This window comes from Microcebus murinus, chromosome 7 (genome assembly GCF_040939455.1).
Source record: "Microcebus murinus isolate Inina chromosome 7, M.murinus_Inina_mat1.0, whole genome shotgun sequence".
Classification (NCBI taxonomy): Eukaryota; Metazoa; Chordata; class Mammalia; order Primates; family Cheirogaleidae; genus Microcebus; species Microcebus murinus.
The window spans coordinates 95518601-95806958 of NC_134110.1; the positions used below are offsets into that span (position 1 = coordinate 95518601).

Consider the following 288358-nt stretch of genomic DNA (forward strand, 5'->3'; position numbering starts at 1 on the left):
GAGTTGTTTTGTTTTGTTTGTTTTGTTTTTCTTGAGACAGAGTCCTGCTCTGTCACCTGAGCTAGAGTGCTGTGGTGTCAGCCTAGCTCACAGCAACCTCAGTTTCTGGGGCTAAAGCTATCCTCCTGCCTCAGTCTCCCGAGTAGCTGGTACTACCGGCATGCCCACCACAACTGGCTAATTTTTTCTATTTTTAGTGGAGATGGGGTCTTGCTCTTGCTCAGAGCTGGTCTCAAACTCCTGAGCTCAAGTGATCCTCCCTCCTCGGCCTCCAAGTATGCTCAGATTACAGGCGTGAGCCACTGTGCCCTACAAAGAGTCCCCCCGTCCCCCCAAAAAAGGGCAGTTGGGAAAACTATGTGTGTATATTTTTCCTTTTATTTGTCCACCAAGTGTCATTTACACTTCTATGACTGAGGTGCTGTTTCAGGTGCAGGAGAGAACAAAACAGTGAACAAACATCAGAGAACTAAACAGTGAAAATACCATGGCCTGCCCTCTCGCGTCTACCTCCTCGTGGGAACTGAGTCTGAAACTGGACGCCTGCTGGGGGTCCAGGGGAACAAATGGGGAACCCAACAGAAGCTGAAGGAAGAGGGTGCCACATCGGGCCAAGGGTTACCTGGGTTTACTCCAGGCACTTGGGATACAAGAAAGAGCAGAAGTTTAGAAATAGGCCACCCGCCCTGCCCAGGACTGGCTGGAGACCGGGCCCGTAGGACAACTAGCTGAAGGTCTCGTGTGGGAGAGGACTAAAAAGGACTCGAGAAACAGTCTGACAGTAGAGTTTGGTCCAGACCTGAGCAAAACTGCAACGTGGTGGTGCTGGGGGAGTGGTGGAGAATATTGAAGTGCTGAGAGAGAACTGTGACTTTTGATTTTTGGATGGGGTTTCTGTTTATGCAAAGAAACCAGCTAAATCTGTCTGCCGTTTGCATGCCCCGCTCTTCCTCTCTCAAGTATCTGGGCATGCCTCGGCCCCGAAATAGCAGTTGAGCTGTAATAAATTACTGGAGCTCTTTTATTAGAGATTCAAGAGCCAGGGCAAAAAAGAAAAAAAAAAGAAAAGACATTGCTGGGGCTCTGCCCATGGCTCTTTAATCAGAATATTTGTTGAGAAGCATAAACCTCAACATTTACACTTAAAAAAAAGACCATTTTTTAAAGTGATAGACTATTTTTTAGCAGTTTCAGATTCATAGAAAAGTTTCCACATACTCCCTTACTCCACCCCTATTTCTCCTCTTATTAACATCTTACATTAGCATGATAATTTGTTATAATTGGTGAGCACATATTGATACATTATTATTAACTGAAGTCAGTAGTTTACATTAGGTTCATTCTCTGTGTTGTACACTCTTTGGGGGTTTTTGTTTTGTCTTTTTCTGAGACAGCGTCTTGTTCTGTAGCCCAGGTAGAGTGTAGTCGTGTCATCATAGCTCATTGCAACCTCCAACTCCTGGGCTCAAGCGATCCTCCTGCCTCAGCCTCCTGAGTAGCTGGAGCTATAGGCACACACCACCACACCCGGTCCCTTTTTGTATTTTTTGTAGAGATAGGATCTCATTATTGCGCAGGTCCCTCTTCAGCCTCCCAAATGCTAGGATGACAGGCGCGAGCCACCGCGCCTGGACCTTATTTCCATTTTATTAAGAAAATTGAGGTTCAAGAAGATAAGTAACTTACTTGCTCAAGATCACACTGCAAGTTAGTTGTAGATTAGATACAATTTTACTTTAAATTTCCCTTATGGATGTGCTTGTTTCCAATGTTTTGTTGTTTTCAATGATGCTGCAGGAAATGTCCCCAGAATGTGTCACGAAGCCTAGAGGAGAAAGGAGTGGGCAGTCAGGTCCAGAGGGACTGAGGAGGTTGGAAGTACCAAGACAGGCAGGAAAAAGGGGCTGAGGCGCCAGTGTGGAGTGCAGGTGGCCTACAGAAAGAGCACATCTTTCCAGTGTCTCTGGGGTGGAAAGAACAGATCGGGGAGCCAATCAAGTGCAATTTACCCCCAGGACAAGGTTAAAAGAAATCAACAAGAGCCAGCCTGCTGGGCAGGATTTCAATGTGCAAAGCTTGCTTATTAGGCTACAAGCAATGACCCTGACAGTCATGATTTTTCAATGATTTAGATGCTGTATATGAAAGAACATCACATTATATTATCAAATAGCACATTAATATGATTTACTATATTTACCTTGCAAATACTAAGCAGTTGCCAAATGTTCATTCGTATCGAGTTGAGTAAAATGCATATTGAGTAAATATTTGCTGTTTATTTTTGAACAACATTTTGCAGCCAAAATAAGAGGAAGGCTATTTTTTAGAATAATAAACTAAACTTCTCTTTAAGATGTACAAATGAGAAAATAAGCAGTGGAAAGATATAATAGAAATAGAGAAGAACTGATAAAAATGAGAGTAGAAATGGTAGAATGCCTTAGATTTGGTCAAACAAAAAGTAAAATGGGAAGAAATTTGCTCTCTAAAATGCACTAAATTTGAAACGTAGAAACAAAACTAATTTTAGATTTTGAAAACAAACAGAGCTACTCAAAGCATAAGCGTTTCTGGAATGAATGTCATTATCTCTAAATAGTTTTTTAAAGTCCTCGTTACATGGATAGGCATATCTTGTTCCTGGATGGGAATACTTACTATTATAACAATATCAGTTTTTCCTCAAATTAAACTGTACATTTAACACAATTTTTAAAAATCCCACTAGAATTTTGAGGCTCTCAAGAGGTAGTGCTATCATACAAATATAGAAATTTATGACACAATAAAAATTTCAGAAACAGGTTCAACTATGCATATATAAATTTAGCCTGAAATTAAAGCATTTAAATGTAGTAAGGGAATGATGAACTACTTCTTCTTCTTTTTTTAAATAGCAACAGGGTCCCATTCAATTGCCCAGGCTGGTCTTGAACTCCTGGCCTGAAGCTGGTCCTCCCACCTCAGCCTCCCAAAGTGCTGGGATTACAGGCATGGGCCACCATATCTGGTGGGATAAACTTCTTACTTCTTAACAAGTGATATTGAAACAAAAGATGGGCTCATCAAGTTGCCAAAAACAATTTTTCAAATAAAAATTCCCCCTGTTGGTAATAGAGTTTAGGGAATGCAACACTCTCAAGGTCTGGTTGGAGTATAAATTGGCACATTTCTGTGGGGAAATTATACAGATGTAAAATCTTTACCAATGTCTATACTTTATACACCAGTAATTCCATTTCCAAGAATGTATTCTAAAGAAATAGTTGATGTGCCCAAAGATTTAGCTCTAAAGATGTTAACTGAGTGTTGATTGTTTTGTCTAACTTATTTAGAATCCTAGTCGATAGGAGATGATTAAATAAGCTCTAGCACACCCAGTGAAATACTATATAGCCATCAAAATGATGCAGAATAACAGCTAACATTTATTGAGTACTTACAACGTGCCAAGCAGATTTTTGCCTATCTAAGAACCCGATAGGCAAAAATTCATTTCAGCTTCCCAACAGGGTGATCATTACACCCATTTTATAGCGGAGGAAGCTGATCGAGGGTGTTCAACCCCTCGCTAGTAAGTGGTGGAGCTGGTATTTGAAAGAGGCAGTTGAGCTTCTGATTCGCATTCCTAATCATTACAACGGAAGAGTTCATGTAAGAACATTGGAAGATCTTATATAACATCATAAGTGAATAAAAGCACTGTGCACAGTGTGATCCCATTTTGGTGGAAGAATATATGTGTACATAATCATAGAAGCCAGAAAGAAATACAGCAAGATGCTGAGCTCTTTTCCCTGGGTGTTGGGATTCTAGGTCTTTTTTTTTTTTTTTTTTTTTTTTTTTTTGAGACAGGGTCTCACTTTGTTGCCCAGGCTAGAGTGAGTGATGGCGTCAGCCTAGCTCACAGCAACCTCAAACTCCTGGGCTCAAGCAATCCTGCTGCCTCAGCCTCCCAAGTAGCTGGGACTACAGGCATGTGCCACCATGCCTGGCTAATGTTTTCTATATATATTACTTGGCCAATTGATTTCTTTCTATTTATAGTAGAGATGAAGTCTCACTCTTGCTCAGGCTGGTTTTGAACTTCTGACCTCCAGCAATCTGCCTGCCTTGCCTCTCAGAGTGCTAGGATTACAGGCGTGAGCCACCACGCCCAGCTGGGATTCTAGGTCTTTTGAGCAGATGTTGTTGGCCCAGGCCCAGCCTCACGTCACCACCTGCATTTCAGGCCAAGACTTTCCTAGTCTCTCTGCCTAAGGGCATCTCTGGCTGGAGTACAGCGCAGAGGAGAGCCAGGGAGCTGCTGTTCCGGGTGCACCCCCCACCGATGACAGAAGGTGTCCTTTGCTGGGTGTGTCCTCCCCAGTGTCCCCGTGGGGTCCCAGTAGAATGAGCCCCAGGAACCTATAGCAATACGTTTTATGGCCATAAAAGCACCTTCATTAGCTTTTTCTTTTCCTGTCCCTGTCTCATTGCTGCACTCCCTCGCCCTGCTCTCTGGGGTCACCGCCCCGCAAAGCTACTCACCCCCAAATCATCTCAGCCTTGGCTTGGTAGGAAACTCGCACTTGGACAGTAGGTTAAACTTTTTCTCTTTTTGTTTATCTTTATGTTTTCGGCAGCAAACATGTTGTTTTTTAGTAAGTTAAAGGGAAGGCAAACTATTGTTTAAAAAAAGGAATTTACTAGATTTCCAGTTAAACAAGGTGGACACATGCATTTGTCTCCTTCCCAAGTCCTCTGAATAAATGCCATGGGAGGAACAAAATGGACAAATACACAAGGGTGAAGAGACAGCGTATGAGAAATGCCAACAAATATTTGAGTTCGCAGAGTGAAATGTCGGTGAACAGAGCCGCGGTCACCAGGGAAGCTGGGCGGGATGTGGGCTGGCCCGCACGGCCCCTCGACAGTGCGCAGCCAGAAAGCCAGCCTCTTCCCACGGGGGCTGGATGTTGAGTCCTGGAGTCATTGGCTTCAGACCCAGGATGCTCAGCACCAAGAAAGAAGGGCGTAAGAAACAGGGCTGAGGCCGGCGCGGTGGCTCATACCTGTAATCCTCGCACATTGGAAGGCACAGGTGGAAGGATTGCTTGAGGCCAGGAGTTCAAGATCAATCTGAGCAATACAGTGAGACCCTGTCTCTACAGTAAAAAAAAAAAAAGGAGGCCGGGCGCTGTGGCTCACGCCTGTAATCCTAGCTCTTGGGAGGCCGAGGCGGGCGGATTGCTCAAGGTCAGGAGTTCAAAACCAGCCTGAGCAAGAGCGAGACCCCGTCTCTACTATAAATAGAAAGAAATTAATTGGCCAACTGATATATATATAAAAAATTAGCCGGGCATGGTGGCGCATGCCTGTAGTCCCAGCTACTCGGGAGGCTGAGGCAGAAGGATCACTCAAGCCCAGGAGTTTGAGGTCGCTGTGAGCTAGGCTGACGCCACGGCACTCACTCTAGCCTGGACAACAAAGCGAGACTCTGTCTCAAAAAAAAAAAAAAAAAAAAAAAAAAAGGAAATAAGAAAAGAAAGATCAGCCTGGCATGGTGGTGGCGCATGCCTGTAGTCCCAGTGGCTCAGGAGGCTGAGGCAGGAGGATTGCTTGAACCAGGAGTTGGAGGTTTCAGTGAGCGATGAGGATGCCACTGCACTCCAGCCCAGGCAACCCAGAGAGACCCTGTCTCAAACCAAAACAAAACAAAATAAAAACCATGGCTGAGAACACTGGGGAGTGAATTGTGAGCTGGGGATAGGACAAGGGTTTTATTATTATTATTATTATTGTTACCTTTATACTATTACTTAGTATTTAAAAACTATGTGTACATATAAATTCTTTAATTAATTTTAAAATAAAATATTGAAGAAATGCCTTCCTTCCTTCCTTCCTTCCTTCCTTCCTTCCTTCCTTCCTTCCTTCCTTCCTTCCTTCCTTCCTTCCTTCCTTCCTTCCTTCCTTCCCCTCCCTCCCTGCCTCCCTCTCTCCCTTCCTTCCTTTTTTCTTTCTTTCTAGACAGAGTCTCACTCTGTCGCCCAGGCTAGAGTGCAGTGGTATCATCATAGCTCACAGCAACCTCCAACTCCTGGGCTCTAGTGATTTTCCCACCTCAGCCTCCTGAGTAGCTGGGACTATAGGCACACGACACCATGCCCAGCTAATTTTTTTTATTTTTTGTAGAGAACAAGGTCTCATTATATTTCCCAGTCTTGAACTCCTGGCCTCAAGTGATCTCCCCACCTTAGTCCCCCAAAGTGCTGGGATTACAGGCATCAGTCACTGTGCCCAGCCTATTTTTGTTATTTCAATTTAGAAAAATCAGACCTAGCCTGGTGACAAGTATTATTCAATAATCAGATTGATATACATACGTGTGTGTTTATAGTAGCACTGGTCACAACAGCCCAAAGGTGGGAACTTCCCAAATGTATGATGGTGTACAATTCAGCCATAAAGAGGAATGAAGTCCTCATACAGGCTACAATGTGGATGAACCTTGAAAACGTTACGCAAAATGAAAGAAGCCAGACACAAAGGTTATACAACCTATGATTCCATTCTTATGAAATATCTGGAATAGGGAGATTCACAGAGACAGAATTTGGGGAGTTGTTGTGAGGGGCTGGGTAGAGGGGGTCATGGGGAATAACTGCTGGAATGGGGTTTCCTTTGGGGTGATGAAAAATTCTGAAACCAGATAGAGGTGGTGGCTGTACATACTGTCAATGCACTAAATGCCACTGAATTGTCCACTTTAAAATGGTTAAATTTATGTGATGTGAATTTCACTTTCATTAAGAAAAGAAAGGAAAAAGGCCAGACATGGTGGCTCACACCTGTAGTCCTAGCACTCTGGGAGGCTGAGGCAGGAGGATCATTTGAGCTCAGGAGTTTGAGACCAGCCTGAGCAAGAGTGAGACCCATCTCTACAAAAAATAGAAAACTTAGCTAGGCGTGGTGGCATTCACCTGTATTCCCAGTTCTTTGGGAGGCTGAGGCAGGAGGATCACTTGAGCCCAGGAGTTGGAGGCTGCAGTGAGCTGTGATAACGCCACTGTATTCTAGCCAGGGCAACAGAGCAAGACTCCATCTGAAAAAAAAAGGAAAAGAGTGTTCAGATTGAGAAAGGAATGGAAGGCAAGAAGAATCAGGAGCTTTCAGTGCAAAGCACACGGTCTGCTCGTGCAGACCCGCAACACCTGGTCGGGTGACTTGTGGCCTCAGACCAGCCCCATGGCATGGCGTGGGCTCCAATGGCAGAGGGCTCAGCTTATCTAATGAGCCTGGATCAAGTAGTGAGGCAAGGGATTGTTCCGTGTGCTGTGCTTTTCTCTAGACTCAGTGGACACTGATGAAAACAAGGAACACGGCAGATTCTTTAAACTCTTTTTCCTCCTAGGCTGCTGATGTCATATGCAGTGTTCACCAAGTCTCAGCTCCATCACAAAGACTTCCTGGGCGGATTAAAGAAATGAGGGCTTCCCTTTCTTACTCTCTAAACCCCGTAGTCCATCACCACATTTGTTATGGGCTGAAATGTGCACTGCCCCCACAAAAACTCACATGTTGAACTCCTGAACCCCAGAACCTGAGAATGTGACTATATTTGGAGACAGGATCTTTACAGCGTAATCGAGTGAAAATGAGGGTGGGCTCACTAGGGTGGGCTCTAATCCAATGACTGGTGTCCTTTTCAGAAGGAGACATCTGAATGTAGAGACACACAAAAAGGGAAGACGGTGTGCAGAGACAAAACGCTGTCTGTCAGCCATGGAGAGAGGCCTTAGATGGAACCAACCTTGCTGACGCCTTGATCTTGGACTTCTGACCTCCAGATGTGCGAGACAGTACATTTCTGTTGTTTAAGCCGTCCAGTCTGTGGTACTCTGTCGTGGCAGCCCTCGCCAAGTACTATATTATATAATAATACCTGCTTTTCAACCTTAAAATGCATATTACCTGCTTATACTTTACTCACTTTGTAGTGGTTGTTCTCCTGAAATAGGATATAAGTGTCCATAGGGTGAGGCCGGGCGCGGTGGCTCACGCCTGTAATCCTAGCTCTCTGGGAGGCCGAGGTGGGCGGATCGTTTGAGCTCAGGAGTTCGAAACCAACCTGAGCAAGAGCGAGACTCCGTCTCTACTATAAATAGAAAGAAATTAATTGGTCAACTAATATATATAGAAAAAATTAGCTGGGCATGGTGGCACATGCCTGTAGTCCCAGCTACTCGGGAGGCTGAGGCAGCTGGATTGCTTGAGCCCAGGAGTTTGAGGTTGCTGTGAGCTAGGCTGATGCCACGGCACTCACTCTAGCCTGGGCAACAAAGTGAGACTCTGTCTCAAAAAAAAAAAAAAAAAAAAAAGTGTCCATAGGGTGGATCTGAGGAATAAATAACTTTTGACTATGGACCCTGACAGAGCATCTTCTGAACACAGTCCTCAATCAATGCTTTGATAATACTAATTGCAAAGAGGGTGTTGAACATCAGTGCTTTCACATAAATCTCCATGTGCTTGAGGGAAAGGTATCAGATGGAGCGTGGATAACTTGCACCCGGGCAGCTCCCAACTCACGCACAGACACATAGGTAAAGAGGCAGCGGAGGACTGACGTCCTGGTCACTTTCTACGTTCCCGTAAACGTGAATCTGTGCGGCAGCAGCATCTCCGGGGGATTGTAATGTGGCTATTTTAATGCAAAATTAATTGTCAAATATAAGACTGCAGCGGCCCTCTCCCGGGTGATTACCTCACCCTCCAGCAAGTCATCTTCACTCTGTCATGGATGCTCTGTACCTTGTTAGCGACATTCAAATGATCACGAATGACTTCAGGATCTCACGCACACAGAACACAAGGCCTCTTGGTCAGCGCGCACCCACTTCACCACGCATTCTTACTTGCTTATTGCCACAACACGAAGGAAAAGAAATCCTGTCTGGAGTTTGTGTCATTTCTCCATTTTCATTGTCATAAGTTCACACTGGTGTACATTTGACACCTACTTCAATTTTAAACTGAATTCTGGGCATAAGTAACATTAAAAATTGCACCTTTAATGTTATATCAAAAAGTCCTATGGGTTGTACCGATGATTTTCTATGACATTTCTTACATGCTAATGTTTGATATTCTAAATAGCATCTTGGTGTGTAGATCAAATTGTTGTGAGGCAGAAAGATGCAAAAATAACATTCTAGAGATTGACTTCCCTTCAGTCAGGATGGGCTGTACCCGAGCGGGGCAGTGAAGCAGGTGTTACCATCCCATAAACCCGCGGCTCGCGGGCCTTTCGCTGAGGCTCGCCGGCCACTCCTGGGACGTGTCTTGGTTCCTAGGCTACGAGGGGGTGGCTTAGTTTCCTAGGGCTGCTGGAACAAAATGCATCTGGGTGGCTTGAAACAACAGAAATTTATTCTTTTACTGTTCTGGAGGCCAGAAGCCCAAAGTCAAGGTGTCGGCAGGGCCACGCTCCCTCTGAAAGTTACGGGGAAATCCTGTCCCCCGCCCGGTCTGAACTTCTGGTCAGTGACCGGCCTTCCTGGGCCGGTGGCTGAGTGGCCCCAGTCTGTGCCCTGGCACGCGTGCGGCATTCTCCCGTGGGTTTCTGTCTCCATGTCGTCATCTTCTCACCGGGGCACCAGTCGGACCGGATCAGGGGCCCACCCTACTCCAGCATGACCTCACCTTAACTGATTACCTCAACAGTGATCCTTTTCCAAACACCGCCAGATTCTCAGCTGCTGGGTGGTTTATTCTGGGTGGTTAGGATTGCAACACATCCTTTTTGTGGCGGACACAATCCAATTCATAGCAAGACGATAGGGTGAACTGCACGCATTTTGGTTTTGAGGGCAACTCATGAGGCAGCAATTTTGTTTGCTGAATGGAGAAAAATCTTATTTAGAGGAAAGTGCACAAAACACATAGGCACAGTTTAAAGAAATATAAAGCAAATATCCGTGTCACTGTTATTCAGGTCATGGAACAGAACACTGCTACTACCAAGGCAGCCCGTGTTCCCCTAACCTGATAGAGGTGACTGATAATCTGACTTTTGTTGACAATAATGTCCGTATTTTAGAGTTAATGAAATGATAGTGAAAGTGTTCTTTTCTGTATTATTTTTTCACTAGCAAAATTCATGTTGCTGAGTGGCTGCAGTTTTAAGTCACTGCTGTAGGTTATTCCACTGTGTGACCATCCCATTGTTCATTCCTTCCACTGGTGGACATCAGGGTTGGTTCCAGTTTGGGGCTATTGCATGTGACACTGTGAATATTCCACTAGAAGGATCCTGGTGCACATGTGGATGGATTTCTCTAAGGCCTATCCCGAGAGAGGGAATTGCAGGGCTGTTTTCCAAAGTGGCCGCAGCGATTTGCAGTCTAATAGGATATGAGAATTTCCTTTGCTTCACGACCTTGCCAACATTTGAACGTTTGATATTGTCAGACTTCTAGTTTTTTGCCAACCCATGATTACCATCTCATCGTGAGCTTTAAATGTGCATTTTTCTCATTACTATTGAGGCTGAACACCTCGTTATTGTATTTATTTGCTATGTGGATTTCCCTTTTTGTGAAGTGATTATTCACTGTTCATTTGTGTTGCACATTGCTAGTGAGAATTTAAAAATATAGATATTCTGAATCCCACTCCTTTGTCAATGAGGTGTTTCAAATGTTTTTCCAAATATTTTTCTATATTCTTTCTTTCTTTCTTTCTTTCTTTCTTTCTTTCTTTCTTTCTTTCTTTCTTTCTTCTTTCTTTCTTTCTTTCTTTCTTCCTTCCTTCCTTCCTTCCTTCCTTCCTTCCTTCCTTCCTTCCTTCCTTCCTTCCTTCCTTCCTTCCTTCCTTCCTTCCTTCCTTCCTTCCTTCCTTCCTTCCTTCCTTCCTTCCTTCCTTCCTTCCTTCCTTCCTTCCTTCCTTCCTTCCTTCCTTCCTTCCTTCTTTCTTTCTTTCTTTCTTTCTTTCTTTCTTTCTTTCTTTCTTTCTTTCTTTCTTTCTTTCTTTCTTTCTTTCTTTCTTCTTTTTGAGACAGGGTCCTGAGTGCACTGGCAGGATCATACCTCACTGCAGCCTTGAACTCCTGGGCTGAAGCAATCCTCCCTTCTCAGCCTCCTGAGTAGCTAGGACCATAGGGGCATGACACCAGGCCTGGCTAATTTTTTAATTTCAATTTTTGCAGAGATGAGATCTCACTATGTTGCCCAGGCTGGTCTTGAACTCTTGGATCAAGCAGTCCTCCCTCCTTAGCCTCTCACTGTGCTGCAATTACAGGCGTGAGCCACCACACCTGGTCTATAGTATCTTCTATTGAGTAGAAATTCTAACTTTTAATATAGGTTGAATTTATTGATAACATTTGTGGAGTTTCTTGTGCCTGGCACTATTTTAGGCATTTCTTTTTTTTCTTTTTTTCTTTTTTTCTTTTTCTTTTTTATTTTTTTTTTGGCATTTCTTAAGTATTATGTCATTTCAGGCCAACACAGTGGAAATGCAGAAGATGGAAGAGTGGTCTGGCATTTATTTGTTTTACAACTTGGGGATCCAGCTAAGCTTCTAATTGAAGAAAGTTTTACCTGTATTTTTTTTTTTTTAAGTTTGAAAACCACCAGGTCTGGTAATCCTAGCACTCTGGGAGGCCGAGGCGGGAGGATCGGTTGAGCTCAGGAGTTCAAGACCAGCCTTAGCAAGAGCAAAACCCCGTCTCTACTAAAAATAGAAATGAATTAGCTGGACAACTAAAAACACATAGAAAAAATCAGCTGGGAATGATGGTGCATGCCTGTAGTCCCAGTTACTCAGGAGGCTGAGGCAGGAGGATTGCTTGAGCCCAGGAGTTTGAGGTTGCTGTGAGCTAGGTTGATGCCATGGCACTCTAGCTTGGGCAACAGAGTGAGACTGTCTTAAAAAACAAACAAACAGGCTGGTCCAATGGTAGTGGGTTATCAGAACTTATTAACATTCGTGTCACTAAAGTTGGTATTCAACCCCCCACTGCTAAATTTGACTGGCTAAATAAAAAATAAAAATAAAGAAAAACAAATAAACAAAAGCTTGAAAACCACTTCTGTGAAGGTTTTGAAGACCTCGCGTCTAGTTTTCTTTTATGGGAGCTGACAGCAGTAGAACCTAATGGAACGAGCAGTCTTTCTGCTTACGGGGAGTTAGAGATGGGGTGGAGACCTGCCCTGGGTGCTCCAAGAGGGGCCAGGGAATCTTCTTGGAGGCCGTGATGCCTGGAATGCCAAACTGCGTTCCAACAGACACCTGCTGCTTGCTCACGCACACGTGCTTAGCTTTCTCATCAGTGTTCAGTCAGAAATAGAGGCATTTAAAAAAATTATTTTTTGAGGAATCATTAGTTTTTAATTTAGGCAAATATATCACAGGTAGCCAAATCCTGAGTAGCAAGTAGTTGAGATAATCAACTATGGGGGCGGGGGGGTCTATCAAATATTTCCTGTGCTCAACTTTCTTAAACCAAAACAGAAGTTATTTACTCACTGAACTTCAATCAAACCATTGAGTATATATATTTTTTCTTCCGAGAGGAATACTGGAATCGATTCCCTACGTAGTGCTGTGCTGGGATGTGTTGTATTGGCGGTTTGCAGCTGGCCACCACATTTTCAAGAGCTATCAAGATACAATCATCTGTGTCCCTCCTGCATGTCCCTACACACACCCCTTGGAGGGCAGCTGAGTCCCCCCACGGTAGACCTGCAAACTGCCACCTTCCTGCGGTCAGAATTGTGGCCTTCCATTCACGCTGCTGCCGTTTCTCCTGCCACCAGCAGTCACGGGAGTCTTCTTTTCCTTCTTACCCTTTTCCTGTCTCCCACCCCTCTCAACCTTCCCACAAACAGGATACTCCTTTCTGTGCCATCTTTGGGGGCCCCTCCTAGCCCGGAGAGAATGAGCTCTGCCTCGCACAGGGAGCCGGCCGACCGTGTGCCTTCAGTCTCCTCCTCGCGGAGCCGGCTGCGTCCCTGCTCCCTCCGGATGCGGCGCTGCTGGGGGAATCTGAGACTTCAGAGGCTGGTCTCCAGAGTTCAAGACGATAGTTAATATTAAAAAATAATCAAATTCAACAGAGATTAAAAGCCTACTCTGTGCAAAGCATTATGCTAGGTGCTAGGGATTAAAGATGGACTTTTTCCTCTCTACAGAGTTCACAATCTAGTGCACACACATAGTCGCTGTAATACAAGCTATGAGCTGTCACATTTTTTTTTTAAAAAGGCATCACAGGAGCATAGAAGAATCTTTCCTTGAACAAGCTCTAAATATTAAAAAGTTTATACCAATCTACATACATACACACATAGCTGTATGATCTCTTTTCTTTGGGAGTAACTGAATTTTACTGATCAAATCCAAAGCTATCATGGTGTGGGGGAAAGCACCTTGTGTATTCTTAGCAGGTGCTAACATGATTGATTGTTTTTCCTTTAAAAATATGATTAATAAGAAACTGGGCATGTATGGTAGGCAGACTAATGGCTCCCAAAGATATCCATGCCCTGATCTCATGAATCTGTGAATGAGTATGTTACATAGAAAAGGGGAATTAAAGTTATAGAAAAAATTAAGTTTGCTTATTACCTGACTTTGAGATGGGGAGATTATTATGGATTATCTAGGTGGGCCAAAAGTAATCACAAAGGTCCTTAAAAGTGGAGAAGTGAGGGAGAAGAGAGTGTCAGAGTGAAGTGATGTGTAATATAACAGGACCCAACTGGCCATTTGATGGGTTGAAGACGGAAGAAGGGGCCACAAGCCAAGGTATTCAGACCACCTGTAAAGGCTGGAAAAGATGAGAAAATGGATCACCTTTCCAAACCTCCAGAAACAAATACAGCCTGCTGACCCCATAATTTCAGTTTAGTGAGACTTCTGACCTCCAGCGCTATAACATAATAAATTTGTGTTCTTTGAAGTCACATTTGTGGCAATTTGTAACAGCAGCAATAAAAAACTGATACATTGGATAAGACAAATCTTATTACTAACATGCAATCATCCCTCAGAATCTGCGGGGGATTGGTTCCAGGACTCCAACGATACCAAATCCACAGATGTTCAAGTCCCTGATATAAAATGGTATAGTATTTCATATAACCTATGCCCATACTCTTGTATACTTTAAACTACCTGTAGATTATTTATAATACCTAGTACAATGTAAGGCTATGCAAATAGTTATACTGTATTGCTTAGGAAATAACAAAGAAAACCCTGTATAGGTTCAGTACAGACACAACCATGCATTTTGCAAATATTTTCGATCCGAAGTTGGCTGAATTCATGAATGTGGAACTCACAGATGGAGGGCCAACCACATACTTAAAAGAGAATAATACAATTCCTCAGAAGATCCATATGTTTTAACATTCATGAAAACAAACACTGGCTTCCAAGCCCAATGAGGAGAGGTACTTTTGTCCTAGTACATTTTACACAGAATTTGACAAAGAATACTTGCTTTGAGAGTGTATTCATTTAGCTAATTATGAAGGCACTATCTGAAGACAGACAATCGTGTGAGGGAAGAAATTAGCATTGGTAGAAGGAAAAATGAAGCCGTTGTAATTTTATTGTGCTACATTGAATTTTGTAGGCTTGATTTTTAAACATTATTCAAAATAACTTTAGACTTACAGATAAGTTTTAAAAGCAGAAGTTTCATGTATCTGTACCCACCTCCCCCCAATGTTACCCTTACATAACCATAGCAACAATGATCAAAACCAGGAAATGAACACTGACTAATCTGCAGACCATACTCATATTTCACTGGGTTTCCCCCCTATTGGGATTATGATCTGATCCAGCATCCCACATTGCACTTATTTGCCTCCTTACCTCCTTCAGTCTGTGACAGTTTCTCATTCTTTATCTTTCACGACTTTGATGTGACGAGTACTGGCCACTTACTTTGCAGAATGCTGCTCAATTTGAGTTTGAGGTTTCCCCATGAATAAGCTAAATTCATACATTTTTGGTAGCACGCAGCATTGTGCTGTCCTCAGTGCATCCCATCAGGAGGTGCATGCCATCCTCACTCACATCTTGCTCATTGCTTGATGACGCCAGTGTCTGCCAAGTTTTTCCACGGTCAGAATTTCTCTTGTAGCCACCTTGAGGGGAGACACTCTGAGACTACACGTATACCCTGTTTGTCATGTTTTTGCCCACTGATTTTAGCATTGATTCTTGCCTTGAACAAGAACACATGACTGTGTTCTTGATTTTCTGTTTACATCATACCTTTTATCTTTACTAACTGGTATTCTAAAGTAAGGAAGAGCTGCACCTTCCTGCCACTTATTCAACCATTTATAATGATACAAACTCATATTTATCTCACTCCATGAATTACAACCCACTACTCCTGTGAGTTTTTTGTAACTGTCCCAGATCTGGTCATAAGAAGCAAGTTGGCAACTGTGACCTTTGACACGCCTCTTGCTCTCCCATTATTTCATGAACACTTACTTACTTTTCCTTGGCATCACAAGAATGTTCCAGGCTCATTTCCTAATTTCCCTGCCCCAGCCCTAGAATCAACCATTTCTCCAAGGAGTCCTCATTCCCTTTTATTAGAGAATGGTATTTAGAAACCAATATCTGGACAGCAAGTGTGCTCATTGCTGCTGGGACTTGTCAGTGAACAAAGCTGGAAAATATATGTATGTATACTCACAATGCAACTGTACATATAAAAGTCATGGATTCACAGTATCCCCAATTTCATCACAGGATCCATTCCAGTCTCTTTTTAACTTACTTGCAACACCTTTCTTAATAATAAAACCTTTGCTCACTATCCACATTATATACTTATCTGCTTAATCTTAGTATATTCAAAAGGCAGTCTCAGAATTCCTCATACCCCTTTACTAATTATAATATTTGTGTATAGTTCTTTTTGTCTTTAGCCTTACAGTACACAGTGCTATTTTCCAAAGTTATGTTTGTTTTCTTCCTATCTTCAGTGTGGTAATGTTACTTATCTGTAATAAAAGTAGGTTCATTCATTAGTTTGTATTTCAAGTTCTCACACATCATGGTTGATTTTTAATTGTTTGGAGTTTGTAAAACTACTGTAGTTCAGAGTCAGAGCTATACAAAAATGTATATTGGAAGAAGTGTCATCTCCCTTCATCCCCACTACCCCATTCCCCATTCCCTGAACCCACCCAGTCTCTGTAGACAACTAGTTTCTATTTTATTCTTCCTGTGTTTCTTTTGCACAGATGAGCAGATAAATGTATATCTTCTTATACTGCCTTCTTTATCATATGAAGTAAACTGTAGACATTCTTGCACTTTGCTTTTCTCACTCAACTATTATGTGTCCTGGAAATCACAAGATCAGTTCATACAGATCTTTTCCATACCTTTTTTTTACAGCTATGTAGGACTACATTGCGTGGATCTACATTGTTTATTGAATTTCTCTCCTACGTACATTTAGGTAATTTCCAATATTTTGCAATTAGTCAAGGTTGCAAAGAGTAACTTTATGCATATGAACTTTTGCATTGTTGGAGACTATCACCAGGGTGTATTCCTGGAAGTGGGATTGCCGGAAGTGGGACTGCTACATACAACAGTGTTTATGTAATTTTATTAGGTACTGCCAAGTTCCCTTCCAGAAAGGCAGTTCTAGCTTGCATTTTCAACAACAATGCATGAGGGTGCCTCACCAACAGAATGTGGTGTTAAACTTCTACATTTCTTCTAGTTTCATAGGTAAGAAACAGCATGTTTCAATTTGCATTTCTCTGTGTTTGAATTTTTAAAAATAAATATTGTGTATATTTATGTATATAACACGATGTTATGGGATACATGAAGACAATAAAAGGGTTACTACAGTGAAACAAATTAGCATATCCATCATATCATATAATGTTTGGATTTTTAAAATACATTTTATCTTTTTGTGTGAGTTGACTGCTCATTCTTTCCCTATTTTTCTCTCAAGTTTTTGGCCCTGTGTCCTTCAGTTTTTAAGAACTGGCCCCATGATTTTGTAAAACCAAGCCATACTAATATATACATTGGTACTTTGAAGTTTTCTCTCATGATGTCAAACAAGAGAGTAATATTACCTAGTATAAACCAATGGAATATGAGATGATCTACTATGGGGTTGGGCTCTATTTTAATTTGAACACCAAAGCACATCTCAACTCTAAGAAACACAGATATGTTGGTTTGTCTATTTGTATAGTCAATTCTTATTATGAAACAGCTATTTAAAAATATCCTCAAAAATAAAGTGTGCATGAAGATCAAGTTCAGCTTCCATGTATTGTTTAACTTGTGTGTCTAATTATATGCCACTCTTTAAAAAGTTGGCTCTGCATTCAACTGTCTTAAATTTAGAAAACAAATGGTAACAATGTCTTTATGAAGACCACAATTTTGGAATGTTACATGTTGAGACATAAATTGTATTTATTTTTTCAGTGACTAATTTTCTAGCTGTTAAAACACATTCATAGATGCTATCAAAACTGATCAAAAATGAATTAAAAATTCAATTAGCAGTATTAAATATTCAATTGCAGGTTCCAATATTACATTATTTGTGACAGGGATAATAAAAAAAAGCAAAGAGTGGAAATCACAGACAATAAGATTGCTTTGTCAATTTACATAAAGGATTCATAATGTATATTCCTTAACAGCAGATGAGATTTATAGAGAATGTGGAATGAACTAGAGAGAAGTCCACCAGCGGCCCCATACCGAGGTCCATTAAGATTGCTGTGGTAGCTGTATTTGCGAGCTCGGTCTTTTCTTAGGGTATTGAAACACATGTGCTGGTTTTGTTTGTTTGCTTGTTTTGTTTTGACCATTCATTTCCCTTCTTATACTCAATGTGTCAAAGAATTAGGGGAGATAACATGGAAAGGAACACATTAAACTCCCAGAAAAGTTAACGGAAGTTTTAAAATAACAATTTCCAAAGAATCTTTCTCTGCTTGGTATAGTGCAGAGCAGAGCCTGTCCTAGTTCTGCTCTACAGAGCAGTTGTCTTACCTTTTTCTACTCATCAGTAAAAATGGTGGCAAGACCAGTGAATCTGATATGACCACTTAAAGGAAAACAAGTTTACAATACAAATACTCATGAAAATAGATTTTCCTCTCACCTGTGTCTCTGCCCTCATGGAGCTAGTTAAAACAAAACTATGACAGCATTTGATGACTTCCCATAAGAGTAATGGCAAAACTTTGACAGCATATTACTGAATCTTCCAGAAAGACCTGTAGAAAGCTGAAGTCAGTGAGTGAACTGAAAGTAGTTAGTTTCATAGTTTCATGCTTTCTTACCAGCATAAATGTTTTGTGGTATTTGATGAGTAGACAATACTTGCTTACATCGACAACAAAAAGAATTTCAATATATATAGTCAAAGAGTTTTATCACATTTTAGCAAAATTTTTAAAAAGGGTAAGTGTTAAACATTCTGACCCTTTTAAAAAACATGCTTAAATACATGTAAAAGCTGTAAATGGACTAAAAAATACATTAAAAATAGAAGTGGTCATAATAAAAAAAAAGGACACTTTTATACATAGGATTTTATTTTGCACTGCTATAACAATTTCATTATAGACCAAGGGAGAAAAAGAAAAAAAGGATAAAACCACCACACTGAGTAAAATTACTAAAGCTTTTCTACTCTTTAACAGGATTTTCCATCTGGTAGATTTATTGTCATATCCCCTTCAAAACATACAAGATGCTTACCATATTTTAAAGATTATAGAGGTTGCTACTGAAAGAAAAATTTTACACAGTCACTGTACATCAAGGTTGAAAAACTGTCCTGCATGAAAAATATACTTAGAAATCATGTGAATAAAAGAAAAAGAAAACATTATTGTGTTTAAGGAAAGATTAAAGTCCTCATAATGTGCCATCTACATGTGGATACTCATTTCTTCTTGGAGTCGCTAAGATGTAGGAATTTCTTGCTTCCGCCCTTTTCACTCATTATACTGTGTTTTTTCCTAACAGTATTCATTAAGGCAAACAATCCTTTTCTGAAGAGGCCTTAAAGAAGTTGTGGACAAATAGCAAACTTTTGGCATTAAAACAGGTTAACACATACAAAGCCTTTAGTAATGTACATTAAGCGTATTATTCTTGGACTAGTGACAAGAAAAGATGAACATGCTTGTTAACAATGTCAAAAAGTTTAAAATTTAGTGTCCAAGCAATTTCTAACAATGCTTCTGTAGCTTTAAGCTCTAAACAGTATAGAATTTATGCAAATGCATTAAAGAATTCAAGCTTGGCAAAGTACACCCAAGCAGGTTATTAAACTATATATACAGAAAGTAAATGATAAATACAGAATCAAAAGAGTCCTTCTGTTTTTCCTTATGGCCTTGAAAATGGACAAACTTTTTGAGGACAGTTCTATAATATTAAACATTAGGTAACCACAGGTGCTGGGAAACCTAACTACACAAACTGATTTAAAATACTCAAGATGACTTTGTAGTGTTTAATACAATTCAGCTCGTAGTTAAGGGCACAAGACAACATTTAACAAAAATAATCACATCCATTGACCTAGAAATCAAATGCAAATAGATATGAATACAATCTCCAAAATCTGTCTTTTAAGTGAACATTAACCATTTATTCAAAGTTATACAAGAATTTAAAGGATTAAAGTCTTCTGTGACATAAAGCCATTTCAAATAGTTTCATGTCTCAGCTGAGCAGGAGGAGAGAGGTGAAGGAGTAGGTGAGTAGGCCCCATTCCGGCAGCTAGAGTAAAAACAGACTCAACAGCAGCCTCCCCCGGCCTGCTGTCCTCCCTGATTGCCTGCATGTGTTGCATTAGTAGCAGCATGCTGAGGGCCAATTTTAATGCCATTTGCCTGGAATAAAAGAGGACAGAATAATAAATATAACCGACCCAACCAGACAGTACAGTTTAATTAGATTTTTAAAAAATTCATTTAACTCTTAATGATACAATTTTACCAAACAACTGAGAAAAACATTGAGTAGATTTTAGCAACAATTAAGACAGTATCTCTTAGGGGATGTTCCCTCCTTTAAAAACAACACTGTGGAAATGTTTCTGAAAATAATTCTTTATGATACCAGGTATTGGGTAAACAGAAATTGGATAATGCTGCTTTTCAGGGTATTTTCGCAATGGAGAAATTGTTTAAAACAACTATCGTAAGTAATCTTTGAAAGATAAAAATACCCAAAGCCCATGCTGCTCTTATACAACGTAAAATCTTTTCTCTAGACAGCATTTCTGTTCCATGTTGAATCAGCTGTACAGGCTAAGGGCATATGAGTGTTCTGTGTCATCAATAATTTCTATGATCCCCAAAGACATGGCAGCTTGCCAAGAACCCACACACAGAGTAGTTCTTTCATTCATCAAACTCACACTTATGTCTTAACCCTCACTCCCTCAAGTGGATTTTACCTAAAAATACAACACTTTGAGAAAAGTAATACAGTAGCTTCAGAAATTAAGCTCTTAAGGAAACTTTACGTCACAGTAAATCTCAGATTTATAGTGCTTGGCAGTTGTTCTGCAACAGTAGTAGCCTTGGGGTTTCTGGCACTAGCTCAGTATTGACAGCAGCTGATGTGGTTTCTTTTCGCTCTTTTGACTCCTCTTTAATAAAAAGCATGCCCTATGGCTCATTGGTTTTGCCCCCTCTGGGCTGGTAGCAACTTCTTGAGGAATCAAGGAGTCAGATTTGGCATTGGGCCAAATAAACAGCACGGCCTGTTGGCTCCTGACAGCACATTACAATCAAAGCTGCACAAGGCACAGTAAAGCAGTCAGCTACTATATGAAATCAGACAGAAACAATGAACGTGCCTTTTTAAATAGAGGCCCAATTACTCTTCAATTTATATGGCATTAGTCTCTGAATGGTGTCACCTTTAAATTAACTCAAAAAGTATTGCCATATAAGCCTAGAAGTCGGGATTTAGAAACTACTCCAAATTAAAAGGAATGAGAAAATCAAGTACTTTTTGGAAACCTCACACAAACTGTTTTAGCAAGACTAAAACAGTTGAGATGAGCAACAGAAAGCCTCCTGTATGTATAGGCCAAGAGACATATCCACAGTGGCTTCCTAATACCATGCTTTTCTAACTGCAACTAGGGGAGAAACAAGGGCTTTTCTCTTGGAAGCCAGAAGTCTTAATATAGAATGTCAAAATACTTATGTAAAAGTAAATAATATGCTATGTCCCCATAAACATTTTGAAATAAAATAAGAATAAATACAGATTGGGGATTTAGGTTAAATGATGGCCTCTGGTGAATACTCTGAATTATATCCTCTAAAGCTTTCACATTTTATCCTCATCATGCTGACCAAAACAGGCTCAAAGAAACTTCACAAAAAAACCAGTGCCAACTGCCAATTATATATATTAATTTAGCCTCCTGAAAATATGCTGTGCTATACTGTAATTTCCAAATTGAGTATTTCCCTTTTTTAAACCAAACAGAAAGAGCATCTTGCCTTAGTATGTAGCACATGCATTTATACACTAGAACATTATTCCCCAAAGCAGATGACACCATATGGACATGTGGATAAAAGTGGATTTTCTTTTCTCTTTGGGGGATTTATATTTTTTTGCATTGCTTGCAATAAATGGATAGGGCCACTTACTTTTATCCATTTTCATAAAGAGATGTTCTACTAGAACATAAATATTTAACTACTATACTACATATACCAAGTCTTGCATGAGATGATTATAAACTAGTGAGTTAACTGATTATCATGGATCCATTTTAGGAATTTAAAAAAATATAAAATCATGAATCCAAATAATTAAAAAGTCAACTCTGATATTAGCCAATAATATTTGTATGTACATACCTCATTATTAATGTCAAAGACTCCCTCTTGGATTTTTTCATAAATTTCTTTTGCTGTATTTATAAATGCCTGAAATATAAAGTAGGGAAATTGGTTCATATTATTTAAAACCATGACAGTAAAAGAACATTACATAAAAGCTCTATACATTATCTTAACATTCAACATATGAAAATCAGCTGATGTAATACATCACATTAATAAAGAACAAAACCCACCACATACATGATCATCTCAATAAATGCAGAAAAAGCATTTGACAAAATCCAACATTTCATGATAAATACATTCAACAAACTAGAAATAGAAATGAACTTCCCCAACCTGATTTAAGTACAGCATGTAAGAAAAACCCTACCTAACATCACAATCACTGGTGAAGACTTTCCCCCCATGCATGATCAAGAATAAGGCAAGGATGTATGCGAATGTTTGTCAGCATTATTAGCGGTATTATGCAAAATAGCCAGAAAGTGCAAACAACACAAATGTTCATCAATCAATGAATGGAAACCAAAATTTGGGATACCAATTAATAGAATACTGTTCAGCCAATAAAAGGAATGAAGTACTGATTCATGATGCTACAATGTGGATGAACCTTGAAAACATTATGCTAAGTGAAGGAATGCAAGAAGGTAGACACAAAAGGCACATACAGTACAACTCCATTTATATGAAATGTCCAGAATAGACAAATCCATAGAGACAAAGTAGATTATTGGTTGCCAGGGGCTAGAGGGAGGGGAAAATGGGGAGAGACTGCTAATGAGTATGAGGTTTTGGGGTGATGAAAATGTTCTAGAATTAAACAGTGATGATGGTTGCACAACTTTGTGAATAAACCAAACACTACTGAATTGTATACTTTAAAAGGGTGGATTTTATGGTATGTGAATTATATCCCAAAAGAAAAAATCACAACCATTGCGGGGGAATATCATAATGTGACAACTGCACAGGAGATAAACATATATAAAAAAAGAGAGACAAACATTTGTTAACTATGTAAACTGCATAATCCTCAATGTTAAAACTAGCTTACTTTTGGAGGACACTGTCCCACACAGAGCCCTTTTTGTCATGATAATGTATTACTGAATATACACTTTAAGAAAGAAAAAAATCTAAGGATGCTTATAATAAATTGATAAAAAGAAGCTCAATATTTTTGCCATGTCAAAGTTTCACCCTTTTTCCATATAGTATACTATTAAATTGACAAAAACTAGTGTTAGAATACTGTAAGCCAAATTAAAACTATAAATACCAAAATTTATCCACAAGCATTCTATGTCTATGTAAAATATTAAGATATTTTACATGTAAAATATGTAAAATATATTACTATTTTACATAAATATTATTAATGTTACAGAAGGTACATATAAACTCTTACAGGTTCTAAACTATTAGATTTGACAGGTCACAGATAACAGTACTAATATTATATATAAGGCCATCTTCAATTAACATCTTATGAGAATTCATAGAAGAAAGCTATTCTCCACTACCACTGATATTCATATTTTAATGAATATGAACCACCTAATTCATATTTTAAAAAGTAAACAGGATTCATGGAGAGGAACAAATCATACCTTTCCTCTTTTCTATACTGGAAACATTTGACTGCTGAACTTGCCATCAGAGCTTTTGTTTCCTAATTAACAGGACTGATATGTTTTCACCTTTAAAGGCCTTACAGCTCCCCAGAGTAATCAATCTACTGCAGCTCAATTACTGCACCAAGCACACACCAGTCAGTGAAGGAGATTTGAATGTCTGCGGCAGGAGCACAGAGATATGAATATGCATAAACTCTAAGTGGCTGATCGAATCATCACAGAGGGTCATGAGAATTTGCAGCAAAATAATGAGAAGAATTAATCACTGCAGATTCACAAGGCACTTAGGACTTGAGTGCACTTTTCATGTGTGTGCTGGAGTTAAAGTGAAGAAGAAATTGGCTTGCAGCCAACTAAGAACTGATTCACACTCTTCAAAATTGAAGTTATCCCTATAAATAAGAAAAAACTTAACTTTATTTCTAATAACATGTCAATTACCATGATGGCTTTAGAAACCAGGCTAACTAAATACTGAAGTCAACAGATACATAAATTCACAAGGCCAGAATTCCTTATAGGACATCCTCAGGCGCACATTTCACTAGAATGCTAAATAGAACTACAAGGTCCCATAAATGAATTACAAAGTCATATAAACAAGCAATTTTATATTACAAATTTATTATTAAATGTGCCAATTTATGTGAATAAACTGCCTTTTTGCCAATCTGTTAAGAAATCACTTTAAAAACTGGCTTAAGAAAGCTATGCTGCATAAACTTTCACAAGTCACTACTAATTTTATTACCTAAATAGTACTTAATAACTTTATTAAGCACCTTTAAGCATGGTTGTACCAAATGGACTTAAGAGGTATAGTGTTTTATATCCCAAAGGCATGCAATTAATTTCATTACAGCTGAAATATAACAAATGATTATATTTTTTCATTATAATTTCTATCATTTCCATGAAGTAGTGTTTGGACAATGCTACATTTACTTGGTCATTCAGCTCTCTCATTATACATTAAAGACACTAAACTATTTTCCACCCCTCTAAGCATATTATAAAGCATATTATATAAATATATACTTCACAATAAAAATTAATATTTTATATTACTAAGTGATTAATGACTAATTTTAATGAATCCTTAGAGTCTGATGCCCAACATGACAAATGTAGACATTAATACACCTGTTTTCAAAGTGTGTGGCTATGTCCGGGTGTGGTGGCTCACACCTGTAATCCTAGTACTTTAGGAGGCTGAAGTGGGAGGACTGCTGGAGGCCAGGAGTTTGAGACCAACCTGAGCAAGAGTGACACCCCATCTCCATAAAAAATAGAATTAGCTGGGCATGGTGGTATGCGCCTGTAGTCCTAGCTACTTGGGAGGCTGAGGCAGGAGGATCAAGTAGGCCCAAGAGTTTGAGTGAGCTATGAGGATGCCACTGTACTCTATGCCAGGCAAAAGAGCAAATACTTTGTCTCAAAACAAAACAAAACAAAAAAGAAATTGATGTCGAATGATTTCATATGTTTCCATGATTTCACTGTTTGCATTGTGAAACAATGTCTAGGCAGACTCACGATTATAACGTGTAAATAGATTTCTTTGCAGCCAAATGAATTTGGTGATCTTCTTGCTTTTCTATGTGGTGAGTGCTCTGTTTCAGTATCAGAAACCTGTCTCATTCTTCATTTGACCACTAGCATGTCCCTTTTGCCACACTTTGATTAATTGCCTTGTTCAGTCCTTTACCTTCATTTTCTTCATTAGCCATTAATTCTCTTGCCTTCCACCTCAGACAGTAATCTTTCAAACTTTTGGCAGTAGTTATGTGAATGGTACTGATAATACCTAAACTTCAAGCGAATTTTCCAGAACTTCTATAGCACAAATTAAAACAAATACAACCACAAAAAGCTGTAAATGTGTTGTAAATCAAATAAACACTGAACAAATACACATGTTGATATATATCTTACATATCTATTAAATTGCTACCACATATTCAGAACTTCTCTAGGTACCACTGAAGATACAAGGAAAAGGAAGAAATAGTTCCTATTATTGCTGAACTTGAACTATTTAGTTGGGAAATACTAAGCAGAAGGGAGGCTCAAATCTCTGTTAGGGATGGAGGAAAAAGAAACTTTCTGCACGAAGTGACAAGGAGAATGCAGAGCAGGACTGAGGCAGGTCTCACTATACCATGGACAATGTGTTAACAGACCTTCACAACTGAAGAGAGAGAACAGGGGCACAGGGAATGTGGAATTCTATTTTTATTATGATTGAACAGTTCTAAGGCAAAATATTGAAAACAAATTTTATCTACAAACATTTAAATTACTTCCTTATGTAATATGCTGCCACCTGGTGGCAGGATAAGAATTATGGCATCTGTTAGGTAAGATTTCAAAATAACAAATCAAAGAATCTTGGACAGATGCTATAGACAAAAGTATTGCGTAAAATAAAATGACTTTTTAGTTTTCTCTTAAAAGTGAGAAACATGAGGTGACAAGAATGCTGTTTAATTTTCTTCTCAATTGCTAAAATCATTGCTATGTACATTACAGGTATCCATTTGCCTTTAATAATAAGCAGTATTTACGAAGTACTTATTATAGGGCAGCCACTATATTATGTGATTTATATTGGTTTTCTTTTTTTCTTTTTTTAATGGATTCTACTATGGTTTGGAAGATTTTCATTATTTCTTAAAGGAAATTCTGAGTATGTAAAAAATAAGAAATTAATGTTAATTTCTTTTATCTGCTTTCAAGAAAATCCACGTTTGTGGAATGAAGTTATGTCTAGCAGAATGGCTCAGGGCTCTAGAATCACACTCTCTAGGAACAAACCCCAGGGCCACCTCTTACTAGCTGTGTTGCTTTGGAACCAGTGCTTAACCTCTCTGTAAAATGAAGATACTGTGTTTCCCCCAAAATAAGACCTACCCATAAAATAAGCCCTAGCAGGATTTCTAGGCATTTGTGCAATATAAGCCCTACCCCTAAAATAAGACCTAGTGATGGGTGTGGCTATGCAGCATATATGCACAACCCATGCATTTCGTAGTAGAGCGGTAAAGAAGACGAACAGCCCTTCTCATCTGCCCCATGAGAGCCCTATTGCTCAACATGAGAGATTGGGGCCAATGGTTCTAAAGGAAATAAGAGTCATAAGAAATTCAGGATGGAATTTGGGATTTGGAGAGTTATGATGATGTTCCAGAAGAAGATGACTTAACTATATTTGAATAAATGTTGATTGTTGTACCGTACTTAAAAAATTAACACATCCCCTGAAGATAAGCCCTAGGGTGTCTTCTTGAGGAAAAATAAATATAAGACCCTGTCTTATTTTCAGGGAAACATGGTAATGGTGCCTACTTCATAGGATTTTGGGGAGGATTAATGTAAAGCACTGAAAACAGTGCTTGACAAGTAGTAAGTACTCAATGTGTGTCAGCTGTTGTCATGAACGTTTGGGTGCAATGACATATGGGGAACAACAGGAGCAGAAGGGAGTACAAGTGCTAAATGTTAATGTGCCCTGCAAACACTGCAGAGTAAAGGAGAGAAGTGGAGATCAATGCTCTTCAGTCAATCCAAATACCTTGATTAAATAAAACTAAACAGTAAAAAAGTGAATTGGCAAGACATAATGTTTACAGTGAGCCCTAAATAAAATGTATTGAGATAAGACTTAGATATTATGCAAAGATAGGAAAGTCCTATGAAAATAACAGTAGGCTAGTTGGGAAAATCTAAGCATAAGGGCTTGGATGATAAATCTAAGTATGCTATATATACTTAGGAGTTTAAATAAGAAAACTCTTCAAATTATAGAGTTTAAATAAGAAAATCTTTCAAATTTTGTGTTTTACATTCTCCACAGTATCCCCAGTTCTCAGTAAGGTAGTGTGGTGTTCTGCTTGTATTGTACTTCTCTCACATAGAGTTTCCTTGTGTTTCAATGGAAGAAAGAAGGCCTTGCTAAACCTACTGATCTATAGTAACTCTTATTTTATAAATATGATTGAGCTGCAGAAGGAGAAATGACTTGCCTGAGACCACACACAATTACAGCAGAAGCAGGATTAGAATCTAATATTCTACTATTCTTCTCACCACATATATCTTCCTTTATTAGGATCACTTACCTTTAATACAAGCCAAAGGAATTTTCATTTATTTTGTTTATGCTGTAGTTAAAATTGAACATAAAAGGCACATACTTCCCACATCCTTCAAAAGTTTTCTCGTTAGAAATTATTTTGGATTTCTGGGACTATTTTTTGGAAGTATATGAAATTTATTATTTTTGTCCTTCATCTCCTTCCTACCCTTTACAAAAATTAACATCAGCAGTGAATGCTTACCAGGAAAAAAAGAAGATGGCCTAAACCAGGCATCCTCAAACTATAGGCCGCGGGCCACATGCGGGTATTTTTGCCCGTTTGTTTTTTTACTTCAAAATAAGATATGTGCAGTGTGCATAGGAATTTGTTCATAGTTTTTTTAAAGCCATAGTCTGGCCCTCCAACGGTGTGAGGAACAGTGAACTGGCCCCCTGTTTAAAAAGTTTGAGGACCCCTGGCCTAAACAAGTCTTAAGCAATTTTAGCAGAGAAATTAAGGGGGGAAGAAACTGGATTATATTACAAAGGTTTGAAGATTATAGCATTTAAGAATTTCCTGTTCCCACTTTCTGTCAGAGATTACACAAAAATATGTGTAATTCCTTAGTAATTTAGCTTTTCCAGTCAATAAGCATTTACTAAGTGATTTGTATGAGGCACTGTGGACACTCTAGTAAAGTAAATATGAATATTTTAAATGTCAAGGATGTGGCAGTACAGGACAGATACAAATCCGAAATGGGAACACAACAGGACAAACTCCAGTTCTTAAGGGGTTAAAGAAGTACAATCACTTCTGAGTAAGAGAGGAAGCCCTGAGAGTGAAAGCCTGAAGGACAGGCAAGCTCCCCACTCATTATTAGGAAAACTGAGTGGAAGAAAGAGCATTCTGGACAGAGGGGAAGATTTTTTAGCTCAGTTCTACTGGAAGCTGGGGACAGGAAGGCATGTAAAATCAGGTTAGAGAGGTGGCCTAAAGGCATCAAGAAACCCTGAAAAGGTAGGAAGCAGGTGAGGGACAAAATCAGAGGAGAGTCTAAAAGATGAATCCTAAGGGTGCAAGGCCAGCAACTGGGAGAACAGTGAGGAGTTTACAACAATAATCTGGGTAAGAAATAAAGGCCTGACCAACTCATATGGTGGCAACAAGAATGGAAAGCAAAGCTCAAACTTAACATCCATTCTGAAGAAATTAATAGCACCTGGCAGATGATAGGGTAAACTCCTAAGGTGTTTTAAGAATGACTCCAATTTTGTGAAACGAAAAGGCATACCATGAATTGTGATAAACTAAAAAGGAAGAAAACCAGGTTTTGAGGAGGAAATGAAAAATTCCTTCTAGACACGGAATTCTAAAGCTTATTCGTACCCATGTGGGATGTAACTGTGTGCCTGTATGTGAATGTACACTATAGATATATGTGAGTGTGTTAGTGTATGATATGTACACACCCTGGTTCATAAGTAGAGAAAATAGTTGTAATTCTCAAAATTAAGAGGTAAGATCATCCATGAAGTTCTCTCTGGTGATGGCCAAATTAGAGGTGGAGCGGCTTACGCTAGTCAACAAAATGTTCCGAGATGTCGAGGAGAGTGGCAAATGTTTCTTAAACTAAGCTGTCCTCAAGGGATGCTGGAAGGCTACTAAGGCCAGGTCAGGTTTCTGGTGAAGTTGTGTGGTACGCCTTAGCATTCATGGGCTTAAACAGGCTTAAGGGGATAATAAAGCCACATTCCAGCTATATAAAAGTACCTGTTCCACCACTTACAACAAAGCCCAAAATGGTCTCTCAATGCAAATTTGGTCTATAGATTTTCAAGTACTGGGATACAAGTATTAAAGAGGGGCCTTGTCCATTAAATATAAAAAGACTAAAAAGACAGCAGTTTCATTTTTTAAGTGTGCATATTACCTTGCATAACGGATACAGATGGAAAATCATAAAGATCCTATTTTATGGTGAAGACACCTTTCTTATTTGTGCATTCAAAAGATAAATATTTGTATCTCAAACTATCTGTCTGCATGTGACTACATTAAAAATGAGAATGTCTCCCAGTTTAAAAAAAAAAAAAAGAAAGAAAAAAAAAAGAGGGGCCTTTTGAAACTGGTCTTCCTGGTTAGTAATGTCTTATTAAGTTATGTATTCTCCCAGACATAGAAATTCATCCATCCTGTCAGTTTAGGTGGCTTGGTGTGTTACTACAATCTGTTTTAGGGTTAGCTGGCTGTATTTTCAGCTAACACCTTGGCTGTTTCTTCAGTAGTTTAGTAGCTAAGTCAGGAATTTTCAGCCCTGATTTTTCAGATGGTTTAAGACATTTTTAATTACTAGATCTATGTTATGATGTTTATCAAAAGATTATGGTGAGCGAGGGAAAGGGCTCCTTCTAAAAAATCCTTGTGATTTTTGCCTCAAAAACTTTTTGCTGTTTACATTTTCTGGTTTCATGTGAATTTCCAATCTTAATTTTAGCTAAAATTGTTGAGTTATCAGGGAAAAAAAGACCCCATCAAATAGCTGAAAGACTGAGAAGAATATCTAAGTGATAACTGCTTGGCAAATGGCAAGTTAAATCATCATGCATACCTCAATTACTTTTATTAAGCCTTCAGAGGTCCTGGAGGGAATATACTACTATAAGTTTTAGTAACATAATTCTGAGAGAATGAATTCTCAATTTAGAAGGAAAACACACAAAGAAAAACAGGGAAGGAATTATAGAAGCAAATATATCACTTCCAGGGTATTTTGAAATCTCCAGAAAGATAGCATAAGGTTTTTGGGAAGAGGTATCTTAGCTAGCATGCCAGAGATGACATCATGACACAGTTATTTCTTGGTCTAAAAAGGCTTTTTGTACCACAAAGACCCGAGGTTGCTGCTGGAGGAAGCACGTGATCAAAGGAAGAGCCAATCTGTTCATCTAGATATAAACAAATCTCGTGTTTGGGAATGCTTAGGGAAAGATAGGTTTAGGACAGAATTCTATCCACATATAAGAAATGGGACCAAAGCATAATCTGACTAGACTGAAAGAGGAGGAGCAAGGTTAAAGCAAATAAATATTTAGCCATCTAAACCTTCATTATCTGCCATGTGTGGGATGAGAGATGAAGAGAACAACGATATAGTGCCAATGTGAATTCGTGCCCAGGATGACACAGGAGTGAGTACAGAGAAAAGAGCCCATCAATTCCAACACGTATGTGTATGTGTGCAGTGGCTGGTGGTGGGGGGAAGATGGAGGTGTTGTGGCAGGCACGCCAGAGGAGATATTGGATTTGACCATACCCTTGAAGGATTAGGTAGGAAGTGCAGACATTTCAAGTACAGAGAACACTTTTTTGTGGAGGAAGGGAGAGAGAGCACTGTGAAGCTGATCAACTCTTATTTTAAAATGGAGAGCATGTTGTGAGGGGCTGGCAATCAAAGGGCCTTGTTTGCCAAGCTAAGGAGTCTGATGCTGAAGCTGTGCGTAACTGCTGCATGGCTTAAATAAAATTAGAGAGTGATATTCAATTTTCGTTTTTAGAAAGATTCCACAGGCTACAGTGTAAAGACTGAAAAATGAAGATAGGAAGTCCAGTTAGGAGAAAATTATGATAGAGGCCAATTTGGAAAGATATTTAATAGATAGAAATAATAATAGGTGGAAGGTGATAACATACTAATTGAATAAATCAATGTGAAGGGGTAAGATTAAGAAACACTAAAAAACAGAGGATATAGAAGATTTGCAAACTAGAGTAGAAAAGGGCTATCAGTTCAGGCTGGATGTTTTAAATTGGAAGGGCCTGAAGATCACTCATGCAGAGCTATCTAGGCAGCAGCTGTCAGTGTGGAGTTCAATATACGCCTTAAAATGTACCTGCAATCATGGATTTAGGAGACATCTCAAAGTGGAAAAAGAGCTGGTAAAGGAGTTTGGGGAAGACTAGTGAGGAACAAAAAAAGATGAGAAAATGGTATCATGGAGCTAGGGAAGTTTACAGAAAAGTAGTCAAAAGTATCAGATAGCCCAAAGGACTGTTTAAGGTAAGACTATAAAAGTATTTGTTAGGTGTGGCTTTTAGAAAGTCCAGGATGACCCTGGCCATGGTGGAGGATGTCTAACTGTGACATGAGGAGTTAAAAGAACAAGGAAATGTAGACAGCTCTTAAAAGAAGCTGGAAGGGAACATATCCAGGAGAAACAGAATGATAGGATTTTATTTAGGTTGGTAAGTACGAAATGTTTGATTTCCTTCAGTACTAAGTTTGACAGTTGATATCTATGACATTTCACTTTGACACTTCTTGTTTCATGTTTCTTGTGAAGGTACATTCTCAGCCTTTCAAACACATGTTTTGGCTTGTGATTATCTTTCAAAATTTTTTAGAGCAATTTTTGTGAAACCATGGATAAGTCAAAAATTTGTGTTATTTTTGAATATGAGTTCCGTAATGGAAACAATGCAGTGCAGACAGTTCAAAATATCAACAAAGTGTTGGGGAAGGATGTGGCTAATGAACCGCATAGTACATCAATGGTTTGAGAAGTTCCGTTCTGGTGATTTTAATCTTAAAAATTAGCCATGTGGGCGACCTGAGACCAAGGTGGATATAATGAGCTGAAAGTTGTAGTGGAAGCGAGTCCATCTCAGCCTACACCTAAATTAGCAGCAAGATTTGATGTTCCTATTCCAACAATATTGAACCATTTGAAACAAATCAGCAAGGTAATTAAAGAAGCTGGATAGATGGTACCGCATGAAAAAAGAGTGTCAGAAGAGAAATAGTCTTGAAGCTTATCTTTCTTTGTTGTCATGATATAAAGGCAAACCATTTGTATGATAATGTTACATTGTGATGAAAAATGGATTCTTTTTGACAATTGTAAGCACCTGGCACAACAGTTAGATAAAGATGAAATGCTGAAACACAGCCCAAAAACTGAATATTCATCCAAAAAACCTATGGGTGTCTGTTTGGTGGTCCAGTGCTGGTATTATTCCACAACAGCTTCACAAAACCTGGTCAATTGATTACAGAGGATGTCTATTGTAATCAATTAGATGAAATGATAAGGATGCTTGCGATTAAGCAGCCAACTTTGGTCAACAGAGACAGGCCAATCCTCTTGCAAGACAATGCTCGACCACATGTCACACAAACAATGCTGCTCAAACTACAGAAGCTGGACTTTGAAATTCTCTGTCATCTAGACCTTGCACTGACTGACTAATTGGACCACTTCCTTTAAGGAAAAATATTCAATTCTCAACAAGCTGTGGAAAATGTCTTCTGTAATTTCATCACTACTTACTCTCCAGGCTTCTTCACTGCTGGCATAAACAAGCTATCATTAAGATAGTAAAACTATGTAGATAGTTTAGGTGCATATTTTGATTAATCGTACTGCTTCTTGTTTGAGATATATAATAAACTACACTTTTGATTTGAAATCAGTCATTTCATTTAATGATCTAATATATTTTTTAACTTTTTTTTAAATTTTAGCATATTATGGGGGTATAAATTTTAAGGTTTCAAATAATGCCCTTTTCCCCCTCCCCCTACAAGTCTGAGTTTCCAGCGTAACCATCCCCCAGATGGTGCACATCTCACTCATTATGTATGTATATACCCACCCCCTGCCCCTCCCACCTGCCCAATACCCAATTACTGTAGTTCCTATGTGTCCACTTAGGTGCTGCTCAGTTAATACCAGTTTGCTGGTGAGTATATGTGGTGCTTGTTTTTCCATTCTTGGGAAACTTCACTTAGTAGTATGGGTTCCAGCTCTAACCAGGAAAATACAAGACGTGCTTCATCACCATTGTTTCTTAGAGCTGAATAGTACTCCATGGTATACATATACCACATTTTATTAATCCACTCTTGGACTGATGGGCACTTGGGCTGTTTCCACAGCCTTGCAATTATGAATTGTGCTGCTATATACATTCGAGTGCAGGTGTCTTTTTTGTAGAGTGACATTGGACCTTTTGGGTAGATGCCCAGTAATGGGATTGCTGGATCAAATGGTAGATCTACCTGTTATCGCTTTAAGGTATCTCCATATTGCTTTCCACAGAGGTTGAACTAGTTTACAGTCCCATCAGCAGTGTAGGAGTGTTCCTATCTCTCCACATCCACGCCAGCATTTATTGTTTGGGGAGTTTTTGATAAAGGCCATTCTCACTGGAGTTAAGTGATATCTCATTGTGGTTTTGATTTGCATTTCCCTGATGATTAGAGATGTTGAGCATTTTTTCATATGTTTGTTGGCCATTCTTCTGTCTTCTTTAGAAAAGTTTCTGTTCAAGTCCTTTGCCCACTTTTTGATAGGGTTGTTTGATTTTTTCTTGCTGATTTTCGTGAGTTCTAAGTATATTCTAGTTATCAACCCCTTATCAGATGTGTAGGATGCAAAAATTTTCTCCCATTCTATAGGCTGTTTACTTTCATGACTGTTTCTTTGGCTGTGCAGAAGCTTTTTAGTTTCATCATGTCTCATTTATTTATTTTGGTTGCTGTTGTGATTGCCTTTGGGGTCTTCTTCATAAATTCTTTGCGTAGGCTGATGTCTAGGAGAGTGTTTCCAATATTTTCCTCTGAATTCTAATAGTTTCATACCTTAGGTTTAAGTCTGTTATCCAGCGTGAGTTGATTTTTGTGAGGGGTGAACGGTGTGGGTCCTGCTTCAGCCTTCTACAAGTGGCTATCCAGTTTTCCCAGCACCATTTATTGAAAAGGGATTCTTTTCCCCAGTGTATGTTTTTGTCTGCTTTGTCAAAGATTAGATGGCTATATAAGGATGGTTTTATATCAGGATTCTCAGATCTGTTCCACTGGTCAATATTCCTATTTTTGTGCCAATACCAGATTGATTTAATTACTACAGCTTTGTAGTATAGTTTGATATCTGGCATATTAATACCTCCCATTTTGTTTTTGTTGCCTAGAAATGCTTTTGATATGCAGGGTCCTCTTTGGTTCCAAACGAAGCATAAAATTATTTTTTCTATATCTGTGAAGAATGCTGATGGGATTTTAATAGGTATTGCATTGAATCTGTAGATCAGTTTGGGTAGTATAAGACATTTTAATGATGTTGAGTCTGCCGACCCACAAGCATGGTATGGATTTCCATCTGTTTACATCCTCTGCTATTTCCTTCCTCAGTGTTTCATAGCTCTCCCTCTAATATTTTTAAGATGGCTGAAATTTGATTATGTCCTGGGAGCCAAGAACCAATAGAGAAGGAAAGGATGAAGATGAGAAGATCTGAAACAAGGTCTTTAAGGAGACGGGAGGGAGCACACTCCGCCAGATTCTCCTGTAGGCAACAGAGCTGACTGGACCTCTCCACAGCCCTCAGAGCTCCCTGCAGAGTGATCCCAGGATCAGTAGTATCTAGGTTAGTTGAGGGCTTGTTACAAATGCAGCCTCACAGGCCACACCGCAGACCTACTGAATTAGGTATGAATCTGCATTTTAACAGGATGCTTAGGCGATTGGTATGCACACTGACTTTTGAGAAGCACTGCTCAAAAATACAACAAATTTGAAAAAAAAATCTTATGAGACATTCTGAGTTTTAAAAAATGGTACTCTCCAAGCCCCCACCACAACTTCTGTGTTACCATGAAGTCAAAGAGCAAGCAAAATAAAAGAGACATCAGTCCATGGTATGTTAAAGATATTATTCACCCTCCTACCAGTTCTAATTTGGGGAGAATGGCTAAGTCACACTTGGAAAACTCTGGATTGAATAAAAGTTGGCAACTTTTTAACAGTAGGTTCTCAGAAATCAATATACTATTGTGAATTCTGGCTTTCTAAAAGGGGGATACACTCCAGCTACTCCTGAACTTATGTGTCCATGAAACCCTTGCAGAAGTGGTCATTTTAATGAAAGCTCCTGAAAGGAGGACAGACTAATTTTTATTATGGCTATTCTCTATTGCGTAGCATAATATAAAGAAGAATGAAATGGGGAACTTCAACACCTGGGTTTGAGCCCTCAGAGGAAAATTGGGATAACATAAATGAAAGAACTTCGACAAAGTGCCCTATGAATATCCAACTGCATTATTATTATTAAACATGTATAGCATCCAAATATTACATTAAAAAAATAAATAACAGGAACTGAGAATATAAAAAAGAAGTTACAGTCTCTTGTTCCTATGGGAATGCCATACAGATAAGAAAAAATTTTGGTTGAAATTGGCTTTTTTATTTCATTGACATTTAGGAACTCTAGGTACTTCTACTATCACATTTATGGGTGTACTTCCCCAGTGAATAACAAAAAGGACAAATGATAATAGCATATTTGGAGTCATCCCGAGTTGTATAAAACTGATTCAAATCCATGTCATAGAAGCAATAAATTCATTTACTATAACTTGTAACTTGGAAATTATAACTTATAATTTGGAAATAAATATAGTTAAACCTAATGCTTGAGTACTATAGTAGTTTGCTAATATGGAGAGGTTTCATATGGAGAAAGCTTTCTATGTTTCTGTGTATATAATAAATGTTTATGTGTATATATATATATTAGTGTTATTAATGTAATATATATTTTCTCTCTCTCTCTAAATAAATAAATATATATACATGATCCTGTCTTGAGAAATTCTTACCTCTGTAAGTAATATCTAGTTTAGGCAGGCTAACAAAGGTATCATTTTGTTTTTATGGTCTTTAGAAATTAACTCGAAAGTACTATCTTGGGTGATATTTTAAATTTAAGATCCTAGTTCAAGATAGGTAGCAGAAATTCAGGTAAGAGCAAACCAGTTGGCACATTAGGAGGCCATAGTTAAAGTTCAAGATATTACAAGTAAAACACTGCTGAATAATGATGCCAGTGGGTGCCTGAACTGGAAAGGAGGAGGAAGTCAGTATGGTTCAGGAAGATGATGAACTTAGATCCAGGTATTAACATCATCAGGACAGATGTTGAAGCGGTTGAGGGTACTCATTGTAGGATTCATAGGTCATAGAGACAGCCCATAAGATAGAAGAGGTGTCACCTCATAACAGTACTTTGCTGTCTTTATTCTCTCCCTCTCAGGCCATCATTGAAATGAAGCATTTTTCATGTTCAAAATCATAGCACCATCTTTCCTATTACTAAATGAATAAAGAAGATTCATATATTATGCCAAGTTGTTGGTGCTTCACTTCCTTGACTTTACTGCATTCTAACTCAGTGTGTCTCTATACTACTGACATGCTAGACCAGATAATTCTTTGTTGTGGGGAGCTATCCTATGAATCTTTCTCTAACACTGCTTTGCCCCTTCTCCCTCTCAACAGACCCTTCTTGGTTGAAATCATTAAGCTGATTAATAGCAAATAGTTAACCTTTAGATAAAATAATAAACTTATTTCCAGCAACAATACAGCTAATGCTAGAACGATAGTGTAGTTATCTTAGGTTGCAAATTATCCAATCTCTTACAGGGAAATATAAAAGTTAAACTTCATGGTCTCTACTTGCATTATAGTAACTGGATCTTGGACTGGCATTTGTATAAGACATTCTATCTTTTAACATAATTATCTTTTTACAAGTTTTTATTCCTAATTTTATTTATTATATATATATTTTTAGAGTCATAGCCTTGCTCTGTCACCCACGGTGGAGTGCAGTGGCAACATCACAGCTCACTGCAGCCTCGAACTCCTGGGCTCAAGTGATCTTCCTGGCTCAGCCTCTCGAGTAGTTGGGACTACATGTGTGCACTACCACATCTGGCTAATTTTTTAAAAAAAATTTTCATAGCAATGGGGTCTGTGTTGTCCAGGCTGGTCTTGAACTCCTAAAGTGATCCTCCAGCTTTGGCCTCCCAAAGTGATGGGATTACAGGAATAAGCCCCTGTGCTCAGCCTCATGTTGTCTTTTTTATAGCTATGTCCACTTCCCTCTCACCCTGACACCCTCCTTAACCCTGGCATGACTAATCTGTTCTCCATGTCTCTAATTTTGTCATTGCAAGATGGGATCCTACAGTTTGCAACCTTTTGGGATTGACTTTATTCTCTAAGCACAGTTCGCTGGCAATTCATCCAGGTTACTGCATGTATCAATAGCTTGTTCCTATTCATTGTTGAGTAGTATTGCAAGGTATGAATGTATCGCACTTTAACCACTCAGTCATTGAAAAGTGTCCTTCAACCCAGTGTCTCTGGTTTGTTTCCAGCTTTTGGCTATTATAAATAAAACTGCTACAAACATTTGTGTACAGGTTTTTGTGTGAATGTAAGTCTTCATTTCTCTGGGATAAATGTCCATGGGTACAATTTGCTAGGTTGTCTGGTAGTTGCATGTTTACTGTTTAACGAAAAACGCCAAACTGTTTTCCAGAGTGGCTGTATCATTTTACATTCCCACCAGTAATGTATGAGTGATTTAGTTTCTCCACACCTTCATTAGCATTGGTGTTAATCATTATTTTTTATTTTAGCCATTCTGACAGGTACATAGAAATACCTCATTGAGGTTTTAATTCGCACTTCCCTAATGGCTAGTGATGCTGAGTATATTCTCAAGTGCTTATTTGCCAATTGTATAGACTCTTCAGTGGAATATCTGCTCCATTTTCTAATTGGATTGGATTTTTATTATTCAATTTTTACTAGATACTAGTCCTTTGTTGGATATTTGGTTTGCAAATATTTTCTCTGTCTGTAGATATGTCTTTTCATCTACTTAACAGGGTCTTTCATAGGGCAAAATTTTTAAAGACTAATTTATCAATTTTTCCTTTTATGAATCATTCTTTTAGTGAAAATGATGACTAGGCCTAGATACTCAAGATTTTCTCCTGTTTTTTCCCTAAAAGATAAATAGTTCAACATTTTACATTTACTTATATGATCCATTTTGAGTTAGCTTTTACATACGGTATAAAACTTAGGACAAGATTCATTTTTTTGCCTATGAATTTCTAATTGCTAGAGCACTATTTGTTGAAAAGGCTATCTTTTTCCATTGAATTGCTTATATATTTGTTTGAGTATATTTCTGGGCTATTTATTCTGTCCCAATGGCATATGTACCTATCCCTTCACCAATATCACACAGTCTTGATGATTAGCTATGTAAAACTTGAAATCAAGTATAGTAATTCCTCCCATTTTATTCTTGTTTGTCAAGTTGTTTTAGCTACTCTAGTTCCTTTGCCTTTCCATGTATTTTTTATAATGTCTATATCAACAAAATATCTTACCAGAATTTTGATAGAAATTGTGTTAAACCTTTGTATCAATTTGTGAAGTGACATCCTGATAAGGTTGAATATTCTAAACAATAAGCCTAGTATGTCTCTCCACTTATTTAAATCTTTTACTTCTTTCATCAGGGTTTTGTAGTTTTCAGCATGTATGTCCTGTAGATGTTATTTTTAGATTTATACCTAAGTATTTCACTTTATTTTTGTGTGATTATAAATCGCATTGTATTTTAAGTTTTGGTGTTCATATTTTCATTGCTAGCATACAGAAATACAATTGATATTTGTCTGTTTATTTTGTATCCTGCGATCCTGCTGAATGCACTTATTAGTTCTAGTTTGTTATTTTTCTTGTCAATTCCTTGAGATTTTCTATTGAGACAACTATGTCATCCACAAATAAAACAGTTTTATTTTTTCCTTTCTGAATTATATGCCTTTTCTTTCCTTTTCTTGCTTTATTGCATTGCCTAGAACTTCCATCAATATGATGAATAATGGGGAGAACAGACAGACATATCTGCCTTGTTCCTGACTTAAGGATAAAGCATTTAGTCTTTTGCCCTTAAGAATAATGTTAGCTGTGGGGTTGTTTTTATGTAAACTTTTTAACAATTTGAGGAAGTCCTTCATCAATTCCTGTTTTTCTAAGAGTTTTAAAATATGTATGGGTGTAGAGTTTTATCAAATGCCTTTTCTGCAATGACTACTTTAATCATGTGGTTTTTCTTCCTTACCTTATTAAAATTGTGGATTATACTGACTGATTTTTGATTACTGAATAAGCCTTGCGTCTCTGGAATAAACCCCATTTGACAATGATGTATGTATTTTATACATGCACATGTATATGATTTTGCATATTTTTGAAATTCTATTTGCTGGTATTTTGCTGAGGATTTTTGCTTATATACCCATAAAGGCTATCAGTTTGTACTTTACCCTTTCTTGTACTTTCTTTGGTTTTCATGTTAGGGTTATCATTTTCATAAAATAAATAGGGAAGTGTTCCATCTCTTCTATTTTCTGGAAAAGATAGTCTAGATTGGTGTTCATTCCTTCTTTAAATGTTTGACAGAAGGTCAGGCGTGGTGGCTCATGCCTGTAATCCCAGCACTTTGAGAGGCCAAAGCAGGAGGGCTGCTTGAAGCCAGGAGTTTGAGACCAGCCTGGGCAACAGCAAGATCCCATCACTATAAAAAATAAAAAATAAGCCAGGTGTGGAGGTATGCACCTATAGTCCCAGCTACACAGAAGACTGATGCAAGAGGATCACTTGAACCCGGGAATGAGGCTGCAGTGAGTTATACCACTGCACTCCACCCTTAGTAACAGAGTGAGACCCTGTCGCCAAACAAACAAACACTTTGGAATTTATAATTCTCCAGTGAAACTATCTGGACCTAAGATTTCATTTTGGGGGAATTTTAAAATTATGAAATCAATGTCCTCAAATGTTTATAGAGTTATTCAAGTTAACTTTAACTTGAATATTTGGGTTGTGGTAATTTGTGTTTTTTGAGAAATTGGTCCATTTCATCTAACAGGTCATATTTAGGTAGGTAGAGCTTTTATGTATGCAGTATCTGTAGTGATATCTTCTGTTGCTTCTGATATGAGTCACCTATGTCTTCCCTCAGTCAGTCTTGCCAGAGGTTTGCCAATTTTACTGATATTTAAAAACCCCCAGCTCTTTCTTACCCTGATTTTTGTTTTCAATTTCACTGATTTCTCCTATTTATTAGTTCCTTCTTCCTATTTGCTTTGAGTTTGTTTTTCTTTTTATGGTTTATTTTGCTTAGGATTCTTGAGGTAGGAGTTAAAATTACTGATTTGAGACTTTTTCTTTTCTACTATGTACATTTAATGTTACAAGTTTTCCTCTTGTGACACTGCTTTAGCTGTTTTCCACAAATTGATATGCTGTATTTTGATTCAGTTCAATGTGTTTTTGTATTTCTTTTGAGATTTCCTCTTTGAGATTAGAAGTATATTGTTCAGTTTCCAAGTGTCTATAGATTTTTCCAGTAATCTGTTGTTGATTTCTAGTTTAATTTCAGTATAATTAGAGAATATACTCTGTATGACTTCAATAGTTTTAAACGTATTGAGGTTTATTTTACGGTTCAGAATGTGGTCTATCTTGGTATATGTTCTGAGAACACCTAAGGGATGCTTAAGTCTCCATCCATAATTATGGATTTTTCTATTTCTTCTCTCAGTTCCATCAGTTTTTGCTTTATATTATCTTATAGGTCTGTTATCTGATACATATTTAGGATTGTTACATCTTTTCAGTGGACTCTTTTTTTTTTTTTTTTTTTGAGACAGAGTCTCACTTTATTGCCCAGGCTAGAGTGAGTGCCATGGCGTCAGCCTGGCTCACAGCAACCTCAAACTCCTGGGCTCAGCGATCCTACTGCCTCAGCCTCCCGAGTAGCTGGGACTACAGGCACGAGCCACCATGCCCGGCTAATTTTTTTTTTTTTTGTATATATATTTTTTAGTTGGTCAATTAATTTCTTTCTATTTTTGGTAGAGACGGGGTCTCGCTCAGGCTGGTTTCGAACTCCTGACCTTGAGCGATCCGCCCGCCTCGGCCTCCCAAAGTGCTAGGATTACAGGCGTGAGCCACCGCGCCCGGCCAGTAGTGGACTCTTTTATCATTATGTAATGCCCTTTTTATCTCTGGTAAATTTTTTTTTGCTCTTAAGTCTACTTTATCTTATATTAATATGGCCACTCCTGCTTTCTTTTGATTAGTTTATATGATCTGCCTTTTCCCATCATTTTATTTTCATTCCAACTGTATTATTATATTTGAAGTGGGTTTTTGTAGACACCATATAGCCAAGTCATGTTTCTTAATTCTCTCTGCCAATTTCTATCATTTGGTGTATTTAGAACATTTACATTATGTGTAATTATTGACGTGTGAGGGCTTAATTCTGCCATTTTACTTTGTCTTCTGCTTTTTATTTTCTTTTTCCTGCTTCCTGTGGGTTAACTGAACATATTTTTAGAGTTTCAAAAACTGATTTAATGTTTTTTAAGATATCTCTTTGTATAACTTTTAAAATAGTAGCTCCAGGCATTGCATTATATATACATAACTAATCACACAGTCTACTAGTATTGTCATTGTACAAAATTAGGTTTAGTGTAGAAACCTAACCTCCCTTGACACAGGATTCTCAGATGACAGTTCTTTTCTTTCAGCTCTTGAAAAACGTTATGCCATTTCCTCTGGCCTCTATGGTTTCTGATGAGAAATCTGCCATTATTAGATTAGTTCTTCCCCTAAAGGTAGGGTATTGTTTCTCAGTGTTTTCAAGATGTTTTCTTTGTCTTTTACTTTCAGAGATTTGACTATACAGAGGTTTGTCTTGGTGTGGATTTGTTTGGGTTTATCCCGCTTGGGGTTGGCTCAGCATCTTAAATTTGTACATTTATATTTTGTGCCATATTTGGAAAGTTTTCTACCATTATTTCTCTGAGTATTTTTTCAGAGCCATCTTCTTTCTCCTCTCCTTATAGGACTTAGGATGTATCATATGATAGTTTTTGTTATAGTCCCATAGGTACCTGAGGCACTGTTCATTTGTTTCTTCCGATCTATATTCTGTCTGGAGTTTATGCTGGGTAGTTTCTATTGTTCTATCATACAGTTCACTATTTCTCTTCTCTATCCCCTCCATTCTGCTGTTAAGCCCATCCACTGAGTTTTAAAATTTTCTATTTGGTTCTTTTTATCTTGTATTTCTTTTGTTGAAACTTTCTCTTTGTTTGCTAAGACTACTTTACATTTGTTTCAAGTATGTTTCTGTTTGTTGAGGCATTTTTATAATGGCTGCTTTAAAATCTTTGTTAGATAATTCTAATATCTCTGTTATCTCACTGTTGGCATCGATTATCTTTTTTTTTTTTCATTCAATTTAAGATCTTCCTGGTTCTAGTATGGTAAGTAACTTTCTATTGAAACCTGGGCATTTTAGATACTATGCTGTGAGAGTCTGGATCTCATTTAAGCCTCTGCTTTAGTTCTCTTCTTCTGATACTACTCCAATAGGGAAATGGTGGTGGTAGTGCTATTTCATTACTGCCAGGTGAAGGTAGGAGAACATCATCATAGCCTGGTGATGCTAGAGGTGGCATCACAATTTTTTCTGTGATCTTTGGCTTAGTAGAATGGTTATTTTCTAAGAGGTTTCTTTCTTGCCAGGGCCTCTTTCCTGGTCCTTTGGTCGAACAGGCTTCTTTTTTTCCCCCATACTCATTGGCCTTTCTAGGTTGCCAGTTTCGCTAGCACCCATTCTGAGGTATGAGGCAAAAGGAAAACAAACCAAAGGAAACCACTTCTGTGTCATTGCTCAACTATAAAGGTTTGTAGCTGGTGTGTATAAACTGTACCACCAGGTTCATGTAAGTACACTCTATGATATTTGCATGACTATGTAATTGCCTCATGACATATTTCTCAGAATGTACCCTTGTTGTCAAGCAACAAATGACTGTATAATATGTTAATTAAGAAAGAATTTTTCAGTGAAAATACCAATGCTGTAGAATTACTACAGTCAATTTCTGGGTTCAAGGGTTGATTAGAATAGCTTCATATATCATTCTTAATAAATATTTACTGACTGCTTACTATGTCAAAGTCAGAGTGTTAGCTGATGGCTAGGATCCTGTCCTCTGTTGGCCTTAGAACAATGAGATGCTTCAATCATTTGTTTTTTTAGGATCCCTTTTTGCGGTTGCTCTTATGAGCTGTACTCACTCAGAAGGTGGGAACTAAGCATTACTTTGGGTAAACTATTTGATTTCTTAGCCTCATCTCCAATTTTAATAAAATAATAGTATAGTGATACATTTATCTTAGAGAGGATCAACTGTCCAATCATCTACGTATTGTATATAAATACCATATCTAAATACATACAGCAGAAAAGAACATAATGTGTTCAGAAACTTCCAATAGTTCAGGTTGATCAATGGAAATAACTGAGATACTGCAAATTTCATCTATGAAAGATAGCAGAATTTTCATACTTCGTATAATGCTACTTAGCAGTAATATAATACTTTCCTTATTTAAAAGCAGAAAGAGATACAAATAGCTACATTTGTTTGGTGTCTTGCAACATGTGTAAATTTTGTTAGTGTTCTTTTTTTCCCTGCTATGCAACACAAAATATTGTGGGATTTTAAGGAAAATACGTACAAAGATGTGTTACAGAATTTAAACTTCAAGAGAAGGCTCAAAATATAATTTAAGGGTCTGATAGAAGATGAATGTTACAAGGCATTTTAAAAGGAAGAAATTTTCTTACTTTATGATATTAAAAGGCTACTCAGAGACTAAACACTTATGAAAGAAATATCAATAAATAAATGTGAAGGTATTTAAACATTTCTATTATATAAAAAGATGACGAACATTTAAAAGGGCCTCTTATTTTACCTCTTCTACATTGGAAGCAGTCTTAGCAGAAGTTTCCATGAAGATAAGGCCATGTTCTCGCGCAAAAGCTTCACCTTCTTCTTTTTTTACTTCTCTTCTAGATTCTAAATCACTAAACATGGGAAAGAAAGGGTCATGTTATTAACCAAAATGGTACAAATACAGGCATCTGTGGAAAGTGCACCATGGGATTCAAAGTTGTACTGATCATTCTTTCAACTAATTTTTAACATATAGTAATTAACTGCATTATCCTGGGTATTATGAAGGTCAAAGTATTTAGAATACACTGTCTAGTTTCAAAGAACTAATAATCCGACAGAAGAAAGATTCTGAGTTAGAGTCCCAGAATGCTAGAACTAGCAACAACCTAAAGGGAACCTCTAGTATAATAATCTTTGAGTAAAGTGAGAAGCAAACCATTTTGCTGAAAATAACAATTTGAAAGAGCAGGACTATCCTAGACTCCCTCATCTGTTGGCCAGATTGATTGAGTTTCTATGAATGTGATTAAAATATAACACTCAGAAGCTATAGGAAGTTGTTTAGTAAAATCCAAAGTACTAAAGAAACATTACATCATTAATCCCAGTTGGTTTAATTCCCAGTTTCTTCTTCTTCTTCTTTTTTTTTTTTTTTTGAGACAGAGTCTCACTTTGTTGCCCAGGCTAGAGTGCGTGCCGTGGCGTCAGCCTAGCTCACAGCAACCTCAAACTCCTGGGCTCAAGTGATCCTCCTGCCTCAGCCTCCCAAGTAGCTGGGACTACAGGCATGCGCCACCATGCCCAGCTAATTTTTTTTTTCTATATATATTAGTTAGCCAATTAATTTCTTTCAATTTATAGTAGAGACGAGGTCTCGCTCTTGCTCAGGCTGGTTTCGAACTCCTGACCTCGAGCAATCCACTCGTCTCGGCCTCCCACAGTGCTAGGATTACAGGCTTGAGCCACCGCGCGCCCGGCCTCCCAGTTTCTTCTTAAAGAAAAACTGTTATAAAAAAGGGGTGAGGTAGATAGAAAGAAAAGAAAGAAAGAGAGAGAAACAGAAAGAAAGAAAGAAAGAAAGAGAGAGAGAGAGAGGGAGGGAGGGAGGGAGGGAGGGAGGGAGGGAGGGAGGGAGGAAGGAAGGAAGGAAGGAAGGAAGGAAGGAAGGAAGGAAGGAAGGAAGGAAGGAAGGAAGGAAGGAAGGAAGGAAGGAAGGAAGGAAGGAAGGAAGGAAGGAGAGAGAGAGAGAGAGAGAGAGAGACTAAACCACTGATCAGTATGGGAGTTTGACTTGCTCTGTTTCTGATCTGGGCTGGTTCACTCCTCCTTAAGAAACCAGAAATTTTAGATGAAAGCAGGGATGTTCATTTTTATCACATCAGAATTGTATTCATGAGGTAGGGGGGGAAAGTAGCAGTCTTTTTCAAGTGTGTTTTATTGTAAAAGTTTAAAAACTTCACAATTATATAATATTACAGTTTTCTTTATGCTTACCATATAATATTTATACACAGAAAAGGATGATCATATATTAATAATATCCATGTATTTCCAGCTAGCTTTGATATATTAACAGATTTCAAGTTTCTTTTCCTTTAAGAAATACAATCACTAATAGCTAAATTGCCTCCTGTGCATGTGTCCCTGATCCCATTCTACTCCCTTTTACCCCAAAGGTAACATTACTTCACCCTAGTATTTTCATTCCTGTTTTTATATTTACACTACATATTTATAACCATAAATGGCATTTCTTTTGCATGTGTTTTCAAAAATTCAGATGTAGCTACTGTTCTACAACTCATTAATTTTAGTCAACATTACGTTTTTCAAATTTATTCACACAATACACATCAATCTAGTTTAACTTTTTACTGCTGTATTATATTCTACAAAATGAAAGCAATATAACTTATTTTTAATTCTCCATTAGACAAAGTTACTTATTGTTTCTTATTATTACAATGTTACAATAAATACTTTATATATTTTTCTGTGTATGTGTGCCAATCTCCTTTTCCAGGAGATTATTTTTCAAACTGTCATGATGCAGCAAATTGTAAAATCACTTTAGTAGGTCATAACTGGAATTTAACAAAAGAAACAGAATAGAAAATATAAGAGTGTATCACCCACTGTTTCATAAAAATTTTTGTTTTATATATACAGGTATAATTTGTGAAAGTTTAGGTGCACACACAATTTATATACTAGGTCATGATGTAAAATGTATTTCTTACTACCGGTCAAATTAAAAAACTAAAGACATTGTATTTTTGAATATGTACTTAATAAAAAGTTGCTTTTAAAAAAGCCTCAGCGAAGAAAGGACATAATATGACATTTAAAAGAAATAACTATAGTGGATGTACGGTAAACACACTTTAATGGAAGAGAGGAAGTAAAGACATTAATGACCAAAATAATAGATAAGGCCATGGATGATGGTAGGATGGAATGATAATGTATGTAGCAGTGAGAGTGAGAAAATAAACTTACAAAGTTCAGCAAAATTTGTGCTGTCCAATTTTATTGTATGGTAAGTTAGTGAGGAATTAGGGCAAAGCTAGGGGTTTTCACTTAACTTAGTAGACAACAGTAATTCCTTAAGTGTTTTTTGTTATTGGTGGTGATGGTTTGTTTCTTCCTTTTTTTTCCTCTGCCTCCTCCCCTGGCTACCTCTCTCCTCCTTTGGTCTTCTTCCTGCTTCCCTCTCCTCTTTCCTCTCTCCATGCCTGACTTTCTCCCTCCCCTCTCTCTCTCCTTTTCTGTTTCTCCTTCCAGTCCTGACTACATGATATGCTCTAAGAGCATTAATAGTACGATTTAGGATAAGAAAAGACTACAAACAGATATGTCCATCAATATAATATTTTCTATCTACTTTACTTGTTCTATATTAGGACAACTCTTAGAATTTAAAGAGCTCTCCTAATGTTGAGTTTAAAACTTCCTTATTATAATATCTAATAGTCATTAATTCTGGTGCTGCCATCTGTGACATTGGTTCAACACTAGCCTCTTGAAATATATTTGCTATTACATCTATGACTATCAGTCCAAAATTACTATCATATCTGACACATAAATTATGTTTATTTATTTTTCTCTTTGAACATGGTCAAGAACATAAATTATGTTGAAAGAATATTCTTGATTTTTTTTTTTATTTCGGCATATTATGGGGGTACAGATTTTAAGGTTTCAATAAATGCCCATTTTCCCCCCTCCCCCCACAAGTCTGAGTCTCCATCATGACCATCTCCCAGATGGTGCACATCTCACTCATTATGTATGTATATACCCGCCCCCCTTATTTTTTATATTTATTAAATTACATAGTTTTTATATTCACCAAAATTCTGGATATATTTCTGTAGTGTGGCAATTTATTCCTTAAAATGTGTTTCCTATTCTTGAGCATAAACCTCCAAAGATAAATAATAGACTTTTTACATATTCAATCTATAACTTGGACATTCTTTTAAAAATGTAATTAAAAATAATATAAAAGTTGGGAATGTATTTCACAGTTTTTTCATCAGTTGCTATCAATTAAACACAAAGTTTTTTTAAAAATAGAAATGTGTAAAACTATGTCTTCTTCATGCAAAAAATAAAATAAAAACATCTCAGTTTTCTGGGAATAAAATCATATTGTTGGCCGGGCGCTGTGGCTCACGCCTGTAATCCTAGCTCTTGGGAGGCCGAGGCGGGCGGATTGCTCAAGGTCAGGAGTTGAAAACCAGCCTGAGCAAGAGCGAGACCCCGTCTCTACTATAAATAGAAAGAAATTAATTGGCCAACTGATATATATATAAAAAATTAGCCGGGCATGGTGGCGCATGCCTGTAGTCCCAGCTACTCGGGAGGCTGAGGCAGAAGGATCACTGGAGCCCAGGAGTTTGAGGTTGCTGTGAGCTAGGTTGACGCCACGGCACTCACTCTAGCCTGGACAACAAAGCGAGACTCTGCCTCAAAAAAAAAAAAAAAAAAAAAATCATATTGTTGTCTTTGACTTTTTACTACCTATGAATCCCATTTAAGTTGCTTGCATTACTTACATAACTTTTTCTCCTAAACCATTTTTTAAATTTATGTCCCCTTTTTCTTTAGGGTTTGTATTATAATCCTTTTACTATTAAAAACTTTTGTCTTTTAAAACTCTGCTTCCTATTCCTTAGGTGAACAATTTAAAATGCCATAGTAAGAAAAACTGTGTCATCTGTCACTCTAACTAGGTCACCACCCTTCTCAAATCCCTTCACTGGCTCCCTACTTGCTTAATGTATCTAATTCAAAAATTGCTTATTCCCTATTTTGATGTCTGCCCCAATTCATCTTATCCAATAATAATCACCTCAATTTATTTTTCGCTGTTCTTTTTTTTTTGAGTTAGAGTCTCACTCTGTTGCCCAGGCTACAGTGTTGTGGTGTCAGCCTAGCTCACAGCAACCTCAAACTCCTGCGCTCAAGCGATCCTTCTGCCTTAGCCTCCTGAGTAGCTAGGACTACAGGCATGTGCCACCATGCCCAGCTAATTTTTTCTATATATATTTTAGTTGGCTAATTAATTTCTTTCTATTTTTTTAGTAGAAATGGGGTCGCGCTCTTGCCCAGGCTGGTTTCGAACTCCTGACCTCGAGCAATCCGCCCGCCTCAGCCTCCCAGAGTGCTAGGATTACAGGCGTGAGCCACCGCGCCCAGCCATATTTTTCACTGTTCTTTCTCATTCATTATACCCTTCATTATAAAGGCCATCCATCTATAATCATTAGAAACATCTCATTTTTCCTTTTCACATTTGAACTACCAGCTCCTCATGGTAAGTGACCAATTTAAGCCACCAGTAAGCTGTCACTTAGTTTCAGACACAAGGAAAAAAACTGGTAAGATAAAAGTATGAAAGTCCTCTATATTGTCCAAGTAATCTCTTATTATTTCATATACTGAATGGTAGAATGGTAGAATAATTCCATAGTAAAAAGATTAAAGCTTTCCTCCAATAGCTTTAACCTCAAAAAAGTTTAGTGAGATGATTTAAATGAAGAATACCCAAGAAAGGCATTGAGTGAATGTCGTGGTAACAGATACTTCTACTTATGAAGAAGTAATCAATAAGTTGGCTTTTTTAAATGCAAATGTCACAATTATTTTCTTTTACTAGCAAACCTCAATTTCTATAAAAATAAAATACTCTAAAATAAAATCTATATGGTATAATGTTATTTTGCTATATTATAGCTTTTTAATAGCTTTACTGAGGTATAACTGACATAAAAGAAACTGTAATTAAATATAAAATTTGGTAAGTTTTCGCACATGTATAATTGAAACGCCATTAGTCCCTCCTAAGTTTCCTCATACCCCATGGTACCTCAATCCCTTCCTCCCTTTGTACCCTAGGCAGTTGATGATCTGCTTTCTGCCACTGTATATTAGTCTGCCCTTTCAAGGATTTCACATAAATGCAATCACACAGTATTTTTGGTTTGGGTTTTTTCACTTAGTGTAATTATTTTTAGAATCATCTACTTTGTTTCACGTATCAATGATTAATTGCTCTTTATTGCTGAGTTGTGTTCCATTGTAAAGTTATATCACAATTTCCTTATCTACCCGTTAATTGACATTTGGGTTGTTTCCAGTTTGGGGCTATTACAAATAAAGCTGCTATGAGTTATTTGTGCATTATTCTGCATGAAAACATATTTACTTATAGTTGGGTAAATATTTAGGAATAAAATAGCTGCCTCGTAGCAGCCTTAAGGGCACATGTGGCCTTCTAGGGCCTTACATGTGGCCTTTGACAGAATCCAAATTTTACAGAACAAATACTTTTATTAAAAGGGGTGCAGCAGTGAAAGACAAAGCTTTTCTTCCCTGTTTTGGTGCTTAAAAAAGAACAATCTTGAAATCAGAAAGCTGCAGGTTCCCCACCTACGATAGGGAGTATGGTAGATGTAGGTTTAATTTCTAAAGAAACAACCACATTGCCTTCCAAAGAGGTTGTATCATTTTACATTCCCACCAGCTACACATCTTAAGTAGTGAAGTGATAGCTCAAATCTTTTTTTTTTCTTTAGACAGAGTCTCACTTTGTTACCCAGGCTAGAGTGAGTTCCGTGGCGTCAGCCTAGCTCACTGCAACCTCAAACTCCTGGGCTCAAGCAATCCTGCTGCCTCAGCCTCCCGAGTAGCTGGAACTACAGGTATGCGCCACTGTGCCCAGCTAATTTTTTTCTATACATATATTTGTTGGCCAATTAATTTCTTTCTATTTATAGTAGAGACGGGGTCTCGCTCTTGCTCAGGCTGGTTTCGAACCTCTCGAGCAATCTGCCCACCTTGGCCTCCCAGAGTGCTAGGATTATAGGCGTGAGCCACCGCGCCCCGGCCAGCACAAATCTTTTGATCATTTTACAAAACTGGGTTATCTTATTAATGACCTGTTAAGAATTCTTCATACATTGTACATAAAAATCCTTTGTGAGATATATATATTTTGCAAATATCTTCTCCCAGTCTGTAGCTTGCCTATAAATTTTATTTTTTTAGACACAAGGTCTTGCTGTCACCCAGGCTGGAGTGCAGTGGTGTGATCATAGGTCACTGCAGCTTCAAATGCTTGAGCTTAAGTGATCCTCCTGTCTCAGTCTAAGTAGCTGAGACTACAGGCACAAGGCACCATGCCTGGCTAATTTTTTTTTTTTTATTTTTTGTAGAGACAGGGATCTTGCTATGTTGCCCAAGCTGGTCTTTTTATTTTTTGAGACAGAGTCTCACTTTGTTGCCCAGGCTAGAGTGAGTGCAGTGGCATCAGCCTAGGTCATAGCAACCTGAAACTCCTGGGGTTAAGCAATCCTTCTACCTCATCCTCCTGAGTAGCTGGGACTACAGGCATGCGCCACCAAGCCTGGCTAATTTTTTATATATATTTTTAGTTGTCCAATTAATTTCTTTCTATTTTTAGTAGAGACGGGGGTCTCTTTCTTGCTTAGGCTGGTTTCCAACTCCTGACCTTGAGCGATCCACCTGCCTCGGCCTGGAGTGCTAGGATTACAGGAGTGAGCCACCGTGCCAGCCTCAAGCTGGTCTTGAACTACTGACCTCACGTGATCCTCCTGCCTCTGCCTCCCAGAGTGCTGTGATTACAGGCATAAAGCCACTGAGCCTGGCCTATTTTTTTTAACTGTCTTTTTTTCCCTTTAAATTTATTTATTTGACAGATAAAAATTGCATGTATTTATCATGTACAACAAGATGTCTTGAAGTATATATACATTTGGAATGGTTAAATCCAGCTAATTAACATATGTATTATCTCACATAGTTATCATTTTGTGGTTAGAATACTTAACATCCACTCTATTAGCATTTTTCAAGAATACAATATATCATCATTAACTTCAGTCACCATGTTGTACAACAGTGTAATTCTCTTTTGAAGAACAAAAGTTTTAAATTCTGTTAAGATATAATTTATTGTTTTTTCCTTATATAATTCATGCTTTTTTTCCCCTGTCCCATTTAAGAAATGTTTGCCACAACCAAGGATACTAAGATTTATGTTTTCTTTTAGAAATTTTTAACAGTTTTAGCTCTTACATTTAGGTCTATGATGCACTTCCAGTTAATTTTCGCATATAGTCCAAAGTAAGGGTTGACAGGTTCATATTTTACACATGGCTATTCAGTTGTTTCAGCAGCATTTGATGAAAAGATTACCCTTTCCCCAATTGAATTAGCACCACTATCAAAAAATTAATTGACCATATATGAATGGATCTACTTCTGAATTTACTCTGTTCCATTGATCTATATCTGTCTATGCCAATACCAGACTAAATTGATTACATTAGCTTTATAATAATCTGGAAGTCAGCATTAGTGAAATCAGTAAATCCTTTAATATTGTTCCTTTTTGTCAAAGTTGATTTGACTCTTCTATGGCCTTTGCATTTACATATGAATTTTATTCTTTATTTTGGTTTTTTAAAAGCCAATCAAATTTAGCAGGGGGGTTGTATACTAACTTTAGTGACACTAATGTTAATAAGTTCTGATAACCCACTACCACTGGACCAGCCTGCATATAAATTTTAACAACAGCTTGTCAATATCTACCCTCTCCCCAAAAGTCTGCAAAATTTTGATTAGCATTATGATAAATATTTAGAACAACCTGGGACTAACTTAACACCTTAAGAATATTAATATTTAGTTTTATAATCCATGAACATGGTATATCTCTCCATTTACTTAGTTTATTCACAATATTCTCTTATTATCCTTTTGATATCTATAGGATTTATAATGATAGCACTCTTTCATTCTTTTTTTTGAGGAGGGGACAGGGTCTTGCTCTGTCGCCCCTGCTAGAGTACAGCAGCATCATCATAGCTCACTGCAACCTCAAACTCATGGACTCAAATAACCCTCCTGCCTCAGCCTCTTGAGTAGCTGGGACTATAGGTGCATGCCACCATGCCCAGCTAATTTTTTTTTTGTAGAGATGGCGTCCTGCTCTTACTCAGGCTGGTCTCAAACTCCTGACCTAAAGCAATCCTCTACCTCCACCTCCCAAAGTGCTGGGATTATAGGTGTGAGTCACCACGTCCTGCCACCCTTTCATTCTTCATATTGGTAATGTGTGTCTTTTTTCCTGATCAGTATCTGTTTTATCTCAAGAACTAGCTTTTGGTTTCATTGGTTTTGTCTTTATCACCTTTTTTTTGCTCACCTTGGATTTAATGTGCTCTTATCTTTCTAGTTTAAGGTAAAAGATTAGGTTGTTGATTTCAAACTTTTTCCTAATACAAATAAATGTTTAGTGTTATAATCTCCCTCTAAATGCTATTTTAACTGTAACCTAGATATTTTCAAAGATTGTAGAGATAGAGATTAACTTGTGGAAAATAGTAAAGCAAATAATTCTTGTCCATGGAAATGCAATGCTGTACCTTGTGAAGTACAATTATAATCCTGTGAACACTGTTCAGTTTTGCATCCATTTGTAAATTCATTTCACTATTCCTTATTTAACTATGAGTATTTTGGCCAAGCAACTATGTTTTTCCATGTACTATCATTTTAAATTTAGAGCACAAGGATGTTCAATGTAGATAATACTCTTTAAGTACAGTAACACTGAAACAATAACATGAGGATGACACTAATATAAACCTAAGGAAGTAAGCTTAAAAGTACTAATGTGATATCTACTAAACAACATCAAGAGTGTTTTGGACTTTAGAAATACACCTGATTAATCTATATATTGTATTCATTCACATAATGCATATTAAGTCATGAAAAAGGGAAATAATATTTTTCTGAGTTTTGCACAGATACTTATTTCTAGTGTTGAGTTTTTAAAATAATTTGGATAATACTTAAGTGTTCCATCCCCAAACATGTCAATGGGTTTTATTTTAAATTAGTAATTTGACAAAATTCCTTCGGATTATTACTACTTATTTTTAAAAATTGAGACAGGCTCTCACTTTGTTGCCCAGATCATATAGCTCCCCGAAACCTTAAACTCCTGGGGCTCAAGCGATCCTTCTGCCTAGTTGGGACTACAGGTGTGTGCCAGGAGGTCTGGCTATGTTGCCCAGGCTGGTCTTGAACTCCTGACCTTAGGCAATCCTTCTGCCTTGGCCTTCCAAAGTGCTAGGATTACAGGGATGAGCCACTACACCCAGCCAGGATTATTTTGTAAAGCATAACTTTGAATAAAAACTATTTCAAATAATAATAATGATGATAATTTTCTAACAAAGCTTATCTATATTTTAAAAATCAAATACTTTAGAATTTTAAAAATTTTATATAATTTAAGAGGCCAGTAACTTGCATTTGGACAAATGTACAAAAAAAGTAGTCACACAAACAGTAATCTCCAGTCTCCATCATTAATGTAATGTAAACTCTAAATTAGTCTTGCTTACCTTTTATTTCCAATAAGCATAATCACCATGTTGGAATTGGAATGCTGGCGAGCATCTTCCAACCAGGTTGTCAAGTGGTTGAATGTATCTCTCCTAAACATAAAGTTCACTGATTACATCTCAGTTTATAAATTAAGTGTAATGACACTTCAGAAAATTCCAACGAATAAATAATATCACCAAACTGATCAATGTGGGGTGCATTTATTTAAATAAGAAAAAGAGTTCAGTTGCAGATTTCTGTATTATATTTAAATTTGATTCAAGACATACAATTTTAAAGGCCAGGGCATACAGGTAAAGCTACTCTTTTATTACTGGTAACCATAATTATTTAGAAAAATTCTCTGTACTGACTACTGAAGTAAAAAATTTTCAAGTTCTCACCTTGTAATATCATACACTAGTAAAGCTCCTGCTGCACCTCTGTAATATGACCTTGTGATAGAACGAAAGGACTCTTGCCCTGCCTGTGAAGAAAGAAAAGGTTGAGAGTCTCCTTTAATATAATGTCCCCTACATTTTTATATTATTCTTTATAGAATGTGGGCAGGTATGAAAGGAGTGCATAAAAGGAGAGAGAAAACTTAACTTACCAGTCTTAGGAAACTATTGCTCAAGTCAACCAGACACACATGTAGCGACTCCTGCACCAACCCTTGCACCCCCACTACCACCAGACTTCTAAACCCTTTTTGGCAATCCCTGACAACCCAATTTACTGAATGGCTTCACAATACATGAGTCATTATTAGAGGACAGAATGGACTCCTAGCAACTAAGCTCTGAAGACAAATTTGAAAGGAAGCAAATAACCCAGAGCCTCACATTTGAATTCAATAACCCACTCCCTGGGGCAGCTGTTGACACTAGAATAAATAAAGCCCATTGTAAATAAATGATGAATGACATCTTTACGCCCACCATCTGCTGGTGTAAAGGTTGTTGGAAGGCCAAGGATGCAGATTTTATCAGTTGTATCATAAACTGCAATGCGCTTTCAACAGTCATCAGATGAAATTCTTTGAGCAATCATTTTATTATGAAAAACAGAAAATGGTTCTGAATTTAATTTATATAATTTTTTTTCTCCACACTTAATCAATTTTCTCTGTATTTGATATATAATGCTTGTCAAAAGGCAACAGGATGTAAAAGTCATCTTTATATCCACTGTGAAACAGACATATGAGATTATGCAAAACTATGTAATTTTTCTCTTTTACTCATGGTACTAACATTCTATTTTTAAAAGAATGGCTGGTAAGGAATATGACTATTGACTCTGCATTTTGAAAATTGAGACAGTTCTTACCAAAAGTTCTTTTTCACTTTTAATCATTTCTTTTCTACTTTGAGAAAACATTTTAATTAAGTAAACATAAAGCCAGTTTTAACAATTTTTATATCGAAAATCTCCTAACTTGAAAAATATTCAGTTTGCCATGTTGAGTTCTCATCTTCCAATGTAAATATTTGCCTTCCTACCTTCAGAATGCACACAGGCAGCTCATGTTCTACCCTGTTCTAACACTTAAACAGTCTATAATACTTTATTCTTGTAGGCCTTTCCTCTATATTCCCACCCTCCCATTCCCAGTGCCTAGAGCTGGGTCTGGAACATAGCAGGCATCAGAGAAAGCCTGTTGAGTGAAAGAATACATTAATGTCTTAGACATGCATAAAATGGTCAGTACTCCATCCCAACTAAATGAGTTAGAGAGCTGTAAATCCCAACATACTAAGATTCAATGAAAATAACTTCTATGTGGAAACTAACAATTTGACCCTCTCTTGGTAACCAATTTTGGCACAGAATAAAGTCTTATGCTAAATTAGAGATTGAGAAAAGGATCATAAAAAAAGGCTATAAAAATAGCTATATCATTTTATATAGTTTGAGATTAAAAAACTAGATGATACTAGCTTAAAGCATGAAATTGTTATAATGTACCTTTCACAAATAGTCCTTTCAAATCCAAGTCAAAAAAATAAGAGTTTTGGAAGTATCTTTTTAAATTGCTTAGCATGGAAAAAATTGATTTCATTGGAAATCATATGTACCAAGAAAGGATTCTGTGGTAAATACATCAGTTGCCCCTTATTTGTGGTTTTGCATTATGCAGTTTCAGTTACCTGTGGCCAACCAGTCTGCAAATGTTAAATGGAAAGTTCTAAAAAAAAATTTCATAAGTTTTAAACTGCAGGACTTTCTTAGTAGCATGATGAAATACTGTGTGCCCTACTGGGGCATGAATCATCCCTCTGTCCAGTATATATGCTTTATATGCTATGCTACCTGCCCGGTTAATCACTTAGTACCAGTTGAGTATCCCTTGCCCCAAATGCTTGAGACCAGAAGTATTTCAGATTCTTTTGGATTTTGGAATACTTGCATTACACTTACTGGTTGAGCACCCCTAATCTGAAATTCAGAAATCCAAAATGCATCTATGAGCATTTCCTTTGAACGGCATGTTAGAGCTCAAAAAGTTTTGGATTTTCACATTAGGAATGTTCAAATGGTAGCCATCTTAGTTATCAAACAGAAAAAACATAGTACATATACAGTTTGGTACTATCTGCAAATTCAGGCATCCACTGGGGGGTACTGGAATGCATCCCCTACAGATAAGGAAGGATGATTATAATACAAAAAAGATAAATATTTTATTAGTTCACAAGAAAAATCAAGTTTAGAGCTCTTATGTTTCCCATGACTAACCACTGAACAAAGGTAAAGTTTTTTTTTTTGTTTTTTTTTGAGACAGAGTCTTACTCTGTCACCGTGGATAGAGTGCAGTGGCGTTGTCATAGCTCACTGCAACCTCAAACTCCTGGGCTCAAGCAATCTTTTTGCCTCAGCCTCCTAAGTAACTGGGACTACAGGTGCGCACCACCACACCTGGCTAACTTCTCTATTTTTCAGTAGAGATGGCGTCTTCCTCTTGCTCAGGCTGGTCTCAAACTCCTGAGCTCAAGCAATCCTGCCTTGGACTCCCAGAGTGCTAGAATAGTAAAGTTTTTAAAAACAATCTCACTGGGACATTCTATAGGATAAATTAAAATGAACACATTGCTGGAAAAGTACATGTGAGACCTAAAACTTCCATGTTTACAGCCCAAATAAGATATAGTAAAAGGGAAAATAAATTTAGGAAAAGAGAAAAGCAAATTTCTAGAACCATTCCCATTCTTCTCAAATTGTTTTGCAAAGAACAAAAAACATACTTCCAACATGGAAATAACTTACACAATGCATCACCTCATACTGAATCTACTGAATCTGGATTTTTGCCATTTTGATATGAAATAAAAACTCAAGCAAATAAAAAAATCACACATTTCAAACGAAGACTATGAATATAGCTATATGCATCTTAAAATCTATGATTAGTTTATAATAAAGATCAGTATTCAGAATAGTTTCTAAATTCTTGAGAACCTGTTTATATGAAAACCATCACAAACTCCACCTAGTCTCTGTGGTTGTGGTATTGGTAGCCTTAAACTAAGTCTTGCCCAATGAAGTGTTTTATTATGGCTTCTCTAACCATACGTAACTGTTACAGAACAACTAACTGCAAAAAAGTTAGCCCAAATGGTCAATTATCTTGATATCAAAGCAAAGTAATCTGGTTTTTAAAAAGTACTTTAATATATACCTGTCCAAACTCTGATTGACTTATATTGTTTTTTTTTTTCTTTTTGAGACAGAGTCTCACTGTGTTGCCCGGGCTAGAGTGATATGGTGTCAGCCTAGCTCACAGCAACCTCAAACTCCTGGGCTTAAGCAATCCTTCTGTCTCAGCCTCCCTAATAGCTGGACTATAGGCATGTGTCATCATGCCCAGCTAATTTTTTCTGTCTCTATTTTTTTAGTTGGCCAATTAATTTCTCTCTATTTTTAGTAGAAACGGGGTCTCCCTCTTACTTAGGCTGATTTCGAACTCCTGACCTTGAGTGATCTGTCCGCATCACTTGGCCTTCCAGAGTGCTAGGATTATAGGTATGAGCCACCATGCCCAGCCTACCTATATTTTTTTAAGTGAAAAAGAATGTTAACTTAAGAATTACAGATGTTGTATTTGATCTTCTTCACTATAAAGTGTTGGTTAAAAAGGATTCTGAAAGCTTGAAAACAAACGGGATACAGAATTCTCTGTAGTAAGGGATTCCTAATAGTAGTTCCAGGTGTAAAGAAAGATGCATTTAGTGAAACAGGAATAATTGGCTAAGTGAATAGCACCAGAAAACAAACTCGATTGTTGGGGGGGCTACAGTGGATGATGAGCTTCCGTCAGCTCACAATGTAACTGTTTATTTCATTAAAAACAAACAAACAAAAAAACCTGACAAGATATCCCGACATGCAAAAAAGTAGAGCAGAGCACGTTTGCCCCAAGAGATAATGCACATGTTCACTTTTATTGTATTAAAAGCAGAGTTATGGAACATTTGTATGAAAGAAGTCATTTTCCATGTGAGGATTGCCAAATCAAATAAACTCGATCCTTTGTGCCATAACTTTAAAACTTACTTCCAATTGCTGGATAAAGATTCCCTCAAATTGGCTTTCTTTTGTGTCTGAGTCTTTCTGTTGATACCAATTTTTTGTAGTAACAATTGTGGCTAGCAATTGGTGGTAATCTTAATTCCTCTTCCTCCCCTATTACTTCCATAAAATACAACTTTACACATGTTACACTATAGCTCAAAAATCTCTAAATACTTTGACTTAAAGTCCTATGCTCTTGGGAATTAGATATCTACTTCTCTCTTGAAATTTTTTTCTTATTCAGTAAGTGCCTTGTTCATCAGTCAATTTTTTTTCCTACTGATATCTTGCCTGTAGTCTGACTATTCCTGCTCTTGTGCCTCTGCTTAATACCTTGCCTGAGAAACTATTTTTTCCTCCCTCCAACTATCCAATTTCCATTTCCTTTGAGGACCAGTTCAAGCCTCTAATTCTTTCACAAAGCTAGGAAGCTTGTCTACCACAGCCCACAGTTATCCTTTTCTCCCCACAAATCCAAAAGCACTTTGATGTGGTCATTTGGTTCTAATAGTATTGATTAGATAAAATGAACATACTGCTCAAATGATTATCTTTTTTCCTCCTTAATTCACCTTGAGAGATAGCTTAACTCAGAGTACTAAAATATATTTATAGTAGGCACTCAAATATGTTACCCTGATTGATCCCAGAGAGCCAATAAAGTTAGGAAATTAAGATTTGTGATAATCAATATTACAGTAATATTTCCCTTACTTTCATTGCCAGTCATCAATCTAACAACAGCAACTATGTAGAACATGGATAAAAACCAAAAAGAAGGAAAAAGGATTTCTAAATAGCCAAATAAATTGTTCATTGCCCAAGCATTAAATCTCAGGTACTGTTAAACAGATTTAACTGAAAAATCTAGACCTGTCATTAAGGAACTGCTATGACTGAGGAAAAAGATTTTGAAATCTACATGCATGAACAAAACTTCTGTATTAGATGACAGTAAGATTAGTAAGAATCAAAGTGATTTTTAGGCTACCTCAGTGTCCATAAGCAGGGATGGTGAAAAAGCCAACCTGCACTATTTAATTCTGGGCCTTTTAAGGTAGTCTCCTAAAGAAACTTAAGTAGAACCCAAGAAGGGAAACAATGGTTGGAAATATTTAAATTAAGTATGAAATGTCCAGTTTCCTTAAGTACTAACTTTGACAGTTAATATCTCTGACATTTCACTTTGATACTTCTTTCTTCTTCTTTTCTTTTCTTCTTTGAGATGGAGTCTCACTCTGTTGCCAGGGCAAGTGCTGTCAGCCTAGCTCACAGCAATCTCAAACTCCTGGGCTCAAGGGATCCTCCTGAGTAGCTGGGACTATAGGTGCTTACTACCATGCCCAGCTAATTTTTTCTATTTTTAGTAGAGACGGGGTCTTGCTCTTGCTCAGACTGGTCTCAAACTCCTGACCTCAAGTGATTCTCCTGCCTCGGCCTCCCAGAGTGCTAGGATTACAGGCATGTTGGACCACTTCTTGCAAGGAAAAATAGTCAATTTTCAACAAGCTGTGGAAAACTCCTTTTGAGATTTCATGGCCATTTACTCTCCAAGCTTCTTCGCTGCTGGCATAAAGAAGCTACTGTTAACATGATAAAATTGTGTCCATCCATAGTTTAGGTACATAGTTTGATTACTTGTACTGCTTCTTGTTTCAGATATAATAAACTACACTTGATTCAAAATTGGACATTGCATATTTAATGACCTAGTCTAGAAAGAAAAGTAGATGCTGAATGCCTTTAAAAATTTTGAGGATTTAAAAAGACTTAAAGAGGATACAATTTACCAACTTCAGATTCTTTTAATGCTGCCATGTAAAAGAAAGTGGAAGCCACAGGTAAGACGTAATCATTAGAGTACAATGAGATGTGTAAGACTATCTCCTGTCCCTGTGGTTGTTCAAGGAGGAAAAACAGCTGGACCTCTAAGCCTGCACTGCAGTCCCCAACTCCTGGGCTATGGACCAGTACTGGTCTGTGGCCTGTTAGGGAGGAGGCTGCGGGCTGCCATGCGGCATTTGAGTGAGCAGGGCTTCATCTGTATTTACAGCTGCTCTCCCCTGTCAGTCACATCACCACTTGAGCTCTGTACCCCCACCTCCCTCTGCCCCCAGTTTGTGGAAAAACTGTCTTCCATGACACTAGTCCAGTGCCAAAAATGTTGGGGACTGGTGCTCTAAGCCTTTCAAGGATGGACTTCTGTGGGGTAGGGTGGTAGTGGAGAGTTTGTTGATGGGAACAGAGAAGAAAGGCAAAATTGTTTCTAGCACTTGGATACAGGTTCCAGGCCCTAGGCCCCTTCCCTGCTCCCAATGCATCTGGTTGACCATCCTTACTGATGTATTGAAACAAAATAAAATATTATTTTGATAAGTTTTTTGATAAGAAGTCAAGAATATAAACTAACATGTTTTTCAAAGGACAAAAAAAAAAAAGCCTGTGATTTATTGAGAAGAAACTTTTAGCATGTTAAGATTCCACATAACTTAGTCAAATAGTTTCACTAATTCTTACCTGATGGAAAAATATTTGTAAATTTAAAATAGAAATATTTCTAGGGAAGTTGAACAGATACATAGACTTAAGTAAAATATTCATATTATAAATTTTACAGGTGGGGTGAAGAGTCAAATGTATTAGAATATGCTGGGAAGGCAACTGAAAGAATGACAAAATGCAAAAGATGAGTAAGAGTAGAGACAGGGTCTAACAGTGAGAATACACTTCTGCCCTTTTTCTGCTAGTCAATGAACAGGAACTAGGTGCAACTTACATTTCTTCTTTGACTTACCCTGGCAGACACCGAGAATATTCACACCTTTGGCCTTGGCTTTTAATAAAAGAAAAAAAAGTCACCCATCACAGGGCCAAGGGAAAGTATTTTAAAGTAGGCCCTGATAGATGCTTATCACTGCTTCCAGCTGTGAAACTGACTGATGGCCTTAAGGCCTCCAAGTAGTATCTTTTGGCAGCTATATTTACTATTTGCAAAAGAAAGCAAAAGTGTGGATGTGAAAATTTTGCAAGGAAAACTCCTAACTTTAAATTTTTAGGGGAGTGAAAATGAATATACAATGGATGACAAATATCCTAAGATACTGAGACTTGGCCATTGAAGGAAAATTTTTATTTCTTTTTTTCCAACTCCTGACTTTGAGCGATCCTCCCGCCTCGGCCTCCCAGAGTGCTAGGATTATAGAAATTTTTTATTTCTTTAAGGCTGACGAAACAAATCCTGACATTTGGCTAATTTCCACTGGGAGGATTCTAGGATGGTTTTGTAATTGTTCTGGGTCAGTAATAGATATAACCCTTCCTACTAAAAACATAACTAGCTATCCAAATGTACAGACACACTATAAAACATTAACAGTATGGAAAATCTTCTTTCATTCAGATATAAACTAAACATGAGACCAACCTTAATGTATATTAGATTACATTTACTAAAAAGTTTTGGAAGGTAGGTACAAAACAAGAAAACCAATGAAAATAAGAGGATAACCTATAAGACAAAGACTGAAGAAATAACTTTCAAAAAAAAATAAGTTAAACTTTTTTGTATAGTCTTTAAAATCTGGAACAGATCATTGGTTCCTAGAGTCCTCCACATGGAAGCCCTAGAGTTCTTTCATGAGGATTAGGATGTCTTTAAAGGTGCTACAGTTTCTCCTTTTCAGATACAGAGAAGAGAAAATGAGCCCTCTACCCTCTCAGGGAATGAAAATAAGGATGTTTCTTCTATTTCCCTCGCATACCATCCAGCATAAGAAATTATTTTAGATTTCTTTTGATAGATCACTGCCATGTAAAACTGAAAAAAAGCCTCCTAGCAAAAGAATGTATGACTAGTTAACCCACAAAAGAGACAACTGGAGAATGTACGGCTTATTCAAATTAAAAAAAAAAAGATTATTTAAGGAAACACTTTAAGGACAGAAGGATAATTGGATAAACTAAAATACAGACAATGAGGTGGTTTATGTCTAAAATATACATAATTATCATTACTATATTAAACTTTCCTCTTTGAAACTGTGCACTTGTCTCCTGAACACATCCAATGATCCCACAAATTGCTTAGAAAGAATGAGATTCTCTACTCATTCACTTAGTAAAGTTTACCAATCACTGTATTTTTTGGTCAATAAGCAAAGAACACAAGACAAAAAATGGAACAAGATACAGTTGGTTCCTTCCCTCATAATGTTAATTCTGAGGAGGGTAGATATGTGAACCACAACCTGTGATGACAATGAGGTCAGAGCTATAACAGAAATATGCATAAAATATTATGGAAAGAATCAGTTATTCCCATGGGCGTCAGAAAGGCTTCACAGAAGAGTTCACACTGTAGCTGGTCTTAAATGGAAAAGGGGAAAAAAGCAATTCAAGTAAAACAAGCATTTATGCAAAGTATGAGGTATGAAAAACATGTTTATTAAAGAACAGTAACTAGCCTGGTTCACACTACACTACACTGAAAGATTTGTGTTACATAGGTTATTAGCTAAAAAAAGCAACTAAGTTCATGTAAATCATTTCTGAAAAAGATGAGAGAAATTCTTAATATAGAAGTAGAAAATTCTTCCTTTTGGTTAGAGATAATTTTAAACCTCTAGGAAAGAAGGGACTTTGCATATTTTATTTTTCTGTTTTTTGTACAGTTTTGAAATCATGTTGCCTGAGACAATATAAATCAAAAAAGTTTTGAGATACTTTAGGCTTAGAGGGGAAATCCCAAGAAACAGTTAAAATATGAATCTTCACTGAAGAGGTGGTAAGAAAAGTTCAAGAACCCAGAGGCCAGTGGATAATTCTAGGACAGGCAAGATAGAGATGTAGGGTTACCATTTAAGGGACAACTGTATGATACACATAAAGTATCAGGAAACGTAGGTCCTGTAACAGCCTTCAGCAACTCACTTGGTCTTGGGAACCCCCAGTCTATGAGACTGGGAGTTCCTGAGACTCTTTTAAGGGTCCATGTGGTCCTCCATTCCCAACTGCCTATTGGTGTGAGGCTGGATTTTCTTCTTATACCTCAACTAAACAACATGTGTAAGACTTAATGCAGAAGCAGATATTAGAATCCAGTATCTTCTATTAAGCAGGCAATAGAGAAATTTCAAAAAATATAACATGATACCACTATTCTCACTAGGTTTTTTTTTTAAAAAAATACAGTTTCTATTAAAATTGCACTGTTCATTCTAACAAGTATTAAGTTTATTATTTTTAAATGAATTAATGATTGAATATTTAATAAGCTTCTCAGTTTTAATTTCTAATATGGTAAATACTGATAGCTTTAAGCCACATAAAGCTCTAAAGCTCTTCGAGGTCTTTATTAATTTTTTTTTTTTTTTTTTGATACAGAGTCTCACTATATTGCCTGGGCTAGGGTGCCGTGGCATTAGCCTAGCTCACAGCAACCTCAAACTCCTGGGCTCAAGCAATCCTCCTACCTCAGCCTTCCGGGCAGCTGGGACTATAGGCACACGCCACCGTGCCTGGCTAATTTTTTTCTATTTTTAGTTATTTGGCTAATTTCTTTCTATTTATAGTAGAGAGGGAGTCTCGCTCTTGCTCAGGCTGGTCTTGAACTCCTGAGCTCAAGCAATCCTCCCGCCCTGGCCTCCCAGAATGCTAGGATTACAGGCGTGAGCCACCGTGCCTGGCCTTTCATTAATTTTTAAAAGTAAAAGGGGGCCCTGAAACCGAAAAGTTTGAAAACTGCTACCTTAGGCATCCATCATATATAATACAGTAACTTCACTTTTACACATCTCAAATGGGAGAATAGAGAAAACAGTCACCAAATCATTTTCTGTATTCTGTGGTTCAGATGAGAAACCACCATTAAAACCTACATAGCATGACATATAATATATACTCAATGAACAAGGGTAAATGACAGAATTAGGATATGGATTAGAAGCAAGGTGGCTTCAAGTGTTTGAAATCTTTAAAATAAATTACTAAGCTGGCAAGATAAATTACTTGATAGTATTGATATTCTTATTTTACTTCATATGTGTATACTTGAGACATGATGATTGTTTTTCTTAAAAATATAGTTTCTAGAATATTTCCATTTAGACCACATAGCCCAATCATTCACACAGATATGCTCACCAACACCTAATACATGGGCACACCTGTTCAAAACACTGGATAAGAAAAACCAATCTGAGCCTGGCACAGTGGTACATGCCTTTAGACCTAGCTACTTAGGAGGCTGAGGCAGGAAGATAGCTTGAGCCCAGGAATTCAGGATTAGCCTGCACAACACAGTGAAATCCCATCTCTTATTTAAAAATAAAAAAACAATTTTAAAAGAAAGAAAAACTAATTTCTAATACCACATTTCACCTCATGGCTGTAGTTTGTTAGTGTCTGACCACAATAGGCATAAAATAACATCAAAACAAACATACAATGTACTCTTATAAAATAACTTTAACTTAGGTCATACAATGTATTTTTGTTATACTTACCGTATCCCATATCTGAAGTTTTATCTGTTTCCCATCAATAGTTATCATTCGAGCACCGAACTCTACACCTGAATAGAGTAGAAAATGATTTGTTATACAAACTAGCTGGTATATATCTCACATTCAAGGATTAAAAAAACAGAATGTCTATTTCTAGTACATGCTATTCTAAGTGATACACAGATAAACTTTAACAAGTACAGCACCTAGTCTTGGAAAATATATAAGCTAAGGCAGAAGTACTAATAAGACATAAGCTAATAACAATTAAAATATTAAGATATTGAAGTCTGAAATAGTCAATATTAAGAAACCAACTGTGGTCTTCATGTTTCACAGGCTCAGTAACATAAAAACAACTAAAGGAAAGATCCTAGAGCCATAATTATTAGTAACAAATATTAAATACTAAAATTTCCTAAAAACTACAATTATATAGTATAGAAATCAATAAAAGGGAGAGATGAATTTCAACATCATAGTCTTGATTCCCAGCATGGATAATCAACTAGGAAAGAAATCTCCTAATCAGCTCACTAAATATAAGTACTGTTTAAACATACTTCCAGACAGTGCTCCATAAATAAAAACACATGCAGAAATAAGCACACAATTTTACATAAATAAGAACATATTAATGCTGCTCTGCAATTTGCTCTTTATTTAATAATATGTCATGGACATTATCCCACATCACAAACATCCTTACAAATCAACAAACATAAAACTACACCGTTATTTTTGATGTCTGCACAACATTCCTTTGTGTATAGATAATTTGCTAAATTGGTATTCTATTTAGGCTTAGGTACAAATTTAGGTTGTTCTCATATTTTCACTAAACAGTGAGTGCTGAAATGCACTTTCTGCAGACATTTTCCAACTTACTATAATTTTAGGCAAATTACAGGAAAGAAGATTGCAGGTCAAAGGAAATATAGATTTTATATTTACAAGTTTACTACTTTGGCTTTTTAACTTGCATTTATCATCTCTTTGGAAAGTATTCATTTAATCATCAAAATAGGAGTGGAAAATAGGGGATAATTTTAGAATAGCAAAGAGCTATAAAGAAACCTCTGAAAGTGGAATTATCACTAATATTATACCAAATCATTACTGTCTAGAGCATGCTCTATCAGTTTTAAGATCAAAGTCAGGATGAAGGGAAGACAGACACTGCCCCCAGAAACTAGATTTCATCCTGACAGATAAACAGCTTCTAGATTCCAAGAAAAGCATACATTTCCCAGTGTCAGAATTCTATTTCAGCACCTTCTATAATTCTTCCAAATGTCATTAGGAGGGTGAAAAAGAAAGGTGATCTGTCCTCCCATGATATAAAACTTGACGGAGTTTTTACTTATTTTAATACTTATTCCATCTTATAGCCATAGTTATTATCAAGAAACTAAGATGATGCTCATGTTTCTCAGGCTCAGAAATATAGTAAAGGCAGAGAAAAAGGGACCCAGAAGTCCATGATGTACTAGAAAATGGATATTTGTAAAACTGTGCCACATAAAACTATTTCAGGTGGTTATATATCTACCTATCTACATATATATAGATAGATAGATAGATTCATTATGTGTGTGTACATATACACACACACCCCATCTGTTCCATGCCATGGAATAGGGACACACACAAAACCATCACCCATTAATGACACGAAAATGAAAGTAGTTGAGGGAAGAAACCAGTTGCTAAGTATGATACAAATGTTCTCTGAAATATCCAGTATTGAAAAGGAATGTGCTAAAGCACTAAATCCTACATGTAAGCAAGACAGCTGACAAAGTGGAAGCCTTTTCATGAATCTATTGTTTCTACCAGATTTGGGGGGGAGAGATAGAGAGGTTCCAATTTTCCTTCCATTGTCATGGATGGATTGGCTTTTAACCACAATTCAAAACCATCTGCATCACTCACTGGGATTCAAAATTTCTTGAATTCAATGCATAATGTCAAATTTAACAAAAAGCAGCTACAAACTAGAAACAGACCCTTGAACACTTCTTATACCAAAGGTAGGCAGACAAGGGCAAGCAGATGCTCCTCTCTAGAACCGACATCTTGAGCAGAGGAATGAAGATACTGAAACTGATAGGTGATCATTCCATCCTAGCAGATGAAAGGCTAACAAGACCACTCCTGCTGCAGGTCTGCTGTTAGAATTGCTGCTTCCTGGCCTCTAAGATGCTTTTTGTTCCTTTCCATTCCCAAGCCCAAATTTCTAATATCCTGTGAGTTCTATATACAACTCCAGATATTCTAGCATAGTCCGTTTTGCTTAACTTAGCCACAACTGGATTTTCTTATGTTTATCTCTTCATTAAAAGTAAGCAGAGAGAAGCTGCTGGAGCTTAAAAGTCTTCAAAGGTTTTGCCTCTTTTAAAAAACATATACAATTTAAAATAAATCTGTTATATGAAAATCAAGAATGTTTCTAAAGCAGGAAATGTCATAATACAATTGATGTTTTAACTTCATTTATCAAGTGGGTCAAGAGAGAGAATAAAAAAAACAAGAGGAAAGTCTTTTTATCAGTAAAAAGACTATTGTATTTTAGGCATGAGATAAATAATGGTGGCAGAAAGAAAAATATACATATATTTCAAAAGGAAAAATTTACAAGTGCTATGGATTACTAAAAAACTATGATTTTTGTTCTCCCATCAAATGAAACAAAAACAGATGGACCTCAACGTCAGCTTCAGAAACACAATTATTTCCCATTTACCATCTCTTAACTGGATACAATGTAGGTTTTTACCTGTGTATTCTATGTGGCAAAAGAAAATACTTAATCCCAAAGTGTCCTAGAAGTCTCAGAAATAAATACAAAAAACATAATCTTGATTTCTTTTCTCAGTTGTTAAAATTTTTAAATCCTTCTCCTTAAGTGTGTATATGCTTCAGAATCCCATTTAGAAAGGTCTCCTTATCTTTTTTTAAATGGAATAAATCACCATTCCCTGTATCCTTGAGACTCTCTCATCCCAAATCCATTTTCAATTAACAGTCAATTTGGCTGCCAGAGAAATTTTCTGTGGAGCCAAAGTCAAGACTTCATTTGCCTGACATTGTCAGGGAGTGATACTTATTTTTTTTAGATATGTTACTCACGTCCAACCTTTCAGAAAAAAATACTCAGATTGTAAGCACACATTTTTCTAATTGTCTCTATATCATTATCATCCTTGCATAGTAATTATAACGTCAAGCACTCATAATCAGTTGTGTAGGTACTAGTTGTGTAGGTACTGGGCAAGTTATTAGGTTATTAAGTATGAAATGTCCAATTTCCTTAAGTACTAAGTTTCAGTTGATATCTATGATAGTTCACTTTGACACTTCTTTTTATACTTTTATTATGAAGGTACATCCTTATTCTTTCAAACACACAGTTCGGTTTGTGATTATGTTTCAAAAAATTTTTAGAGCAATTTTTGTGAAACCATGTATACATCAAAAATTCGTCTTATTTTTGAATATGAGTTTTTCCATGGAACCAATGCAGTGCAGACAGCTTGAAATATCAACGAAGTGTTTGGGAAGAATGTGGCTAATGTACACACAGTACATAGATGGTTTGAGAAATTCTGTTCTGGTGATTTTAATCTTGAAAATGAGCCATGTGGGTGACCTGAGATCAAGGTGGATAATGAGGTGCTAAAAGCTGTAATGGAAGCATATCCATCTCAACCTATGTGTGAATTAGCAGCAAGGTTTGATGTTACTATTCCTTTGGACCATTTGAATCAAATTGGCAAGGTAAAGAAGCTGGGTAGATGGGTATTGCATGAATTAAGTAACTGTCAGAAGAAAAATCGTCTTGAAGCTTGCCTTTCTTTGCTGTCATGACATAAAAGCAAACCATTTCTATAACATTTTTAAGTATGATGAAAAATGGATTCCTTCTGACAATCACAGGCATTTGGCACAATGGCTGGATTAAAGATGAAGTGCTGAAACACAGCCCCAAACTGAATATTTATCCACAAAAGGTATTGGTGTCTTTTTGGTAGTCCAGTGCTGGTGTTATCCACTACCGCTTCATGAAACCTGGCCAGTCAATTACAGAGGATGGTTACTGCAATCAATCTGATGAAATGAGAGGGATGCTTGTGGTTAAGCAGCCGAGACTGGTCAAAAGAGACAGGTCAATCCTTTTGCAAGATGCTTGACCACGGATCTCAGAAACAACACTGCTCAAACTACGGAGGCCGGACTTGGACACTCTCTATCATCTATCGTATTCATCAGACCTTGTAGAAACTGACTACCACTTTTTCCAGGTTTAACAGTCTTTTATACATTTTTAGAAAGGGTGAGGGGCACAGTTATATTATTATTTCTATTCCTCATGGAGACAAGGTCCTAAAGAGGCAGTGGTCAAAAATATACGTCGGTCTTAAATTCTTATCTTTTGAATGTCAGCTTACTCGTTATAAATAAATAAATCACAAAAGTTATAAATAAATTAATAATTTTACAATCTAGATCCATTAACAATTTTTATAACTTTATATATTTTGTCCCTAGTACAAAATTCCCACAACATTTTTTCCCATTTCACAGGGGCTGGGGACCCCTACCACACTTGTGGTTAAGTAGCCGAGACTGGTCAAAACAGACAGGTCAATCCTCTTGCAAGACGCTTGACCACATGTCTCATAAACAATGCTGCTCAAACTATGGAGGCCAGACTTGGAAGCTCTCTGTCATCCATTGTATTCACCAGACCTTGTATCAACTAACTACCACTTTTTCCAGGTTTTGGACCCCTTCTTGCAAGAAAAAATATTCAATTCTCAATGAGCGGTGGAAAATATCTTTTGTGATTTCCTCATCACTTGCTCTCCACAATTCTTCACTGCTGGCATGAACAAGCTACTGTTAAGATGGCAAAACTGTGTTGACAGTTTAGGCACATACTTTGATTAATTCTACTGCTTCTTGTTTGAGATATAATAAACTAAACTTGTGATTTGAAATTGGACAATTCATATTTAATGACCTAATATTAAACCCCTTTTGTGTCTTAGTTTCCTCATCTGGAAAATGGTATTTATGATACCTAGCTCACAAGATTTATTTTCAAGATTTAAAAAGGTTTTTACATATAAAACAGAATGCTGCCTGGCATACAGTAAGTATCCAGTATTCAGCTATTGTTATTATTATTCCATATTATGCACCAGAATTTCTAAACCACCATCCCCGTGACTAATGATGACACATCCAGTGAGAGAGAGCTTCCTGTCAGAGCCAGGTGACTATAGAGGTACAGAGACGTGCAGAGGGGAAAATGTGGCTCTTTCCCCTAGGGAAGGCTCGGAATGCCCATTCAGGTTTCCTTGTAATGGCAAGGCCAGAACTTCCAGGCTGCTGGGGTACACAGTTGGGATGCCACAGCAGACAGCAGAACTAGGTATTAAGCGAACAGCCAGGCCCAGCCTTCCCTAAATGGCATGGGAACATATGAACTCCAATCCCCTGTTCCTGTTCCTTACACACTACAGAGGTTCAAAATGGAGGCTTGTGGGAGGATGGCCTGATTGTTCTTAATTCTAGAAATAAAGGAAAACTACATATAAAATATAATGTCCTTAATTTTGTATGGAAAACAAAACAGCAAATACAATACTTAATGGTAAAACACTAGAAGAATTCAAATTACACTGAGAAAAATATAATTTCTTCAACTCAGAAATTGTTCCAGAGATTTTGGTCAAAAATTACAGTAACAAAACTAAGAGGTATAAATATTAGCTAAGGGAAAAAATGTAAGATAAGACTCAACTGTCTACTTAGAACATGCAAAATAATTTAATAATAATGGTGGGGAAAAAAATCTACTCACAATAGCAACAAAATCATAAAACATCAAGTCAAACTTAGAAAAGCATAAAACCTGAATGAACAGAACTATAAAACTTTATTAAAGAGCATTTAAGAAATTCTAAATAAATGAAAACACATATTATGTGTATAAATAGATAATTTCAATACTGTGAAAACAAATCATCTCCAAATTAACTCATAAATTTAATAAAATTCTTTTCAAATTTAAAAGCCTCAGGTTAGGCATGGTGGCTCATGCCTGTAATCCCAGCACTTTGGGAGGCAGAGGAGCGAGCATGTCTCGAGCTCAGGAATTCATGACCAGCCTGTGTAACACAGCAAGACCCTATCTCAGAAAAAAAAAATTAGCCAGGTGTGGTGGCTCATGCCTGTAGTTCCAGCTACTAGGAAGGCTAATGCAGGATGACTGCTTGAGCTCAGGAGTTTGAGGCTACAGTGAGCTATGATCGTACCACTGCACTCCAGCCTTGGCAGCAGAGTGAGAACCTGTCTCAAAAAATTAAATAAATAAAATAAAAACACATTTAAAAGCCTCACTAAAAACTTTGCAACTTGGCAAAATGAAGTTCATCTGGAAAAACAAATGCACAAAAATGATCAATAAAACTTAGAAGACTAACCAATATTAAGTATACTATAAAGTTACCATAACTACCACAGTGTGATACTGCCTCATGAAACAGAAAAAAACCATGAAATAAAGTCAATTTTAGAGCCCCCAAACAGGTTTACTTACATATGGGATTTAGCATATGACAACAGGTACTAGTTCAAACAAGAAAGAATGAATGGCTTATTTAATTAATGGTGTGGGGCCACAAGTTATATAGGGATTAAAGAAAATCATATATATAATCACGTACTAGATGGAATACAAATTTATCATATTAGAAGAATATTTAAGAGAATATATGCAATTTTTGCACAGAGTAGTCTTCTTTAGCAAGGCTAAAAAGCTATAAAGAAAAACATCAATAGATTTGATTAAAAAAAAACTTGTAGAAGGGGCAAAGCCATAACAGGCAATTCAAAGAGGTGACAGAGAAATAGTTCTTAAACATAAAAGAATGCTCAGCCTCAGTAAAAATTAAAGTGATAAGTAAAATAACCATTTTTTTGCCCCTCTGATTCACAAATATTAAAAACATTTATAAGCTTCAGTAGAGGCAAGGGTGAGGTGGAATGAGTACTTTAGTGTATCAGTGGGGAGAGTGCAAATTAGAACAGCTTTGTCTGTTTAGGAATACATTTAAAAACTCTACAAGGTGATAACACACACCAAATTGTTCACGGTCATTGCTAGAGGCCAAAGTTATACATACAGACTATTTAACTTTCTTTGGACTTCTACAATATATTTACAATGATCACACCCTGATAGAAAAATACATCTACATTTTAAAAATCAGCTACATAGACTTTGTGAGATCTTAATTAGATGTTCGAGAGGTCTTTTAAGTTATCATTCTAGTTCTTGGCCATGTTGTTCTAGATAATTCAAGTTACCAGAAAACTGAACCCCAAATAAATGAGGTGTATTTTTTTAACTGACTTCCTGTAGAAAGCCTGATGGAAGTAATGATGCCTCAGTTGAACCACCTTTTCCCCAAGTATACTTTCACTTCCAGTAATCATTTCTTACAGGTTGATTGGTTTAAGGAAGTGCGGGAGATAGGTAGGAAGGTGGAATCAACATATAAATGGCCTAGTTTAGACCAATGCTTGTCAAACTATCCATTAGTAGGCAGTGAAGTAAATGTAGTGGGAATTGGCAGGCTGTAACTAGCATTATTTGTAAACAATATAACTGAATAGTATAAAATAAAGGAATGTGTGCTTTAAGCACTATAATGGTAAATACTGCTTTATGAAGCTTCCTCCCAGCTAGAGAGATAGTATATTCATTTAGCAAATATTTATGGAGTTCCTACTATGTTACCAGGTACTGGGGATACAGTAATAAACGAGAGAGGTAACTCTATGCTGCCGTGGACCTTACTTTATACTGGTGAGAGATAATGTGTTTACCTATATTTACTTGTATAAAAAGTTAAGGAGAAAAATCTAGGTGGAAGGATGAGTATGGGTGTGTGTGTATGTGGGTGTGTACATGTACACCTGTGCTAAGATTCTAGAGAAAAAAATCAGAAACTATTTGGGACATGCTAAGTTTGAGATGCCTACTGGACATCTAAGAAAGATATTATATAAGTAGCTGGAAATATATATGGGGAGGGGCTGACTGGAGCCAGTTCAAAAAGTATGAGTAGAGAGAAATTGGAGATGGAAAATATGGAAAATTCTTTCTGAGAAATTTTGCTAAAATGAGAGAAAAGTTTTAAAAGCTAGAAAAGAAAATGGAGTAATGAAAAATAACCACCAAAACCAGAAAAATTAATGATGTTTAGAAGAAAAAAGAACTACTCAAGCCGGCATCCTTGAATAGGTCTTGGCTATGAAGTTAGAGTTCACCCACAGCAGCAAACAGAAGGCTAAGTTTACAGACACAGTGCAGGGTAGGTGGGTTGAGTGGTGGTGGAAACCTGTAAAAATGCTCTTCTACTTGCCTCTATTTTCTGAGTGAAACAGAAACCAAGGCTATCAGCTGAGGGTGAAGATAGGAAAGGTGCTGTGTGCTTAAAGAGAAAGAAGGTATGATGTAGTTCCACGGGATAGTGAAGAGCAATTGTCAGGCAGTACTAAGGGTTTATTTAAAGTTAGTGTCCCAGAAACTAAAATGAGACTAGTGAACATGGCTCTGTGTTTTTCTCTAGCTATGTCTAGCTATACACATCAGGCATGGAGAATAGACATTTGAATTATTATTATTATTTTTTTTTTTGAGACAGTCTCACTCTGTTGCCCAGGCTAGAGTGCCGTGGCATCGGCCTAGCTCACAGCAACCTCAAACTCCTTGGCTCAAGCCATCCTTTTGCCTCAGCCTCCCAAATACTGGGACTATAGGCATGTGCCTCCATGCCTGGCTCATTTTTCTACATATTTTTAGTTGTCTGGCTAATTTCTATTTCTAGTAGAGACAGGGTCTTGCTCTTGCTCAGGCTGGTCTCAAACTCCTGACCTTGAGCCATCCTCCCGTCTCAGCCTCCCAGAGTGCTAGGATTACAGGCATGAGCCACTGCACCCAGCCAGACATTTGAATTTAACCTATATTTTAGCCACAAGGCTATGATGAAGCAAGAGAGGGACCATGGGACTGAGAGTATATGCAGGAATGATTATAAAGGCATAGTGGTTAGAACTGAAGCTGAGTAAGGAGGAAAGAAAGAACACAAGAGGGGTGAGAGTGAAAAGATGGTAGGATCAATAAATCATAACTCTGATGGGGTAAAAAAAAACTGCTAGCACTAGGAACTATAGAAAGAGAGTTGGAAGGATGGGAGGGCTAGTCAAAGAACCTAATACATAAAACTGAAATTTTGGAGTGGTTCCAGATACTGCTAATGGCAAGGTCTTGGGAGTGATAGCGCGAGTGAGTAGCTGAAGAAGGGTGGAAGCAAGATTCCTGGAGGAGAGAAGTAAAGGAACTGAGAGGTCAGCATGTGTGGGTCTGCGCTCATGTGTGCACAAGACAGACAATATAAAACATACTTCTAGCTGGATAATCAATATTTAAAAGTCATTGCTCCAATGCTTTGTAAACTTTTAATACTCACATGAATCACCTGGAAATCTTGTCAAAATGCAGATTATGATTCAGTAGATTCTTTAACAAGCTCCCAGGCAATTTTGACACTGATCGTCCAGTGCAACAGCCCATGAATCATCCTTTGAGTAGTGATGCTCTAGCTTGGATCTTCAAGGTAATTGTGTCCATGAAACTATTTATAAACTGCTTTACTGATTCATATCTTAATTCTTAGTGGGGTAGACTATTGAAGGGTAAACAGTACTGCAGTCTTTCCTACCTTTTTATGATCTTTTATTTTTTCTTTTCTATCATTTAATACTTTCTTACTCATAACCCAACCTTAAGGTTTTTCACCTTCACCTATTCATCAGGCAAAAGCAAGTATGCAGAGAATCAAGATACTGTCTTATGCCTCTTTTAGCAAACATTCCAATGTTCCTTTTAAAAATATGTGACAATCTGCTAATTGTTTTTCTGTCTGAAAAATAAACTGCTGGGATGGGTGCCCAAAAATGTTAAGTAGGCTTTGTGTCAATGAAGGCAGAAGCATGAATTAACAATCCTCGCTGCCTCTACTGGCCTGCATTTAGCTGTACTAAATGCACTTCGAGCACAGTGTATGTAACTCTACGTAAGTTGCAGTGACAGGAAGGGGTGAGAGGAAGAACAACTGGGTCAGCCTTTACTTTCAAAAATGCTTTTCCATGAAATAAACATCATCATCATCACTGACAATGAATATTAAGCAGCTATCAATATTCTGAGAATAGTTCATTAATCCTGAATAGTTCTGTTTGCTTCAGAGAAATATATAGATATTTTTAAAAGTATCATTATCTAAGGATCCTGAAACATCTTAAATATTGAGCCCCTTTACAAAATTAATGTATGAGCACATTTACATTCATTTTATAGGATCTAAAATAAAATTCCAGTTTAAAAGAAGAGTTCATGGTAACCACCATCTTTATTCTATAATAATGGATTATTTCTAAAGCCACGGTTGGACCATGAGCCCTAACGGTTCCTAAAGAAAAATATGATCACTTTATTAATGTACATTGAATGTAATTTCCCTCCACACACAGCAGGTAAAAGATGGGACTACTTTTATCCTCCATAATATTTACTCTGCCTTTTTAGGAGGAATGGTCTTGATCATAAACAATTAAGTTCTAATGCATGACCCACTAGGAACACTACCACTTACCACCCAAGTTGGTGCTGAGCATTATGTTTAAACTCAATACCTATACGGCTACTCTGGCTGTTTTCCAGCATGTTTTACAGTTCTGTCTTTCCTGTCAACAATATTTCCCCATGAGTATACAAATCTCATTTCTCATAAATGGGGCTACAGTTTGGGCTAAGCACCGTTGTTTAGAAAATAACTTCAGTAAGCAGAGATGTCAAGTAATGGCACACTCTGAAAAGAAGAGAAAGTCTGAAGGCATGGAAAGCACTAGGTATTCAGGAAAGAGTAAGTAGCAAAGACTAGATGGCATATGGTATCCATGTTAGGGAGAAGTAGGAGAGAAAGCGAGAGGCAGCCTGAGAAGAATCATGAAGTCGGTGTTTTATAAGCAGTATTGATTATTGTAGCAGACAGAAGATAAGGACATGATGACTAGCTAGGATAGCTAGGTGTAAGGGAATTATGGTGTAGCTATGTATGACTATTCATCCAAATTACCTCCCACCACAACCAATTTGGTAACTGTTTTTTTTTTGTTGTTTGTTTCTTTGTTTTTGAGACAGGGTGTCACTCTGTTGCCCAGGCTAGAGTGTGATTACAGGTATGAGCCACTGTGCCTGGCCTTGGTAACCATGTTGTACAAAGTGACTCTGGGTCCATGGTCAGAGCCAACAGAACAAGGGGTGAGTGGGCCTGAACCAAGTTGAGCCAATGAACTCTCTTCTCTAGGGAACCTGGAATTGAGTGTAAGAGAATCCTTGCTCTCCTGAATGGGATATGAACTTTAGAGCTATTGATAACGGCCATTTTCCACTACGGAGATAGGGAAATTAAAAACATTGGTTAACAGCTAGAGAAAAATGAAGGAGGCATGAGAAGACAATGAGAGACAATGAGGGAGAAATGGGAGATGAAAAAACAATTTCTGGTGCTCTAAGATGCTCTGGTTCCAGGGTGACCCAGCTGCCTCCCTGCCTTTGGGTTCTGTGGGGCACATCTGAATACTTAAAATGAAAAATTCTCCTTTTGCTTAAGCTGATTTAGGTGGACTTTTGTTATTTACAATCAATTCCAAGAGTTAGAAGGGAAAAAAAAAAAAAAACGATACGCCAGTCAGGGTACAATCAGAAAAACAGAAACTACACTGAAGTACTTAATACGTGCAGAATTTAATGTAGGGAACTGGTTACAGTAAAGGAAGAGGCAAGAAACTCCCAGAAAAGATGGGTAATCAACTCAGAGATTAGCAACAGCAATAAGCTGCTACAACCCCAGGCTGGAAGTACAAAGAGAGACACTGGGGTTATCAGAGTTCAGGAACGAGAACACCAGTGGGCCCTGCCAGGCAGAGGCTGGAGACAGAGCAATGGAGAACATACAATAAACACAGGCTGAGAGAAAAGGACAAAGAGATCCTTGGCTTTTCTTTTCTTTTAGCCTCCAATTTCCTGGTGCCTCCCATCATCAAACTTAGAGTGAAGCCAAGTGGCAGTTACATGAGTTATAGTTTTCCAAACAACTCTTGAGTCTACTCCCCCCTCATCTCTCTCTACAGGTATAGCCTATGCCAACTTCTTACATCAGGCTCAGGCCCATCTTCCTCACTGGGTATGTCATAACAACTTAGACATTTATATGTGAGATTCAATGAAAAGGAAGAATTTGGTTTAGTACCCTATACCAAAAACTGCGTGGCTAGCTGTCTTAGGGCTGAGTCATGCTTACGGTTGGCAACCAAGGTTTCAAACCTACTGAGCAAAGAGCAGATCCTACACAAAAATGAGCTCACAAAGTTAAACAAAGTTATGAGTACCCCTATGAAACAGTATTGCCTGTTTTACCCATCATTCCTGTATATACCTAAAACTATCAAAATTAAAATAGACTATGGATATTCTTATTGACAGTAGTTGCTAATGAAAGATTTCAATATATCTACAAAGTACATGTGGGCTTAGTTAAAAACTATTAATTGATCTAATAATTTGATTCAAAAGCTCTAACTCTGATTTGGTATTTTAAAAATACACAGGACATGAGAATCAATATGCTATAAGTAGTATGTTGATAATATCAATAGAAGACAAGCAGTCAGTGGCTGAAAAGATTCATTGAACAATTGGTTGTACAGAGTAACTAGATTTGCAATTCCCTTTTTTCTTCATATTCGACTAATTTATAACTGTTAAGGAGCTACAGCAACAGAAGAATAATTCAGCTAGGTTCTTCAGCTTTCCAGAATATAAATATAATTTTTAAACTAATAAGAATTCCAAAACATATGATCATCTAAAGTTTTTCATTTTTCACTCATTTTTATTCCTTTGCATATTAATAGAAATAAACAATATCACTATTTTAAACAAACTAATATTTGTTGACAGTTTCTTACCAGTTAATTATATTATTTACTCTTCACAAATGAGGAAACCACAAAATGTCCAATGATAGTTTCTTTTGGTTAATAATTATACATAACACTAGAGCACTTACCATGTGGCCAGGCACTTTATTCCAATGCTTTACATTTAGTAACTCATTTACTGCTCAGAATAACTTGTGTGATTGGGATTACTACAATTCCCTTTGTACAGATAAAGAAACTGAGAGATGGAGTGGTAAGAAAAGGCTTGCCTAGCTAGTTAGTGGCAGAGCCTTCTAAGCAGTCCAGAGTCTCTTCTCTTACTATGATGCTATACCGTCTCCCAGCTGTTTGTTTCATCACTAAATATACAATTGAAAGCTTAAATACTAACATCTAACCATTTTTGCAAAGTTGAATAATATTTATTTTTACTATACATATTTTTTAAAAAGTTATAGAGGCTAAACTCTACATAGCAACAAATCTAGTTTCACTGATTTTGGAATCATCACTAATAGAATGGACCACCTCTAGCATCTTCCACTTAAGACTATCCAAAACTTTCAAAGCTTCCCATCCCTTTTATAAAACTTACCAATAGTAAGGTCGTGTACTGGCTGAAACCTCTTGTCTGTAAACTGTAGCAATAAGCATGATTTACCAACACCTGGAAGATAAAAAAACAAAAACAAAAAAGAATATTAAAAGAAAACTCACAGAAATTAAGAAACACTTTACAAGCATATGGAAAAGAGGTAACCAGGGTTTCCGGTACTCTGAACAACCTACTGTGATTTCTCAATACTCTATAATTTTTTTGGAAATTAGAGGACTGGTGATTTAGGTGGAAGTTATAAAAACATCTAAAATACCTTTTTCACCCTTTTTTACTCATTCAATATTTCAACATGAAAAATAAATGCAGCAGCTAAACTCCTATAAGACAACTAACAAGGTCGCCTTGGTAGCCTCTACCACAGTACTCATTCAGTATAGTTTTTGTGCTCTTCTGTCTTCTGTGTAACAGTGAAAATATTTAAAGCACAGCATTAGTTTATCATACTCCCCTAGAAAGAACAAACAGATAAGCTAGCAGTAAGTATCTGGGATCTACTTTTCTAGAAAAAGCTGCTTGCTCTATTTTCTTACTAATTCATTTCATGAGCAACTGTAATCTGTATTGCATTCCTTCATTCTACTATTGATCTCACTAAGGTCATGAATAACTTCAATCCTAAATTCAAAGAAAAATTCATCCTACTTGCCCTCTAAGGAGCATTGGATATTGAATAACACACCTCTCTCCTACTCATTTTTAAGTCCTGTAAGAAACATTACTCATCTTCACACTAGACTAAGGATGCTTAATTGACAGCATTCTGTACTTCTACAAAACACTAAATGGAGTTATCATTCATTCATTCAATCATTCACTCACTCACTCAAAGTCTTTATTGAATTCTAAGTATGCATTGCACTAAGGACCTGAAGCTGCAGTAGTGCAGAAAACTGATGTGGTTCCTACACATGGAACTTGCAGTCTAGTACAGGTGGAGAAATTAAACAAAACGAATATCCAAATAATATATTGTACATGAATAATTTGAAATAATTATAAGGACTGCAATTTGAAATAAAGTGCTATGAGAAAGAGTAACAAAAGAGACTTAATTTAGACTAAAGGGATGGAGAAAGTCTTTATGAAGAAGTGACACTGAAAACAAACTGGAATTTCAAAACACGTGACATTATTGAGTTTTCTTCTCTGTTATATTACAAAAGGCTCCCAAATCAAACTCATTTTTTCAGAATTTTAAACTCTTTTGAATAGCCTTTTGTGTGTAAGATAGAAGACAAAAGGATAGTTTTTCTACATTAAAAAAGTTTGTTACCGGCTGGGCGTGGTGGCTCATGTTTGTTATCCTAGCACTTTGGGAGGACGTGGCAGAAGGATCACTTGAGGCCAGGAGTTCGAAACCAGCCTGTGCAACATACCGAGACCCCCGTCTCTACAAAATACAAAAAAAATTAACCAGGCGTGGTGGAGCGTGCCTGTAGTCCTAGCTACTCAGGAGACTGAGCCAGGAGGATCACTTGAACCCAGAAGTTTGAGGTTGCAATGAGCTACACTAACACTATTGCACTCTACCCCTGGTGACAGAGCATAACTCTGTCTCAAGAAGAAAGGGGGGGGGAATGAAATAAACAAAAATCCCTTTCCCACTCTAGCAATATATATCACTCTAGCAATATCAATCTTATTCTGATAAAATGCTGGTTAAATACAGAAAATGCTTACTCTTTGGTTCCTCACTTCAAGACTCCATATTCTCCATATTACTTATTTATTTATTATTTAAAAGAGACAGGCTCTCCCTGTTCCCCAGGTTAGGCCAGGCTATTCTCAAACTCCTGAGCTCAAGGAATCCTCCTGCCTCACCCTCCCAAGTAGGCGGGACTATAGATGTGCACCAGCTTGCCCAGCTTCCATATTCTTCTAAAAATTTTTGACAGGCAATAACTGTACTTACTTATGGGGTATGGAGTGATATTTTGATATATATATAGAATGTATAATGATCAAATCAGGGTAATTAGCATATGCAATCACCTGAAACATTTATCCCTTTTTTGTATCTGTTGGAAACATTTAAAATCCTCTCTTCTACCTATTTAAAAATATAATAAATAATAAGTATATCATATATAATTAACTACAGTCACCCTATAGTATTACAGAACAGAACATGTTCATCCTATCTAGCTGTAACTTTGTATCCATTAGTCCAGCTGTCCCTATCTTCTCCTTTGCCCTAGCCTTCCCTAGGACCTCTAATAACCACAATTCTACTCTTTACTGCTATGAGCTCAACTTTTTTAGCTCCCACATATTACAGATACGAGAATGTTCAGTATTTTTCTGTGCCTGCTTATTTCACATAACGTAATGTCCTCCAGATTCATCCATGTTGCTGCAAATGACAGGATTTCATTCTTTTTTTTTAGGGCTGAATATATGCCATGGTGAAATTATATACCACATTTTCTTTATTCATTCATTTGTTGATGGACACAGGTGATTCCATATCTTTGCTAATGTGAATACTGCTGTGATAAACATGGGAGTGCAGATAATCTCTTTGAGATACTGATTTCCTTTGAATAAATACCAACAGTGGGATTGCTGGATCATATAGTAGTTCTATTTTTAGTTTTCTGAAGAACCTGCATACTGTTACATAGCGACTGTACTACTTTCCACCAATAGTGCATAAGAATTCCTCCACATCTTTACCAGCATTTTGTTTGTCTTGATTACAGTCATTCTAACTAGGGTGAGATGCTATGTCACTGCGGTTTTGATTTATATTTCCCTGATGATCAGAGAGATGTTAAGCATTTTTTCATATATTGGTTGGCCATTTGTGTGTGTTCTTTTGAGAAATGTCTATTTAGAATCTTTGCCCTTTTAAAATCAGATTATGTGGGGGTTTTTGATGTTGAGTTGTTTGAGTTCATTGTATTTTCTAGTTATTAATCCCTTGTCAGATGAATAGTTTGCAAATATTTTCTCCCATTCTATAGGTTGTATCTTCACTCTATTGACTGTTCCTTTGCTGTACAGAAGCTTTTTAGTTTGATATAATCCCGTTTGCCTATTTTTGTTTTGTTCTCTGTGCTTTTGAAGTCTTATCTATAAAATCTTTGCCCAGACCAATATCTGGAACTATTTCCCCTATATTTTCTTCCCATAGTTTTACAGTTTTGTATCTCACACCTAAATCTTTAATCCATTTTGAGTTAATTTTTGTATATGGTGAGAGATAGAGTAGTTTCATTCTGCATGTGGATATCCAGTTTCCCCTAGCACCATTTACTGAAGATAAATAAATACATTTGTGCCCATCAACTATATCTATATAATTTTTTGGCTTATAACATCCTTGAAAATGATCTCTTCTGGTTTGTCAGGCTATAACTATCTCCTTGATAATCTTAATTCTGTGACAACCACTGTTCATCTTCCACGTAACCCTGAAATACTGGCAGTTTTCCTTACCACCCCACTTTAGTTACCTTTTTTTCATTTGAGAGGACTAACCCAGTCCCATAGCCTCAATCTACTTCTTTTCTTTTTAATTTTATTTTAACGGATTTAGAGGGTACAAATGGCTTTTTGTTACATGGATGAATCATACAATGAAGTCTAGGCTTTTAGTGTAACCATTACCTGGATAGTGTACATTGTACCCAATACATACTTTTTATACTGCACTTCCCTTTCACCCTCCCCCTTCTGAGTCTCCAACATCCATTATGTCACTCTGTATGACCACGCATACCCATTGCTTAGCTCCCATTTATAAGTGAGAACATATGGTGTTTGGTTTTTTTGTTCTTGGGTTACTTCACTTAGGATAATGGTCTCCAAATCCATCCAAGTTGCTGCAAAAGACATTTCATTCTTTTTCATAGTAGTATTCTATGGTGTGTGTGTGTGTGTATATATATATACACACACCTCAGTATTTCCTAATCTCTGGAATTATTTCCCAATGGATCACACAAGAAACTCAGAACCATGCTTAATTCCTCCTCCTCTTTTATCATCCACTGCTAATTATTCATCAATCTCATCAATTCTTTCAGAAATGTCTTCATGAATTTCATGCTGAATATAATACTGTTTTGTGATTTTAAATGTCTCAAAATGGAGTCACTTGTGACAAATGACTCAATCTATAGCGAAACTGTTGATCCCTTAAGGAGATAAATATGTATAGTAGGCTGAGGTAATAATACCTGTTGTGGCCAAGGACCCCTGAGATCAGACAAGAAAGTAAATTTAAAAGGCAGTTTAGATAATGGCCATGAACACTCCTGCACAGGGCCATGAAAACAGTAAAGAAACTAACCATGGCCAAAACACCTGTAGAAGTTCTGTTTGTGAGAATGCTGAGGCCTTTTTTTTTGAGATGGAGTCTCACACTGTTGCCCTGAGTGGAGTGCTGTGGCATCAGCCTAGCTCACAGCAACCTCAAACTCCTGGGCTCAAGCGATCCCCCTGCCTCAGCCTCCTGAGTAGCTGAGACTACAGGTGAATGTCACGACACTCAGCTAATTTTTCTATTTATAGTAGAGATTGGGTCTTGCTCTGGCTCAGGCTGGACTTGAACCCCTGAGCTTAACTGATCTTCCTGCCTCGACCTCCCAGAGTGCTAGAATGTGTGAGCCACCAAGCAAGACCTGAGACCGGCAGTGGCTGCCATAAGTTCTGTCAGGAGAATTGTAACAACCCCCCGGCACACACACACCTACCCCACCCACCCCTTTGGAGTCCTGAGGAAAATCTGGACTCAGATATCAGGTTTGTCAGTCAGTGTATTGGTCTGAGCTATCCGCTGTTGTTTGTTTTTCCTCTTTCTTCTTATTTTCTGTGTTAAATATATTTGTACAACTGTTAGTTTGTAAAGGTCTCATAACAGTGAATTCAAAAGCATTTCATTGGCCACTGAGTTATCATTAACCACAACTTGGCTGATTCAAACCTGACCCAATAGGTGCCTTACCCTTTTAACCCTCAGTGCTCTAGTTCTCGTTCTCAACAAGATCTGATGTTTTTGTCTCATACTTTCTTTCTTTGAGACAAGGTCTTGTTCTGTTGCCCAGGCGAGACTGCAGTGGCATCATCATAGCTGACTGCAACCTCAAACTCCTGGGCTCAAGTGAATCCTCCTGCCTCAGCCTCCCAAGTAGCTGGGACTACAGGAACATGCCACTATGCCCAGCTAGTTTTTTATTTTTTGTAGAGATGGGGGTCTCACTATTGTCCAGGCTGGTCTTAAACTCCTGGCTTCAAGTGATCCTCCTGCATTGGTCTCCTAAAGTGCTAGGATTACCACTATGAGCCACCTCACCTGGCCATCCTTTCTAACCTATTTTATAAACCACTGTGAAAAGTTTTGCTAAAATGCAGATGTGATTAACTCACTCTTCTCATGTTATATTGCCTAAAATATAAAAATTCAAGCTTTCCAAAACAGAAAACAAGGTCCTTTGCATTTGAGCTAAAATGATTACTCCAATAGATCATACTATCATAACACAGTCTAGAGACTCTATACTTAAATACAAATAAACCATCCTTTGAAAATGATACCATGTTCTTTCCCTGGTACCTTTTATCAGGGAACATTTCACTCCCTGGAAAATCTAAATTCATGCTTTAAGACCCAAGTCAGGAATTCCTATAGTCTCTCCATTAAAGCATTCCTGTTTCAAAGATTCTATCAATCCTCAAGCAAAACTAATGGTGTACTAGCCTCTACAATCCCATATACCAGTAAATTAACCAATTTCAGCCCTAGATTCCTGTAATACTTCATATATGCCTTAAAAATGACCCTGCTTAGAATCTCAGCTCTGTCATTGATTAGTTAGGTCCTCCCTAGTTATTTAAGCAAACACTCATATGGGTGTTGCTATGAAGACATAGTAGATGTAATTAAAATCTGTTATCAGTTGACTTTAAATAGGGAGATAGTTCTAGATAATCAGGGTAGGCCAGATTCAACTGTTAAAAGACTAAAAAAAGGACTGAGGCCTCCCTAAGAGAAGAAATAATTCCATCTGTGGACAGCAACTTCAGGGATGCTTGTGGGTTACAGCCTGCCCTACTGGATTTCAGACTTGCTTGTCCAGTCCCCACAATCACATAACCAAATAAACTAATCAATTTCAATCTCAATCTCTATCTATAGATACCCACATCCCACTGGCTCTACTTCTCTAGTTAGACACTGACTCTTAAAGACAACCATTACTACCCAAAAAGCACAGCACGTAGAATAGGAAAGCTTGCAAATAAAAACTATTCCTTTTATTAATAATATCACAATGCTTTATAGGTGTACCCATGACAGAATCTGATCCCCAACAGAACATGAGTTTATTAAGACAAAGACCACATTCAACAATGTATCCCCCACATAACAAGTACAAAGCAAGCCTCTCTCTGTCCTAACCTTTCTTACTAGAAATCTTGTCTAAGTTGTTAACTGATCAAGAGGAGAAAATTTACACATATAGCTAATTCTGTATTGTCCTTATACCTCAGAAACATGGCTGTCTGGGAGGGGTTATAACTAACTGTAACTTTGCACAGATTATTTAATCTTTTTGGACATAATTTTACTTGATGTACAGAGAATCAAGCCATAGTTGGCCCTGATGATTTATCACTTAGAGATTTAAAATTTTAATAATGCTTTCTTTTCATGGATAAACTTAAAGTTAACAACTGAATATTTGTTTAAATCTAAATGAAGAAGAATGAATCCATCATGCCACAAAGTAAAGTAATATGAAGAGGGTAACAGAGAATTTTTTCCTACAACTTATAAATGTGATAGGTCAGATTCTTGTGTTGGAATACAACACAATGTCACCAAGTGGTAAGCTCAACGTTAAACAGATCTGTACCTCCAGAAAGAAGGGCCAATCCTTATTTTATGATTGAGCATGCTAACTTGAAACTTTAAGACAATTTTTACTGCATTTTAAAAACTAAGAGCACGGTCCTTGCCTGTGAGAGTGGCCACTGCGTTGGTGCTCTGGGGCTTGGACCCTGGCTAGCCAGAAAATAAATCTCCTCTTGTGTGATTGCATCCTCGCTGTCTCTGCTTTTCTGTCCGGTGGGGCTGTGGAAGGTCGGTCCCTAACATTTGGGGGCTCGTCCGGGATTTGCCTTCCCCACAGACTACCGGATAGAACTCAGGGCTGAGGGAGGAGTGTGAAAATCCACCCTGGACTAGCCGGGTGTGGTGTTAGGCAAGGGACGCGGAATCCCCTTGCAGGACCCCGAATCAGGACGCCGGCACAGGACCTAGGCGGACACGCTGGTGGGTCACCGGTAGGAGCCAGGCGGAGACGTCCTCTGGCCCCGTTTGGACTCCGGAGCTGACCTTGTAGCCAAGGGCTCGGTCAGGAGGAGACTGGGGAGTAGGTCTGGACTAGGTTAGGTTGTCTGTTTACCTCACCGTCCACTTGTCTGTTGTCTGCTTTGTTTGTCGCCGGCTTTCTGTGTTTGTGTGTGTGTGTGTGAGTGTGACATCTCTCATTGGCTTGTTGGAGTCTCTGGGTTCTATGGTTTTAGCCCGAGAACCCATCAGGGTTGCATGGGTTTTCAGGCTGGGGCCGTGGAATTAGGGGACCCACGAAAAGATCCGCAGGGGCGACTAGAACCTCCAGGTGAGTATTCCCCTGCATGGGCTGGCAGCACACAGTGTATCTCCTGCCACCCGTGCCAGGAGTGGCTATGCGGGAGGGGCACGGCCGTTACCTCCGTAGGGAGTGAAAGGCTAGGGATTCAGATCCTTGTCCCCAGTACCCCAACTGCAGAATATCGGTTTGCACATCTGCCTATTATTGACTAGCCATGGGACAGGCTCTAACAACGCCGTTGTCCATCCTGGTGAGCCATTTTAAGGATGTCAGGGCAAGGGCACACAACCTGTCCCTGGAGGTCAAGAAGGGAAAGTTTGTTACCCTTTGTGAGGCCGAGTGGCCCACATTTGGAGTGGGGTAGCCCAGGGAGGTCTCGTTTGATGCCTCCTTGATCGAAAAAGTAAAAGGGGTGGTATTTGGCCACCACGGCCACCCTGATCAGATCCCCTATATCGTGGTCTGGCAAGACTTGGTTCTAGACCCGCCACCCTGGCTGAAGGCCCTCCTACCTGCCCCGAGGGGAAAGGCGGAAGTTCTGGCAGTTAAAGAGGCCAGAAAGGAGAGGGCACGCGGTCCGCGGTCCGTTGGGACGCCAGTGTTGCCAGACTCCAATCTCCGAGAATCTGAGAGACCTAATTAATCTTTTAGACTCTGTTCTTTTTACTCATCAGCCCGCCTGAGATGACTGCCAGCAGTTGCTTAAGGTGCTCTTCACAATGGAGGAAAGAGAAAGGATTCAGGGGGAGGCACGGAAGCTGGTTCCCGGGGAGGACGGCAGACCTACTACAAACCCGCCAACCATCGACCAAACTTTTCCCCTTGAACAGTCGCTTTGGGACTACAATGAGGCTGAAGGTAGGGAGCGTCTCCGGGTCTACCGCCAGATTCTGATGGCCAGTCTCCATATGGCGGTGCGAAAGCCGACCAATTTGGCCAAGGTAGGAGATGTTCGTCAGGGGCCAGAGAGCCCGGCAGCATACTTAGAGAGGATCATAGAGGCCTTCCGGCAGTACACCCCCATAGATCCCACAATGGAGGAGAGTAAGGCAGCTGTTATGATGGCGTTTGTCAATCAGGCGGCCCCCGACATTAGGCGCAAGGTGCAGAGAATAGATAGATTGGGCGAGAAGACTCTGCAGGACCTGTTAGAAGTGGCAGAGAAGGTCTATAACAATAGAGAGATGCTAGAAGAGAGGTTAGAGAGGATCAGGATAGAAGATAGAAAATTCCAAGCTGGGGAAGCACAGAAAGCAAACAGAGATGGCTAAAATCTTGCTAGCCGCCACAAGAGGGGGGCAGATAGGGTCAGAGGATAGGGAAAGGCCCCAGCGGGAAAGGCTAGGCAAGGATCAATGTGCCAATTGCAAAGAGCATGGACATTGGGCCTGAGAGTGCCCCAAAACAAAGGGGGACAAAGACTTGGAGGTCCTGAAAAAGTCATGGTTGCAGGACAGGTGATAGATGAATAGGGAAGATGGGGTTCGGTCCCCCTCCCCAAACCTAGGGTAACTTTGCAAGTGGAGGGGAACCCAGTCAGCTTCCTCATAGATACAGGAGCAGAACATTTGGTACTAACGGAAGACACAGGAAAATTGTCCAGTAAGACCAGTTGGGTGCAGGGGGCAACAGGAGCCAAACTATATCGGTGGACCACGTGGCAGAGATTGGATTTGGGTTCAGGACAAATGAGTCATGCCTTTATGGTCATCCCTGAGTGCTCCACGCCGCTACTGGGAAGAGACATTCTTACCAAGCTTAAGGCTCAAATTCATTTTGAAGAAGAGGGAGTAATAATAACTGATAATAAAGGCAATCTCATCAACAGCCCCCGGGTCACTCAGATCCTGACCCTGACACAGGCAGATGAATATAGACTGTACTAGCCCACAAAAAGCAGAGAGGAAGGCATGGAGCAATGGCTCTGTGTATTTCCCATGGTGTGGGCTGAGACAGGGGGCACAGGATGGGCAAAACACCAGCCGCCTCTTTACGTTGAGTTAAAACCCGGAGCCGAGCCAGCCCAAGTCAGACAGTACCCCATGTCCCAGGAAGGCAGAGTGGGAATTACACCCCACATTCAGAGACTCCTGGACAGTGGGATTCTCCGGAAATGCCAGTCGGCCTGGAACACCCCCCTGTTGCCGGTGAAGAAACCGGTGGGGTAAGGACTATAGGCCTGTGCAAGACCTCAGGGAAGTCAATGCAAGGGCCCTGGATATCCACCCTACAGTCCCTAACCCCTATACTTTGTTGAGCTCTCTCTCTCCCACGCTGTCTTGGTATACTGGCCTAGACCTAAAGGATGCCTTCTTTAGCCTGGCGGTGGCGACACGCAGCCAGGAGATTTTCGCCTTTGAGTGGCAGGATGACAGAGAGGAATTCATGGGCAGCTGATGTAGAGGAGACTGCCCCAGGGGTTTAAAAACTCACCTACCCCGTTCAACGAGGCCCTCCATGATGACCTTGGGTTTTCGGAAAAGGCTCGACCTCTGTATGAAGGGTGTAGGGCGGGGCAAGCATGGGAGTGGACTGTGCAAATGGAAGACGCTTTTCTGGCCCCGAGGGCAGCCATGCTGGAAGCCCCGGCCCTAGCACTCCCTGATCCTACAAAAGAGTTTCACCTGTTCATAGACGAGAAGAGGGGAAATAGTCAAGGGAGTACTCACGCAGGCCCTGGGACCCTGGAAGAGACCGGTGGCGTACGTGTCAAAAAAAAACTAGATCCGGTGGTGGTGGGGTGGCCAGTGTGTTTGCGAATTATCACGGCCAGGGCCCTGTTGGTCAAAGATGCTGATAAGCTCACCCTAGGGCAGCAGCTGCAGATCACCACCCCGCACGCCATAGAGGGGGTTCTGAAGCAGCCACTGGGACGGTGGATCACAAATGCGAGGCTGACTCATTACCAAGGACTTTTGCTGGACGCACCCCGCATCGAGTTCCGGGCCCCTGCCGCCTTGAATCCGGCTACGCTTCTGCCAACCCCCGATGCAGCCGTACCTGAATGTGATTGCCTTGAGATCCTAGCCGAGACCCAGACGACCCGTAGAGACTTGGAGGATTGCCCCCTTCCAGGTAGCGACCTGACCTGGTTCACGGACGGAAGCAGTTTCATCCGGGACGGACGCAGGTACGCAGGGGCAGCCATAGTAGATGACCAAGGTAAACTTATCTGGGCGGCACACCTTCCGCAAGGGACATCTGCTCAGAAGGCAGAACTAATAGCACTGACGGAGGCTCTTAGCTGGGCCCGAGGAAAAAGGCTGACGGTGTACACTGACAGCTGCTTTGCCTTTGGGACCATGCACATACATAGGGCCCTCTACAGGGAAAGGGGCTTCATCATGGCAGAGGGAAAGGAAATTAAGCACATGCCTGAAATACTCCACCTACTAGAGGCTGTTTTGCTGCCAAAGGCAGTAGCGGTAGTCCGTACCCCGGGACACCAGAGCGGGAATTCCGTGGAAGCACGGGGCAATCGGAGAGCAGACGCTGAAGCTAAGAAGTCTGCAGAAGACACTCCGCAGCCAAACATCCTGCACCTTAGCCTGCCACCCCCAGGCATGGGATGGTTGCCTCCTCTGCTGGACTATTCCAGTGTAGATGAGGTCTGGGCCTCAGAGCAGCTACGTGAAGATGGCTGGTTGCGGGACGAAGGGCATCGCCTAATAGTGCCAGAACTCTTAGGACACCACCTTTTAGAACACCTGCATCAGACCACACATCTAGGGAAGAGAAAGATGCTGCAACTGCTGGACACTGCTCAACTAAGGTTCAAGTCACAAGGACGGGTTCCAGATGATATCGTCAAAAGTTGCCGAGCCTGTCAGGTCATGCAGCCGGGGAGGACCAGAGGGACCCATGCAGGTACGAGGGAAAGGGGGAGGCAGCCAGGACTATTTTGGGAAGTGGATTTCACAGAGGTCAAGCCTAGAAAATACGGGTACCGATATTTACTGGTCATGGTAGATATGTTTTCCAGATGGGTAGAAGCCTTCCCTACGACAGGAGAAACAGCTTTGACAGTAGCTAAGAAAATATTAGAAGAAATAGTCCCCAGGTATGGACTGCCAGAAGGGATAAGATCAAATAATAGACCTGTGTTTATCTGTCAGGTTAGTCAAGGGCTGGCCCAGGCTATGGGGATAGATTGGAAATTACATTGTGCATATAATCCCCAGAGCTCTGAGCAGGTAGAGCTAATGAATAGAACAATAAAGGAGACCCTGACTAAATTGGCCCTGGAGAATGGCAGAGACTGGGCGACCCTCCTTCCCTTCGCCCTGTTCCGAACCCGGAATACCCCTTACCACTTGGGTTTAACCCCTTTTGAAATCACGTATGGCACACCCCCTCCTGTAGTTCCTAAGATGAGCCCTGAGGCTCTTCTGGGACATCCCAAAGAAGTGTTGCAAGCGGTGCAGGCTCTGCAACGTGTCCACAGTCAAGTATGGCCAGGCCTCCGTGCTATCTACTGGCCTGAGGAGGAGGGTGCCGGACACCGTTTCACCCACACCAGCAGGGGATTGGGTGTGGGTGAAACGGCATAACAACAGAACCCTCGAGCCGAGGTGGAAGGGCCCCTATCAAATTATTCTTGTTACCCCCACTGCTCTTAAGGTCGATAGAATAGTAGCGACCTGGATACACCACTCCCACGTGAGACCTGCTAATAAAAAGACCAGGAGCGGTGCCAGGACCAGTGGAAAGCAACTGCAGACCCGAGGAATCCTCTGAAGACCAGACCTGACCCGCGTGGCGGCGACAGCCGAGGACTGCTGACCCAGACTTGGACTGGGGTTGTGGCATCTAAAGATTGAACTGGGTGACAACATGGACGAGTCGCGGTGGGGGTTGGTTGTTGTGTTTTTGGGATGTTGTGTTTTTGGTCTAATGTTTTTGGGATGGAGACCTACAGCTATACTTACCGCCCCGAACCCCCACCAACCCCATAACCTTACATGGGTCTAAAGATTACCGTATAATGGTGTTAGTGTTCCCAAAAATAATATGCCACACTGAGGAGACAATGTATGAGGGCATAGTAGGGCGAAGAGTCACCAACCTAATTTTTAAAAGAGAAAGAAAGAGCCCTTCACAGCCATAACCCTGGCTACTCTTTTGGCTTAGGGGCAATAGGAGCAGGAACTAGTATCTCTTCTCTGGCAATGCAGCAAAGAGGGTTTAATACTCTGAGGACAGCTGTTGAAGATATTGCAAGGATAGAAGACTCAATTTCACACCTAGAAAAGTCACTAACCTCCCTATCCGAGGTAGTGCTCCAGAACCAGAGGGGGTTAGATCTAGTATTCCTCCAGCAAGGAGGACTGTGTGCTGCCCTCAAAGAAGAATGTTGTTTCTATGCAGACCATACGGGAGTTGTTAGAGAATCTATAGCTAAGGTCAGGGAAGGGCTTGCCTGCTGCAAACGGGAATATGAACAGCAAGCAGGTTGGTTTGAGTCTTGGCTTAACAGTTCCCCCTGGTTAACAACGCTACTATCCACCCTACTAGGCCCACTCATTATGCTAATCTTAGTCCTTACTTTCGCGCCATGTGTAATTAATAGACTAGTAGCTTTTGTGAAAGAACGGATAAACACTGTCCAGCTACTAGTACTGCAACAACAATATCAGCAGCTATGGTCAAGTGCTATAGAACTAGAGCACCTAAGAGACCTTGAGGACGAGCAAGAGTGCTCGTCTGCTACCTAGAGAAAGGGGGGAATGTAGGGCAGAGGAATTTGTAGGATAGAGGAAGGCCAGAGGAATTCTTCCAATTGTCGGGAATTTACTTGGGTGGGGCAATGAGCTAACCGCAAACCTTTGCTTCTGGTCATTGCTTGCTTGCTACACCGCTGTAAGGGGAATTATGGGATGAGGTCATTGAAGCATGGGCAACTGGCCCATCAGGCAATAGAGGGCAACCAACCCGCCAATTATTTCAAAAGGCAATAGTGGGCAACCAATCATTTTAAAGGTCAACGCATGATCCATGCGTAGTCTGCTTGTGCGCAGCTTGTGCACCATGGGGATAAAAGGCATGCCGTTGTTCCCGTCGGGGTCCTTGCCTGTGAGAGTGGCCACTGCGTTGGTGCTCTGGGGCTTGGACCCTGGCTAGCCAGAAAATAAACCTCCTCTTGTGTGATTGCAAAAAAAAACCAAAAAAAACTAAGAGCACTCCTGTGTTTAACCAGATTACTGTATTAGGCTGGTTTTTAAGTGCTCTGTTATATTATGACCTTTCCATAGTTAAAATAATTAAATAAGTCATGTTTTCGTACGTTAAAGTTAAATGCAAGTCCTAATTCAATAGGCTGAAGGCACGTCAATGCTCAGATCAAGTGGCCAACCTTTTTGAGAACTTCTATCTTAACTGTAACACTAGTCTGATAATGCAGAAAGGACCCATTTTACCAAAATGCCATGCTTTCTATATTTGAAAAACACTCTAAATTGAGGCTACACCTTAAAATGAATCTTTAGAACTTATATTATCTGGAAAACCTTATAAAGACAAAATAGTAATCTCAGCACAAGAAATGACTTAATTTCTGTTCAAATATGATGCTTTCTTTAAATAATTTTCCTTGATTTTTCTTGAGTGAAAAACATAGCCTTTAAAATGAAACCATTAAAATAGGAATCAAAATTTCATAGTAAATAGGAATCAAAAATCTTTGATTAGACTTCATCTTAAAAAAGCTATATAATATTAAAATAAATAAAACAAAATAAAGTTTAACTTATTATAACTACACCCTGAAAAAAATGTTTTTTAAGTTAGAGGCTTTTGGTTACATGCATACTTCACAGGACACCCTTAATGTTTGCCCTTTTTGTAGCATTATAAATAAAGTAAAATTGACAAAAATTTCCACCAGTTTTCCCAACAGCCTCTCTTAATTCTTGATATTCCAAATTCTTTTAAAGCGTATATTGTATCTTTCCTCTTCTTTAGCTGTTCAGTAGCCTAAATGTCAGACCCCATTCAACAAAGGCATTACATGGAATTCAAGCAGTGCTCCAACATTTCCACATACTTGATGAATCCTACGTATTTTGTGGGATTTGCAACTGATTCAGCATTTATATATGTTGATTTTCCTGGAGGGAGACATTTAGAAAAGATAATTAAATGAAGAATAGTTTTTAAGTGGCCAATGAATATTTTCATGTTATTATGATATTATTAGGAACTTTAAAACACTAAAAATTATCATCCTCAACAACAGATAAAATTTATATAGACCTTATCTTATGCCAGACACTGTTCTGAGCACTTTACATATGTCAACTCATTTAATGCCTGGAACAATATTGTTATGGTTAAGATTTCTGAAGCCACAGTCCATGACACCAATCCCAGCTCTGTCAATCACTACTGACAGAACCTCAAATTACAGATGGTCATCAATTTACCATGTGATTAAATCCTGATAAGCCCATTGTAAACTGAAAACATCATATGTAAAAAATGTATTTGTCACCGTCAAATTGGAACTAATTGATCAATACGCACGTGCACATATAGAAATAACACTCACTGGAAATCAAGCAAGTGGGAGTGGGGAGAAAGGATAGGTAAATTCATACCTAACAGGTACAATAACGTAGACTCAAACTGTACAAAAGCAATTTATGTAACCAAAATGTTTGTACCCCAGAATATACTGAAATAAAAAAAATTTAAAAAGATAAAATATTGCCGGGCGTGGTGGCTCACGCCTGTAATCCTAGCACTTTGGGAGGCCGAGACGGGCGGATTGCTCAAGGTCAGGAGTTCGAAACCAGCCTGAGCGAGACCCCATCTCTACCAAAAGTAGAAAGAAATTAATTGACCAACTAAAAATATACATACAAAAAATTAGCCGGGCATGGTGGCGCATGCCTGTAGTCCCAGCTATTTGGGAGGCTGAGGCAGGAGGATCGCTGAGCCCAGGAGATTGAGGTTGCTGTGAGCCAGGCTGACGCCACGGCACTCACTCTAGCCTGGGCAACAAAGTGAGACTCTGTCTCAAAAAAAAAAAAAAAAAAAAAAAGATAAAATAGATTTAAAAAATGTTTTTAATACACCCAACCTTCCAAACATCATAGCTTAGCCTAGCCTACTTTAAACATGCTTAGAACAATTCCCTTAGCCTATAATTGGGCAAAATCATCTAACACAGAGCCCATTTAATAATAATAAAAAATTTGTAATAAAAAATAAAAATAAAAGATCAAAATTCAAAGTATGGTTTCTACTGAATGCATACCACTTTTGCATCATTATAAAGTCAAAAGGCATTAAGTCAAACTATCATAAGCCAGGTCCTGTCTATTTATCTTCTCAGTTTCCCACTCTGTAGGAAGCAGGTTGATAATAACACCTATCTCACAGGCTTATTGGGAGTGTTAAATGAGTTAATGCATTCTAAGTGTTTAAAACAGTGTATGACACATGGTAAAGTTTCAAAAGAGAATTCAACAAATATTTGTTACTACTATTAAAACTACTACCACTTATTACTATGCCTATTTACACTTTATGCTCCCTAAATGCACGAACCATGTTTTATTCATTTTCACCATTAGCCACATGTATTTCCAATGCAAAGACAAAGTCTCTTGCATTTGTGGAGTGAGGAGAAAGACAATAAACTTTCTTTTTCAATGAATGTATGCAAATGTATGTGTGTATATACAGGAGAGAGAGAGAAAGAAAGAGGGAGAAACAGAGAGGTCATGTCAATTGCAGAGTGTTAAACACTATGGTAAAGAGAAAAAGCAGAAGGTAAGCCTGTGGGACTTGGAATGCTGGGGGAAAGGGAGGAGGGTGTGGTATTAAACCAGGTGGTCTCTTACTGAGGTGAGATTTAAGTGAAGATTTAAAGGAAGTGAGGAAATAGGCAGGTGCATCACTGAGAGAAGAGTATTCCAGGCTAAGGAAACAGCCGGAGGAAAAGTTCTAAGGTGGCACATTTAAGAGAAACTGCAATAAAGCTAATGCGGCTAAGGCACAGAAGACAAGGAGGAGTCACGCCCCTAGGAATTGGGGTTACAGGAATCACAGAGGCTTAATCAACACAAACCCTGAAGGACTGTGTACATTTACTGAGACAAAATGGAGGATTCACTGGAGAGTTTTGAGCAGATGAGTAATATAATTTTCTTTAAATTCTAAAAAGGTCACTCTGGATTTCAGGAAAGAAGTTCAGGATGGAGATACAAATTAAAGAGCTGTCAGCATAAGATGGTATTTAAAGCCACAGAAAGAGAGAAACCAGCAAAGAAAGACTAAGACAAAGTCCATGTTTGTTTTATAATCACAGAATTAAACAAAATGAGAACAAACAAACAAAGGATTTTGAGTAAAGGCTGACATTCCAAAACCCCTTCATTTTAAAATGAAGAAAGATGGGGCCAGCATGGTGGCTCATGGCTGTAATCCTCACACTTTGGGAGGCTGAGGCAGGAGGATCTGTTGAGGTCAAGAGTTCATGACCAGCTTGAACAACGCAGCAAGACCCCGTCTCTACAAAAAATTAAAAAATAAGGCAGGTGTGTTAGCACACACCTGTAGTCCCAGCTATTTGAGAAGCTGCAGCAGGAGGATCGCTTGAGCCCAGGAGTTCAAGGTTGCAGCGAGCTATGATTGTGCCACTGCACTCCAAGTCTAGGTGACAGAGTGAGATCCTATCTTTCAAAAAAGCACTACTTGGGTGACCTTGGATAAATCACGTGGCCTGTGTGTGCATCATTTTCAAAATGAGGATAAGAACAATATTTACTTTGCAAGAGTTGTGAGAATTAAATCAGTTAACATATGTAAAACAGAATACAGAGGAAACACTACTTAAGAATTTACTGGTATTACTACCTCATTACCAAAATGGACAAAAATCTAACATGAATCTTTTTCAACTTTTCACTTCATTTCAAGCTTTTTCTGGATAGCCATGCAGCCTTATCCGTTCTTTACATCCTATAGTACTATATTGCCAATCTTCTTCATGAAGACTCCTGGTATTTTTCTATTAATTCGATGTAATCTTTCCTTTAATGGACTTTCAGAAGACTTTATTTCTATCTCTGAAATGACACTTATTTTGTACTAACTTTTATCTTATTACTACTAGTTATTTAAATGTATGTTTTTATCTCATTTATAAACAAAGTTCCTTAAGGGCAAGAACTGTAATCCTCCAAAGTACCTAGAATGATCCCTTCAGAAGCTAGTATTCATTATATTTAGTGAATAAAAAGCAGATGTGTTAAATATTGTTTTATAAGGTCTTGTATGGATATCTTGGATATACACAGATCATTGGCACCCTGAAATTAATATAAATTACTTGATGCTACTGTTAGAGTTCCCACCATAAAGTCACCTTATCTCCTTTCTTTCCTCAGGGTCCAAGTCACAGTCCTCCAGTAGGACAGTCTTGTGAGAGCTAAGTACTTAAATACAAAGTTAATGTCTAACAATTACAAGTAGTACTCAATAACAATGTAGATTCTTGAAGCCCCACCCCAGAGATTCAGTGTATCTTCGGTGGGGCACCAAGTCCTCCAGTAATTTTAAGGCAAGGGGTCCTTCTCCTTTAAGAAACACTAGAGAAAGTACTATGAGGTATTCTATTGAAGTTTATTTTCCTTTTCCTAAATAAGCTTCTCACTAATTTCAAGATTCTTAAAAATTGATTGTAAATACTTTCACAATTATAAGCCAAACAGCTTTAATTTAAGGTATGTGAAAAAGCTAAGGTGTGAAAAGTTACAGGGCCAGTTCCTAAATACTGAAGAAACATTTTGTACAACTATTATCCTGAAATCATGGCTGCATATTGTCACCTACTATATTTGGTCCTTCAAAAAAAACTAAAACGCAAAAATTTTGTGAATGAACAATCCATGTTAGGATTAAAAGTAATTCACTGAAATCTGCGAGTTTTAAATTCATACAAAAGAACTGACAGAACTCAATCACAGATCATACAGAGATATAGTAAGTCTGATTTTAATATTGGTAACTGTATTTTGCAAACAGAAAATTTTATCCTTTTTCATGCTAACATTCCAAATAAAAAACCACGTGAAATATGGAAAAATGATAGTCTGCCCTTTTAAAATATAAAATTAATAAACTCAGCATGGTAGGTTATAAAGAATGCAGGTTTTATAGTTGTAACACCAGTGTTCAAATACATCTGGATTACTTCCCAACCTGTGACCTAGGCAAATTAGTTATAGAAATTGAGCTCCATTTCCATATCTATAAAATGAGCAAAAGAAAACACAACATTCCTACTCCAAAGGAATGTCATCAGGCTCAAATGATAAAATGCAAAAGGATTTTGCAAATTCAAAGTTTTAATGCAAGTATTAAATTGAGGATTCTAGATGAATACAGCTAAGAGAGAATAATCACCAACCAAAGCCATCTGACCCTGAGTAAAAAATTTTTAATACATATTTTAAAAAACTAACTGAAGAAAATAGTTGTAATTTATCACTTTTTTTTTTCACGTAGAACGATTTCAGAATTATCTTCACACTATTGGTTATCCATACACTGTTCCCTTACATCCAAGAGAGCAATCTTCTGCGTTACTTCAATTACATACTGCTGTGGTGGTTTACTGTAGTGAGTTGATTAGATAAGGCCCCAAAAAGGTATGTTCAAGTCCTAACCTCAGAACCTATAAATGTGACCTGATTTAGAAAAAAGGATCTTTGTAGATGTGACTAAGTATTTCAAGATGCGCTCATCCTGGATTTAGGGTGGTGCCTAAATCCAATGACAGGTGTTCTTACAAGAGAAAAGGAGAGAGGTCTGACAAAAGACAAGAGAGAAAGCCAAGTGAGCAGAGACAGAGACAAAGATTACAGTTCTGCTGCCACAAGCCAAGAAACGCCTGCAGCCACAAGCTGGAAGAGGCAAAAAAGGATTCTCCTGGAGCCTTCAGGGGGAGCACAGCCCTGCTGACACCTAATATTAGACTTCTGGCCTCCAGAACTGTGAGAGAACAGATTTTTATTGTTTTAAGCCACAGAGTGGCGTGATAATTTGTCCTAGTGGCCTGAGGAAACTAACACATTAATTATTACTTCATTTCTCTTAGACTTTTATGTTAAGTTTCCCAGTCTTGTTGACTTTGTCTATAGTTATTCCTACTATGATCAGTAAAGTGACTCAAACACAAGAAATACTGGGTGGTGTAAGAAAAGGAAACTGGGGATATAGAGCATTTATTTGTGAAGCCTGTCAGTGAATGCTAAGAGGGAAGGGAAGAGAGAGAGTTATTCAAAAAATACTTTTGGAATGAATGCCTACTATGTTCCAGGCACTGAGCTTGGTAATAAAAATAAAGTTCCTTAGAGAATGTAGCTTAAAGAATATAAAATAATATGTTTCCCCTGTAAACCGGAAAGTACAGAAACAAGTATGCTATAAAGACTGAAAGAGTTGCTAAGGGGGAAAAAAAAAAAAAAAAGACATAAGATGATATAGAGAACTGACCCTCCTCCTCTTAATGCAGTCATTACTACAAATACTGTATCTTTTTTTTACAATATTAAAGTACATCCAATATTAAAACACTTCTGAGATGACACCAAAATCATGGAAATGAGTAAAGCAGATAACCTCAGCTGAAAGCCTACATTCCCTTATGCCAGTATTTCTTACATACTAGGCCTCTGCATATATTTATTTAGTGTTCTTTCTCCAATACCTAGTCACTTTTTTTCTTTTTTTTTGAGACAGAGTCTCACTTTGTTGCCCAGGCTACAGTGAGTGCCGTGGCATCAGCCTAGCTCACAACAACCTCAAACTCCTGGACTCAAGTGATCCTACTGCCTCAGCCTCCCAAGTAGCTGGGACTAAGGCATGCACCACCGTGCCCAGCTGATTTTTTCTATATATATTAGTTGGCCAATTAATTTCTTTCTATTTTTTAGTAGAGACGGGAGTCTCGCTCTTGCTCAGGCTGCTTTCGAACTCCTGACCTTTAGCAATCTGCCCGCCTCGGCCTCCCAGAGTGCTAGGATTACAGGCGTGAGCCACCGCACCCGGCCTCCTAGTCACTTTTTTTTGTCCACTTAGCTAACAGTTACTCATCTTTAAGACTTAACTCAAGTGTCATATCCTCTAGGAAACTTTCTATAATACATACCTCTCAGAATAAGTTACCTTTACATACCTTTACAGAATAAGTTAGGTATTCTCCTGATTATTTTTTATTTTTTCTCCTGATTTTGAAATATGGAAATTTTCCAGATGTCACTGTATAAGATTATTAATTTAACTATCTGGGTTCAGGGGGAAAACACAATATCCTCTGCTATCAATGTTAGAAGAACACTGACAAGTTTCTGTGATTTGTGCGCCCTGGGTGTAGCGTGGACTCCAGGAAACCTGTGCTCTGACCAACAGATGAAGAAGCCAGGCCCCACTGAAGAGCAAAACTGACCTTAAAAACAGTCATATTATCAAGAGCTGCAAACATGCTATGTGTTCAGCAACTATTTACAAAGCACTCAGGACAGATACACAACAGTTAATGAAGAAGAGTTAACTTGGTAGTTTATTCCTTACCCTGTACTCTTTAGAGAGTTAATGGCAAACACTAAAGTTCTGATTTTTTTTTCCCTTAGTTTTTATCTAATGTCCCTTTGCTGTTCTCAGGATCCTATCCAGGACACCATAATATGTTTGCTCGTCATGTCTTCTTAGGCTCCTCTTGGCTGTGACGGTTTCTCAGATGTTCCTTTTTTCGATGACCTTGACAACTTTGAGGAGCAATGGTCAGGTATTTTGTAACATGCCTCTGCTGAAATGTGTCTGACTTTTTTTCTTAATTAGACTGAGGCTGTAAGTATTTGGTAGGAAGATCACAGAGACGAAGTGCCATTTTCATCACATAGTATCAAGGGTACACACTATTAATACGACTGATCACTGCTGAATTTAACCTTCGTCTCTTGGCTGCAGTAGTTTGTCAGGCTTCCCCACTGTTAAGTAACTTTCTTCCCCTTTTCCACATTCCATGCATGCCTTGGGAGGAAATTACTCTAGCACAGCCCACACCTGAGGAGTTCCAAAGCTTTCGCAACTATATTTTCCCCGACCTATTGCTTTTTGTATAATGTCATCTTTCATTCCCATATCCAATCTTCTGTCCTTCCATACTGTTTTAATATTATGTGTATGCACTACTTTTATGTAAAAAGTAAATGAAGTGTATACTCTTCAGAAATGAAAAAGTGCCTGAAAATTATCTTTGATTTTTTCCATTCCATAAAATCTGCTTCACTAAACCCTGATACATTCAACTCTCATCAGTAACCTCCTTTTCATTTTCACTACTATAGTCTTAGATAAGGCCTTTACTAATACTTATCTGGATCATTATAATAACCATCTAACTATACCCTACCTTTATGATTCATCCTACATATGACCAGGAGTGGATGAGAAAAGGATTACATTTATCATTTAGCATATCTCTGCTGCTATATTACAACATGAAAATAGACTCTATTTAGTTATAAAGTTAATCATAACTCTAGTCCTATATTCTTTCTTTTAAAAACTTCAATGCTTTCTACTATCTACAGAATAAAGTTCGAACTCTATCCTAACCTGTCACCTACATAGGTCTAGCATATTTAATATATTTATCTTTCCAGCCTTATTTTCCATAACTTCTGATACAGGGCCTATATTGTTAAACTGGACTGTTTTATCAAGGAAATACAAGGTGCGGCACTTAGCAGATATGCAATAAATGAGAACTACCTTCCTGTTTCTTATTTTTACATTTTGATTTTTTACCCATTTCTACTTGTCTAAACCCTAATCCTACCCAATTCTCAAAAACCAACTCAAATATTATTGTACTCCACAGTTTTCCAAGGAGGAAAAGCATTCCCCATCTTATGAAAAGCCAAGCATTTTTTAGGTTCCTCATCAGAACCCTTATCATCTTCTATCAGCACAGCTAGACTGTAAATCCCTTATGGGCAGGGACACATCAAATCCACTTTTTAAATCCTTCACAGTAGTATTTACTCCTGTGTTTTATATTTGGTGAACTTTTACTTTCTGCATTTCAAAGTATATAACCAACTTAAAAGATAACAAATATCTATTGGAATAGATTTGAATCCTGTTTGTGACACCAACAGAAAAAGTTGCTTCAGGTCTTTAGGCCTTCTTTGCTTATTTGTATAATGGTAATCATATCACATTACCTCATTCATTCAGCTATTGTGAGAAATAAAAGAGATAGCATATAGAGAATAAAAGAGGTAACATGTCTGCTTTTTCCTTCCTCAATACTTAAAGATAGGCTGACATCTGATCTGCTAAGGCCATGTTATTCTCTAAGTATATTCTTATACTTTATTAATAAAGCACTTATCACATTGTACTTTTATTATCAGTTTACACATGTAGCTTCCTTCCTTAGAAACATTCACCTTTTTGTATTTTCTGATCCATAGTCAAACGTGTTACCCATCGCACCACTGGCCCACACTCCACCTTTTGTATTTTGATAATTACCTTGCACAGAAGACTGGCTTAAAAGCAGATGCTCAGTGAATGTTGAATTAATGTATCTTAAGCTTACTGAAAAGATCACAAAGTGATAGACTACTCTTTTTTATATAATAACTCTAGTCTACATTTCAAGGAAAAAAACTATCAATTTCTCAAAAAAATTACTTGACAGTGGATTTTACAGATAGAAAAATGATGCTGGAGAATGAAAATATGATTGCATTAAATTAGAATTGCATCTCTGATATCTGCCCCTAAGTGTAATTTTCTTTTGAAAAGGTATTGAGTACATCAGAGTGTGTCAGATATCAATTAACTGCATCCTAGTTCCAAATCCACCCTTCAGTGCCCTTGAAATGAGACTGGAACATTTCTTCCTTGCCAGGGGACATGACTGAGCTTCATCAGCAGAAAGCACTAGTCACCTCTCTGGTCAACTGCTCCCAGCACTCTAGGCTGTTTCTCATAGAATTCGCAGGCTACACACACCATTCGATGGAAGGCTTCCTCCAGAAGAAAAGGGCAGCTTTCCGCCCTATCTTTGCCCCTCAGTGAACTTCCCTGCTACCCAGTAGGCCTCAGCAGTGTCCCTCTAATGAGGTCTGGATACCATATCTGTTCCCTCCTTTTATGCTTCGCCTAGCCTTAGAAGTAGCGGCCACTCCCTCTTATCTACTGTTATGGTATTCTTTATAGAGTTCTCTGTACTTCTTGGCCAATTCCCCCATTACTATAATCCCATGTTACAGCTAAGGATTCTTTACATTAGACTTTCCCTGTTCAAATTCCTGTGTAGTTTCTGTCTCCTAGTTGTACTCTGACTGATACAACTAATACATCCTTCATTAAGATAAGCCAGATTTAATTTGTGAAGTTGAGGGTTTTTTAACATAGGCAGAGTTTAAATTTTCTTAGGAAAGACTTAGTTTGTCTTCAAATGCAGTATTTTTACAAATACTAAGCTAAAAATTAGGAAATAAAATGGAGCATTTGCTAATTTTCTTAGAGAATAAGTTATAGAGGTATTAAATCTAACAGCAAGTAAGATGAACAGAATGTGGTAAAAATAACATCCCTATTCCTTTCTTCCACCCAATTCATGGAACCTTCCCACTAGTTTATCTTAATGGTGGAAAATGGCTAGACAGTGTGAAAAAAATCAGGCTGACAAAACAGGCCCATGCCTGTGGTCCCAGGTACTCAGGAAGCTGAGACAGGAGGATTGCTTTCACCCAGGAGTTTAAAGTTACAGTGAGCTATGATCACGCCCACTGCACTCCAGCTTGGGCAACAGAGTGGGACCCTTTATTTGTTTTTTTCTTAAAAAGAACTAGAACAAAATAGCAAATATTATACTGTACTCCACAGGGTTAGAATAAGTACTATTTGGAAACTTTTGTTTTAGAGAGATATACACTTTAGAGAGATATATACACTTACACATTACATTTTACATTACAACCCTGGGTTGTAATGTAAAATGTACCTTATACTGTGGCTTATGAAAAACAAACCTAGAAATTACTGTGTAGTATCTAATCCAACTCAAGTCCAATGAAAGATCTCATCCACAATATTTTTGCTAGTATTCATGGTAAAACAATTCAACTGTGAAGAATACAGAATACGTCGATTCTCTTTTAATTAACATTTATAAGGGCAGGGATCAAAGAAAAAATCTCACTGAATCATTTGCTGGCAATTTAACATAAACAATAGGAGGCAGAGTTGAAAACTCAAAAACAGGGTTTTTGATTCTAAATCATATTCTCCCCCCACTGTACCATCTAACCTCCTGAATTTGTTCTCTCTCAGATACATACTACTACTTGCAATCAGTCTCTCTCCAAACTAAAATGAACATTATCTAACTTTCTAGGTATTAGTAGCAATATTAGGGAAGAAGAGAATATTCTATAAGCAAAATGACTCTGACAGTGCAGGAATTTAATGAAGGGAAGTTTAAGAAAAAAAGAATACTGTTTCCATAATGCTGACTTTATCCCAAATAATAATGCTCCAGTGAGGTCACATGGATAAGTCAGTATCTTAACACACTTCTTCTATATAAGCATTTTCCTAATTCTTTCATACATAAAGTTTCCAAGTATGAAGTACAGCATCTCAGAAATACATTTCAGTGAAGTAGCTTAAACAGGAAACTTTTATGATGCTATGGATCAAACTTGATGTAAATGTAAATATAATTATTATACAATAAATTTATTATACACCATCTCCACAAAGTACATTATAACATAAATGGTTTGTATTAAAGTTAAAGGCTGTAAGTAAAAAGAACTATTTTATGCAATTCCCAGATTAAATAAATAAGAGCCAAAGGAACAAAGCGTTAACAAAATCATGCTGCTAAATTCCCAACAGACCAGGCATCAGTTAACGTACCCAATGAATACTGAGGTTAGCTTGTTGAATTTAAATACATGAAACATGTGCCAAACTCAAAATTAAATATTCTTTCTAGATTCCTATTTTTAATGAAAGGCAATTTGGCAGTACCTATCAAAATGCAAATGTAAATACTAGCTGACCCTGAAATTCTACTTCTTACCCAAATGAACAAGAATGCTAATAACAACACCACATATGACAAATATTCATCAACAGGTGTAGGTGGGACATTTGCTGTTTCTGGCAACCTGGCATCAGGGAACCCATCTTTGAGCTCCCTGGTAGCTAGGGCTGCCATGTGACCCAGGTTGAGCCAATCAGATGCTCCTGTCCAGAACTTGGAATCTTGAGAAAGTGCTGCAACATCAGGGATAATTCATGGTGGCTACAGTGGAGATAAGAGTTCAGCAGAGTCCAGTGGCATGTGCCCAGCATCTTCTTAAGCAAGTTGTACTAACAACAGGAATTTGGCTGTGCCTTGCCTTCCTTGGTTTTGCCCATTTTCAATCTTGATTCTATTGCCTTTCTATCAATCCTGTGAACCATCCAATCTCTCCAATAAAATCTCCTTTTGTTTATGTTAACAAGAGTTTCTTCTGTTGTCTGCTACCACAAACCTGGACTAACAGAATCAAGAACTGACTATATTAATTATTGCTTAAATTAATTATGATTCAGCTATGCAAAAGTATTTTAAAAATAAGATAGATTTATATGTGGTGATATGGAAAGACACCAAAGATTTACCCTTAAGTGAAAAAAAGTACATATAGAACAGTACTATTTGTATAATCCTATTGGTGGGATTGGGATACATGCACACACATGTACACACACAGGCTTATAGATGCAAGGAAAATTTTTGGAAGGATACATAAGCCATTGTTTACCATGCTTACATGTGTAATGAGGGGCTTATAAAAGATACAAGTTTTTCAAAGGATATATCTTAACATCAACACTATTCAAAAGCAATACTATTACTGATCTATCCAACTACCTCCACAGTGACGTGGCATTTAAATAACCAGGAAAACTTCTAGTGTGACCAAAAGTTATATTAAATGCTGATCTGCTAAGAAAATTACAAGGAAACTTGCAAGTAAAACAATGTGTTGTGAAGTAGATTTTGATTTCCTTCCCCCTACCCAAAGTCTCTTAATACTACTCAGTAGTACTTTTTTAAAAGACTTATTCATGGCTAAGGCTGAAAATTCACACATTCACGCTTAAATCCAGCATAATTTGTCTATTTCTCCTATAAATTCTCCAAGAAACAAAACTTCAAGCCAGAAAGGAAGGGAGTAAAGACCAAGAAAGAAAAAAAAAAGTTAAACAATAGAAGGGGCTTATGAATCACTATGAAAAATCTGCGTTAGAGTAAAAATTTATACCATGTAGAACATGGGGAATAAGGCTCCTTCTCTGAAGCTGTCTAGAGGATAAAAAATCAATCCCTTAAACTATATCACACAATGTTCGTTAAAACATGGTCCCAAGATTCCTTCAGTCTTAATTATTGCACCCTCATCCCCCAATCTTGACAACCCTTTACTGCTACACTTCGTGTAACAGTATTCCTGGTATAAAGTCATTAAATCTTTTTGGCAAAATAAAAGTGTGAGTAGCTGAGCTCAGGTCTCCTCACATATTAATATAAATATAGGAGCAAGAGCACAAACTGATTCTATAGGATTATTAGGTGGCGAATTATTCAAACAAGCTGGACCAAGTCTGAATGTGTCACCTGATTTTAAACTTATAAAATGGGGTTAATAGCTCCCCACTAAGAGAATATACATTAATATGAATGTCACAGCATAATGCTGAGCATACAGCAGGTGCTCAATAAATGTTTACTGACAATCTGAATCTGTTATGAGTCATTCACTCCAGTTAGCAAGTATCTTCTTCATGCTCTTTTAGTACTTTGTACATATCTTTATTACATTTTCTTGTAATTATAGTAGCAAATGAGTCTCCCCTTTAGGGTGGGCTAGTCATGCTTCTAACTCCAGCAAAGGGATTGCCCACAATAGTATCTTAAATGTATTTAAAAAGGAAAAAAAATTAACTCTAATTCTCTATCCTTTCTTTGCATGAATTCCATCTCTAAGACTTAATAATATTTTAATCAGACCCCTGCTTGAATAGCTCCAGTGCAAATCAGCTCACCACTGAACAGACTCCTCCCATTCACAGGGAGTCAAATCTATCTCTTCTATCCATGGGCCTAGTTTTGCTCACAAAAAGCCATGAAGAGTCTAGGCTCTCTTTTATACAACAGTCATCTAAGTATCTGAAAGTCATTATTACATTCTCCTTTAAGATTTCCCCCTTTTAAATTAAAATGTTTCAGTTACTCAACTGTTCCTAAAATGACATGGCATGGTATCATTCATACCATTATTACTGGTCCCCTGGACTCCAGACTCCAGTTTGTAGATGTCCCTCTGAAATAAGGGTTTCTCCATAATTAATTGCAGTTAAGGCCTAACAGGGTAGAATCTGCCTTATCTGTACATTTTACTTCTGCTAACCTAGCATATCACATTTATTCTTTTGTTGACTTATTATTATATTTATGAACTCATGAATCAAGTTTCTAGACATGTGTTTGCTATTTAACCAGTCGACCTCCATCTTGTATTTGTATGGCTATTTTTAAAGTAAATACAGGCCTTTAATTTCATTTTTATTTAATTCCATTTTGCTAAATTTAGCCAATTATTCTGCCTATCAAGGTCATTTTGGACTCTGTCTGCTAAAATCCAAGTTACACATTAGCTCTGTCAACCAAATTGGACTTTATCCAATTTGTTGCTAATGTTAAATACAAAAATTTCAGGACTACATGTAGCAGCATGTTCCCTCCAGCTTGCCTATATGGGCAGCCCTTTATGGATATAGTATTCAACCAGTTAAAAATCTACCTAGCTGTGAAACTTGTAGAATTTCTTCACCTCATACCCAAGGTTATCCTGAAAAGGGATAACAAATAACTTTACTCAGAGGACTGGTGAATCAACTTACCAGGCATATAATTATTACTGCTTTAATTTATAACTGATAACTCATATTTCTATTTATTAATTTTATGTTAAATTAAAATCAATAAAATTTTGAGCCTAAGTGATTTGGGACACATGCACTTTTACTTTGTTCTTTGAAATGGTTAAAACTGAACTAATAATACTTTATCCAAAGAGATAAGATAGTCACTGATCAACAGATTCATTTACACTAAAGACTTCTACAGATCTACAAAACTACCGCTTCCCAAATGGGTTCAAATTTGAGAAAAATCTTTCAAGTGGTATTGCAAAATACCAAAAATGGGTGTAGAAGAAATCAAGGTACAAGACTACTGGCCTTACTATCTCTTTCCTGAAGACTAGTGAAAAACAGCACCTCCTTGATCTTCTTAATCTTAAGCGGAGCATGAGGATATCTGAGACAGAAGAGGACTTTTTCCTTCATTGAGGCAAGGGGGACATCAGGATCAAAAAGCTTCCATTTTGCCGTTAACACATCATGGACAGCACCATGAACAGCTTTTTCTATAAGTAAAACCTAACCCACTAACTTAATTTTAGGATGCCCAACAGATAGGAAAAATGATCTCTAAGATATTACTATTAACAATGCACTTTGTGGCTTAGGCATCTGAACATATTTACTTCAAGCTCACAAAAATCCTGTGACCCATATAAGCCAGGCATTACTACCAGTTTTTCTAGATAAGAAAATTCAAGTTGAAGAAGTATGAACTTTATCAAGGTCATAAGTAAGCAGTGGCGTCACGACATTAATCAAGATATTCTAATTACAAATACTAGGTTCTTGAAAAATTTTCAAGAGTGGTATCTAAGTTAGTAGGGTGGTGCAAAAGTAACTGCAGTTTTAACATGGTTAAAATTTGCCGTTTGACAATGGAATGCATTCTTAAATGTGGTTATGTTATACATGATTTTAATGTGCATTTCTCACTTTATGTTTTTTTGCGAAAGACTTCTTCCTGCTGTTTTAGACTATGGAAATGACGTTAGACAAAAAGGAAATTCGAGCAATTTTCTTATTCCAAGTTCAAAATGGTTAATAATGTGACTGCAAACTAGTTCACCCTCTGTGGAAAGCAATATGGAGATACCTTAAAGCGAAACAAGTAGGTCTACCATTTGATCTAGCAATCCCATTACTGGGCATCTACCCAAAAGAACAAAAGTCACTCTACGAAAAAGAGATATGCACTCAAATGTTTATAGCAGCACAATTCACAACTGCAAAGATGTGGAAACAACCCAAGTGCCCATCAATTCAGGAGTGGATTAATAAAATGTGGTATATGTATATCATGGAGTTCTATTCAGCTATATGAAACAACAGTGATATAGCACCTCTTGTATATTCCTGGATAGAGCTGGAACCCATTCTATTAAGTGAAGTACCCCAAGAATGGAAAAATAAGCACCACATGTACTCACCAGCAAAGTGGTATTAACTGATCAACATATAAGTGGACATATAGGAATAACATCTATTGGGTGTCAGGCAGGTAGTTGGGGAGGGAATGGGTATATACATACATAATGAGTGTGATGGGCACCAACTGGGGGATGGACACACTTGAAGCTCTGACGTGAGGGGGGAAGGGGACAAGGGAAATATATATAACCTTAACATTTGTACCCCCATAAAATGCTAGAAAAAATAAAAAAAGAAAAAAAAATCTCATAATTCCATTAAAAAAACACACAAAAAAAACCAAAAAATGGGTAGTAAAGCAGCAGAGACGACTCAGAACAAACAACGCATGTGGCCCAGGAGCTGCTAAGGAACGTATAGTGCAGTGGTGGTTCAAGAAGTTTTACAAAGGAGACAAAAGCCTTGATGAGGAGGAATGCAGTAGCTGGCCATCGTAGCTGACAATAACCGAGAGCAATCACTGAAGTTGATCCTCTTACATCTACACAAGAAGTTGCCAAAGACCTCAATGTAGACCATTCTGTGGTCATTTGGCATTTTAAGTAAATAGGATAGGTGTAAAAGCTTCATAAGTGAGTGCCTCCTGAGCTGACCAAAAATCAAACAGATCGTCGTTTTGAAGTGTCATCTTCTCTTACTGTACGCAACAACAACCAACCATTTCTCCATCAGATTGTGACATGTGATGAAAAGTGGATTACATACAACAACCAGCGATGACCAGCTCAGTGTCTGGACTGAGAAAAAGCTCCATAGCACTTCCCAAAGTCAAACTTGCATCAAAAAAAGGTAATGGTCCATATCATAGGACACAAAGAATATCTCAAAATATTTAACAAAATAGAAATTATACCACACATCTTCTCAGATCACAGTGGAATAAAAGTAGAAATCAACCCTAACAGAAACTCTTATTTCTACACAAAGTCGTGGAAACTAAATAACCTTCTGCTGAATAATTATTTCATAAACAAGGGAATCAAGATGGAAATCAAAAGATTCTTTGAACTAAATGACAAAGGAGACACAAGTTATCAAAATCTGTGGGACACTGCTAAAGCAGTCCTGAGAGGAAAGTTTATCTCCATAAATGCCTATATCCAAAAGACAGAAAGATCACAAATAGACATCCTAATGAATTGATTCAAAGAGCTGGACAAAGAACAACAAATGGACCCCAAACCCAGCAGAAGTGAAATTAATAAGATCAAATCAGAACTAAATGAAATTGACAACAAGAAAACTATATGGAAGATTAATAAAACAAAAAGTTGGTTTTTTGAAAAAATAAACAAAATTGACACACCTTTGGCTAGACTAACAAAAAGTAGAAAAGAAAAATATCTAAGAAGCTCCATCAGGAAAAAAAAAGGAGAAATGACAATAGATGACACAGAGATACAAGATATCATCTGTGAATACTACAAAAACCTTTATGCACACAAACTGGAAAATGTGGTAGAAATGTGCAAATTTTTAGAAACACACAGCCTCCCTAGGCTCAACCAGGAAAAAATAGAATTCTTGAACAGCCCAATATCAAGTATTAAAATTGAAACAGCAATAAAAAACCTTCCTAAAAGGAAAAGTCCCAGACCAGATGGTTTCACACCCGAATTTTACCACACCTATGAAGAACTGGTGCCTGTCTTGCAGAAATTATTCCACAACATCGAGAAGGATGGAATCCTCCCCAACACATTTTATGAAGCCAACATAACCCTGATACCAAAACCAGGAAAGGATGCAACAATAAAAGAAATGTACAGACCAATATCCCTTATGGATATTGATGCAAAAATTCTCAGCAAAATCCTAGCAATCCGAATCCAGGTGTTTATCAAGAAAATAATCCATCACGACCAAGAAGGCTTCATCCCAGAGATGCAGGGATGGTTCAACATACGCAAATCTATAAATATAATTCACCACATAAATAAAAGCAAAAACAAAGACCATATGATCCTCTCAATAGATGCAGAAAAAGCATTTGACAAAATTCAACACCCTTTTATGATAAGAACGCTTAACAAAACAGGCATAGATGGGGCTTACCTAAAAATGATGCTAGCCATATATGACAAACCCATAGCCAACATAATACTGGATGGGGAAATATTGAAAGCATTCCCACTTAGAATTGGAACCAGACAAGGTTGCCCACTATCTCCACTTCCATTCAACACAGTGCTGGAAATCCTTGCTAGAGCAATTAGACAAGAAAGTGGAATTAAGGGCATCCAAATGGGGGCAGAAGAGATCAAATTCTCACTCTTTGCTGATGATATGACATTATATCTAGAAAGCCCCAAGGATTCAACCAAGACACTCCTGGAATTGATAACTGAATTCAGTGAAGTCTCAGGATACAAAATCAATACACACAAATCAGAGGCATTCACATAGGCCAATAACAGTCAAACTGAGAACCAAATCAAAGACTCAATACCCTTCACAATAGCAACAAAGAAAATAAAGTACCTAGGAATATATTTAACCAAGGAGGTAAAAGACCTCTCCAGGGAGAACTATGAAACATTAAGGAAGGAAATAGCAGAGGACGTAAACAGGTGGAAAACCATACCATGCTCGTGGGTCGACAGAATCAACATTGTTAAAATGTCTATACTACCCAAAGTGACCTACAGATTCAATGCAATCCCTATTAAAATACTAGCATCATTTTTCACAGATATAGAAAAAATAATTTTATGCTTCGTATGGAAACAGAGAAAACCCCATACAGCAAAAGCAATCCTAGGCAATAAGAACAAAATGGGAGGCATCAATTTACCAGACTTCAAACTATACTATTAGACTGTAGTAATCAAAACAGTTTCGTACTGGCACAAGAACAGGGCCATTGACCAGTGGAACAGAACTAAGAACCCAGATATAAAATCATCCTCATACAGCCATCTAATCTTTGACAAACCAGACAAAAATATACACTGGGGGAAAGAATCCTTATTCAATAAATGGTTCTGGGAAAACTGGACAGCCACATGTAGAATACTGAAACAGGATACACACCTTTCACCTCTCACAAAAATCAACTCACGCTGGGTAACAGACTTAAACCTAAGATGTGAAACTATTAGGATTCTACAAAAAAATGTTGGAAAAACTCTTATAGACAAAGGCCCAGGTAAAGAATTTATGAAGAAGACCTCAAAGGCAATCAAAGCTACAACAAAAATAAATAAATTGGACCAGATCAAATTAAAAAGCTTCTGCACAGCCAAAGAAACTGTCAAGAGAGCAAACAGACAACCCACAGAATAGGAGAAAATATTCGAATGTTACACATCCAATAAAAGGCTGATAACTAGAAGCTATATAGACCTCAGGAAAATCAGTAAGAAAAAAATCAAATAATCCTATCAAAAAGTGGGCAAAGGACATGAACACAAATTTTTCAAAAGAAGATAGAATGGACAACAAACATGAAAAAAATGCTCAATATGCTGAAATAAATTAAAAAAAAGAAAAAATGCTCACCATCTCTAATCATCAGGGAAATGCAAAATCAAAACCACAATGAGATTATCACTTATCTCCAGTGAGAATGGCCTTTATCAGAAAGTGCCAAAACAATAAATGTTGGTGTGGATGCGGAGAGATAGGAAAACTCATACACTGTTGGTGGGATTGCAAACTAGTTCAACCTCTGTGGAAAGCAATATGGAGATACCTTAAAGAGATACAAGTAGATCTACCATTTGATCCAGCAATCCCATACTGGGCATCTACCCAAAAGAACAAAAGACATTCTATAAAAAAAGACATCTGCACTCAAATGTTTACAGCAGCACAATTCACAACTGCAAAGATGTGGAAACAACCCAAGTGCCCATCAATACATGAGTGGATTAATAAAACAATGGCACATATATACACCACAGAGTACTATTTAGCTATAAGAAACAATAGTGATATAGCACCTCTTGTATATTCCTGGATAGAGTTGGAACCCATTCTATTAAGTGAAGTACCCCAAGAATGGAAAAATAAGCACCGCATGTACTGACCAGCAAATTGGTTTCACTGATCAACACCTAAGTGCACATACAGGAACAACATTTATCGGGTGTTGGGCAGATGGGAGGGGGTAGGAGGGGATGGGCATATACATAAATAGTGAGTCTGATGCGCACTGTAGGGGATGGACACACTTGAAGCTCTGACTTGGGGAGGGAGTATGGGGCAAGGGCAATATATGTAACCTAAACATTTGTACTCCCATAATATGGTGAAATAGAAAAAAGAAAAAAAAAAAAAAGGTCATGGTCCCTGTTTGGTAGTATGCTGCCAGCTGACCCACTATAGCTTTCTGAATCCTGGTGAAACCATTCCACCTGAGAAGTAAGCTCAGCAAATTGATGAGATACAGTGAAAACTACTATGCCTGCAGCTGGCACTGGTCAACAGAAAGGGCCCAATTCTTCTCTATGGCAACACCTGACTGCACATCACACAACAAACACTTCGAAAGTTGAATGAATTGGGCTCCAAAGTTTTGCCTCATCTGCCACATTCACCTGACCTCTCACCAAGCAAGTAACATTTCTTCAAGGATCTCGACAACTTTTTGCAGGGAAAAATGCTTTCATAATCAGTAGAATGGAGACAATGCTTTCCAGAGTTTGTTGAATCCCAAAGCATGGATTTTTATGCTACAGGAATAAACAAACTATTTCTCATTGGCAAAAATGTGATTGTAATGGTTCCTATTTTGATTAATAAAGATATGTTTGAGCCTAGTTATAATGATTCAAAATTCATGGGCCCAAAACCACATATACTTTTGCACCAACCTAATAAAATAACCAGAGAGGACTTAGAATAATATATTATTAGTCTCCTAGATGCATAGTAGGTATTCCTAATGATGGACAATGCAAAAGGGAAAGTATTCCATCAATTTTAACAACGTTGGGGCAGCAGTGCAATATACCAGTGACACTGACATAGCAACTGTATATAAATGAAGGAAACAAATGACTGATACAAATTTTAAAGACTTCTGTAAAGTTAGGGAAGAACCAACCTTGAGCTTTGGGTACACTATAGGGTGCACTAGACAGGTACTGTACCTGTTTCACAAATAAAAAGCTAGGAATTTATATTAATTGTTTATGTGCCCAAGTAAGTTAGGGTGGGTATCCTCTTTCCAACATACTCTTTTTACATTGTCCTGCAAGAAACGAGTGATACTACACATGCATGGGAAATGTGACTAGCATATCACTTCCCATGCAGGACACGTACCTACCTCTACCTGAAAGCCCATGGTGAATGGGCATGCCTGTGATCTACACCTTGATCCCTGTCCATTTGACTGGATCAAGCTAGTACCTGATAGCAAACAACAATCCAATTGATCAATGACTGCAATACATCTAAAAGCATTAATTTCTCCAGTTAAAACAAAGACTCTCAGATTGAATTTTTTAAAAAATATAGCAATGGGCTACACAAAAAATACAGGCCTTAAAAAAAAAGTAACACAATCAGAACTAGAGTATCAACTGATAACTACTTTGGAGAGTGATTTAGATATGTTGGTAGCTGAAGATGTACATACCTGCCACCCATAATTCCTCTATAAGGTGTATTTCCAGACCTCTAGCACACAGCTCAAGGAGGCAGACACAAGATAATCCATGTAGTATTGTCTTTTACAACAAAACAACCACCCCTAAAATTTCTATAAGTCAAAGAATGAGGAAAATGTGGTATAGTCAAACAACAGAACATAATTAGAATTAAACCAACCTAGCAATTAATATCAATAAAATAGAGAAATATGTATTAATATAGATAAATCCCTCAAAATAACAATGAACAAAAAAGTTTCAGACCCAAGTGTAATGTTTATTTCCTAAACAACACAAACAAAACTAATTCAAAAAATAAAAAAAACAAGGATGAAAAAGTACCAACTGGGCACACATGAACCAAACATGCAAAATTAATATTAAACACTTAAGTACCAAAAACTATACTAAATAAAAAGTGGAGAGAAATTCAATGACAAAGGAATAACTCTTCAGTAAGATGTATAGCTCCTGAGTCCAGGATGTGCACCTTAGAAATTAGCCCTCAAATTTTATGGGGAGAAAAATAATTGGACAGAAATAGAAGAAAAATCTATTACCACAATAGGTGATTTTAACATCTTTCCCCAAAACTCTAAAGTGAAATAAACAAAAGATCATACAGAAGATATGATCCAAACAAATAGCAAGTTTGATTTAATGGACATTACAGAAACCTGAACCCACCACATACACAAGATTAAACTTCTCAAGAACACATGGAACACATACAAAAACTGACAAAATATTCAGCTATAAAATTAATCTCAACCACTGAAGAATCAATACATATGGTCTATGTTCTCTAAATAAAACAAAAGTCAGAAGTCAATAATGAAAAGATTATAAAAAAAGAAAAAAATATGTTTAAAAACCTAAACACACATTTCTAAATAGCTCAATGGTCAAGAGAGAAGCCAAGAGGAAAACAAAAATTTCAGAGTAGCCAGTAGCCCAAGATCTACTTACATAATTTTTCTTCGATTCCTAGAAGCCCTCTTTAAATTATCATAATTCTTTTTTTTTTTGAGCTAGTTCGCATGGGTTTCTGTTCTTTGCAATTAAACAGGTCCTCCTTAGAACAAAATCCTAAGAGTATTTCTAAATCATTAGTGGATTTGGATGGTAATATACACTAAATTAAGCAAAGCTGCCAAACAGATAGATACCTAGAGCAAAATGAATCTTGATAAAGAACCTTGATAATGTAAGAAACTTCCCATAAAACATCTAGATATAAATACGGTAAGTACAAAAAAAAAAAAAAAGCCCAGCACAGGCTAGGATAGGAAAGAAACAATATAGAGTCAAGGATAGCAGACTCCTTGAAGTATCAGCTGGCCAAAAACTGAGCAAGCTAAGCAAGGACGGGGGATGGGAGAAATCAACATATTAGAACACACAAAAGGCAAAAAAATTATTTTTGCTATGATCAGCATAACTAAGACACAATCCAGCAATGGTCAAATTTGGGTTAGTTTTTCAAATGCATTTGGGGAAATTATAGAAACATTCAAAGCAGCAGGATAAAATGGTAACCATTTCTTATTCAAGTCACTGTTAACACATATGATCTCATTTATTCATTCCCATTATAGGGATAAGGATACCAAGACTTAGGAAGATTAAATAGGTTGCCCATAGTCACAAAGCTGGTAAGTAGCAGAGAAAGGACTTTATCCTAGTTTTATCAATATACAGGATAGTTCTGCCCTATTTTGCATGAGTGGAAGTCCTATCTGTTTAAGTAAAGGGAACTAGTGGGCTATGTACTCCCACAGCAACTCCATGGACCAAGAAGTTAGTAAGCCATCAGAAAAGGTCTGATATGGAATTGACAGGGATCAAGAAATATATATGAGGCCGGGCAGGCTCAGTGGCTCACGCCTGTAATCCTAGCACTCTGGGAGGCCGAGGCGGGGCGGACTGCTCAAGGTCAGGAGTTCGAAAGCAGCCTGAGCAAGAGCAAGACTCCCGTCTCTACTAAAAAAATAGAAAGAAATTAATTGGCCAACTAAAAATATATATAAAAAAATTAGCTGGGCATGGTGCTGCATGCCTGTAGTCCCAGCTACTTGGGAGGCTGAGGCAGAAGGATCGCTCCAGGAGTTTGAGGTTGCTGTGAGCTAGGTTGACACCATGGCACTGTAGCCCGGGCAACAACAGAGTAAGACTCTGTCTCAAAGAAGAAAGACAGAAAGAAAGACAGAAAGGGCCAGGCGTGGTGGCTCACGCCTGTAATCCTAGCACTCTGGGAGGCCGAGGCGGGCGGATTGCTCAAGGTCAGGAGTTCGAAACCAGCCTGAGCAAGAGCGAGACCCCCGTCTCTACTATAAATAGAAAGAAATTAATTGGCCAACTAATATATAGAGAAAAAATTAGCCGGGCATGGTGGCGCATGCCTGTAGTCCCAGCTACTCGGGAGGCTGAGGCAGGAGGATCACTTGAGCCCAGGAGTTTGAGGTTGCTGTGAGCTAGGCTGACGCCATGGCACTCACTCTAGCCTGGGCAACAAAGTGAGACTCTGTCTCAAAAAAAAAAAACAAAACAAAAAAACAAAAACAAAAGAAAGACAGACAGACAGAAAGAAAGACAGATATATGATATGGGGAGAGAGCATGGACTTTGGAGTCAGAAAGACCTGGGTTCACATTCCACCCTGGCCAGTTACTAGCTATAGGACATGACAGTTTCCCTTTCCTCACTTAGAAAATAGAAATAGAGTCTTCTTCATGGATACTACTGGCTCAGATTCAATGTGTTATGCCAGTAGAGAAAATGCCCTATAAATACAATTGTATTAAATATATTTACATTCTTCCACTACATGACACTGTATTCTTTTTAAGAGGAATCAGAAGAAAAGCTTCTTTCAAGATTCAATATTAGGAGTTAAGCATATACATGCATATACTTTTTGAAAATAATGAATACTATAATTAGGGTAAATGAGCAGGGCTGTCTCTCTGCACTGGTTAGTGCTAAATATAGTGTCTATTTCAAAGAAGTGTAAGCAGGTTTATATCGTCCACTTGGGGTATTAATGTCCCTTCTGATTTCATTTTACTGTTTCTATCATTTGCTCCTTAGCCCTCCCTGGCAGGCAGAATAATGCCCTCCAAAAGATGTCCATACCCTAATCCCCAGAACCTATGAATATGTTACCCTACCTGGCAAAGGAACTTTGCAGATGTGGTTAAGATTAGACTTTGAGGCCTGCACAGTGGCTCATGCCTGTAATTCTAACACTCTGGGAAGCCAAGGCGGATTGCCTGAGAGGGAGTGAGATGCCATCTCTACTAAAAATAGAAAAAATTAGTTGGGCATGGTAGCATGTGCTTGTAGTTTCAGTTCCTCCAAAGACTGAGGCCGGAGGATCGCCTGAGCCCATGAGTTCGAGGTTGCTGTGAGCTAGGCTGATGCCACCGCATTCTAGCCCAGGCAACGGAGCAAAACTCTGTCTCCATTAAAAAAAAAAAAAAAAAAAAGATTAGACTTTGAGATTGGGAGATTATCCTGGATTATCCAGGTAAACCCAATCTAATCACATGAATCCTTAAAAGTAGAAAAACTTTCCTATGTCAGAGAGACAAAGGAAGACCCAGGAACAATCAGAAAGGTGGGACATGAGACATGACCTACTGTTTGCTGGCTACGAAGATGGGGAAAGGAGGTCATGGGTCAAAATGTGAGTATGTGGATGGATTCTAGAAGCTGGGAAAAGCCCTCACATGACAGTCAGCAAGGAAACAGTGATCTCAGCCCTGCAGCTGCATAGAAATATAGTCTGCCAACAATCTGAATGAGTAAGGACTCTCCTGAAGGGAACTAAACACTGCTGAACCTTTGGTTTTAGCCCAGTGAGACACATCACACTTCTGAACTATAGAACAATAAGATAAATTCATGTTGTTTGAGCTGCTACATTTCTGGTTGTTTGTTATGGCAACAATAGAAAATTAACATACCCTCATTCTCTTATTTACCTTTAAAAAAAACTAAAAATGGCACATATAGATTTAAACTGCCTTCAAATTCTTTTTGAAACAAGAAGGAATCTGTAATCCTAGCACTCTGGGAGGCCAAGGTGGGTGGATTGCTCGAGGTCAGGAGTTTGAAACCAGCCTGAGCAAGAGCGAGACCCGTTTCTACTATAAATAGAAAGAAATTAACTGGCCAACTAATATATATAGAAAAAATTAGCCAGGCATGATGGTGCATGCCTGTAGTCCCGGCTACTTGGGAAGCTGAGGCAGGAGGATTGCTTGAGCCCAGGAGTTTGAGGTTGCTGTGAGCTAGGCAGACGTCACGCACTCACTTTAGCCTGGGCAACAAAGTAAGACCCTGTCTCAAAAAAAAAAAAAAAAAGAAAGAAAGAAAGAAAAAAGAAGGAATGAAGTGGTCAACGCACGCAGCCTACTCGGCAGAGCCTACCTAGTATACATTTATCATTTAGTGAGGGACTAACTCTTACTCTGTGTAGGCACCATCCTGCCTTCAGGGAGCTGGCCACAGCATGCAGCCATCAATATTCATTTCCCCCTTTCTCCCTCAGATTTGGCCAGAAACAGTAACTGTCACCTACATCTGAAAATGGGAACAACACTTTGAAGAGAGAACTGGAAGAAATCTAAAGCTACTTCATAGCTATGAAAAGCAAAACATCAGAAAAGGTGGGAGAAGGAAGAGCAAAGCCCGAGCCAGACCACCTTACAACCAAGAGCCCTTGGAGTCAGACAACCTTTGTTTGAGTCTTTATTTCCCCACTTACTAAAATGATTTGCCCCAAATGACATAGCTTGGTTTCTTCATCTGCAAAATGATAATCTGTACCTGCTGAAGGAGTAAAAGATAACAAGCCTTTGATATTGTGTAGGAATTATAAAAACTACGATTCCTCATGAGAATCTACTATACAGACATAGTGCCAAAAGCTAATGTGATGGAGAATTCCACACAAATTCAGCCTGGATATACCTTAGGGGTTACTTAAATAAAATCCCAAAAAGCAGAAATAAATAAATTAATTAATTTTTGAGACAGGGTCTCACTCTGTTATCCAGGCTGGAGTGTAGTGGCACAATTATGGCTCACAAAAAGCAGAAAATTTGATATTAGAAAAAGAATCAATTTTAGAAAAAAATAAGCAAAAAAGGCCCGTGACTGACTGTAGAAGAATATTATATTATCACTGTTACAAACAATAATTTTTAAAAATACAGATGTCCAGGACTCCCTGTAGAACTACTAAAACAGCATCTCTAAGGATGAGACTCAATGAGTTGAGAAACACCGCAGGAATTAAAAGGGGGTTACTACCTGTGTGAGATAGCAGAGAGAATCTAGGATTTTTTTTGCCAGACATTCCTTACTTTCAGGTGAAAAATAATAGCTAAAATGTAGAGTATTTTAAAACTTGCAAATATTCCAGGCTAATGAAATCAAGTAGGAAAAGTTTCATTGCAGAAAGCAGAGTTAGGAAGGGGACAAGGGAGGGCTGCATATGGCAGCATCTTTTGTAGCAAATGACACAGCCTCAGGGACTAAGGCTGAGCAGAGAATAACGAAGCAAGCACAGCTGGGTCAGAAGGAGAGGTGAAAAACAGCTGAGCTGGCAAAATTAGGTTCTGCCCAAATAAAACAGCAAAATGACTGGCTACTGCTAAAGGAGGAGAGCTGGGGAGATAAAACAAAGGAGGGGGGCAGCAGGGAAGATGCAGGAGAAAAGTAATTTCATGCTGGAGTAGGAATGGAATGGGACAAAAAGGACAAGAGCACTAAGAAGGAAGAGGGGCATTCTTTGAGAAGATTAGGAGGGAAGTTCACCAGGGGAGGTTATGAAAGGGCAAAAGGAATGAGAACATCAGCACCAACAGCCTCTCTGGTTCAATATAAAGTTTCAGGAGCAGGCACGGTGGCTCACGCGTGTAATCCTAGCACTCTGGGAGGCCAAGGCGGGCGGATTGCTCAAGGTCAGGAGTTCAAAACCAGCCTGAGCAACAGAGAGACCCCCGTCTCTACTATAAATAGAAAAAAATTAATTGGCCAACTAATATATACAGAAAAAATTAGCCAGGCATGGTGGTGCATGCCTGTAGTCCCAGCTACTCAGGAAGCTGAGGCAGCAGGAATGCTTGAAACCAGGAGTTTGAGGTTGCTGTGAGCTAGGATGATGCCACGGCACTCACTCTAGCCTGGGCAACAAAGTGAGACTCTGTCTCAAAAATAAATAAATAAATAAATAAAGTTTCAGGAGCAATACGAATATTAGGGGGAGGAAGTAGCAAATAAATTGGGTTAGGTATAGGAAACAGAAAAAAGCTAGTTCAAAATCTTGAAAGACTACCAATAATAATAAAGAAAAATGTAAGAATAATCAATCATCTAAATTCTAGATGACATTAAAAGGTATGTCTCAGATATGTTTCAACTCTCCTTTGATAAATGAAACAGCTAAAACACATCTAAAAACACGCAAAACTAAATAATACAGGAATGCATAAGTGATGCAACTATGAAGAAAAGCATGGGAAGATTAACATAATTCAGGCTAGAGGAAACCTAGTTAACAAGGAGTTGTAGTCCTTTAGTATGGGTGTTTATTATTTTTTAAAACTATTAAACTGTGCTTATATATTCTTTTATATGCATAATATATTTCATAATAAAAAGCTTTAATACAATCTTCTACATCTGAACTTCCCAGTTTGTTTTTCCACTGTTTTTTGAAGATAACTCTAACAAATCTGCTCATGAAATAAAATCATTAGTGTTTCTGGCAACAGATTTTGCAACAGCGAACTCCACCTCAAATCTAGCAAACCAAAATCTCTGGTGTTTGGGCCGCTGAATCTTTTTTTGAACAAAAATCCTGGTGATTCACAAGAATCCAAAGAAATTCATTTGAGTCTCCCATAGGAACAGCTCTTCCTTCTGTTAAAACTCTAAAGCTCTAGAGAAACTTATCCAATTCCTTCCCCAAACGCACTAGGATTTTGCTCCTCCCCTCTCTCTTGTATTTTCAACCTTTCAGAACCCGTCTTAAAATACACATCTACAGGCCCGGCGCGGTGGCTCACGCCTGTAATCCTAGCACTCTGGGAGACGGAGGCGGAGGCGGGTGGATTGCTCGAGGTCAGGAGTTCGAAACCAGCCTGAGCAAGAGCGAGACCCCCGTCTCTACTACAAATAGAAAGAAATTAATTGGCCAACTAATATATATATATAAAAATTAGCCGGGCATGGTGGCACATGCCTGTAGTCCCAGCTACTCGGGAGGCTGAGGCAGAAGGATTACTTGAGCCCAGGAGTTTGAGGTTGCTGTGAGCTAGGCTGACGCCACGGCACTCACTATAGCCTGGGCAACAAGCGAGACTCTGTCTCAAAAAAAAAAAAAAAAAATACACATCTACACCTACACACATGCATGTGAGTGCACACACACCAACACACCAACTGACCAAGTCTAAACTTCTCATTCTTTCCTTCCCTTTCACATTCAGTCTTCTATAAAATAGCCCACAATATGGCTCTACTTTTAATTTCCCAATATCTTTTTTTTAAACCTCCAATACTATTTGTGATATTGCTTAAATTTTAAAAAAAGAAAAAAAAAGTGGGAGGACCCTACAATATATTAATAGAAAGACCCATTTCACCAATACCAACTCTTGCAATAAAAAGCACACAATTCTACTCTCCTCCCCAGAAGTTACTGTGTTTTTTTTTTTGAGACAGAGTCTCGCTTTGTTGCCCAGGCTAGAGTGAGTGCCATGGCGTCAGCCTAGCTCACAGCAACCTCAAACTCTTGGGCTCAAGTGATCTTGCTGCCTCAGCCTCTCGAGTAGCTGGGACTACAGACATGTGCCACCATGCCGGGCTGATTTTTTCTATATATATTAGTTGGCCAATTAATTTTTTTCTATTTATAGTAGAGACGGGGTCTCGCTCTTGCTCAGGCTGGTTTTGAACTCCTGACCTTGAGCATCCGCCCGCCTTGGCCTCCCAGAGCACTAGGATTATAGGCGTGAGCCACCGCGCTATATGTAAAAATCCTTATTTTTAAAAAACATAAATGAAACTATACCTTACAGTTCTCCCCTTCATTCACCTCTCAATCCAACACTGTGGCAAAGCACTAATGCCTTCCTACCATTTTAACCAACAGTCCCTGACTTCTGCTGCATTTTACACTGGTGACCACTCCTTCCGTGGTATCTGTCTCCTCTGCAGACTCCCTGACACTATACTGTCAGTCTCTCTTCCACTCTGATTCTTCCTTCTTAGTCTCCTTTGCTGATAACTTTCTCAATCTGCCTCATGAACACTGATTCCTCACCATCACATCCAAGCTTTCTTCTTTGTCAATATTCATTCAATGAACAATCATCAGCTACTCCATTACAAGAGAACCGCACTGTCAATTCCCATTTGCCAATGGTTTTGCATGTGAAAGAACATTCCAAAATCATTGTCATCAAATAAACAAATGCTTGCATTTTTGGCATGATACGCAATTTGACTTTGCAACTAATTCAAATAGTATAATCAACAAGGCCCTATGTCAAAGCAAGAAGATGGGGATATAAATGGGAAAGAAAATGAACTCTCAGATAATAAGGACTCCATTATATGTTATTAGCTCCCAAATCTCTAACCCAGGTCACTCTCTCCTGAGCTGCAAACATTAACTTCCAACCACATACCAGACATTCTCCCTTGCCCACCCCAGCAAATGCCTACTCATTCGAATTTTAGCTCAAACATCACCTAGCACCTCCCCCAAGGCCCCACCACTAATCTATTAAAAATCTGTGAAATGAATGGCCTATATTTAGACCTAAAAGGAAATCAAAGGTCTTCTTAACAAGAAAAATTATTTAAAATACAAGTGGAATAGGAAGGCAGGGGAGGGAAACAGAATGAGGGAAGAGAGGAGGGGACCAGTATGAACCAACAGGGAGTGATGGGGTTTGTTGCCATCTTAAAAGAATGCAAAAATAGGAGTTGGCCAGGTGACAAAGAGTAACTTTTCCTTTTTTTCTTTTTTTTTTGAGGGAGGGTAGGGCCAAGAAGGGACATTTAGATAGAAGAATACAACCAGGTTTGTGCCTTTGCATGCCTGGTTGAGAGGCAAGGAGGGATAATAATGAGGTTAAAATGGTAGGCAGATGCAAGAATTTTAGGAACAACAATTACTATAGGTTTATCATAATTTTTCTCTCCCTCTATGCATGATAATTATGTGGTATTGGCCATTCTTGTTAAAAAAACCACTTTCCACAAAGTATCTAGGTTTAAACGACACATTTCCCTAAATGTTTTTTCTGAAACAAGACACTACCAAGCAAAAAATTTAAAGCTAAATTTTAACTGCATTTAGCCTTAGAGTAAGAAAATAATTCAATAGTACTATCATCATGTAAAAGTTTCAAAAATCTCTTCTATGAAAGAGGGAACTCTGGGCCAGACGAGGTGGCTCATGCCTGTAAACCTAGCACTCTGGGATGCCAAGGCGGGCAAATTGCTCCAGGTCAGGAGTTTGCAACCAGCCTGAGCAAGAGCGAGACCCAGTCTCTACTATAAATAGAAATAAATTAATTGGCCAACTATTATATATATAGAAAAAATCAGCCGTGCATGGTGGGGCATGCCTGTAGTCCCAGCTATTGGGAGGCAGAGACAGGAGGATTGCTTGAGCCCAGGAGTTTAAGGTTGCTGTGAGCTAGGCTGTCGCCATGGCACTCACTCTAAGCCTGGGCAACAAAGTGAGACTCTGTCTCAAAAAAAAAAAAAAAAAAGAGGGAACTCTGAAAAGGAAAAATGTGCATGGTTCCTTTCCCTCGGGAAATCAAAGTACTTTCACATTTATCTTCATTTTATCTCACATACTACTGAGAGAAGGAAAGCTAAGAATGTTTTATAGGAAAAAGAAAATGTAAGTGATTTCCTTCATTCAAAGATATATGTTTTTCACACCATGATTTTCTAGAAAAATCAATATGAATCTCATACTATTGATTTAATATCATCTTTTTGGGGTGGAGGGCCACATTGAGCATACCTTACAACTATGGGTATACTTTGAATAAGGAAATACGGCAAAGGATTTTGTCCAAAGTCAAAAAAGTGGCAGAACTGGGCTACAAAAAATTCTGTCAACTTGTTAATATATATAAACAGGAATATAGTGGCCTGATTCCTTGTTCATTAATTTGATATATAGGATCTACCTTTTACTAGGCTCTTCTTCAAACAGAGCCATACAAAACACTTTTTCTGCCTTCAAGAAGTATATAATCAAATACAGATGCCTACACAAGCATCTATAAAACAAAATAGTCTAGGATTAATATCATAAGAATGATACAAAGTAAGAAACATAAATCCAGAAAAGGAGTACTCACTTCCAGCCAGAACACCAGAAAAATCCTGACACATAACAAGAATTGAATGTATGTTGACTCTGAAGGCATTATGGAAGACCTGGATAAGACTTGGAACAACTTACAGAATTTCCACAGGGAGAGATTGCGGTGGAAGGCACTCTAAGCAGAGAAAGTAGCAGAGCCCAGGAAAAAACACAGAAAGCAGCCACTGGGCCTCAATAGCAGAGAAGCAAGGTGGGGAATAGTGGGAAAGAAGGCTAGAAATGTAGATAGGGACTAAAATACAGAGTTCATTGAAGGTTAAATTAAAAACTGTGAGCAAGCAGAGGAGCAGCCTTCTGACATTCATGTTTCAGGAAGATTAAACTGACAGAAAACCACACTGGCTGAACTGGAGTGGTGAGAAAGTACTGCTGTATACACTTTAGTGTCAAGTATTCAGTGCCTGAACTGTCTTAACAGCAGCAAGGGCAAGCAAAGGAGTGTCTTCCCTTGGAACTGCATGGGGACTGTTTTTGGATGAGGGCATATTCCAAGAAAATGGAGCACCATCTTGTGAACAATATCTGTAGCCCTCCTACTCCATGCACAATAATACATTTCTCTCCAATCTCATTTTTACAGCCTAAATCCAATTTTGTCAGGTCTGAGAACCCTCCTTCCTTCTTTCAAATATACCTCAGCATTTTTTAAAGTTTATAAATTTGCTACCAAACATTTGCAAAACACTGCTTTACCCAGGATTTTAAATAGAAAACCATCTAGTTTCCACACACACACACACACACACCAAAAAACCTTTCTGAAAACCCATATTTATAGCAGAAAGTTTTTCTTTCAGACAGCAATCAACATGCTTCTTTAGTTACTTATAGAACCTGCTACATCATTAGTGCAACAACAAGCTGCTTACATTTCCAAAGTTGTGCAAAGGGTCCAAAGTTATGCAAGAGTTACCACTGAAATCAGACTCTGGTATATTAATAGTTTTAAAACCTTAACAAGCCTTAGGTTTATTATTAGATTCAAAGTAATGCCAAAATTACAGTTATTAAAAATATTTTACAATGACTTTGTTTAATTTTCTTAGAAATATACCAGGATGTCACTTAAGTTGGAATAATTCAATTTCTTTCCATTTCAAATGGGCATGAGATCACCTGAAAATCAGCAGTTGTGACACAGGACTTGACATATCTAAAAAAAAATTAGCGTCCTCAACATACACACATATGCATACACCCAGAGCACTGAACGGCCTTGCATTACTATCAAATAATGCCAGTTTACACATGGCAAAAGTCAACAGAACTCTTTAATAACCTCGAAAGAGATTCTCCAGCCATCAAGTAATGAGATGTGTCTTATCCTGAATCGGGAGCTGAGAATGTTCAAATAAAACAATATATATACATATACACACATATATATATTGTTTTTTTAAGATTTCCTTCTCTCCTCAGCTGGCTGTCCCACACCAGGAAAGCGCCTTGCCCAGGCCTTGGCAGAAGCGTGCAGGTCGGAGGTGGGATTGGTCAGGAAGACCCCGGTCCATCACCTTCTGCTCTCCTCAGCCTCCCCCTTTCTTTCTGGGGAGCCGCGAGGAGAACCAAGGTGAGGGGCCCTGCAGGTGGGGTGCAGTCATCTGAGTCGGGCTCTGACGGTCCTGGGCTGTCCCTCCTGTCCCACACTTCCCGGATCGGGCGTCGCAAACGGCTGCCGTGGCCCTCAGCTGCAGGCAGGGCTGGCCGGGTCGGGGGCCGCGGACCAGGCCTGGCCAGGCCGCGGCCGCTCGCAGTGCCCACGTCACCAGCTCCAGCACTGCGGAAATGGAGCGGCGCGGCCGGGAGGGAGCGCCGGGCGGAGTCCGCGCCCGCGCCCCTGCCCGACGCCGTTTGCCCCTCAGCCCCGTCCCAGGGGCCCCCGACACCCGCTTAGCCGCGCCCTAGGCCCTCACCTGTGTCGCCGATGATGATGTACTTGAAGAGATAGGCGTACGCCATGGCCGCGGCCGCTCAGTGCCAGGGCACACGGCTCCTCCTCCTGCTACTGCTCCTCCTCCGCGCCCCTCACCCCCGCGCTGCTCAGCCTCGAAACGCCAGGCCCCGCCCGCCGCCGCCGCTGCCGCTGTCAGCCACCGGGAGTGAGGGGCCAGGAGGAAGCCAGACAAACTGACACCAGCGGAGCCGAGAAAGACAAGAACCCGGCCGAGCCCAGCCGAACAATAACAGCCGCCGCTGCGCCTCCGCCCCGCCTCCGCGCCGACCCGGAAGTGCTGCGGCCGCCGGCGCCGCCGGAGGAAAGGGGAGGAGCCCCGCACGCCGGCCGCGCCCTGCCGGCCGGAGCCCCGCCCCGCCCCGCCGGAGCCCCGCCCCTCGCCGAGCGGGCCGCGCCCCGTCGGCCCTGGCGGCCCGGAGCTGGGCGTGGCCGGGCGCGGTCGTTCCGGCACGTTTGAGCTGGGGAGCCCGGCGCCGGGAGACAGTGGGGGAGGGGAGGGGAGGGGCGCGGTCGGTCCTGTCACCGCCCGGCGTGCGGGCGCCGGGGCCTTCCGCCCTGCGGTGGGGCTGCGGGGCGTGCGGTGGGAAGGCGGGGGCGGCGTTCGGTGCGGGGGGGGGGGCCGTCCTGGGCTCGTGAGAAGGTGTTTGACAATGCGGGAGCCACAAGGGGCTGGGTGGGGAGCTATGGTACTTCTGTGTTTGGCGACCGGGCCTTGGTGAAAGTGGAAGTATTTGCAAACTGGAAAGTGTAAGTCCGGGCCTGTGAAGGCAGTCACGGTGTGCCGCACGGTGGAATACTGCGCTGCTCTTAAAGGAAAAGGATGCCTGACTTAAGCTAAGAAAAAAAAAAAGGGCGATTTTGTGTAAAAATATTATTTATGTGTTATGTCTTATGCAGCAATGATACATACCATATATAAGATATAAATTGTTTATGTATGTTTACACATACATTATATCTTAAATAAATGGTTTTTTGCCATGCGTAAAAAGCAGGAACACACTTAAATACCCATATGTGCATAATCAATCTGAAAGAAAACACAACTGGTATTAAGGGAGGGGAGGGGAAGGAACGGGATTGAAAGGAATCTACTTTTCCCTGAATTTTCTTTCTTTTTTTTTTTTTTGCATAGTTTGACATTTTTTGCAGCGTTCATCAATTGCCTATTAAAAATACTGTTCAAAGGAAACACAAAGTGACTGTCCAACTAATATTTATTGAATATGTACTATGTTTCATGCTTGGCATAGCAACTACAGGCAGACCCTGTTTTAAAGGAGCACAGGTTTTGGAAGAAGAGGTAGAGGACAAAGGTAGTTTAGGTGTCAGGAAGGGTTACCTAGAGAAAATTATGTCTGAACCAAGAATATGAATGATGAGTAAGAGTTTGTCAAAAGAACGACAGTTTGGGGGAGGGAACCAAAGTTTACTGACAAGGAGCAGACTGTGCAAAGTTCATGGATCTGCTCAGGGAATTTAAAGTATAATATCCTAAGGGCAGAGCACAGTGGCTCACGCCTGTAATCCCAGCTCTTCTGGAGGCTAAAGTGGGGAGGATCCTTTGAGTTTGGGGATGTCATGGTGGCAGTAATCTGAGCTGCGGTCACGCCTCCGCGCTTCAGCCTGTGGAGAGAGCGAGACCATGTCTCTAAAATGAATTTTAAAAAGCTGAGTTACTAGCCATATCCTCTACTGTTGTCAATGAAGGAGAATCATTGCTGAGGGAGAAGTGGACTGGGATTTAGCGGCCCTGGTTCCTGTTGCCTCATATTCTCCTCTCCCTTTTGGGATCTTTCATGGTGTAATTACGGGTTGCTACATAGTTACCATGGCCTTGCCTAGTGTGAACTCACAAGGTTTTTCTGAAATATTTGGAGGGGATATTACTAAAGGTTCAGGGACCGCACGTAAGAATTTGACATGAAATTTGACCTGGAATTGCATAATCTGGTCACTCATCCTTAGCTTGAGGAGGGAGAGGTCCATGCCCAAGGCCTCCCAGAGGCCATTTTGTCAATCCCACTTGAGTGCCTCCACCCAAGTCTTTCCTGGGTTATAGAGGAGAAATTCAAGTCTCAGGACTGTGTGATCTTTACCAACACAGCCTCAACAGGACAACTTTATTAGGATAACTTTATTAGGATGTTACACAAGAGCCTAGCACCAGTGCGGAGTCAGGAGCATTCCCATGCTGTAAGAGGTGGGTAGCCAGCCTTAAGTCTCTTGTGCCAGATTACACAGGGCCTCATATGCCATGTCAATATGCATGCAGAACTTGACCCAGTAGACACAAGGGAAATTGTGAAGGGAAGGAATGTCAGAATTAAGTATGTAACAAAAATCGTAGAAATGGGTAGAAAGCTACGGAGACAATGTGGTATAAAGAAGAAAACTTAGGAAACCTAGCTTCTGGTCTTGACTCTACCTCTAACTGGTCAGATTAATGTGACAAATCATTTGGCTTCCCAGCGCTCCCGTGTACTCATCTATAAAGTAAAGAAGTGTTTCTTAAAAGGGCTATTCCAAGTGTGAAGTCCTTAATTTTTTGTCTAGCCAACCTTCAGATCTAAAGCCACCTACAAAGAAGGTAGCAATACTCTTGTAAAAATACCAGGGCCGCAGGCATAGAATGCATATTGTTCTTGCACAGAACTGAAATGCATTACTTATTTTGTGTATATGAACTATAATGATCAGTTGCTACATGGCAGTATAATGCAATGAAAAGGTCAAGGGCTAGATGCTCAAGTCCTTCTATAAGCCTCAGGTTCCTTATCAGAAAATATGGATAATAACTGCCTCACAAAGTCAATTTAGGATCAAATAAGATAATAGATATGAAAATATTTTGTAAATTATAGAAATATTTACTTAATACATAACACTTTGTGCTGCATAATTTTTAGAAATTACCTTGAGGAAGTAAAGGCCTAATCACTATATAAATTCATGTTTTAAGATAAGCTCCATTCCTGGCTTTATTTTTATGTCTCTACATTTTTTTCTACATTTAATTCATAGTATTTTATCATATTTTCTGTAAACCTATAAGCTTTTTAAAATCCTCTTGGAAGAAATACAAGGTATAAATAAAAACCATACAAACCTCATTTAAAACATTTTATTTAGCCCGTAAAATCCAAACACATTTTTCAAGAAAAATTCCCCAGACAAAATGACAGAAATAAAACCTCTCATCACTTAAGTATAAGTGTACTTCCTAAGATTTTCCATTCAATTTGATTTTTGGCTATTTTCACTCTCTTGGGGATGTATACTGATATAACCCCACCTCTCAGTCTTATAATACAAAGTCTGCAGGTCATAACTGTGAAATTTAAAAATTTTAAGACTATATTCTTAAAATACCTTCTTATTCAAGTCTCCATGACATTTTAAGTACAGTGCTATTTTAGAATTTCGCGTATGCTGCTCCCAGCAAAACTTTGATTTGTTTACATTTCCTTTGGTTTTGTTACTCTCAGACTTTGGGAAGATAAGTAGGGTGGGATGGAATGGGAGAAGAGTGATTTGGAATACTGTAATTTTGAGGTTCTTACCTTGGTTTCCATGGTTCCTTTGCCAATCCTCCTGAAATGATATGCAAAATATATTTGCATATGTTCAATTTTATGGGAGAGATCCTTGCAGAAGTCTATGACCCAGAAATAATTAAGAACAACTGTGAAATGCCTTTGTTCAGCCATTTCTAAATACCATAACAGAACTAATTTTCCAACAAATACTTAATAAGCTCAATACCAGTTTTACAGGAAGAAAGACTTAGATTCAAATTCTGACTTTACCACCTATCAGTTCAGTGATCTTGGGTAAATTACTAAATGCTCCAAGCCTTAGTTTCCCCCATGAGATGACATATGTAAAGTGTCTAGCATAGTGTCTAGCACAATGTCAAGCACACAGGAGACACTAAATAAACATTAAGGTCATTTCCCCCTTTCCTTCATTCCCTCCCTGTCCTCCACCCCTAAACTGTCAATAGGAACTATAGGACTTAAATGAGCCCAAGAAGGAACCAGCCTTAAAGGAGATTAGAGTCTTCTCGTGCTAAGTTATGAGTAGCTTTGGCCTGATGAAAGCTACAGGAGAGGTGCTATATTTCAAAGACCAGAATTTTGTTCTGGGAAATGAGGGTAGGCTTTACAGAGGGAAGCTGGGCCTTCAAGGGCATTATTTTTTATAGTTCTTGCTTTCACTTAGTTATTCCAGGTGTTTCAATACCCTCTTCATTGTATTTTGTTTTCCTCATCTACCTGATCTGCCATTTCTATTCTGGTCAGGTAACATTCTTAGTATTCCTTGTTTTACTTCTCTATTCATGACTTTGCATTTCTGACCCCTTGTTAAAGCCAGAAATAACTATTTTCACTCTTCAACTCTATTCTGTTCATCCTTCAAAAGCTTACTTGAAGAGTGAAAATGTAATGACAGAAAATTTGCATCCTTAAGCAACGTGTCTATGTTGTTGGGAGAAGAAACTTTCGTATGTAGGCCACTCTTTTTTACCAATAGACTGATCATAAAGTGCATGAACCAGAGAAACAGTGAATATTGCAATAATATTAATAATAAGGTCATTTTATAAAATAGTGCATTAAAAATATAACTACTAGGTCGGGCGCGGTGGCTCATACCTGTAATCCTAGCACTCTGGGAGGCTGAGGCAGGTGGATCACTCAAGGTCAGGAGTTTGAAACCAGCCTGAGCAAGAGCGAGACCCTGTCTCTACTAAAAATAGAAAGAAATTAGCCAGACGACTAAAAATATATATATATATAAAAAATTAGCCGGGCATGGTGGCGCATGCCTATAGTCCCAGCTACTTGGGAGGCTGAGACAGCAGGATTGCTTGAGCCCAGGAGTTTGAGGTTGCTGTGAGCTAGGCTGATGCCATGACACTCTAGCCTGGGCAACAGAGTGAGCCTCTGTCTCAAAAAACAACAACAAAAATATAACTACTAATATATAAAATGTTTTGAATTAATAAAAACTTAAAAGTGAGTTAAAAAACAGAATTGTACTCTTAAATTAACTATTTTTTTCTAAGTCTTTACGATTTGCTTAGCGCTTTCAGCAGAGAAAATGGTCTAGAGAAAGGCCTAATATTGGATAACAGGAGGTCTGAATTACAGTCTCTTCCTTGCCATTAGCTAGCTGACCTTGAGAAAATCCTCTTCAAACTTTCCATCATCTGTTCAATAGTGATAATAATTCTGGTTGCTTACATAGTAGAATTGCTAGAGATAGATTTGAGGACACTCTGAAAAATACATTATTACTAGGAAAGAACATAGATACCAAATTGCAGGTGGATGATTTTCTACAAATGAATCCAAGTATATTAAAAGACCAACTCCTACAGAACCATTTAATATCAGTAATATTTTATTATCTACATTGTTAATTTTTGGTCAGTGGAAACCAGATCTTGCAATTGTTTCAAACCCTACTCTTCATTTATATTTACTGTATTCTATTTTTTATGTTAAGTGGTAGATGTTCCTTGCTTTGGGAAATTTGGTATTGGAATGAGAATGTTCGATACATGAAGAATACACCTTAAATTATGCTAAAGAGAGAGCTATTTATCATTGTCATAAAGGCCTCAGTTTATTTTAATCTCTATTCCTAAAAATGTTTAAATTTTGATAAAGAGAAATCCATTTTTTTCTCCATTTTCAAGGAAATGATAAGCTAGCTCTGTTCCATTGGGAGATGTAGCAGAGAAAACCTTGTGTCACTGATGTGTTTTTTTGTGAGATAAGATCTTCGGAAATAAATGGAGCAGGGAATTATGAGATCACATTTCACCCCTCTTTTATCTCCCCTCTCTCCTACATAATTTTTATCTCTGCTTCTTACTATCTCATTATCAGAATTTTCAACATATGGAATGAGAGAGGAAAATTACCACCATACGATCAAATTTCACTGCTCATCTGAAGAAAATAGAAGTATATTTTCTCAAACTTTCTTATTTTTTAAAATAAAAGTTATTAAAAGAATTAGTCTATTCTCCAAAAAGTAAAATTATATCTTACATTTTAAAATATGTAAGTTTAATTCAGGTTTATGCCAAGAATCATTGCTATACTTCCACTTCTCTTCTAAATTTCCCAATTTAAGGAATATGGGGATCAATTCTCAAGGACCTCTACAAATGAACAGATTAGGAAAAAATACAGTACAACCTGGAAATGGCAATAACCATTTGTTCTCTCACACAGTTTTTGTGCATCAGGAGCTGCTTAGTTGCGTTGTTCTGCATCAGGGTCTCTCATGGGGTTTCACTTAATTTTTCAGCCAGGGATGCAGTCATTTCAAGGCTTGCATGGGGCTGGAGGATTTGTTTCCAAGATGACTCACTCACGTGGCTGTTGGCACGAGGCCTCAGTTCTTTGCCCATGGACCTCTCCGTCGAACTTACCAAGTATCCTCATGATAAGGCAACTGATTTCTTCTACAGTGAGTGATCTGACATTGAGAGAACAAGGCAAAAACTTCAAATATCTCTTTATGATCTAGCCTCAGAAGTAGCATCTCATCACTTTTTCTGTATTCTATTGGTCCTACAGACCAACCACGATAAAATGTAAGAAGGGACTACACAAGGGTGTTAATACCAGAGGCAAGGATCACTGGGAGTCCTCTTGGTAGCTGGCTGCCACAAACCTGAATAGATCAACACCAGTCTGAGTAACAGCAAGACCCCGTCTCTACCAAAAATAGAAAAAAATTAACCAGGTGTGGGGGCCCATTTATTTCTCTTTTTTCATAAACTTCTTTGAATCATTTTATGAAAATTGAATATTGTCCTACCTGTGAATACAGGTAGGATACCTTATATCCAAATGTTATATTATGCATTATGCATAATTATGCATTTTAGTTTCAGTTTAACAAAGTTTACATTAAATAGAGGTGGTGGAAGCAATGACGTTAGCTAAGCAAGTTTTAGGTACAGATCAATAGAGAAGGTTCACTATCATTTTATTCCCCAAAAGTGTCTTTTCTGGTATTATAGTTTCGTAATCTTTGTTAGGAGAATGGCAGGCTTACGTCATTTTGGTATCTTATCTTGAAGTTTTCATTACCAGACTTAATGGAGAACATTTTTCACTCTTAGTAAATGGGTATTTTAGTTTTCTTGATACTGCCTTTGATAGAAATTATAATATAAAAGTGTCTATTAGAAAGAGCAGAGTATTCAGCATTGATATACTGTACTTTTTGTTCATTTTTCCTTTAGAAAAATCAATTACAGACAAAAAGCTCTTTAGACCTAGGTCCTCTTCCTCTCTTTGAATTGACTGAATGTGTTTCTGGAAGGTTTTCCTTTCACTTCACCTCAGAACACACTGAATCCAAACACCAGAGGTGAGATTGTCTGATCTGAACCCTGAGATAAGCTATTTTGCTTTTTTTTTAAAAAAAGAACAGACTAAAGTTACTGAATTACTAATTGAAATACAAAAACTGAATTATTTCCCTGTTCTTTCTTGGAAACAAGCAGAGATGAGGAGTAAGTATATGACATGTTTTATTATAAGTGACCCAGGATGTGGGTAATTGAAAGTGGACTCAGTTTATAGGCATCCGTCAGGTAGTGTTAATTCACTCAAGAAAATTTTTAGGTCACTTAAGTAAACAACTGCTTAATGATTAATTTAATGTAACTCTGTGACAAAGAATATTTGTGACCTGTCATTCATATGCCAGGCCCTGTGCCCAGTGCTGGGACATGGAGAGAGGTAGATTTACCAGAAAGCTAGTGAAGCTTAAGCTCGGGCCCTCTCATTTGCACGAATCTCTCCCAAGGCAAATATGTTCGCATGGTCAGTTTTCTTTTTTGGGTAAAATTTGCAAAAGTAAGATATTTAAACTGTAATCAGTTGATTTGTTGTCTCTTTTTGCTCTAACTTCCCATCTATCATATTTCCCCTTGTGTCAGTAGGTATTTAGAGCATCCACAGATATTTTTTGGTTAAGGAAGAGTTGATTTGAGGATGCATTTAGTTTTGTAGGATATATTAATTTAGTCACTTGCGTGTGTAGTTGAATTATTGCTAAGAGAAATGGCTTCCAGTAATACCACAGTCTCCACTGTGCCCATTCACATGGCTCACATGACGCAGAGGTCACACCTTAATACTAGTGCGTCCAGCTGGATTTGTGTTTTTATTGCTGAATAACAATTTACCACAAATTTAGCGGCTAAAAACAATACTCACGTATTATCTCACAATTCCACAGGGCAGAAGTCTGGTTGACTGGATTCCCCATTCAAGGTCGCACAAGGCTGAATTCAAGGTGTTGTCTCAGCTCCAAATTCTCATCGGGAGCTCAGCATCCTTTTCCCAGCTCACATGGTTTGGCTGGATTCGCCTCCTTGCAGTTGCATTTTCTTGCTGGCTGTTGGCTGGGAGCTGCTCTCAGCAATTAGAGGCCACTTGCATGGCTGGCCACATGGCCTGCTCCATCTACATAGCCAGCCATAGCGCATCTCCCTCCTTTTTAATCCTCTATGCTTCGAATTTCTTTGTCAGGAAGGTCACTGTCCCCTTTAAGTATTCAAGTGATTAGGTCTGGCCCACCCAGGATAATCTTTCTACCTTAAAGTCATCTGATTTGGGATATCACTTGCATGTACAAAATCCCTCCACAGCAGCACCTAAATTGGTGTGAAACTGAACAACGGGCAAAGGTATGTGTACTCATGAGTATATACAAATAAAAAATAAATGGGGGAAAAATAAGATATGGGTACACCAGGGAGCAAGGATCTTAGGGGTCATCTTAGATGACCCCTACTATGGCCTACCATACCTGCTGTGCCTACCACTGGACTTGTGCGGGTGAGTGAAAGTTCTACCTGCTATAAAGCATTTCAACTCAGAATATACATTTTCAAAGACTTGGAAGAAAAATTTGAATATAAATGAAATGAAAATGTATTCCAAAAGTTCACACAGCTAGAATATACCATTCTAACCACAATGTCTCTATTAAAACTAATAAGCAATCATAGACTCTTAATTTCTTTGTCAAAACCCTGGAGACTTTTATTTATTAGAAACAAAAAGATTCATAAAAAGTTAACAAAATGTGCAATAAAAGCAATAAAGATAAGTGGAAAAGGTTGCCTTGTCATAGAGAATTAAATTAAAACAAAAGTTTTTGCAGAACACACCAAAAGCAGTTATTTATTTAAAGGAAGAATAAAACCTTTGAAACTTAGTAATATTCATAAATAGGCTCAGTGTCTTTCTTGAAATCTGCCCAGACTCCTACACTTTAGAGTCTCTCACTATTATAAATACTAAAGCCCAAGGATATTTCATTTCTCTTTGACCTCATGGCCATGGGAGGCTGGCTCAGCACAGAAGAGAATGAATTGAGGGAAAACATATGTTTCTGGGTGTCTAGGCCAATCAGGGTCCCTAGACACTTGTACTCTTCTTTCTTTCTTCTGCTTGGCTGACATAATTTTGAAAGGTAAACTAGAAGGGTGAGATTTTTTTGTATCCACCCATCCTGGCTCCCTGAGGAACTTAACCAGGTCACTCCCCTGCTGGCTTTTGGGTGGGTCCAGGCAGCACCCAAGAGTCCAGGGCCTTGCTGGGCCCTGGCTCATTGACAGAGTGTGTATGGAAGGACTGGGAAGGAGAAAAATAAAGCATGATTCTTATGTATTTTGCCTTACGAACAATTGATTGAGGTGTGGGAAAGAGGAGACAGAATCACAGATTCTGTTTTGGACGTGTTAAGTTGAGATGCCAGTAGACTTGTAAGTGGAGATGTCAGATGAGCAATTGGACATTTAAATCTGGAGCTTGGGGGAGTGGTCTGAGCTACAAATAGAAATACCATATAACTGGTATTATTTTGGGGGCCAAATGTTTTTTTCAAGTGTCAGCCAGACATTTGTAGTTCCTCTTTTATGGATTATATGTTTGTATACCTTCCTATTTACCTACTGAGTCTCTGACAGTTATTCTTAAAATTCCCTAAAAGTTTAACACAATTGAAAATGTGGGCCAGGCACAGTGGCTCATGCCTGTAATCTTAGCATTCTGGGAGGCTAAGGCAGGCGGATCACTTGAGGCCAGGAGTTTGAGACCAGCCTAGGCAACATAGCAGGACCCTGTCTCTTAAAAAAACAAAGAATATATTTAACAAATTGTCTCAAATCATCTAATCTTCACCAAAAACCTGACATAGGGTCTTTTTTTTTTAAGTATTTATTTTATAGAGAAAGAGACTGGGCCTTAAAGGGGTTAAATAACTTCTCATGTCATGATAGCTAATAAGTGGCAGTGATGAACACTGAATCTGTGGATCTAATGAGAGTTCTGACCTCTACAGACAAATTTAGAAGTCATCAGATATAACAAATAAGGAAAACACATTTGTCCTCCATGAGGAAATGATGTGCACTTTATGTTCAAAAAGAAAGGATATATTGAGTCTCCCAAGAGAACTCACAGGATGGTATATATAGTAAATCAGGCTTAGAAACCTGATTTCTCTGTATATCAAGAGTGACTCCATCTTTCAGGAATGGATTCACATTAACCTAGTTTATGAATCTGATTTTTAAAAGCAGAAGGTCAAATTGCAATGAGAAATCATTGTCCCGGAGACAGGGATATGTATAATCCATGCAACTAACTTTTTCTTATCCTTGTCAAAGGATAAAGTCTATGGAATATTTAATGACCGTAAGCTAAGAGAACATGAATCACCCACCTTTGTTTTGGGATGATCTTTCCAGGGAACAAACTCTATGACTCCTGATGCCTTTAATCAGCTCATTGGCTCTCTCATTTCATCTGTCCAACCACACCCTGTCATCTCACTCTGCCCCACATGATTTTTCAGTTTGGCCTCTGGAGGCATTTTTAACTCTGGGCTAATGGCTTTACCCAAGAACCAAATATACTCTAATGGGTGAAAAATTCCCAAATTTTACTTCTCTGATCTTCCTCTTTTGAGACTCTAAGGCTGACCAACCCCCTACCCCCATAAACAGTCACTTCAGGTACCTTAGCAAACTGAGTCAAATTACGACCAAGTTTGGCCCTGGCATCCAATCTGGACCTTTAGGTCACTCCCGTAACTTTATTTTGCAGTATAGTAGGGCCCACAGCTTCTTTAATTGACCTAGCCATGCCATGCACTCCATCTATGCTTCAATTTCTTCATCTTTAAAATGAGGAAGATAATATCAAAGTGCTAAGATTCCTCTGCAGTGCCTAGAATGAGGGAAGCACTGAGGACAGGTCATTTATTGCTGTCACAACACATCCGGCATCATTATATGTTAACTGTTAACGTTAACTCTCAGGGTGCAAACTTATTTCCAAGTTCTTAAGTGAACCCTCTCTGAAAAATCCAATGACTGTAATGTCAGTCACAGGTGGCTGTGAAGCCAGAGGAGCAGTGGCAGCCCTGTGGCATGAGCTTCAAAATGGGTCTGAGAAGCAGTAATTGAAGAATTTTTTTAAAAGCAAGGGCAGGAAACACGAGGCATGTTTTGTTTAATTATATATATTTTTTTCTTTTAGCAACAGATCCTTTAGCAGTCTGGTGAAGCCCATAGATGCCTTCTCAGAATAACAGTTTTAAAGTTTCAGAATAAAATACAGAGGTTTACAGAGAAATTAAATTTATTGAAGTTGCTTTCAAATATTTCAAAACCAAATTTGTGTTAGAGTAATATACGTGCTTATTTATTAGCATGTTAAATGATGAGATCTAGCAAGAAGTCTAATAACAACCATAATTTAGTAGTACAGATGAATGCAGATAATATCACAAGATATTTGTAACAATCGTATTGTGTGATAAGAACACCTGACATGGCTAAGGAGTTCCAGGTCTCATCTGTGACAAAGCCATAGGCATGCCAATACTATCATGGTTTATTGCCAATAATCGTAATTGAAGAAAATATTAAATTTCAATTGTTCCCCATCCATATCCATGTGGTCCACGGGCCTCAGATTAAGAACCCATGCTTTAGAGGGTGGCAGTACAAGACACTAAAAGACGAGAGAATTTTTGAAGTAGGAATTGGTTATTATACTTAGCAGAAAGATTTAGACATTGTAAAGATGAATGTACTTATTGGGGGTATTATTTAGGAGATAATTGGTGAATATTGCCATTGTAGCAGTGCAGTTTCTCTTCCTTCCTTCCTTCCTTCCTTCCTTCCTTCCTTCCTTCCTTCCTTCCTTCCTTCCTTCCTTTCCTCCTCTTTTCTTTCTTTTTTCTTTTAGTTTTAGAGATCAGGTCTTGCTCTATCCTGCAGGCTGGTGTGCAGTGCAGTGGCATGATCATAGCTCACTGCAACCTTGAACTCCTGGGCTCAAGTGATCCTCCTGCCTCAGCCTTCCAAGTAGCTGAGGCTACAGGCATGTGCTACAAAGCCAGGCTAATTTTTGTATTTTTTTTTTGTAGAAACAGGGTCTTGCCATGTTGCCCAGGGTGGTCTCAAACTCCCAACTTTAAGCTGTCCTCCTGCCTTGGTCTCCCAGAGTGCTGGAATTACAGGCGTGAGCCACCGCACCCGGCCACTAGTGCAGTTTCATTAGAGAAGTTGGTGGTGTCGACCAGATCATAGCAGTTTAAGGATTAAGTGGGTAAGGGGAGTGCTGTGAAGGGCTGAGAGAGAAGCACTGCAGATGAGAATCAAGTTAGCCTGAGGGAGGGCTGGTGACCAGGAAGAGGTCTGGAGGTGTCCCTGTGCTTTGGGGAATGGAAGAGGCTGGAGCATCAAGACTGGAAAACACATGCTGGAGAGAGACCTCTGAGGAGGCAGGAAGAAGCAGGACCAAGAGGGTGAGCGAAGGATCCACCTGGATGGGAAAAGGAGCATGTCTTCTACTGAGAGGAGGGAGCAACATGGAAGTAGATGCAGGGAAAACCTGAATCAGTGGACAGAACTTTGGGAGAGTTGGAAATTCAAGTCAGTGCCTCTGTTCTGCCCTTTGCAGCCACTGGCCCAAATGGGCAAATCCTCTACTCTAGGTAGAGACAGTAGGGCCCAAATGCCTAAGAAAGGTATTATATCAGGTAAGACATTTGGCTCAGTAAGTAACTGAAAGCCCAACATTGAAGATTTATTATTTCACTTTGTTGGCTTAAGGAATAAAGGCGACTTATGGGTTTATTCCACTGAAAAAGTCCAGAGATGCAGGATCAGTGGTATCACAACTGCCTTTCTCAGAGTTGTTCACATCTGCTTGCCTCCAGGTTTTGAATTCATCTTCAGGGTGGCAGTGACATACATGGCTAAGGAGTTCCAGGTCTCATCACCATACATGAAAACCTCCAGGGGCCAGAAGGTTCTTCTAGGGGTGCTCTCTTCACAGTGCCTAAGCTTGTTGTGCAAAACTCCCCAGAAAGCCGCCCCTTACATCACATTGACCCAAACTGCTTTCTCATTCCTGTACCATTCCCTGTGGCAGGGAAATTCTCTTCAATGGGTAAGTTCCCGAACAATCTTTGGCAGGAGGCACAGCATCCACATGAGCTGGCAGTTCTTAGACAGAGTCGTGACGTGTCAGTGCGAGTTGGGCATTTTGGGTTGCTGGGATGAAGGCAAGTGGAGGGCTGGGATGCTAAACATCCTGAGATGCATCAGACAGCCCTGAGAGCAAAGAGCTGGCCTTCCCCAGATGCCAATTGCACCTGCTGCTAACAAGTACTGCTGTAGACGAGAGACACACACTTGGAGCCTGCTGGCTTCCTGAGAGGATGTGGATGTTGAACAAGGGAAGGGGAAGCCAGTGCAGGGAAGGTGACCAACGGCAGCTACTGCATACATGGATTTTGGAGGCAGAGAGCCTGGGATTTAAGTTGTGTGGTCTTGGGCAACTTAAAGAAACTTGAAAAGCCTTACTTTTTTTTAATAAGTAAAAAAAGAATAATAATGCCTGCTCCTGAGAGTACTGAGAAGATTAGTGAGAGAATGTATAGTCAGTTAGATGCACTGGCCCACAGAAGGGGCCCAATGCCCATTAGTTCCCTTTCTTCCAGCCCTTCTGAGCATTAGTTTACAGAGCAGCCATTTGATTGTATCTGCAGGGATCAGTACCTTGCTATCTCCAAGGTACTTGGTATCTCCATTAGCACCTTTTTTTGAGGTGCTAATATCTTATAATGAGGGCATGAGCCATCATTTAAGCCATTAGCTTAGGAACATTACAGATGGTCCCAGCACAATGTGTTCATGTCACAGATGGCTCCTAATAGCAAGTCTGTATTAATAAGCAAGAACAAACATTATCAGTTTTAGCTCTGGGCTTTTATTTCCTTCTTAAATATACTATTGCTGTATATAATAAAATATATATATACACATGTTTGCTTTCCTATATGTTTTATAATTAGATAAAGATGCATACAAAAATGATCTCCATTCTATTTTTGAGCACATCTTCTTTCCTTCAAACACAGGGCTTGTGGACTCTGCTGTCTCTGTCTGGAAGTAATTCATACTTTTCTTTCAGATTCCATGTAAATCACTGATTCCTCTGGAAAGGCCTCCCTGATTTTCCAAATGAGGTAGGTTCTTTTGTTTTGTTCTTATAGCCTGTAGTTTTTGTTTGTTTGTTTGTTTTAGAGACAAGGTCTTGCCCTGTTACCCAGGCTGGAGTGCAGTGGAACTATCATAGCTCACTGTAACCTTGAATTCCTGAGCTCAAGGGATCCTCCTGCCTCAGCCTCCCAAGCAGCTGGGACTACAGGCATGTGCCACTATGCCTGGCTAATTTTAAAAATTTTTTGTAGAAATTGTCTTGCTGTGTTGCCCAGGCTGGTCTTGAAATCCTGGCCTCAAACGATCCACTTGACTTTGTCTCCCAAAGTGCTGGGATTATAGGAGTGAGCCATGCACCTGGCTTATTTTTGTTGTCTATTTATGTATTACAAACCACTCCAAAGTACAGCAAAATACAGTGGTTTAAATACTAACAGAATATCATTTCTCATGATTCTTTTGGTTGATCAGGTGGTTCTTCTGCTTTACGTGGTGTTGTGGTGGTGGCCGGGGTGCTGAGATAGCTAGAAGGTCCCAAGGCTGGCATATCATGCTGGCCACCTGCAGGGAGCACAGCTGGGGGTGTTGTCCAGGACCCCTGGTTATCTTTCACGTGGACCTCCTTATATGGCTGCTTGGGCTTCCTCGCAGAATGGCAACTGGCTTCAAAGAAACTGCATTCCAAGAGGCCTAATCCCATGTGTAAGTGGTCATCAAACTTCTGCTTACATTGTGTTTGTAATGTCCCAATGATAAAAGTTAATTATTCGGTCAAACCCTGTGTCAACATCGAAGGAGTTACTCAAGGGCAAAATGCCAAGAAGCGTGGTTCACTGAGGCCACCAAAGTCCATTAATGAACCTCTCCTTCACAGCACTTATAGTTGTTTACAATTATACATTTATTTGCGTTATTATTTACTATCTTTCCCTCTCAATAGATTCTAAAATCCATGAACACAGAGATCTTTTATTATTATTATTTGCTAATCATCATGGAACAGAACCTTAAATGCAGTTTAAAGATTATGAAGATGCCCAAGTGGCTGAGAAACCAACAATAGGTGCCACCATGCAAGGCAGGAATCGGTCCAAAACTAGTCTGGCCAGTGTTAGCTGGTCACCCACCTCCACACTACAGAGAGAATTCCAAGCATGCCGTGCTCCCTCCCTCAACACGGGAGAGGGGTCTGGGGTGCTTCTCTCTCACCTCAAGTAAGTAAGAGGATTTCAAAAACTTCTAGGAGAACTTAACATGTGGCTCTTGGATTTGGGTGTACCATCAGTCCAGGGAGGGGAACCAAAGAATGGGTTCAATCATGCGCCCAATGATGCAATCAATCATGGCTTCACAGTGAAATTCCAATAAAAACTCTGGACACTGAGGCCTGGAGCGGCTTCCCAGTTGGTGAACACTGGGTGGGCTGGGAGGGTGATGCACCCTGGCTCCATGGGGGGAGGCACTGCAGCTCCGTGCTCCCTCCCAGACCTCACCCCATATGTATTCTTTACAATAAAACTATCATTTCCGATATACCACTTCTCTGAGTGCTGTGAGTCATCCTAGTGAATTATCAAACCTGAGGGAGTTGTGGGAACCCTTGAATTTGTAGCCTGTCAGGGAGAAGTGTGGGTGGCCAAGAGACCCCCTGAAACGTGCAGCTGGTGCCTGAAGTGAGGACTGTCTTGCTGACAACTTTGTCCTTAACCTGTGGGACTTGCGCCAACTCTGGATGGCTGGTGTTAGAAATGAATGACAGCACGCCCAGTTGGTATTACCCCAGCTGGGATTAAAATGAAGTACTGTGTAACTAACCATTTGAATACTTAGTTGTTTAAAGTGATTTAAAAACTGATTCCTCACAGTTCTGTGGGTTGGCTGTGAAGTGTGCTAAGCAGGTACATTGAGAAGGTGCCTGGGCTGGGATGGCTGGGGCGGCCAGGGCTGGCCCGGAACCTCTCTTCAGAGCCAGCCTGCCCTTCTCACCACACGGTGGGTCAGACTTCTCACAGGGTGGTTGACTGTTCCGTGAGTGAGCATCCCAGCAGGCAGGAAGTGGGAGCTGCTGGTCTCTTAAGATCCAGTCCTGACTACGGGCACAGCATTGATGTCACTGTATTCTGCTGAGCAAAACAGTCACAAAATGCACCCAGATTTAAAAGGAGGGGATGTAGAACACTTCACTTCCTCATGGATAAATAAATCAAATAATTTGTGGCCACATTTAATCTGCTTCATGTTCTCTTTGGCATTTGACCCTGTTCAACCACAAACAATAATGACTGACGTGTTGCCTGATTTCCCTTTTTCTTTCATCTCTGTTCTTCACTGGTCTCCTTCAATCATGTCTTCTTTCCCCCACTACTTAGACATCCTCTTCCCTTTTCTCTCTCATCACTTGTTTACCCTCAATGGTCATAACCACTCTTACGACTTCACTCACTCCCTTTGGGCTAGAGATCCCCAGATCTCTAAGGATGGCTCCTCTAATCTCCTGTCTCACAGCCAGGACCTTTACAACACCTACGAACAGCGTCCGCACAGGCTTTGTGCCCTCATCAGGGCTCCCACCCACCCACAGACAGAGCCACAAGTTATGTCCAAAAGGTGTCTGGATCTTCCTCCTATTATTGTCCTGGGGTCACCTGCTTCCTTCCTTCTAATCCTGCCCATGTTCGTGGTAATCTCCACATTTCCAGGATGACTTAGGCCACAGAACCCAAAGGTGTCAAGGAGCTGTGGAAAGGCTGATTGCCAGTGTGAACAGGAATGATTTACATGAACACTCTTAGAAACTTACTGTATGACCTGCGTTTAGTGATTTCCACGTCAATCTGCTACAAGAAGCATATGTGTAGACATGTATGTGTCTATTAATGGCACCTCGTCATAATTACACTTTTTTTTTTTTTGAGACAGAATCTCACTCTATTACCCAGGCTAGAGTGCCATGGTGTCATCATAGCTCACTGCAACCTCAAACTGCTGAGCTCAGGTGATCCTCCTCCCTCAGCCTCCCGAGTAGCTGAGACCACAGGCACGTGCCACCATGCCCGGCTAATTTCTTTCTATTTTTAGTGGAGATGGGGTTATGCTCTTGCTCAGGCTGGTCTTGAACTCCTGAATTCAAGTGATCCTCCCACCTTGGCCTCCTTGAGTGCTAGGATTACAGGCATGAGCCACCTCGCCTGGCATAATTACACTTTCATAGTTAAGAAATGAACAACTCAATTGGCCAATTCATGATCCATAGCACTCCTTCCTATTAAAACATGTCCAGCTAGACCCTTTCTCACAAAGTATGTTGACATGACATTTAATATTAATAGTAAAAATAAGCTGGTGATTGTCCCTGAAAACATACTTAAAAACAGGTATAAATATGAGACCCACTTGCTTAAAAAAAAAAAGTAGAAGCAGACAGTAAACATTGTTTAAATGGATACTATTTTGTTACATTTATCTTGAGTTCTGTCTTAGCAGACTGTTTCTGTGACAAATCACTTATAAACTCCAAGGTGCAAGGACTTATGTTCTGGAATGGGTCATCAATATAGCTTCTTTACTATAACTGGTTCAAATCTGAGACTAATTTAGTAATCAGTCTATATTGTATGAGCATTTGAGTTTATGAATGTAGCACAATTTGGCTCCCTATGTCTGATGCCACCTTCAGTGAAATTCAACAAACATTTTTAAACGCACTGTGTTCAGTGCTGTGGAGCATGTGAAGGTGCCTAAGGAGTTCAGATTAATGAGGGACACAGCAGTCACAGATAACTGTAAGACAGTAGCCAGCGAGACTGCAAAGAGCTGCAGGCAGTGTCATGGAGTGCAGGGGAATTGACTGTTGCTTCTCATTGGAATAAAATGAGGAATGGGGAAAACATTTCACACTGAGGGTATAGGAGACAGGCTTAGAACAGGGGAGTTCAGGCTGTGGTTGGGAAAAACGAGTGAACCTCTGCTTGAGCACAGTATATGTGGGTGAGAACCAAGGAAAAAGACTGAACAGAAGAGTCGGGTGGGATTGTAGAAAGCTTCTTTCAGAGAGAGATGAGTCATCTGGGCTTTTGAGCGTAACTGGGACTTGCTCCCAACACTGTTCCACGACTGTCTCTCAGGAGCACATTGTCAGTAGCTCTTGATTTCAGGGGCATCTGAGTTTACTCTTTGCTGATGGAATGGATTCATTTTAAAATAAAAGACAAAACAAAAACTTCATTTTGACTGAGTCTCCTTCTAGTGAGTTTCTCCCTAAATAGCCATGCCCATCAGAACAGGCTAGAATCTCTGTCTCTAATTTCCCCACTTATGATGCCTTCCTTAAAAACCCACACCTCTACCACTATCAGCCAAAACCCACTTAAGTTGCATGAGATACATGTTTATTAAAGGGAATTTAGAAAATATACATGAGCAAACGTATAAGTGGTGCTACCATTTTGCATTCCTTCCAGTAGTATTCACCAGTATTAAAAAAAAAAAAATTAGCCATTCTAGTATGTGAGAAGTGGTATCTCATTGTAGTTGTAATTTGCATTTCCCTATGCCATCAATATCTCTTAGGTGATGAAATGCCCATTCAAATCATTTGCTCCTGTTTTTTCTTGGTGGGGGTAGTTGTTTTATTATTGAATGCAACTTTATTTTTATAACTATATGAATATACTTAAGGGTGATTCGGGTTTGGAGAGACCTAAATCTTATACAATTTGGGGAGCTCTCCTTAAGGAAAAGACTATAAAATTATTTACACAAAATTATAAGGATCTGTCCTGGTGTATTTCTTTCTTTTTTTTTGTTTTTGAGACAGGGTCTTGCTATGTTGCCTAGGCTGGGTTGAACTCCTGAGCTGAAGCGATCCTCCCATCTCAGCCTTCCTTGTAGCTGGGACCATAGGCACGAGTCACTGTGTCCATCTCTCTCCCAGTATATTAAAGGGGTCCATGCAAGTGAGGGGCCCAAAGCTTATCTTTCATTAGCTTCATAGTAAATCTGTCCTAGATAGAATATAATTGGTTTACCCAATACTCTATTACTGTACATTAGTTTCTTTCCTTTCTTTCCTTTATTTTTTATTAAAATCCATATTTAGATGAATAACTTATAACCAAATCTTGGCATAGATATATATTTATTTCCTTGGGATAATTTTCTAGAAGTAGAATAGCTGAATCAAATGGTATTATCATATTAAAATTTTTTCTTCTGTTTTTGTTATTATTATTGTTTTTATTATCTAATTGTCTAAACACAGGGTCTCAGTCTGTTGCCCAGGCTAGAGTGCAATGATGCAATCATAACTCACTGCAACCTGAATTCCTGGGCTCAAGTGATCTTCCTGCCTCAGCCTCCTGAGTAGCTGGGACTACAGGCATGCACCACCATGCCCGGCTAATTTTTCTGTCTTTTGTAGAGATGTGGTCTCACCATGTTGTCCAGGCTGGTCTCAGGCTCCTGGCTTCAAGCAATCCTCCCACCTTTGCCTCCTAAAGTGTCTCCACTGTCTCTAGGATTTTAGGTGTGGACTTTAGAAACTTTTGATACAAAAAATTTATACTATTTACATTTCTTCTAGCAGTGTATGAGTATCTCCTTTACCCTCACAAATTCTGATTGTAATCTTTGCTTTTGTTTTCTTATGTTTCCTTCTCCACCGGACTTCAGTCAAGTTTCTACCTCGACTGTGTTACTGAAACTGCTCGGCACATCACTAAAGACCGAAGACCAAATCCAGTGAGTCCTTTTCATTTTCATCTTCTTGATTTCTCTGCATCAGTTAATACGGTTGACCACTGCAGTATTTGGGGGAAGGCAGGTGCTTCTGCAAAACCATATCTACAGTTCCTCTCAGGGCTTTGACTCAAAAGTCAACTCTGTTACCAAGAAGCCTTTTCTGATGTTCCCAGGTAAAATCAATATTTCTCAGACTCAAATAGAACATAACATTTGAAACACTTCCTTGCACTCTTAAATTTATATGTGTGGCATCCAAATAAATAACAAATAGTTCTTTACTAGGTTGGAGGTAAAATTTTCACTTTTGTATGCTGAGCACCCAGCATAGAGTCTTACATACATATAATATAGGTATGCATTTGTGCCTGTTGAATAAGTAAACGAATTCATTGTTGTGGAAAGAGCATTGTTCTAGGAATTCAATTACATGAGTCTACTGCTAGCTCAACTGCTTACTTATTAATTCGCCTTGAATGAGTCATTAACTTACGTCTTGCATGCAGTACATGTAGCCTTGGGATTCCCTTGGAAAGCTGGTGGTAAAAACATGAGCAAGTGATGACAGGATTGGCATGTACTGTGACTGTCACAAGAGCTCCTAAAAATTATTTGTCAACAATATTCATTTTATGACAATAATCCACATGGTCTGATGTCAAAAGCGCTGAGGTTAGACGTATTAATAATTCATGTTGTCAAAGTATTAATAATATAGATCTCCTTCCTACGAATCGGGAGAGTATGAGAAGGGGAAACCCTATATAAACAGACCTCAGGGAGTGGCGTTCAGCCAGGGGTGGAACTGCTGTTAGCTTCTATGCTACACAATTTGGTAACTGGTACAGGGCTAGGAAGGTATTGTCCTCTGCCTCCACATACAGGGTGCATGACAATGAAGCTACTCCACTGTTGACATTTAACCAGAAACCCTGGGTAGCTCTTGGGTTTCCTGAACCCATCTTAGGCTTTAGGGTAAATCTGTTATTTGAGGAGAAACTTGCACTCAAGCTTGCTTTCATTTAACCACTGGAGGAAAGCAGGTGGAAAGAAAAGATAGGATTCTCAACTAATCTTTGTTTTAATTCATTTTTCTTGATGGTACAATTTTCCTGAAAGGTTAGAGAATCTCTTGTTCTTGAAGTGTGGGTCAGAATGGCCCCTTTTGTTCCAAGGATCTGATACTTTAGGCCTAAATATTCCATGACAGCAACCATAATGAAGATGATGACAGCAACACACCAGCAACAACAGCAGCAGCAGTTGTGGCAGCAGGTACTGCTTTAGTAGGTAATGTTTTCCAGGCATTGTGCTAATCCTTTTGCCCACTTATTGCATTTAATACTAATCCTTTTGCCCACTTACTACTTTTAATACCCTTGGTGCCCCTATGTGATAGGTATGTTTATTATGTTCATTTTACAGGTGAATAAACAGTCTCAGAGAGACTGAGAAACTTGCCAATGCCACACAGCTAGCAAAGCTAGTAACAAAGCTGAAAAATGAACACAGGTCTGTCTGGCTCCAAACTCCTCTTAACTACAGTCTTCTTTGTTTCTCCTGAACTGTCCTGACTATGTGGCATGCACTCTAAGATTGATATTGATAATTTGACATTTCATGAATTCAAATCTTTGAGTTGATTGAGCAAATTTATGTGCATAGTCATATCCAATGATAAGAAAACTTGCGACAACCTGAAAAAATATGTCCTTGGATTTTTCTGATTTCACAAAAAAGAACAATTGGCTGAGTGCAGTGGCTATGCCTATAATCCCAGCACTTTGGGAAGCAGAGGCAGGAGGATCACTTAAGGCCAGGAATTCGAGACCAGCCCAGGCAACATAGTCAGACTCTGTCTCTACAAACAACAACAACAAAAAGATACATAAAAAATTTAAAAAGAGAAAAACCAACCAAATGATCAACAGACAAAAACATTTTAGGCTGGTACCTTTCTCCTAAGCAAAAACACATTTTAAGTATTGGTGAAGCCATAGGTTCTCAGATTTGTGTCATCTGGTGAATAGTTTTTCCCTTCCAATGTGCATCCATACCCAAATACTTTATCAATTAAAGATCGATACATGGCCTCTGAAAGTCTTAAAAATTATTCACTATATGTCTTACCGGCTCCTCAGATGAATATTTTTCCTACCAGTGTTTCTAACCAATCTTTGCTTCAAATATGTTAAATTTCTGGTGATGTCGTTTGTCCTCCACTCCTACAAGTTCATTTCTTCGAAGCCCTGTCTCTTACCAAATGCTTTTTGTTTTTGCTTTTTTTGCCTTTTTCTCATGCTTAATGATCTTTCACTGCCAATTTGTGTGAATCATGGGTAATGACAAGCCTGGAAAGTGAAGAAAAGACATTTTTTTTTTTTACCTTGCTGTGGCTGTTCCAACCCTCCCACTTACACCCCATGCTGTGAGGACACCCGACTTTTCTGTCGAAATCATAAGGTCTGTGAGTTATAGGCACTAGACGGCAGCAGGAAAGATCAAGCTCATTCTCTACCTAAACATCTTATCAATCAAGGGGGAGACAATTCAGCCACAAGGACATGGCTATACCCGTCAGCCCTTAGGCCCAGCTATTCCTCCCAGCTTTGAGAACCATAAATACCGCCAGACTGCAGACACCCTTGGCTCATCTTTATCTCCTTGAAATTGGTATCCTGCTTCCAGATGAGTGCCATCCATAACTGACTCAGAATTCCCACAGGATACAACCACAAAATTCATCCTCAGACGGAGCCCTAGCCAGCAGTTATGGCACCTGGAGCAAAAAGTACAAAACTTTCCTCGAGTCAACTTTGTAATTTTAACTAATCATTCTTACTGATTAGGTGTCAACATTTATAAAACCGTTATTTAAAATGGTGTGTCTGCTACATTCTGGGGGCCTGGGGCAGAACCCATCATCACTGTGTGTTCCTGTGGTGGTTTCTGATATGGCTCCAGCCCCGCTTCAGGAAAAGAGATTTGTCCTCAGCCCTCCTGCTGGGAATGCTGCCTTCAGGTAGCCCTCGCTGTCAGTCCCTTCAGAACCACCTCAGCTGAGGAGAGCCACCTGGCCAGCATGGTGTCCCATGCCGCTGTGGTGCACGTCTGACTAAGGGATGTCAGAGTGCAAGGGGCTACTCTCTTGCCCCAACTTGGGACTACTCTGAAGGGCCAGCGGAGCTCCAGAGCTCCCGTGGTTGTGGGGGTGGGTGTCAGCACAGGCTGCCCTTGTGATGGTGTTACAACCTGGCTTCTCCCTCCGCCCCCCCCCATCTTTCTTCCATCCCATCCCTTCTGTGGTGTCCATCTCTACTGATAAACATCCTGATATCACTTCCTGATAAACATCCAGATGAACCACCACCCACAACCGCCCCCAGGCACCATGCTCTTCCCTTACAGTGAGAGGGTAGCATGTAGCAGAATGGAGCCAAGCACACTGGCAGTCCAGTGATTAGTCAATCAAGAAAAACGTACACCAGTGACAACTGACATGTGTGGCTTTACCTGCCCAGCATCCACTCTCTTTTTCTGGTAACAGAACTCGTGTGCTCTTTAGGGACTCACCCACTTCCCCTTCCCATGTGAGTGGTCCGGGTGGGTTGATTTTGTGCTCCAGTGATGGGCATGTCACCCAGGCCAGCCAATCAGAGCATCACATGCATTTTTTCTGGCCACGGCGATTGGTTCTGGGGTGGGCATGTGGGCAAGGTCAACTAATGTGGACTAATGTGGACTCAATTCCAGGAGCTTGCTTTGAGCCGCGTGGAAGACAGTTTGCGTATTCACACTGTGCTGGAGGAGGTGAGTCTGAAGCTGCCGGGGCTGACTTGGGGAAAGCCTGCCTGAGACTGAAGAGGTTAGAAAGCAGAGCCAAGAGTGGGAGAGACAAATCCTGAAGATGCCATTGCTGTCCCTGAATCCGGCTGTGCCCAAAACTTCTTACTGGTGTGAAAGTGAGCTATCATTTCCCTTAAGCCAGTGTTGAGTTTATTAACACTCTTTAAAGTTAACATGCATTGAGTGCTTACTATGTGCCAAGCATGGTTCTTAGTAATTTGAATGCATTTAGTCATTTGATACCATGCAAGAGGTGCCATTGGCATTCCCATTTTACAGAAAAGAAAACTTAAGCGTGATGAGGATACATAACTTTCCTAAGGTCACAGAATTAGTAAATAGTAGTGCTGGATTACAAACCCAAGACATTTGACTTTCATCTCAAGCATCTAACAATAATCTTTAAAAAACCTCAAACAAACAAATAAACAAAGAATACTAATAAAATTCCCAGGTGTTAGGTTCTATTTCTTAGGGTGTAAAGAATACAAAATATGTAAATTCCATAGCTTCTAGTACCATCCAAAGGAAGCATGAAGACTTGGTAGCATGATAGTAAAGCACCATCTAATAGTTATCCTCAAAAATTGAGATGCAATCTCTACTTCCTCCCTAACATGCGACTCTCCTCAGCAACATTTGCCAACTGGGTAAAGTTCTCAACTCCATGCTCCACTCTGCCCAAGCTCACTCTTCTCTCAGAAAACTATTGTTAAAGTTTGAATGCTATGAAATCAACTCTAACTGGAACAATTGCTCTAATAATTCTATTTTCTCAAGATGTATAGCACAGCCTCTTGAATTTGTGTAACAAGGAAGAGAAACCACGTGCAGCATTAAAGCTTAGGCTGTAAACATTTTCTATCCCTGGATTTTCTGAATGTTGAGGTAAGTGGCACAAAAAAGGCCATTGTTCTTTATAGGCTCTAACTGTTAAAACAGCCTTATGTTTTTGTGCTTTTGTTGGTAGTCAGGAATCATGGTTGTGAGTAACAGGAATCCAATTCAGTTTGGATTTGGTGGGGATGTAACTGAAAGTGCCAGGGCCCAATTGGTGTCATTGAGACATAGTCTCTCTCTCCATCCCTAATCTATGCTTTTCTCAGCATTGGCTGCATCTCAGGCAGCCTCTCTCTTATAGGGGCAGGATGGATGACCTATAATCACTCCAAGCTTACTTTGTATTTTCTTAGCAACCCCGCAGGTGGTTTGGGTGAGAGAAAAATGTCTCTTCCTATAAATTCAATGGAAATTCCCAGAATTTAACCTCATGGCTTAATTGTACTCTATACCTTCCTGTTCCCAAACCCACTTAGTAACAAGGGATGACGATGCTTTGATTCTGTGTTGACCAGGCCAAGCTTCCTCCTGGAGTAAAAGAATGGATTAGTGCACCTGAACTACATGGACCAAATTCAGATGCTCTAATTCCCAAAGGACGGTTGGCAGTGCTGCAACTGGAAGAAGGGGGTTGACAATGGGGCAGGCCTCAGAAAACAATGTCCAATACAGAGGGCAAAATAAGAATTAGGGAAATGAACCATGATTCTTTTAAAAACTTGTTTATAAGTATGTATTGATAGATTTTAGCCAAGAGGAAAAAAGTAAAACAGTAGAGTAAAGCTAAGGATGAAGTTGCTACTCAGAAATACAATAGGATTGGGTTGAAAATTTGCTTCTGAGTTTTGTGGCAACTAAGGTAAAGAGGTAAGCACTTCCAGTTGGGAAATTCATAGAGTTTAAGGTAAAAATGAATAACTTACTTTGAAGACCCACAATATTTTCTGGCACCGAAGCTTGGGACAAAAGAACCCACCCTCACCTCTAGCATTACAATATTACTGTGTGATACAATGGACATCGTACAATATTATTCATATTATGTGATATAATGGAGGTCTTAGGTTGGGTTTCCTAGAAGTGGGTCCTAAGATGGGGTGTTTTACACAACGATTAAGTGAGGGAGAGTTCTCGGTAGAAAGCTGGAAGGAAGTGAGGAAAGCAGAGGACGAATCCCAGCAAAGCTGTGGTTTCAGGTGAAGGCAACATGGTCCCATGATGGGAGTCTGAGAGGCACCGTGTGTATTTTATACCTTTGTATGCCAAAGTGGGGTGTCGTGTGTCATCTCCCAGACATCTCCAGAAGAGAAGGCTCCTGTTAGTCAAGTGCAATTTTCTGGAGAAAGGTATAGCTCTGTGCTGTGTGCTGACATGCATGGCAGCTATGGAGGGGCAGAAGTGGTGGGGGTGCTAGCCTAGCAGAGGGCTGTGGGTAAGGTACCAATGGTGTCTTCCAGAGCCACATCCCACCAACATCTCTAACAAACACATAGGAGAATGGCTGCTTCTTTAATGGTCTCTCTAGGCAAAGCAGGGGCATAGGACAGGCACAATTCAGCAAAAGCAGTTCTATTAAGTGCCCAGACAGTATAACAAAGACTAAATCTCAGTGGAGACCTAATGTAACTCAGAGACATAATTTAGAACATCTAAGAAATGGATAGACTGTTTACGGTTTAGATAAGCTTCTTCAAATGCTAAATCTTACATCTAAGCTTTTAATAAGAAGTGAGTCACTAAGAGTTTACCAAGAACTTCAGTTGTACATATTCTACAGTGCACACTAGGGTAGATCCATAGGCTTTGACAAGAAAGCCAAATGTGTTGATTTATCGATCACTTCTATGTCATTGACTTTGCACCAGGCACTAAATCTATTTTATAAATATTAACCCATTTAATCATCATAACGACTTTATAGTGGATTTTGTTATCATTCCCATTTTATAAATGAGGAAATTGAGGCACAGAATTTAAATAAATAGCTCAAGGCACATATTTAATAAACGGCTTAGTCCCCATTGAATAAGGTGAAATCTTAATTATGTCTGTTCCAATGCTTAATTAGTAGCAAAGTCAATTTTATTTTATATTTCCAACTCAGTTTCAAACTGGCCCATCAGAATCATGTGGAGATACACAGAGACTTTTAAGAATGCAGAACTGTGCAACAAATAGAATCAAATCAGCTGATTAACACTTTTTGTTCATCTTTGTGATTTTAGCAATTTTTGCCATTGAAGCTATAGCCAGCCCTCAATTAAGTTAGTAATGGGGGGTCATAGATAAACTCAAATTACAAGTAGAACAAATTTAGAACAAATCTTTTTTTGAGTTTCAGAGCCATATAAGAGTTTAATGAAAGTTACGAATCCCCTTCCCAGAAAAATGCACATGCAGATACAAAAATAGCTTTCTTCACATAGTTTCAAGAGATTCATGGACCCTTTGAAGTCTCTGGGATTTTTCAAAGAATCTTTAAAATTGAATTATTAGCCTGTTGGTGACCTCAAGGACCTCAGAGACAAGACAAGATGTACATGACATTCCTCTTCACAGAAGCCCCAGGAAACTTGCTTGGGACTTTGGTGAACTCATGATTTATTGAATTGATGGGGCTTTCTGGTACCACATGTGATATTGGTCCTTTGCATATTTATTTCATTCACAGGGGGAATAGTTAATTATATGCCTGCGTAGCCTTTCTTACTATATTTTAAGCCTCCTGGTGGTAGGAAGAACGTTTTCTCATCTTTGTATAATTCATTAAGTACTTATTTGGATACCTCACAGAGTACGTGATCAGGAATGGAAGCAGGACATTTGGATGCAGATATTCTGAAATGGGGGACATTTGGATGCTTCAAAATTTGAAAATAACCCTTTTCTTTATCAAGTAACACGTGAAGCAAATATTACCGGCTTTCATTCCCTCATCCCATTCTCAAGCCTTGCTCCATTCTCCAGGGATTATCTGTTATGCTCAATTCTTGGTAAGTAAAAATACTCTAAAAGTTAAATTTTGATATCCATCAAAACAATTGCATCAAGATCAGTGGAAGGACATGTATTCTTCTTTATACATGACTTGAATGATTGACTGTAGGCATGATACCAGTTCTATTTATTTAAGTGTTCCAGTTTCCCTAATTGCCTTCCCAAGCTCAGGCTGACTTAATACCTCAAATTTCCCATTCTTCAGGTATAACTTAGCGGTAGTAGTCAAGAAATAGGCAACCCTCCAGGCAGTCAGTTAAATTTGAGCTGTAATTGGAGGAGGTATATACAAGTACAGGATACTAGTACTACTACTATTAATATTACGAACATTTCATGAAAATTTGTCACAGTATGAACCAAGTGCTTACATCATTAGCTTATTAGTGTTCCCAATAAACCCATGAGGTAGGACAGTGGATATTTAACTTTATTAGAAACTTTCAGTTTTCCTCTTCCTCTTCTTATAAGGGCACTAATCCTGTTAACAGGGTATCACCATCATGATTTCATCAAACTTAATTACTTCACAAAGACCCCACCTCCAAAAGCCATTGCATTGGAAATTGGAGCTTCAACATATGAATTTTGGGGGGACACAAACATTTAGTCCTTAATAATCTATGGGGCCTGCCATTTCATTTTCTTAATGGTGTCTTTTGATGAGCCATTTTTAATTTTGATGAAATCTAATGTATGATTTTTTTCTTGTATGGCAAGTGTCTTTGCATCTTATCTAAATTATTTGTATCTTCCTCAAAGTTGTGTAGATAAGTATCCTATGCTTTGTTCCAGAAATTTTAGAGTTTTACATTTTAACTTTAGGTCTGTGAGACATCTCAATTTAATTTTTGTGTGTAATGGAAGGTACGGTAGGCATCCAAAGCTCATTTTTTTTCTCATAAGATATTCAGTTGCTTCAATTACATTCATTGAAAACTTCTTTTTTAACCTATTGATTTGCATTGACACCTTTGTCAAATATCAAGTGGTAGTCTATTTCTGGACTTTCTTTTCTGTTCCATTGATCTATTTCTTCTTCTATATTCCAATACCAAACTGTTGAATTACTGGAGCTTTAGAGTAGATCTTGAACACTCCAACCTTGCCATCCTTTAAATGGTTTTAGCTATTTTAGGTACCTTTCACTGCAATACAGATTTTAGAATCAGCTTGTCAATTTACACAAAAAAAATTGCCAGTATTTTGATACAAATTTTGTTGGATCTATAAATCAACTGAGAAAGAGTTGGCATCTTAACAAAATTGAGTCTTCTGATCTATGAAGATGGTATAGCTCTTGGCAATGTTTTCAATATAGACATTTTACATGTCTTTCTTTAAATTTATTCCTAGAAATTTTATATTTTATGCTCTCTTAAATGCATTTTTAATTAAATTTTCAAAGTTTTGTGGCAAGTATATAGAAATGCAATAGATTTTAAAATATTGGCCTTATATGCTATGACTTTGCTAAATTTCCTTATTACTTCTAGCAGTTTATTTTTGATTCTTTTGGGTCATCTATGGACACAAATATGTTATCTCCAAATAAAGACAATTATACTTATTTCTCTCCAAACTGTATTTTCTTCCTTCCTTCCTTCCTTCCTTTCTTTCTTTCTTTCTTTCTTTCTTTCTTTCTTTCTTTCTTTCTTTCTTTCTTCCTTCCTTCCTTCCTTCCTTCCTTCCTTCCTTCCTTCCTTCCTTCCTTCCTTCCTTCCTTCCTTCCTTCCTTCCTTCCTTCCTAGACAGAGTCTTGCTTTGTTGTCCAGGCTAGAGTGAGTGCCATGGCATCAGCCTAGCTCACAGCAACCTCAAACTCCTGGGCTCAAGCAATCCTCCTGCCTCAGCCTCCCAAGTAGCTGGGATTACAGGCACATGCCACCATGCCCGGCTAATTTTTTCTATATATATATTAGTTGGCCAATTAATTTATTTCTATTTATAGTAGAGATGGGGTCTCGCTCTTGCTCAGGCTGGTTTTGAACTCCCGACCTGGAGCAATCCTCCCGCCTTGGCCTCCCAGAGTGCTAGGATTACATACAGGCGTGAGCCACCATGCCTGGCTTCTTTCTTTCTTTCTTTCTTTCTTTCTTTCTTTCTTTCTTTCTTTCTTTCTTTCTTTCTTTCTTTCTTTCTTTCTTTCTTTCTTCATCTCATCTCCTCTCCTCTCCTCTCCTCTCCTCTCCTCTCCTCTCCTCTCCTCTCCTCTCCTCTCCTCTCCTCTCCTCGTTTATTTCTTTGGAGGATGTATTTGCAAGTGTAAGATAGTACTACTACTACTACTACATATATTTATTGAAAATTTACTATGAAACAAGTGTCTTTGCACCTTTGTAAAAAATCAGTTGCTTATATATGTGTGGGTCTATTTTTCAAATTTCTATTCTGTTTTATTGATCTATTTGTCTATCTTTATGTCAGTACCACACTGTCTTAACTAATATAGTTTTATAATAAGTCTTCAAACCACATAGGATTAGCCGTCTGAATTGGTTCTTATTTTTCAAAGTTGTTTTGGCTATTCTAGGTTCTTTGCATTTCCATATGAATTCTAGAATCAGCTTGTCAATCTGTATTAAAAAATAGCCTTCTAAGATTTTGATTGGGATTGTTTTCTATAGATCAATTTGGGGAGAACTGACATCTTAATAACATTTATTCTTCCAACTCATGAACAAAGTATCTCTTTTCATTTATTTAGGTTTTCTATAATTTCTTTCAGTAATGATTTATAGTTTTCATTGTGTGGGTTTTTCCAATTTTTTGTCAGATTTATCCCTAAGTATTTCATATTTTTTGATGCTTTGTAAATGATATTTTAAGATTTTAATTTCTTACCATTGCTAGTAAGAAATTAGGAAATTTAGAAATTAGAAATTTCTAAATTATAAATTTGCTATAGAAATACAATTGATATTTGTGTATTTATCTTGTATCCTGCAACCTTGCTACATTCACTTATTAGTTTTAGTAGTTTTTTGTAGATTTTATTGAATTTTCTACATGGATGATGTTATCTGTGAATAAAGACAGTTGTACTTTTTACATTTTTAGAATCAATTTGCTAAAATTTTGTTTAAAAAGCAAATATAGTCATGAAAGATACTGGTCTATAGTTTTGTTTTTTCATAAATCTTTTATTTTATTTTTAAGGTAATGCTGAAATGTTCTGGCCTCACAGAACAAGAATTTCCTCCACTTCAATTTTCTGGAAGTTTCTATAGAACTGGTGTTAGGTTTTCCTTAAATGTTTGGTAGAATTCAACAGTGAAATCATCTGTCCTTGTAGTTTGTTTTGTGGGCAGATTTTAAATTATGAATTCAATCTTGTTAACAGAATCAGAAGTATCAGAACAGACTTTTATGTAACTATTCCTGGCTAAGAGCTTTAAAACTCTCATGTGAAAAAAGATTGGTAGTAAATACTAGAATTGGACTATGTTACTATGTTTGAATTATATATCTTTGTTACTTATATTTTCGATATGTGTATATATTTAAATTAATTTTTAAATACTATTTCATCAATCACTTAATGCATGCATATTTCATGCATAATATGTACCAGTTGTTGCTGGGAGCTGGGTATTTGGTGGTGAAAAAAAGTCTTGGATATGTCTTCCTGAATCTTATCATATATGCCTCATTCCATAGTGAATTTTCTAACAGTTAAAACTTGTGCTTTCTTTATAAAATCCTGAGTTGTTTATATGCTATCTTCCTAGCTAGATTGTAAACTAGTTGAGGATAGGTATCCTATAATTTTCATCTTTGTAATCAATTGCTCTTGGTAGGTTCTCAAGAAATGTTTGTTAATCTGACTCAACCTGTTGGTATGATTTAGGAGAGTCACCTAAATTGGCTAAACCTGACATTTTTTGCAGGCAAACTGTAAATCATGTTTCTTATAAATAGGCATATGTAGGGAATAGGTGTACTTACAAAATAGATGGCATTCTGTTATATGATCCATCTAAAGGCACTAGCACTGCTGTGTGCTACCACTCCAAGGGAGATTCCATTTATAACACTGTTTATGAAAATGCAGCACACAGCGCATTGGCTGTATGCTGAGAAGCATCTAGTCTGAACAGTGGTCATGTGGATACTCTTTCTTGCCCAAGGCAAATGCTCTCAGCTGGCCACCCTTCCATTGTTATGCAGTGCTCTTTGTCCTGGACAACCTTTTTGTTTCCTATTCTACTGTTCAAAACTTTACTCTTTTCAAGCTTTCTATCTTTCTTCTTATTCCACACTTTATCAACTCAGTACATTGGATGTAGTGAAGAATCAAGAATCAAAGAGAGGTCTGGCCTTTGCTCTTAGCTACGTGGATGTGATCTTTTGGCCCTCAGAATATCCTGCCTGATAGGAATGTCTTTGTTTGCCTGGGGCTTTGGCCACCAAACTGGCTAACAATGTGATTTATGAGCGGGGCTTTGGGCCCCTGGTATGTTTTGTCTCTGACAGGGACTGAAGGCTAAAGGTAATAGCTTGACCCCTGAGAAGGGCTGGACGAAGGGTCAGACACATGGGCAGTGTGTGAAGGAGCCCCAACAAAACTCTGGACACCAATGGCTCGGTGAGCTTCCCTGGCTGCAATACTTTGCATGTTGTCACACACTGTTGTCAGGAGGAGGTAATGCTGTCTGCCTCCACAGGGAGAGGACAGCTGGAACGTTTGGACCCTCCCCATGCGTCCCTTCCCTTGGCTGATTTTATCTGTGCCTTTCATCGCAATAGACTGTAAACATGAGTGTAACAGCTTTCAGTGGGTTCTGTGAGGCACTCTAGTGAATTATTGACAGTGAGGGTGGTTTCGGGAACCTCCCTTTCCTGTACTTGGTGTCAGAAGTGAGGGTGGTCTCTTGAGGGAAGTGGTCCCTCTAACCTTTATAGTTGCCTTCAATTCCTGCCAACTGTATTCTTCTCTCCGATAGTATGGATAAAATTCAAGTTAGAAGAAGTGAATTTTTGCTATTTCCGCCCTCACTTCTATAAATGTTCCTTTGTCTTTTTCCACAGAAACCTCTCTCCCTCAAGCCTCGGAGTTGCCTTTTCTTCAGTCCACAGTGATTCCTCCGTCTGAGCTCTTGCTCCCGGACCCTCTCACCTTTCTATGACCTTGCTCCGGATCTCTTCTGGCCTCTATTTTTAACTCCTCCCCCTCTCTGGTCTTTTACCCACTGAAGGAATAAGCTCAAGTCCACTCTTCTTGGAGAAAAAGAAAAAAAAGAGAGAGAAAAAGTAAAACAAGCAATGCCCCAACCGAAACACTAGAGTACCCTGTGATGATTACCTCTCTTTTGAAGAAAGTTGTATGAGAATATTTTATACAATATAAATAATATATTAATATAATATACTATAAATAATTATAATAAATATATAAATAATTATAATAATACAATTATAAATATTATTAAATTATTAAATCTCCTTCACTTTTACAGCAGTAATTCCTACCCATCTACAATGATTCCACATCTGTATCTCTCACTTAGGCCAGACCCCTGGGCCGTGGGCATGTATTATCCACTCCCTTTTGGACATACTTAACATGCCTCAAATGGGTTTCCCCTCAAAATAGCTCTGCCATCTGTGTTTCTTACCTTGATGAATAATTAACGTCACCATTCACCTAGGCACGGATGCCAGAGACCTGGGCGTCAGCCTGCTCCTCTCCCTCCCTCTGCTGCCTCCCACAATCACCAAGGCCTTTTGGTCTCAGTGTTGTGGGCATTTGCCATGTCTCTGTCCTGGCAGCTCTGGTGCAGGCATGTGACACACACTTGGCTCCCTTTGGGATATTAAATTTGGTTTTCCTTCTTTTACCCTTGGCCCTTCAGTTTCGTTTCCAAAGACTGATCTTTAAAAAGTATTAGTTGGATCATGCCACTCCCTGCTCAGAATCTTCTAATGGCTTTCCATCACATTGTGTATCAAATTCAGAGTCTTCATGGTGGGCTCTAAGGCCCTGCACGGCCGACTCCAAGCTAACCCTCCTGCTCTCTGGCCCCTTGCTCCAGCTCGCCAAGCACACGCCAGACCCAGAAACTCTGCATGAGCTGTTCCTTCTGCCTGACATGCTCTTCTCACGATGCTTACGTGGTTCACTCTCCTACTTAATGTAGGTCTTTATCAAATGTTTATACTCCAGAGAGGCTTTCTCTGACCATCCTCCCATGTGACACAGCCGCCCTCAGAGCCACTCCCCGAACCTCGCGCCACCTCATTGTTCAAAGCACTTCCCGCCACCGTCTGATGTTTTATCATGGATTTATTTGTGTCCTGGCCTATTTTCTTCCTCTTTCACTAGAATGTAAACTGCACGATGGCCAGGGCCACATGTCAGCAGCACCCTCTTGTCATCTAACAACCAAAAATGCACATTTATTTCTAATGCCCCCTTGGAGGGAAGCTGTGGTGCATGCCCTGACTGAGAACCAGGGCTGGAGGGAGTGAACTAGACACAGAGGAGGCTGCGGCTTCAGGGAGGTGCTCTTGGTTTTTATTGATCATATTTCTGTCACAGCCTGCAAGATGATTTGTTTCAATTATTCATTTCCAATTCTCTCTCCTTCTGCTAACCTGTGAGTGTTTTGAATAGGAATCAAGATCTGTCTGGGCGTATGATCCCATTTAATACATGCACGTGTGTGTGTGTGTGTGTATGTATATTTATATATATGCACATGTATGTTTTCCCTGTAGGACTGCCTGGCCTCCACAGCCTTGCGCTTTTCCACTCTCTGATGCACCAGGTGTCATTCAGCAGGCGGAGTAGAGCAAAGCAGGGACTTCGATGTTACAGACACCAGAGTGACTAATAAACCTGCTGTCCTTCTGTGCTCTGTGCTGAGGGAAAACGACCTTTGATTTGCGGCAGTCGCTGGGCTGGCCACGCCTGCAGTCACTGGCAGCTGATGGTGCCGCTTTGTCTCATGAGACCTTAAGTGACCTGCTGGGATCTACCGGACTAATTAGTGACATAGCTGGGATTGGAACTCAATATTCACTTCTCCAAGTGACGAGGCTCCATCTGTGCTTGGTGTCTTCTTGACTTCAAATGTTTCTGAAATGCATATTTGTTAGGACCCTGAATCCCTGCGACCTTTGGTGGTCACCCCCTCACCCCAATCCCACCATGGGTTCAGGGAGCACAGAGGACACTCCCCCGCAAACGTGTGCTTCATCACCAGCAGAGGGTTTTTGTCCCCATCTCTTCTACCTTGATGACTTGGGCTGGAGCACTTATAAACCTCAAGGATTCTTTTTATCCTTTTAGTTCAAGGTCTAGAAAGGCTGAGAGACCATTAGCCCATTTATTTTAGCCACAACCCACTCCGTTTTTGCCTCTGACTGAGGTGTGAAAATATAAGTTTTTGTCCTTTAGGCCTGGAACGCAGCTGCCACCTTTCCCCATAGCGGTGTCTTTCAAAAGCTTCGCTATGACCAATTAGAGGATTGTAAAATCAATTCAGTGGAGTTGACCAGCATTAAAAAACAAAACAAATAAAATGGAACAGAATTCAGATTATAAAATAGTAGTAAGGTGCTATGCTGTGAAATGCTTTTTGAGTCACGTGTGCATGTGTGTATGTGTGTGTGCATGTGTGTGCATGGGAGTGCATACTGGATCACAATTGAAAATGTATTTCTTATTACACTTTGGAGTAAAGAAAATGAGGTTCTCAACTTGCAGGTGATAATTATGATTTGGAAGAATGTAGCAGAATGACGCACCACTAACGGTAGATCAGAATCTCTGGAAGAGGGCACTAGGTGTGTGTGTTTTTAAGTTTTTCAGCTGATTATAGCGATCTCTCTTGCAACATTCCCAATACACGCATGCACACACACATGCACTCTCTATGGTTGTTGAGAACAGCCTCATCATATTTATCTGAGTGTTCCCCCCACTGAAGCAGTGTCTTGCACTCAGAGGGACTCAATAAATGCTTATAATTGTCAAACGGCAGAGGTTTGAAGTCGAAAAAGTGGGATCTATGTAGTTTTCTTTCATCATGCCTGGCACATCATGCTTGGCACTTGATAAATGCCCCTTGGTGTGGTCATAATGACTGATGGAAAGCAAAAACACACCATGACAAACCAAGTGAGTCAAATGCACAGGTGTAAGGAACAGACATAGGGCTGGGCTGGCCTTCGCCACAGCAGAATAAAGCACTTTCCCCCTCAGTGCACTTGAACAAACCAATCCAAACCAGGAAATCTCAGAGAAGGAGTAGCTGTCACCTCCCTAAGTAATAGAGCCTATCTCCTCTTAACCTTTGTGACCCTCAAAAACCAGTAAATTTCTTCTTTTATCTATCCTAAATCCTTTATATTACCCTCTAAGCCAATTTTCTGTTGTACTGTATTCAATGGGAATTGAAAACAGCTGGTCACCATCTGCTGTAGATTAATTCTTCATGTACTTGAAGTCTATAATTAGGTCATTCCTCAGCCTTCTCTTCTCCAGGCTAAATATCCTATTTCCTTTAGCCCTTCCCAAAAGGTTTTATTTTCCAATTATTTAATTGTCTTCATAGTGTTACTCTCAACACCGGGCTCTCTGTCTCCACACACCTCAGTTGAGAAGGCTGATCAGTGTGAAGGGTTACGGGTGTTTAAAGTCACTATTGCCACTTCGAGGGAGTCCTTTGCTGTGAGTTGTTTGTTTTCAGAGGGCTATTTTAGAAATGAACAGCAGCCTTCAGCTGAACTGGACCTTGCCACTCTGAAATTGGAAGCAGAGGAATCAGAATGTTTTGCTTTGCTTCTACCCCAATTCCAGATGAGCTGGACCATCACCCTGAGTTGACGCCCCAAGTCTGCGAGTCAGCCAGTGCCAGTCTGGCTGTAACTGCCAGTCATGCTCACTCTCGGTTATGGATGCATCGTTACAATAGCGTTTTCAAAACAGAAAGATTTTTAGCTTGACTAAGCTCAGGAAACAAGAGTTTGGTTGAGAGAAATGTTCTTCCTTTTAAGTCCAGGAAATACCCTGCTGGAAATACCCTCCAGGAAATACCAGGAAATACTTACACAGAAATGAGGAAAGCACACCCCAGCTCCATTCTCCAAGCCTGTGGTTCTCTTCCTTTCTAGAATTACACACATGCAACACATTCTATAGTATACAGATATTGATGCAATATAGAAATATTTCATAGATCAATAGGTTTTCTTGTTTTTGTTTTTTTTACTTTTTTTTTTTTAAATTTTAGCATATTATGGGGGTACAAGTGTTAAGGTTACTTATATTGCCCATGCCCCCCCTCCCCCACTTGAAGCTCTGAAGTGTATCAGAGCTTCAAGCATGTCCATCCCCCAAATGTTGCACTTCTTACTCGTTGTGGTTGTATATACCCATCCCCTCCTCCCCCCTCCCACCCTCCCGACACCTAATAAATGTTACTCCTATATGTCCACTTAGGTGTTGATCCGTTAATACCAATTTGCTGGTGAGTACATGTGGTGCTGGTTTTTCTATTCTTGAGATTCTTCACTTAGTAGAGGGGGTTCCAGCTCTATCCAGGAATATACAAGAGGTGCTATATCACCGTTGTTTCTTAAAGCTGAGTAGTACTCCATGGTATACATATACCACATTTTATTAATCCACTCATGAATTGATGGGCACTTGGGTTGTTTCCATAGCTTTGCAATTGTGAATTGTGCTGCTATAAACATTCGAGTGCAGGTGTCTTTTTCATAAAGTGACTTTTGATCTTTTGGGTAGATGCCCAGTAGTGGGATTGCTGGATGTATTGCTTTGAGGTATCTCCATGTTGCTTTCCACAGAGGTTGAACTAGTTTGGAGCCCCACCAGCAGTGTAGGAGTGTTCCTCTCTCTCTGCATCGATCAATAGGTTTTTGAAACGACTGAAATTATATCTTCATTTTTGTGGCCCTTGGATCTGTCTCTCAAAACTGTGTTGCAGTTTGATAGCAGGACTTTTTGGTTGGAAAAAGTTACCCCCTGGTTGTCTGTCAATCATGATTCAGAAATTATGGCCAGACTGTATGATAGGCTTCTGTTTAATGTGCATAATCCCTTCATGAGATAGATATTTTCACCCTCATTTTTACAAATAAAACAGACATAAAACAGACACAAGGTTTTTTTTTTTTTTTTTTTTTTTTTTTTTTTAATGTGTTTATGGTTACTTAGGTGGCAGAGCTGGGAATTGGATCCAGCTCTGATCCATCTTTCTGGTGTCATCAAAATCACCTCACAGTATATGCTCACAATGAAATATTACTCAATTCTAAGAAACGACAATGAGCTAGCACAGTTTATGCTATCCTGCATTAAGCTTAAGCCCGTTATCCAAAGTGAGGCGACACAAGATATGGAAAATGGGCCCCACATCTACTTGCCATCAAATTGGTACTGACTGATTAAAATTATGGTTCGCAAATGGTGGTAGTGTTCACCAGGGATTTGGGGCGGGGGGTGGGGAGGAGACACACATCTTAGGGATGTGGCGAGCATTTTGGAGGGGAAGGGCATAACTCTAACCCTTCTTAGGGAGAGGCAAAGATATACAACGTAACCAAAATGTAAAAAAAAAAAAAACATACAAAAAATCACAAAACTTTTTATCCAGTGGGGGCAGATGGGAAGGGGGAAGAAGAGAAGGGTGTATACCTACCTACATAATGTGTGCGGTGCGCACCACCTGGGGATTGGACATGCTTGAATCTCTGGCATGTTGGGGGCAGGGAGGGGGGGCAGGGGCAATATATGTAACCCTAACAATATTTGTACCCCCATAATATGATGAAATAAGAGGGAAAAAAATGACCTTACATGCTTGGTAACTCACAGATCCCTGGATACCATACTCAGAGTCTGATTTAGGAGGCAGGGCCCAGGAATCTGCACTCCCAAGCAATTCCCCCAGCAATGCTAATGCATGTAACCCAAATCCCATGTGTTGAAAAACACTAACTATCTGATGCTGGGGTGCCTGAATTAAAAAAGCTGGGCTATTGTTTCTCAAACTCTGTTGAACATCTACCCAGGAGCTTGTTGAAGGAAGCCTGGATGCCCCTCTGCAGCTACTGAGTCAGAGTTGAGAAAGCTGGAGTCACGCATATTGTGGATGTGCAGTTGGGAAGATTTGGAGGCACACTGAAGTCTTCCTGCTGGTGGTTTCCTATTCCCAGCATGTCTAGATGATTTTGAGAGAGATGGAGTCTGCTAGGGTGAAAGATGGGATGGCAGTGGCTTACAGCTCTTGGCTTTCTAAATGTGGAAAGAAGCTATTGGCTAAGCAAGCAGTGGCAAGAAGCACCCTAAGAATGCTTGTTCCCTCACTGGGCAAATATCTCCTAAAAAATAAGAGGAAGAAGAAAAAAGAAAGACAAAAAGCCAGGATTTTGAAAGCCAATTATTGCATTTGCTATCAGAAGTATAGTGAAGGGATAACCACTTGTTATGATGTCATAGCAGGTAGTGTTGCCATGGCAACCTAGCAGGGGACTTACAGAGGAGAGAGACAGCAGAACAGATGGGCAGGGTGTCATTTCATTGAGAACTTAGGGGACGCAAGAAGGTTTACTGAAATGAGCAACATAAAAAAATAACTCAGCATACCGAGAAACCCAGACTTAGAAGATGAAAACTCATAGGACTTGGTTCCATGAATTTATTTTAAATCTACAAAATATGTTTTAACAGCAGGAGTAGAAGAATCCTCATAGACGTCTGAGAAATCTTCATTCAACAGACCTCATTTGCAAGCAGCTCTCTAGTGAATCACAAACTGTACCATGTGTTCATAGTAGACCAAGTGTGGGAAAATGAGTATGGCGTTTGCACGTAAAAGCTAGGGTCCCACAAAGATGATTAAATTGTCACTAGATGACCTAGACGTAATTGATTGAATTCAGCATAGCAATTTCTTGAGTTGTCAGTTATCAGGTAAGTAGATGGAAATAATTTTGAAGGTTCATGCATATTTGTATTTAAATTTCAATATTATAGTATTTATAGATGATGTTTAAAAAAGAACAAATCTTAATTTTCTAGATGAATTTTTACTTGTATTTATTTAGTTCATTTTTACATTTGAACCAAGGAAAAGTTTTTACTTAACACTTTAGCATCTACACTTCATCAGTTCCTCAAATTCACGATAACCTAAGCAAAATTATTGGGGAAAAAAAACACTTCTCTACTTTAACAACTAAGTTTTATTAGTTCCTTAAATACATAATGACTAAGTTAAAATGACTTCAAAAGGAAACATATGGATTCTATACAAATGTTTATCCCATCACTTGATAAAGATCAAACAGGTTTTCTGCCACATTGTGCAGTAAACAGATGCTGACCTCATCTGGACAGGGAAAAGGAATTCTTTATGTTTTTCTTGTCTAAATTGGTTCTTGAGCCAAAGTAAGGGAAAAAAGAAAGAGGGAAGGAAGGAAGGAAGGGAGGAAGGAAGAAAGGAAGGAGGGAGGGAGGGAGGGAGGGAAGGAAGGAAGGAAGGAGGGAAGGAAGGAAGGAAGGAAGGAAGGAAGGAAGGAAGGAAGGAAGGAAGGAAGGAAGGAAAAGGAAGAGAGAAAGATACCCTACGTATGTGAATAAATTCCCCTCAGAATACTCCTTGGTACAAACTCCGGAGAGGCTAGTCCAATCAAATATGGCTTTGGGGAGGGATCACATTGTACGAAAATGGCTGTCGGGAGTCGTCCTGCTGCTCTGGCCACGTGGATGGTAATGAATTAGGGTACAGGCAGGGCGTTTCCAGAGCTGGTAAATGGGTTTGAACTGGATAAACTACAAGACTCCCCTCCTGACCTGGATCACCTTTCTTTTTTTATTATACATTTAAAGACCCCTCACCTAAGATGATCTAACTGATAAATATAAATTGTTTACACTATTCAGGATACCCCAAATTTATGTTGTGCCACTGCATCCAAAAGAGTTTTTATGGAGATATCATTCAGGATTAGAGATGACGATTTTTGGTGAATTCCATTCCTCTTGCAGTTCAGTCTTGTTTTTTGTCCACACGTAATGTCTCACTATTTTGTAACCCATGAACTATCTAAAGATAAACACTTCTAACACATGTGATACAAAATGGAGGAGTAACCTCAATGGAAACCTCCCACTTAGAAGACAGAAAAAGGGAAGAACCATCCTGGTAATGGACCCAGAGTTCAGGCTTTCTATGGTTAATAAATTACAGGATCACAAAGTCTCAGGACAGGATAGCCATTGGTCATCAACTGCTGGCAGGGGAATGAGTTCCTTGGTCAACTGAACTGGCTGTCTCAGGTTCTGACTGACAGATTGTCCTTTTCTAGTGACTTTCAGGTCCATCAGAGAGCAGCACTTGGGATGATGCGGGGTCCATACAAACAAAGCAGTCCACCTTCTGTTGGTGCAGACACGGGGGCTTTGGGATTGCTTTAGAAGCTGAGAAATATGGAGCTCTTCTTCACTAGGCACGTTTTGTTTCATTTTTCCTGGCAATGCAACACCCTTAAATCTTTAGTTTCACTTGTGGGGACTCCCTTGGCTAATAACCACCACCAAAAATCCTGTGCATCTGTTTCTTAATGCCGGGGCTGGCCTCTCTTTCCCTGGCCCTTGGCTCTCAGCTGGAGAGGAGATCTTTCTTTTCTACTCTGCCCGGGAATGGCGCCCCAGCCTCTCCTGGGGCATCATCGCCTTTGTCTGCCAGGAGAGTGTTTAGTTAGGATCCCCCCACACAAAGACTGTCTTCAGGAGAGCCTACGTGGATTTGGGGAATAAAAAGTTCAGCAAAGAGCAGTGATTATCACTTCATTCCCCGGCACTTGAAATGGGACAGATTCGCCCACGCGGGACACTTAGGCTGACTTGCAAGAGTGAGCTGCATTTGCTGTTGATGGAAGTAGTTGCATATTTTAAAAAATACTTGCTATTACATATTATTTAAAAATATTTAAATAATGTGCTTCTGTCCTCCTTGCAAAAGTCTGCTTGCACTCACTCTCTAGTCTCCAGGGCTGAACTCTCAGCCCTGTGCTCAGAATTAATCCTCCTTCACATCCTTGGGCTCCCTTCTTGGCAGTCTGAGCTGTGACACTACAGTTGTTTTCCTGCCTCTCCAATCTTGCAGCCCTCTCCTTTCACCTGATTTTTCTTTAGCCCTGGAACCCCAGAGATCTTATACAGGGGGTGGATACCAATGGAGGAGGAGATTCTCCCCCCACTTCTTTGTCTCTAACTACATTTTCTAGTTTCTTTGTTCCCAGAGCAAGTGAATAATCCAGAGAGGAAAGTTGGAAGAAAGTATGTTCCTTAGCCACAGTGGGGAAGAGCCCGGTGACATTTCCTCCTAGTAGTCGTGGCTCTGAAAGATCAGTCCTGGACCAGGACAAGGGTGTCATGAATACATTTTGCCTCGGGTCAGTATTTGGATTTTAGTTTCCCCACTAACATGGGTAACCAAACTGGGCTGTCCTTATAAAAGGTGAGTGTGTCACACTCTGGGCACTGCCTTCCTCCTTGACACTTCCCTCCACCCTCTTCAGCTTGCTTTGTCTTATAAAGAACATTTACTGATTTCCTGTTCTGTGTTGAGTGTAGCATTCTGCATGAGGTGTAGCAAACAGATATTATTCCTGTCTTCATAGAGCTTCAAGTCTAGCAGGGCAGAGTTGATGAATCATGCATTATACTGTGAAAAGTGCTTTGAGTGGGAAGTGTATATTGTGGAGGACAGCCAGGATGCCTCATCCAGACATGTGGGGGCCAGGGAAGGCTCTCTGTAACTTCAAATTTAGATCGGAACAGTGAATAGGAGGGAATCAGGGACAGTTAGATTTGGTGGTGACGGTGAGGAATGGGAAGTGAAAAGGTAGCAAATGTCTAATAGATGTCAGGTGTGTCTTCTGCTAAGATCTAGTTAGGATGGACTTCAATGCCCCACCCACATTTTGCAGAAGTTGAAAGCCTACCTCAAGATCTCAGAGCCTGGTTCTTGGGTTATGCCTGCTACAGCCATAGAACTCTGGCCTTTCCTCAATTACCACAAAAACCCACTCACACATGGAATTTAGTCATGAATTTTTTTTAGCATTTTGGGGTCACCAGGAGGGATCCCACTGTGCACATTGCTCAGCAAAATTCAGCAGAAAAACAAATTAGAGGTTTTTTTCTAGAAACCTCTTTGCTTACTGCCCCCCCCCCAAGAATGGGGGTTTTCTGCTTTCATTTTTCCCTTGGGTGGCTCAATCCTCCACCCTTTTTCTTGTTCTCTTCTCATGCCTCTCCTTTCATTTCTTCTCCCTACTTTTTCTCAGGAGCAAATCCCCAAAGTTCCTCTCATTTTCCAAACGCTCAGGGTCTCACCTTTTACCAATGGTCTCTTGAAAATACAGCCCCTTGATTCTGCTGGTGGGAACTCCAAGCACAAAGACTGGCGGTAGAGGAGGACATGAGTGACGAGCTTGCTCTTGCCAAGCCATCTCGTAGGCACCCTCAAGCGTGAGGACAGCTGTGACAGTAGGTGCCCACGCACACAGATTACTTTTGTTACTGCTACTGTACTACTACCTATTACTACTATTGCTATTACTCTCCCTCCTGTTACTACTACTACATATTGAGCACTTATTGGATAAAGCGCTTTACATCTGTCGTTTCGTCTAATCCTTATGACAATGCCATCAAGTAGGTATCTTCTCCATTTGACAGTGAGGGGACTGAGGCTTAAAGAGTTTAAGTAAATTACTTAAAGTCACCCAGCTAGTAAATGTTTGTAATAGCCAATCCTAAAGCCATGTAGTTAATCACCATACTAGCATGTTGCTCTTACAAAGCACCTTTCCATATTTCTTGGCTTTAATTATAAAATGGGTCCGATTATGCTCCTTTGTACACAGTGATAAATAGCGCCATTCATACTGTAACACAGCCTGGAACTGAAAATATGTACTTTAGTTGAAAAGCATCTTCAAATTGGGAAAGCATCTTTAAATTAGTAATGAAAGTCAATGAGAAAATATATTTGGGGATACAGCTATCTCTTCAGGAACACATGTAGAGAGTAAGGCACACTGGGAATGGTTGAATTGTGTTCTGTTTCAATTTCCTAAAGGACTTCACAGTTGCACTATGGAAATGATTTCACATTGAAATAATATTTGCATAAGAAAAAGCTTGTGATTAATTGCATATTTCTTGAGTGTCCATCTGTGAACGGAAGAATAAGCTGTTTTCACTTATTCTTTGCTTCTCAGCAAAACAAGCAAAATCTTGGCAAATATCTAATAAATTTCGAGACCACATGTACTAATTTCTGCGTTAGTCCTTCTCTCACTTCCTGCCTCCAAACTGATAACTCAGAATCCCTCCAATTACATTTTTCAAAATGTTGTCTGTGAACTGTGACTCGATGCTCCATGTACTCCCATAGCAACCTCTTTTAAAGCTTCAAAAAATATGGAATTGAATCGCAAGATTTTCATGGTTCAGTGAAGAGAATGTGAGATTTATAATCAGAAAATTAGCGTTTGCATTTTGGCTCCAACGTTTACCAGCTCTATGACTTACCAACGTCAGGTTCCTTTTCTGTCAAATGGTGCAGGAAATATGGAGGTCTGGGGAAAGAATGAACATTACTGAGCACCTCATAGCAGACACACACTATGTCTTTTTTTTTTTGAATGACTTTTATTTTTTATTTTTTTTTCAAGATTTTTTTTTATTTCGGCATATTATGGGGGTACAGATTTTAAGGTTTCAATAAATGCCCATTTCCCCCCTCCCCCCACAAGTCTGAGTCTCCAGCATGACCATCTCCCAGATGGTGCACATCTCACTCATTATATATGTATATACCCGCCCCCCTCCCCCCTGCCCAATACTCTATTACTGCAGTACTTATGTGACCACTTAGGTGCTGTTCAGTTAATACCAGTTTGCTGGTGAGTATATGTGGTGCTTGTTTTTCCATTCTTGGGAAACTTCAATTAACAGTAAGGGTTCCAGCTCTAACCAGGAAAATATAAGATGTGCTATATCACTATTGTTTCTTAGAGCTGAATAATACTCCATGGTATACATATACCACATTTTATTAATCCATTCTTGGATTGATGGGCACTTGGGCTGTTTCCACAGCCTTGCAATTATGAATTGTGCTGCTATTAACATTTGAGTGCAGGTGTCTTTTTTGTAGAGTGTCATTGGATCTTTTGGGTAGATGCCCAGCAATGGGAGTGCTGGATCAAATGGTAGATTCACTTGTATCGCTTTAAGGTATCTCCATATTGCTTTCCACAGAGGTTGAACTAATTTGTAGTCCCACCAGCAGTGTAGGAGTATAGAATTTTTTTATTTCCATCTTGATTTCTTCATTTATGAAGTAATCATTTAGTAGGAGGTTGTTTAATTTCCACGTTTTTGTGTAGAAATGTGAGTTTCTGTTAGGGTTGATTTCTACTTTTATTCCACTGTGATCTGAGAAGGTACATGGTATGATTTCTATTTTTTAAAATTTCTTGAGATTTACTTTGTGTCCTAGGATATGGTCAATCTTAGAGAATGACCCGTGAGCTGATGAGAAGAACGTATATTCAGTGGATTGTGGGTAGAATGTCCTGTAGATGTCAGTCAGACCCAGTTGTTCCAAGGTTTTGTTTAAGTCCATCATTTCTTTATTAATTTTCTGTTTGGAGGATCTGTCTTGTGTCGTCAGTGGGGTGTTGAAATCTCCGGTGATTATGGAGTTGCTATTAATCCATTTGCTTAGCTCCAGTAAGGTTTGTTTTATGAAACTGGGTGCACCTAAGTTGGGTGCATATATATTTAAAATTGTTATCTCTTCTAGTTGAAGTGTGCCCTTCACCATTATATAATGACCCTCTTTGTCTTTCACAACTTTTGTTGGTTTAAAAACTAAATCGTCTGAAATTAGAACTGCCACGCCACCCTTCTTTTGGCTTCCACTAGCCTAGAATACTGATCTCTACCCTTTTACTTTTAGTCTATATGTATCCTTGCAGGTTAGATGTGTTTCCTGAAGACAGCACATACTTGGCCTGTATTTTCTTATCCATTCAGCCAGCCTATGTCTCTTGAGTGGAGACTTTAAGCCATTCTCATTTATTGAGAGAACTGATAGGTAAGGTAGATTACTGTTCATTCTGTTGGGTTGGATGTTGTTGCTTTGATTTCTCTCTTGAGCCATTGTATTATCTGGCCTTTAATCTTTTGGTTTTGGTTGTTTTTATATTCATGAGTTTTTATTATGGTGTTCCGTGCGTAACACTATTTTGAGTACTTCTTGTAGGGCTGGTCTTGTCTTGGTGAATTCTCTGAGCCTTTGCTTGTCTGAGAATGTCTTTATTTCTCCTTCATATATGAAGCTTAGTTTTGCAGGGAATAATATTCTAGGCTGGGCATTGTTTTGTTTCAAAAAAGTGAGAATGGGGCCCCAGTCTCTCCTTGCTTGTAAAGTCTCATTAGAGAAGTCTGGTGTTATTCAAATTGGCTTTCCCTTGTATGTCACTTGCTTCTTTCGTCTTACGGCTCTTAGAAGGGCCTCTTTAGTTGATATTTTGGTCAGTCTGATGACTGCATGTCGTGATGTCTTCCTGTTTGCATTGAATCTCCCAGGGGTCCTCTGAGCTTCTTGAACTTGTATATTGAGATTTTGAGCAAGGCCTGGGAAATTTTCCTCTATTATATTTTCAAATAGCTTGTCCAACCCTTGGGTGTTGTCCTCTTCCCCTTCTGGTAACCCTATGACCCTCACATTAGGTTTCTTCACATAATCCCGCATCTCTTGTAGGCTTTGCTCTTTTCTCTTGTTTCTCTGCTCTATCTCTGTGATGGTTTTATTTAGTTGGAGGGTGTTATCTTCAATCTCTGAGATTCTTTCTTCTGTTTGATCTACCCTGTTCTTGAGACTTTCCACTGTATTTTGTAGTTCCCTGAATTGATTCTTCATTTCCAGGAGTTTGGTTAAACTTTTCTTCATTGTGTCTATTTCTTTAGTGAACTTTTGTTCTATGTCCTGGATGCTTTTTGTGGTTTCTTTGTGTTGGTTATTGAGTTGTTGTTGCAGTTCGGTGAGTGTTCTTATGATCCACATATGAAATTCCTCTTCTGTCATTTTGGTTGCCTGATTTGGGTTGGTGTCCATTTCTAGGGGGCTGGTGCTCCTCTTTGGGGGTGTGTTTTCCATTTGGTTCTTCATATTTCCTGAGTTCCTTCGCTGATTTCTTCCCATGTCAATCAGTTGTTGTTTCTTTCCTTTAGGTTTTTGTTTGGGTATTCACACGCCTTGTTTAGTTTCTGAGCTGTTAGGTGGTGTCTGTGGGTGAGATTCGACCACTCCCTGTATATTGAGTCAGTGGGCACCGTGAAAAGGCTGTGTAGGATGCCGGCCCTGTCAGTAGGTGGTGCTTGCTTGGAGGAACAGGCTATGCTGTTGTTTTTGTGTCCTGTTATCAGCTCTTGTTTTGGGCAGAGCTAGGTTGGGTAAGCCTGCCCTCAGACACCACCAATGCCATTAGCAGGGGTCAAAGTTCTGTTCTCTGCTTCCAGGAAAAGCTGTCAGGGCGGGGCTGGAATGGTTCCCTCAGCCAGAAAGTCTGCTTGTGGGGGTGGGGCTGTCTGAGACCCACAGTCTGGAGCAGGCCTCGCTTCTTTCCACCCTCCCCAACTCCGCATCTACTCCTGGGCCTCTGCCAGCAGGCCAGACCACACGTCACCAGGCCTCCCCGGATTGTGATGCCGGCGGGGAGGTTCCCTGCGCAGAAACGCTGCCTGGGCTGGGTGCACGGCCTCCCTTTGGGACGCTGATCTGACCCTGGAGGCACACACACCTCAGCAGGCTGTTCACAAATATCCCTTCTGCGCCCCAGGCAATGCTAGACCTCGGTGCATGGGATCTGGTCCGCAGGTCCGACCTCTGGGTCCCAGAGTTCAAACTGTATCCCCACCAGGCAGAGGAGTTCCGGTCCCAATTCACCCACAGGGAGCCCAAGCTGTGTCTGTGTCTCTCAGCCTCTGAGTTGGCACCATTCTCCTGGGAACACCATGCCAGCAGCACCTGGGAGGCTGGCGGGTAGGGAGCTCACAGTCTGAGTTCCCCTGAGTCAGCTGTAGGGTCCCAAAAGGGAAGGTCCCATTCCCTGGAGGTGCCTCCGGCTGGTGGCTGTATTGTCTCTCTGGACAGCCTTGGGTAGGGTCAGCGGAGGGGAGAAGGAGGCAATATGGCACCTGCCGCGCGGCTCGGGTCTGTGCACACGGAGGTGCCCTGAGGGAGTTGGGAGTCTGGTGCCGTGTCTGCTACAGGTCACCGCTAGCTGGCGGCGGCCGTCTCTGGGCTGGTGTCCGCAGGTCTCTCCACCCGCTGGGGAGCCCACCAGCAGTCCCAAATGCAGGGGAGGGGAAAGGTGATTTATGCACCTACCCTTTCCGCTGGTCTCCGGGCTGCTCTGGCGGTCTCAGCTTCCAGTTGTCCTCCGCAGCCTCCTCCTGTGGAGTCTGCCGGGGTCTCAGGTACCCCTCCTTCCGGCCCTCGTCTGCTGTATGCTAGCACTTCTTGCTTCTTTTTTCTAATTTCTGCTAGAATCTGTCTTTTCTGCAGAGACACTCTTTCTGGCGGTGTTTCTCGTCCGCCATCTTGATCCTCCTCCAGACACAGGCCATGTTAAGTTCTTCACGTCTGTAATGCCATTTAATCTGCATACCAGTCCTGTATGGTCAATGCTATCTTCCTTTACCTACAGAGCAAGAGGCAAAGCCTCAGGAAAGTCAAGATGCATCCGTGAACTCATTAATTGCCTTCTGCTTCTTACATCTTTATTGAGTAAGTTTCGCTTCAAAGCTTTCCCTGTGGCTGCCAGCTTAGTCCTTTCCCTCTTGGCTTGCAGATGAAATCAGGCCCCTTCCTCTAATGCCCTTTAGGTTCTTGATATTCTCTCTTTTCTGTCTCTTAGTCCACATGTGGGATTATGTGTTTTCATCTCTTTTCTCCAGAGTCTCTTGTGCTCATGCAAACCTTCTGCCTGGAACTTCTTTCCTTTTCCAGAGATACCTGGTCAAGATCACTATCTTCTTTAAAGCATTGTCTAAAAAGCAAACATATACATGAAAGTAACACTACCATATTTTTTAAAATTACATTTTTAGTTATTTGTGGCAGATGATAAGTACACAATTACTTTTTGTATATTGCCCTTATAATCAGAAAACTTGCTGAATGTTCTTATTATTTCTAGGAACTTAACTAGATATTTTTGGATTTGGTATAGTCAGTTATATTCTTTGCAGGTGATATTAGTTTTGTTTATGGTGTTACTATACAAGCTAGTGTATCCATTACAATGTGGACTAGATGAAGTGCTATAGGGCATGCTTGTCCATGTTAATAAGGATACTTCTACCTTTTTATGATTAATCATATATATATATTTTGCTATTGGCTTCTTGAAATGTGTTTTCTATATTTTTTGAGATGCTCATATAATTTTTCTTCTTTATTCTTTTAATATTATGAGTAGCATTAATAGACTTTCAATTTCCAAACAGGTGGATTTTTAAATATAGGTATTCATAGCTACTATTTCCAATATAATTGCATTGAGAAGGTAGTTTATATGATACTATGTACTATTTATTGAGACTTTGTTTCCTCATGTATGGTTAGTTTTCAAAAATTATCCATCTGTGCTTGAGAAGAATGTATATTTTTTAATTTGGAAGGGGCCAGGTTACTGTATCTGTCAATTATATCAATCTTTTAATTGTCTTATTCAAATCTTCTATATCATTACTAACATTTTATCTGTTTGAGCTGTCAATTCATGGGAGAAAGGAGTGAGAATTTTCCTCCATGACATTCAAATTAAACCTTGTGATATTATCAGTTTTGTGTTATATATTTTGAGGCAATGTTATTAGCTACATAGAAGTTTAGAATTTGTATTTTAATATTTTATCATTATACAAGAATGCTTTTTATCTCTATTATTGTCTTTTCCTTAAAATTTGTTTGGTCCTGTACTAAAATATATTAAATAGCTAGATCAGATTTCATTCGGTTAGTATTTGTCTGATGTGCCCTTTTTCTTTATTTTTCTGATTTAAAAAACATATTTATTGTTTTTTGGCCATACCTTTACCAAATTCTTCTTTTTTATTTTTCCTTTTATTTCATCATATTATGGAGGTACAAATATTGTTAGGGTTACAAATATTGCCCCTGCTCCCCCTCCCTCTCCCCATGTGTCCAATCCCCTGGTGGTGTGCACCACACACGTTATAAAAGCATACACCCCTTTCCTCCTACCCCCTCCACCACCCGATAAAAAATTGTGGGTTTTTTTTTGACATTTTGGTTACTTTGTATATCTTTGGCTCTCCCTAAGAAGGGTTAGAGTTATGCCCTTCCCCTCCGAAGTGCTCGCCAAGATGTGCCCTTTTTCATCATTGTGCTATCGACTTTTTGAGCTACAATAGTAGGTCTTTTTTTTTTTTGGCATATTATGGGGGTACAGATTTTAAGGTTTCAATAAATGCCCTTACCCCCTCCCCCCACAAGTCTGAGTTTCCAGCATGACCATCCCCCAGATGGTGCACATCTCACTCGTTATGTATGTATATACTCGCACCCCTCTCCCCTCCCACCTGCCCAATACCCTATTACTGTAGTTCCTATGTGTCCAGCAGTAGGTGCTGCTCAGTTAATACCAGTTTGCTGGTGAGTATATGTGGTGCTTGTTTTTCCATTCTTGGGATACTTCACTTAGTAGGTCTTTTAAACAACATTATAGCACAATATAGAAATTATATATCTGATCTGAAAATATTTGCCTTTTACCTGGACAATTAGTCCATTTATATTAATTGAGATGACTGATAAAACATATTCAAAAATGCCGTCAAATGGAAGATGCATCACTATGTACTGCTAAAAAAAGAGAAGAAAAAAAAGAAATGCTTCCAACTGTAGCTATTCAATGTCACCAATTGTAAGATACTTTATGATATTGGAGACTTCACAATTTGAAAAAAAGCATTTCAAAATATAACTATACAAACTTACCACTTTCTATTAATCACATTGGCATAAGTTCAAAAGTTTGACAATGTACCTGCTAGGGAAGCTATGGATAAACAAGTAGTGTTATATATTCCTGATAAGAATACAATATGACACAATTCCTATGGTGGAGAATTTGATGATTTTAAGCAAAGTTACATATTGATTTACTCTTTGACTCAGCTATCCCTGCTATAGAAATTTAGCCTAAAGATATACCAGCAAAAATACAATGATCTCAGGGATTTACTGTTAAAAGAAAAAAAAAATACAAAATTACTAGCAGGCTATTAATTGCAGTGCAGTTTGCAATAGTAAAATATTGGAACCAAATAAAATGCCTATTAGTAGTATTCTTGTTGACAAACTATGGCACAACTATCTAATGGAGCATTATAAAACTCTAAGGAAGATCTGTCTCCTTCCATAAATATATATGTGTGTGTGTATATATATATATATATATATATACACACACATATATATATATATACATATATATGAGTGAAAAGAGCAAAATGCAGAAGAGTGTGCATTATATGCTGCACTTGGGTAAGAAAGGGGGTATAAGAAATGAAAACATATATAGTATTTGCTTATATATTAAAAAACAAACAATAGGAGGATAGAAACCTAAACCTAATAAAAATAGTTACCTATGGGAAGGAAAGGAAGTTTGGGGGAGAAGGCATAGATGGACACTAGACTTCTGCAAATATACCTGCTTAGCAGTTTCACTATGGAGCCATGTGATGTTTACATTAAAACAGCAACTAAAAACCAAAACAAGACAGACCACCCATATTAACAACAAATAGAAACAAATGAACCTAACCGATGTGAAGTTAGTGGTATAATTACCCAGAGAAGAATGATCTCAAGTGACTTTAAAGCAAAATATTTTAACTGTACATTTTGAATGAGAACCACACAAAAAAAATCTTTTGCTTTATGTAGTAGTTTTCATCTTGGAAGTAGTCTATAGTGTAGTCTTATTTTTGGTATTATTATTTTAAAAGTATAAATATAAAAAGAATATATATGTTAAAGTAGTATGCAATTTATGTGAACTTCATTAGGAGCTAAGATTTGTAGTGTAAGAAAAATAGAATACAAATATAAAATAAAAGAATTTAAGACAAATCATATAGTTGGGAATATCAATGTGAAATAACAGTTGTTTTCTACTTCTAAAACATTAGTATGTTCTAGCTCTACCAACTGAAAGCTCTAGAACTAATGAAAACCTGGTAGTGATGAGCACCTTCAGTGTTGAGATTGTGTTTTCCAAATACCATTTCCCAATAAAAAGAACTGGAGAGCTTTTGAGAATTTGTTTACATAAACCCTAGGAACCTCTGTTGAAGAAAGAAAAAAGAAAAAAACAAGAGAGAAATTGTTGACTCCAAGTCTGGGTCAAGAAATGTATAATGAGGTTAGCCTAGGACATCTCGTGCTGGAAAGCAAGGAAGTTCTCAGACTATTGGAGTAGTATTAAAAGCTCAAGACAACAAATTAGTCAAAGGTGGGAGTACTTGAGAGTTAAAAATAATGGTATCTCCAACGAATTGATATAAATCAAATATATAAATCTATGAGTTCAATATGAAATTGAAAGTAAAAATTATATTTATCATCTTTTAACCTTGCTAGGACACCAACTTACTATTCTGAAACCTGATAAATAAATCAAACATTTATGCTGTCTTTCCCATGTTACTCTTATTTCAGAGTAAGCAAATAGTTAATGAGGGAAAGTTCTTTATGGAAGAACTCCCAACTAATAAACCTGGGGAAAATGGTACAATTTTCAAAGCATTGTTTTGCAGACCTATTTAAATAATGGATCTAGGCAATGATCATTAGTGGCTACTAACACTAATGTTTATACAGTTGCTTGGAAACTTTATAAGGGATGGGTCAGACTGACATCATCTGAACCTATTGCTCAATCCTTACGTCTTTAAAAGTGGGACAATCAGATATTGTGTGCCTTTTGATGAGATTAAGTAGGAAGTACGTAATATTACCTATGACATATTCTTGCTAAAAAAAAATAGAAGGAAAAACATTTAATCTAACTCTGATTAAACCTTTAGATTTAACTAGAATTTACAGGAAATGCAGGCAGTAAAGGAACATGTTAACCAATACTACATGAATGCAATCAGCTGAAGCCAGAAAATAAGAAATTCTGTACATTTCTCCAACAAATAAATAACAATAAAATACAAAATAAAAAAAAATATGAAATACAAACAGAAAGAGTGGGGCACTGTGATGGGTATAAAGACATATAAGGACATCAGTAGAATGCAATGTATGGATTTTTTAAGATCCTGATTTGAACAAACCAAATGTATGAAAAAAGTTTTGAGACATTTAGGGGAAATTGAGCACAGATTGGGTATTAAGTGGTATGGAAGCATTTTTGTTTATTTTGCTATTTGAGACAATGATGTTATGGTTTATGTTTTTAAAAGTCCTTGTCTTATGTTGGTATTCTTAGTGTTGCATTCTGAAGTAGTGACAGATGACACAATGTGATGTCTGTGTTTGCCTTGAAATCAATTGGCAACATTAAAAAAGAAGTGATGGGGGAATTATATGAAACAACAATGGCAAAATGTGATCACTGTTGAAGCTGTTATATCATTCTTTCTAAAAATAAGCATGTTAGAATCGATAAAATGTAGTTTTAATTTTTTTGTACAATCATATAAACTTGAGCTGAAAACTTAAAAACCATGTTGCTCCTTTGTTAAAATTCTACTTTATTTTGTTCCTTTCTTGTCTTTTTCTCTTAAGGGTTTTAAAATTTTATTTCTCCCCTGTTAACTGGTTTCAAAGAATTTCTATTCCCATTCTTTTAGTAGTTCACATTATAACAAGCATTTTTAATAAAATCTAATGTTAATTAACATCTTTATATACCTGTCTGCTAAATAATACACGGTTTTAGGAATGCTTTAACTCTAATCACTGCCTCCCACAATTGTACATGTCATTATTGTCCAGTTGGTTAGTTCCATCTTAGTTTTATTTACTTTATTTTTAAAATTTTATTTTAACTATTTATTTATTTTTAGAGAGAGTGTATCCCTTTGTCACCCAGGCTGGAATGCAGTGGGGTGATCATAGCTCACTGTAACCTTGAACAACTCAGGCAATCCTCCTGGCTCAGTCCTTTGAATTGCTAGGACTACAGGCATGAGCCACACTGTGCCCAGCCCCATCATTATTTGTTTTTATCATTGCATTAAACAATGTTTGTATTAGATTTACCTCCATGTTTGTTAATTTCTTTTTACTTTTGATTTATTTTGCTTTCAATTTCCTTTTCCTGAGATATCCATTAACTTTTTTTTTTTTTTTTTTGAGACAGGGTCTTGCTCTGTCACCCAGGTTGGGGCGCAGTGGCCCCATCATAGCTTGTTGCAAACTCAAACTCCTGGGCTCAAGCGATCCTCCTGCCTCAGCCTCTGGAGTAGCTGGGACTGTGGCATGCAAGCCCACACCTGGCTAATTTTTCTATTTTTCGTAGAGATGGGATCTCACTCTTCCTCAGACCAGTCTTGAACTCCTGGCCTCAAGCAATCCTCCAGTCTTGGCCTCCCAAAGTGTTAGAGCTTTGGGTGGGATGAGCCACTGTGCCCAGCCTAATGTTTTCTTTAAAGTCTATTAGTTGGAAACTTTTTGTCTTCACTTTTCCAAAAATGTCTTTATTTCATCGTAATTCTTGAATGAACATTAAGTATATAAATGTTTTTTCTCAGACTTTTGAAGATATTATTTAATAGACTTCTATCTTCTGTTATCATTGATGAGAAATCTGCTGTTGTTTTGTTATTTCTTTGTCAGTAATGCATATTAACTTATTTTTTGCTTTTAAAATTTCTTTTTAACTGGTATTCTAGAATGTAACTATGATATATCTAGATAGGGATTTATTTTTACTTATTTAGCTCAGGAATTTTTATGCTTTTAGAATCTGAATTATTATCTTTCATTACTTTTGTACAATTCTCAAATACTACCTCTTTGAAAATTTTTTCTCCCCATGTTTTCTGTTTTCTCCTTCTGGAATTTTCATGTTTTCTGATTCTTATGTCTTTATACTGCATTGTGGATTATTTCCTCAGATGTTACAAGAGCTTCTGGTAAGAGTGTCAAATCTGCTGTTTAACACATCCATTCGGTATTTAAAATTTCAATAACAGCATTTTACATTTCTAGAAGTTTCCATTTTTAACTTCTAAAATATTTTTTCAGTGTCTCATTTTCTTCTTATGTCTCAATATTTTTATATCTATAAGTACATATACATACAAATGTATACATTTAATGGTTTCTATGTGATTATACATAATCTGAAGTTCACAGAAGGTGTTTAGTATTAATATTTACTTGTGGCATATTTTTGTTTTTGTGTTCTGTAATTTTGGTTTATGAGCTCATCGTCAGTATTCTTTTGCCTGTGGGAATGCTGTGAAACCTGGATTGACTAATCCATCAGGGTAGTTTTGTGTTTACTTATGTTAGGATTTTATTTTATTTTTATCTTTTTTATTAATTCTTTTGAATAATTAATGTAAGTTACAACACTAAAAAGCCTTCCTTTCCTCTCTGTACTCCATTCACCCAGTTTACCTTCCCAGATGGGACTATTGTTGGAAGTTTCTTATTGTTTCTTCCATTCCTTCATTTGACAAATATTGAGTGTCTATGTACCAGACATTGTTCTAGGAGGTTGGGATACATCAGTGCACAAAACAGATGCAGATTCCTGCCTCCAGAAAGCTTACCTTCTAGGAATGCGTGCACACACTGCAGGGAATTAGACAATAAATAACGAACACAATCAATAGGTAAATTGCATAATACTTTTTGAAGGTGGGAGTGACCTGTGAAATGGGACATGTAAAACTGTTAGAAGTATAAAGAGTGCTGGGGGGAGGGGCAGGCTGCAGTAGTACATGATATTCTCATGGTAAGTCTCCTTGACTTGGTGAGATTTGACCAAAGACTTAAGAACGTGAGGTCATTAGCAAATAGATAACTGCAGATCCATGTTCCAGGCCAAGGGAACAGCTAGATGAAGGGTACAAGGTAGAAACATGCCTGGCATGATCAAGGAATATTAAGGAGCCTAGTGTGCTGGAGTGGAGGACAGGAGCGGGGAGTGGTGAGAGATCTAGAGGCATGAGGCACAGATCAGGAAAAATCTTACAGGCCCTTGTGAGCACTTTGACTTTAACTTTGGTTGACATTAAAAGCCACTGTAGGCTTTTGGGACAAGGAGTGGCATGATCTTATATTTCTAAAGGACCACTCTGGCTTCTAAATTCAAATTAGAATGTGTGAGTGTGGTAGGGAGAACGAAGGGAGAAGCAGGGAGATGTGCAGGAAGTTGGTGCAATGATCCCAGTTGTCTTGCATTCTTTCATGAGATGGTCAGTCTGGTGTGGCCACAGAGGGGACACAGGAGAGGCACAGGAAAATAACATTTATACTCACAGGTCCTGGAGACACAGAGTCACCACACAACATGAGGGGGTCACACGGGAAGAGCACCGAGGGAGTGGGCTCCACAAAGCCATGGGAGCAGGGAGAGAGTGAGGACTTATCAGTGCGCATGTGGAGGCAGCAGGAAAATAAGAAGTATTAAAATTTACAATACATGTGCATTCTTATGATGATGGCCTTGACCAGGGTGGTGGCCATGAAAGAGGAGTAATGCTGTGGGATTCTGGATGTATCTCGATGGATGATAGATCCAACAGACACTCCTGACATATTGGATGTGGGATGGGAGGCCAAGAGTGGAGTCAAGGATGATCCCAAGATTTTAGGACCTAGCAACTGGAAAGATGGTTTTACTGTCAACGAAAATGGGCAAGGGTGTTGAGGAACAGGGTTGAGAGGATATAAGAAAAGTTTGGGGTTTTTAGTTGTCTCTTAGGCATCTGAGTAGAAATTTTGAGTTATCCATTGACTATTTGAGTATGGAACTTGGGAGAGACATCTGGGATAGAGATACAAAATTTGGGTACAATTAGCTTATTGTGGTCACCAAGCCTTGAGACTTGGTGAGACCAACAATAGAGTGAGTGTCAACATAGGAAAAACAGGGACCAAAGACTGAGCCTGGGACACACCATTGTTATCTAGAGATAATCTATGTACATACATCATATATGTACATGGTTATTATTACTTTTTACATTAATGGCATTCTATTACCTACACTTTTTAGTATCTTACTTTCTTTTACTCACCACAGGTCTTGTTTCACAGTGCTCTATGTTTTATGTTATTTTCTTAGGCTCTATGTTCCTGAATCCTTGCCTACTGTAAATTTTAACCACAAACTCAGGTGAGGCAAGCCCATTCTCTCAAATCCTCAGGGAAGGTTTTTTCCATCAGAGCTTAAAGATAGACCAGCTTCTTTGTCATCTTCTTGTGTTTGTGGATAGATTTTTCTAGGCTTTACTTTTCCTCAGGCGTAGATTTTCTTCTTTCTCATCAGCTATTCTATACAACCAAGCAATTGTTATATTCTGTGCAGTATTTTGTTACAGGGTTTCTTTTCTAAGTGTAGTCTTCCATATTGCCTTACATATATCCACTATCCAGTCCTCTCTGTGCTCACTGTCAGAGTTGAGGCCCCCTTAATTTATTGTTCTACTACTTCACAAGCCTCTGGGCTAAATTTTTTTGCAGTCTCCTCTTCCATGTTTTCATGGATATTTATTTGGATTCATATCTAAAGAATCTATTCCCTGGTCTCCAGTTTTTTTTAATAAACCTATAATGATTTATAATTCTGCATGCTTAAAATTGGAAATATGTATAGTACAAAATGTGGCTTTATTTTAGAAAACCAAGGAGATTTTAGACAAATGAACAACAAGATGGATTTGTATTGTTCTCCTTACCCCGTAAGTTTGATGGGTGATGAAGAATGTCAAGATCATTGTCTGTTTTTTGCTAGGATGTCAGTGCAACAGTGGTCTCCAGTTTTTTTTAACAATTTTTCCCTCTTTGGAAGGCTAAATGTCAGTGTCTTCAGTAGGATTTGTAAGAAGTCTTTGGTTTCATCTTTCACCTAACATCCTCTGTTAGGTGGATCCACCCAACCTAAATGTTTCTGAGACATGTCATGCTCTCTTATGCTGCCTTCTTCTTCCTTTTTTTTTTTTTTCCTTGAGATTAGGTCTTGTACAGGCTGGAGTGTATAAGTGCATGGAGTGCAGTGGCTGTATCATAGCTCACTGTAGCCTCAAACTCCTGGGCTCCAACAATTCTCCTGCCTTAGCCTCCCTAGTAGCTAGGGCTACAGGTATGTGCTATCATACCTGGCTAATTATTTAAAAAAATTTTTCGTAGGGTTGGGGTCTCACTATGTTGCCCAGGCTGGTCTCAAACTCCTGGCCTCAAGTGATCCTCCCACTTTTGCCAAGGTGCTGGGATTACAGGCATGAGCCACTGTGCCCAGCCCACTTACCTTTGCTTAGCTTGTGTCCTTTTCCTGGAAGGTAGGTGTTATTACTATCTCTATTTCACAAACTGGAAAACTGAGGCACAGAGAGATTAAGTATCATGTCCACTGTCTTCCAGCTGGCAATCTGTAGAGCTGGGATTCAAATACATCACAAGAGCTTCCTCATCTCCTATTCTCTCCCAGACTTTGCTCACTCATGTATTTTCCTAACTGTAGTTGTAACACACTTATAATCAGGTACTCAGATTTTTACTTAGTGTCTTCTAAAACATTTTCCTGAAATGTTACATAGATCTGAAGATTACCAGTTTAAATGACTGTATCACATTCTACTGAGTTATGCATCGTTATCAGCTTGACCATTTCTCAATTGTTGGAAATTTAGGTTGTTTTCAATTTTCTCTGTTATACATGATACTAAAATGATCATGTTAATGTACACTGATTTTCCTTTCTTTAAATTTTTTCCTTAGGATAAATATTTGAAAGTCAGAATAGTTGTAAAAGAATGTAAATGATTCCATTGCTCTTGATGTGTAATGAAATAAGAAGAGTTGTGTAAATATGTGCTGCTAACAGCAGAATGTGAGATCTTTCTTCCCAACTGCTCTAATAATGAGCATCATTCTCTTAATTTTTGGTAGATAAGTCTTGCTTACTTTTTAATAGGCTTATAATAGAATTTCTCTTTTCATTTTTATTTATTTATTATGAAATCCAAATACTTTTTAGCCCTTTGCACTCACTTGCTTTTTAATCATTATCCACTTGACATTATCCACACTTGACATTCGAGTGCAAAGGGTTAATAAAGTGGGTTTTTTCCCCATTGATTGCCATATTTGCTGCAAATATCTTTTGGACATGTTTGCCTTTTAAATTCTAATTTTGGTAGTTACCTTTACAGAACTTTAAAAACTTTTATAGGATCAACATTTTTTGCCTCTTTAATTATAATGTCTCCTATTTCTTGACTCTTAGAATATGATCATATATTGTGGGTTATTTGTTTATGGCCAGAGCATATTTGATTTTTGGTATACACAGCTTTGAATTACTAAGGAACTATGAAAGTTTCAGAAGTGTCTAAGTGAGGCTCTGAATGAAATGTAGTTTCAGTTGCATAGAAAACTGTGCTGACTGCTCTGTGATTTAACTTATCTAAGCTATGCTGTAGCAGTTCACAATTTAATGCCCAGTGTTAATAAATTTATTTATACTTTAAAGACCCTGCATCCTTTTCTGTAGCACAGATCTGGCCCAAGACAATAATTTCTCTAGTTTTATACGCTTCAAACTGTTTTACAATGTGGAGCATTAAAAGTGAACTAGCACATGCACACCCAATACTGTTATATTGTTATTTGTTTAAATTTAAAAGACAGCATGTGGCAATGTTGGGATGTTATCAAGGAAGGTTGATTGTATCAATGCTCATATATCTTTAAGGTTAGCATTTACTTTCTATAGATTCTACACTATTTCAAAGCAGGTTTTCAGCTTTGAAGGTTCAAACATTTAAAATTGTAAGCATACTTGGTGTGAATCTAGCTGTGTATAGACTTCCATTAACCAAGCTGACAGGGGACTGAAGTACCTGACTGAAGTATGACTCAAAGTACCAGTAGGCTGTAAGAACACTGAATATTCTTTTAACTGAGATAAATAAGCCAATATAACAAGCATATTATCTCTCTCAGTAGCTTTTCTGGAGGAGCAAAAGTTATACTCAGGGGGATATGGGATGTAGAATCAGAGCAAAGGGAAGGAGTTGTCGGATTTAGATAATCAATCACAATGGGTTTCAGAAGCCATACATGTTCATGTCCATTGACTGTCATGCTGGGGTGTGTGGGCTGCCTACCTCCCCCCTTCCTCAGAGTTAGTGTGGGTAGCATCCCTTCTGGATCTTCAAGTTTACCTCTTCCGTGTGTGAGCCTGACTGCTTTCACGTTCAAACAGTGTTTCTCCTAACAGGGTTCAACAGAGTTGACCAAGTTCCTGCTTACCTAATTACAGTCACAGTCTAAGTTGGCCTTCCTGTGGTGATTCTTGGGTCCGCTTGACTGGCATTTTGAATGTTTTCAGACACATTTCAACAGTCTCTTGGAGTAACTGGATGACAAACCTCTTACATTATGTATAGACAATGTCTATACATTAGAGCTAAACACTGGTTTAGCTCTTTGAGGACAGGTTTTTCCCCATGTTCTTGGTGGAGAAAGTCCCTAAGTGTTATCCCTTTTGGCTTTCTTCATATGGTTCAGGGGAAATGAGGGTTTTTTTTTTCTTTTTTTCATCTCAATGAGGGGTTTTTGTCACTTTGTCTAACTCCAAATATCCTCAATCCCTAGTATCTCCTCTTTGCCCCGTCTTGGGAATTTTCCTTAGGACAAATAACCTTAAAACACTTGGCCTTCACCTTTCTTTCTTGGCATATGCCAAGCCATACCAATTTAGGGCTTGATGTTCCCCCTTCAGAAGTTCCATATGATCCTTCCTGAGCTGAAGCAAAAGGCTCAGATTTATCTGTGGAGATGCTTGAGCCTACCAACGCTCCATTTCAGCTGCACACCTAGACTGTCCTGGACCCTGCCCTCCTCCTTGTTGCCTCTCCGGCCACCCTGGTGGCTCCCGCCTGCACACCTGGCTCCCCAACTCCAAACAAGCTCTGCCAGCTGCTGCATGGTTGTTGGCACTCAAGGTCATGCTGGCTGTTTGGCCACATCCCAGAATAATCTTTGTTAAAACCAACAAAATAAAACGTGCCTGAAGATATAATGTAGTACTTTGGGGGAAAACATTAAATATTTTAGAAGTATATTAAAAATAGTAAATTCCAGAATATTTCACAATGCCTAGTGCAATGACTTGGACTGATGAAACAAACAAGCAGAAAAGCCAAAAGCCAAAATTGCAGAAGCAAATATTTTTTCATTGTAATGACATTAAATGTAGTTACTGTACACAATATGGTCCCAGAACAATAAAACTTTTGTAATTAGAAATCTGTTTAGTAATCAGGAACTTATGACACTTGTTAAATGTTACAGCTGGAAAATTCTTCTTCTTCCTCCTCCTCTTCTTCTTCGTTTTCATTTTCATCTTCTTGTTATATAATGAATTAAATGCTGGTAGCGCATGTGAAGTGCTCAGAGATTAGCCCAACAATAGTTTTTTTATAATCCATGTTAGAGATTGTGCATATACATATATCAGTTACATTATTATGTAGGAACAGTTTCATCCACCTAATTAGTGGAGTTAGCCAAACTGGGCAATCATGGCTTGTGAAGAGAAATAAGAGTTCTCTTTTTACAGAATGGGTTGTCATCACGTCAGCTGAGGGGTGCTCACGTGAGCTTTTGGCTGGAGCACTGCTTTGGCAGTACTGAACTAAGTATTCAACAGTATTTGCTCAAAAGCATTCTATTTGATATCTTGAAAGTGATGAACTTGAAAATTAGTTGGGAAAAAGTAATTACAATGAATATACATTGCAGTTAATCTGACAGTTGTTTTTACAAAACATCCCTTTTGGAAAATATGGACATGCCCTGTATTTGCATAGCACTTTTCAGTGTATAAAGTTCTTTCATGTCTCTGATCTCATTACAGCCTTATGATACCTTGTGAAATAGTGCATCACTCATGTGTAGGCTCCTCTTAGAAGTGGCACATCTGGGACTCTAATTTCAGGGCTTTGCGTCCATGTGGTGGCCACTCCTGAAGAAGTCATGCTCGTGTGTGACTAATGAAAGGCAGGCTTCCCGCAGACACACACCTTTCTTGCCAAGAGCCTAACCTTTATATTTCACTGTTAACAATTACAATGGCCAGCGCTAACAGAATGCCTCCTCTGTGTCTGGGACTGTGTTTTTCTGTGTACGTGCTAGACATTTGCTCACCTGTTCTCAGGCCCACTGTCTGCCCTTTCTCTCCGCCCTGTGTCTCTGGGAGCTACACTTGCCAGGCTTCTCTGTCTTCTGACTTGTACCCACCTTGGGCAAAGAGAGGCACTGGCGGGCGACTCCCCCTTCCCGTCTGCCTCGTGTGGCAACTCCACCTGCAGCAGCGGCTAATACCCTGTGGTGTTAGCTCCCCTGCCCCACCATACTCCATTTCCTACCAGGGTGCCTGGCTTGACTCCTGGGCTCTTCAAAACTATCACCTTCCTTTGTCCTTCCAGCAGCCAGTCTCCAGATGGTCTTTTTGTTCTGTTTGGCAACTTGCTTTTCCATCTCCCGTGGAACCAAATCCTTGCCTTGAATTCTATTTAAAAGACCTAGAGCGGGTTCGTTTCATGATCAGACCGTGCCTCTAATACGACAGGGTATTACTTTTAACCTTCACAACATTCCTGGGAGGAGGTAATATCACCTCCATTTACAGACAAGGAAGGTGAGGCTCAGAGGAACACATAATGTGCCCAAGCTCACACAGCCCACACGCAGGGGCTGAGGGCCTCAAATCCGGCAGTCTGGTGTTATGTTCACCTCCAGACGACAGGTACTGCCGAGTGAGTGCATCCTCGTGCCAGGCCCCGGGGCCCGCGTGTGCCTATGGGCACCTTCCCATGGTGCCCCCACAGCCATCTCCATGGTGACCGATGAGGGGATGGAGCTCAGAGTCGTTGTTAGGTTGCCAAAGGTGCTGGGTTGGTAAGCGGCAGAGATGGGGATTCAAACTCAGCTCCGTCTGACTCCAACCCGGTTCTTTCTACTACAGCGAGTCCTTCCCAAAAAGTTAACCTGTAGTTCCCATGTGGAATGTGGTTGAAATGCACTCCCCCGGTCCCTGCTCCAGAAATTGCCATTCGATAGGCCTGGAAAAGAGCCCAGGAATATGCATCTTGCACAGTTGCCTTCAGTGATGCTGAGGCCAGGTGGGGCCAGTCTGGCTTATTCCTTATGGCCTTCCTGTTCTACCTGGGACACCCAGTGTGGCCTCTGCACACCTCTCCTCAGTGGCCTCAGTTTCTTCATCTGTAAAGTGAGGGGTTGGACTAGAGGATCTCCAAAGTCGTCCAAGATCCTTGCTGAGTCCCCTGAACCTGTGTGCTGTAGGGATGCACACCAGGTGATGTTGCGTGTGCAAGGGGACCGCTGCGGTGCCACCGAGCCCCCCGAGGGCTGGAGCCAGGGTTTCCCGTGGGCTCCAAGGCTCGGGGCCCCACAGGAGCCCTCCGGCTGGAGGGTGCAGGAAAGCGCTGTTTATCAGCTTGCGGTAGTCAGCAAACTGACATTTTGAAAAGGAAGTGAATTATGGGGTGGGGGTTTTAATTCAGGCAACTGTTTGAAGAACTCAGTGTTTGCTCTGAGAGGTCATTAAATCGGTTTTGTTCCCACACCCTTTGGAAAAATGATGCTTCATTAACATGGCAACATGAGGTGTAGTGAAAATGGTGAAATTGGGAACACTGAAAAGGCACATTCACTGGATTCCACTTAAAATGTAAAAGGAGTGTAAAGAAAACAAATGGACATTTTCTTGAGGCAGCTGAGCGATACAAAACACAGGCATCTTTGTCTCCTTCTTGAAAACTTCCACAATGCATTCTCCTTTCTTCCTCTTGACTAATCTGTACTTCTAAGAGGTGCTGAGTTTCGGCCAAACTCTCTGCTCTGCTGGCATCAAAGGCCGCCCTCTTGTGGGTAGCCAGCTCTCACCTACCGTCTCTGTGCCCACCCGACCAGCGGACCCAGGTCACTCCCCTTCACAGTTAGCTCAGGGACAGAGTTTCCAGGCGGGGTCCAGGGGCGTCAATCACAAGGATGAACGGGGAGCCCTTGTGTAGGAACTGCAGGGCGAGCCGGGCACAGGACACCTGCCACCCAACCTGGTCACCGCATGTCTGTGACATCTCTTTAGCTCCTGCCAGAGTCCCCCCCCCCCCACCAACTGTGGTTGACAGAGCGAGCCAGGCCAGTTACCAGAGGCCTTCCCAGGCACTCGTGCTGCATAGCCCACAGCCGGAGAGGCGTGCCAAGTCTCTGCTTCTGGTGTAATGGGATCTTTCTGCCGTGCTCAATGTGCCCTGGGTCCAGCCTGGGTGCTGCTGTTACCATGAGAAGGAGTTACAAGCTGTTGGGGAGCACCACGTGTTTACTAGCAAACAGGGGCCCCGGGACCCAGGTTCTGCTTCTACCCTACTGCTTTCTGCTTAAATGGCTGATTTCATTCATCTATAATATGAGGCGGTGGTCCAGAATTATTAGCTAATAATGAATGAGAGAGAGGATAAAACACTTTGAAAATACAGCATCCTGTAAATGCAAAAATCCTTGTTTTCTCTGTACTGACAACCTTTCCTGAAGCCCGTCTGACTTCCTGTTTGCTCCTGACCAGGTCTAGGGTCTTGATGCTGCCTTGCTCCTGTCTGTGGGGCTTCAGAAAGAGCCCGGAGCCTGGGAAACTGTGAGTTCTGTGCCGACATCAGTTTGGTGGGCTCCTATGCCTGTGTATGGTACACTGACCCGCGTGCCTGTTCTCTGAGACCCTCAACACCAAAAGGCAGCCCCGTTGGGCCTTAACCAGCAGCTCAAAGTCCCCCGCCCAGCTCTGGGCACCTTCAAGGCTAGCGTCTGCCACCAGGGAGCTCTGGGCTGCAACTCCTGGACACGTCCAAATTCCTGCAGCACAGAGAGGTTTTCCTGGGGGAAGTGGACACTTTTGAGACCAGAGAAAACCCAACGCAAGGGCCTAGCAACGCGGACGAAAGCAGCATCGGGTCTATGCTGCCCCCTCGTGCTCATGTATTTTACTGCGCTCGGCTCACACCCAGCGTCACACTCACTGGTCAGCGGCCGGGGCTGGTCTTCTGTTGCCCAGGGTGCGAGCCTAGAGCTGTGGAGATTCAGTAACGACAGATTAAAGGCAGAAAAATCATAGATCTAAATCTTCTCATGGGGTAGAAGACAAACGTTTTACTGTGGGAGCCAGTCCATCTTTACCTGGTAATGAGCACGAACTGGTAAACCATCCCAGAATAAAAATAACAAATTCAATGGCTTTAAATCAGATTTGGAAATGAAGACTTGAAGTTATATTTATTTAGTCTATTTTGACTTTTACCGAAGTTTTCTTTAGAGTTCCATCTCATTCCCCCTCCCCCCCCTTACTTAGTTTGGGGCGGAGAGAAAGCTGTATTTTTTAATCCTTATTTCACTGACGTGGAAACAGAGACAGAGGCCTGAAGTCTTCTCAAGGTCACCAGCAGACTCAGGCCTGTGGGCTGCCCGTCCCTAAGTCAGAAATGGGGTGTGAGGCAGAGAGACAGGTCTGGGCAGGGCTGGAGAGTTTAATTTTGGACTACTGGTTTCCTCTTCACTTTTCCTCATTCTCGTCACAGCACTCTTTGAACATTTCTAGTCAGCTGTGTGAGCTACGTTAGGCATTTCAAATATGTTTCTGGAAGTTGTCAATGCTGTTCTCTGTGAGGCCTGAAGGCAAAATCCAATGTTTGTAGGAAATAAAGTACTAAAATTATATCAGCTATTAAGAGGATGGATTATTTCCAAGATGCTTAGCCATATTGGCTGAGTGTTGAATTCAGCCATGGTGCTAACATATTATGCACAAGAATCTTGTATTCCTAGGTACTCAAAGTTCTATCAAAGATGGTGGTGCAGCATAGGCTGGGTGGGGATGTCAAGGGGAGGTCAGCAGGGTTCAAGAAGGGTTTATGGGGATGCAAGAGAAGGTTCTGGAAACTTTGCTAGTATGAGACCTCCAATGGACTAGTTCCCAGGGAGGCTGATTCACAGGAGACAGACAACATCAGAAACTAGACAAATAGTGAGCTCCCAAGGAATATTCCTTTCTAGAATTGAAGATACATTGGTTTGGGTTCTTTGTTCCCCTCTCTCTAAGTCCATGTTATGGGCTGATTGTTTCTCCCCAAAATTCATATGTTGAAAGTCCTAACCCCTAGTACATTAGAATATGACTATATTTGGAAACAGGGTCTTTTCCGAGGTGGTTAAGGTAAGATGAGGCTGTTAGGGTGAGCCCTAATCCAATACAATTGGTGTCCTTATGAAAAGAGGAAATTAGGACACAGGCACACACAGAGGAAGGACCACGTGAAGACACAGGGACAAGATGGACATCTGTAAGCCAAGGAGAGAGGCCTCAGAAGAAACAGCCCCATCAATGTCTTGATTTGGGGCCTCTAGCCTCCAAAACTTTGAGAAAATATATTTCTGTTGTTTAAACTACCACCTGGTGTGTGGTACATTGTCACAGCAGCCCTAGCAAACTAATCCAGTGTCCTTTTGCATTTAGGGAGCATGACTGGATGGTCCATCCATTCAGTATCAGCACCAGCCAAGTAGAAACCACCAAAGCCCACTCTATTATATAAAGAACTAAAAATCTTAAAAAATACAGGACAGCGACTAGTTTGAAAGTCATCCAGACAATATATAGAAGCATACTTTCTGGAGTAAAGCACAAATGCATGCCCAAAATATCTACACTGCAGTTACAAGTGAATATAAATTGTCCTCTCCTACTCCGTGGTTCTGTGGAATCCAAGTAGTATGAAAAATGTCCTCATGTCTCAATGAATCATACAGTTCAGTTTTATGGAGACAAGCTACAAAATTATCAATTGTTACAAGAAAAAAAGTAGTCACTTATGTTACCCCTACTTTTTCTTTAGCTCTTCTGAGATACCTGGGATTTAGTTTATGGATTAAAGGATTTGATGAAACTCTACAAAAGAGTTGGGGAAGACCAACACCGTAGCACCGAAGACTTAGAAGCCTGCTAACTAACGCGTGTGTCCTGCAGGACATTGTCCATGGTGGAGATGGGGCTGACGGTGGTGACTGAGCTGAGCAGCACTTCCTGTAACACTTCCTGTAGAGCAAGTGCTTGACGTATGTCACCTACGTTCCTCAGAAATGCGAGGAGAGGAGACGTGGTGCAAGGTAGCAGTTCCATTTCAGTCACGCTCAGCTACATGACCTTGCTTCACTCTCTGTGCCTCAGTCTTCTTTGTAGAAAGGCCGTTGCAGATGCGTGTAGAGTCTGCCAAACAGTGCCTGGCACAGACGGGGATTTTAGTGGGTGTTGACTGCTAGCGTTTTTCCTAACGACACAAAGGACAGTGGAGGTGTTAACGAACTAGCTTAATACCTCAGAGGCTATCACGAAGGGAGGTCTGGGTGGCACGCCAGGCTGCCGCATTCCTGAGGCTCCCCAGTGCCCCCCCATTTGGGCATGCAACCCTTGCGGACACCTGTCGCCTTCTTCCTGCTGAGACACACAGGACAATGACTTTAGTATGTGTGATACCTGCTCTTTTACCTCCCAATATTTTTTTTTTTTTTTTTTTTTTTTTTTTTTTGAGACAGAGTCTCGCTTTGTTGCCCAGGCTAGAGTGAGTGCTGTGGCGTCAGCCTAGCTCACAGCAACCTCAAACTCCTGGGCTCGAGTGATCCTTCTGCCTCAGCCTCCCGGGTAGCTGGGACTACAGGCATGCGCCACCATGCCCAGCTAATTTTTTTTTTTATATATATATCAGTTGGCCAATTAATTTCTTTCTATTTATAGTAGAGACGGGGTCTCGCTCTTGCTCAGGCTGGTTTTGAACTCCTGACCTTGAGCAATCCGCCCGCCTCGGCCTCCCAAGAGCTAGGATTACAGGCGTGAGCCACAGCGCCCGGCCTACCTCCCAATATTTTTTGTGGGTTTTCTAAAAACAGGGACATTCTTTTATAGAACCACCATAAAATAATCAAAATCAGGACATTAACATATCTAATCTATACATCTTATTTGAGTTTTACCAATGCTTCACTTATGTCATTTACAGGAAAAGAAAATCATTCTTTTTCTGGTTCAGGACCTGATATCCAATCCAGGGCCCCACATTTCATTTTATTGTCTTGCCTCTAGTCTTTTTTTATCTGGAACAATTCCTCAGTCTTTTTTTTTTTTTTTTGTACTTTTATGAACTTGAATTTTAGCAGTACAAACCATTTATTTTTGGATTGCCCCTAATTTGAAAATAGATTGTTTTTAACATGCACCTTCTGGAAACACAATAACTTTACCCCAAAGAATGAAGAAATGGTGGGAACATGTGAGACATCATGACAGACACCAGGTGGGAATTTTTGAGTCAGGCAGATCTTCTGAATAACATTTAAATCAAACTGTATTTGTGGATATCATGGTTGACCCTGCTATGAAAGTTGTTGACAATTTGTCTCAGTAAATCAGTTTCCTTACATATAAAATCATGAGTCTGATTTATATGGTCTCTAATATTCTGCCAGGAATTCTTCTAAGATGAAATTCTGACACATTGGGAATGATGCTGTTTACATGGTTTCTTTAAGCTCCCACTGGCTTCCCATGGTAAGGAACATTCCAGTAATTATCACTTATCTCCAACTATCCAATTCCTTTTCTCTAACATTTACAATTTTTTTCTACTTTCTTCATATACTGAAGTGCCTTTTAAAAATCATGTTTCTGCCATGTGGTTGCCTTTGGAATGTAGGAAAAGCATTGTATGCTAGAACTGTGAATCCAAAACTTTCTTCCATAGAGGAAACTACCAGCCACTCTGGTACACTCTGGAACAGCTCTGTGTGAGGAACTCTTAGCTCACCATCATTGCTTAAGTAGACGTTTCTTTCAAACTAAGTTGTAGCTTCTTCTTCCCCCAAATCAGTTGCTGTGTACATTTACCTGGCAGGAACTGAACCACCTGCTGAAAGACAATGCACACAAGGTGTTGGCCTTGATATCACTGTTCCCTGGGTGGCAGTTCTCAGGCATACTTTATAGGTCTTTCTCCCAAGGGTTCTATTTGTTCCAAGTTTGCTTTTGGGGGGTAAAAGAGAGAAGCAAAAGGCTCATTGTGATGTTACGCTTTGGAAGGGGGCCTGAAAGAAAAAAGTATGCTAACAAGAAAGACAAAATTTAGCTGACAATTACAAAGTGAAGATATAGAGTTTCTAGCTGCTGTTGACATGGCAAAGAATTGGCTGTCTACTTAGAGGGTGAGGAGGATGGGGTCTGGGGAAACAGGGAAATTTGTATGTGATAGCGATAAAATGACTGGAAATGGGAATGTTTGTACTTTACAAAGCACTTTCAGGTATCCATGCACCCATCTATTATTTATTTATTCAGCGTGCTTCAGGTTTCATTCTAGGCTCTGTGAATGCAGAGGTGGAAAGAGGAAAAAATCTCAGCCCATTTGGTGGGGCAGACATCACAAAGGGTAATTACAATGTGGTGTGCTAAGAATTTTGCAGAGGCCATTGACGAGATGAGAGGGCTACAGAAGCAGGACTAAGCCAGGACACACATATATAGAGAGAACATTTGGTCTGGATATTGCAGAATGTGTAGGAGTTTGCTGTATGGAGAAGAGGAAGCACATTTTAGACACATGCAAAGGCCTGGAGTTACTTAATACATACAAAAAGCAGCTGATCTCTGGAGGTTGGGGGAGGCAGAGCTTTTGATTTTTGAGCAACTCTGTAGGTATCTGAAGCCCAGCAACATTCGATTAGGAAGAATCGGCCCAGATAGAAGAGAGAAGAGACTCACCCAAGCCCCCGTCCTGTGCCTTCACTGCCTTTCATTCTTTAGAAAGAGGGAATGGGCTTGGAAAGTGTTTAATGAAAGAGGAAAACAAATAATAGTTTGAGAGAGTTGTTCTCATCTAGGACTGTACCTCGGAGTCTCTTTGGGAAGTTTTTGAAATTTACGTGGCCGGGCCTGACGTCCAGGCACTCTGTCTAAACCAGAGGCCCGGGGTGGACCCAGCACTAGCTTGCTCAGCGGGGCTTCCTGTGGCGTCCGTGGTCGGCACATCTGTTCTGTGTGTTTCCTTGCTGGGAGTGTCTGCCTAGCAGGAGGGCACCGGTGCTGCACATCCACCTCCGAAGGCAGCACCTGAGGAAGCTTCCAGAGCAGCCACACCCTTCATCTCGCTGCACCGGGTGGGAATTCTGATGACAGCTATGGCAGCCAGTGCTCTGAAGAAGGCCATCTCAAGGTCAGGAGACACTTTTAAATAAGATTTTCTAATCTCCTCTAGAGTCCCAGAGCCTGTTTACACCACATTCCTTTGTTAATTTTTACTGTCAGGTTTTATCATCATATTAGAGACGGGGGAGGTGTGTTGAGGGCTGTGGGGTGCTGGCAACGTTCAATTTTTTTTTTTTATTTCGGCATATTATGGGGGTACAGATTTTAAGGTTTCAATAAATGCCCTTTCCCCCCCTAACATTCAATTTCTTTACTGGATATTGATTCCATGGGTGTATTCATGTTGTAAACATCTACTGAACTGCTCACTGAGCATTTGTGTACTTTTCAGTAAATATATGATATTTCATTAAAAAGTAGATTTAAAAATAAATGAATATTTTTATGAGTTGAAGTTATAGCGTAATGAATGCAGAGGCCGTTTTCCCCTTGGCTGAGTCCCTTAAGGCCGGCGTGCCCCTAGGGCAGCTTGCATCGTGGTTCCACATCCTGCCAAGGATGCAGTTGAGCGCCTAAGCAGGGACACAGGGTCACCTGTGTGCGGAGAGCTTCAGTGGGCTGTGGGAATGGCAATCTCGGATTTCCTGACTTTTGTGCATTGATGGCTTTGCTCACAGAGTCACATTAACCCAGTTTCTTAGACTGAATGAAACCATTGGCAACTTTCTGATTTGTTTTTCAGCCCGAGTTGAAGCTGGTAAGGAAGCCAAGAATTCCCAGGCTTTCCCGGGCAAGTGTGGGGGAGCACTGGGGCGCCTTGTTCTTCTCCCCTGTCCATCTGCAGGCCAAGTGTGCTTTGGCCACAGGCAGACTCTGAATCGAGCTTTGTGCAAGTCTCTGGAAAGAGACCCAAGATCATGTGATGAGCAAAAGTGACAGTAGTGGTGGCCATGACATCTGCAGAGTAGCCCTGTCCCTATCTGCAGCAGAATGCGTGTGGGCATCTTTTATGAGAACAACCCGCCCAGGATAGAATGGGGCTTTTGACATCAGCTGAGACCAGGGCTGCCTTACAATGAGAGGCCTGTTAGTCAAAGGGAGGGCTGTTTAATGGACTGCGAAGCGGAGGCCAGCTCTGGCCATCTGTACTTAGAATCATTAGAGCAACTCCTAACTGTAACTAGTTACATTGAATAGTACCACAAATTCATATTTCAAAATTGTGAGCATTAAAATTTTTTTTGTGTGTGTGTGTGATGAAAAGCATTATATAATTGGCAGACACTACCATTTTATTAGTAAGCAAGCCTGAAAAACTCTCTCTCTTTTGGCTCTGAGGTCAGTAACGATAATGGTTTCCTCCTTACGCTGGAAAGCAATGTTCTGTCAAGGATATGAAAGCACTTTATGAAAATGAAGTTCATTAAAGCCCTTAATAATCCGGTAAGGACGGCAGGTGCTCACGATTGTCACTCCTTGGCGAGTGAACACACCGAGGCTCAGGGAGGACAATGACTCAGGAACAAGGTCGAATTGCAGGTGGGAGGTGGAGCTGGCATGTAATGGTGTCCTCCAGCCCCCGGCACTGGGGAAGGACACGCAAGGCTTGCACTGACTTTTCCTGGCAAGCTTGTGATTCCCAGCCAGAACGCAGGTGGCAATGTTGCGATTCCTGGCGTAACCTTCAATGCTTCAATGATAATCTCTGCTGGTGCCAGGCACCAGCTGAGTGTCACTGTGCAACTCCCAGGCTTAAGCGATGCATGCCGCGGTTTTCAGAGCAGCCTCTCATTTATTAGTTGTGTTGGAAAGAAATCTCTAATACCTAACTGGATACCTCTGGATTTTAACAGCTGTGGTTTATAAAAGATTTGGGAGGGAGCTTGTTTTCAAAGTGCCTTTCAGAAAGTATCACCTTAGATTTGAGTTTCCATTGTGTTCCAGTAGGATAACTTGCAACACTTGTGTGCTCAGAAACCCAATCACATAAGAAAAATAGGGTTACACTTTCATATAGCCCATTTTGGCAAATGTATCTCCATACCTCTTTCCCTCTACTTTGCCCTTTATTGGCAATAGTCCTGATGGAAGAGTTTATGTAAAATGTTGAGTATCTTGGAAGATGTCTTGCAAAGACACAACTGCTTGGCTGAGTGCTGGAGAGTTGTCATTGGACTGGGAGACCTGAAGGTCCTTTCTAGTCTGAGATGTTATGACTCTAGAACTAGTCTCAACTCATAACCCGAAATGATAATAGCTACCATCATTGGGCACTTTCTGTGTTCCAGGCTCTGTGTTAAGATCTTAGCATCATTACTCTGACTGCTAACAAACGCCCACCAATATTATCCCCTTATACACATGAAGAAATTGGGGTTTAGGGAAATTAAAAACTTGTCCAATGGCATACTTTTCACATTCAGTAACTGATGCCCACCTGGAAACTGATTATGGATCATTCTATGCTTTAAGCCCACAATTTAATCAGAATGAAATTTGGCCACCTGCTGGCTGCCTTCTTCTTGGCTTAGCTTGTGATTCCGGCTCTCAGGGTGGCTGGTGCTGATCTTCTGGTCAGGCAGGAAAACCTTCAATGGTGTTAGACATCTCCTGGCCATGAATATCTCCTCTAGGTTTACAGATAGCCCCAGGATTAATGTCACCGCCAGGTGCCAGTAGAGAGCCACTAATCATAAGCAATGCAAATGCCCTTGAAGAGATAATGCATTAATTGTCACCCATTAGCAGCACCATGTGACTCACCATGTGGTTTAGCAAAATGCCCAGAGGGAAGAAACTCAAGCTCCACAGGTCCTGATTACTCCAGGAGAGGGGACCGGAAGTACAGCATTGGGAGCCCTGAGGAAGTCTTTCTTAATGCCTAGCATGTGACTCCAGGCCAGTAACCAAGTTGACTTGTCAATTCACAGTGTTGCTTTCCGGTGGGTCAAAGCATGATGTTTACAAGAAAAAATACTCAACATTTTGATTTACGTATCTTTCTAAAAAATGTAGTTGAGATTTAATATAAATGTATAATAAATATTTTCCACAAAAGAAAATATAAATATATATTTCCTTTTTTGAGAAAAATTACTCCCACAATTTGGCCCCAAGGGGGTCTTATTTTTTATGCAATCCATGGCTAAATGTGTTATAAAGAAATGTTTCCTGCCTTTCCCTGGGTTGGGGCTACAGTAGCAGTCTGCACTGACTACTTTTACCTGTAAATGTTTTGAAGCTTCAGAAGTTACTTATCTTCCATGATAGGTCCTGGATGTTTTATCTTAAAAAAGAAAACATCACTTTTGCATAAAGGAGATGCTAATAACTGCAAAGTTATTAAAGCCATGTGAAATATACGAGGGGAATCTAACACTCATGGTGAAAAATACAATAATTAAGAGCAATTCAAGTTTTCACTTTGTTTTAACTTTGGCGTTAAAATAAAGTCAGAAGTTTAAAAAGTGGAAAATGGCTTTATTATGTGTCAGGGTATTGAGTTATTAATTAAAGTAAGAATTAAAGTCAGATTTTGTAAGAAAATATGTTTCATCTCTTCACTCAATGTCCATTAAAAATCAATACCAAATGCAGATTTCATCCATGAAGCTAATATTTTCTCTAATATTTTATGAGGACTTTTATTTTCAACTCTGATGTTTTAAAAAATGCGTTGGGGGTCAGGTGGAAGTTGTGTGGTGACACTGCCTCCTGCTGGCCACCAAGAAGATGGGTCGTCTGGGCCCAGCCGGGGACTGTGGCGGTAGGTCCGCGGAAGCACGCAGGCGACCTGCCTGTGTAAAAGGTCTATGACCAAATGTTAACAGCTTGAGCGCTTTGGCTTCTGCAAGGTCATCATTGAGGCTCTGCAGATCATGCAAAATAAACAAAGAAAACGGACCTCCACGTGTATCTCTGTCTCTGCCACTTTGGCATTTGAAAGATGACATAAAAACTTCAAATGCAGAAAGGAGCTCTAGCACACCTTTATGATCTATGAACTATCGTGAGATATTCTTGTTTCAACAAGCAAGTGGAGTGTTTATAAAATGGCAAACGTTATTTTGGAGAACATCCTCGCTAGTGGAAGTGCCTCATTAAATAAGGAGTGGCAAAAGGCGGGGAGGGGGTGGGATTTAGGTGGGCCGGGGCTGGGATAGCATCATGACCCCACATGTGGTCCTGCGAGTCCTAAAGCTGTGCTGGCCCATCAGAGCGTCCTCTCCCTGCGGGGCACAGGCTGCGGGCAGCTCTTTAAGGAGGCCGTGTGCTCCTAGGCCAGTGCTCGTGGGTGGAAGTTCCACAATTTCAGCTTCTCCTCTGGATCTGCGGACCTTTTCTAGACAGGTTGCAATTTGAATCCTGTACGCAGTTTGAATCTTGGCTGCCTTCCTGATCACTAGGATTGCCTGAGTACATAGAAAGGGGAAAAGGGGAAGGCAGTCCATCAGCCAATCAACAAATCAATTTTGAATTTAGAGAATAAAATATCCAGTGCAAGAGAGGCTGGTTAAAATGGGATTTTGAAGGGCTTATATCTGAAATTTAATTGCTAATCTGTGTATCATTAACACTGACATGTCACACAAATATCAGTTCAATATCTCCAGTGCTTGTTGTGTTTCTTCTGTTTTTGTCTTATTATGTCTTATTAATTATCTTATTAAGGTAATGGTGTAGATCTTCCAAAAGTGTTTGGAGCTGACTGGACACGTAAATCCTAAGTTGGTGAAAGTATGTGCATTTAGACTTGTGGTTCTGTCACATCACGCTCAGCGAGTCCCACATCAGACTTATGTAGCTACTCCCATCTCAGTTCAACTTATGATTTATTTGTTTTTTAATTAAAAAATATGTTTTTTGAGATAGGATCTTGCTTTGTTGCCCAGACTAGAGTGTAGTGCTGCTCACTGCAGCCTTGAGCTTCTGGGCTCAAGTGACCCTCCTGCCTCAGCCTCCTGAGTGGCTGGGACTGCAGGTGTGCATCACCATGCCTGGCAGATTTTTAAATTTTTTGTAGAGACAGGATCTGGCTATGTTGCCAGGCTGGTCTTGAACTTCTGGCCTCAAGCGATTCTCCCGCCTCAGCCTCCCAAGTCATGGGATTAGACATGATCCACTATGTCTGGCTTTTTTCCTTGTTTTTATCAATAGATCCATTATTCTTTTATTTACTGAGATACAATATTTGGGGACCTGTCATTCATTTATTCATCTATTTGTTTTCTTAATCAACAAATATTTTTTGAATGCTTAGTATGTACCAGACACTGTTCTAGATGCTGGGAATACAGTGAACAAAGCTGATAAAAATCTCTGCCTTCTGTAGGGTATGGATTAGTAGGGTAGAAAGTCAACAAACATGATAAATAAATTTTATATTGGATAGTGATATATCTTTTCCTATCATTTGTCTTTTATTATTGTTTTTAATTGGCACATAATTGTACATATTTATGGGATATGGTATGATATTTCAATACATGAATACAATCTGTAATGATCTATTCAGGGTAATTAGCATATCCATCACCTCAAACATTTATCACTTCTTTGTGTTGGAAACCTTCAAAATTGCTCATCTAGTTATATGAAAATATATAGTAAATTATTGATTACAGTCACCTTATAGATAGTGATATATCTTTGCATGGCCATCTTCACATGGCCGCCTATATTTTTTTGAGACAAAGTCTTGCTCTGTTGCCCAGGCTGCCATGCAGTGGCAAGATCATAGCTCACTACAGCCTCAAACTCTTTACCTCAAGCATCCTCTTGCCTGAGCCTCCCAATCAGCTGGGATAACAGGTGCATGTCACCATACCCGGCCCTTCTTCTGTCTCATATGAGGACACTTGTCATTGGATTTAGGGTCCACTTGGGTAATCCAAGATGCTCTCATCTCAAGACCCATAATTTCACTAAATCTACAAAGATGGTTTTCCAAATAAGGGCACATTCTCAGATTCTGGGGGCAGGATTTAGATATATCTTTTGAGGGGGGCGCCATGCAATCTACCACAAGGGAGAAAAGGAGAGGTATCTTTTTCCTTCAATTTTAAATTAGGTATTATAGGGAAGGCCTTTCTGAAAAGGTGACATTTGACCGGGGATCTGAAAGAGGTGAGGGAGGAACCTGCGGACTTCTGGGGCAGAGTGCCAGGCAGCAGGAAGGGCGAGCATGAAGGCCTCCCCTGCGCTGTTGAGGAGCGGAGAGGTCAGCCCCCCCAGGACCCAGGCCCAGGTACCCGCGAGCGTTTTTACCAGGAGCATGCCAGGGAGCCGGTGGGGGCTATAAGCAGAGAAGTGACACAACTCGACTTCTGTGTCACAGCGCGATGTTGGCTGCAGTGTGGAGAATGGAAGGAAGGGGGGCAAAGGCAGAGACAAGGCGACAGGAGCACAAGAGTGGATGGTGGCTTAAACCAGCCGCTTGCTGTAGGAGTGGTAAGCGGCTGGATGTGGACAAATGTTGCTGAGATGATTTGATCACAAATAGGAGGTGAGATAAGGGGTGAGGAGGAAAGGGGGTGTCCAGGGAGACTCTACGCTTTTGGCCCGAGCTACTGGGAAAAACAGTTATCATTTACTGAGATGTGGAAGACCGGGAGCACCGGAAGCTTAGCTGTGTGCCACTAAGTTGCGAGCGTCCTACTGGGCGTCCAGACTGGGCGTGCGGGTCTGGGGGACGGGGCAGGGCTGCGCTGGGGACGTAAGTTTGGGACGTGGAAGCACAGAGACGGTTAGAGAAGACCCTTACAGCCGTGAGACGGGATGATGTCACCGAGTGTGGGAAGCAAAGAGAAGTGGCTTGGGGGCTGGGCTGGGCGACACCCCCACACTTCGAGGTCCAGGAAGTGAGGAACCAAAGGAGCTTGGGGCGGGAAAGAGGTAGGTGGGAAGTCAGAAACAGGACATGTGGAAGGCAAGTGGAGAAAGTTTTTGGTTCTCTGCTCACTAGTCCTTTATCAAGACACCCCCCGGAGGCATCCTCCCGTGGGTTTTTTTCTTCCTTTTGATCATTTCTTATCACTCTCCTGTTCTGCCTCTTCTCATTCTCTTCCTCATTTCATGACCTTACCTCGGGGTTATAGCGCTAGGGTCAGTTCCAGGTGGGATCTCAGACCCCCATTCATTCACCAGGGGCGCTCCGGCCCCTCCCCTGGTTGGTGCCCGCACACAGCTGGGGACGTCGCCCGGACCGCGCAGCTGGGGACGTCGCCCGGACCGCGCGCAGCTGGGGACGTCGCTCCAGACCGCGCGCAGCTGGGGACGTCGCCCGGACCGCGCGCAGCTGGGGACGTCGCCCGGACCGCGCGCAGCTGGGGACATCACTCTGGACAGCACGCAGCTGGGGACGTCGCCCGGACCGCGCGCAGCTGGGGACATCACTCTGGACCGCGCGCAGCTAGGGACATCACTCTGGACCGCGCGCAGCTGGGGACGTCGCTCCAGACCGCGCGCAGCTGGGGACGTCGCCCGGACCGCACACAGCTGGGGACATCACTCTGGACCGCGCGCAGCTGGGGACATCACTCTGGACCGCACGCAGCTGGGGACATCACTCTGGACCGCACGCAGCTGGGGACATCACTCTGGACTGCACGCAGCTGGGGACATCACTCTGGACCGCGCGCAGCTGGGGACATCACTCTGGACCGCGCGCAGCTGGGGACGTCGCTCTGGACCGCACGCAGCTGGGGACGTCGCCAGGACCGCACACAGCTGGGGACATCACTCTGGACCGCGCGCAGCTGGGGACGTCGCCCGGCCCGCGGGCGCAGGCAGAGGAAGGCCCCGCTCATCTGCTGGATGGATCAGCTTAGAATCGGCCTCAAGCTGCCCGGGGCAGCTGCCGCCCGCCAGCCCCACTCGGGCTGGCCCTGAAAGCCTGGGGCAGTGGGTCGGTGGTGCGTCTGGTCGCGCGCTCAGCGCAGAAGGAGAATGGCTCGTGGAGTCGCCATCGAGGCAGGCGGCTGGGCGTCGGTCAGAGGCCTGCGCGAGGAGAGAGCGTAGGTCACCAGGGACGAGCAGGTCTGGGGAAGGAGCACGTGGCGGGCACGGGTGTGAAGGCCCACTTCGTGTCTCTCACGAGAGCCTGCGGCAGAGCGTCCACCGCGCCCGCGGCTCTGGCCAAGCGGGAAGAGAAGCGGCGGCCCGCCAGCCCTGCACTGGCCCCCCCAGTGCTCGTCACACTGCGGAGCGGAGAGCTGTGACGCCAGAGCCCAGGTCACGCGGGGGCCCACTCACCTAAGCCTCCGTGCCGCGAGTGTCCACCCAAGACCAGGGCTGAGCCCCGACACGGCACGATCCTTCCAAGTGGCCACCTGTGGCAGGCGGATCCCGCTGGATTCGGTCGCACCTGAGCCACAGTTCAGCTGCCCCTGCCCTCACTTCCTCGCTTCCTGACCGCACGCCCTGATTAACCTCCTGTCTGCAAATATCTGCCTTCAGTCCTTCCTGGGAAACCGGCCCTAAGACAAGAAGACAGCAAGAAAGAGACACAAAAGGAAGAGGAAAAATAGAAAAGAAGAAAGATGAACATTCCATAGGAAGTCACTGATTGACATACAGAATGCTTTCTACTTCTCTTGGTCTCTGTATTGCAAACATACGTGCACATTTTAATTTTATTACACAGTTTCCAAAACATCCACTAGGTGGAGAACTTGCATCAAGTTTGCCATTGGAATCGTGCAGCTGATCTAGACGGCTTGCGTTTATTTATTTATTTATTTAACCATACTGAAATAAAATGATAGGTTCTAAAAACAATGAAATGCATTTATAACCCTTCTTCGTGGCCTAAGTTTTTTATACATTTTAGGCCTGAAAACATTATATAGAATTACATTTCTCTTGTGACTGGTTACTATGGAATGATTTAAGTAGAAAGAGATGAACTGTGTGAGGGCACAGCTAGCATTTCCACATAATTATTTCTGCTGAACACTGCCTGTTGATTAGTTTATTGTGATTTATTCTAAGCTCTTTGAAATTTGCAATATGATTTCTTTCTTTTTTTTTTTTTTTAAAGATTCTGGGAGTATTGATTGAAAGATAACTGCAGATTAAGAAAACAATTTTATTCATTAAAAAGCCTTACTCACTGATATGCTTTTTATATTTCCATTTTCAAACACTGGGCAAAGGAATTTCTTTCCATGTGAATTTTTATTCTTGCTGATTATTGAGAAAGTTCTATTGAGGTCATAGAATGTAGGTTAATAGAATTTAGTATACTGTGCATTGCTGGTCGCAGCTCTGAGCAATAGGAATGTGGCCCCAATTCAGCAGCCAGCCAGCCCTGCTTTGGGAACATTGCATCAGGAATCCTTCCCAGATTTGGGGGTGACTGCTCTGTGGGCTTTTTTCCTGCCACCATGGTCCAGAGCCATGGACAGCATCTAGAGGTGGCCAGCCCTGTGCACAGTCCCAGCAGGGCCTCCTGAAGATAGTCTAGACCTGGATGTCTAGTTGTTTAGAGCAGGGGTTAGCAAACCTTGGTCCTTGGGCCAAGTAAGGCCCATTGCCTATGCTTTTAAGGCCCTTAAACTAAGAATGGTTTCTGCAAACAAACATCTGCAATTGATCTGATGATCGGGAATACTAACTTGGAATCACAGTTAAGCGAAATCCTCTCTCCCCAAGTCCATTCTTCTCATTCGTAGACCCATATTACAAAAGAATAGTACTCAATTATTATTATCATATTTTGGATTTTATCAGTTAAAATTTGTGAGAATTTTTTTTTTCACTTGTTATATATGTACCTACACAATATACATTGTTTTGCCTCTTGACCCACAAAGCCTAAAATATTTACTATCTGGCCTTAACAGAAAAAGGTTGCTTAAGAGGGATGCAACATTTCACTACATTTCCTAAAATTACAGGTGAAATAGCATGTGAAGCATGTGAATTCTTTCTAGAGAGTAGGTATCTGACTTTCTTTGATCTGAAAAGTGACTGGGGTCACGGACGTGTTAAGGACCACCAGTCTCGCTGGGTGAAGGCCTGTCCACTGCCAAATAGTAATAATAATAATAATAATAATGATAATAATAGCTCAAAGTATTATGGGGCCAATGTACAAAGAATGATGAAAACATGGCTCACAATGAATTTAGGGGACCAAGGATAGGACTGAATTGAATTATTAAAAATTTGAAGACAGCTTTTTAGTCATAATTACAAAGTACACAAATGCTCCAAGACTTACGATGGGGTTATATGTCCTGATAAACCCATCCTAAGTTGAAAATATCATAAGTCAAAATGCATTTAATGCACCTATCCTACTGAACATCACAGCTTAGCCTGGCCTTTCTTAAATGTGCTCAGAACACTTACATCAGCCTACAGTTGGGCAAAAATCATCTAATACGATGCCTACTTTATAATAGTGTTGAAGATCTCATGCAACTTATTGAATACTGTACAGAAATTGAAAAAGGGAATGGTTGTGTGGATACTCAAAATATGGTTTCTAATGAATGAGTCAGAAACAGGAGCACCCTTTTTTGATGCACTTGAGAAAAGCACAGTCTTTGGCACTGAATAGGTGTCTCGTTTGTGTCCGTAACTGAATGACCCATGTGAGCACAATTAACTAGACATTTCAAAACAGGTTACAGTTAAATGCATGTAATTAGAGTTAATAAAGTTATTGTACTTATGAATGTGAAGTTCAGCTAACCAGGATGTTACCTATAAGCAGTGAGGATATAAATTATGTTTTGTTTTTTTTTTTTTTTTTTTTTTTGGTATTTTCTGTTTTTGTGAGTCTGCTCTGTTTTTTTAGTAATGACTCTTAGGAGGGCTAATGCCTCTTAGGAAGCAGAGAAGGGAACCAATAGTGAGTCCTTAGAATGGATGTTCATTATTTCAGTTCCATTCAGTTATGATTTCTGGGAAACTGAGTTTATTCCAGCCTTTTCAGACTACCCCATGTGAGTATTGAAATATGCTAACTAAGTGTTGGCCATACCAAACCCACTCTTGTGGATGGTAGCCTGTGCGGTGGTAGTCCCAACAACTTGGGAGGTTGAGGCAGGAACATCACTTGAGCCTGGGAGCTGAGGTTGTACAGTGCCATGATAGCACCTGCGAATAGCCACTGCACTCCAGCCTGGGCAACATAGCAAGCTCTACAAACAAAAAACAAAAAACCCCTCATTTCTGGAGCTGACTCAGATTCATCCTTTCTACAAAGATGGGTGGAAAGACATGGCATTTAGCCCACTTATCCGCTGGCAAGAACTAGGGCAGAAAGGAAAATAGTTGAGACCATTACCTGGAATCAAAGCCGGCATATTCTTGCCCAGAAACCAGGGAAGTGCTGTCTCAAACGACTGTCTTTTTCTTTTTCCCCTCAAGCAAGATACTTGTTTCATTTTATGAAAAGAAGAATTTGCACACCTTCTTTGATTGAGCTGTTTATGTTGGTGTGAATTCTGGCAAATGTCTCAGAAGGCTTAGCTGAGTGATTTGGATACAACATCACAGCCTGTCCCAATTTAAGAAACTCTCCTGAGATTGCACTGAGGAAAAGCATCTGCGGAGAAGCGCAGTCCCGTAGTGCTCAAATGCTCTAATCTGAGTTCTGCTCTGCAAAGCCCTTCTAATCCTCTTGTACCCTGCTGTGGCTAGCAGTCTAGGGAAGGCAGCAAGAGCAAAAGTCTGCAGGATACAGATTTAATTCAATCTAGCAAACCTTTGCTGAGCACCTCCAGTGTACCAGACACTGGGCCAGGTTCTGGGGATACAAAAATTAATAGGATATGGTTCCAGAACTCAAGTAGGTCACTTTTTTTTTTTTTTGCAGGTTTTAAAAAAATTTTTATTTTAGCATATTATGGGGGTACAGGTGTTAAGGTCACATATATTGCCCATGTACCCTCTCCCCCCTCGAGTAAGAGCTTCAAGCATGTCCATCCCCCAAATGTTGCACATCTTACTCATTGTGGTTGTATATACCCATCCCCTCACCCCCCTCCCAGCCTCCCGACACCCGATAAATGTTACTCCTATATGTCCACTTAGGTGTTGATCCGTTAATACCAATTTGCTGGTGAGTACATGTGGTGCTGGTTTTTCCATTCTTGAGATACTTCCCTTAGTAGAATGGGTTCCAGCTGTATCCAGGAATATACAAAGGTGCTATATTACCATTGTTTCTTAAAGCTGAGTAGTACTCCATGGTATACATATACCACATTTTATTAATCCATTTTTGGATTGATGGGCACCTGGGCTGTTTCCACAGCTTTGCAATTATGAATTGTGCTGCTATAAACATTCGAGTGCAGGTGTCTTTTTCATAAAGTGACTTTTGATCTTTTGGGTAGATGCCCAGTAGTGGAATTGCTGGATCAAATGGTAGATCTACTTGTATCGCTTTGAGGTATCTCCATATTGCTTTCCACAGAGGTTGAACTAGTTTGCAGTCCCACCAGCAGTGTAGGAGTGTTCCTCTCTCTCTGCATCCATGCCAGCATTTGTTGTTTGGGGACTTTTTGATAAGGGCCATTCTCACTGGATTTAAGTGATATCTCATTGAGGTTTTGATTTGCATTTCCCTGATGATTAGAGATGTTGAGCATTTTTTCATATGTTTGTTGACCATTATTCGGTCTTCTTTTGAAAAATTTCTGTTGATGTCCTTTGCCCACTTTTTGATAGGGTTGTTTGATTTTTTTCTTGCTGATTTTCCTGAGCTCTAAATAGATTCTAGTTATCAGCCCTTTATCAGATGTGTAGCTTGCAAAAATGTTCTGTCATTCTGTGGGTTGTCTGTTTGCTCTCTTGACAGTTTCTTTGGCTGTGCAGAAATTTTTCATTTGATCAGGTCCCATTTATTTACTTTTGTTGCTGCTGTGATTGCCTTTGGGGTCTTCTTCATAAATTCTTTGCCTAAGCCAATGTCTAGAAGGGTATTTCCAACTTTTCCTCTAGAATTCTAATAGTTTCACACCTAAGGTTCAAGTCTGTTACCCAAAGTGAGTTGATTTTTGGTGAGAGGTGAAAGGTGTGGGTCTTGTTTCAGTCTTCTACATGTGGCTACCCAGTATTCCCAGCACCATTTATTGAATAAAGATTCTCTTCCCCAGTGTATGTTTTTGTCTGCTCTGTCTAAGATTAGTTGGCTATATGAGGATGGTTTTATATCTGGGTTCTCTGTTCTGTTCCACTGGTCAATGTCCTTGTTCTTGTGCCAGTCACAAGCTGTTTTAATGACTATAGCCTTGTAGTATAGTTTGAAGTCTGGTAAATTGATACCTCCTATTTTTTTTTTTTTTTTTTTTTTTTTTTGAGACAGAGTCTCACTTTGTTGTCCAGGCTAGAGTGAGTGCCGTGGCGTCAGCCTAGCTCACAGCAACCTCAAACTCCTGGGCTTGAGTGATCCTTCTGCCTCAGCCTCCCGAGTAGCTGGGACTACAGGCATGCACCACCATGCCCGGCTAATTTTTTTATATATATATCAGTTGGCCAATTAATTTCTTTCTATTTATAGTAGAGACGGGGTCTCGCTCTTGCTCAGGCTGGTTTTGAACTCCTGACCTTGAGCAATCCGCCCGCCTCGGCCTCCCAAGAGCTAGGATTACAGGCGTGAGCCACAGCGCCCGGCAATACCTCCTATTTTGTTCTTATTGCCTAGGATTGATTTTGCTATACGGGGTCTTCTCTGGTTCTATACGAAGTGTAAAATTATTTTTTCTATATCTGTGAAAAATGATGATGGTATTTTAATAGGGATTGCATTGACTCTGTAGGTCACTTTGGGTAGTATAGACATTTTAACATTGTTGATTTTGCCGACCCATGAGCATGGTGTATTCTTCCACCTGTTTACGTCCTCTGCTATTTCCTTCTTCAGTGTTTCATAGTTCTCCCTGTAGAGGTCTTTTTTTTTTCTTTTTTCAACTAAGAACATGTGCTTAGCATCTGTAGAGGTCTTTTACTTTCTTAGTTAAATATATTCCTAGGTACTTTATTTTCTTTGTTGCTATTTTGAAGGGAATTGAGTCTTTGATTTGGTTCTCACTTTTACTGTTGTTCGCGTATATGAATGCCTCTGATTTCTGTTTATTGATTTTGTATCCTGAGACTTTACCAAATTCATTTATCAATTCAAGGAGTCTCTTGGTTGAATCCTTGGGGTTTTCTAGGTATAATATCATGTTATCAGCAAAGAGTGAGAGTTTGATCTCTTCTGGTCCCATTTGGACGCCCTTAATTCCTCTCTCTTGTCAGATTGCAGTAGTGAGGACTTCCAGCACTATGTTGAACAGAAGTGGAGATAGTGGGCAACCTTGTCTTGTTCCAGTTCTAAGTGGGAATGTTTTCAATTTTTCCCCATTCAGTATGATATTGGCTGTGGGTTTGTCATATATGGCTCGTATCATTTTTAGGTGAGCCTCGTCTATGCCTATTTTGTTGAGTGTTCTTATCATAAAAGGGTGTTGAATTTTGTCAAATTCTTTTTCTGCATCTATTGAGAGGATCATATATGGCCTTTGTTTTTGCTTCTGTTTATATGGTGAATTATATTTATAGATTTGCGTATGTTGAACCATCCCTGCATCCTTGGAATGAAACCCACTTGGTTGTGATGAATTATTTTCTTGACAAACACCTGGATTTGATTGGCTAGGATTTTGTTGAGAATTTTTGCATCTATATTCATAAGCGATTTTGGTCTGTAGTTTTCTTTTATTGTTGCATTCTTTCCTGGTTTTGGTATCAGGGTTATGTTCGCTTCATAAAATATGTTGGGGAGAATTCCATCCTTCTCGATGTTGTTGAATAATTTCTGCAGGATAGGCACCAGTTCTTCTTTGTAGGTGTAGTATAATTTGGGTGTGAAACCATCTGGTCCAGGACTTTTCTTTTTAGGAATGTTTTTCATTGCTGTTTCAATTTCAGTACTTGATATTGGTTTATTGAGGAATTCTATTTCTTCCTGGCTGACCCTAGGAAGGCTGTGTGTTTCTAAGAAATTGTCCATTTCCTCCACATTTTCCAGTTAGTATGCATAGAGTTTTTTGTAGTATTCATAAATTATATCTTGTATCTGCATGGCATCAGTTGTAACTTATTCTTTATTGTTCCTGATGGAGCTTATTAGAGAGTTTTCTTTTCTGCTTTTCGTTAGTCTAGACAATGGTGTGCCAATTTTGTTTATTTTTTCAAAGAACCAACTTTTTATTTTATTAATCTTCCCTATAGTTTTCCTGTTGTCTATTTCATTTAGTTCTGATTTGATCTTAATGATTTCACTTCTTCTGGGTTTGGGGTTGGTCTGTTCTTCTTTTTCCAGCTCTTTGAGATGATTCATTATGTTGTCTATTTGTGATCTTTTTGATTTTTGGATACAGGCATTTATGGAAATAAACTGTCCTCTCAGGAATGCTTTAGCTGTGTCCCACAGGTTTTGGTAACTTATGTCACCTTTGTCATTTAGTTCAAAGAATCTTTTGACTTCCATCTTGAATTCCTTGTTTATGAAGTGATCATTCAGCAGAAGGTTGTTTAGTTTCCATGACTTTGTGTAGAAATGAGAACTCCTGTTAGGATTGATTTCTACATTTATTTCATTGTGGTCTGAAAAGATACATGGTATAATTTCTATTTTTTTAAATTGTTTGAGACGTGCTTTGTGTACTAGGCTATGGTCAATCTTAGAGAATGACCCATGAGCTGATGAGAAGAATATATATTCAGTGGTTTTGGGGTAGAATGTCCTGTAAATGTCAGGCCCATTTGTTCTAGAGTTATATTTAAGTCCATTATTTCTTTGTTGATTTTCTGTTTGGAGAATCTGTCCTGTGCTGTCAGTGGGGTGTTAAAGTCTCTGACTATTATGGTGTTGTTGTTTATCCATTTGTTTAGATCCAGTAGAGTTCACTTTATGAATCTGGGTGCACCAAGGTTGGGTGCATATATATTTAGAATTGTTATGTCTTCTTGTTGAACTGTACCCTTCACCATTATATAGTGACCTTCTTTGTCTTTTATTACTTTTGTTGATTTAAATTTGCTTGAAATATTTTTCTCCACCCCTTTACTTTTAGTGTATATGCATTCTTGCAGGTTAGATGTGTTTCCTGAAGGCAGCAGATACTTGGCTTGTGTTTTTTTATCCATTCGGCCTTCCTATGTCTCTTGAGTGGGGAGTTCAAGCCATTCACATTTATTGAGAGAACTGATAGGTGAGGCAGATTTCTGTTCATTCTGTTGGGTTGAACTTTGTTGCTTTGTTTTCTCTCTTGAGCCATTGCCGTATCTAGGCTTTGATCTTTAGCTTTGAGTAGATTTACATTCGTGAGTGTTTATTGTGCTGATCCTCGGGTAATGCTGTTTTGAGTACTTCTTGCAGGGCTGTTCTTGTTTTGGTGAATTCCCTTAGTCTTTGCTTATCTGAGAATGTCTTGACTTCTCCTTTATATACAAAACTTAGTGTTGCAGGGAATAAGATTCTAGGCTGGGCATTGTTTTGTTTCAGAAGAGTGAGAATGGGGCCCCAACCTCTCCTTGCTTGTAAAGTCTCATTAGAGAAATCTGGTGTTATTCAGATTGGCTTTCTCTTGTATGTTACTTGCTTCTTTCATCTTACAGCTCTTAGAAGGGCCTCTTTAGTGGATATTTTGGTCAGTCTGATGACTACATGTCATGATGTCTTACTGTTTCATTGAATCTCCCAGGGGTCCTCTGAGCTTCTTGAACTTGTATATCGAGATTTTTAGAAAGGCCTGGGAAATTTTCCTCTATTATATCTTCAAATAGCTTGTCCAACCCTTGAGTGTTGTCTTCTTCCCCTTCTGGTAAGCCTATGACCCTCACATTAGGTTTCTTCACATAATCCCACATCTCTTGTAGGCTTTGCTCCTTTCTCTTGTTTCTCTGCTCTATCTCTGTGACTGATTTATTTAATTGGAAGGTGTTATCTTCAATCTCTGAGATTCTTTCTTCTGTTTGATCTAGCCTCTTCTTGATGCTTTCCACTGTATTTGTAGTTCCTTGAATTGATTCTTGATTTTCAGGAGTTCAGTTAAACTTTTCTTCATTGTATCAATTTCTTTAGTGAATTTTTGTTCCAGGTCCTGGAGTCTTTTTTTGTTTTCTTTGTATTGGTTATCCAGTTGTTCTTGCAGGTCATTGAATTTTCTTATGATCCACATTCAAAATTTCTCTTCTGTCATTTTGGTTGCCTGATTTTGGTTTGTGTCTATTTCTAAGGGGCTGGTGCTCCTCTTTGTGGGTGTGGTTTCTGTTTGATTCTTCATATTTCTAGAGTTCCTTTGCTGATTTCTTTCCATCTTGATCAGTTGTTGCTTTTCCTTTAGGTTTTTGTTTGGGTATTGACATGCCTTGTTTAGTCTCTGAGCCTGTAGGTGGTGTTTGTGGGTGAGATTCAACCACACCCTGTATGATCAGTCAGTAGGTGCCATGAAAAGGGTGTGCAGAATGTCCTGTCAGTAGGTGGCACTTGGTTGGAGGAACAGGATACACTGTTGTTTTTGTGTCCTGTAACCAGCCCTTGTTCCTCTGGAGAGGCACTCTAGTGCCTCAGCTGGTGGGTGGGGCCCTGAGAATTCCTGGTGTGTCCTTATTCTCCACCTCAGTGAGGGCTGGTCTTGGAGTGAGTCTGGGCAGAGCTTGGTTGGGTAAGCCTGCCCTCAGACACCACAAATGCTGTTAGCAGGGGTCAAAGTTCTGTTGTCTGCTTCTGGGGAAAGCTGTCAGGGAGGGGCTGGAATGGCCTTACTCAATCAGAAAGTCTGCATGTGGGGGTGGGGCTGTCTGACACCCACAGTCTGGAGTGGGCCTCACTTCTTTCCACCCTCCCCAACGCTGCAGCTACTCCTGGGCCTCTGCCAGCAGGCCAGACCTCATGCCACCAGGCCTCCCCTGGCTGTGATGCTGGCTTGGAGGTTCCCTGAGCAGGATCACTGCCTGGGCTGGGCCCATGCCTTTGGGAGGAGGGTTGCCCTCTAGGACACTGATCTACCCCTGAAGGCACACACACCTCAGTAGGCTGTTCATGTATATCCCTTCTGTGCCCCGGCAATGCGAGACCTGGGTGCATGGGTTCTGGTCTGCAGGTCTGACCTCTGGGCCCTAGAGTTCAATCCCTATTCTCAACAGGGAGAGGAGTTCTAGTCCCAATTCACCTGCGGGTAGCCCAAGCTTGGTTGATGTCTCTCAGCCTCAGGGTCTGCCCCATTTTCCTGGATCACAAGGCCAGTAGCCCCTGGGAGGGCTTGCTGGTAGGGAGCTCACCGTCTGAGTTCCTCTCAGTCAGCTGTAGGGCCCCAAAAGGGAAGGTCCCATTCCCTAGAGGTGCCTCAGGCTGGTGGCTCTACTGTCTCTCTCAGCAGCCTCGGATAGGGTTGGGGGAGGGAGAATGAGGCAATATGGCGCCTTTGTGTGGCTGGAGCCTGTGCATAGGGAGGTGCCCCACAGGAGTTGGGAGCCTGGTGCTGCGTCCGCTATAGGCTTACCGCTCACTGGCAGTGGCCGTCTCTGGGCTGGTGTCTGCAGGTCTCTTCAACTGCTGGGGAGCCCACCAGCAGTCCGAGATGCAGGGGAGGGGAAAGTTAACTACTCCACCTACCCTTGCCGCTGGTCTCTAGGCTGCTCCGGAGGTCTCTGCTTCCAGTTCTCCTCTGCAACCTTCTCCCGTGGAGTTTCTGGTGGTCTCAGGTACCCCTCCTTTCAACCCTCATCCTATGTATGCTTGTCTTCTTGCTTCTTTTTACTGATTTCTCCTAGAATCTGTGTTTTCTGCAGAGACACTCTGTCTGGTGGTGTTTCTCATCCGCCATCTTGATTAAGCTCCAAGGAGGTCACTTTTTACAGGCAGAGAAACACAACTAAGGGAAAATAAAACAGTAGTGGGGAGGGAAGGGGATTAATCACTGAAGGAATGACATGGATGTATCTTAAATGATAAGGAGACTCTAACAGGTGGAAACGGGTAGGTGGGTATTTTAGGCAGAGGAAACCAGCAAGCTAAGAAGGTATCAAAGTCCGTGGTATTTGGGGTAAAAGTTGAAACAAGTTTGTCTTGGGGAGAGGTGGGAGAAAATGCTAGAAATATGAACTGAGGCACATTTGTTGTTGATTCATTCAACAAAATTTAGTGCTGGAGATATAACAGCAAAAATGAACAAACAAATCCCTGTGTATGGGGAGCTTACCTTCAGAGGTGGGAGGTAGGGTAGGGTGAAGACAGATAATAAACACAAAAAACAGGCAAATTATGTACATAGCATATGTTTTAATTTGCTAGGGCTGACATAACAAACTAGGTAGTTTAGACAACAGAAGTTTATTGTCTCATAGTTCTAGAATTTGGAAGTCCAAGGTCAAAGTGTCGGCAGGGTTGGTTTCTCGCGGAGACTGTGAGGGACAATCCACTGTCTTTTAGGCGAGCTTGATTCAACCCGCAGCAGCATGTTAGGGCACAGTAACTCTTCGGAGAAACAGGAAGCAGTGTAAGTGTGTTGAGGAGGGCATCTGAGTGTGGCACAGGGAAAGAGGGAGGTTTGCAATTTTCCACAAGGGGGATTAGGATACAATTCACTGTGGAGGAGAAATTTGGACAAAATCCGGGGGGGAGGTGAGGGAGTGAGACTTACAGGTGTCTGGGGCAAGAGCATTCTGGGTAGAGGGAAAAGCCGGTGCGCAGCCTTGAGTTGGCGAGTGCCTGGTGCGTGTGAGTGGGAGGAGGAGGACAATGAGGCAGGAGCAGCGAGGAGAAGGCAGCAGGAGGAGATGGGGTCCGTGACCACAGGCTACAGGGGTATCCAAGGTTGTACCGGCTGTGGGAGGGATTGCTTTGACCACGGTGCCAGGGGGACATTTGAGCAGAAGAGTGGAATAATCCAAGTTAGGCTTTAAAAGCTTTGGGGGTTGCTGTGTTGAGAATGATCCAGGGTCAGGGGCCAGGTGCACGTGAGGGGACCAGGTAGGGGATGACTGTAAGAGTCCAGGTGCAAGGCAGGGGGTGCTTGGAGTCGGGCGGCTGAGAGGCTCGGGTGCGGAGTTTGAGCTACGTCTGGCGCATGCATGCGGAGGTGGAGCTGGAGGCTGAAGTCAGGCTCAGGAGTCAGACAGATGTGAGCTCACACCAACCTAGACATTTCGTCATTTTCATGGAGATAAACCTCTCTTTGACGAGATCACCCTACTGCAAATGGGACTCACATTTGCAGTAGGGTGCTCCAAGAGTGTCTTGGCAGTTGTGCATTTTCTGTATTCCTTAATGGCAATTTCTTTCCTACCGGCGGTCTGAAGACACAGACTTCCAGTGAGAGGGAATCATGTACTGTAGACTGTTAAAAATAGAGAAGAGATACATAGGTAAGGAACTCAATGTGACCCAGACATTCTGTTTTTGCATATCTTGGTTCTGGTGGACGTCAGGACCATCCAGAGCAGCGGCTTTCTGCACGAGGTGGCAGGCTCTGCGCGGGGTGTGCCAGAGGGGCATGCTCCACGAGAAGCAAGAGAAAGATCAGAGCTGCTCTGGGGTTGACATAACCTCATCCTTAGCCACTTCCCCAGTTTAATTGTGCACCAGGTTATCAATCCTTTATCCCTTCCTTCTGACACTGTCCACGTTCAGGCCTGAATCTCCTCTCACCTGGAGCGTTAGAATAGTTTCTTTAATGATCTTCATACTTCCGATCTCTCTTTTACTTCCTTCTAAACTATTCTTAAAGTTATTTCCAGGATGTTTCCCCTAAAATATGAAAGTGATGATAAACATCACACCCTGGTCCCCGCTGAAACCCTTTGACAACACTGTCATGTTTCGTGGCAGCAGCTTTCTTTGTTCTGGCCCACGAAGCTGTTCCCTCCCTGCCCAGAACTGCCTGCTGGAGTCCCCTGCACTCCGCGGACCTCAGACTCCGCACCTCGTCCTCACTGTGCTACAGCCTCCCCCCTGCCTGTCTCTCCCTATGCCAAGAAACTCCGACAGGGACCAGCTGTCATGATTCAATAGCCTGCCTTTCTGTTGATGTTGTTCACGCTGTGGAACAGTGAAAAGAGCACAGATCTCTGCACCAGCAAGACTTGGACTCAAGTCATGGCTTTGGCCACGACCATCTGAGTGACTTTGATCACACTTTCATCTCCAACTATACCATGGAGATAACGATGTCCACTTTGCGGGAATGTCACAAAGGTAGAGACCATGTTGTTAAGACGACTGAGACTTGTAAGAGGCCCTCAGTGAGTGGTTACTAGTATTACTAGTTATTAGTAATGGTTACTAGTGGTTACTAGTTATTAGTAATGGTTACTAGTGGTTACTAGTTATTAGTATTAAGTATCCGTGTGGCGCTCGGGGGAGAACCTGTCTGGACTTTCAAGCGTTGTGAATATCTATGGAAGCTTGGGCAATTTGCGAATTCCTGGGCAGATGGTGTAGAGAAAGAGACAAGGACCCCAGATAGAACATGTACGATTACTTGACATTAGGTTTTAATCTAATGCATACTCACACTTCACCAATTTAAATTCAACTAATTTAGATTTTATGATATTGCAGGCAAAACTGGGTTGCAACTCACTTTTGTGCTATTTATGAGAAAATTAAAAGGGAGAACATGATTCAGAACTCCTAATGTGGGGATGTTTAACCTACTTAAGCAAATAAACTTGAAAGTTTATTAGACTCCATTTAGCAGGATCAGTTTATGTAGAGACCACGTGCCACTTGAAATGATTTAGAGATGTAAAATTAGAATTTTGGAGTCAGAAAGGGTATAAAGGTCATTAGCATATTGTGCTCATTTTAAAGATGAGAAAATAGAGGAATAAAAAGACCAACCGATTTACAGGAGCCCACGCAGAATGAACAATAAGAAGATGAGAATCCAGGGCACCTGACTGCTAAACCGTGTCCGCTTGGATGTGCTGGACATCAGCCTCTGCCTTGAGAGTCAACTGCTTTTTCTAGGCCACACCTGGCCAGCCATTAGTGTTTTAGCAAGTTCTTGTTGGCAGTTAAGGGAGTGCTATTTACAAATTATTGTGTAATTCAGACTTATTATCAATTCATGCTGGTGTTCCCAGTGTGGTTCTGGAACAGACTACAGGGATTTGGCTGGTTTACTTGGGCAGAGTTGTAAAAGAGAGACCAGTACAATGAGTAAAATCCTGTTGGCAGCATCACACTGAACAAATGTTCTTTATTTAAAATAAAAAAAAATATTGGCCTCTAAACACTCAATCTAACTCACTAGTCCTTAATTAGGACCATTGTAAGCTTAAGATTTGTTGTCCAGAGTAGATTTTCTGAATCCTGAAGTCTGGCTTGCTTAGCAACTTAGTCTCAGCTAAGATTGAAAGTATTTTCTTGACAATACAATACCCTCCTCTTAGGAGCTGACAGCAGAGAGCTTGGGTGACTGCATCTTTCAGCGTCACTCCTCTTTAGCCTTCCTCATTGGCTGAGACGTGAACATGTACACATTTAGCTCACTGGATGTATTCTGAGAAAAAAATAGCCAATTGAGGCAGATGGTCTTTTTTTTTTTTTTGAGACAGCGTTTCTGTTGCTCTGAGTAGAGTACAGTGGCATCATTGTAGCTCAAGGCAACCTCAAACTCCTGGGCTCAAGCGATCCTCCTGCCTCAGCCTCCCGAGCAGCTGGGACTACAGGCGTGCACCACACACCTGGCTAATTTTTTTCTATTTTTAGTAGAGACGGGGTCTCACTCTTGCTCAGGCAGGTCTCGAACTTCTGAGCTCAAGTGATCCACCTGCCTCAGTCTCCCAGAGTGCTGGGATTACAGGCGTGAGCCACTGCAATTGGCTAGCCAAATGGGTTTAAAGAGTTAATAGTTTATGCAGATTATTGTTAGCTGTAAAACCTTTTTGTTCAGGAGTGGATGGCCCCCAGAATTGGTCTTACCTGACTTCAGGACACTGAAAAGAAGGAAATGTAGTGTGATTCGCTTTCTGTGGTCTGTGTATTTGTTTGAAGTAAAAATTTGTGCCCTTAGAGTGGTTGCTCCAGGCCACCAAGATGAAATAGATCACCGTGTTAATTATTTGAATAAAGTAACTGTAGAAAAACAGCTGCCACTAATGGAAAGAAAACAAAAGGAAGCTGTAAGTATTATTCCACTGTGGAAGATTACAGACGAGGCTGAAATTGTACACATTAAGAGATCGATAAAAATGAATGTTTCTCACCTCTGCAAACCTCATAACCACAGTTAAACCCTATGGACTTCTTTCCTACCTGGAGACGAAGCAGACAAATTACAACTTACCATTTTACTTCCAAGATATGCGTGGTTTTGTCTTTTCTTCTTATTTTTTTCTCCTTTGCCTTCTTATATTCAACAATTATAACTAGAAGAAAAATGCAGACAAGACTTAAACATATATTTTTGGTCAGAAGGACAAAGAGCATACAAAAGATGCTGGCATGAACCCTACTGCACTCGTAGTTTCTGCAAACTGATCCAAACTTCAGCATGTGGCTGGGAAGTCATGGGACATTCCAGATGCCCTACGGCCAACCTCTCCTGCTGCAGCGTGTTTGAACTTGCTGCTGCCTCTGCCTGGAACCCTGCCCTTTCCTTGGCGGGTTAACTCTGACTCACGATGCAGAACTCAGCTCAAAGGAGACTTTCTAGTGACCTCAGCATAGATCAGGTCCTGATGTGTGTTGTCATTGCTCGCTGTACTTTTCCTCCATAGCCCTTCTCAGACATTGTGATTATGGATTTGAGTGATGGTTTGATCAACGTCTGCTTCTCCCTCTGGGTTGTAAGATACATGGGGCAGTGTTTGGGGTTGTTTTGCTCACTATTGTATGCCTAGGTACTGGCACAGAGTGGACTCAGTAAATATTTGTCAAATAAAATAAGAAATCTCCTTAAATAACAACAATAATGCCTAACATTTATGGAATGTCTATGTTTCAGGTACTGTAATAAATGCTCTCTATATTTTAATTAATGCACACCATCATTCCACAAAACTTTACTTTAATACCAAAAGTGTAACACTATATTCATTTGTCAGCCATTTGATGTAAGGCCAGAGCTTTTGTTTGATTACAAGTCCATTGATTAAACTCCTTTGGCCATTTTTTTTTTTTTTAAATAAACTCCATCTATAATGCTTTATTTATGATTTCCAAAAGTCTAGGATATGAGAACACCTGCAAAGCAATTTGAATAAAGAGTCCTTTTAAATTTTTACAACTTCTCCCAAATCAATTTTTCCAGTTATATCAGCAAAAAATAATTTGACAATATTTTTTAAGTGACTTGTCTTTCTCCAATGGCTTGGCTTTCTGTGCTATAGATAAACATAAATACTTCCTCTTTTTGTTATCACTGTGACCCATAAGGATATCTGTAATTCTTTTTACATTTCCAATAATATCTTTAAACAGTGAGTAACGCATGTAGGTCCTGGCCCCATGTGGGGCATTGTGCAGAACTGTATCTGGCTATATCTGGCCTGTACACATGCCATTTTACTACCCTTGCAGGTGTGCTTGAGTGGGGGAATCTGGGAGTGTGTGGAAAAGACATAGTGAAGCTGAGGGGGGCTGGGAGGATCTTTTTTTCCCTTGGGGACACTGAATAAACTGGTTGTTATGTGCCTGTGTTTTGACTATGACTAGTCATCTGAGGTGAGGTCAGATGTGGAATTTTCCACTGGGGCTGTCATGTTGGTACTCAAAAAGTTTTGGGTTTTTAGAGTATTTTAGATCTTTTGGATTTTAGGAATGCTTGACCTGTAATAGGAATTTCAAAAGACGGAACACAAGAAATGGATGGAAGGAAACAATTCAAGAAATAACAAAAGAGGATTTCCCACAGCCGATGATACTAGTTTCCCAGAATGATGAATGCATAATACTCATTTCAACTCATCACTGTGAAATTTCAAAAAATATTAAAAGACAGTATCAAGAAATGAGAGAGAGAGAGAGAGAGAAAACAAACCAACAAACCAACATGGCCACTTACAAAAGAACAAAAATCAGGCTCTCACTTGAAGCTACAGACTACCCCAGAACCACTGGACTACTAGCAAATAATGGAACGTGTTTTCAAAGTTATGAGGAAAAAGCATTTTAATCTCATATTTCATACTCAGTGAAGCTCTCAATCAAAAGTGAGGATAGGATTAACATGTTTTCAGGTGTGTAGGATTTAGAAGGTTTTCTGGTTACATATAGTTTCCTAGGAAGTTTCTTGGGGGACATGGTCCAGACAAACAAGGGGTAAATCACGAAAGAAGACAGTGTGGACCCAACTCGGGGGAGTGGCAAAGTGAGGTTCTGGCAGTCTGACGAAGGAGTAGACCTAGAGGGCATTAATCTATTAGACTGAGGCTCTAGGAGGGAGATACCTACAAAGATGGAAGTCCATAGATTTGCCAGATCTTTGAGATATTGGAAAAGCAAGATTGGATAAAGGCAAACGTGCAAAGAAGCAGCTGAAGCAGAAGAAAGAGGAGAAACAGGATGATGATTAGGAAGACATAAACACAAGGAAAACAAAACTTTGGAAAACTATAATAATATTCTACGTGGCCATGCAGTCAGTAACACTACACAGCCATAATAATATAAATATTGTTTACTGAGTTTTTTTAATTAACCAATTGGCATAGAAGACTTATTGTGTATACACAAGAAAAGAAAGTGTTATTAAAACTGTCAAGGAAAATCAAGGTATATATAGTAGTGCTGGAAGTTGTAAGGTAAGGTGGAGAGAAAAGCAGAAAGAAAGAACAGGCCATTAATCCCTTTTCACCAACTAAGAGGTCAAGAGATACTTGCATATTTATATGCTGTTTATAAGTAAAAAGATAATTAACAGAGAAACTATTTTACCTCCCCTGGCAGGAGGGAAGATGAGAGGAGGGTGGTCATGCAGCTACCTTAGTAGGAAGTGCATAGTGGTCTAGACTTGATGTGTCAAACACTAGGAACTTTAGCCTGTTATTTAGAGAAGCAAAGAACTCCCAGAAAAACTGCAACTAGAAAGATTATCGTAGTTAATATGGTGCCTCTGATACACGGAATGGAGACTGTGGAGGCCTGAGAAACAGAATTATTGCTTTTCATTGGAAAGTCTTCTATCTTATTTAAATTTGGGCATTCATTAGCTTCATGAAAATTTAAAATATATATTTATTAAAAATTATTATTATTTAATTTATTATTATTTAATAATAAATTTATTAAATTATCAATTATAATGATTAATAATAAATTTATTAAATTATTAATTATTATATTATTAATATATTATAATACTATATTATTATATTATAATAATATATAATATAATAAGATTATATTTTATAATATATTATAATATTATATAAATAATATAATTATTATTATTGATATTATATTATTATTATTTATTTTAAAAATTGTTTATTTAAAAAAATAATGCTAGTGAACAAATCACATTAAACATAGTTTAATAAAATTGCTTGATTATTTCCTCTGGCTTTCAGGCAAAATGTAGCTAGCTAAATTATAAAAATTATTTATCACTTGGAATACTAAGAAAAATATTTCAACATAAACATATGGGCAGGATAGAGAACTCCAAAAGCTCTAGCCAGTCTTTTGTGTGCTTTTGGTAAAGCCAGGAGAACACCTTACTGATTGGCTGCAGGGCAGTGTTTTCAAGCGTGAGATGTTTTCATAGCTTCCTCTGTTATTTCCTCCAGAAGATTGCAGAGCGTGAAGACTAGAGACGCCTGCTCAGTTGCTTTCCAGGGGCATGTGCAGCCCATGTCCAAGGAGATTGCAGCCTTTGCACCTCTCTGGGTGGGAGTCGGGGCCCATGGAGGCCTCCCTACTTGGTACTTGTCTGGCAGATGTGACCTCATGTGCTTTGCTCAAGTGTCAACGTTCCAGAAAGGCTGTCCTGGGCCACACTAGCTAACACAGTCTTCCCTGACCCTATCCTTTTCTATTCCCTTGCCTACTTTATTTGTTCTTAAGCTCTTCTCACCTGGCATTATGTTATGCAGGTTTTTGTTTATTGTCTGTCTTTTCCATAAGAATGTATGCAACATTTGGGAAAAAAATATTTTGCTCACTGCTCTATCTGTTGAGCCTAAAACAGAGCTGGCACATAGTAGATGCTCAATAAAAATTTGTTAAGGAAACATTAGATGAACTGTTGTTGAGACTAATTAATTTGGCAGGAAAGTCAAGGAAGTTATTATAGGGAATGTACCTGAATTTAAAGGCTGATCTCAAAGATACTTTGATCTTAAAGGCTGAGTAGGAATTTATCAAATACAGAAAGTTGGAAACAATCTATATGGAGTGGAAGATGCTACTCCTTATCTAAAGATCCAAGGCTGCTTCAGATCATGTGCTTCTTTAAAGTGACAACTACCAGCAGAGTGAGAAAAAAAAAAAAAAAGAGGTTTCCCTGCACAGCAGATATGGTTTTCAAAATATTTGTCAAAATTTATTGAAGATTTGTGTCGAACAAGTTACCTTGGTAAACTTCATCCTAAAAACAACTCTTTGAGATGTCCCTACTGATTAAAACAATACCTGATATATATCAATAGCAAGTGCTTAGGGAGGCTAAGTAACTTGCTCAAGGACACATAGTTAATATTTATTATGTGGTTTTCTTTTTTTTTTAACTTCATCTTTTTCAATTTTATTGAATTCATACAATTTAAATCACTTGTTCAAGTTGGTGGGCTGAGGAACAGAGCTTAGAAAGGGAGTTCTAAACCTGAGCCTCAGCTTCCTCATCTATCAAAGCTGTTCTGGTGGTTTTTATTTTATTTTTTATTTTATTTTTTTATTTTTCTCCTTTTATTTCATTATATTTTGGGGGTACAAATATTGTTAGGGTTACATATATCACCCTTGCCATCCCCTCCCCACCAGCTGTGCCAGAGCTTCAAGCGTGTCCAGCCAGGTGGTGCTCAGCACACCCATTATATTATGTGGTTTTGAGCTTGGTTTCCTGTGGCTTGAGAGTCTAAGCTGGTGCTATGCAATAAAAACATAATGTGCACCATATATAATTTAAACATTTCTAGTTGCCACATTAAAAAAGTAAAATGAAACAAGTGAAATTAATTTGAATATTATTTGATTTAACCTATATATATAAAATATTATCATTTCAACATGTAATCAAAATAAAGGAATTACTAATGAGATGACTTCTGCTCTTTCTTTCATATTGTCTTTGAAATCTGGTACATATTTTACATTTAAGTGACATCTCCATGTGCTTAATAGCCACGATTCAAGTGCACATCAAGTATAAGGTACACTGGATTGTGCAGGTCTAAGCCTTTAGCTATGTGTAGGGATGCCCAAGAGAGCTGCTTTCAGGAGGTTTTCAGAATTTGACCGTCGACCTGTGAGTTTTGTGATGCTTATGGGATGTGCAATTATTGATCCTGAGTACTAGTTGAATATATGAATCTGGAGCCCAGGATTTGGTCAGTCTGGGGGAAGGTCGTGGAGCACAAAGCTGGTATTTGAGCCTCGGGGCTGGCTGAGATGGCCTGTGTGGTGAGTGGGGAGAGGGGAAAGGGCAGGCTGAGGGCTGAAACCTGGCACCCACCAACATTTAGCCACTGGGAGGAGGAAGACCCAGCCAAGGGGCCTGGGATGATGAGGTCATTGCAGTTGGGAAAAAACCACGAGAGTGTGGTATGCTGGAAATCAAGGGGAGAAAGTGTGTAATACGGAAGGATTATCAATTGTGCGAAAGGCAGTCCTGTGCAAAGATAAAGGCTGAGAAGGGACCACTTGATTTGCAAGATGGAGGTTGCTGGCGTGGTAGGGACGAAAAGCCTGGATGGAGTGGAAGTGGGGCTGTGCAGGGGTGACAAGGAGCTGTTGGGCAGAAATGCTGGAATGGGTGGGTGGCAGAGACAGGCGGGGTGGGCTGGCTGGCATGTGTATGCCAGGACTGTGCACGGGCAGTTCTCAGTGCTGGACACTCTGCCACTGCCTACAGAGCCTGCCGCAGAAGAGAAGGAGCGTGTGCTTTGGGGCCATGTTAGGAAGATCTGGTTAAAATCATGAGACTGCTGCTAATTGGCTGAGTGTTCTAGGGTTCTAAGACTCAGCTTTCTTATCTGTAAAATGGGGGAAAATAACATCTCCCCCAAAGGGAGATTGTGGAATTAAATTATTTTGAGCAGGTGAAAGATCTGTAAGGATGCCCCGCACACCACAGGTACTTCCTTGTTACTGAAAGCCAGAGGGGCCTCAGCTTGGGGCAGAGCACTCAGAGAAGTGGTGGGCATGTGTTCCTGGCCCCAGCTCTGGGTTTGCCTGGAAAGCAGCAGCCATGCCCTGGTGGGAAGGTTCTAGACCCCTGCATCAAGACCATGTCAGGGCCTTAGGGCAACTCCTGAGTCTCTCCTCACTTGGGGCTCTCTTCTGAGTTATTTGGGGGCCCCTTTCTGGGGAACCAAAAAAGGTACAAGCAATTAGCCAACCTGAAAAAGGCACATGTTATAAGACCATCCAGGACAATAGTACTCCTGGTTGTTTATTGGATTTTAAGTGGACATAGGCTTAACTTTTCCAAGCAACTATCATGTCTTTACCAGCTGGCCTCTCAGCTGTTGTTCTGGGAGGCAGTAGCACCTAACTCCGCTCTCCTGGCATTGCCTGGGCGAGGGGCTTCTGAAGCTCCCTGCCTCCCACCTCCCGAGGGGCTCTGCTCATCTCAGCCACTGGATCCTGTGTGATGTTAATTAGCAATGGGATCGTTCAAAGGACTGAACCCTGGATTTACATCCTCTTAGAAAACTGCAGAGTCAGTGTTTCGCTCCCAGTGTTCTGTTTTATTTACGGCAGCCATGTTAAGTCTATTGTATGTCATGTAAGTATGTATGTCATTTCTAGGACATCCCTATTTAACCATGTTTGTTCTCTACCTTTGTTCATAAGAGACAGGATTGTGTTGATTACAAGAAGCAGGCGACGCTGTCTCATCATTGTGGCTGAACATGAGCAGTGGTGTTTGTTCCACACTAGCTCCTACGGTGTTGAGGGCAGGGGCTCTGGCTGGGGCCCAGGGCCCAACACACAATATCTGTGCAGGAAGGTTTGCTGGAGGCTAAATGAACATTTCCATAACAAACCCTGGCAACCATTTCTTTCTTTTGGCTAATTACATAGGAATCACGCTAATTATGAGAGATTCTGATAGGTTTCACCTGTGAAATTATCCATTCACCTCTGACATGGCTTTTAGGACCCAATTGGACTATAGGAGCAATCTGTAAATAAATGAACTCTAGTACTGCAAAATGGAAAGTTTTTAGAACATTATTGAAATAGTTTTAAAACAAGACCTAAGAACCTATTAACAGGAATATGTTTTAGTTTACAAAATGATTCATGAAGTTCATGATTCTTTTTTACTTCATGTTACTCCAGTTTGAAGACCGTTTTTTTTTTGCACGATCACTAAGCGTGTTTATGGAAATACCGGATCTCAGCTGTCAGGATTTTGCTGGTCTGGGTGGTTTGCGCTGTATGCAGTATTCCCATGTAACAGGCATGACAGTTCAGCTAAAGCTATGCTGCCTATAGGAACAAGGATTTCCTAACAGCGAGTTTTTAACTCTGCTCTTTTGCTGCTTACATACCTGCTGGAAGTAAGTTTAATTTTGCAGACTTCTATTTGACATTTCAGCCACGTTTCCTATACGCTCCCAAATGTCAGTTGTTCTCTCTATAAAACTTGCAGTGGAAGTTTTACAGACACACAAGTGTAGAGTCAACCCTTTTCCTTTTTTTCCCAACCTCTATCAGCAAAATGAGGTTTGGGATTTGATGGGGTCATGTCAGGATCAAATTCCCTTAATTTGCATTCTAACACAATCTTCTATCTAATTGAAAGGTCTTCTGCTCTCCCGGCATTTATTTCTTCAACATGAGATGTATCCAGGAAGGAAGTATTAGACACACAATCTGGACTCTGGCAGAGTGGCTGCTGTTGCTCTCTGTCTTACTGTCATAGATTTTTAACCAGAGTATATGAGTTGGAGGTTGTAATTATTAAATGTCTTAATCTAAAATGGCTTTACAAATATCAAGGTTGATTACATTTCCAGATTTCATCCATATTTTCAGTCAAGCTTTTTTTTCTTAATTTAGAGAAAGGGTCTCACTCTGTCACCCAGGCTGGAGTGTAGTAGCACAATCATAACTCACTGTAGCCTCAAATTCCTGGGTTCAATGATCCTCCCCCCTTAGCCACCTGAGTAGCTGGGATTACAGGCGCTTGCCACCACGTCAACTAATTTTTAAAAAATTTTGTAGAGATAGAGTCTTGCTAAGTTGCCCAGCTTGGTCTTGAACTCCTGGCCTCACGCAATCCTCCCACCTCAGCCTCCCAAAGTGCTGGGATTATAGGCATGAGCCACCACACCTGGCTTTATTTTCAACAAAGATTATTGTTTCATCTTGTAATACCTATTTTAAAGTAGCAATATTAAACTATTAATTCAAAGTTTATAGCTTGATGATTCACTTTTTTGAAGGAACAGTACTATTTTTTTATTTTTTCATTGTGTCTCCAATGTTTTTGGAGCCATTTTGGTGGCTTTATTCTGGATTGTTTAGAAAATGTTTTCCTTCCTTGGAGATCTGGAGAAAGAGCCTGAATTTCTCTCTCTTCAGTGTCTTTACTGGCAAGAGTAAAATTATGTCTATAGTGCTTGGACTAAATTATGTGATTCCTCCTCCTAAACTGTAAACCATAAATGATGTTGAAATTATCTGTTTTGCAGACAAAGTTTCATAATCCAAAATGTCTGCCTTTGATAGTCATATAATAAATGATACTGAGATAATGGTGGGGCTGTGTGGGATGAATGGAAATTTGGCTCCAGAATTGATACCAGAATGCAAGAGAGTTTGCAGATACAAAACACCGTTAGAGGGTCGTTTCCATTTTTTCTATTTTATACTTTCCCAGGACATTATATTTAACACCTTTAAAATAATTAGCCCTTTCTCCTGTTTTTCACTGGTAAAGAGGGACAGACAGATGGTGAAATGGGGCCAAATAATAGAAAGCTGACATAACTTGTCCCCAAATAGTTTAGCAGGCTCATAGATTAAAGGCTGCCCCCCTCCCCACTCCCAGATTTCATCAAGTCTCTGACTTTGGGCCGCTAATTTGATGAAATTGAGGAGGAGGTGGTTTAAATGCAGATTGACATGGCTCTGAGCTCTTCACCAAAGAAACATTCCTGTCTGCTGAAACTGTTATGAATAAATGGATAAATAACCCCTCGGTCCCCAGGACTAGTTTGTTCTTTTGTTTTCTTAAGCTCAAAGTCAAACCATAATATCTTACCAGCACCTTCTAATGGGGTTTATTATTATTTTTCTTTTAATATAGAATTTTTGCATTTGAATTATTAATGTGCTCTTTTTTTTAAAAGTAATGACTTTTTATTTGGTTTCCAAGGGTTCTACATTTTTGGGGACATTAGATAAAAGAGTATGCTTACTTTTCTATTGAATAAACTGAAACTGAAAAGGACTCAATGAAACTCCCACCCTGAGTCCCCAAAAATGAATATAAACATTTTACTACATGCAGATCATGTGTTTTAATTTTATGAGTGATCTTAATTGACAACTGGCCTTCCTTTGAAAACATTTTCAGAAAGAAGGTCTGCAGAAACTAAAAACTCTTAATTTTTAATAGACTCCCTCAAGTTACAACTGGCTGGTAGTTAACAGCCCCATAAAACAGGTAAATCCAGTTAATTATGTTGTAGTTGATTCAGCCGACATAGGGGTTCAATAGACAGTTATACTGCTTAAAGTTGGATGCTAATGGATGCTTTCATGAGGTTTTGTTGTTGTTATTGTTTTGCTGAGATTTTGGTAAATAATTTTCTGTGCAAAAAACTGTTGTTTCCATTTTTCTAAATAACAGAGCTTTGGGACTCAACTGCTCATTTTTCCATAAATTAAAGTAGAAAACCATGTCCATGTCTCTCTGTGCTCTCAGCCCACCTGATTGCCAGGGTGAGCCCTTCTATTGTGTATGTCACCTTTATAGGTGCCTTGACTTTTAAGAACCTGTTAACCTTACTTCCTAGCTCAGCTGACTGAAGAAGTATGTGTGTCAGCTTTTAAATGGCAACACAGAATACTTGCACTTCTACGTACTTGTTGAGAAGGCTTACTCTGATTCCAGGCTACTCTGAAGCAGAATTTATGGAGAAGTACCTGAAAAAATATGCAGACCACTTTCTAGATCTTCACTTTTATTTCTGTCTCAAATCTAAACCACATTGTTTTTGTCCTCCTACACTGAAATCACTGAACTCAGTTTATACAACGTACCATCAATACACTTTGAAGAAATATTGCTGATGACCTTATGAATATTCTTTCTTTCTCTGTTTGTTTTTTGATTTATGTTTAAGAGACAGCATCTTGCTCTGTCGCCCTACTTGGAGTGCAGTGGTGTGATTGTAGCTCATGGCAACCTCAAATTCCTGGGTTAAAGCAATCCTTCTGCCTCAGCCTCCAGAGTAGCTAGAACTACAGGCACATGCCACCATGCCTGGCTAATTTTTTCATTTTTTGTAGAGATGCTTTGATGCCCGCTGGCCTTGAACTCCTCAGCTCAAGTAATCCTACCTCCTTTGCCTCCCAAAGTGTTGGGATTACAGGCATGAGCCATTGCACCCAGCCTAATAGTCTTGTTTTTACTATAGGAATAATGGGGAAGATAAAGGGTACTTTCTAAAAATAATCTCCCTCACGAAGATCTATCTGTAGGAGACATTTTTCCCAGATTTCACATACTGAGAATAAAATAGATTTTGTTTATGATTCACTTTTTGTAGTGGCTGCTAGACAGCTCAGAGGCAAATATTTAGGGCACCTCAAGCAAGCTTACATGATTGTACGGTAGACATTTTATGCACTAATTTCATCTATAGATTCATTTTTATCCTTCTGACATTATGTTTCTATAAATTCACTTCCTACTTGTTATCTGGTTTCATTGTATACATGTTTAAATTATAAATCCTCTTGGTAGTAGGTAAGGTACAAGTAGAGAAATGGTGCAGAAGTAATTACACTTTTTTGGGTTTAGAAGCAATTAAAATGTCCACAGGGTACAATCCCAGTGGCAGGAGGTGGCTCCAGTGCTCATGGCAGTGGGTGAGACCTTCAACAGCTTGGCAGGCAGTGGGCCATGGCCTTCACTAAGGGGGACGGGAGCAAAATAATAATCAAATGACAGGTGTAGACAGGATATGAGCCCTGACCCCCAACACGAAACCTCCCAGGAATAACTGGGTGTGGGGGGGTGGTGCTTTTTCATGGGGATTGGGGTACAATTGCAGGTGGGTGGACAAGTATGGACATACACATAGATACTGTTCAGACAGCTCTGTTCTAACCCCCAGACTGGGCTGGCCTAAGGAGACACAGGTCAATACGCAAGTATAGCAAGCAATTCTTCATGATGAAGGAAGTCTGAGGGAAACTTTATCTTCACCAACCTGCTACAAGGACTGACATGCCATGATTGACACTTTAATTATTGAGAATGGGGTATTTTCTGGAGTCTTTTGTTAAAGACCAGCTAAGTCTGAAGGTAACATGGCGAGATTCAGCTATCATCAGTGGTACGGGGAAGGAACCTAGAAGATTGTTTTATGTCTGAGAGGGAATATGAAACAAAGTGCACTGTAGGAGAAAGTATTGGGGACATAAGGCCTAGGAAGGGGAAGTGAGAGGCAGTCTACTTCTGGGAGAGAGAAGAAACACCATGAGAATAGAAGATAGGTTTTTCATTATGTACTGTGGTTTAAAAACTATGCTAGAACAGGGAAGCTGTGAGCCTATGCAAGGTAAAGTTGTCCTCAATTTCTTTTGAGACAGAGTCTCGCTTTGTTGCCCAGGCTAGAGTGAGTGCCGTGGCGCCAGCCTAGCTCACAGCAACCTCAAACTCCTGGGCTCAAGCGATCCTCCTGCCTCAGCCTCCCAAGTAGCTGGGACTACAGGCATGTGCCACGATGCCTGGCTAATTTTTTCTATATATATTAGTTGGCCAATTAATTTCTTTCTATTTATAGTAGAGACAGGGTCTCGCTCTTGCTCAGGCTGGTTTCGAACTCCTGACCTCGAGCAATCCGCCCGCCTCGGTCTCCCAGAGTGCTAGGATTACAGGCGTGAGGCACCGCGCCCGGCCAGGTTGTCCTCAATTTTGACTGCTTGTTCCTTCCAACGATGCTTCTACCTCACTTTTATTGACATAATCCTCACTCAGCTCACCTCTCCAGGTTTTGCCTCTTCCTTTACTTTTCTCTGCCTTTTCTTCATCTGTTTCTGAGACTGCTTGGCTATTTTCTGTGCCACTACACGGCATTTCAGATCCCACCCACACGCTGAGAGCAGGCGCAGTGCACGCCCTTCTTTCCCGCCTCTGTGCTGGGGACCAGCTGCCAATCCTAGTTGCAGCTCTTCTCAAGAAGGGTTTTACTCACAAGCCAGAGCCTGTCCTTTACCTGCCCTGGCCATGGGAATGATATTGCCCAGGTATGTCCCTGTGACTGGCACCTCTGCAGAGATCCAACACCCAGACTTCCATGCCTGTGAAGCTGAGGGAAGCACACACCCCTCCTACTACTGCTGCTCCCTGGGTGGTTCCCTCAAGTCATGCTTTGCCACTACCCCCCCTCCCCTCTGTGGACGCAGTCCCACCCCAAGCTATGCACCCAGTTCTACACTTCTCAGGAGTGTGTTAAAAGAATGCACCCAGGGCTCCTGGGGCCCCACAGAGACATGGAATCACACCACTCTCTGCCTTTCCTCCTTTCAGCCCCTTGTCCCCAGGACTCAGATACTACTCCATGAAGTCTGTCCAATGACCCATATCAGGAAAGTCTTTTTCCAAATCATGTCTTGAGGTCCCCAGTTGGTTCTCCCTGATAGAAGACTTGCATTTCATGTTGAAGCGTTGACTCTAGTCATATAAACCCATACCTGTGGACCTGTTTGAGCTGTGAGTCAAAATGGCATGCAGCTCCACCTTCCCAAGCGCTGAGAAAGATTGATGTACTTCTGGCCCTGCAGCCCAGGCCATCATTGGCCAAATACAATGATCACAAGGTTTCTCCATATGTGGTCAGACCTACTTCTCTGCCTTTTTTTTTTTTTTTTTGGTAAATCAATTTTCCAAATTATTATCCAGTGTGACATTTAATATCTAGGGACTTCTTACAATTATTGCAACCTGACGTGTAGGTCATGTCGATGTTTTATAAGTAGTGCCAGAAGCCCAATTTTTCAGAAAAAGAATCTCTTTATTTGTCATCACTTGTAAATGAGTCCCAGATGCCATATAAAGAACTTTGGCACATCATTTTAATTTTAACTTTAGAAGACAATGGGCAGAGGTTGCACTCATACGCTAGATATTCTTAGCATCCAACATCATAAAAGTTTTTGCTGAATTATTTCACTTGCTTCCCAATGGTCCAAATCTATTCTCCTTCTCAGGGAAGTAATTAAGTTGACTAATGCTTGTCTTAGTCCGTTTGAGTTGCTATAACAAAATACTATAAACTGGGTAGCTTATAAACAACAGAAATTTGTTTCTCGTAATTTTGGAGAGTGGGAATTCCAACGTCAAGGCACCAGCAGATTTGGTATTTGATGAGGGCTCGCTTGAATAGGTGGCACCTTCTCACTGTGTCCCAACATGGTGGAGGGGATAAATGAGCTCCATTTGGCCTATTTTATAATGGCACTAATCCCATGAGGGCACAGCCCTGATGACTTAATCACTTCCTAAAAGACCCCACCTCCTAATACCATCATCTTGGAGGTTATGATTTCAATAAATGAATTTTGCAGAGACACAAACATTCAGACCATAGCAAAAAGCCATTCTTATGGCTTTATTTTTATTCTTTTGATGCCTGAATCTCTGGTGATGCTGGCCTTGCCCAGTTAACCATTCCCATGACAAAGAGTCTAGAGCATTTAAAGGCTGGGAAGTTCCTCTTCTGTATTTGAAAATGTGTTGTTGTCAACATTGCTGGGAGCTCCAGGAAGTCAGGATTCCTCTATAAGAGGCCATCAGACTATTTATCCAGATGACACAGAACTAACTGACTACGGGACACTGGGTAGGACTGTGTAATCTCATTTATGGGATATTCTGAAAAAGCAGTTGATACCTGCTTGGGCCATTTAAGTGCCCCAAAGCAAAGGAATGCTGTCATTCAGTAACCCTCTGGGCTTTTTTCCATCCTCTGACTATGACAGTGAAACAAGGCAGATGTGGCATTATTACTTAAATAATGGAGATTTTTGTTATTTGAAGAAACAAATCTATGTTTTTGATAATGATGGGATATTAGTCAGTAACATGTTGTCCCTAAAATTCCATCTGCTAACTGCACAGTTAGTAAGTCTTTCATAGTTTAAATGTGGCAGGAATTCTCTGCAGGCACCTGTAATAAGTTCGTCTTTAATAAGAATATATTTATGTATTTGATATAGTAGAAACTCATTACAATTATACTTGCTGTTACATGGGATTCAGATGCATCAATATTGATATCATGTCCCTTTAAGGGACATGGGATATTGGGATTCAAAGCCATATTCCACTTCAGATGCTGACTTAAAAAAATTAATTTATAGTCCCCACAGTTTATGGAGTGCAGGGGGTATTGATCCTGGGCTCCAGAAAGCTCTTTGTTTGCTAAGCATTGTGAAGACTGTGTTTGAAGATAGAAGACGGAGATGGGGCAAGGCAGGCTGGCTCCACATAATAAAGTGGGGAGGAATTTGAGGTTGGGGGAATAAAGCAGGAGGAAGAAAACAGGAACCACTGAAGCAGGGTCCTGAGGAGGGGAGCAGTGGAGAAAAATTACCCTCATAGATGGGCTGGGGGAGGACTGAACTTTAGAGATAGATTTATTGAATAAAGATTTTTTTTAAAAGTGGTATATTTTATATTAGGGGGATTTGATGTTTCACTTTCATTTCTTCAGTAAAATCATCAAAAAAATTTCTAAGGTTAATCATGCTTTTCAGTGCGACTACAGTCCTCTCTGGACTTGTGAAGACTGAGGAGTTCAGAAACAAGATTGGCACAAAGCAAAATGGTGATGCAAGGGGTAGAACTGACACTTGGGCATGTCAGCTGGAGCTAGACCCGGGCACAGAAATGGGAAGAGATGGTTTTATGGGTTATGGTGTGTGATAGGGGATCCAGAAAAGAACAGTTAAGGAAGATCCAAGCACATGATCATGGAGAGATGGAAAAAGATTGATATATACTCCAGGACATGTTCAAAGCCAATATTAGCAGACACAGTTTTTATTTTTTATTTTTATATTTTGAGAAGGAAAGAGTATTAATTTGCCAGCAAATGAGAAGGATGGAAACTTCTGTCTATAATACCATCGTCCTAATAAAAAGCAGAAATACAGAGCTTTTAAGGGGAGGCCATTTGGCTTTAGGCAAATGCTGTTCAACTACAGCAGATGATTCTGATGGTCCCATCTCTGTCCCTTCTCTGCCTAAGACAATCCTGCACAGGCTGCCTGTTCCGCTGAGCCATCTCCTGTAGCACAAAGGAAAAAAGACGTCCCCCTGCCCCATCGCTACCGCTGGCCTGAGGCAGAGATGCAGGTCCCGATAACCAAAGCTTGGCCACTTGTCCTTGAGGCCACATCAGAAGAATGAGAACAAGTGGTTTGAGAAGGAAAGAGAAGTTTTATTACTTTGCCAGAAAAGGAGGAGGATGGAGACTCTGAAATGGCATTGTCCTAATAATAAGCAGAAATACAGAGCTTTTAAAGGATGGGTTCTCAATTTCAGGCAATTAACATTCAACTACAGTTGATTCTAATCATCCCATCTCTGCTGACGACAATCTCATGACCTCCGCACAGGATCTCCCTTTACCGGGTTGGGCTGAGCTGTCTCCTTTAGCACAAATAACAAAAGACTTACCCTACCCCTCCCAACCACTGGCCTGAGACAGGGATGCAGGTTTTAGTTTTAAAAAACTAGTGACGGATGTTTTAAAGAGAAAATATTTTTTGCTGTATTTTCAGGCCATCTCTCTGTCACATTTTCCCCACTGTCAATGTTTCCCTTCCATAACTATGGGGGGAGGGGTGATGCAGTCATCCATCTACTTCTGGCTGATTTGGGGCAATGTCTCAGACGGAAGGTTTATCCTTATGTATGCCATTACAAAGCTTTTGCAGTATATTTACAACAGACTACCGGGTGAAAAAATGTCATACGTAACAACTATAACAGTGAAGATTGACAAGGTGAAATGGACTATCTCCTTGTACACAAGGAGGAGACACAGTTTTTAGATTGAAATTAGTCGTACAGGTGGCGTGGACTGTGTAGAAAGCCAGAGAGTTGACAGGGAGACAGAGTTATTGTCGTGTTTGGTCTGTCAGTGACCCAGAGAAGCCAAGCCAGTCTCTACATAGAACAATCCTACACTTAAGAAAGTCTTGGCTTGTCAAACTGTTTCCCCTGTTATTAAGAAGCATAGGAAGCAAAAGAGGAACCACCTATGTCTAGAATCAAAAGGAACAATGCAAACACACTGAGATAGCATCCTAGCTGTTTCTGTTGTATACAATAGTTACATAAACCAGAATCCCAAATTTATCACAGGAATCACATGATTCTGTATGTGTAATGTGTGTGTTTATTGGATGGTATAAGATAAGGGGGCATTCTAATAAGCAGGAGGCAACAGGATGGCTCAGAGAGAATGGAATTAAATCAACAGAAGTGTTGGCGATAGCTCGGGAGTCAGTTTTCTTCCTTAACATTCTATATTACAAATTTTTTATTGCCTCTATTTTTGTAACAAATTCTTTAGGTCAGTGGCTTTTGGACATTCTCTCTCTCTTTTTTTAATTTCGGCATATTATGGGGGTACAGATTTTAAGGTTTCAATAAATGCCCATTTCCTCCCCTCCCCCCAAAAGTCTGAGTCTCCATCATGACCATCCCCCAGATGGTGCACATCTCACTCATTATGTATGTATATACCCGCCCCCCTCCCCACTCCCACCTGCCCAATACCCTATTACTGTAGTACCTATGTGTCCACTTAGGTGCTACTCAGTTAATACCAGTTTGCTGGAGAATATATCTGGTGCTTGTTTTTCCATTCTTGGGATACTTCACTTAGTAGTATGGGTTCCAGCTCTAACCAGGAAAATATATGATGTGCTATATCACTATTGTTTCTTAGAGCTGAATAGTACTCCATGGTATACATATACCACATTTTATTAATCCATTCTTGGATTGATGGGCACTTGGGCTGTTTCCACAGCCTTGCAATTATGAATTGTGCTGCTATAAACATTCGAGTGCAGGTGTCATTTTTGTAGAGTGTCATTGGATCATTAGGGTAGATGCCCAGCAATGGGATTGCTGGATCAAATGGTAGATTCACTTGTATCGCTTTAAGGTATCTCCATATTGCTTTCCACAGAGGTTGAACTAGTTTGCAGTCCCACCAGCAGTGTAGGAGTGTTCCTCTCTCTCCGCAACCATGTCAGCATTTATTGTTTGGAGATTTTTTGATAAAGGCCATTCTCACTGGGGTTAAGTGATATCTCATTGTGGTTTTGATTTGCATTTCCCTGATGATTAGAGATGTTGACCATTTTTTCATATGTTTGTTGGCCATTCTTCTGTCTTCCTTAGAAAAGTTTCTGTTCAAGTCCTTTGCCCACTTTTTAATGGGGTTATTTGATTTTCTCTTCCTGATTTTCGTGAGTTCTAAGTATATTCTAGTTATTAGTCCCTTATCGGATGCATAGGATGCAAAAATTTTCTCCCATTCTGTAGGTTGTCTGTTTACTTTCATGACTATTTCTTTGGCTGTGCAGAAGCTTTGTAGTTTGATCATGTCCCATTTATTTATTTTTGTTGCTGCTGTGATTGCCTTTGGGGACTTCTTCATAAACTCTTTGCCCAGGCCAATGTCTAGGAGAGTGTTTCCAACTTTTTCCTCTAGAGTTCTACTAGTTTCATACCTTAGGTTTAAGTCTGTTATCCAGCGTGAGTGATTTTGTGAGAGGTGAAAGGTGTGGGTCCTGTTTTAGCCTTCTACAGGTGGCTCTCCAGTTTTCCCAGCACCATTTATTGAAAAGGGATTCTTTTCCCCAGCATATGTTTTCGTCTGCTTTGTCAAAGATTAGATGGCTATATGAGGATGGTTTTATATCAGGATTCTCACATCTGTTCCACTGGTCAATATTCCTATTTTTGTGCCAATACCATATTGATTTAATTACTACAGCTTTGTAGTATAGTTTGATATCTGGCATATTAATGCCTCCCATTTTGTTTTTGTTGCCTAGAATTGCTTTTGATATTCGGGGTCTTCTTTGGTTCCATACGAAGCATAAAATTATTTTTTCTATATCTGTGAAGAATGCTGATGGGATTTTAATAGGTATTGCATTGAATCTGTAGATCAGTTTGGGTAGTATAGACATTTCGATGATATTGAGTCTGCCGATCCACGAGCATGGTATGGATTTCCATCTGTTTACATCCTCTGCTATTTCCTTCCTCAGTGTTTCATAGTTCTCCCTGTAGAGGTCTTTTACGTCCTTGGTTAAGTATATTCCTAGGTACTTTAATTTCTTTGTTGCTATTGTGAAGAGAATTGAGTCTTTGATCTGGTTCTCAATTAGATTGTTGTTGGCGTATATGAATGCCTCTGATTTCTGTGTATTGATTTTGTATCCTGAGACTTTACTAAATTCATCGATCAGTTCCAGGAGTTTCTTGGTTGAATCTTTGGGGTTTTCTAGATACAATATCATATCATCAGCAAACAGTGAAAGTTTGATCTCTTCTGCCCCTATTTGGATACCTTTGATTCCATTTTCCTGTCTGATTGCTGTAGCCAAGTCTTCCAGCACTATGTTGAACAGAAGTGGAGATAGTGGGCAGCCTTGTCTGGTTCCAGTTCTAAGTGGGAATGATTTCAATTTTTCCCCATTCAGTATGATGCTGGCTATGGGTCTGTCATATATGGCTTGTATCATTTTTAGGTATGTCCCTTCTATGCCTATTTTCTTAAGTGTTCGTATCATGAAAGGGTGTTGAATTTTGTCAAAAGCTTTTTCTGCATCTATTGAAAGAATCATGTGGACTTTGTTTTTGCTTCTGTTTATGTGGTGAATTGCATTTATACATTTACGTATGTTGAACCATCCCTGCATCCCTGGGATGAAGCCCACTTGGTCGTGGTGGATTATTTTTTTATAAGCGTCTGGATTTGGTTAGCTAAGATTTTGTTGAAAATTTTTGCATCTGTATTCATTAGGGATATTGGTCTGTAGTTTTCTTTTTTTGTTGCATCCTTTCCGGGTTTTGGTATCAGAGTGATATTCGCTTCATAAAAGGTGTCTGGGAGGTTTCCGTTCTTCTCGATGTTGTGGAATAGTTTCTGCAAGATAGGTACTAGTTCTTCTTTGTAAGTGTGGTAAAATTCAGGTGTGAAGCCATCTGGACCGGGACTTTTCTTTTTAGGGAGATTTTTAATTGCTGTTTCTATTTCAGCTGTTGAGATTGGTCTGTTCAGGGAATCTATTTCTTCCTGGTTGAGCCTAGGGAGGCTGTGTGTTTCTAGAAATTTGTCCATTTCCTCCACATTTTCTAGTTTGTGTGCATAAAGATTTTTGTAGTATTCATAAATTGTATCTTGTATCTCTTTGGGATCAGTTGTGATATCTCCTTTTTTATTCCTGATGGAGCTTATTAGAGATTTCTCTTTTCTGCTTTTCGTTAGCTTAGCCAATGGTGTGTCAATTTTGTTTATTTTTTCAAAGAACCAACTTTTTGTTTTATTTTTTATTTTTTTTATTTTTTTAATTATTTTTTTTTATTTTGGCATATTATGGGGGTACAGATTTTAAGGTTTCAATAAATGCCCATTTCCCCCCCTCCCCCCAAAAGTCTGAGTCTCCATCATGACCATCCCCCAGATGGTGCACATCTCACTCACTATGTATGTATATACCCGCCCCCCTCCCCCCTCCCACCTGCCCAATACCCTATTACTGTAGCACCTATGTGTCCACTTAGGTGCTACTCAGTTAATACCAGTTTGCTGGAGAATATATCTGGTGCTTGTTTTTCCATTCTTGGGATACTTCACTTAGTAGTATGGGTTCCAGCTCTAACCAGGAAAATATAAGGTGTGCTATATCACCATTGTTTCTTAGAGCTGAATAGTACTCCATGGTATACATATACCACATTTTATTAATCCATTCTTTGATTGATGGGCACTTGGGCTGTTTCCACAGCCTTGCAATTATGAATTGTGCTGCTATAAACATTCGAGTGCAGGTGTCTTTTTTGTAGAGTGTCACTGGATCATTTGGGTAGATGCCCAGCAATGGGATTGCTGGATCAAATGGTAGATTCACTTGTATCGCTTTAAGGTATCTCCATATTGCTTTCCACAGAGGTTGAACTAGTTTGCAGTCCCACCAGCAGTGTAGGAGTGTTCCTCTCTCTCCGCAACCACGCCAGCATTTATTGTTTGGAGATTTTTTGATAAAGGCCATTCTCACTGGGGTTAAGTGATATCTCATTGTGGTTTTGATTTGCATTTCCCTGATGATTAGAGATGTTGAGCATTTCTTCATATGTTTGTTGGCCATTCTTCTGTCTTCTTTAGAAAAATTTCTGTTCAAGTCCTTTGCCCACTTTTTAATGGGGTTATTTGATTTTTTCTTCCTAATTTTCATGAGTTCTAAGTATATTCTAGTTATCAGTCCCTTATCGGATGCATAGGATGCAAAAATTTTCTCCCATTCTGTAGGTTGTCTGTTTACTTTCATGACTATTTCTTTGGCTGTGCAGAAGCTTTGTAGTTTGATCATGTCCCATTTATTTATTTTTGTTGCTGCTGTGATTGCCTTTGGGGACTTCTTCATAAACTCTTTGCCCAGGCCGATGTCTAGGAGAGTGTTTCCAACTTTTTCCTCTAGAGTTCTAATAGTTTCATATCTTAGGTTTAAGTCTGTTATCCAGCGTGAGTTGGTTTTTGTGAGAGGTGAAAGGTGTGGGTCCTGTTTTAGCCTTCTACAGGTGGCTATCCAGTTTTCCCAGCACCATTTATTGAAGAGGGATTCTTTTCCCCAGCGTATGTTTTTGTCTGCTTTGTCAAAGATGAGACGGCTATATGAGGATGGTTTTATATCAGGATTCTCACATCTGTTCCACTGGTCAATATTCCTGTTTTTGTGCCAATACCATATTGTTTTAATTACTACAGCTTTGTAGTATAGTTTAATATCTGGCATATTAATGCCTCCCATTTTGTTTTTGTTGCCTAGAATTGCTCTTGATATTCGGGGTCTTCTTTGGTTCCATACGAAGCGTAAAATTATTTTTTCTATATCTGTGAAGAATGCTGATGGGATTTTAATAGGTATTGCATTGAATCTGTAGATCAGTTTGGGTAGTATAGACATTTTGACGATATTGAGTCTGCCGATCCACGAGCATGGTATGGATTTCCATCTGTTTACATCCTCTGCTATTTCCTTCCTCAGTGTTTCATAGTTCTCCCTGTAGAGGTCTTTTACCTCTTTGGTTAAATATATTCCTAGGTACTTTAATTTCTTTGTTGCTATTGTGAAGGGAATTGAGTCTTTGATTTGGTTCTCAATTAGATTGTTGTTGGCGTATATGAATGCCTCTGATTTCTGTGTATTAATTTTGTATCCTGAGACTTTACTAAATTCATTGATCAGTTCCAGGAGTTTCTTGGTTGAATCCTTGGGGTTTTCTAGATACAATATCATATCATCAGCAAACAGTGAAAGTTTGATCTCTTCTGCCCCTATTTGGATACCTTTGATTCCATTTTCCTGTCTGATTGCTGTAGCCAAGACTTCCAGCACTATGTTGAATAGAAGTGGAGATAGTGGGCAGCCTTGTCTGGTTCCAGTTCTAAGTGGGAATGATTTCAGTCTTTCTCCATTCAGTATGATGTTGGCTACGGGTCTGTCATATATGGCTTGTATCATTTTTAGGTATGTCCCTTCTATGCCTATTTTCTTAAGTGTTCGTATCATGAAAGGGTGTTGAATTTTGTCAAAAGCTTTTTCTGCATCTATTGAAAGAATCATGTGGTCTTTGGTTTTGCTTCTGTTGATGTGGTGAATTGCATTTATAGATTTACGTATGTTGAACCATCCCTGCATCCCTGGGATGAAGCCCACTTGGTCGTGGTGGATTATTTTTTTGATAAGTGTCTGGATTCGGTTAGCTAAGATTTTGTTGAAAATTTTTGCATCTATATTCATTAGGGATATTGGTCTGTAGTTTTCTTTTTTTGTTGCATCCTTTCCTGGTTTTGGTATCAGAGTAATATTCGCTTCATAAAAGGTGTCGGGGAGGTTTCCGTTCTTCTCGATGTTGTGGAATAGTTTCTGCAAGATAGGTACTAGTTCTTCTTTGTAAGTATGGTAAAATTCAGGTGTGAAGCCATCTGGACCGGGACTTTTCTTTTTAGGGAGATTTTTAATTGCTGTTTCTATTTCAGCTGTTGAGATTGGTCTGTTCAGGGAATCTATTTCTTCCTGGTTGAGCCTAGGGAGGCTGTGTGTTTCTAGAAATTTGTCCATTTCCTCCACATTTTCCAGTTTGTGTGCATAAAGATTTTTGTAGTATTCATAAATTGTATCTTGTATCTCTTTGGGATCAGTTGTGATATCTCCTTTTTCATTCCTGATGGAGCTTATTATAGATTTCTCTTTTCTGCTTTTCGTTAGCTTAGCCAGTGGTGTGTCAATTTTGTTTATTTTTTCAAAGAACCAACTTTTTGTTTTATTAATCTCCTGAATAGCTTTCCTGTTTTCAATTTCGTTTAGTTCTGATTTGATCTTGTTGATTTCACTTCTTCTGCTGGGTTTGGGGTTGGTCTGTTCTTCTTTTTCCAGCTCTTTGAGTCGTTTCATTAGATTGTCTATTTGTGATCTTCTTGCCTTTTGGTTATAGGCATTTATGGAGATAAACTTTCCTCTCAGAACTGCTTTAGCTGTGTCCCAGAGGAGTTGATAACTTGTCTCTCCATTGTCGTTTTCTTCATAGAAGTTTTTTATTTCCATCTTGATTTCTTCATTTACGAAGTAATCATTTAGTAGGAGGTTGTTTAATTTCCACGTTTTTGTGTAGAAATGTGAGTTTCTGTTAGGGTTGATTTCTAGTTTTATTCCACTGTGATCTGAGAAAGTACATGGTATGATTTCTATTTTTTTAAATTTCTTGAGATTTTCTTTGTGTCCTAGGATATGGTCAATCTTAGAGAATGTCCCGTGAGCTGATGAGAAGAACGTATATTCAGTGGATTTTGGGTAGAATGTTCTGTAGATGTCTGTCAGACCCAATTGTTCTAGAGTTTTGTTTAAGTCCATTATTTCTTTATTAATTTTCTGTTTGGAGGATCTGTCTCGTGCCGTCAGTGGGGTGTTGAAATCTCCGGCGATTATGGAGTTGCTATTAATCCATTTGCTTAGCTCCAGTAAGGTTTGCTTTATGAATCTGGGTGCACCTAAGTTGGGTGCATATATATTTAAAATTGTTATCTCCTCTTGTTGGACTGTGCCCTTCACCATTATATAATGACCCTCTTTGTCTTTTACTACTTTTGTTGGTTTAAAAACTAAATCGTCTGAAATTAGAACTGCCACACCAGCCTTCTTTTGGTTTCTATTTGCTTGGAATATTGATCTCCACCCTTTTATTTTTAGTCTATGTGCATCCTTGCAGGTTAAATGTGTTTCCTGAAGACAGCATATACTTGGCCTGTATTTTCTTATCCATTCAGCCAGCCTATGTCTCTTGAGTGGAGAGTTTAAGCCATTCACATTTATTGAGAGAACTGATAGGTCAGGTAGATTACTGATCATTCTGTTGGGTTGGATGTTGTTGCTATGATTTCTGTCTTGAGCCATTGTAATATCTGGCCTTTAATATCTTTGGGTTTTGGTTGTTTTTATATCCGTGGATTATTATTATGATGTTCCGCGCGTAACGCTGTTTTAAGTACTTCTTGTAGGGCTGGTCTTGTCTTGGTGAATTCTCTGAGCCTTTGCTTGTCTGAGAATGTTTTTATTTCTCCTTCATATATGAAGCTTAGTTTTGCAGGGAATAATATTCTAGGCTGGGCATTGTTTTGTTTCAAAAGAGTGAGAATGGGGCCCCAGTCTCTCCTTGCTTGTAAAGTCTCATTAGAGAAGTCTGATGTTATTCGAATTGGCTTTCCCTTGTATGTCACTTGCTTCTTTTGTCTTACAGCTCTTAGAAGGGCTTCTTTAGTTGATACTTTGGTCAGTCTGATGACTGCATGACGTGACGTCTTCCTATTTGCATTGAATCTCCCAGGGGTCCTCTGGGCTTCTTGAACTTGTATATCGAGATTTTGAGCAAGGCCTGGGAAATTTTCCTCTATTATATCTTCAAAAAGCTTGTCCAGCCCTTGAGTGTTGTCTTCCTCCCCTTCGGCTAAACCTATGACCCTCACGTTAGGTTTTTTCACATAATCCCACAGCTCTTGTAGGCTTTGGTCTTTTCTCTTGTTTCTCTGCTGTATTTCTGTGACTGATTTATTTAACTGGAAGGTGTTATCTTCAAGCTCTGAGATTCTTTCTTCTGCTTGATCTACCCTGTTCTTGAGACTTTCCACAGTATTTTGTAGTTCTCTGAGTTGATTCTTCATCTCCAGGACTTCGGTTAAAGTTTTCTTCACTGTGTCAATCTCTTTGTTGAACCTTTGTTCCATTTCTTGGAGGTTTTTTGTGTTTTCTTGGTGTTGGTTATTGAGTTGTTGTTGCAGCTGGGTGAGTGTTCTTATGATCCACATACGAAATTCCTTTTCTGTCATATTGGTTGCCTGATTTTGGTCGGTGTCCGTTTCTAGGGGGCTGGTGCTCCTCCTTGGGGGTGTGTTTTCCGTTTGGTTCTTCATATTTCCTGAGTTCTTTCGCTGACTTCTTCCCATGTCGATCAGTTGTTGTTTCTTTCCTTAGGTTATTGTTTGGGTATTCACACACCTTGTTTAGTTTCTGAGGCGTTAGGTGGTGCCTGTGGGTGAAATTGGACCACTCCCTGTATATTGAGTCAGTGGATGCCGTGGAAAGGCTGTGCAAGATGCCGCCCCTGTCAGTAGGTGGCGTTTGCTTGGAGGAACAGGCTATGGTGTTGATTTTGAGTCCTGTTATCAGCTCTCGTTCTGGGCGGAGCTGGGTTGGGTAAGCCTGCCCTCAGGCCGTTAGCAGGGGTCAAAGTTCTGTTCTCAGCTTACAGGGAAAGCTGTCAGGGCAGGGCTGGAATGGTCCCGCTCAGCCAGAAAGTCTGGAGGTGGGGGTGGGGCTGTCTGAGACCCGCAGTCTGCAGCAGGCCTCGCTTCTTTCCACCCTCCCCAACTCTGCAGCTACTCCTGGGCCTCTGCCAGCAGGCCAGACCACAAGCCACCAGGCCTCCCGGGACTGTGGTGCCGGCGGGGAGGTTCCCTGCACAGGAATGCCACCTGGGTTGGGCGCACGGCCTCCTCCTGGGAGGAGGGTTGCCCTCTAGGACGCAGATCCGCCCCTGGAGGCACACAGCCCTCAGTAGGCTGTTCGCGTATAATCCTTCTGTGCCCGGGGCAATGCTAGCCCTCGGTGCAGGGGATCTGGTCTGCAGGTCCGACCTCTGGGTCCCAGAGTTCAAACTGTGTTCCCACCAGGGAGAGGATTTCCGGTCCCAATTCACCCACAGGGAGCCCAAGCTGGATCTATGTCTCTCAGCCTCTGAGTCGGCACCGTTTTCCTGGGAACACGGTGCCAGCAGCACCTGGGAGGGCGGGCGGGGTCCCAAACGGGAAGGTCCCGTTCCCTGGAGGTGCCTCCGGCTGGTGGCTGTATTGTCTCTCTGGGCAGCCGCGGGTAGGGTCGGCGGAGGGGAGGAGGAGGTAATATGGCGCCTGCCGCGCGGCTCGGGTCCGTGCACACGGAGGTGCCCGGAGGAAGTTGGGAACCTGGTGCCACGTCTGCTACAGGCTCACTGTTGGCAAGCGGCGGCAGTCTCTGGGCTGATGTCCGCAGGTCTCTCCACCCACTGGGGAGCCCGCCAGCAGTCCCGAATGCAGGGGAGGGGAAACAGCAATTCCACCTACCCTTGCCGCTGGTCTCCGGGCTGCTCCGGTGGTCTCAGCCTCCAGTTCTCCTCCGCAGCCTCCTCCCGTGGAGTCTCCCGGGGTCTCAGGTACCCCTCCTTCTGGCCCTTGTCCGCTGTATGCTCGTCTTCTTGCTTCTTTCCTCTAGTTTCTGCTAGAATTGGTCTTTTCTGTAGAGACCCTCTGTCTGGCGGTGTTATTCGTCCGCCATCTTGCTCCCCCTCCAACTTTTTGTTTTATTAATCTCTTGAATAGCTTCCCTGTTTTCAATTTTGTTTAGTTCTGATTTGATCTTGTTGATTTCACTTCTTCTGCTGGGTTTGGGGTTGGTCTGTTCTTCTTTTTCAGCTCTTTGAGTCGTTTCATTAGATTGTCTATTTGTGATCTTCTTGTCTTTTGGTTATAGGCATTTATGGAGATAAACTTTCCTCTCAGAACTGCTTTAGCTGTGTCCCAGAGGAGTTGATAACTTGTCTCTCCATTGTCGTTTTCTTCATAGAATTTTTTTATTTCCATCTTGATTTCTTCATTTATGAAGTAATCATTTAGTAGGAGGTTGTTTAATTTCCACGTTTTTGTGTAGAAATGTGAATTTCTGTTAGGGTTGATTTCTACTTTTATTCCACTGTGATCTGAGAAGGTACATGGTATGATTTCTATTTTTTAAAATTTCTTGAGATTTTCTTTGTGTCCTACGATATGGTCAATCTTAGAGAATGTCCCGTGAGCTGATGAGAAGAACATATATTCAGTGGATTTTGGGTAGAATGTTCTGTAAATGTCAGTCAGACCCAATTGCTCTAGAGTGTTGTTTAAGTCCATTATTTCTTTATTAATTTTCTGTTTGGAGGATCTGTCTCGTGCCGTCAGTGGGGTGTTGAAATCTCCGGCGATTATGGAGTTGCTATTAATCCATTTGCTTAGCTCCAGTAAGGTTTGCTTTATGAATCTGGGTGCACCTAAGTTGGGTGCATATATATTTAAAATTGTTATCTCTTCTTGTTGGACTGTGCCCTTCACCATTATATAATGACCCTCTTTGTCTTTCACTACTTTTGTTGGTTTAAAAACTAAATCGTCTGAAATTAGAACTGCCACACCAGCCTTCTTTTGGCTTCTATTTTTGGGATATTTATCTCCATCCTTTTATTTTTAGTCTATATGCATCCTTGCAGGTTAGATGTGTTTCCTGAAGACAGCATATACTTGGCCTGTATTTTCTTATCCATTCAGCCAGCCTATGTCTCTTGAGTGGAGAGTTTAAGGCATTCACATTTATTGAGAGAACTGATAGGTAAGGTAGATTACTGATCATTCTGTTGGGTTGGATGTTGTTGCTATGATTTCTGTCTTGAGCCATTGTAATATCTGGCCTTTAATATCTTTGGGTTTTGGTTTGTTTTTATATTCATGGGTTATTATTATGATGTTCCGTGTGTAACACTGTTTTAAGTACTTCTTGTAGGGCTGGTCTTGTCTTGGTGAATTCTCTGAGCCTTTGCTTGTCTGAGAATGTTTTTATTTCTCCTTCATATACGAAGCTTAGTTTTGCAGGGAATAAGATTCTAGGCTGGGCATTGTTTTGTTTCAAAAGAGTGAGAACGGGGCCCCAGTCTCTCCTTGCTTGTAAATTCTCATTAGAGAAGTCTGATGTTATTTGAATTGGCTTTCCCTTGTATGTTACTTGCTTCTTTTGTCTTACAGCTCTTAGAAGGGCCTCTTTAGTTGATACTTTGTTCAGTCTGATGACTGCATGTCATGACGTCTTCCTGTTTGCATTGAATCTCCCAGGGGTCCTCTGAGCTTCTTGAACTTGTATATGCAGATTTTGAGCAAGGCCTGGGAAATTTTCCTCTATTATATCTTCAAACAGCTTGTCCAGCCCTTGAGTGTTGTCTTCCTCGCCTTCTGGTAAGCCTATGACCCTCACATTAGGTTTCTTCATATAATCCCACAGCTCTTGTAGGCTTTGCTCTTTTTTTGTTTCTCTGCTCTATTTCTGTGACTGATTGATTTAATTGGAGGGTGTTATCTTCAAGCTCTGAGATTCTTTCTTCTGTTTGATCTACCCTGTTCTTGAGACTTACCACTGTGTTTTGTAGTTCCTTGAATTGATTCTTCATTTCCAGGAGTTTGGTTAAACTTTTCTTCATTGTGTCTATTTCTTTTTCCAGATCTTGGAGGCTTTTTGTGGTTTCTTTGTGCTGGTTATTGAGTTGTTGTTGCAGCTGGGTGAGTGTTCTTATGATCCACATGCGAAATTCCTCTTCTGTCATATTGGTTGCCTGATTTTGGTTGGTGTCCATTTCTAGGGGGCTGGTGCTCCTCTTTGGGGGTGTGTTTTCCGTTTGGTTCTTCATATTTCCTGAGTTCTTTCGCTGATTTCTTCCCATGTCGATCAGTTGTTGTTTCTTTCCTTAAGTTATTGTTTGGGTATTCACACTCCTTGTTTAGTTTCTGAGGCGTTAGGTGGTGTCTATGGGTGAAATTGGACCACTCCCTGTATATTGAGTCAGTGGGTGCTGTGGAAAGGCTGTGCAAGATGCCGTCCCTGTCAGTAGGTGGCGGTTGCTTGGAGGAACAGGCTATGGTGTTGATTTTGTGTCCTGTTATCAGCTCTTGTTCTGGTTGGAGCTGGGTTGGTTAAGCCTACCCTCAGGCCGTTAGCAGGGGTCAAAGTTCTGTACTCTGCTTCCAGGGAAAGCTGTCAGGGCGGGGCTGGAATGGTCACGCTCAGCCAGAAAGTCTGAGTGTGGGGGTGGGGCTGTCTGAGACCCGCAGTCTGGAGCGAGCCTCGCTTCTTTCCACCCTCCCCAACTCCGCAGCTACTCCTGGGCCTCTGCCAGCAGGCCAGACCACAAGTCACCAAGCCTCCCGGGACTGTGATGTCGGCGGGGAGGTTCCCTGCACAGGAACGCCACCTGGGTTGGGCACACGGCCTCCTCCTGGGAGGAGGGTTGCCCTCTAGGACACCAATCCACCCCTGGAGGCACACACACCTCAGTAGGCTGTTCACGTATAACCCTTCTGTGCCCCGGGCAATGCTAGCCCTCGGTGCAGGGGATCTGGTCTGCAGGTCCGACCTCTGGGTCCCAGAGTTCAAACTGTATCCCCACTAGGGAGAGGAATTCTGGTCCCAATTCACCCACAGGGATCCCAAGCTGGGTCTATGTCTCTCAGCCTCTGAGTTGGCACCGTTCTCATGGGAACACGGTGCCAGCAGCACCTGGGAGGGCGGGCGGGTAGGGAGCTCACAGTCTGAGTTCCCCTGAATCAGCTGTAGTGTCCCAAAAGGGAAGGTCCCATTTCCTGGAGGTGCCTCTGGCTGGTGGCTATATTGTCTCTCTGGGCAGCTGCGGGTAGGGTCGGTGAAGGGGAGGAGGAGGCAATATGGCGCCTGTCACGCGGCTAGGGTCTGTGCACACAGAGGTTTCTGGAGGAAGTTGGGAACCTGGTGCCACGTCTGCTACAGGCTCACCGCTGGCTCTCGGCAGCGGTCTCTGGGCAGGTGTCCGCAGGTCTCTCCACCCGCTGGGGAGCCCAGCAGCAGTCTCAAATGCAGGGGAGGGGAAACAGCAAATCCACCTACCCTTGCCGCTCATCTCCGGTCTGCTCCGGTGGTCTCAGCCTCCAGTTCTCCTCCGCAACCTCCTCCCGTGGAGTCTCCCGGGGTCTCAGATACCCCTCCTTCCGGCCCTTGTCCGCTGTATGCTTGTCTTCTTGCTTCTTTCCTCTAATTTTTGCTAGAATCTCTCTTTTCTGCAGAGACACTCTGTCTGGCGGTGTTATTCGTCTGCCATCTTGCTCCACCCATCAGGACTTTCTCTTTTTAAAGCAAGTGAATGCTTTCTTTAAATGAAATTTCATGTGGAACCCTAATTCATAAAACTGATCCAAGTGGAGCTTTTCTGTTTGAAGTGGCCAGTGTCGAGGCCCTTGTAGCCAAATGCCCTGGCTCTCTGACCATACTTTTTTCCTCGCCACCTCCTGCACACACCTGCAAACCCAGGTCCCTTTACAACTCATCGAATCTGGGGAACTGTATGAGGTTGCTTCTTCAATTAACATCTTCAGAATTGTTTTGTGTATTGGTTAGTCAGCCCTTTAAGAATTTCCGCTTCCAACCCAAAGTGGTTACACAGGTATGCAGGAGTGAATGTCATGATGCAGCAACTGCCCAAGAAGCTTAATTAATACTGTGATTCACTTGTTGATTATTATAGTTAGAACATGAAGTGATTTCTGGCTCTGACTGGGCTTCCTTAATCAGAGGGTCACCCACACCACCTTGCCCTGAACACACTGTAAGGCTGCAAGTCATTTTGTTTTGTTGATGCTCAGTTTTCTGTATAAAATATATTGTCTCATGGATCCTAATCCGAGCATAATCTTGATATGGTAAAAACAAAATAAATAAATAGAGACTGTTAGGCTGGTCTTCTTCTATCCAATTGTAATTATATATTCTTTGACCAATATCTCCCATTCTCCCTAAGTCCTCTATTTTCTTGCTGATTTTCTGCCTAGTTCTATGTGGTTGAATTATGTTGGAAATAGACTGCGGAACGTTTGACTATTGCTATTGAATTCTCTATTTCTCCCTTTAATTCTGTCAGCCTTTCCTTCATGTATTATATTTTGAGGCTCTGTTGTTAGATGTATTTGTATTTATAATTCTTATACCTTACCCATAGACTTTTTTTACCATTTAAAAATGTCCTTCTGTATATCCAGTAATTTTTTTTATTTTAAAGTCTACTTTGTCTGATATTATTAATAGTATAGCCACATCAGCTTTCTTATGGTTGCTGTTTGCATGATGTATCTTTTCCCACCCTTTTAGTCTCAAGCTATTTGTATCTTTGCATCTAAAGTGTACAGATACATTATATACTATATAGTATGGAGAGAACACAGTTGAATCTTATTTTTTATCTAGTCTTACAATCTCTGCCTTTTGAATAGATTGTTTTACCTATTCACAATTAACATTACTATTGATATTACTGCCTTTATGTCTGCCATTTTATTTTTGCTTTTGGCATGCCACACGTCTTATTTGTTCTATTCCTCCTTTATTATATCCTTTTATGTTGAGCAAATGTGTTCTGCTATAATATTTTAATTCCTCTAATAATGCTTTCACTTTTTCAAAGTTAATTCCTTAGTTATGGCTCTAGGAATTACCATATATACCTTAATTTAGTGGAATCTACATTAGATTTAGATGAACAATTCCAGTGAGATATAGAGCTGTCAGCTCTGTATAGCTTTACTCCTTCCTCCAGTTTTTGTGCTATTATTACTGTACATGTTACATCTTTTTATTTTATGAAACAATAATATGTTGCTGTAAGTATTACTTCATGTAATTTCATGTCTATTGAAGAAGCTAGGAAAGGAGAGGAAGTATATATTTATAGTTTGTTATATTCACCTTCTAATTTACAATTTCTGGTTCACTTAATTTGTTTCTCTGTGTTCAAGTTTCCATCAGGTGTCATTTCCCCACCCCAGTACAACTCTGCTCCCACCCGCTTCTTTCCTGCTGTCATTGTCAAACTTATTACATTTATATATGCTTCGGACACAACCAAACAATGTTATCTATTGTTTTATACGTTTGGCTTTTAAATCAGTTAAGTGAAGAACAGAAAGGAAGTAAACATTTATATCGCCTTTTATAATTATTGATTATAAAATTTCAAATTTATTGGTACTGTATGTGTGTGTGTGTGTTCATTCAGATTACTATCTGGGGTCATTGGGTTTGCTTGGACAGTTACTGTTAGTGATTTTAGATGCTCTTGTTCTCAGGGCCCTCAGATGCCCCATTTCCCTCTTTTAATTTTCTCCCACATGAATGTAGCTACCAAGTGGGTCTTGTCACTGTTGTGGTTCATCCTCACTTCTCATATTTTGGCATTCCTATCCACTAGTATTTTTGCATATCATTATATCATTTTGGTAGTGTGGCTTTACCCTAGCGATCGCTATATGAATAAATATGTGACTTCTTTGGACTTCTTAGATCACACCTAGAAATCATTCTGTTCTTTTAAATCTTGATGTGAATTGCAGAATACCACTTCTGATACAGAAGGGAGATAGCAGACTGTCTAGGGGTTTTCTCATAGTGGGAGGTCTCTGCATCTGCTTAAACTCGATGAACTAGTTTATCTAAATTTTACTGTATTTGAACTTCATCTCTGAGCCAGTTCTAATGAGCTTCAAAAGATAAAAATGGGAGTTTGAGATAATTTCATTTCTGTGTTAAAAAAATATTCTCCCAACCTAAAAAAATATATGGCTGTATCCAATGAAATTCTTAGCTTCTTGATATCACTTTGTTTTTAAATAACCAGGCCTGGATCATCTATTAAAACTAAAATTTACAAGCTCTTAACTGTAAAGGTATCTGATCTATTTTCAAGATAAGCCTAAATTTATAAGCTAATAATATATATGAGGAAAGAAATCACACTTGAATCATGGTCAATTTTTCATTATCAAAAATTTTTTTTTCATTGTTAAAGACATGGAATTTATACTGACTTCTCCAAGTCAGTTATTTTATATATGTATGGGTTTAAAATAGTGAACACTTCTTTCTGAAATACCAGTGCATAAATCTGGGGCACATCCTACTTTAGGAAGCTGTTCTGTAATAAAACATAAGGCTTGGAGCTATTAAAAAATTAATGCCCTTAATGTCATTGTAAGTTTTACTTGTTCAGGGACAGAATAAGTGATGGGACTTAAAAAATCACAATCATGACTTTGGCATTCCTAGTTTCTTTTGTCCAGTCATTAATCAATTTAGATGTCACTTTAGATTTTTCTGGGCATTTCTCTATCAAAGAGTAAAAGCTTTTGATCTGTGTTCCTTTTGGAATCACATTGGGACAGAAAGATAAAGAACAGAAAAAAATTAAAGGCAATAGACAATAGAAATTGGAAAAATATTTACTTTTATGTATTTTAAATACTTGAATTCATATGTCCCTATAAATTTTGTTTCTTTGAAGATTTAAAGAATGAAAGCTCAATGGTATACAAATTGACTGTTTCACTCAATTCAGTGTGTTTTGTAGTTTTCTCCTTTAGTAAATGTAAGTTTCTAATTTGGTCCCCAAATTCCTTAGTGATATGTCTCCCATGGTCCTGGTAACAAAGGGAAGCCAAGAAAGTGGGATTCAGGGTTTCTGCAGCACTGTGGCTCACAGAAATGCAGGAAGGAACATTATCATGGGAGGAGAGAACAGAGAGTGCTCATCACTGGAGAAAGCCCTGGACCATTCTCTGTGAGGTCACCTTTAGCCTTGTGCCTTTGGAAGTAGAATTCTCTGTTACGTTCTCCATTTAGCATGTTACCAATCATATACCATGTTAGAGTCTCAATAAATAAATGAAAAGAACTATGACACACTGAGGAAGGAAATAGCAGAGCATGTAAACAGGTGGAAAACCATACCATGCTCATGGATCAGCAGAATCAACACTGTTAAAATGTCTATACTACCCAAAGCGATCTACAGATTCAATGCAATCCCTATTAAAATACCAACATCATTTCTCATAGATCTGGAAAAAATGATGCTACGCCTCGTATGGAAACAGAGAAGACCCCATATAGCAAAAGAAATCTTAAGCAAAAAGAACATAATTGGGAGGCATTAATTTACCAGATTTTAAGCGATGCCATAATGGTATAGTAATTAAAAAAGCATGAAACTGGCACAACAACAGAGACACAGACCAACAGAACAGAACTGAGAACTCAGATATAAAACCATTCTCATATAGCCATCTAATCTTTGACAAAACTGACAAAAACATTGGGGAAAAGAATCCTTATTCAATAAATGGTGCTGGGAAAACTGGATAGCCACTTGTAGAAGACTGAAACAGGATCTGCACCTTTCACCTCTCACAAAAATCAACTCATAGTGGATAACAGACTTAAACCTAAGGCATGAAACTATAAGAATTCTAGAAGAAAATGTTGGGAAACTCTTACAGACATTGGCCTAGGCAAAGAATTTATGAAGAAGACCCCAAAGACAGTCACAGCAACAACAACAAAAAATATTGTACTCGCCATCAAATTGGCACTAACTGATCAACACTATGGCGTTCACATGGTAGTAATATTCTTCAGGGATTGGGGTGCTGGGGGTGGGTAAACTCACAACCAATGGACACGGCGAGTGTTGTAGGGGGGAAAAGGCATGCCTCAAATCATGGTTTGGGTGTGGTAAAATCACAACATGTAACCATAATGTTTGTTCCCCCATGATATCCTGAAATAAAAAAAATAATAATTTCATTCTGGCAAAAGTTTAACAGTTAATTCTGATATTAATTAAATTATTATGCTACTTAAAATAGAGCCTATTCTGGTTACCCATTGCAGATGGAGATTTTTTTTTCTTTCTCTGTACACTATAAATAAAGTTCATTAATCAAAAAAATAAATAAATGGGACCTTTTTAATTTTAAAAAGCGTCTGCATAGTTAAGGAAACTATCACGAGAGCAAACAGATAACCTACAAAATGGGAGAAAATATTCTCATGCTACACATCTGATAAAGGGTTGATATCTATATAGAACTCAAGAAAATCGGCAAGAAAAAAAATCAAACAACCTCATTAAAAAGTGGGCAAAAGACATAAACAGAAGCTTTTCAAAAGAAAACAGAATAATGGCCAAGAACATATGAAAAAATGCTTAACATCTCTAATCAACAGAGAAATGAAAATCAAAACCACAACTATGTATCACTTAACTCCAGTAAGAATGGCTTTTATGAAAAAGTCCCAAAACAATAAATGTTGGCATGGATGCAGAGAGATAGGAACATTCGTACACTGCTGGTGGGACTGCAAACTAGTACCTCTGTGGAAAGTATATGGAGATACCTCAAACAGCTACAAGTAGAACTACCATTTGATCCAGCAATCCCATTACTTGGCATCTACCCAAAGGAAAAAAAGATATTCTATAAAAAAGACTTCCGCACTCGAATGTTTATAGCAGCACAATTCACAATTGCAAAGATGTGAAAACAACCCAAGTGCCCATCAATACATGAGTGGATTAATAAAATGTGGTATATATATACCATGGAGTTTGATTCAGCCACAAGAAACAGTGTTGATATAACACTTCTTGTATTATTCTGGATGGAGCTGGAACCCACTCTACTAAGTGAAGTATCACAAGAATGGAAAAACAAGCATGTACATGAACTCACCATCAAATTGGTATTAACTAATCAACACTTATGTGCACATATAGTAGTAACATTCACTGAGTGTTGGGCAGGTGGAAGGGGAGAGAAGGAGATGGGTATATTCCCACTTAATGGGTGCGGTGCGCACCATCTGGGGGATGGGCACCCTTGAAGCTCTGACTCAGGTGGGACAAAGGCTATATATGTAACCTAAACATTTGTACCCCTGTAAAATGCTGAAATAAAAAAAGAAAATTAAAACAAAAGAAAAAAAAAGAACTCTACATATTCCTAAAAGATGTAAGACTGCTTTGCAAAATGATGAAGTCTACAATTTCCTCCTGTCATATATAAAGTCAATGGGAGAGTCAGAACACAAAGGAAAGAGTACCAGTTCTTTTTATAATTCCCTGAGAGGTAGTGCTGATCCTTGTCGCTCATATCATCTACCTTGATTCTCAAAAAGTATCTTTACTACATCATGGAAACAGTACATTATTGCAGAGTGAAAGGGGCTGGTTATGGTAAAAGACACCAAATATTTGTGCTTCAGACTCTCTTGCAGATAAGGTATTCAAATGATATCTAAGAGTGAAGAAAGAAAATACACTTGAGTATGTATGCTTCAAATTATCCACTTTAAATAGGTACAGTGTGGTGAGGGTTGGTTGGCATATGGTTTGCCTATAGGATTTAATCTTTAGGTATAGTTATTATTAATAATGAGAATAAATGCATTCCAGGATTGTAATTTTTCTAAGTTCAAGAACATTAAATATATGTATTTTGAACTGCAAATAAATAAATAAAAGAAATCCTCCTAATCTATATAAAACTCAAATACTGTCTCTTTTATAAGGTCTGCCTGGACCCTTGGTTAAGAATAATCTCTGATTTTTCCCTTGTCTGGCTGCCTATAAAATCCTGACATGAGACATGTTTCCTGGTGTTGAATAAATGCAGGTCTTGCCCCCAGTTCTTTACCAGAGAGTAAAGATGTGGTAATTGTATTTCCCATTGGTGGCCATGCCTATGTATTTATCCCATCCCACACGCTCCTATTGCAATCTGACTGACATTCCTCCCACCAAGAGGTGGGAGTGATGGGAATGATTTTCCCTCCTCTTTAATCAGGGCAGGTCTTGTGACTGTCCAGATTGCCCCAATAGGCTATGGCAAGGGATCCCATGTGGCTTCTGAGGCTGAGAACCTAGATCAGCCATGTCATAGAAAGGAGTTTCGTTTTCTCTTTCTCTCAATGCTTACCCTTGGAACTCAGCTGCTGTGTTGTAAAGGAAGTCCAGGACTTTGCTACATCTGTGGCCAATTGTGAGCATCAACCACTAGACATGTGTAAATGAACCCAGATCATTCCAGCCCAGCCTTCAAGTCTTTCAACCGAGATCCCAGTCATTGTGCAGGAGAAATAATGGCATCCTTCATGCCCTGTTAGAATTCATGTCTCACAGACACTCTGAGAGGTACTAAACGATCATTGCTGTTTTAAGTCACTAAGGTTTAAGTTAATTCATTATGCAGCAATGCATAGATAGCCAACACAAAGCCACATACAGTTCCACGTGTTAATGTTTTTTTTTATCTTTTATCCCTCCTCTCAGCCCTAAACTTTTAACATCTTTGTAGAATTAGCACATGATATAGAAATCATATATTTTAAATTGATTATAAGGATTAAGTAACATCATACACATGAAAGGGCCACACAGAGTGTTCAGTAATATGAAGTACTCAATAAATGTTAACTGAACATGAATTTGCTGAATTAATGTTTCTTATGTTTAAATAATGAATTTGCTTCCCTTGTATGTCATGTCTGTATCACATGAAAGGAAACAGTCTGGTCAAGTCAGTTCAACAAAGGTAAGTCCCATTAGTTAGTAAAAAAATTGGTTTAACGAATTGCAATCATATAAACAAAACTGCAATTTATTTGGTTAACTTTTCCACTTCTCATCTGGTTGCTCTATATTATATTATATTTGTATTCCTATTCTGTACTTTCTTTCATTCCCTTTCCTTTTGTTGTAAATTCTCAGATGAGTTTTAAAATATCTATTGCATTTGTTTATGGTTCAAAGTCTCTGGAAGAACGTCTTATTGAAATTTCTTCAATGGATGGATAAAATAGTGTCCCAACTCTGTTTGCATCTTGGTATAGGAAGTGATCTCAACTATTATACAGCTGGGTGCAGACTTGTGGGCCCTCGGGGAAGGCTGATACTTTGCTTTCCCTTTACATGGACACTTATAAAATGTGTGTTAAATATTATTTAAAAGTGAAGCCAGCACATTGGCTGCCACATGAGCTGTGTTTAACTCAGACTAGGTTTGAGCCCAGGGCCTCGTGAAGCGAAACCCTGTAGTTGGTTCGTGAAAATCTTACTTGTTGATGTTCTTATTGTTACAATTAATATTGATAATTTAATTCTAAAAAAATGTGGATTGCATTGCATATAGCTCAAGTACAGAAAACAATAAAAAGTAACAAATTCGAAAGGATCGTTTTGTTTTAATAAAACACCATTGCCCCAGGGACGTATCTTTTATTCTAGTGTGGCAGTCAACGTGCTAGAGAAGGCTAGCAGGACTGGGATTTACCCATAATCTGGTCCAGCAAGAGAATGATCTGGCTGTGATGTCCATGACTGACTGGCTGTCATCTCAGCCCTCCTCAAATGCACTCATCATGAACCGTTTAGCCTTCCCAAGTAGAGGATGTTCCTGTGTTATGTCAAGGATATACAAAGCACAGTCTGTGCTGATGTTTTTTTGTGCATAAAACATATCAGCTTTAAGAAGATGTGCAAGTCCCTTTGTGTGTAGTATAGTAGCAAGGATGGTAGACCTGGTGTCAGCAAACCTGGACACACAGCTTCTCTGAGCCCCTCTCAATTGCCTTTCAAATGAGAGTATTGGATAAAATCACTTTTAAAGTTCTTGCCAGCTTTATTATTCCATATTTTTGGCGTATGGAGCTGCATGATAAATCAGTATAGAAAAAATGAGAATACCCATGAGAAATTCAAAAGAATTAACCTATATATCCTTTTAGGTTAATTAAAATAGAATTCTGACTCAAAAAATACTATATAATACAAAGCTAATATGTTAAAGATTTTTACCAAATCTTGGTGAACCAAGACCAGTGAGTAAATATATTACAAACTATAGGATTCATGGAAAAATGAGAGCCTAAATAATTATTGCCATGTTGATCAAATCATTGCATAATTGTTAGAAATAATAACATGTGAATCTTATGTCACTGCTTCAAATATTTACATTCCTAGGGTTTGGGCACATAGTTCTGAAAAATTTTTAGTCTGATGCTACAAATATATAACAGGGAAATTCCTCCAGAAAATGATATTTATAATTATGAATGCCCAATGAGTGCATGTAAGAGAAATTTACTTGTTGGCTGAGTTACATTTAATGAGAAATAAATAACAATAAAAGATAACAGAATGACCACTACAGTCATGAAACAACTGAGATGCCCACAGCTAAACTGCTGAGAAAACCAGCTGAAAATCAGACAATGAAAGAGAAGACATGAGTTCTAATAAGGGGGAAACTGTCCTATGGGGAAAACCAAGTGACAAACATTCTTTGTTTGATTTTGCAAAGGCTCTAGGCCTGCAGTCCCCAACCCCTGGGTTGCAGCTGGTACTGCTGCAACTTTTAGGAAAGGGGCTGCATAGCAGGAGGTGAGCGAGTGAAACTTCATCTGTATTTACAGCCGCTCCCCATTGCTAGCATCATTGCATAAGCTCCACCCCCTTTCAGATCAGCGTGGCATTAGATTCTCATAGAAGCTTGAACCCTATTGTAAATAGCACTTGTGAGGGATCTAGGTTGCAGCTCCTTATGAGACTCTAATGCCTGATGATCTGAGGTGGAGCTGAGGCGGTGATGTTGGTGCTGGGGAGCAGCAGCAAATACAGATTGTCATTAGCAGAGAAGCTTGACTGCACAATAAATGTAATGCACTCGAATCATCCTGAAACCATCTCCCCCTCCCTGCCCCCACACCCATCTGGAAAAAATTGCCTTCCATGAAACTGGTCCCTGGTGCCAAAAAGGTTGGGGTATGAAAAGGGCAAAGATGAAGCCAGAATTTCAAGTCTGGAAAGATATAGATACTTAGGTACACTGAGCTCTTACTAGAGTGGCCTATTTATATATAGCTATAGGTTATTTTCACTGGGTTATACGTAGGATTTAAAATTTATGCAGTTTTGATGAGTTAAATAAGAGGTTGCAGTTGTAGGAAAGTTATTTCTCTTGTTCTGAAAATGTTCTAGTTGATTTAACTTTCTTCTTTTTCTTTCCTCTCTCTCTCTCTGCCCTACTCTTTCTCTCTCAAGGGTGGGGGCATTCTTTCTTGTGTAAACTGCTGCATAGAGGTGAGATATAGGATGAAGAGAGAGTGCTGATTAATTTATAACATTTTGTTTTTTATTTTAATAGATTTAGGGATACAAGTTGAATTCTGTTACATGGATATATTGTATAGTGGTGGAGTCCGGGCTTTTGGTGTACCCATCACCTTAGCGGTGTACATTTTACCCCACAGGTACTTTTTCACCCTTCACCTTTCACCAGGAGACTCCCACCCTCCTCCAATATTCATTATACCACACCGTGTGCCCGTGTGTAGTCATAGTTTAGCTCCCACTTATAAGTGAGAGAACATGTGGTATTGATTTTTCTGTTCCTGAGTTATCTCACTTAGGATGATGGCCTCCAGTTCCTTCCAAGTTGCTGCAAAAGACATTTATTTCATTCTTTCTTAGTAGTACTAAGTAGTACTAAGTACATTCTTTCTGAGTAGTACTCCACGGTGGGTGTGTGTGTGCCACATTTTCTTAATTCACTCATCAGTTGAGGATTCTATCTATAGGTTATTCTATCTATATCTCTGTGATTGTGAATTGGGCTGCAATACATATATAAGTTCAGGTAACTTTTTGACATACAGATTTCTTTCCTCTGGGTAAATACCCAGTAGTGGGATTGCAGGAGTGAATGGTAGATCTACTTTTAGTTCTTTGAGAAATCTCCATACTGATCTTCATAGGGGTTGTAGTAATTTACATTCCCACCAACAGTGTATAAATATTGCCTTTTCATCACATTCACACCAACATCTATTACTTTTTGACTTTTTAATAATGGTCATTCTAATTGAACTAAGATGATATCTTGCTGTGGTTTTAATTTGCATTACTCTAATAATTAGTGACGTTGAACATTTTTTCATGTGTTTGCTGGCCATTTGTATACCTTCTTTTGAAAAGTTTCTGTTCATGTCTTTTGCCCACTTTTAGTGGCTTTTTTTCCTTTGTGAGTTATTTGAGTTCCTTGTAGATTTGAATATCAGTTCTTTGTTAGACACAAAGTTTGCGAATATTTTCTCCTATTTTGTAGGTTGTCTATTTCTTCTTTTGATTATTTCTTTTGCTGTGTGGAAGGCTTTTACTTTAAGTCTCATTTGTTTATTTTTGTTTTTATTTCATTTGCTTTTGGGGCCTTACTCATAAATTCCTTGTCTAGGCCAATGTCCAGAAAAGTTTTTCCTAGCTTTCCTTCATTTTTATTGTTTCAGATCTTATATTTAAGCCTTTAATACATCTTGAGTTAATTTTTTTATACAGTGAGAGATAGGGATCTAGTTTCATTCTTCTACATATGGCTATCTTATTTTCCCAGCACTATTTATTGAATAGTGTGTCCTTTCCCCAGTGTATGTTTTTATCTGCTTTGTCAAAGATCAGTTAGTTGGCTGTAGGTATATGTGGCTTTATTTCTGGATTCTCTATTCTGTTCAATTGATCTATGTGTCTACTTTTATGCCATTACTGTGCTTCACTGGTTACTGTAACCTTGTAGTATAATTTTAAGTCAGGTAATATGACTCCAGTTTTGCTTTTTTTGCTTAGGATTGGGTTAGCTATTTGTGTACTTTTTTGGTTCCATATGAAATTTCGAATTGTTTTTCTAGTTCTGTGAAAAATGATGATGGTATTTTGATAGGAATTACATTGAATCTGTAGATTGGTTTGGGCAATATGGTCATTTATTTTTTTCCATCTCTATAGCATTTATTGAGTACTTATTATGTGACAGGTACTAAGACAGAAATTGGAACTATAACAAGAGATATCATAGTTCTTATTATCAAGATGTTAACAGTCTAAGAGGGAGGAAACAACAATAAAAAATGGTGAACTAAGATGTTATAGACTCTGAGATAAAAGTTTGTTGCCAGCAGAGAAGGGCAGAAGAAGAATGATTACTTCAGATATGTTTTGCTAATGGGACATACAGAATAGGAGAGATTATATGTCATTGGAATTATTTTTTATTTCAGCATATTATGGGGGTACAAATGTTAAGGTTATGTATATTGCCCATGCCCTTCCTACCCCCTCGAGTCAGAGCTTCAAGTGTGACCATCCCCCAAATGTTGCACATCTCACTCATTGTGTTTGTATATACCCATCCCCTCCTCCTCCCTCCCACCTGCCTGACACCCAGTAAATGTTATTCCTATATGTCCACTTAGGTCTTGATCTGTTAATACCAATTTGCTGGTGAGTACATGTGGTGCTTGTTTTTCCATTCTTGAGATACTTCACTTAGTAGAATGGGTTCCAGCTCTATCCAGGAAAATACAAGAAGTGCTATATCACCATTGTTTCTTTTTTTTTTTTAATATTTATTTATTCCCAAATTCTGTGGGTACAAATATTGTTAGGGTTACATATCTTGCCCCTGCCCCCCCCGACTCTGCCAGAGCTTCAAGTGTGTCCAGTCTTCAAGTGGTGCACCCTGCACCCACCATGAAAGTGCATACCCTTCCCCTTCTCTCTCCTTCCACCTGTTCACCTCTCATTAACAAAATTTTTTTTTTTAGACATTTGGTTACAGTGTGTTTCTTTGCCTCTCCCTAAAAAGGGATAGAGGTAATCCTTTCCCCCCTACAATGCTCATCACATCCTTAAGATGTGGGTCTCCCCTCAACCAGATCCCTGTTGAACACTACAATTATTTGAACACCATAGTTTTAGGCTGTCAGTACCAATTTGATGGTGAGTAGATGTGGAGCCCATTTTCCAGGTCTTGTGTCGTCTCGCTTTGTATTATAGGCTTAAGCTTAATCTACGATAGCATAAACGGTGCTAGTTCACTATCGTTTCTTAGGATTGAGTAATATTCCATTGTGAGTATATACCCCATATTAGTTATCCATTCATGAATTGATGGGCACTTGGGTAGTTTCCATGATCGTGCAATAGTGAATTGTGCTGCTATAAACATTTGGATGCAGATGTCTTTATAATAGAGTGATTTATGTTCTTTTGGGTAGATGCCCAACAATGCTATTGCTGGGTCAAATGGTATTTCTATTTCTAGCTGTTTGAGATATCTCCAAATTCTTTTCCACAAAGGTTGCACTAATTTGCAGTCCCACCAGCAGTATAAGAGTGTTCCTGTCTCTCCACATCCTCCCCAGCATTTGTTGTTTTGGGATTTCTTGATACAGGCCATTCTCACTGGGGTTAGGTGGTATCTCATTGTGGTTTTCATTTGCATTTCTCTAATGATTAGAGATGTCGAGCATTTTTTATATGTTTGCAGGCCATTATTTTGTCTTCTTTGGAGAAGTTTCTGTTCATTTCCATTGCCCATTTCTTGATGGGGTTGTTTGATTTTTTCTTGTTTATTCTTTTAAGTTCTAGATAGATTCTTGTTATTAGACCTTTATTGGAAGTGTAGAGAGCAAATATTTTCTCCCATTCTGTGGGTTGTCTATTTGCTCTAATGATCGTTTCCTTGGCAGTGCAGAAACTTTTTAATTTGATCAGATCCCATTTGTTTATTTTAGCTGTGGTCGTGGTTGCCTTGGGGGTCTTCCTCATAAATTCTTTGCCTAGACCAATATCTGATAGGGTTTTCCCAACCTCTTCTTCTAGAATTCTTAAAGCTTCATGTCTTAGGTTTAGGTCTGTTATCCATCTTGAGTGAATTTTTGTGAGGGGTGAGAGGTTGGGGTCCTGATTTGCTCTTCTGCATATTGCTAACCAGTTTTCCCAGCACCATTTATTGAAGAGAGAATCTTTTCCCCATAGTATATTTTTGTCTGCTTTATCAAAGATTAGGTTACCATATACAGATGGTTTGATCTCTGGAATCTCAGATCTATTCCAGATATTGATGTTTTTGTTCTTGTGCCAGTACCAGCCAGATTTTACTATTGTTGCCTTATAGTACAGCTTAAAGTCAGGAAGACTGATCCCTCCCAGTTTGTTTTTCTTACTTAAGATTGCTTTGGCTATGCGTGGTTTTCTCTGGTTCCATACAAAGCGAAGGATTGTTTTTTCTAGATCTGTAAAGAATGCTGGCGGTATTTTGATGGGAATTGCATTGATTCTGTAGATCACCTTAGGTAATATTGACATTTTAACAATATTGATTCTTCCTAGCCATGAGTATGGTAAATTTTTCCATCTGTTAAATCATATGCAATTTCTTTTTTTAGTGTTTCATAGTTCTCCTTATATGAATCTTTCATATCTCTCGTTAGATATACTCCTAGATATTTAATTTTCTTTGGAGCTATAGTAAAGGGTATTGCGTTTTTGATTTGAGTTTCTGCTAGATGGTTTTTGGCATATATGAATGCTTCTGATTTGTGTATATTGATTTTGTACCCTGAAACTTTACCGAATTCATTTATCAAATCTAGGACTCTCTTGGATGAGTCCATGGGGTTTTCTAGATATAATATCATATTATCGGCAAAGAGTGAGAGTTTGATCTCTTCTGACCCATCTTGGATACCCTTAATACCCCTCTCATGCCTGATTGCTATAGCTAAGACTTCGAGTACTATGTTGAATAGGAGGGGAGAAAGTGGGCATCCTTGTCTAGTTCCGGTTCGAAGTGGGAATGATTTCAATTTTTCCCCATTTAGAATGATGTTAGCCATTGGTTTGTCATAGATGGATTTGATAAATTTAAGGAATGGGTCATCTATGCCTATTTTGTTAAGGGTTTTTATCATAAAGGTATGTTGGACTCTATCAAGTGCTTTTTCTGCATCTATTGACAGAATCATATGGTCTTTATTCTTGGCTTTATTTATAAAGTGGATTGCATTTATAGACTTGTGTACGTTGAACCAGCCTTGCATGCCAGGAATAAACCCCACTTGGTCATGGTGAATTATTTTTTTGATGTGCTGCTGAATTCTATTTGCTAAAATTTTGTTTAGGATTTTTGCATCTATATTCATGAAGGATATTGGCCTATAATTTTCTTTTTTTGTTGCATCCTTTCCTGGCTTTGGTATCAAGGTGATATTGGCTTTGTAGAATGAGTTAGGAAGGGTACCATCCTTCTCAATGGTGTGGAATAGTTTCTGTAGTATAGGTATGAGTTCATCCTTGAATGTTTGGTAGAACTCTGGGGTGTAGCCATCTGGCCCGGGACTTTTCCATTTGCGAAGGTTTTTAATTACTGCTTCAATTTCCGAGCTTGTGATTGGTCTTTTCAGGAACTCATTTTCCTCCTGGGTGAACTTAGGGAGGTTGTGTGATTCCAGGAATCTGTCCATTTCGTCTTCATTCTGTAGTTTTTGGGCATATAGATTTCTATAGTAGTCAAACATAATGTTTTGTATTTCTGTGGAGTCTGTTGTGATCTCTCCTTTTTCATTTCTTACTGAGGTTATTAGAGTCCTTTCCCTTTGAGTTATTGTCAGCCTAGCTAGAGGGCTGTCAATTTTGTTGATCTTTTCGAAAAACCAGCTTCTGGTTTTGTTGATCTTCCATATAGTTCTCTTATTCTCCATTTCATTTAGTTGAGCTTTGATCTTAGATATTTCTTTTCTTCTGGTTTGCTCTTCTTTTTTCAATTCCTTGAGTCTATTCATTAGGTTGTCAGTGTCTAATCTTTGGGCTCAACCTACCCTCCTATCTCAATCACCTGAAAAGCTGGGATTATATCTGCATTTGAACACAGATCACTATTTTTTTCTTTTTTGGTAGAGATAGGGTCTCATTGTATTGCCCAGACTCGTCTCAAACTCCTGGCCTCAAGTGATCCTCCTCCTTTGGCCTCCCAAAATGCTGAGATTACAGGTATGAGCCACTGTGCCTGGCCTCTGAGCTTTTTGTTGTTGGAAGATATTTTGTTATTGATTTAATCTCACTACTCATATTGGCATATTCAGGAGTTCTATTTCTTTCTGATTCAATCTCAGGAGTTTGTATATTTTCAGATATTCATCCATTTCCTCTAGGATTTCTAGTTTGTAAGTGTACATTTATCCATAAGTCTTTGATGATCTTTTGTATATCTGTGGTATCAGTTGTAATGTCGCTTTTTCATTTCTGATTGTGTTTATTTGGCTCTTCTTTCTTCTTTTATTTGTTAGATTATCTAGTGGTATGTCAATTTTATTTATTTTTTCAAAGAATCAAATTTTCATTTCATTGATTCTTTGTATTTTTTTTGTCTCTATTTCTTTTTCTTTGTTTTTCTCTAATCTTTGTTATTTCTTTTCTTCTGCTAACTTTTGGTTTGGTTTGTTCTTATTTTTCTAGTTCCTGGAGGTGATGTTGGGTTGTTTATGATCTTTCTACTTTTTAGATGTAGGCATTTAGGGCTATGAACTTCCCTCTTAGCACTGCTTTTACTGTATCTTGCAGGTTTTGGTATGCTGTGTTTTCATTTTCATTTGTTCAAAAATTTTTTAAATTTCTGCCTTTATTTCTTTGTTGATCTAGATTTCTTTGTGGATTGTTCAGGAGCATGTTTTTTAATTTCTATGTATTTGTGTAGTTTCTGAAGTTACTGTTTATATTTATTTCTAGCTTTATTCCACTGTGGTCTAAAAAATAATTGATATGTTTCTGATTTTTAAAAATTTGTTAAGACTTGTTTTGTGGCCTAAAGCATGGTCTATCTTGGAAAATGTTCCATGTGCTGATGAAAAGAGTGTATGTTCTGTAGTTGTTGGGTGGAATGTTTTCTAAATGTCTGTTAATTCCATTTTGTCTAAAGTTCAATCTGCGTCCAGTATTTATATGTTCTCAGTGTTCTGGCTAATACGGTGAGTGGAGTATTAAAGGCCCCGATGATTATTGTGTTTCTGTCTATTTCTTTCTTTAAGTCTAGTAATATTTGTTTTGTTAATTTGGGTGTTCCAGTGTTGGGTGCATATATACTTAGGATCATTATATGCTCTGAAGTGATTCCTTTATCATTATATAATGAACTTCTTTTGTCTTTTTTATTGGTTTGACTTAAAATATGTGTTATCTGATATAAATGTAGCTACTGATGCTCACTTCTGGTTTCTGTTGCGTGTAATAATACCTTTTTCCATCCCTTACTTTTACTTTATGTGTGTCATTATGGGAAGGTAGATTTTTTTTAAGCAGCATATAGTTGGATCTTTTTTCCTTTTGTTAAGATTCTGCCAATCTATATCTTTTAAGTGGAGCATTTAATCCATTTTCAGTTAAGGTTAATATTGATATATGGACTTTTTCTTTTCATATTGTTAACTGATTTCTTGTTGTTTTATAACTTATTTGTTTCTTTTTCTCTTTTTGTCTTTCTGGTTTGCGGAACTTCTGTGATGTTGCCATTTAATTCCTTTCTATTTCTCCTTTGTGTGATCATTTTATTAGACCTTTGAGTTTTATATTTTCAGATGTTTTCATAATGGTGAATATTAACTTTTCATTTCCATATTTAAGATATCTTTGAGTATTTCCTGTAGTGATGGTTTAATGGGTAACAAATTCAGCATTTGCTTGTCTGGAAAAGACTTTATGTCTCCTTCATTTATGAAGCTTATTCTGGCAGGGTATAAAATTCTTGTTTGGTTCAGTGGCTGCACATCGTCTCGTTCTCCCAACTCACCACCCGCCCCTCCCCCGCCCGCCGCATCACCTGGGGAAACCTGTCGCAATTGCTGGGCGACCTGAAGCTGGCTTCATGGCAGCCCTGAAGAAAGCAGTTTGGGGGCCATTGGTGGGGGCAGTGGACCAGGGCACCAGCTTGATGTGCTTTGCGTTTTTTAATTCAAAAGCAGCTGAACTACTTAGTCATCATCAAGTGGAAATAAAACAAGAGTTTCCAAGAGAGGGATGGGTGGAACAAGACCCTAAGGAAATTCTTCATTCTGTCTATGAGTGTGTAGAGAAAACATGCGAGAAACTTGGACAGCTCAATATTGATATTTCTGACATAAAAGCTATTGGTGTCAGCAACCAGAAGGAAACCACTGTAGTATGGGACAAGTTAACTGGAGAGCCTCTCTACAATGCTGTGATATGGCTTGACCTAAGAATCCAGTCTACTGTCAAGAGTCTTAGGAAGAGAATTCCAGGAAATAATAATTTTGTCAAGTCCAAGACAGGCCTTCCAATTAGCACTTACTTAAGTGCAGTGAAACTTCGTTGGATCCTTGACAGCATGAGAAAAGTTCAAGAGGCTGTTCAAGAAAATAGAGCTCTTTTTGGAACCATTGATTCATGGCTTATTTGGAGTTTGGCAGGAGGAGTCAATGGAGGTGTCCATTGTACAGATGTAACAAATGCAAGTAGAATGATGCTTTTTAACATTCATTCTTTGGAATGGGATAAAGAGCTCTGCGAATTTTTTGGAATTCCAATGGAAATTTTTCCAAATGTCCAGAGTTCTTCTGAGATCTATGGCCCAATGAAAGCTGGGGCCTTGGAAGGTGTGCCAATATCTGGGTGTTTGGGGGACTAGTCTGCCGCATTAGTGGCACGAATGTGCTTCCAGGATGGACAAGCCAAAAACACGTATGGAACAAGATGTTTCTTACTATGTAATATAGGCCGAAAATGTATATTTTCTGAACATGGCCTTCTCACCACAGTGGCTTTCAAACTCGGCAGAGACAAGCTGGTTTTTAATGCATTGGAAGGTTCTATAGCTATAGCTGGTGCTATTACTCGCTGGCTAAGAGACAATCTTGAAATTGCTGGCTAAGAGACAATCTTGAAATTATAAAGACCTCAGAAGAAATTGAAAAACTTGCTAAAGAAGTAGGTACTTCTTATGGTTGCTACTTTGTCTCAGCATTTTCAGGGTTATATGCACCTTATTGGGATCCCAGTGCAAGAGGAATAATCTGTGGACTCACTCAGTTCATTAATAAATGGCATATTGCTTTTGCTGCACTAGAAGCTGTTTGTTTCCAAACCCAAGAGATTTTGGATGCCATGAATCAGGACTGTGGAATTCCACTCAGTCATTTGCAGGTAGATGGAGGAATGACCAGCAACAAAACTCTTACCCAGCTATAAGCAGACATTCCGTCTGTTGCTGAACAATTGTTGTGGTCCCTTGGTGGTGTCCTATTTCTTTGCTTTTTTATGTTTCCTATGTCCCTTTATTGAAATTTACACATCTGACATAGCAGTTGCTCATTGCTATTTTTTGAAATTGCTTGTAAATGAGAGAATTTTTTCTTGAAGATGTATATATATGTTTTTGGTTGAGTAGGACATTTTGGTGTTCATTTTTGAGTGCATGTAGTAGTATATTTGTATGATTTCTTAGGCAGTACACAGGGTCAGTGGTATCTCTGATTTCCTTTGCGACTTAGGGAACAATTATTAGTTGAGGTTGTGGTGAAGTTTTGCTGGAGACTTGAATGTCAGCTGAGCCAGTCTTTGGGCCCCAGTTGCAGAAGTACTGGGCTGAATATGCCTGATTTTAGGCCCCAGGCAAGCTTACGCTGATAGTGGTGTTAGTGTGTCCTGGAGGGCCAATTCTTAGGTCTCTTGGAGGTGTGCTTAGAAGCTAGTAGATGGAACAGAGGGCTGGGTGTGTGGGTGGGTTCTCTGCCCTCTGAGCAGATGTTTTGATGTATTAGATGGCAGTAGTGGTGGTCTAGCATCCCACTAGGACACAAGTGGTCTGTGTTGGTGTTACTGGTAGCTTCAATGGATTGGACAGGCTAGTTCCTAGTTCCACAGCTGTCTGTAACAGGGTGGTGGGTATTGTCCTAAGTGTGCCTAGGAGAGCTTTGTTTCCCCTGTCCCTTCCTGGCCAGGCAGTAGCTGCAGCCATCTCACCTTGAACTCAGCCCAATAGCAGGGCATGACCCAGTGTTCAACTTTCAAAATGGTGCTGGCTATGGGCTTACGTCCTTTCCCTTCCCCATATACTATCAGAATATAATTTATTCCCATGAAGTGAGATGACAAAGACAAATAGAATCAAGTAACTCAATCATAAATAATTCCTAACAGCACACGGTTATAAAATTAAACGCACTAAATCTCTAATAAAGTTAATTCCTTGCCAGTGCTACTTTTACCCTACTTAGCGTTCATTGAGATTCTTGGTGTGTAGTGTTGTTTTTCATCAAACTTGGGATGTTTTAAACTATTATTTCTTCAAATATTACTTTTTCCCCTTTCTCTCACTCCTATTCTTCTGGGACTTCCATTTTGCATATATTGGTAAGCTTTATGATATCCTGCATCTCTGAGAGGCTCTGTTCATTATTCATTCTTTTTTCTTTCTGTTTTTTCAGACTGGTTAATCTCAATCGACCTATCTTCAAGTTCACTGATCATTTCTTCTACCTGCTGAAATCTCCTGTTGAGTCTCTCTAGTCAATTATTTCTTTCAGTTCAACTACAGAATTTCTTTTTCTTTCTGACAGAGTCTCACTTTGTTGCCTGGGCTAGAGTGCCGTGGCGGCGTCAGCCTAGCTCACAGCAACCTCAAACTCCTGGGCTCAAGCGATCCTTCTGCCTCAATCTCCCGAGTAGCCGGGACTACAGGCATGCGCCACCATGCCCGGCTAATGTTTTTTTATATATGCTTAGTTGGCTAATTAATTTCTTTCTATTTTTAGTAGAGACAGGGTTTCGCTCTTGCTCAGGCTGGTTTCAAACTCCTGACCTTGAGCAATCCACCCGCCTCGGCCTCCCAGAGTGCCAGGATTATAGGCGTGAGCCACTGTGCCCGGCCCAGATAACTTCTATTATCTATTCTATTATCTAATCAGCATAACTTCTATTGGTTCTTTTTTGTTTTTAATATATACACTTCTAATATCTTTGTTGATATTTTCCATTTGGTGAGACATCAGTCTCATGCTTTCTGTTAGAGTGTGAGCTCATACACACAGGTTTTGAGGAAGATTTCTCCAGACAAGAGATTAGGATAGTAAGGAAAAAAAGTTTATTTTACTTTTCCCAGGCAGAAAAGGTCAAGTACCGAAGTGAACAAAAGAGAGTGTGCTGGTCTAGAAAATTAGCTATTCAGGGTTTTTATTTTGGAGGTGAAGAAGGTTTATGGCTGTAGCCAAATTAACAGGACACTGCAAACTGCTGCATTCCTATCCTCTCTTCTTAGTGGCTGGCTGATAACAGAAATAGCTACCTCCCTTTGGGGACAGGCTTATCACTGATGATTGTGGTCTTGTCATTGATTCTGCTCTGGGACAGGAACTGGGGCCTTGCACCCCTGCTGTCTGCTCTTGTCCACTCAGGAACTCCTTGAGTTCTGTAAAAGTAGATTTCTAAAAGGCAGTTTATAATCAATAGGTGATTGTTAAAAAAAAAAAAATTTACATTTCCTTTTGTCTGATTGTCTGCTTTTAGATGTGAAAACAGAACTCTGTGGAGTTTCTGTCAGTAAGAGAGCTGATTGATTTTAGCTCTTATTAAGAAATTATGGGTTAATATTTTTTCTGCTATTTCACTAGGAAGCAAGCCCATCCTTTCATTTTCCTTTCGTTCTTTTTTTTTTCTTTTTCCTTTAGCTCTTTAGACATGGACTCCCCTAGTTCTTTGAACATATTTAAAATAGCTAACTTAAAACCTTTGTAAGATTTCCAATATCTGGGCTTTCTTAGGGGTAGTTTCTATTGACCACATTTTCCCCCTATCTCTGGGGCATGCTTTCTTGTTTCTTTGCATGTCTTGTAGTTTTTTGTTGTTGAAAATTGAACATTTAAGATAATATTAAATATAATGTGGTAACTCTGGAAATTATATTCTCCTCTCTCGCCAGTTTGTTGTTGTTTGTTTAGTAACATTTCTGAACAAAGTCTGAAAGTCTGTATTCTTTGTTATAGGTGGTCATTGAAGTCTCTGCTCAATTAGCTTGGGGGTCAGCTAATGACTGAATGGAAATTTTCTCGAATTCCTGAAACTGGTAAGTCTTCCTTCCAGTTTTTGCCAAGGGATTCTGTGAGCTGGGGAAAGCCTTCAACGCTCAGCCAGGCAGTTGACATCTTTCCCTTCGGCTTCACTTTCTGCTTATACCAAGCCTGAAGGTGAGCCAGATGTAAAAGCTTAGGTCCTTCTCAGGTCATCCTTGAGCATGTGCACAGCTCTGGGCTTGCTCTTGATCTTTTAGAGTCCAGGAAGATGTCAGAACTTATCAAACCCTCTATAAACATCTCATTTCCCAGCTTTTTGGTTGGCTTATTGTGTTATTTACCACGCCTGGTAGCTGCAATCTTGCACAAATGCTGTAGGGAAAAGGCTTTTCACACTGGGTCAGCTATGAGTCAGGTCAAATAAAGAAGGCATATGAATTGGGTGTTCCAGGGAACCATCAGACATGTCAAATAATAACAGTTTTCTGAGAACAGGGCTTAGAAGGAGATCTAATCCTTTTCTGCTCTCTCCAGTGGCTGCCAGGCCACAATTTCACTGTGATTGATTATGGGCTATTAGCTTTCAACACTGCTATGGAACTGAGGAAGGGGGGATGAGCCTAGAGTAAGTTAAGCTACCTCAAAGCTTGCTTTTCTTACTAAGATTTAGCCATTTCTTGAATAAACACTACCTGGGTTGCTGCAAGCCTTTGATTAATTTCTAGTGTTCTGAAAAAGTTGGTTCTGACTATTTTTGCCAGTTTTCTCATTGTTTTTATGGTGGAGGGAGTTTTTAGAGATCCTTACTCTGTCATCTTTGCTGATGTCACCCTGTTGGTGATATTACCTTTTTTTTCTTTTTGTGTAGCCTTTGTCATTGTTATTGTATTAAGCAACCAGAAAGACTAATGGTCTTCATATCATGAAATGACTTACTGCTTAAGAAAGGATAAAAGGGAAATTTAATAAAAACAAGATCACCTTCTTTAAAGGTTATGATTTAGAGCAAAACACCTTTTCAGATGTAGGACTAAGTATGCAGGTGCATTTCTATCAACACTTAACAAAAGACATTAATGTTTTGGTAGGCATTATGATGTAGTGGTTTGTATTTTCTGTCTCATATTTGTTCAATTTAAAGTATAGAATTGAAAACATATACTAAAATCATTCTGCTTATTTATCTCTAATAATACATGTAAGAAATTTTACCAATGACATTTTATTCACATAGGAACCATGCAATAGTTAATGAGTTGTAGCTGAATTTATTAAATAAAAATAAAGTTATGTTTGCTTTGATTTAAAATTAAGAGTTAAAGAATTATTTATCTTTGCAGACAGAGATCGAGAGTCTTTAATTGTGATATACAGACTATACTTTATAGTTCTCTTTCTTATTTTCATTCATGTGATATGGCATCATATTGACAAATAAAAGAAAACATCAAGCTTTGCAAAGCTTAACTTTCAATGAAAAGTTTATAACAGAATGAATATGCTAATGATTTTTGAACTCTTGGAAAATAGGTAGATTTTCAACAGTGAAACATTATCAAGGCTAACAAAAACTTAAATTTTAATGGTACTCTCTAGTTTTAAAACAATCTCATGTGTGTGCATGTGTTTTTGAGTGTTACAACAATAAAGATTTGTAGGAATTAAAAATGGGCACATTTTATAGATATTCAGAAAAGCTAACTAGCCCCAAATCAAATGATAATGTACTGGGATTTGGGTGATGTTTAGGGATTAGTATTCATTACTGCTCACTATAACACTGTTTGCACAATAATTTTTTTTTTTATTTTTTTGAGACAGCATCTCTCTCAGTTCCCTGGGCTAGAGTGCAGTGGCATTATCATAGCTCACTACAACCTAAAACTCCTGGGCTCAAGCTATTCTCCTGCCTCAGCCTCCCAAGTAGCTGGCACTATAGGTGTGCACCACCATGCCTGGCTAATGTTTTTTATTTTTTGTAGAGATGAGGTCTTACTATGCTGCTCAGGCTGATCTCAAATTCCTGGCTTCAAGTGATCCACCCACCTTGGCCTAGGATTTTAGTGCTAGGATTACAGGTGTGAGCCACTGCACCCAGCCAGTAATCTTTTGAAATATAAATCACTATCCTCATTTTTCAGAGAAGGTAGCTAAAGTTTGAATGGATCGCTTGCCCAAGATTAACACCCTAATAGGTAGAGGGCCTAGGAAGAAGTGAAAGCTTAATTAGGACTTAATTAGGACTTTAAATTGCCTAATTTAAAGCAGAGACAATTCACATTACTCCAGACTTGATATTCCCAGGATTGGGGTATGAGTTTTTTAGGGGTACAAACCCTGACCCCTCTGCCTCAAAGGTAGGCCAGCTCTGCATGGGATCTAGAATCCAGGACACCATCTCCTCTGCGGTTCAGACTAAGTTAGATTTTTCCTGAGACCACAGCCTTGCTCTGTTCCTTCCCTTTCCTTATCCTCCTTCTCTCTCACCTCTTCCATGATTTTCCTGAAGCGTGCTCCTTCAACAAATCACATTCATCTACATTTTGTCTCTGGTTCTGCTTACCTAGGAAACCCAACCCGAGGCAGCTGGGACCACGAGTGTCCTGGAAGAGGACGGTAAGAATGGGGAACTGGAGCTGAGTCAGCCACCAGCCAGCTGGCAGTGAGGCGCCAGCCCTGGTGTAGGGGAGGTGGTGGTGCTCCCAGGCAGGCCATGGCTGTGTGATTGCTGAGACTCGCATGTGGCGAGCCACAGTGGAATGCAGGTGGAAGGGGATGCACTGCTGCATGACATTTCTGTCACTTTGAAAGGGATGGGGGCCAGAATGGGATAGCCACTGCTGGGAGCTATTTATATGCATAGGAAGAGAGAAAATGGCAGGCTCAGGTTGGCTTTCACAATTTAAAGTGTGAGAATCAGAGAGCTTCCTTAGGAGCATTTAGAGAGACCCCTTACCCCATCCTTTCCCTTAGTCCTCTCAGGCTGCTATAATAATATGTCATAGACTGGGTGGCTTATAAACAACAGAAATTTATTTCTCACAGTTCTGGAGGCTGGAAGTCCAAGAGCAGGGTGCTGGCAGATTTGGCGCCTGGTGAGGGCCCCCCTGGTTCACAGAGAGCCGTCTTCTCACTGTGTCCTCGCATGGCACAGAGAGAGGTCAGCTCTCTCATTTCTTTTTATTAGGGCACTGATATCATTCATGAGGGCTCCATCTTCATGACCCTCTACAGGGTGAAACATGTATTTCTTCAGAGCATGGACCAATCGCCCTTAGGAAGAGAACTGTCTACGGGGAAGGGGAGTGAGAGTGTGATAAGAGGGCACGGGTTAGTAGGAGCCACGGAGACCAAAAATATGGTGAGCTGTCCCAGTGGTAGAAGGGACTGGATGGAATTTGGGAGCGGGGGGAGGGGGGGAAGGGAAGAGGGAGCAAAGGAAGGATATATGAGGGCTGAGCCTGATTTTCAGCAGAGGCCACGACCTCTGCAGGTCTACCAGCAGTTGATAACAAGTTCTTGCTAAAGCTGCAAAGTAAATCCCTCCATCTTGCCAAACTACCAGTTAATATGCTCTATGAAACAAATGTCTTGAGTGGGGCTGTGTTTAGTGGAAATTGAAGAAGAAGTCTGCATCCTAGGTCTGAGCTGACACATCCCAGAGCAACACAGCTCAGCAAGACAGTCCCTAAGCTGAGCTAATTCAGCGGCAGCAGGAACTTGGAGCCTGAGCTGCCAAGAGCATACAGGCTCTGGGACTATGAAGATAGCCTGGGGCTGGGCGGCAGCTGCGGGATGGGGCAGAATTTCCATGATCTGTGGTGAGGGGGTTTGAGTTCATCTCACTCTCCAGGAGTGGCCAGATGCTGAATGCAGTCTTGGTTCTACTTGTTTGGGAGTTCAGGGGATGGTTTTTAGAGAAATCAATGCCTCACTGGTTTTCATTTTAGAGATCAGGCTTGGCTAAGTAGACAATTTAGTAGAATGGTGGAGGGGTGAGTCAGGTTGCTGGAAACTGAGTGATTTAATAGGAGAGAAGAAAGGCAGTATGTGTAGGTAATTCGTTTAGCTATGAGCTGTAGCAGGAAAATGGGAGAGAGCTATTACAAGTGAGAAATTGACCATGGTTGAGCAGATTGCTTAGTTTTTCCCATTTGTCTTCTGTAAAGAGAGACATTGACCCAGAGTGTTTCTGAGTTCACCTTAAAATTCTATATTTGAACATGCAGATACATTTGTGTTCAACATACTATTTGGACTGAATGTTTCAAGTCCAAAATTCATATGTTGAAGCCCTAGCCCCTAGTGTGATGGTATTAGGAGGTGATCAGGTTTAGATAAGGTCATGAGGGTGAGGCCCTCAGGATGGGAATACTGTCCTTAGCAGAAGAGGGAGAGAGATCAGAGCTCTCTTTCTCTCCACCAAGTGAGGATACAGCAAGACGCGGTTATCTGCAAGCCAGGAAGAGGGTCCTCCCCAGAAACAGAGCCTGCTGCACCTTGATCTTGGACTTTCCAGCCTCCAGAACTGTGAAAAAAATAAACGTCCGTTGTTTTAGCCACCCAGTCTGTGGTATTTTGTTATGGCAGCTTGAGCTGAGACACCTACTTTCCTCTTCTTTTTACTTCAGGTGCCAAGACAAATCTTCCATGCGTTTTTCCACAGCCCAGTGGGTCAAAAAGTAGACAGTGACCCCTCAGTAACAAGAGGAAATTGGTGATTAATAGCCACTCCTTAGAAGCAGTGTAGAATGGTAAAGAGAACCCGAGATATAGAATCAGAATAAGAGGGTCCCAGCGCTGGCCAGCCCTTCCTGACCACATGGCCCTGGCAGAACCATGATCTCTGTAGCCTCAGTCTGCTTGTCTCTTCAATGGGAGTATGAGAGCACCTGCCCACAGGATGTTTCTGAGATTCAAGCACAGTTATTTACATTGTATATGACAAGTACCAGATTCACGATTCTGTTTGTTACGACTTTTTAAAGACAGAAACTCACACCAGTGCTACAAGGTATTTTACAAATGCACAAATGAGATGCCTAAAGGTGAATGTATTTTCCTCTCAGGATTAGGCAGCAAAAGAAAATTACTAAGACCAACTCTATTGTTTTAGGTACTACTTATTTTACTTGTTTGGGTGTTTGCTTTGTTGTGGTTTTTTTCTTTCACTGAATTATTTAATTTTCAGAAACAGGAGTTGCATAGAAACAAATGAAGGAATACAATGTGTTGTTTCTTCATGATTGATTAGAACATGGCAATGGAAGGAAAAAGAGAAATAAATGAGTCAGGGAAGAGATAAGAACAGGGAGGAAACGCAGAGTGAACCAGGAACAATGCTAGTTTTGATTTCTTGTAGTTCTTTCAACATCCTTTGTTCTTACATGTCAAGTTTGTGAATGGAAAAACTAGTTAGCAATACTTTTCCCAAGAAGCATCAGTGAGAAGAATGTGGCCTTCAGTTCAGTTACAGTAACAAGAGTAGAAAAAGGCATGCTCATACTCATAAAACGGAGAAACTGCTCACACCCTAGTGGGATTTGGAAATTATCATGTTTTGATTTTCTGCCCCTATGCCAACAAATTAGTGACAAATGACATCTCTCAAGAGTTCCCCACCCACCCACATTTCCTCAACACATTCGTGTCCCATCTCAACTTTTCCTTACTTTTACTTACCTTACTTTTAATTATCGTGGACAGTGGGAGTCTCAACTTAGTATGATCTATTTCCCTTTGCTACAAAACTCAGATAAATTAAAGAAATATCCTTACATATGTTTTTGCTAGTTTAATCTTCTTATTATAGTACTGAAAGCCTTCATCTTTTCCTCTCCAATTGGAAATAATAGAAAGCATTCCGGTTATTATATTTCATTGCTTATGTTAGTGTGGTCATATCAACAAGAAATAAACATAGTGGTTGCTAATACCTGGTCTTGGAGACAAACAAAACCTAATAGCCACTTCGTGCAGTGTTATAAATACAAAATACACTGGACACACTGAAGCTATGTCTTGAATTGTAAATTGAATAGTAAAATGACTAAAAGGGATCATTATGTATTTTGCAAAAATTATAGATAAATGTATGTAAATGTTCTGTGAATGATTGTCTAAGTTTGGGAGCGGGGAAGAAAAAGATGCAGCAAATGTCAGACTGTGTATGAAGTTTTTCTGTTGTAAAGTCTTCTCATGATTAATTTCCCATAATGAAAAAGAGAAGCTGAGGGCTTATTAAGCACGTGTGCTTTGGTTTAAAAAATACAGTAATTGTGAATTGTGCTGCCATAAACATTCTATTGCAGATGTCTTTATTACAGAATGTCTTTTGTTCCTTTGGGTAGAGGCCTAGTAGTGGGATTGCTGGATCAAATGGTATTTCTATTTTTAGCTCTTTGAGGTATCTCCAAATTACTTTCCACAGGAGTTGTACTAATTTGTAGTCCCACCAACAGTGTAAGAGTGTGCCTATCTCTCCACATCCACATAAGCATTTGTTGTTTTGGGACTTTTTGATAAAGGCAATTCTCATTGGAGTTAGGTGATATCTCATTGCGGTTTTGATTTGCATTTCCCTAATGATTAGAGATGTTGAGTACTTTTTTAATATGTTTGTTGGCCATTATTCTGTCTTCTTTTGAAAAATTTCTGTTCATGTCCTTTGCTCACTCTTTGATGGGGTTGTTTGATTTTTTTCTTGTTAATTTTCTTAAGTTCTATATAGATTCTTGTTATCAGTCTTTTATTGGATATATAGTATGCAAATATTTTCTCCCATTCTGTAGGTTGTCTATTCACTCTAATGATAGTTTCCTTGGCTGTGTGGAAGCTTTTTAAAGACATCTGCACTTGAATGTTTATGGCAGCACAATTCACAATTACAAAGATGTGGAAACAACCCAAGTGCCCATCAATACATGAGTGGATTAATAAATGTGGTACATGTATACCATGGAATACTACTCAATTACAAAAAACAGTGGTGAACTAGCACCTCTTATGTTATCCTGAATAGAGCTTGAGCTCATCCTTCAAAGTGAGGTATCACAAGAGTGGAAAACAAGCACCACATGTACTTGTCATCAAATTGGTCCTAACTGAGCCATAGTAAGTTGCTCACATGGAAATAACATTCATTAGGTGCTGGTCAGGTGGGGGTGGGGAGGTGGGTAAACTCACAACTAATGGATGTGGTGTGCTCTGTATGGGGGAAGGGCAAGCTTGTGGCCCTGGCTTGGTGGAGGCAAAGGCATTATATGTAACCAAAATGTTTGTACCCCCATAATATTCTGAAATTTTAAAAAAAGCTACAATAGATTATAAATAATTCTCTACTGGCTATAGAAATATTTTGCTTTGCACTATTGCCAAATATTTTCTTCCCAAGTATACAGGAAGGTTTTCTGCCTTAGAGGAAAAACTGTGGAGAGCTATTCTTGCGCTGATGGACAGGGGGCTGAGGGTGTGGCAGGGGAGCTGGGTGAGAGGAAGCACTGTGAGGATTACAGAGGAGACTAGGAGGTGGGGCTTCTTTCTTGCACACCTGACTAGCTCACATTCTGTTTGAGATCCAATTAGACACTGAAACTTCCCCCACAGAGCAAGCTGAGGAACCAACCCAGCTCCAGCCGCCAACTCAAGAAGAGAAAACAACAAAAACTTTCTGTTTTCAGCTATATCCACACTGAGGATGGATATAGTCTCATACTATACATGGATATAGTCTCATATCCATACTGAGGATGGATATAGTCTCAGGTCATGATACTCTTTTATTTAAGGATCAGTATTAGGAGATTATAGCAGGAGCAATTTTTTTTTGCTCCTTTGTCCAAACACCCAAATAAATAGCTCCATTTTTCCTTTATTGTACTTAGTATTAAAGTAAAGATATATTGATTTAGCTGTGAGATTAGGTAATGGAGAATTGAAACAGGTTGCTTGTAATATGTTTAATTTAAGAATCAAGCTAGTTATACTTTTATTTTTAGGAGGTACATCCTATCTGGAAGGTAATGAAAAGTATCATAGTTCATTTCTACATACCAAATGATTCAGTTTTCTTAAGGTCACATTTCAAAGAGGACTTTGAATCAGGGACAAGTTTTACTGTTTTTCTACTCTGACATCTTGGAGAATTTGCGAGATAGTGAAGTTGAATGTAATGGCTAAATCAGAGCACTGACTGACAGTGAATAGATATAAAAAATCAGCAACTGAGCATGGAAAATGGAGATCTGCCTAATGTCTTTGTTTTTATTAGATACAATTATAGGTTTTTTAAAAAAATTATTGTACAGAAGAAAGTCAATTTAGTTTAGAAGGAAAAAAGAAGAGCTATTGAGTTCGAATTTCTTTTTTTCAGTTTCCTAAGTCAAAGAATTTCATCAACTCCTTATTTAAGCTAATGTCAGAAGAAAGAGGAACCCTTGAAAGCAGGTTTTGAGGGCTTCCCTGAATTACTGAAGAGCTATTTTCCCTCAATATTATAAACTTCTTTTGAATTCACATCCAAAGTTTTCATTATTGAAAATCAAACATTTATGGGATTGGTTTCTTTTTAAATATGTTTCTTAAGTGCATTCAATTTTTTTCTTATTTTGTATGTTAAGTTTTTTTAATTTAAAATTTTAAAATTTCAATAGTTTTAAGCAGTCCAAGTGTTTTTTGTTACCTGAATGACTGTATCATGCTGAAGTCAAGGCTTTCAGTGTACCCATTACTAGAATAGTGTACATCCCTTTCAAACTTTCCCTTCTTAGTTTTCAGTGTCCCTTACACCACTTTATGACTATATATATTCCTTGTTGTGGTATTTGTCTTTCCATTCTTGAGATACTTCACTTAGGATGATGGTCTCCAGTTTCATCCAAGTTGCTGCAAAAGACATTATTTCATTCCTTTTTATGGCTGAGTAGTACTCCATGGTGTGTGTGTGTGTGTGTGTGTGTGTATTTATTTTCATACTGTTTTCCATAGTGGTTGTACTAGTTTACATTCCCATTAACAGTGTATAAGTTTTCTCTTTCCACTGCATCTGTGCCAACATATTATTTTTCAACTTTTTAGTAATGGCCATTCTCACAGGGATAAGGTGGTATCTCATTGTGATTTGAATTTGCATTTCCCTGATAATTAGCATTTTTCCACATGTTTCTTGGCCATTTGTCTATCTTCTTTTGAGAAAAATCTGTTCATGTTTTTTTTTTGCTCATTTTTTGATGGGGTTATTTGTTTTTTCCTTGCTGATTTGTTTGAGTTCTTTATAGATTCTAGATATTAGCCCTTTGCTGGATGTATAGTTTTATGAATATTTTCTCCCATTCTGTAGGTTGTCTATTTACTCTGATGATTATTTCCTTTGCTATGCAGAAACGTTTTAGTTTAATTAAGTCCCATTTTTTTGGTTGCTATATTTGCTTTGGGGTCTTACTCATAAATTCTTTGCCTAGGCCAACGTCTGAAAGAGTTTATCCCATGTTTTCTTCTAGAATTTAATGGTTTCCGGTCTTATGCTTAAATATTTAATCCATTTTGAGTTAATTTTTGTGTATGGTGAGAGATAGGGATCTAGTTTCATTCTTCTTCATGCGGCTATACATTTTCCCAGACCCATTTATTGAATAGTGTGTCCTTTCCCCAGTGTATGGTTTTTCTGCTTTGTTGAAAATTGGTTGGTCATAGCTATATGGTTTTATTTCTGGGTTTTCTATTCTGTTCCATTGGTCTATGTGTCTACCTTTATATCAGTACCACACTGTTTTGGTTACTATTGCCTTGTAGTATAATTTGAAGCCAGGTAATGTGATGTCTCCAGATTTTGTTGATGTTGATGAGAAAAAAAAAATGAATCATGCTGAGCAACTGTGTGGAATTTGCACATTCTACCTGGGTTTGCATGGGTTTTCTCCAGGTCCCCTGCTGTCCTCCCACATCCCAAAGCTGTGCTCATTAGGTTAGCTGGTGTGTCTGTGTGGTCCCAGTGTGAATGTAGGTGTGTTTAAGTGCACCCTGTGATGGGATGGCATCCTGGCCAGGGCTGCTTCCTGCCTGGTGCCCTGAGCTGCTGGGATAGTATCCAGCCATTCACCATCATCCTGAATTTCATTAAACTGGCTGGAAAACGAATGAATAAGTGGTTATATATTATTGCCAAATAAAAATGCATAAAGTCTACAATAATCATGCAGGTGCAAAAGAATAAATGATGCAGTAAAAAGTGCTCAGGGAGCCTACTGTATTTGTGATTGTTGGTTTTTGAACTTCATGGTGAATGGAGGTGCTCCTACAATGTTCACTCTGCAAGCATTTATTCCTTGATTTAATCCACCACAACTGTGACTCACCAGTCACTCACTGATTCACCAAAAGTTGGTTAAATTGTTATCTTCCTTGTTTTTATTGCTTTCTTAAATGTATGGATACCTCCTATTTATTTCAATGTTTGATATTAGAAGTATTTTGGGCCTTTATTTAGAAGGATGGTGATGTTTTTGTGACCAAAAACATGCCATAGGGACTTAACTCTTGTTTGTATCAATTAGCCTGTGGGAAAATTGATTTTGCAATATGGCACTTTGCTTAAAGTCACAGTTTCCAAGAATTTATTACCGTAAGTGATAAGATTCCAAGAATCTATATGGCAAGAGTATAGAGTTTTAAAAATAATAATAAGAACAACTAAACAACAACAACAATATCAAATAGCAACAGTAGCAGCAGCAATATCCTTTTTCTCCTCCTGGACCCCTTCACTTCTAGATGCAGGTGGAGGGGGAGAGGTTGTAGGTAATTGAAAGCTTGAAGTTTCCACCTGCTTGTTTTAATGTGTTTACTACTTTAAACTTTGGACCTTAGCTTTAGGAAGCAAATGATGAAATCTATTGAACAGTGAGTTTCTTCCCCACCTATGTAATTCATCTCATCTCAGGGACATCTTGTAAGGTGCTTGCCTTTGGGGGACCCCAGGACGGCCTCCTGATTCTCTAGCAAGCACATAGGGCTACCTTGTGCGGCTGGTTGTAGAGAAGAGAAATATTGTTCCTTAAACGTTCCATCTTTTATATATATATGAAACCCTGATTTTGTATTCAAAGTATCTTTTTCTTAATTCTAATACATGTCCTGTCAATAACTACTTGGAAGACATGATAAAACATCAGTTAGTAATTCATATATTTGAGTCAGATAGTCATAGATTTGAATTTGAACTCCCACACTTAATAGCTCTGTGATCTTGGAAAAGTTTATCTAACTTTTCTAACACCTTTAAAGTTTGGATGTTATTGTTTATCCCATAGGGCTGTTGGAAAAATTGAAATTTGCATATTAACAGACAGACATAATCTGTGTGATGGGGAAAAATGTTTTTCTCTTTGATTCTCAATTTTCTGTTTGATAAAACTCGAAATGATTTTGTTATTGTTCTATGAACTTTTGATTTGTTGAGAAATCTCTTTGAGTTACTTTCCAATTTTTCTACAGATATGAGGAAGAAGATTGTAGTCATTAATTTAATTCAAAGAAAATGCTTCAGCTACTGTAATTGATGAATATGATTAATATTTATTTACTAGACGTTCATAGGTCTGATTATGTTACTAGCTTTTGACCTTAGGCAAATTATTTAGCCTCCCTGAGTTTCATCTTCAGAATGAGGATGACACCACTTCACAAACTGTTGTACAAATAGATTAAATAATAACTACAAAGTACTTAAGATAGTGCCTGATGCATACTAATGTCTTATAAATAGTAACATCATTTCCACCATTAATATTAAACATTAAGACAAATTTAACAGATATCTGAGAAATTATGTGGGGAGAAATTTGTTAGCCTAAAGACTGCAAGAGATAGAAAGAAGATAGATAGAAAGAGATAGAAAGAAGAGAATCTATATATGTATATAGGTCAGAAATACTCACTGGCCACTTGGAATACATGAACATTTCCAACTCCAGGCTGATGGTCCACTTATTTTAAGCAATTTCTGATAACTCAGAATTCTATGTAAACAAGGACCTCAGATAACTCTTTGGATTTTATTATCATATTTGGGCCTTTAGTATCAAAATGACAGTAGCCATTTTTGGCTTAGTGTTTAAGCAACAGGATCGGTCTTCCATGGAATCTCTACTTTGGGGAAAATTATTTGCCAGCTCAGAACCTAGGTTTTCTTTTCTGTAGCATTTACTCTAAGGGAGGGCTCCTGCCTCTGTATTTTAATCATCTCCTGACTAACACATACCTTCTTGCTCTCCTTTGATCCCATCCTTTATGTTCATTGGTTTATTAGGGTGGATTCTACCAGCAACACTGTCACTTCTTTTTAGTCCCCTCATCATTTTCTTTCAGATACCATCTTTATTAGATCTGTCTAATAGAAAAACTGCCAAGTGGACCTGGGACCAGCAATAGTCAAGGCATGGTAGATTTCATCTGGGTAACTTGCTGGGTAACTGAAATGAGCAGTATTCATCATTCCCCAATAGGTATTAAGTTTCTTTTATCTTAAAATTATTGTTTATTACATAAGCAATACATGTTTGTGAGAAATCAAGGTTTAACTGAGTTGATAAGAGATGGTATTTGCTTAAGGGATACAAATTCCTGTATCCTTTGTTTTGACCCATCTACCTCATTTCCTCCTGGGTTACTAAGAGAGATTTAATCCCAGGGAATAAAGGGAATATCAAGTTGCAAAGAAATGCCTTTTCTTTAAGTGAGGTTTTAGCTACAAACATTGGTGTAGACAGCAGGAAGCCGGGCTAGACCCTTTGGAGGGCTCTGTCTCCCTCAGGTTGTGACTCTGGCAGAGGACCAAGGCAAACTGAAGCCTTGCCCTGTTTGACTTGCACCTTTGCACACATACAAGTCTGGGACTTGCACTTCAGTGGGACAAAAGCCCATCATGCCAGCCAGAGGGAAAAGAGTAGGAAACATATTGCTCCTCACTGGTCCATTTAAACTCCCTTGTCACCATCTCTATAATCTGAGCAATATTCCTTTCTAGGATAAAGGGGGTAGAGTGGGGAGCAAAAGGGAAGCCTGCCCAGTAGAGGGGCTTAAAAACCTATTAACACCTGAGTCCTACCACTGACTAACCAGAATCCCTGGGGCTGGGGCTTGGACATTTTAAAGAAAGCTTCTGAGGTGATCATATGGTACAGCCAGGATTGACAGCCACTGTCCTGGAAGTTAATATTATACATGATGAAAAAATAAAAAACTATAGCCAGACAAAAACAAATAAAAAGCAATCCCAGCAATCCCAAAATAATGCCATAGTCAAAGTGGTCTTTTATATATCTCTGTTTCTATTTCTATCTAAATCTAAGAGATATTTTAAAACAGCATGAGGAATTAACTCCTGTAACCTAGTAAATGTTATATTTAAAAAATTTTCCCTTTTATGATTTGTTCTATTTCTGAACATGATTTTTCCTGAAGCCATTAGCCAAAATGGAAAAACACCTCTACTATGGTTATCATGTGTCCCTCAAAAAGCAAGTGTTGGAAACTTAACCCTCAATGCAATGTTGGGAGGTGGGGCCTAATGCGAAATGTTTAGATCATGAGGATCCCACCCTCCAGGATGGATTAACACTAATTATAAAAGGGCTTGAGGCTGCACAAACTTTTGCCCTCTCTGTGCCCTTCCACCATGGGATAACACAGCAAGAAGGCCCTCACCAGATGCTGACCCCTCACTCCTGGATTTCCCAGACTCAAGAATTGTGGACCAATCAATTTTTGTTATAAATTAACCAGTCTCAGATATTTTGTTATAGCAGCACTAGATGGACTAAGATAACCTCTAAAACATGTGGCTCCTTATTTAAATCCTTTTTCCATTTTGTTTTTTTCCATAGAACATGTTCCCACCAGGTGGGAGTTGGAGTTTGAGTTCTTCAGTATGCACAGGACTACCTTGCCTTGAGGCACCTCAGGTTGCTGTGTTCCAGCCATATAATGGTTCCCTTCTGAAATGAAGATGCTCTTTTTACCACACTGTGTACTTACCTATACACTAGTCCATGAGAAATGCTGCAGATTTGTAACTGTGATATTTTTAGAGCCCAAACCATCTTCCATTGTATCTAAAATATTCTCCTCTTACAGATAAAAAAATTACCTTTTAAAAGAGTAGGAGACATTGTTCTTCAGCTTCCTTATAGAAAATGATTGCCTGTTTGGTGGATGGACAAACTTGTAGCTCTGGCTTGGGTGGTGCAAAGGCAATATATGTAATCAAAATGTTTGTACTTCCATAATATTCTGAAATTAAACAATTAAAAAAATAAATAAAATGTATCGCCCAATGCTGGCTGTGGCCCCTGATATTGAATTTCACAGAATAGATACAGAGATTCAGAGGTGCCCACAAAGTAGGGACATAAAAAAAAAAAAAAAAAAAGGAAAATGATTGCTTGAAGAAAAAAAAAGGTTTGAAGGAGATTACTCAAGAAAAGGCCCTAGGCTGGGTCAGGTGGCTCACGCCTGCAATCCTAGCACTTCAGGGAGGCTGAGGTGGGAGGATTACTTGAGGTCAGGAGTTTGAGACCAGCCTGAGCAAGAACAAGACCCATTTCTACAAAAAATAGAAAAATTAGCTGGGGGTGGCAGTGTGCACCTGTAGTCCCAGCTATTTGGGAGGCTGAAGCAGGAGGATCACTTGAGTCTGGGAGTTTGAAGTTGTAGTGAGCTATGATGGTGCCGCTGCACTCTATCCTGGGCAACAGAGTGAGACCCTGTCTCAAAAGAAAAAAAAAAGGCCCTCTGTTTTTCTTCCTCAGAACATGCTTGGGATATATTTGATACCTCTGCAACCTCAACTTTCATTCCTTTTGAATGTTTCAGTTCCCATTTCCCTTCCACAATGTAGGCAAAAATCTCCAATCACCCTGTTGAAGAATCTTATACTAAAATATCTCTATTACAACAAAACAAGGCTATGAGCATGACTCAAAGGGTGCACTTTGACCTCACGAGGAAGGTTGACTGTGAGAGCCTGAATTTGGCGAGTCATCAGGGAGCAGGTGGCGTTTGAGTTGGGTCTGCAATGAGCTTTAGTAAGTGGAGCGTCCAAGAGTTAGGGCAGAGGAAAATGTAAACAAAAGAAATGTAGCAGGAGAGGCACAAAATCAGGATTTTGGGCTGCAAGAACAGAGAGCTACAAGAGGGTGTCCTGGCCTGGCCCAGTCTTCATGAAAGGCAATTGTGAGAAACATAGTTGCGAAGGAGGATTGTGGACAGGCCTGTGAAGACTCTCACTGCCAAGCAGAGAAGTAGCGCTTTGTTCTGTGGGCACGGGGGAAGCCATGGAGGAATTCTGAGCAGGGTGTGATGATAAAGCAGAACGTTATGAAGATGAATTTGGCAGTGATGGTTAGAATGGTTTGGGGGAGGCAAGGATGGAAGGTGGTTACAAAGCCACTGCCTTGGCTCAGGCAGTAAGAATTGAGGGCCTCAGCTAGGAAGAGGAAGGATATAAGGATCACAGTAAATGTATTAATAGTATCGTCAGGATGAAGTAATTGGATGAGTTTGGCAAGTGGCAATACAGAGGAAGAAGAGAAAGGTGAACCCGAGGTGAGGAACCTGGGTACCTGTAAGAATGCTCATCTTATAACGGAAACCAGGGATTTGGGTAGAGTAAGTTTACGAGTCGAAACAATTAAGGGATGTTATAGATACTATTCATATATACAGAGCATTACAAGTATTTTAGATAACTTCAAACCAAAAAGAGTTCAGCAAAGTTTTGAACTCCAAACCCTAAAGAGAAGAATTTTCAAATGTTGACAAGTTGTACAGGACAAGTTAGAAGGAAATGCCCACCTGTTCACATCTGAAGTTAGTTTAGTTTTTAAATCACCTCAAACCATCTGTCTCAGGCAGGTAAACTTCTTGCCAGAAAAATCTCTCAGGAGCGTGTGTTTACAGCTCCTTACGTAATCATCAAATATTTACTTTCTGGCAAGAAAATTCTATGCCAAATAAAG

The 288358-nt window shown here is 39.7% G+C and overlaps 1 protein-coding gene and 1 pseudogene across 1 annotated transcript; one reads left to right on the plus strand and one right to left on the minus strand.

Annotated features, from left to right (window-relative positions):
* Positions 1-18602: 18602 nt before the first annotated feature.
* RAB2A (RAB2A, member RAS oncogene family) lies at positions 18603-127393 on the minus strand. Its single transcript, XM_012738648.3, has 8 exons — positions 127058-127393; positions 79039-79110; positions 65361-65428; positions 54687-54769; positions 54300-54392; positions 44363-44474; positions 21930-21998; positions 18603-19931 (listed from the first exon to the last, which is right to left on the minus strand). Exons 1-8 carry the CDS (start codon positions 127101-127103, stop codon positions 19836-19838), a joined length of 639 nt encoding a protein of 212 aa, XP_012594102.1. The 5' UTR covers positions 127104-127393; the 3' UTR covers positions 18603-19835.
* A 140793-nt stretch (positions 127394-268186) lies between these two features.
* On the plus strand, positions 268187-269619 carry LOC105856790 (glycerol kinase pseudogene; annotated as a pseudogene).
* The last annotated feature ends 18739 nt before the right edge of the window (positions 269620-288358 follow it).

Coding starts and splice junctions, on each gene's coding strand:
- RAB2A (XM_012738648.3), bottom strand. CDS start 127,103: ATGGCGTACGCCTATCTCTTCAAGTACATCATCATCGGCGACACAG. Junction 79,111..127,057: donor CATCATCATCGGCGACACAG/GTGAGGGCCTAG, acceptor TTTATCTTCCAG/GTGTTGGTAAATCATGCTTA. Junction 65,429..79,038: donor AGTACACGACCTTACTATTG/GTAAGTTTTATA, acceptor TACTCTATTCAG/GTGTAGAGTTCGGTGCTCGA.